Source organism: Eumetopias jubatus, unplaced genomic scaffold, assembly GCF_037043125.1.
Source record: "Eumetopias jubatus isolate StellerSeaLion01/CBP00866 unplaced genomic scaffold, mEumJub1_p1.0 scaffold_11, whole genome shotgun sequence".
NCBI classification, from domain to species: domain Eukaryota; kingdom Metazoa; phylum Chordata; class Mammalia; order Carnivora; family Otariidae; genus Eumetopias; species Eumetopias jubatus.
In genome coordinates, this window is record NW_028274817.1 from 15,370,225 (window position 1) to 15,622,500 (window position 252,276).

Below are 252,276 nucleotides of genomic sequence, written 5' to 3' on the forward strand. Positions count from 1 at the left end.
TCATTCATTCTGAGAATAGAATAAGAAAAGCTTAATTATATTAGGCAGAATTGGGTTATCTAAATCCCAGACATGAGGACGATTTGGAGTCTCCTTTCCTAATGTAAGACAGGTTAACAATAGCTACCATTTTTCATGCACTTAATTATATGCCAGGCACTGTCCTAAGCACTTTAAATATGTGATTGCATTTAATGCTTACAGTAACTCTGAGGTAGGCACCATCACAATGCCCATTTTTCAAAGGAGGAAACTGAAGCCCAGAGGGGTTACTCAAATTATAACTGCTAAGTGGCAAAGCCAAGATTCCCTTGCCCTCTTATTTAAGTGAAAAGACAGATGAGGGGCCTCTGGATATTTCTCTGGATACTATTTCTATACTCATAAGCACTTTGATAAGTATTAAATTATTTTACGAATAAATGCAGGTTTAAATGACCTGTCATTCACAGCTATTTTGTAAAGTAGGCAAGTCACTTCTATTTTACAGTTGTTAAAATTCCAGGGAGATTAATGGCACATAATTAGGTAGCAGTAGAATCTGAGCTGATACCAAGATCTCCTGAAGGCCACTGTTGAAGTTCCCAGGGTACCTGGAAGGTTTACAAAAGATGGCAGTTAAAGCTGAGTAAAGTCAGGGTGAATGTAGAAGGCAGTGGTTAAATACTGAACAGGGGTCAAAGCCAAACTGAATAGCAGAAAAATGGTGGGTACACCAGAAAGTAAGTAGATCTTCCCTCCATTCTACTGCTCATTTTACTTTTCAAAGAGTTTGTTAATATTCGTGGCAAGTAATAAGATTTAAAGGATATATTTTGAATGAATAGACAATCTTATCATGCCTAAGCATCACAGATACTAATTTTTAAAAATCTAAGTACAAGAACACTAAGAAAATAGATAATAAAATGACAAGGAAATAGCAGTTGAGAGACTTTCAAGAAAAGGGGTAGTAATATGAAACGACTACGTGCTTGAGATGGCAGGAAGTTTTCAGCCATTATCAAAGAGGAGCAATTCTCTAACTAAAGTGTAGCTGAATGCCAGGAACCCATAGTACATATGCAAGATAGAATGTCAAAAGGAACAAGTACTGGAAAAACAATTCTGTATACTGTAGTGGCAAACAGAACATTTAAAGAAATTATTTTTACTTTTTCCCCTTTCTCTTCATGCATTATTATACCAACCTAGCTGTGTGTCGTGATCATCTCCTGCTGTTCCATAGCAATATGCCATGATCTTAGATTGTTGGTTTGCTTAGATCTAGACCTTGCCACTTACGCTACTCCTGTCTTTGCTTTGTCCCGGTCTGCTACCATTTGCACCAGGCCTCTTACTTATAAAAGGCGTCCCACAAATATGTCACAATCAGTTGTTTAGTTTATCAGTCGTCATGGCAACTTTTAAGCAACTGGTTAACTTTTGGTTATCACAAGAGCAAGTCAAAGACAAGTTGAACTCAAGCTCACAAACCACAAAAACCCCAAACCTCCCAAAAGATTTACATGAAGGGTAAAAGAAACTAGGTAGGCAGGAATGATATGAATAGAATCTGGAAATAATGGCCAAAGTAGCATCCATCTTCTCACATGTCCTTGAGTTTCTCCTAATTGTTAAAGCTCCTGAAAGTTAGGGATTCTTTTTTTTTTTTAAGATTTTATTTATTTATTTGAGAGAGAGAGAGAGAGAGAGAGCACGCGCGGGAGAGCATGAGCAGGGAAGAGGGGCAGAGGGAGAGGGAGAAGCAGACTCCCCGATGAGCAGGGAGCCTGATGCGATGCCGGGCTCGATTCCAGGACCCTGGGATCAGGACCTGAGCCAAAGGCAGCGGCTTAACCAACTGAGCCACCCAGGCGCCCCTGAAAGTTAGGGATTCTACTAAATTTTTTCCTTAAGATTTTTATTTATTTATTTATTTGACAGAGAGCGACACAGTGAGAGAATGAACACAAGCAGGGGGAGTGGGAGAGGGAGAAGCAGGCTTCTAGCCAGCAGGGAGCCCGATGCGGGGCTCGATCCCAGGACCCTGGGATCCTGACCTGAGCGGAAGGCAGACGCTTAACCACTGAGCCACCTCAGGCGCCCCAGGGATTCTACTAAATCGTTTGACTCCTCAGAGTTAGGGACTCTGCATGTGGTCAACAGATGATTATTTACTAGCTATTGTGAACGATAGAATGTACTATATTTTTTTGAGCAGATGAGGGGTTTGCTGAGACCTTGAGATAAAAAGAGCTACATAAATTGATCGAAACAGAACTTGCTTTTCTAATCCACTTGGCAGAAAAATATAGGCAATTTAAAGGAAACTATCCAAAAACTCTTAAAAACTCTGTATTACAAGCAGCAAATACTAACATTGAAGAATAAAATGATTGGGCTTGGCAAGTTTAATATGGGACAACTAAGTTGAAGAGGCAGGTAAAACTATTTTTGCTAAATTTTGAAACCAATTTCATAACTATTAAATTTCCTATATTTCTCTGTATATTTGATTAACACAATTCAGTACCATCTTTATCCCAGGGTCATTCAAGTAGTGAGGATTAAATGAGTTAATGTTGCTAAAGCTCTTAGAATGGGGCCTAGCACACGGTAACTGCTATGTAGGTGTTTGTTAAATGGAATAAATAATTCCAGGCCTCACACATGCTGAACGGCTATTGTTAGGGTCTCCGTAAATCCTAGAAAGAAAGAAAAAAAAATTTGGCTCTGCTACTTGTTTTTCAGGACTTTTCCTAATATCGTTGAAGCTAACAGTGCTTGTAAAATGGAGATGAGTGCTTGCCACTCGCTATATGAACTCTCATTAGATTCTCTTTATTTTTACACCATTGCTTTTGTTTTTTCATTTCTCTTTGGTCTAGTGCATCCAAATGGATTCTCTGGAAAAGAAATCAGCCCCTCCAAAGACCAACAAACTCAAGGGATTTTGAGAAGTGGGCGGAGATCACAGAGATCAGAGCAAACGAACTGGCATTGAAAAAAACCCTGGAAACCACAGGTTTCTATTTCCCATGAATATCGGCCCAAGCTCCTCTGAACGAGGATGCTCCAGTGTCTCCAAAACTATTGGTTCTTTTCAAAATCGGGCGCCAGGGTCCCCGGGCCAATGCCAGAGAGGAAGGCGCCGGGCCTCCTGGAAACGCTCCTCCCTTTTGGAGGAGGTTTGCTGGGCGGGGCTCCCACGCATGCTCCGTGCCCGCGGGCTCATTGGCGCGACCGCCGGGCGCGTGCGCAGGACCCGATGGGTGCCCGGACGCGGAAGACCTGGCCCCGCGGAGGTTCCCGCTTCTGAGGCGTGGGAGGCGGAAGAGGCGGCAGGTTGTAGATTTTGGTCTTGGCCCCAAGGGGTTCCCCCGGGCCATTAGAACCCAAGAGAGGAAGAGGAGGCACCGCGGCGGCGGCTGAGGGGCCGAACCCCCCACCTGTCCCCCAGGCGGGGAGGGGGGGTAGGGAGGGGAGAAGCACCCCTCGCAGGGCTGAGGAGCCTTCGGGACCGGGTCCCAGAGCATGGGGGGCTGGACCGGGTCCCCGAGCATGGGGAGCTGGAGCCGTCGAGGCCACCCGGCCGGGCCCTGCCCGACTGTCAGCTTTTCGGTGCTAGCGCTGCCCGGGCAGCCGCGGTGTCTGTAGCCCGGCCCCGCTTGAGGTCGTCGGCCGAAAGATAGCAACATGAGTTCCGCCGCTGCCTAGTTTCCTCCCCCTCCTCTTCTCCCTCCGTCCGCTTCCTTCTCTTCTCCTTCCTCTCTCCTCTTCCCCATACCTCGTCTTTTTCTTTCCCTCCCTCGTGTTCCTCTTTTCCCTCCACCCTGCCCTCCTCCTCCCCCTCGCTCCTCCTCCTCTCCCCCGTCTTCTTCCTTTCCCGACCCTGTCCTCCTTTTACCCTGTTTTCCTGCTTTTCCATCGCTCCGCTTTTCCTGCCTCTTGCTCTTTTTCCCTCCATTCCTCTTTCCTCCATCCTCTTCCTTTATTCTGTCACCATCCACCAGCACCTCACCTCCCTCTCCACTACCACCTCCCCTCCCTCCTCCCCTCACTCACTGTCATCCTCCCTTCCTCATCCTCATCCTCCTTCCCTCCTCCTCCTCTCCTGCTTTTCTCCGCCCCTTAGCCCCCGCCCCCAAGCCTCCGCCCCTTAGCCCCCGCCCCCAGCTGCCAGTCCCCAGCAGCTCAGTCCTGCAGTGAGAGTCTTGGGAGTCCATAGCTAAGCACCAGGAGCTGAGCACTTGTCCGCTGTGCCTGCCTGCGAGTCTCCGACATGGCTCAGGAGAAAATGGAGCTGGACTTTGAGCCTGATACATCTGATGGGGGCACCCTGAGGAGATCCAGCAGCGCTCCCCTGATCCATGGGCTCAGGTGAGGCGGGCTGGGGACGATGAAGTACGGGTCCGGGGTTCAGGGGCTCCTCGACCGCCTGCAAGCACTCTTCTTCCCCTAAAGTGAGAGTTGGCGCTCGTTTGGGTTTTTCTAAACTGAGGGGGTGGGGACTTGTTTGCTTGACACAGTGACTTGGGTCCCAAGGTGGAGTGAAAGTTTGACCCCAAACTCTGGGAACTGTGGGAAAAATGGGGCCCTCTTTACCTGGGGCTCTGTTGGCCCACTCTGAAAGGATCTACAAGAAGCTTCTGGCTCTTCTAACAGGTTGCTTGCCCTGCCTGATTTACACCACTGAATGTCAGACCGAAGCCCCTGGAACTAGACTTGCAACTTGACACCTGTCTCTTAAGAGCTGTTATTTCTAAGCTTAGTTTAGGAACCCTGGCATTAACAGAGCATTTACTTTAATAAATCACAATTTATCTAATAACTTGTAATCAAGTGGCATGTTCATGGCACATTAAGCGATTCGGATTTGTCGTAATGTTTTCAGATCCTAAAACAGCCAGAAATGCATTCCAGTGAATAAAAAAAGGAAGGGTGTCATGTAGCTTAGGTCAGTGAAAATACAGGTTTTAGAAAACAATGGAAAGAATCAACCCTTGAATTTTAGTGGTAGGGTCTTGTATTTTCATGTGAATAAGTCACCAGAGGGTCTATTTTAAGGTAGAATCTTATGATAGTGAAGGTTAGGTTGGCAGACCTCCTGAGCCTATTACATTTCACTCTTCTAAGTAGACGATTCATCTTAGTAGAGAGCTAATTTGCGAGACCCTGTAGAAATGGAATTAGTCCAAAAAAGGGGATGGGAGTAGAGTTAGCCAGAATCATTAATCAAGCACAGGGAAGGCAAAGAAATAGGTAATTCTTGTCTATCAAACTGATTATAACATCTGTATTTTGGGGGAAAATGGAATTAACTCATTTTCTTTTATTAAATTTTGAAACTGAGGGAATGATGGAGTGACTGCTTTCCTAATGCTGTCTTCAGCTCTACATTTATTTTTGATTCTGTAGGAATAAATCGGTCTTTTGGGGTTGTCTTTTTAAATCTGGTAAGCAAGCAATTGCTAGGGACTAGGGGCGATCCTGCTGACCTGCATTTAGACTGTTGTAGAAATAACACACTGTTTTTTGAATCAGGAATCAAGTGATTACTTGGAGGGTAGTATGATGTGACAGAAGAAGGGCTGAGGAGACTAGACCTAGCCCCAATATTTCTCCCTAACTGTGATCATGAATGAATCACTTAGCCTTTCTGAGTGTCTGTTTTCTCATTTGAAACTTAGGAGAGCCGAATTAGGTGATCTCGGTGGTCCCTTGAAGCCCAATTCAGTTCAGTCCTGAAAATCTTTCTTGACTTCTATCATGGGCATAGCGCTCTGCTAGGCACTGCAGGGAGGTTATACAAAGAGGATCAAAAGGCCTTGACCATGGAGTTTAATAAGACACACACACACTTTTCTGTAATAAAAGGTAAAGTCGGTGTCTCAAGCATCTCCTTTCCCATTGTGCTCTTTGGACTCAAAGGAGGGAATGATTGCATTCAGTTTGTGGATTGAAGAGAGGCCTCACTGAGCGTATTGCATCGAAATGGGGGCTCAAGGAGAGGGGGGATTTGGGCTGATGGTGGTGGGAGGGAGGACACTAGAGGCAGAAGAGACAACAGGAGCAAAACTCCAGGCATGTTTATTTAGTTGCACAGCAGGTTCACGGGCAGAACACGTATTTAGGGCAATAATGGGAGATGTGCTGTAGAGCAGGGCTTCCCCAGCCCTTCTCACCATCATGGCACACACAGTAAGCAGTAATATGTTTAGGTCCTCTGGGGTAAACAGATGAGGCTGCTCATGTCTGGTGGGAACCGGTTTGGGGGCGTGAGCTCTGACCAGAAGCAGCTGGAGGCAACCAGTCTGGAGCTCCGCCCCATACCTCTCCTAGCCGCCCCCCAACCACTGAGGAGATCAGTATCTGGGCAAACCTGTGATCCACAGCACACCACCACGGAAGCTCTGAAGAGGTCGGTGAAGAGTTTATCCATTGTACGAAATGAGGAGCCATGGAAGATTTCATTGTTGACTAGAGAGTTGACGGATATCTTAATGAGAAGACATTAACAATTTTATTTTTATTTTTTTAGTGACCTTTCACAGGTTTTTCAACCTTATACCTTTAGAACTCGGAGGAATAGTACAACGATTATGAGCCGTCATAGCCTGGTAAGTATAGAAGTAAGTATTTTTAGTGGCATGGATTGGGGAAAACACTTTCAAACGTAGTTACTCGTTCTTAAGATGATGTGCTGTGCACCATTGTTCGCAAAAGAAAAAAAAACTTTACCTCCCTTGCTCATGCTGTGGCCATTTTCAGCTTTTGGTGCCAAAAAAGAGATCTGGTTAAAGTTTTTTCCTGGCTGTGGGACTTTGTATTTTTAAAAACTATTCATTGTTTTTTTGTCACTACTTGCATCATGGTTATGAGGTAAGTCAGGATTAACTTCTAAATATAGCTGAGAAAAGTGGTCTTTGTTTGTCCTAGGAAGCAAAAATCATTTAGACTGTAGCAGAGTATTTATTTCTGACACATATCTGTTGGACAACGTTATTTATCCAAAGTAAGATCTCCTTTATAATGCTTGTATTTATATTCCCAGTAGAGTCGCTAATAGTGACTGTTTTGTACAGCCAGAACTGTCAGGGATCACCTTATTAGTTGGTCGCATTGGGAGAAATTATGGTGAGGTTTTTTATATAGTAGTACTTCACATGTGGGGCCCACTTATCCAGTAGCTGCAGCGCTCTGGAAGATATCTGAGATGTAAGCAAACAGACCTCTGAATGGCTGCGCTTGATTTCCATAGTCTGTGCACAAAGGTTCATCAGTTTATTTATAGGGAGCCTCTCTGACCTCTGAATCATCTAAAATTTATGCACAATTATAATAAGCTTCCAACTCGGTAGTGTGGAGAAGCAGCAAATCAGAAGAGGTACATTCGGGTTTAAGGTATACTAATAGCTGCTAGCAAGGGAGGAGAGGGAAAAACTGAAAAGCAGAAAGAGGCTTTTAAAAAATTAGTCCGTGGCTTAGTACAAGGGCTAAGAGCCCGTTAATAGACCCTGAGGGTCTCGCTGGCATAGAACTGTAAAATACTTGATGTTCTTAAAGATACCTGGGTCATTAACCTTTTCTTAAATTATAGTAGTACCTATGCTTATATGGTATTCTACATGTTACAGAGTCCTTTCAAACTTGTCATTCTCATAGCAACCCATGTGAAGTAGGCAGGACAAAAGATGTTTTTCCCAGTTAAAAGAGGCAGCAGCTAAGACTCAGCTGATAGAAGCGACTTGCTTAGAATCACATAATTGGTAAGCGGCAGGGCTGGGATTAGAATAGAGATATGCCAGTGACATTCGGTTTGGTAAAATCCGTTTAAGAAGGTGGGGAGCGGGGGGAATACAACACTTTCAAGAAAGATTTCCAGCCGAAGTGGCTAAAAATACTTAAAGGGGGAAATATTCGCTATCTGGAGTTTTGATTCACATCACCTTCCCTGAGGATACTGGAAAGTAGAATTTAATTTTGCTGTGTATATGAAAAACGTTTCCACTTGTTACACAGCTATGTTCCTGATATCAGTAGTAGAGCAAAGAAGGGAAAATGAATTTGCCTCTTTACACTTGACTTTTGCTCTTTTCTAAGATGCGAAGATTCTTGTCCACTCTGTCTAGGCTCATCTCTCCCTACCCCCTGACAAATACCTTTTTCTCCGGCTGTACTAAATACCTAGTTTGCTGGAGGAGCCATGTTGATTCACTGCTCTTTGTTGATCCTTATGTTGTCTTTCCCTCCATCCCTTTCTCCTCTTGATTCCTGGTTCGGGAAGCCTTCTGCAGCACCCTTTGGGTACTTCTGTCGCCACTGATTACACCTTATCTGTTATATCACAGTGTCCTCTATAAATCTTTTTTTTTTTTAAAAGATTTTATTTATTTGACAGAGCACGTGCGAGAGAGCACAGGAGGGGGAGCTGCAGAGAGAGGGAGAAGCAGGCTCCCCGCTGAGCAGGGGGCCCCATGTGGGGCTCGATCCCAGGACCCTGGGATCATGACCTGAGCCAAAGGCAGACGCTTAACCCACTAAGCAGCCAGGCGCCCCCTCTATATCTTAATACACTTCCCTGTGTCTGCTGCCAAAAGCAAGGTGAGGAATGAAATAGAAAGGAGGGGCCTGGCACAAGAAGACGTGCAGAGGTCGTTTCTTCATGATTTGACAACAGGTTAGGTGTAAATGCAGGGTATAGGAGGACTCCAGGGGACTGAACTTTTATTTCTTAGTGACCAGGGGAAAAGTGTTGCCTGTATTACAAGTAGGGAAATTTCAAGGAATTGGTCATTTGAAGGGCCAGGAGAGATATTCTTCCTGAGCATTTTGGATTCCAGATGCTGCTTGTTTCATGCTGTTCTCCAAAGCAATATTCTAGTTTGGAAAAAAAATAAATTTGCAAGCTTCCTACACCTTTCACTTTTGGCAGATGACCCTTCTCTGTTCACAGAGCATGCAGACGGCCATCTTGTATACGTGTCAGCTTTCTTCTGAAAATGTTTTTACCTCCACATGTGGCGCTTTGTCCTAATGATTCCTAGGTTTTCTGAGTCTCCTGTCACTTTGCTCGGTCTGTTGTCTCCCCTCTAGTCCCTTCCTCCCTGGCTTTTTTGCTCCCACTTTCTTCTGACCCACATACCTAATATCTGGAACACAGACTTGTCTTTTTTCATTGGTCTCTCTTTCCCTGTTTTCCTTCCACCCCTCTGAGCTTTCACAGAACTTAATCCACACCATACTGCCTCCAATTCCTTGTCTCCTTGTTTCTTGGCATCTACTCAGCCTGTTTGTGGTCTCACTACCTCTATCACCACGCTATTAAAAAACTGTTCTCAGGGGCGCCTGGGTGGCTCAGTCAGTGAAACCTCTGCCTTCGGCTCAGGGTCATGATCCCAGGGTCCTGGAATGGAGCCCCACGTCAGGCTTCCTGCTCAGTTAAGAGCCTGTTTCTCTGTCTCCCTCTGCCCACTCACTACTCATGCTCTCTGTCTCTCTCTCTCTCTCTCTCTCACTCACTCGCTTGCTCTTATCTCACATAAATAAAATCTTTAAAAACAAAACAAAACAAAAACCAAACTGTTCTTGGAGGGGTGCCTGTGGCTCAGTTGGTTAAGCGTCTGACTCTTGATTTCAGCTCAGGTCATGATGTTGGGGTCCTGGGATCGAGCCCCGCTCCGGCTCTGCGCTCAGTGCAGAGCTGGCTTCTCCCTCTCCCTCTGCTCCTCCTCCTGCTCGCGTGCTCTCTCTCTCTCTCAAATAAATAAATAAAATCTTTAAAAAAACCTGTTCTTGTAAAAGTCACCAGTGCCCCCTTGATGCCAGTGGCAGGGGCCTCTTTTCTTACCCCACTTGAACTCTTTGCTTCACTTAACACCACTAACCAGCACCCTCCTTGACGTGCTTGGCTTTTTTTTCTCAGCCTGTACATTAACACTTGTTTCCAGTACTAGACACAGCATTGTTCTTCCCTGTGCCCCTTTTGGGTCTTCTTTCCAGTTCTGCCTACATTGACAAGCTGTACATCATATACATGCAGCATCTAAATTTCTGACTTTCTCTGCCATCAGCTTTTTGCAATCTTTGGCTTTCCTGATGATTTCGCGGCCTCTAGGGTTTCTTTTGTTCTCTGATGGACACATCCGTGCTCTCTTCCATGGTATCCTGTTAGTCTTTCCTGCCTTATTTACTTGCCTAGTAGCTTAGTGTTTTTCTTTCTTTTTTTAAAAAAAGATTTACTTATTTACTTGAGAGAGCAAGCGAGAGAGAGCGTGTACCATTGGGGGTAGGGGGCCGAGGCAGAGGCGGAGAGAGAATCACAAGCCGACTCCCGGCTAAGCACGGAGCCTGACTTGGGGCTCGATCCCAGGATCCCAAGATCGTGACCTGAGCCGAAACCAAGAGTTGGCTGCTTAACTGACTGCGCCACCCAGGCGCCCCGCTTAGTGTTTTTCGAATGACCTTTTAATATTAAGAGTTTACCAGTAAACATATATTAGTTTTCCAGTAGAAAAAAAAAACTTTAAGAGGATTTTATTTGTAAAGCTTTTCTGTTTTCAGAGCCTAGGAGAGGAAAAAGTAAGAGGAAGGGGTGGGTACTGAAGAGATGTTCTTTGAGGTAAAAATCATATTTTAGTGTATAACTTTAAAAAATTTCATCCGGATTAGCTTTTGCCTAAAAAACTTGGAGCAGTTTATTACCATTTTATACTACTCACTGCATGAGGATTTTTAGACATTTTAATAGGATAGGGCCTCTTGTAACAAGATCGTTGTCTTACTTGGTTTTACAGCCCTACAGATTTATTTGCACTTAATTAGGGAATAAGTAGCAGTTGTTTACGTTATGGCTGTTAGAACCCTGTAAGAGTTGTTGAGATGAATTGTACCTTTCATCTTGTGATCCGATTGTGATTCTTTTGAGGGAACATTATTTGCCCCCCCAAATCATTTTAGCTTTGTGTTGTCAAAAAATGATGATCTAAGGGAAAGCAGCAGTTGTCTGAAAAACACACATTGCCTTCCACATTGATTTTTCTTAACTAGTAAGTAGGGTTTGCAGTGATAGTGGTAGTGGCCAAATTTTATAATTGATTTAGATCACATAAGCAAAATCTTCTTATTGCAGTTTTAAAGTGTTTTCGATCAACCCTAAGCATAGACAGAATATTACACTGGGCTTCTGAGCCTGTCTTCCTCCATTGGTGCATTGGTGTTAAAATGACTAAAATCAGTTTTTTTCTTTCCCTTCTTACCTAGTTCCTTATTTTAGATAAGTGGGGTAATGGATATTTCCAAGGCCTGGAATCTTTTTTTTTTTTTTTTTTTTTACGTAAATGTACACAGCCCTGCATTCATTTGGGAAAAGTGTTAAAGTCAGTGCCTGTCTAGCGACAGATGGTGCTTTGAGGTTGGACACCTGGTGTACTTTCCAAAGACTGAATGTCCTGCCTCTAGTGCGTTAATGTTCAGTGATCTAAAGAGCTACATCTCTGAGAAGAATATGAAATCTTATCTGGGAGGAGGTTGGACACTGGGACTGACAGCAGACTGCTGCTTTGTGATTCAGAAAATAGTAAATGTTTACTTTTCCTTTCTAGTTGCTGTCATCCTCGCCTAACCGTGTTCCTAGCAGCAGACTGCATCAGATCAAAAGGGTAAATTTTACTTCCTAGCTCAGAGCTACAATTGTCTGAATTGTCCACTTTGCTTTTATTTTCATTCTGGAGATTTATCCATTAAACATGAGTCAGGCTGCCACTCTGGGTAGCCACAGACAGCTGGAAATTCTCCCGAGTGTGCAGGTAAAACACAGACGTGGCAGGGGTGACAGTCTTAGAATGTTCTGCTTGCGCTGTGATGATGTCAAAGGCAGAAAAGTCTCTTAAAATTTTCTTCAAAGTAGAGAACCGTGTGGATGTGGATACTGTGTTTTCAGCACATGTTTGTCTTTGCAGGAGGAGGGCATGGATATGATGAACAGGGAAACTGCACATGAACGGTTAGTGCTTCATAAAACAGGGCCTACCTGGTTGTATGTCTTGTTCCTGAGCACTGATGGCCTTTCATTTCTGTTTGTTTTAGGGAAGTGCAGACAGCAATGCAGATAAGCCAATCATGGGATGAGAGCTTGAGCCTGGTAAAGTTAATCCCACGTTTACTTGTTTTTTTATTTTCTGGAAACCTTTATGTTGTCATTGGCTTCATTAATTTTTTCATATCCTTTTGTCCACCCCTGTTTCCAAATTTGTATTCGTTTTTATATCTGCTTTTCCACCAGAACATGAGATTGCAACTTTTTAGAGTATGTACACTTCTATTCTAAAAATGTAGGCATGCTTGAGTAGTAAAGAGCTGTGATGTGCTGGATTGTGAATTATGAGGAAATAACACTTTATGTTTACAGAGTGACAGCGATTTTGAGAAGCCGGAGAAACTATATTCTCCAAAAAGGATTGACTTCACTCCAGTTTCTCCGGCACCATCACCCACCAGAGGATTTGGAAAGGTAGGCTCATTGACAAGATGCTAACTCTCTTTCACACACTGAACTCTTTACTCTCTAAAACACACACACACACACACACACACAAACACACACACACACACAGCCTCATTTGTGAAGAATCTGATGACTAGAAGGAAAATTAATGAAAGTCAGTGATAGTAACTTGAAAAAACGGTCTATCAATATATGCATATATTCTCTCGTGTGTGTGTGTGTGTGCATATATATAGATATACACAGACAGCTAAGCAATTCTAAGGGTGTTTTTTCTATTATCTTGAGAACCTTTTGAAGGCTGGAGCACTAGAACTATGTTAATATTAAATATGTTTTTTCTAGCAATGTTTTTCACCATCCTTACAAATGTTTGTGAGCAGCAGCGGGCTGCCACCAAGTCCCGTTCCTGGTCCAAGACGCTTTACCAGGTAAGTGAACCTGCCTTTCAAAAATTTGTCTCTCCTGATGAGCATTTTTCCCAAGGTTTCCTTATGGAAATTTTCAAACAGACAACAAAATTGAACACAATGAGCATCCATATAATACCTATCACCTATGTTCTACCAGTGACATTTTCCCAGATACACACACACACACAATATATCCTTTGTAAGGATAAGGGAAAAAATGTAAGATTGTAGACCAGTCAAATCTAAATACCTTTTTAATAAGGTTTATCTTAGAAAAAAAAATAAAACTGTTGTAGATATCTTGTCTCGTAGAATGATTTTTTAAAATAGCTTAAAACGCCATGTTGTTTCAGTTTGCCATAGGCCAGCTAAGATCATGTTTTGGCATTTCAGTTCCTCAGCTTACAGCAGAGGCATTTTCCATTGTTTTCTAGATGACTGTCAGTTTTATTGATTTATTTGGTGGGCTATAACGTTTGTCTTGCATCTTAGAAGCACTTCACATCCTCCTGTTTGTTTATTCTTTGAAGCAGGAGGAGTCAGAGTCCAGTCAAGTGCATCAGGCCCAGTGTTCTTGGTCCTCTGAAAAGAAAAGGTAAGCATCACACTTCTGATACTAAACCTAGTTGAGCTTGAATGACAAATTAGAATTTGTCTGAAATTAGCTCAAGGCACGACTCCTTTTTTCTAAAGAAATGTGAAATATTCTTCCCAATATATGCTTTACGGATTCTAAGTTTTGTAAATTAGTTATCTGATACTGTCTATGTTTTTTGCACTTCATAACTGAATCTTATTCATATATTCATATTACCAATATATATTCCAAAAATTTTGCCTCTCAGTGATCTGAATAGAAAACAGATGCAAGTTAATACGTTGCAGAAGTATGTGCTTATGTCCTAGTAAATAGGTCTCTAAACATGCTGCATATTCAGATATAAGCCACCACCAAATTATGCCTCACAGAGAGAGACTGCCTCATATTCAAACCCATAGGATTTTTGATATGATGCGGGTGCTCTTAATTACCTTATTTTGAATCATAGGGCAGTAAACTAAAATGATCTCACTCGGTGCTAGTTTCAGATGCCTGTGAGGGCCCCTGATGGAGTCTATTTTAAAAAAGCACAGAAAATTAACATAGGTTGAGTCATTCATTATTCCTGGGGCTATACCCATATGATTGCAAGTGTTGGATGCCATAATTTTGAAAAAGCAGTTCAGCAAGTGGTTTCTTTGTGCAGATCACCTTTGGGGCCAGGAAAACAGTCCCTCTCCTAATACTAGGTAAACAGGTATTTGCAGCTTTGGTGGAAGCTTTCCACTGATAATAGCATCATGCACAGATTCAAAAAGTACGATATTTCAGATAACTTAAAGATGGTGTGCTCTGGAAAACAGGTTTTGATATGGTGACGATGTTTGTATTTAGTGAATAAATTTTATTTTATAACCTAGTAGTCTTTTACCTTAATGCTGCAAGGAATTATTTACAACCCTAAGAACCTTCTCAGGAGCTGTTAGGTGAAAATAACACTTGGAAATTAAAGCCATTATTATTATTGTTATTATTAATTTTTGATATATTGCAGGAAGTTGGTGGAATTAGTACGGTTGTTTAGTTTCAAAGCTATTCCAAAATATACCAGCAGATGGAGGAATTCTTTACTGAAAAGGGCTAAAGTCTTTTGCTAATGAGGGGTTGTTGAAAGCCAGGCAGTAGCTTTTTTAAAAGTTCCATATTAAAGCATGGCAAAAGCAAATAAAAATATAACCTTTCCTGAGTTAGTAATTTTCAAAATAGCTCCAGAAGAAAGATAATATGAATTAATTGATAATATGAGGAAAAAAATGAATGTTGCATTTGTTGTTGCTTGATCTTTTTCCATCAGAAGAATCTTGTACAGGTGTAAATTCAGTTACTAATTTCCCATTGGAGCATATAGTTAGGCCCAAGAATTAAATTTTATTTAATATTCCATTTTAAAAGCTCAGATAAGTAGCCTCAAAACTAAGGTATTTGTGTGTTTTAAATCATAGCTTATTTGGAAAGGGGCTTTTTCTGTCTTAGCAGAGGGTTTTTAGTCTTTGCACTCCTGGTGTCAAAATGTTATTATTCTGATTGATGCAAAGTTTTTCTGCTACCTTACAGATGTTCTGAGACAGTTTATAAGATTGAGGTAGCCAGTACAACACCAATTTCGTGAATGGATTAATAATTGCTTTCAGTTATAGATGGGCATTCAAAGTTACTTTTTATTTTTTTAATTTTTTTTTTTGGAACGATTTTATTTATTTGAGAGAGAGCATGAGGGGGGGAGGGTCAGAGGGAGAAGCAGACTCCCTGCTGAGCAGGGAGCCCGATGTGGGACTCGATCCCGGGACTCCAGGATCATGACCTGAGCCAAAGGCAGTCACTTAACCAAATGAGCCACCCAGGCGCCCCCAAATTTACTTTTTAAAATGTTCATTTTCACTAAGTAGTCTAAAGCAATCTTTGATTTATACACCATTTATTAGACTACATACTTTTTAACCCATTTGACTTCGACTCAGGAAATATTCCAATATTAAAGTAATATAAAATCAATAGTCTTCACTAATTCTCAGGATAAATCATTATTCACTGTCAACTTCAGCTGTTTGGGGATTCTTTATCTCTGCTGGGGTAAGCCTTGATTCATTTTGCCCGATGCAGTCCGTATTCTGCTTTTCTATTAAAGAACATGACTATATCTGTAGCGTGCTAAATAAGAAGGCTTTTTTTTTTTTTTTTTAGGGCTCCTTGCTTTTTGGTTGAGGTTATATGGAAGTATATTTCTTCCACCTTAAAGCACGTGGAAAAACAACTTTGAAGTAATGGCTTGATGAAGTATTCTGAGCTTTAGTTAAACAAAGATCATCCCATTTAACACCATGCCTGTATCTGTAAAATTGTTTTACGGTAGCATCATCTCTTTCTGTTTTAGGTGAAATGGAGACAGAAAGCCAGCCCAAGAGGCTCTTCCAAGGCACTACCAGTATGCTGTCTCCGGAGGCTGCGCAACTGTCTGATCTCAGTTCATGGTAAAAAATGAAATCAAATCCAAAGGATGTTAGGGTATGATCTATTAAAAAGAGCCACATCAAAAGTATATTGGGATCATTTGAAATAATATTCGGCTTTTTATTCATGCTTTATAGAGGGGAAAGCTCCATGGAGGTACAGAAAATGTGAAAAAAAAAAAGCAGATCATTTGAAAGTCATTGAGTACTTCTTTAGAAGTGTGTGTATGTTTTTGGCACCTTCACCTTCCTTCCTAACTCCTGTTAGGTCAGCGTCTCTCAGTAGGTGCTAATGGTGTGGGAGAGTGGCAACAGCTGGATGGTGTGAGAAAGAGTTTCTGGGTTGCTGTGGATAATGTGCATTGATTGTAGCTGCCCTGCCTGTGTTTGACTTATCTTTTTGACTTAGCAGAGAATACCAGCATCCTCTGAAGCATGGCATTTTCTGTAGCATTTTCTGTTGTTATAAAATCTTTTTGAAATTTTTGGGGTATTCCGTCACAATCCTACCCAGGTTTTGTTTTTTTTGTTTTTTTTTTTAGTATAAAAACAAGTGTTAGTATACACTTCCTGATTCCTGTGGTCTAGTCACATAATTTTTTTTAGCCTTACTCATCCAAGTTTAGGTATCTAACTTAAGGCCCTTCAGTGTTTTTGTGCAAAAGTTAACTTCTTTTCATATACCTGAAGTTGAGTACTTGGATGCTGACATACATATTGGAAGGAAGGGGAAGGGATAGTGGCAGTGGCCAAGTAATGTCTTGAAATCTTTCAGTACATATTTCTTTTGTTTTAAATATTTTTAAAATATTTTATTTATTTATTTGAGAGAGAGAGTGAGAGAGCATAAGCAGGGGGAGCAGCAGAGGGAGAGGGAGAAGCAGACTCCCTGTGGAGCAGGGAACCCGATGCGGGGCTCGATCCCAGGACCCTGGGATCTTGAGCCGAAGGCAGACGCTTAACCCACTGAGCCACCCTAGTGCCCCTCGGTACATATTTCGAATCAGTTCACTGAGCACCCATGTTCTAGACACAACTGTGTAGTGCCTTTTGGGACTTTTTGTTTCCTGAATTTTATAGCTGAGGATCTTTTTTAAGAGCCCAAAAGTACATTCACTTTAAAAATAAAAGGATGGTGTCCTCTAAATGGAAGAATTGTGCACGCCACTTACAGGGTATAAGGATTAAGTGATTCTGTCTTTCCAGATCCCATGTTAATTGTTTTGTGTAAGATAACTTGTACTTCTAGTTGACCAAGAAGTCACAGATTCTTCTAGTTTATTAGACTCGTTGATCAGTACTGTTCTAACCTTGGAACAGATGCCTTTTAGATTGTTCTAGCTATTTTCAGCCCCACAGTCTCTCTTCTCCCTCATCTATGTCTGTCCTTCGTAGCTCAGTGTGCTAATTTTGGTATAGAGTGCCTTTCCAGGTATGTACATGATTGCAAAGAGAAAACTTCTAAGGCTTGTCAAGAGGACTAGCGGCTGAAACTCTATACTTAGTGGAAACTGCCTATCACTTTTATGGTAAAGTGTGTTTTAATATAGGCACATGACATTATAAATAGCTTTGCTTACCCAGTTGCTAACCAAGTAACCAAGTTAGGGAAAAGATAGGGAAGCATTTTGCCAAGCTGAAACCGTACAGGGTGAAGTGATTTTTTAAAAAAAATACTGTCACAGACTGACTGTATAGGATGCCATGAAACAGGTTCAGACAAATAAAGAAGAAAGGAAAGAGAAGGGTCTGGGATTTACCAAGGGTCCTTACCCCTTGTCCAGATGTTTATTCCTCTGAACAGCAAAGCCGAAGTTGTCAGTGATGGTGGCTATGGTGAGGGTCCTATTTCTGTTGTTGCTACTCCCATTCTTTCTCCTCAGAGCTGTGACTAGCTATGAGAGCCCTCGGTACATCGACATTGGTGACCAAGGGCACTTTTGATCCATAAAGACAAAAAGCGTTGTCTCACGCTGGAAAGATTTGCTTCATTTACGGCCAGTCAGAGCAGTAACAGGCCAACGTGTGGCTCAAGTCATAGGTTAAAAAGAAATTTATTACTCCAAATTCACAAAACTAAGTGTGAAAGATATTTAAGTAATTAAACTTTAAAAGATGTTTTTGGTAAGTTTGTAGCATCTGAACTCCAGAGGATATTAAAGCTTAAAATTGCTCCGACTTTGGGGACACCTTGTATCTTAATATTGCTGACATTTATGTCTGCAACGAAGAGATTTTAAACAGGAGTTATGATCCGTAAAAATTGGATCCTGCTTTTGCAAAACCTTTTTTTCCTATCTCTGTAATGCAGTTTCATTGATCAGACATCCGTATTCTTAGAAAATGGGGACAGAGACAGAGACTAGCTGTGTTCTGGTTTCTGTTGCCAAGGATAGCCAATCTACTTGATAACCAAGGAAACCATTTTTATACATTTTAGGGAGCAGAAAAGGTACCAGATCATTAGTAGGTGGTATCTCATCATTTCAGTTGTCATAGTTTGTTTCCCTGCCCCACTCCACAAAGGGAAGATGGGTTTTAAAACTTAAACTTTATATATTAGGTAACAGTCTTTAAAATCTGACATCTTGGGATGCCTGGGTGGCTCAGTCAGTTAAGCGTCTGCCTTCGGCTCAAGTTGTGATCCCAGGGTCCTGGGATTGAGCCCCACGTCGGACTCCTTGCTCAGAGGGAAGCCTGCTTCTCTCTCTCCCTCTGTCTGCTGCTCCCCCTGCTTGTGTGCTCTCTGTCTCTCTCTCTCTCTGTCAAATAAATAAATAATATCTTAAAAAAAGAATATATATTAAAAAAAATAAAATAAAACCTGACATCTTTGAAGTGTAAATTAAGCGTGAAGTTTGAGTATAGACTTTTTGGGGTTTGTGTCCAATGTGGCACCTGCTGCCCAAAGGAATAGTAGGCCCGCTCTTGATATATTTTTTACTAGATGAAAACTCTGAAATCTTTGCCAACCAAATCCAGGGAATGTTGTCAACCACAAGGCAGGAATTATGTCATTCTGCATTTAGTTCTTCCGAACCTCAAGAATTTGATCATAGCTTGTAAGTACACCTTTCCATGGTGCTTTGATTCTTTTTGTGTGTTGGGGACTCTTGTTCTGCTCCTCGTTCTTATGGGAACAAGATGATCTGTTTTGAGGGCTACTAGCCATGTGGTGAAGATTAAGTGATAGTCTGTTTCTCATGCAGGAAAGGAAAAGTTCTCCCATGAAATTCTTGCCCAGTGCATCAGTGTTAGTGTGACTGCTAATTTAACCTTATTGTAGTTTTATTTTAACATTTTTCACTGGATTTCATTTCGTGATTTTTACATTTTTAATGGTTTATGTGTCATGGCAAGAAAATTTAATCAGGAATATGTGACATGTACAAAGAATAAGATTTAATCATGATTTATTTAATAATAGAACCTATACATATACCTTGAACATGTTTAAGTGAGCAGCTTAGACATCTGTGCTGGTACTTTTAAACTCCTATCTCCAAGGTGACTATGGAAATGATTATATTTAAGTGTGTGATCTTAAAAACTTAGAAGTTATACAGAAATGTAATGTTGGATCTTTCTAAGATAAGATAGTAGAGACCAGAAAACCTACCCTATGGACCACTTTAACCCACACCAAGGGGTAGGGGATGCCCCATAGTCTTAGCTTACACCAGAATCTGTGCAGGGGTTGATAGGGCTGTGTCTATTTTCTAGTGCATTTACCTGCCTGTTCTTAATTGGATAGAACCCAGTTTATTGACTGGACAAGGCACAAAGTGGCTCAACCAGATGGGTAATAGCATGAGTCACACTGGACATCCTGATTTTATTGTTTATCATTTGAATGTTTTAATAATTCTCTTATACCTTTCACCCTTATTTTTTTTAGACTGAGGGCACTACCTTAGTAGTCATAAGTGTTTTTGATGTGTGGTTCAGATTTTGCATCAATATGTATACTCAGTGGCCAGAGTGAATTAGAATGAGTTCATTTTTGATTCGTGTACTGTGTCCAGCTTGAACTGTCTAGGTCCTTTGCTTTCCTTGCATTGTCTGGCTTTCAGCCATTAGTCTGAAGCCCATTAACACCTCCATCAGAGCTTCAGCTAGGAAAGGAAAAAGATAAACTCAAATTGGACCATACTTTGTTGCTTTTAGAAGGCCTGATAGAAGGTTTAGTAATGAACACTGTGAAAGTCATTTTTATTCAGGGACCTCTTTGTGAATAAAAAAAAAAATCACGTTAAGTCTTGCTTTACACGGATTTACCTGTAGTCTCTGCTTCCATGACCAAGCGTAGTAGTATCAAATTTATTAGAACAGAAACTAGACTTTAGTGAAAATACCTGGTGAACGGTTTACCAAGTTCTGAATCTAAATTACATGGGCGGTTAAATATAAGTATGCCATTTCACTAATAACGAACACGATTTTTCATATGTTCATATTTAATAATAGAGAAGAAATTCCTGAAAAGGAATATATAAAACAAAATGTTCAGATTTGTATTCTTTTTGTCTCGGTAACTTCTTGGTAATTTCCCTGTTAGCTTATTTCTCTTAAGGTAATCAACCATGTTAGATGAGAGCTTTCTCATGAGCCATGTCCTTCACCTAAGCAAGCAGGTCTTGTTACAAATGGAATCTTTTAACCCAGGGCTCACCATAAGTCTGGTGGTTGTAATAAGAAAGTCTTTATTTATATTCAGATTATCTGCCGGGTGGCCAAATTTTAATCTAAGCCTGTTTCTTCCTGCCAAGTAGCACAGAGCGTGTCCTTCGGCTGCCTGGCCAATATGTGCTTTAGGAAAGTAAATTCATTTTAATATTAGTCTAGGCAAAATACTGCAAGAGGAAAAATCACATATGTTCCAAAGGCAAATATAAAGGTCTTTTGATTTTCCAATGCCTTAGATTATCTGTGTAACTTTCTTTCAGTAGTTTGAATAATTCATATTTTAGACCTGTTTTACCATTGGGTTGAAAAAATAGCAGCGCCAGCTAAATTTTCCGAACTTCTTACTTAAAAGTGCTGTTATTAATGATGCATTTCACAGCAGTGAGCATAGAGTGGGAGTTCCGTGGACTGTACTGTTTCCATTTTTATGTTTACTTTTCTGAAGTTTATTTGTATTCTGTCTCCACCTAAAAACAGTCCACAGGCAATAGAAAAATAGCAGAGAAGTGGGGGGAAAGCGTTACCTGTCGTTGAGGTGGGGGGTAGGGTATAGGGCCCAGAAACTTCCAAATGTACCATGGGTTGCTTAACACTGGAAATGTATTAACTTGGAGATCCAGAAAAGTGATCATATTAAAGACTCCTAATATTTAGTCTCAGAGCATATTAGACCAGAGTGGGCTTTTGTAAAAGAGCTAGTGACCAGATTTCAGCTAGAACCCATATTTCCTGATTCATTATTCCTTCTCCCAATTCTATGCTTGCTTCCCTTTTCAGAATTAAAGTGTCTGTGTAAATCCTACAACTGCCCAACTACCTCTCCAGCTTTGTCTCTCATTGTGTTCTCCCTCTCCATACTTAACAGCCACACTAGCCTGCTTTTGGCTCCTAAAACTACCCTTGCTTCCTCCCAAACCAGACCTAGTTAATGCCTACTCATCTTTCAGATGACAGCTCAAGTATCACTTTTGAGGAACGTGTTCCTCCCTGTTCTTCCAAATTAGATCAGGTTACGCATGTTATATGCTTGCAGAGCCCTTTGTATCTTGCTTTTATTGCTTTGATCACAAATTATATATGTATTAGTGTGATTACTTAAAAGCCTGTTTCCCCCACTGTACTTACTGTAAAGTTCCATGAGGGCAGGGACCATGTCTATCTTAGACACCATTGTATTTCTAAGATCTAGCATGATACTTCCTGCACTTGGCAGGTCCTTGGTAAATATTAGAATAAGTGAAGGAGTGAATTCAGGCCAGATATAGAGCATAGCACTTATAATGTTGGACTGATGGGACTCAGAGCCAGAAAGGCAGCCTGGTGCGAAATTGTGAAGGCTCTTAATTGTGAATACTGAAGTATGAAGCCAGGTTTATGAAGCAGGCCAGATGGGTGGTTGGCAGCCACAAGAGCCTGGGCTGGATGGGTAAGGCATCCCTGGGCTGGATTCTAGAGGCTCTGATGCCCAGACTGGGAGTTTTATTGGAAGGATGGGAGCAGAAGCTAGCTGTCAGAATCAGAAGAGGCAAATGGAGGGTGAAGGTATTGGGTCTGTGGCAATAGAACATTCCTTTTAGCAGCCTAACTGGATAGTAACTGAGGGAGGCTTGTAGAGTTATCAGGGACACCTTTGGGTTCTGAAAGGAAGAGAAAAGGAAACTGTCAAATTCATCAAATGAGAAGAATATGAAAGACAGTGCAGGGAGAAATTAAAAAAAAAAATGTGTTTGAATTGAAGGCATCTTGCGAAGGGGGAAGTGGTCAAATCTAGAGTAGTTGAACGACCATGATCTGGAGTAGAGGAACCATGAAGCAGTGAACTTACTAGAGTACTTCAGATGGTGCAGGGTACCTCAGTGAGTAACCAGTCCTCTTACTCGAAGGCTGATGGGGAGGGAAGAAGTGAAATCTCAGGATAGCAATGTCTTGAGCTGAAGGTAAGGGAACTCCCTCACCAAAATCATGACATGTCAAGAGGAATGCTTACTCTATGTTGGACGTTCTGGTGGCTCCAAGAGAGCCCTAAAGTGATACAGAACCTTGAGCATCCTACTTTGGGCTTCTGTGACCTTGTTTGTGCCGGTATCTGAAAACAGTACATTATGTAGTTCATTGCTCTCGCTTATGCTTGGTATGATTTACAAATGCTCTTACCGATGTGTGAGTTCTTGAAACGGTGTCGTTGCATGTTATGTTTACCGTTACCCTGATAGATGCATCTGCTTATAATTCTTTTTGCTTTGTCCTCAGTTCAGATATTTTGGATGGCAGTAGTAGAAGCAGTGGCTTATCCTCAAACTCCCTGGCTAAAGGCAGCACAACCGCAGAGTCTCCAGTAGCATGCTCCAATTCATGCTCTCCGTTCATCTTGATGGATGATCTCTCACCCAAGTGACTTACCCATTTCTGATTCAGCGTCTTAACTGCTGTTCCTTGCATAAAACATTCAGTGAGGAACGCAGAGAACTTTGATCCATATGAGGATTAAAGTGTGACAGACTTAAAAAAAACCCACTTCGATGCCATTCTTTTTGGCATCTCTCTCTAAAAGTTCAAGTTTACAAGTGTAGTGACCTTACTTATGTCTCTTTGCGGATCTCATTTTGGATCTAGTGACTAAATCTCCAATACTCATTTTCTGTTGCTTAGAATACACACACACACACACACACACACATTTGTTTTCCTCAGTGCCTCAGAGAGCACCTATTGTAGAGTCTATACGTTTAAGGAAAGCACTGATGTGTGGTTCTTTTTCCCAGCAGTGACACAACAGCTAAAGTTGATCAGAAATTCTCTTGCTTGAGAGATTTGGTTTTTTTTTGTTTTGTTTTTGTTTTGTTCTCTGTTGACTACATAGTTTTAGATCTCTTTATTTCACAGTAATAGATGGATTGCTTTCGATTATATTAAATTTTTATTTTTCTGCATCAGCTTAAAGTACATCATTTTGTTTCCCTTTCCTGTTTGAGCTGCTTACTTGCCATTTCTCAGAGGGGAAGAAACACGTAGTCGCTTTCATTACTATCCATATCGCTTCTTTGCTGGTGGAGTGTATGACGTGAGGATTGATTTTAGTGCTGAGAATGTAAATGGACTTGACAGGATGCCTGGATGACTCACCACAGGTTCTTATGCCTTAGCCACCACAGTTGATATTTTTCTCCCCAAACCTGTTGCCCGAAGGAATATATAAAATATTGTTAATGTTTCTAGGTGGTGTTATCAAGGAGAAGAAATTCCTGCCTTGACCAGATGTGTGGAGCATCTACAAATGAATGAATAATGTTATTTACACCCAAAGCACTGTGTAGAAAAGCATACATGGAGCTTGACAGCTTGTTTCGGGTGGTATTATGAGGCCTGAGGTGCCTTGGGGTACAGTGTTGTGCTGTAAAGATGGATGTTATAAGGTAGGGTAGAAAAGGGGGCTTTATGTGTCTGATTGCCACATACTGTTTCGATTGCTGCTTTTTTTTTTTTCCCTGATTACTTTTCTGTTACTGGATTTGTTGGTTTTGTCGCGTGGTGAGTGCGTGCTGCTGCCGACTGTGTTTGGGTTGTCGTGTTGCCACCAGAGTCCGAGTCCAGTTCTTGTGGATGCTGCCTCCTAGTAAGGGCAATTTAATATCTACGAGGAAGCTTTTAGGAGCTGAAAAAAAGTTAATGTTACTGTGCATTCTGCTTTTAAGAAGCTGTTTGAGCTGTGAACAGTGTACATGATAGTAAGTCTGAGGTACCATAAGTTATTTAATTTTTAAAAGGGGAAAATCCTGCTAGAGCTATTTAAAAAACAAAACAAAACCCGAGTGTAATCTATCGTTGTGTTATTTATTATTTAAAAATGTGTAAAAATGTCTGTTGTGCTAGGTTTCTTTTAATGTTCAGACATCGTGGTTGGATCGTCTGTGTTTAATATGCAAATTTGCCTGCTAGGATCATAATATTCCACTTTTGAAATGAATGTAAGAAACGGAAACTCCTGCCTCTGTGTCCTTTGAAGGCCAAGATTCTTGAATTTTAACGGAAGATGATGCGCTTTGAGGGCACTCAGAGTAGTCCTCCCGTATGGCTTGAAGGGAGATCTAGCCTCTTTGACTTACAAGAGAGCATCACTTAGCTTGCAGTAAGTAGTTCTGTCCGGCATCAGATGTGGTGTTGATTTTAAACTGTAATAACCGCCACGGTGGCCATTATTAATGGCTTGATTTCTCGTATTGCTTTCGCCTGTGCAAAGTCCAGAAGTTTTCAGGCCTAACATCAGTGTACATACTATGAAGCGTGGTCCCTAGCGTGCCATCTTAAAGAAAAATTACTTCGATGGTATTCAGTGTGTCTATTCTGTTTCTGAAAGAACCACGTTCAGATGTTTCTGCCCATATAATGCCAAGAGATGGTTTTCTCTTTTACAGGATATTTATCCACCTTCACCCTACTGTCTTCTTTGCCTTAAAGGGATACTTTTGGCCATGATTTTTTGGCTCTAATTTAGGACTCATAAGAAACAACCTTCGGAATGTGATGTATTTAAATTTCTTTTTGAAATTTGGTGGGTGAGAATTGGGACAGGAAAATGAAGTTGTTACAGTAGTGTGAGAACCAGGAGATGAGATGAGTCACTTCATCGTTTAAACCGAGGTTCGTTTTTATTGTTCAAATTGACTAGGAAGTTAAGTTTATGCAGGGATTGTTTTGGAATAAATAAAAGAGGCGCTAACCTTCAGATGAGCTTTGTTGACAGTACCCCTTTATTTTTATATAAAGTCTAATATTTGAAAAGTGGTCATTATTATAAAATAAAATTATCTCTTCCTATTCTAATATATCATATTTCAGGCTTCTATTTGAAAGCAAGTACAAGAGATGATATAAGAAAATCCTATAGATGCTCTTTTTGCTTGACTAACTTATATAATCATACTCTGTTTCATGATAACTGCTTTTGGAATAAATAATAGGAAGTTTTGTGAAATGCTGACCTTGTGTATATCTTAGAATGCAAATTTAATAAAGTGTGTACACATGCATAAAATTCTGTAAAAGTTTTTCAAGTCTATCTCTTTTATCCTTATTAATAATTATTTTCTGCCTCCGTGTCCCAGTATCGCATGCTCTGTGTCTAATTGCAGTCAAGTTTGGAGTAAAATGATACCAGGAGCACAGAAGAATAGCTGCATTGAAGTTTGGGCTGTTTCCCAAAACAAAAAGAAACCTCTTTCCACATAATCTGTCAAACTTTCATGAGCATTTTGTAGAACTGGACAATTTAGACAGTTTTTGCCAAGGCCACACATATTTCTTATTTTCAATTTTTTTTTTTCATTTTTTCACATGTTCCAAAACAGTTTAGTCTTCTGAATAAGATGAGGGGTTGACAGGTAAAAAATAAAAGCCTTTTCTGCATGACTCAGGTTCTAAACACTCAATTTTCTTTTCAATGTCTTAAAAACATGAACTGGGGATATTTCACACAGAAAAGTGGCAAGAATAGCATGAGGAATTCCTGTGCATCCTTCACCCAGTTTCCCTGTTTGTTAACATTTCACCACATTTGCTTTATCATTCTCTCTATCCCCCCTCCCATATGTGTAAGTACTTAAGTATTCACATATTTCTTCTGAACCAGCGGAGAAGTTACTGAAACGATACGCCATTACCCTTACCTGCTTCAGTACATTTCCTAAAGCCTAATTAGGACATTCTACACAACCATATTACAACTATCAAAATCAGGAAATTACCTTTGATACAAAACTACCATCTAATCTAGAGACTCCATTCAAATGTTGCCTGTGGTCCCAATGATGCTCTTCTAGCAAAAAGGAAAAAAAAACAAACGTCTTCTGACCTAGGAATCAATCCAAGATCATGTGTTACACTTTGTTGTTATGGGTCTTTGATCTCCCACAATCTGGAAGTCCCCCAGCCTTTCCTTTTGTGATTTTCATATTTTTTGAAAAGTTCTGGCCAATTTTGAAAATGTCACTCAATTTAGGTTTGACTGATGTTTCCTAGTTATTAAATTCAGGTTATGCATTCTGGGCAGAAATACCACAGAATTGATGCTGCATTCTGTGTTATTACTGTGGGAGGCACATGATGTCACTGTCCTAATACTGGTGATGGTAACCTTGATCCTTCAGTTACGGTGGTATCTGCCAGATTCCTGTCCAGTTAATGTTTTCCCTTTGAAATTAATAAAATATTTTGTGCGGAGATACTTTGACAGTATATAAATATCCTGTTTCCTCAAACTTTCACTCACTAGTTTTAGTATCCATTGCTCTTTCGTGCCTGATAGTAGTAGGATGGCCACCTAATGATGACCCTCATTCTATCATTCTTTCTACATTAATTAGTTGGCATTCTGTAAAAAAAATTTCCCTTCACCATTTATTTGCATCAGTGTGGACTTGTGGACTCCTTATTTTAGTCAGTGGGTTTTAAGTCATTTTCATTGTTGGGGCACCTGGGTGGCACAGTTGGTTAAACGTCTGACTCTTGATTTTGGCTCAGGTCATCTCAGGGTCTTGAGACCGAGCCCCGTGTGGCGCTCTGCTCTCAGCGCGGCGTCTGCTTGAGATTCTCCCTCTCCTCCCCGCCCCCCCCAACTCGCACACGCACATTCTCTCTCTAAATAAAATGTTTAAAAAAATCATTTTCATTATTTTGATATTCACATCTCAGATTTGACAGGTAAGAGCTCCTCCAAGCTGGCTCCTGTGTCCTTTTGACAAATCTCACTTTTTTTTTTTTTTTTTTTTAGCAATGTTTCACTACCTGGCTTAAGATGTCCCAGATTCATACTTTCCTTGCCCCAGCCTTGGGATCGGACATTTCTCTAAGGAGCCCTGATTCCTTTTAATGGAAAGTGGTATTTCAAAGCCAAGGTGTAGGCACTAAGTATAATCATTGCTACCAGGGCATCATGGTTTAAAGGCTTTCTCAGCATAGAGAAAATCTATGTAAATGTGTGTATACACACACACACACACACACACACATATCTGTTCATCTATTAAAAATGAGTTTAAACTGGTACCTCCAAGTCCAGTTCAATACCACAGGGTTCCTTCCAGTGTCCACCCTATCCATATTTGTAACTCTGTTCTCTGATAGGGACAACCCTGGTTTCCTTTATCCTCAATATGACTGCTCATTTCCCCTGTGCGTAAACAATTTCTGACCCTGCACCCATGGCTGCCTCTGCAGAAGGGAAAGGGAAGAAGGGCTACATACTCAGGTTTTAAATCTCCCTGGCTCACACCCATCCCAGCTACCACTCCCAAGCTCCTCTTCCTCTGTGTCGAATAGAATGGTTCACAGCTCAGGGATTTCTTATATTCATCAATTTGACAAATACTGAGCCCTGTGCTGGGAACTAAATGCAGATTACGTTTGTGCCTTCAAGTAGACCAGCCTAGTGCAATAACTACTAGACCAAGCATTAGAAGGTGTGTGAAGCACTGAGTGTGCAGGGGAACACGGAGGGAGAGCACCTAACACAACCTGGGCTGTGCTTCCGGAATGCTTGCTCGAAGAGGTAACCCGGAAGCTGAATCTTGAAGAACAAAGCTGGGGTGCCAGTGGAAGTCGGGTGGAGGGAAATAGGACACAGTTGCTATCATCACACAGACGTAATTTGCTAATAGGCGAAAATGAGGCCGGAGAGAGAAGCGGGGGCCACCTGTGGTCTTTTGGGACTCGAGAGTCAGATTATGGAGATGGAAGCCATGAGTGTAGATGGAAGTCGCGAGATTAATGGAGCCGAGGGTTGAGGACGAAATCCTGACAAACACAAACGTCTGAGACAGGCTGAAGGGGTGGCAAGAGAGGTGGGAGAAAAACCTGGAGACGCAAGCCGACACTCTCAGTGGAGCTAAGGAAAGAGTCGTCTCCGTGGTCACTTAAGATGAGGACCGAAAACTCCCCATCGGGCCTGATAATCAGGTCCCCTAGAGACTTTCGTTAGAGTACTTTTGGTGAGGTGGAAAGGACAAAAGTCGGGTTTCTGTGGCTTGAATAAAGGATGGGGGGGCAGTGGCTGAGGAAATGGAGACAAGCAGCACAGTCTGTGCTTAAATCTTCTAACTTCTTCCTTCCCTTCTCTTCCAACCCTTGCTCGATTGCAACCCCAAATCGCTCCCTATTTTCTCCTCTGTAGCCTCGGCGGCTAGCACTGTATCCAAAACATAACAGTCACTCAATAAAATTTTGCTGAACAATAACCCCACACTCTAACCAATAGGGGGAGCTAAAAGAAAACTCACTCTCATCTGTAGAAGGAGCTGGAAGAAACCCCTGAGGAAGTGTTAACCACACACTCTGACCTCTAGGAGGAGCTTCAGGCTTCTGCCAGACATTGCTGAGGAAAACTTGCTTGAGGAGTCTGCGTCAAGGAGTACCACCTTTAGGTAATATTTATTAGTATATACCTAATATGTACCTTCTGTTTGTGGTATGTGGTACCCAATTCCCATTTATGATGGTAATGTGAAGTTTTCTGGTGGCATAGATTTAGTAAACAATATTTTTAAATACGTGTATTTAAGCAGTGAACGTAACAAAAAGCGAGTTGAAATGAGTGATACCTAGATATGGCCCAAATCTTCAAAGTAAAATCTGAATCAGAACGTAGATCCAGGGAAAGCATCGGGTCGCAGTGGTCAGTGTGGAGCTGATGGTTTGAAGAGGTTAAAAGCTGTTGAATCTGTGTGGAGTGCTCTTCTTGGGTGCCTCTTGGATCCTCTCTTTCTGGGATTCTGATTCTGCTCTTCTCCTGTGATGTGTGGTAAGAGAAGTCTGGTACCTTTTCTTTAGCTTCTGAGGAGAAGACACCCCTCTCTCACCTTGAAGGCCAAGGGGGAATTTGGTTGGGGCTCAGGGAAAAAGCCTAAAGAGGACTTGAGGTCTGGTTTGTTAGGTCCTGGTTTGCTTGGAACTGAGGCGTTTCCTGGGGACTTTCAGTGTTAAAACAAGGAAAGTCCCGGACAAACTAGGACTGTTCACTTACCCTAAAAGGTTTCTTGCCTTCCCTAGGTGTGGTTTTCCTTCAGTTTCTTTCCTTACCTCTCTTCTGACTAAAGGAGTGTTGAGGGCTCCAAAGCTAAGGTCAGAAGGTCAGCTTCAAAGAAAGAAGTTGCTAGTCTAGGTCACTGAAGCCTATCTACTTTGGGCAAAAGGAATTATTTATTTATTAAAGATTTTATTTATTTATTTGTCGGGGGGTGGAGAGAGAGAGAGCACAAGCAGGGGGAGCGGCAGGCAGAGGGAAAAGCAGGCTCCTTGCCAAGCAAGGAGCTCGATGCAGGACTCGATCCCAGGACCCTGGGATCATGACCTGAACCGAGGGCAGACGCTTAACTGCCTGAGCCACCCAGGCGTCCCAGGCAAAAGGAATTTTTAGTCTATAAAATTTTTATTCTATATTTTTCGTTATCTAGTGGCTACACTGAGGTCTGAGGTGAAAGCCTGGGCTGGTAAAGTGTTTCTTTGAATCTGTTCTTCAGGCATTTATTTCCCTCCAAGACCTATGGCTAGGGGTGGCAGGAAGGGGGATGCTGGCTGTTGCAGGTGGTGGGTCAAGAATTCTAGGATTTATAATCCTGATGGTGTATAGTTTGTCCTCAAGGACAAAACTAACGTCTCTTAGCCATACTTAAAATTACTTTTTTTTGTGTGTATTTTTCTTCATTATTTTTTATTCATTTTAAAATCATCAGTTATGAAGAAAAAGACTCACTATAAAAATTTCAGACCTTCTTGAATCAAATAAACTTCTCCCCCCACAGCCTTCTCATCTATAATGTAATAATTTAATTTGTATACCTAATTAGCCTTTTTATAATATGCAGACATTTATAATAGATACACATGCATATTTTAGAGATTTTTATTGAATTATAGCATATATACAAAAGAGTGTACTGCTTGATGAATTAGCACAAACTAGATGTTCTGTGGAATGTTCTGGAATATTTTGTGTGACCTGGGTGATGGTTACATGTGTTTATTCAGTGTGTGATAATTCATAGTGTCAATGGCTAGAAGTGGGCATTAGGGGGCGCTTCAGGAGTTCTGGAATTTTCTGTGACCGGGGTGATGGTTAAATGAGTTTGTTCAGTGTGTGATAATTCATCGAGTGTTAAATGGCTGGAGTTGGCATTAGGGGGCGCTTCAAAAGTTCTGGAATGTTCTGTGCTGACCTTGGTGATGGTTACATGGGTTTATTCAGTTTGTGATAATTCATAGGGGGTGAATAGCTGAAGTAGGCATTAGGGAGTACTTTAGGAGTTTTGGAATGTTCTGTGTTGACCTGGGTGATGGTTTATGGGTTCATTTTTGGCAGCCGTATATTATTCCCTTGTACAAACATTCCATAATTTATTTAACTAATTCTTACTTGATGGTCATTTAGGCTCTTTATAATTTATTAGTATACATAAGTAATAACATACATTTATTTTTGCTTCTGTAAGTATTTCTGCAGGAGAGATTTTTAAAAGTGATAAATCGTTGGGTCAAAGGACATGTGCATTTTACTCATTATTTTCCTTTTGAAAAGGTAATACAAATTCAGTGTAAAAAATTCAAGTAGTAAAAAGGGCATTTAGAAAAAAGTCAGTCTTCCTTTTACTCTTGACCCCCAGTTCCATAAGGTCCTTCCTCAGAAGCATTCTGTGTTACCAGCTTCTGGTGGTTTTTTTTTTTTTTTTTTCCCCAGAGACAGTCTGTGCACTGCATATGCATTTACATATTTTATAGGTACTGCTTAAAACCACACCTCCACCCTGCCTCCAGATTGTACCAATTTATAATCTCTCCTGTAGGGTATGAGAGTTCCCATTACCCACTAGAGATGATTTAAGGGTTCTAGGAAGATTTGAGTAAAAGTAACAGATTTTATTCACTTATTTATTCATTTATTGGAAATACATTCACATGTTTCAAAATTCCATAGGTACAAAAGAGCAGACAGTGAAATGTCTCCCTCCCATCTTCATCCCCCAGCCACCCTAGTTAATCTTCCCCCAAACAGTTGTATTTTCAGTTTCTTGTGTTTCCTTACAGAGAGTTTGCATATGCATCAGTATTTTCTTTTTTCTTTTTCCCAAAGTTTTACACAGACAGTATCATTGTTTGTATGAGCTATGACTATGTATTCTCCCCCTGCTCCCCACCACCCCCAAACCTTAGTGCCTTATAACAATAGTTGTTTGTTTTTTTTCTCATGAATTTATGGGCAAGCTGGAAGGTCCTACTGTTCAGGACCAGGCTCAGCTGTTCTCAGTTGTTCAGTTGGTCTAGAATGGTCTCACAGAGACACAGAGGTGTTTGCCTATATAATCACAGTTTTGTTAGCACACCCAAGAAATTTAACATCGATAAGATAATTTTATTTAATTCACAGTCCATATTCAAATTTCTCAAGTCCCAATAATCTCCTTTAGAGCCTTTCTTTTTTTAAGATTTTGTTTATTTATTTGAGAGAGAGAGAGAGCAAGAGAGTGAGAGAGAGAGCACAAGCAAGGGGAGCTGCAGAGGGAGAGGGAGAAGCCGACTCCCCTGCTGAGCAGGGAGCCCGACGACGTGGGGCTTGATCCCAGGACTCTGGGATCATGACCTGAGCCAAAGGCAGATGCTTAACTGACTGAGCCAGCCAGGCGCGGCCCCAGAGCTTTTCTTTTTTTAATCAAGGATCCAAAATTCAGGATCAGAGGTCATGCAAATTCATCTAGTTGTCATGTCTCTTTAGTTTTCTTTTTTTTTCTCAAGATTTTTAATTTTTTTTAAGTAATCTCTAGCCCAACGTAGGGCTCAAACTCACAACCCCGAGATCAAGAGTCACACGCTCTACTGCCTGAGCCAGCCAGGCGCCCCTTTAATTTTCTTTAATACAGAACAGTCCCCCACTTTTTTCATCTTTCATGAAATATTTATTTTGAAGAGCCCGGGCCAGTTATTTTGCATAATGTCTTGTAATTTGGAGTTTTCACATTGTTTCCTCATGATTAGATTCAGTGAAACGTTAAACATTTTTGGCAAGAATACCACGTAGGTGATTCCCATTGTTCCACATCGGGAGGTAGGTGACGTCAGTTGTCCCACTGGCGATGCCAAGTTTGATCACTTGGTGAAAGTAGTGTTCTCCAGATTCTTCCACTGGAAAGGTACTCTTTCCTCTTTGTAATTAATGGATTGACATGAAAAAGTAGGTGTGACTGTGTACATGTCCTATTCCCCAAACACTTTCACCAGATAGTTTTAGCATTCACTAGTGATGACTATCTGAAATCAGTTGTTTTTAAAGATTTATTTATTTATTTTTAAAGATTTTATTTATTTATTTGAGAGAGAGAGAAAGAGCACGCAGGATCAGGGAAGGAGGGGCAGAAGGAGAGAGAGAAGCAAGCGTCCTGCTGAGCAGGGAGCCTGATGTAGGACTTGATCCCTGGGATCATGACTGGAGTTGAAGGCAGACGCTTAATCGACTGAGCCACCCAGGTGCCCCGATTTATTTATTTATTTTAGAGAGAGAGCACGAGCAGGGGGAGGGGCAGAGAGGGAGAGAAGCAGACTCCTTACTGAGCCTGGAGCTGGATGTGGGACTTGATGTCACGACCCTGAAATCATGACCTGAGCTGAAATCAAGAGTCGGATGCTTAACCGACTGAGCCACCCAGGCACTCCCTGAATCACTTTTTAATGGTGGCTGCAAAATATTTTCCTAGTTTTGTCATTTATTAACTAGCATTCTGTTAAAGCTGCCCCCCTTCTTTTTGCATATCACTTCAAATTATTTTGTTAAATTATTATTCAATGTGCTATAACCTGTTACCATTATTGTACTAGTGCATGAACAGACATATCAATGGAATAAAGCAAAAAGTCCAGAAGTAGACCCAGGTATATATGAAAATTTAATATATAATAAATATTTAAATATATATTACATAGTAATATATGATAAATATAACATGTTTTTATATTAAATATAAATAAATATGTAATTGTTATATTTTTAATATATAATACCCAAATCACTGGGGCAAAGATCGACTTTTTAATAAATACTATTGGGATAGCTGGATAACCACAAAAAAATAATTTGGTTGCACACCTTATTACTGTACACCAGAGTAAACTCCAGATGGATCTAAATGTAAAAAAAAAAAGCCATATGAGTACTAGAAGAAAACCTGGGTATGGGGAAAGCTTTTGTATATATGACTCCAAATCCAGATGTAATAAAAAAGATGGAAAATGACAACTGCATAAAAATGAAAGTAAAAACCTTTTGCATGGCAAAAAACAAAAAAGCAAAGTCAAAAGCAAGATGACAAAACGTGGAGAAAAATACTTCTACTATATCCTACATAAAAGGTTAATATCCCCAATACATAAAAAGCTCTTGAATTTCACAAGGGGATACAAGGCTAAAAATACCAAAAGGAAAATGGGTAGAAACACGAATACACAGATCACAGAATAAACAAATGACCCTTAGACATATGAAAAGATATTCCACTTCACACACAGTAAAGGGAGATGCAAATGTGATTTTGAGAATATGCAGTCGACTTGACCGTGTGGCGTCCTTGGGGAGAAGGCTGAATAGTTGAATGAATGAACTACGTGGGTCCTGCCACTTCATAGTCAGATGGATGACTGGGTGAATCAAGTGGAGGCAACATCCATGGTTTCTTTCGTTCCCTCTCCCCATTCTGTTTCAGTTACTACCTGGTTTTTATTGCAAAATCTCTCTCCTAATTTTTCTCCCAGACTTTCTTTTTCTTTTTTTTTAAGATTTTGTTTATTTATTCATGAGAGACACAGAGAGAGGGAGAGAGAGGGAGAAACAGGCTCCCTGCTGAGCAAGGAGTCCGACACGGGACTCGATCCCAGGATCCTGGGATCATGACCTGAGCTGGAAGCAGATGCTTAACTGAGCCACTCAGGCACCCCTCTCCCAGACTTTCATCTCTTGTCCGTTTGTTACCTAAAGTAAAACGTTAAGCAAGGCCCATAAGCATAAAATCAAAAATGAGAGAAGTTGCAAGTTGTAAAGGGAATTAGGGGCCAGCGAGGAAAAGTGCTAGAAAAAGTCCTGCTTTCTTATCTTTCTAGAATTATTTTCTCATGCACCCAAACAAGAAAACTGAGTAGTTGATTGCTAAGATCATTCCTACATTTGTTTGATCTCATTGCTAAAATCGCTTCCTACGTTTTTGCTGTAAAGCTACAGTATTTGAGCTTTCCTTTTGTGAGTGCACTTGGGAACTCTAATAACCATAGCTCCGGTTCTTCAAGAAAATGCATCCCAGGCACCCAAAAATAAATACATCAATAAACATTTGATATGTAGCACAACTGTCATTGGGGGTCTGCGTGTTTATGAGCGCCTGTTGATGGAGTTTGCTAATGAGCCTTCAGCACTTGTACTTTCTTCTCTACGGCTAGAAATCCTCCATGTGTTTTTCTATTACACTTAATTTTTTTAACGTGTAGAATAAGGCTTTCTTCGAATGTTGATTTTTACCTCAGACCTTGAATGAGTCACTTGAATTTTTCAAGCCCAGAAAAACAGGCTTTGCTCCAGACAGTCATTGTACAAGGAGCCTCTTGGTAGTCGATCCTATTTTCTCTAATATTCTAATATTGTAATTATAGATTGATCCAATAAATGTGACTTGGAAATTTTGCTCAGTTGAAAGGTCCCGTAGAAAAATCACATGTATTAGACGAGAGCAGTTTGATTCTGCTACCAATCTGTTTGTGTGTATTTGGGAGTTTTGAGAGCCTATATAAATAAGCACGCTGTTTAGCAGCAGTTGAATACAATAAAACAACGCTCTGCAAGGTTGTTTTGCTTTAGGGCTTTGATGAACGTGAATACAAATTGGGACAAGTAAGGGTTTGAGGTTAAAACTGAGGTAGTGATAACTTATTATAAAAGTACTGTATGGACGTTGGAGAATAAATGAAAAGCAATGGAAAATAGAACATTTTAAAGTGAAAATAAAAAGTCACCCTAAATACACCAGGGAGAAATAGCTCTATGTTTGTGGGTTTTCTCTACATAATTGAGTTCAGGCTCTATATACAATATTTTTGTCTCTGAAAAGGCTTAAACGTTGTGAGTATTTTTTAAATAAATAGCCATCCAGGGTATTTAAGTTTTATGGGTTCACACACTACTGTGATGAATGGTTTGAGAATCTGTGTCTAGAAATCAATTCATAGAAGTCCTGTTTCAGTTACCTGCAGATGTCAGTGTGGATCTGAGTGTAGATCAACAGTTTGTTCCAGGATGTGGGGGACAGTTGAAGTCCAGTTGTGAACCAGCTGCTTATTACACAAACACCAGTTTAGTTTGGATGAGAAATATGAGCCACAAGCAAGGGCCTTAAGTTGCTGAAATTTCTTTTTGCGAAATTTTCATAAGCATGGATGCATGCTGTAGTTACAGAGTTCACAGAAGATTATACCCTCTTTTCCCACCCCTGATTGTTTGACCAGGCTTTCTTAAATTTGTTAGAGTGCTGTAGCCATGGAGTTGATGGAGTTGGGCTTATGAAATTTGACTTCAACCCACATGGCAAGTCTGAGGGATCTATTATGAGCTGTGTTGGTTTACTTTCTGCGTTACCGTATATTTAAACACAAAGTCTAAAACCAGTAATTCCAACTCTCAGCATCCTCTTGGCCATTCCTTCCTTCTCCCTTTTCTACACGATTCCACTCTCATCCAACTTCACAACATAAGAAGTCCGAGTGTTTATTAGGCGAGGAAATTGTCAGAGACTTGCAATGGCTCATCGTGGCAAAGCCCTGTTCTTTCTTGGGCCATGACACAAATCTACCATCTGTTTCATAAGCTAGCAAGCTTCCTCTCAGCTATAATTTGCTATATATACTGGTACATAAATTGTTGGTAGCTTATGTTTACCTAGCAACAGAATCTGTTTGGCAGAAGGCTGTGGGAAAGGAGGCTTTCCTTTTTCTTTCTTTCTTTTTTTTTTTTAAAGCAGTTTCTTCATCTATAAATTTTCTTCAAGTGCAAGAAAAGCAGATATGCTGGCCCAAACAATCTGCCTTTTATATCATTTTAACCCAAATTGCCTAGTAAATGCTCACTTTAGAGATTATTTTTTCCACTTTGATTACCTTGTATATAACTGAATGCCCTCTTTTAAATTTCTTTTTCTTTTCTAAGCAGACTTCATACAAATCACTGTGAAAAACTGTCTTTGACCTCGTAGCTGTCAAAGATCACTGAGTTTTGGAACTACCCACATCTGTCCAGTATAAATTTCTCCGGTTTCCCAGTGCCCTTAGCATCACTTGTGGATTTTGGATGTTGAATTTACATTTCAGGAACATTGGTCAGGAGACAGAGCAAGGCAGATACTGTATGGTATCACTTATGTGTGGAATCTAAAAAAAAAAAAAAATGTCGAACTCATGGAAACAGAGTAGAATGGCGGTTGCCAGGGGCTGGAGGGTGGGGGAAATGGGAAGATGTTGGTGAAAGTGTACAAACTTCCAGTCATAAGATGAATAAATTCTGAGGATCTAGTATACAGCATGGTGACTATAGTTAATAATACTGTGTTGGGTACTTGAACTTTGCCAAGAGAGTAGATCTTAAGCATTTTTACCAAAAAAAAAAAAAAAAAAGTAACTACGTGAGGTAATGGATGTGTTTATTAACTTGATTGTGGTTAATCATTTCACCATGTATACATGTAGCAAATCATCACATTGTACACTTTAAATACATTGCAATTTTGTCAGCTATAGTTGACCCTTGAACAACATGGGGCTTAGGAACACTGACCCCCACTCCTGTGCAGTCAAAACTCCATGTATAACATTTGATGGGGGCGCCTGGGTGGCTCAGTCAGTTAAGTGCACGATTCTTGGTTTCAGTTCAGGTCGTGATCTCAGGGTCGTGGGATCCAGCCCTGGGTTGGGCTCTGCGCTCAGTGGAAAGTCTGCTTCTCTCCTTCTCCCTTCTGCCCCTCCCCCTACTTCACACGCATGCACAGGCACTCTCTCAAATAAATAAATCTTTTTAAAAAATCCATGTATAACTTTTTTTTTAAGATTTTATTCATTTATTTGAGAGAGAGAGAATGAGAGATAGAGAGCACGAGAGGAAAGAGGGTCAGAGGGAGAAGCAGACTCCCCGCCGAGCAGGGAGCCTGATGCGGGACTCGATCCCGGGACTCCAGGATCATGACCTGAGCCGAAGGCAGTCGCTTAACCAACTGAGCCACCCAGGCACCCTCCATGTATAACTTTTGATTCCCCCAAAACTCAACGACTAATAGCCTACTGTTGACCAGAAGCCTTACTGATAACATAAAGTCGATTAACACATATTTTGTATGCTGTATGTTTTATATGCTCTATTCTTACAATGAGGTAAGCTAGTGAAAAGAAAATGTTATTAAGAAAAATAAGGAAGGGGTGCCTGGGTGGCTCAGTGGGTTAAGCATCTGCCTTCGGCTCAGGTCATGATCCCAGGGTTCTGCTCAGCAGAGAGCCTGCTTCTGTCCTCTCCAGCTCCCCCTGCTTGTGCTCTCTCTCTGTCAAAATAAATAAATAAAATCTTTTTAAAAGAGTAAAATAAAATCTATAAAAAGAAAGAAAATCATAAGGAAGAGAAAATACATTTACAGTACTGTACGATAAAAAATCCACATATAAGTAGAAGCACATAGTTCAAATCCAGTAGTTCAAGGGTCAGCTGTATATACCTCAATAAGACTGGGGCGAGGGCTGGGGAGCAACATTGGTCAGGACGTAGTTGTCTTTAAGTGTAACCAGCTCCAGCACCATGCCCTGTGTTGTCTGCATTACTTTAATTTTCCTTTAGCTGAATGAGCTGTATATTTCTACCTGCTCACTTTCTTACCTTTCTAATCAGCAGAGCAATGTGTCTGCTGAAAAGAAAAAAAAAAAGCCAAAGGGAGAAAACAAGTTCTGACTTCCCTTCACATTAGTTATAGACGTCATATGCTGTTAAAGGTTAGAGTGTACTTTATGTGTTCGTTTTGAGAAGGGAAGGAGGTGTTGTCCTGTCAGCTTCCTTCACACAACACCAGGGTGGAATTTGCTGCAGGCTTGCTGAGTGCTATTGCCTTTGAGCAAGTGCTTGGTTTTCCATTTTGATCTACAACTATTGTGTAGTTCGCTATGAAGTGGCAGTGTGGAGGTTACTAACCCGCCCCTCTCTCCAAAAAAGGAAGAAGAAATTGAAAAGAAAAAGAACTTCTAGGCCATCTTGAGACTTTGAAACTAGCCATAAGAAAGACTATGGCAGAATTACCATATAAGCAAAGTTCCTTTGACCAGAGCCTTCACACGTCTTTCATTTTGTAGTCTTTGTTTCTGCCCTCTTCAGTCCCTGACTCTTCACATGCCCACAGTGTCACGAGGGATGTGGCAATGAACTGGGATGGGGAGCTAGATGGATTGCCCTGCATTCATTGATAACTGGGGGCATTCACTGATATTACAAACACACATTCTTGGTGCTCTCCCAGTAATGCCAGGCATGTCGGTGTGAAATTAGCATCTTGAGCCATGAGATTGAATCCTGTTTTCATAGAGCAGATAGTTAAAGGTGAGCAAGGAAAGATGAGCTCGTCAGAGGAGGGCTGGCAGAAAGAATGGAGGATGGGACTTTCGGGACAGGAAGGAGGCAAGCAAGGATCCTGGAGGAGGGGATGATCAAGGAGGGAAGCCCATGGTCTCATCTTGCCAACACCTCAGCAGTGGTGCTGTGCCAGGGACCCGAGGTGGGAGGAACAGGTGAGACAGAAGACATTTGAAGAGGGTGACGACTGACCGAAACGTGGTGGAGACATTTAGAGACTGCTAGCTATGAGGGTAGGACAGTCATTGTAACGTAGTTGTCGCTGTTGTGATGAGATTGAAGAACCCATGGGATAGGCAAGGAATCGGAGGACCCTATCGATCATTGCTATGAAAGCTAGAACTTTCTGCAGTGATGGAAATGTTCTATATCTTTGCTGTCCCATACAGTGGCCACTAGCCACATGTAGCTACTGAGCACTTGAAATGTGGCTGAGGCAAGAGCAAAACCGACTTTTACATTTTATTTAATTTTAATTCATTTACATTTATTTATTTATTTTTAAAGATTTTATTTATTTATTTGACAGAGAGAGGGAGAGAGACAGCGAGAGAGGGAACACAAGCAGGGGGAGTGGGAGAGGGAGAAGCAGGCTTCCCACGGAGCAGGGAGCCCGATGCGGGGCTTGATCCCAGGACCCTGGGATCATGACCTGAGCCAAAGGCGGACGCTTAATGAGTGAGCCACCCAGGCGCCCCTAATTCATTTACATTTAAATAGCCAGTGGCTAGTAGCTACCGGATAGGACAGTGCAAGTCTACAGGGACAGGAGAAATGTGAAAGAGGAAGGTGGGAAGGGATGAACTCTAAAGCAGAGAGGGAGGGATAACTTTGAGAGTCTTGAGGAAAAAAAGTCGTCCCCTGATATGGGAGACCTCTCACACTTCCAGTGGCTAAAAGAGTTCAGACTCCTAGCTTCAGTTTTTTTCAGCAACCTTTGTCAAGCTCATCTACTAAGAATGGGGAGTTGGGAGGTAGAGGCCTTGGGGGCTTGAGGAGAAAGACTGGAATGTTCACAGGATAAGGTGTTGTAAGGAGTAACTGGGCCACGGTGGGAGCCAGGCTGCAGTTGACAGCGTGAATTTGTGGTGGGCCACGTCTAAGGGGCTTGATAGGGGCCAAATTTGCACTGGGCTAAATGTGTGCAATTCCATATAAGGTTCTTTTTGGACTAAGACGTCAACTACAAGGATCTGGAAAAGATTATTATGCAGTTTAAGCTTAGAAAGTTATGTTTAAGTGTATCTTAGGAGTTCTGTTACTCTACTTTAAACGTTTCCTGGTAAATTTCATTGTTGGGTTTTTTTTTTTTTTTTTTTTTTTCCTGGTGAATTTAAGCCTTGATAGTATAAAATGTGTTTGAAAGAATCTCACCGGACAGGTTGGGCCCCTTCTACCTGGGTGGTGTTTGGTTAGGGTAATCTGCCAGATTCCATTGCTTGTTCTCCTCTTGAAAGACTTTTGGGGCAGCTAACCTATCTCTGGTATAGGAGTGGCAGTGGCAGGAGGCTCCCTTATAGCTATAAAAATTACAGCACTGTACAAACTCATAGCTACTTAACTAACACCCTTTCCAGGTTCCTTGGGGGGCAGGAGCAGGAGATGCTTATTGCAATATAGATTCTATTTGTGGGAAAGGAGAATTAAAGGAACGGGCAGAGAGGAATGGAAACTGATCGGCTAGGGTTTTTCTGTATGTCAGCAACATCAAAAGAATTATGAACTAAAGAGATTTTTTTTAAGTCTAGGTATAGACAGGTATACAGAGTAGTTTAAAATCTTGTGTTTTTTTTAAGATTTTTTTAAAATTTTTAAGTAATCTCTCTACCCAATGTGGGGCTTGAATTTACAACCGTGAGATCGAGTTGCATGCTCCACCGACTGATCCAGCCCCAAATCTTGTTTTTTTTTTTTTTAATAGAAATATCTCACCAAACCCCAAATTTTAACTTCAGAAAAAAGTACATATTTTGGCTAAGTAGTCAATCCTATGGATATTTCTTTGTAATTGATTCTGGTCTTTGATTCTTATCTTTATTGTGGCCTAACAGTCTTGGAAGAAACTAGTTTATGTCAAAAGCCCATGACAAATAACCCTGATTAGAACTCTTCCTTTCACATTAAGATATAATATGAGCACAACATTTCTCGTTTAATATGTTCCAATGGCCAGAAAGGGGCAACACGACTACTCCATTCTCTAGAATTCCAGCCAGGGCTTTCAAGGGAAATAAAGATGTTGGATCCTCAGCTTGCCAATATCAGACCTAGGTAATTGTCAGTTGTTTCATCCATCGGGAAAGGCGATCTGCTCTAAGATAACAAGACATTCCCCCTACTTAAGCCCTGATAGCAGAGTATTTTAACCTGTCTAAGTAACCCCAATAGCTACAACCAAATGAAATTTCCAAAGATAATGGTATAACCATGGAAAGTAGAATCTGGCATACTTCTAAGGTATAATAGGAATAACTCAGAGATTGTAGAATGTCAATCCGTTCATTCTAGGCATTTGTTAAATATCCTCCAGGAACCCCTAACATTGGTGGTGAGTTGGGGAGAGGATGGAGATTCAAAGGCAATAGGAGCTGTGAATCTAGTCCCCAAGGATTCTGTACTCTAGTTGGGGTAACAGATCTGGAGCTTCTAAAGCAATGAGAGAACAATTCGGTACTAAGTTACATAGTAAGGACCAGAAGATTGACTAGAATCTATCCCCTTAAAGATGAAAGAGATATGTGATAGCTTGGAAAGAACCGGGACTCCCATGTCAAAGGCCAGTTTTGTCACGAATTGACTGTATCATCTTGGCCTGAAACTCTCTATGTCCTCCTCAGTTGGTTTTTCTGTAAGATAGAGATGGTGCAAGGTGCTAAGCTGGCTTCCACAGAGCACTTCTTCCGAAAATTCAGTGAGAGGGATTTTGTAGGTGACAGTCTTGCCTGGGGTGGGAGGCCATACTGGGTAATTCCATAAAGTCCTGGATAAGTCCTAAAGTCCCACTCTTAAGTGGGGCAAATTCTACGATTCTGTGGTAGTAAACGTGAAAGTGCTTCGGAAAGTGTAGAGTTATAAAATGTGACACTTGTGTCCTCATCCTTATAAATGCTCCTGGTGGGTTCCCAGGGACTGATGTTCTCCTGATCTCTGCTAACTGGCTTCTTCTCCCCCCCCCCCAGCACATTTCCTGACCATAGGCTCTCAGAATGTCTCTTAAAAATTAATAAGCTAAGTGATCAGCAGATAATTTCCCAAGGAGGTCCCCACTATTTCCCCACTCCCACGGACATTTATTTTCTCTTCCCCTGCAACCTTCACTACAGGCCACTGAACAAAATAATGTCTTCTTTTAAAATCATTAAGCTGAGTGACCAGGCAGCTCGAAATATAGTGGGGTGTTTCCCAGGGAGGTCAGGTCACCAGTCTTCTCAGCTTCTTCCACATTTATTTAATCTTCCCTTCCCCATCAGAATGCAAGCTGCCATGTAAACCAGTGGGCAGACACTTTTTTGGCCTCCTGGAGAGACCAACGTTAACCACAGGAAGCCAGCAACTGCACAGGGCACTCTGGGTGCAGGGTGGCAATGGGTTAATGAGGTTTCATTTAACTCTAGATGGTCAGCAGTGTTCCACCCCACCTCTCCCAGAATATGTCATTGTCCCGATTGAAAAGGCCTAAGGGCAATGCTTAGAAATGAGTTTAAGCGGTTATACATCAACTAAGGATAAAGTCCTCTGTGCCTCTGCTGCACTTACAGCTTGCTCTATACCATTCCTTTTGACTCAGCCTATACTACCTTGGATTGTTTATCATTTTTCCAGAGCACATGCCATGTATCCCATACTAAAACCTGGGTAGTAGCCCCTTGAACGTTGAGCACAATATTCTGTATAGTGTTCACTTGATTTGAAAACAAATTCCAAGTAATGTAGAAAATATGATCTTTCGAGGTATTTACAGTCCAAAAGAAATTATACTGATACTAATCCAAGAAACTTGGAAGTCTGTTCGCTTCCACCCTTTCACCTCAAATCATGCAGATTGGTTTAACAGCCCACCACGTCTCTCTAATATTAATGTATGGTTACCTCTGGCAGTCGGTGCTGGGATCTAGGAGTGGAGTTTGGGCATTAGTTCGCTTTGCCAATGACTGTGATATATCATCTATAATATATGATACGTGATATAGCCAGCAGAGCCAAACAAGTCACTCCGAGAGTGAGTTATTGGCTTTCTGGACAGAAAAGGTGTTGGGTCGAGTCCAAAAACAGCACTGAATTTTCCTACTCTGTGAGCAGCGAGAAAAATGAAGGCCAAGGTGACCACAATCCTATCTCGCCTCTCCATCTGCCTTTACCAAGATGTTTTTAAAGTCCTTGATGGTAACTCCAGAGAAGCAGTAAAAATGGCCCCAAACCGGAGAGAGGTAAAGGGTGCCTTGCCGTCTCTTGGGACAATTAGGCAGCCAGCCAGCCTGGCCAGCTGAGGGAGAACAAGGCAACCTGCCCGGGGAGACCAGGCAGAGGTCAGGCAAGCAACCGAAACCGTTCTGCAAGAGGGGTGGGAGTTTTGACAAATTAAAACTAGGTCAAGGAGGAAGCCAATGATGGGAATGGAAGTTTGTGGCACAGGCCTGTGGCTGTACACCTTCCAAACCTGAGGGGCGGGGGGATCCACGCTGAGCTCTGCGAGTAGTCCGGCCTCGTCTGTGTCAGCGTAGGGAGGCCTCAACCTTGGCTTGAACGAATCGTAGTTTCTCAGGCTGATTCTTTTTTTTTTTTTTTAGAAGATTTTATTTATTTATTTGTCAGAGAGAGAGAGAGAGAGAGAGAGAGTACAAGCAGGGGGAGTGGCGGGCAGAGGGAGAGGCAGGCTCCCCGCTGAGCAAGGAGCCCGGTACGGGACTCGATCCCAGAACCCTGGGATCATGACCCAAGCTGAAGGCAGACGCTTAACCGACTAAGCCACCCAGGCGTCCCTGGGCTGGTTCATTTAAATTCAACATAAACAGTAGAGCGGTGAGGAGGGAAACCGATTTTAGGGCCTCCTACCTCTCTCTGAACCTACAGCTAATGTTTTTTAACCCAGCACCTTCAAACAAAGGGAAAGCCATGTTAGCTTCCTTCTGGGAAAGGAAGGAACCAGGCTCACTGTGGCTTGGGTCGTGCTTGCTACTGAGGCATTAATCAGGGTCCTGACAAACCTGGAAAGGGCTGGTTTCCTCTTCATGTATAGAATCATAAAGGGGGCACAACATTCAAACAAAAGGCCAAGGAAACCTCTCCCAAAGATCCTATCAACTGTCATTATGGACCAAGCAGTCTGGCCAGAAGGGAAAGCCCATTTTAGAAAAGGACCCTGTTTTTCCAGGCAGTGACATTCCTGTTACTCCGGATATGACTATAGTTCCAAAGAGGTCACTGGGGTAGACCTTAACTTCAACTAGAGCTTTCAGGGAGGGGCCAGTTATTCGTGGTAGGGGTTATTTTTCATTATCTCTAGCATTAGGGAGCACGGATATCCTACGCTTAAGATGGTGGCCATCGCATGTTGATATCCTACCGTGGATTCTCACATTGTTTAACTCAAGTGTAGTTTGGGGGATTTGCTTCCAGCTTCACTGGGTGGAGCCTCATTAGGCTAAGCCAATCTTGGTAAGGCCGTGCCCCTGGATGCCTCAGGTCTACCTGGCTACGAGGATTTGTTTGGGAATGGGCACGTGACCAGCTTCATCTCAACGAGAGAGGAGGGAACGTTTGCCGTGGGCTTCTGAGGACCGTTTCCTCGGTGTTAAGGGGTCACTCTGCCTCTAATCTGCTGTCATGTTTGGGTGTGAGGTCTGAAAATGCCGCGTGGTCTCACTCGAACTTGAGGACAGAGGCAATCAGGGAGGAGAGTGGGGGGAAAAGGAGTTGCGGCTACAGCAATCACAGTGTTCACTCTGGACTTCCAGCCTTGGGAGCCAAAACCTTTCTCATTCTGGGGCGTAGATGTGACAAAAGAGGCTGGCTGGTCGCTGAGACAGGAACTCCCAGATCATCCACGGAGACTCTGGGGGACTGATACACACCAACTAGACTCCGAGGAGACTAATTCAGAAGACCAGTTTGTTCGTTGACAGTGGAAGGTTGGCTTTCCTGGTGCCTGGAATACTTGTGTCCCCTAACTTCCTTGTCCAGTATTAAGGTACCGGGGAAACCAAGTTGGTAGGAATAATAGCCACAATGGCTAATAATAGTAATAATAAAACAGCCTGATTTGCCTAAAGTGACATAGTTGGTAAATGGCAGAACACAGGATTTAGACTCTAACCTACAAAGCCCAAACTCTTTTTTTTAAAAAATATTTTATTTATTTATTTGACAGAGAGAGAGCGAGAGAGCAAGCACAAGTAGGCAGAGCAGCAGGCAGAGGGAGAGGGAGAAGCAGACTCCCCACCAAGCAGGGAGCCCAGTGCAGGACTCGATCCCAGAACCCTGGGACTACAACCCTAGCCGAAGGCAGCCGCCCAACCGTCTGAGCCACCCAGGTGCCCCTGTGAAGCCCAAACTCTTAACTATGAATTTATCTAGCCCTCAGTGGCCATCAGGAGGTGATTACAATAAAGGAAAACAATAGAAAACTTTTTAGAAAAAGATTTTATTTATTTGCCAGAGAGAGAGAGAGAGTGTGCGTGCACAAGCAGGGGGAGCGGCAGGCAGAGGGAGAAGCAGGACCCTGGGATCATGACCTGAGCCGAAGGCAGATGCTTAACCGACTGAGCCACCCAGGCGTCCCAATAGCAAACTTTAATTGAGCTCCTGCCGTATGGCAGGCCCTGTGCTAAGCACTCCACATGTGTTACCTAATTGACTCCTCATCAGAATTCAGTGGGGGGAGATATTATTATGATTATTCCTATCTGAGGAAACTGAGACTTGGAGAAGTGAGGTAAGTCTAGGTCTTCTTATGCGGTATCCACACTCAGTTACCAAAGACTTTTGTCACTTCCACATCAAGATAATTGATTTTGCATCAGTTCGCCTTTTAAATTGATGCCTTATGGTTAGAGAGTTTAGAAGCCATTCTCAGCCTCTTGTTGATTTGGAGCCAGTACCCTAGTCTTGAAAGCACGAACACTTGAGAGTTTTTTCACTAATGTCAGTTTCAGAATGTGCCATTGGCTGGACCTGTTCCTGCAGCCCGGAAGTCTACCTTATTTGTATCCTGTGGACCTTTCCTTACTATCTTTGGCATTCTTGTGGTGTTGAATTGCCTGTTCTCACCTGGACCATACATCTTTGCACTGAAGTATGTTTCTCTTGGTTCTTTATGCCTCTACTTTCTAACTTAATCATTTGGATTGTTCTACGTTTGGAAGTCTTCTCTCTCCCAACAAAATGGCAAACTTCTTGCAGGCATCACCTGTGTTGTCTGCTCCCTCCATGTCCCTCACAGCACCAAACAGAATGTTGAGCATTCAGTAAATGCTGATGGAATTGAATTAGGAACTATCGTCTCATGTTCAGCCTTTCCTCAGGGCTTTGGTTAGAACACTTGGTCGCAATACCATACAGACAAAACCGAATTAGGAAAAAAATCATGGAATATAGGTTATAGTCAAGGCTCAGAATTTCACATTACCTAATGTTTTTTTTTAAAGATTTTATTTATTTATTTGACAGAGAGAGACACAGCGAGAGAGGGAACACAAGCAAGGGGAACGGGAGAGGGAGAAGCAGGGAGAAGCAGGCTTCCCACCGAGCAGCGAGCCCGATGTGGGGCTCGATCCCAGTACCCTGGGATCATGCCCTGAGCCAAAGGCAGACGCTTAACGACTGAGCCACCCAGGTGCCCCTGTTTTGTTTTGTTTTGTTTTTTAAATTTTTTAAAGTAGGCTCCACGCCCAGTGTGGAGCCCAGTGTGGGGCTTGAACTCATGACTGTGAGATCAAGACCTGAGCTGAGATCAAAGGTTTGACACTTAGCTGACTAAGCCACCCAGGCGCCCCTAAAAACATTTTTTTTTAATTCCAGTATAGTTAACCTCCAGTGTTAGATTTATGTTTTGACTTCTTTTCAAATCAGTTACTTATTATCTGGTCTCATAAACATTGCCTTTCTTTTCACATCTTCTAGGTGGGCGTTTTCTTCTTTTTGCCCCCTAAGTTCTCATTTTCCCCTCTCAAATCCTGGAGTGAAGTTTTTCTTCTTGCTGAAGAAGTCACTGTTGTGCCCATCCCATAGTGGCCTAATATGGAACATGGGCCATTTCCTTCTGTCTTCACGTTTCTTTGTTCTCTCTTCCTTTTGTTTTTCTTTGCATTAACAGCTGCATGGAGATGACAGCAGCTCGAGGGTGACAACAGAAACAGAGGGCCTGGCCCTGGCCATCCTTGGAACTCACACTCTAAAAGACGAGACACACAGCTTCCACACAGAACAGAGCACACACGTTTGAGGATTCCATGCAGGAGGGAATTTAGAGAAGTCATCCATTTTTTAAAAAACATTTATTTATTTTGAGAGAGAGAGCGAGCAGGGGCAGAGGGAGAGGGAGAATCTTAAGCGGACTCCCCGCTGAGTGCAGAGCCCAACGAAGGGCTTGCTCTCACGATCCTGAGATCATGACCCGAGCTGAAATCAAGAGGCAGACACTCAACTGACTGAGCCACCCAGGTGCCCCAAGAAGTCATCCATTTTAGCCCGATTTGGCCCCTTAAGGAAGTCAGCACCCAAACCGTTGCCAAAACTTTGCTTATTCCTACTACTGTGGACTCCAAAACCCCTCTCAGAATTGGAGGAAGACCGCCGTTGTCTTTACTTCATACCGCATGCCCCGGACCATGGGGCCAGGGTCCCGTGTTCTAGGTGCCTGGGCAGGGCTCATAGGGGAGAGTCTGCTCCATCATGGAGGAAATAGTAGGCCTGGCTGCCCACCTTCAGTCACGAGGTCTCCTTGAACTGGAACTGAATAGCTGGATTTAGGCAGCCATGGCCCCCTTTAAGCAGACATGCCTGAGAGCTGACTTCCATGAGGGTGGAAAAAGGCCCTTCCCTGACACCCCATCCCCTGTCCTGTGCCTTTCTGCACCTGTGACTGTTTGAAACCCCCACCCTGCCGGCTTTGTTCCTCACTAAGCCCTGCTGAGGGGATTTGGGCCTGCTCTCTGCAGTCCCTTCCATCTGCACCTGGCTTTCATCTGGAGTCCACAGTCCTGGCAAGTACTGACTTCTTCAAAGCCAGTGTGAGGGGAGTGCACGTTCAAAATCCTCTGCCTGGGGTTGGAGAGGGTAGAAAATGGAAAACCTCATTTTAGAGACAGCCCATTCTTTTGGAAAAAAATCTGAACCCTCCACTGGTTTAACAGGTGTGCGCTGCCAAGTGTGTTTTTTGTTTGTTTTTTGAGAATGAGGAAACCATCTTTAAATGTCATTCTTAATAACACACGAACTCTCTGCCATGCCTCTCCCACCCACTGCAAAATTATCTCTTGAGGTGGGGTGACGGTTTGGCTGTTTCTCGTTGTTGATCGCAGAAGGTTTACAGCTGATCCACTCTGAGCAAAAATAAGGTCTTGGTCACTCTATCATTACCCAGAACCTCCAGACAATTGCTCTCCTGGAGATCTGTTATCTCTGAACTCTTGTGTTGCCAACTTCAAAGAGGAAAATATGGAAATGGATGTTTGCTCCTTGCTTCTGACCTCCTGTCTTCCAACATTCCCCTCACCGTGCTGCGTGGAAGGAAAGACCAGGGGTATACATTTGTTAGGGGCATACTTTTTGATTTGGTGGAAAGCCTTCCTTGCTCTGAAGCCAGGCTGAAACATAAACAATGGAACCTCAGAAAGCCAGCCTCTCTTTACTCAAAATGGTGGGCAACTGGAAACTAGGTTATCGAATCGTGGATTGATTGATTGATTGATTTTTAAAGATTTTATTTATTTGAGAGAGAGAATGAGAGAGAGAGAGAGCACATGAGAGGGGGGAGGGTCAGAGGGAGAAGCAGACTCCCTGCTGAGCAGGGAGCCTGATGCGGGACTCGATCCCGGGACTCCAGGATCAAGACCTGAGCCGAAGGCAGTCACTTAACCAACTGAGCCACCCAGGCGCCCCGAATCATGGATTTTTTTAAATGAATGTTTTGTTGAAGTATACTATACATGTAAGAAAGTGCACAGATGGTTTGTGTACGGCTTGATGAATTTTTACAAAATGAACTTACCTACGTAATCAGCGCCCAAATCAAGAAAGAGAGCACCTTTCCTGTGTTAGTTTCCTAGGGCTGCCATAACAAATCACCACAAACACAACAGCTTACAACAACAGAAATGTTTCTCTCACAGTTTGAGAAGCCAGAGGTCTGAAAGCAAGATGGCAGCAGGGCCGTGCTCCTTCTGGGGGCTCTAGGGGAGCGTTCTTCCTCTCCTCTTCCGCCTCTGGCGATTCCAGACCTTCCTTGGCTCGGGGACACATTGCTATGAATCTCTGCCTCTGTCTTCACAGGACCTTCTCCTTATCACTCTGTGTGTCTCCTCTTCCACCTCTTATAAGGATACTTGTCACTGAGGGCTCACCCAGATAATCCAGGATGATCTCATCTCGAGATCCTTGGTTTAATGACATCTGCAAAGACCCCTTTTTCTTCCCCCAAAGAAGTTCACACTCACAAGTTCTGGAATGTGGGTATATCTTTTGGGGGGCCACCATACAACCTACCACACCTCTCATCTCTCCCAGCTACTCCCTGTCAACGCTAACCAGCGTCCTGACCTCTCACAGCATAGATTAGCTTTGCCTGCATTTGAACTTCATGTAAATGGAATCATACAAGTGTGCTCTTTTGTGTCTGGCTTCTTTTGCTCAATGTCACCCTTGTGAGATTTATATACACATGTGCTTATAGCTGTAGACCATTCATTCTCATTGCTGTATGGCACTCCATTGAATGACTTTGTCACAGTCTATCCATTCTATGCTTGATGGACCTTTGAGTTACTATCAGTGTGGGCTATTAGGAATATTTCTCTGCCTGTGCCTTGGAGCACATGCGCATGCGTTTCTGTTGAGTCAGTGTACTAGGAGCAGAATTACTGAGTCCTGGGTTGTACGTGTATGTTCAGCTTTGGCAGATGATGTCAAGGAATTACAGAATGTTAAAGTCGGGATGAATTTTTGAGATCAAGACAGGATGCCTCACTTAAATAAAACTCAAATAATCCCAAATCCACCGAATTCAAAGTCCACTCTTTCCCCCCGGTTCCAGACCTTCTGAATTGGGCAGATAGTATTATTGCACGTTGTCATTCTGGCTTAGTACCTCATCCAGGTGCTGGGCCCAAATCACGCTACTCTGCCTTTGTCAGATCACACAAGTGAAAGAGAGCTCGGTGGCCCTGGCCATGGGGAGGCAAGAAGCAAACCATGCGGCCAAGAGTGTGAGCTGGAGTTAATTGGCTTCCTCCCTGCAGTTAGGCCTCCTGTTGGCTGCAGGAGTCAGCTGTTTCAAGATTAAATGTCTTAGGCAGTCTCTTTCATCCCCACTTGTGTGGGCAGAGGACTGATGTGTGCCTAGTAAAGAGCGTTACACATGCAGCTTTCATTTCAAGAAGTGTACGTTGCAGAAAAGAGTCCCATCTTTTGGACCCTGAGCTATGGGGAAAGCCAAGGGCAACACAAAGTAAAAAAAAAAAGCAATTTAACAAGGTAGCTCCCACCACCCCCCAGTCCCACCCTGCTGTGTTATTTTTTAAAAAGCATTTAGTGTAATTAAGCCATTGCCTCATAAAGTTGTTTCACCAGGAACTTCAGTTTCCCCAGGAAGAGATGAAAATAAACTGAATGTTTCATGTCACTGTTCCCACGATTCTTAAAAAATCATGTTTGTCTTTAACAGCATGATATGAAACATCTCCCATCGATAAAGTATTGTTTTACTTCGGGATAACAAGGCAACAGAATCTAGAATGACAATTTTAATGCACATTTTAAACATGAATCTTCTGTATAGATAGATTACCAGGCATGTTTGACTCCAACCGTACTTTCCCACATAATTATTTCGTTTAAATCTCCTAATTATTCCATTCTGTTGAATACCATCTGTCCTGCTAAGGGACAATTGTGTCTAAACAAATCAACAGGTTTTGCGTCATTGTCTAAATATGAGGGAGAAACAGCCCCCAAACTATACTCTGGCAGTTGGGTGGAAATTAACAGAGGTCTAAATCCCACATTGGGAATGCCTCATCTCTAGCTCCCCTGGAAGCTAACTTTCATAACTTGTGGAGCCCAAAGCAAAGCCAAATGAATTTTGGAAAGGTCAGTGGGAAAGGGATTGGGGTGGGACTTTCCCAGAGAATGTTTGAGCCTTTGCTGCATGAGCTATCTGGTCACCCTGGGCGGTTTGTACTTCTCAGGGAGGGTGGAGGAGAGGACAAAAGCCATACTCTCTTGGTACCTAGGTTCTGGGGACGGGGTGGGGGTGGGTGGACACCTGGGATTTGCCCAGTTGGCTTGGGAGCGGCCATCTCTTCCTGGGAATCCCACGAGCAGTGTAGTTATGTCAGGAACCGTGGATGAGTGCATTTGTGGGAAGAAAATTGCCGAGGATTGCCTGCCTTGCATCTTGTTATCAGGAGAACCACTGATGGGTTCCAAATAATCACATACCGTGTGCTGGGAAAGCGCTTCTCCCTGAAGCCAGCTTCAGGCACCCCAGAGCTCCAGTGCTTCTGCTAAGGGCCTGCAAATGTTGCCGTTAGCACTCTACTTTCCAACAATAATTGACCTTTCCCTTTTCTTACTTTCTTTTTTTCTCACCCTCTCTGTCTTGCTCTCACTACTTGCCTCCCGCAACTTCATATGTTTTTTTTTATATGTTTATTTCTTCCCTCAAAGATGTGGCCAAGAAGCCCCGATGGCTCTCATGGTTAGAAAGGAAGTCAAGTCCACTGGTCTGAGGCTAGCCAGCAGTTCTGAGAAACCAGTAAGTCCCCGGAGATTCTTTTCCTCCTTCTATGATTGTATCAGTCTCCCTCTCCCCTACTTGTTTATGTTATCGTATTGTCTTTTTATACATGCTCACTTCCAAATCAGTTCATTCAAAGACTGTAGCTGAAGGCATTCAGCTAAGGAACTGATGTGATGTGAAGCCCAATCAAAAGGGACCAGATGAATGAGTGGAGTAGACTGTCCCCCCTGTCCTCCCCCCATCCTGCCTCATTTCCCAGAGACCCAACTGGTTTCTTTGGAGGCCTTGGTGCGATTAGAGATTCCATATCCCCTCCCCACCCCAGCCCCACGCAATGTCAGGGGGAAGGGTACAGGAGCTCGCCATTACAGTGTTGAGAATTGGCAGTGTTCCCAATCAGGTGGCGGGGCCCATTAGTGCACACACATTTCCCGGACTCTCCCCGGGCCCCGCCCAGAACCCCAGCAAGTTGATCACAAGGAAAATGTGTGTGTGTGAATGTCAGGAGTGAACAGGCAGGTGGTTTGCTTCAGAATTAGCCAGCAGCATCTCTTTTTCTAACCGCCATCCAGTATCGGACATGGCAGCCACACCGGTTAACACCCCAGCTTGGCTTTGGATTATGAATGGAGGGATGGGAGATCCCCATGCAAGTAAGCAGCTGTCCCTTTGGTTAATTATTGGGATCCACAAACCCATCCCCATTGCCAGGGCTCCAGTGTCGAGATGATGAAATAGGTGATTAAGGGACTTGGAGGCCAGTCCACACTGCAGCTTTGTCTGGAGTGTTCCAACGACAAGTGTTATTAGTCCACTAATCATAACATTGCCTGCAGTGGAATTTCCTTGGGAAGGAATGGGGCAGAGCCTCCATGCCAGAGGGCCGCGCTGCATGAAAATACTAACACATCACAATTGGCTGTTCTGTGGGAAGGCGATTCCAACATCCGATTCAGGAAATAGGTCACCAGGCTTCTAGATGCACTGTTATTTTGATTTACTTCCTTAGAGTCTCGCAGTTTTTCTACACTTCTCTCTGGGTAGGAACCAAACTCCGAGTTACTGGCTTCTGGACTGCCATGCGGGGCGGGATACAAGCAGGTTCTGAAAACAGAGCCATGGGTCTTCTGTGGCCAGGCCTGCGGGGCCACCTGCTTCTAGGGCTCTGACCGGATGCCCTCCAGGTTGATCATCCTCACCTTGACCCCTTTCCGTGGGTCTCCCGGAGGTCTGAGGCCGTGGCTTTTAGGAGCCTGCAGCTGTGCCTGCCAGACAACACATGTTTAGAGAGAGGGTGAAGAGGTACAGATGAGCTGGAGGGCGCCAGAGCCTTCTCAGTAATGAGCATAGCAAAGCTTCCATTTCCGAGGATCTTGGGAGGACGAGATGTACTCATTTGGAGTGTCGCACTGCCAGGGCTGTTAGTACCAGCTGTCGGATTCTGGGACCACCCTCTTGGCGGGGTTAGGGGCCCAGTCGACTCTTTCTTTTATTCTATACCTCTGGTCACTTGGACCTTAAGAAGCAGGAGTCATGGGGGCTCTGGGGCTCTGTCACCAAGCAGCTGCCTCCTCTTTCCTGGATCAGTCTCGAGTTCCCCCTGGTTTCTCCTAAACCCAAGCAGTTGTCCGCTGCCTTGGAGTGTCAGCAAAGGGTATTTGTGGGTCCACTGGTATTTGTAGATTTCACATCAGGCAGAAGCTTATATTTCTTTCTTTCTTTTTTTTTTTTAAGGTAGACAGATGGTCTGGCGCTGGGGGTTCTGAATTTACCCCCTGCTCCCTTTTTGTCTTTAACCATTCAACTGCTGGGTATTTCTGGATTCGCAACATCTTTCTTGGTACCCAGAGATGTACTGTATTTTATTGGGGCATACGTTCTGGGCTCTGGCTCACCTGCACAGAGAAGCCATCCCAACGCAGTCTTTGGTGAAGTGGTGCTTTGGGTGTTGAGATACCATGGGAGGGTTTAAAGAGGTCTCTTGGAGACTACCAGAGGGCTTGCTCCTGGGGGGGGGGGGTGGTGGCCTCCCTCCTCCCCCTCCCTTCCCCCGCACCCCCTGCAACTTTCCCCCCCGACCTCGATTAGTCATGACCAACCTAGACAAATAGTAAAAGGGAATCTTTGTGATAAACTCCCCTAGTATTCTTCTATTTCTTTGGGGCCCTGGACTTGGCAAAGAGTTTCCCTGCCTTTTAAAATTATAAGTAGCCCATTAAACACACTCTCTACCCTTTGGTTTTGTTTGCTTGTTTGTTTTAGAAATCCTCAGAGCAGGGGTTGCCACTCTGAAGTGACTGGAGTTGAATTTACTGTCACCCCAGAACGAGCACATGGTTACTGCACGTAATGCAGAGACAAGGAGAAGACAGGACTCCGGAATCGTGAGAACCAGCGTGGTGCAGTGACACTGCAAAGAGTAGTGCCGAGTGGTTACTTTAATTCCCAGCTGGGCTGCTTCCTAGCTGTGGGGCCAGGCAAGTTCCTGAGCCCCTTGCTTCCTACACTCCAGAGGAAAACAAGAGTTCTTAGCACAAAAGGGTTGGGAAGGATAAATGAGAAAACATAGGTGACGTGCTTTGTTAGGTCAGTGCCGAAAATTCTCGAAGTGGCGGCTCAATATTGACTTTTGTCATTATGAAAATCACCTCCCTGGCTCTGTAATCCTGCTTCCTGTTGAAGAGTAACTGAAGGAGCCACAGGAGCCACCCCCCCCCCCCATCTGAGTCTGGCTATTTTCGAGGCTTCCTTTGGAATGGGCCGGCCCCAGCAGTCCAGGGGGTGGGAGGCAGGGAGGGAGGCAGGCATTATGCTCTGGGTTGCAGCTGTGGCAGGCAGTACAGTATCCCCCACATGCCAGATGAATCAAGCTGAGGGCCAGATCTGGGCTGTGGGCCAGAGGCTCCCCACCCTGATTTATAGTGTGGACAGAGATGTGGGTGTTTTGTGAATATATTTTGATGATGATAAAAAAGGGGGGGGGAGAAAAAAAAAACCACCCTCCCTAAAAAATGTGCTGAGGGAGGGAGGTTCAGGCCTATCTGCAAGATTAGAGCAGCCTGACTGTGAGCAGGAGTCACTCGTAGGAAGGAGGCCCTGTGGAAGACTGGCCTGTGAGAGGCAATGCCCCTTGAAACACAGTGAATTGTGAATGAGGCCCCTGTATGCCAGCCATTGGGGGTTAGACCGGGCCTGCTGGCCCTCCGCAGGTGTGGAGTGGGGGACTAAGCCTGCATTTTAACTCCCCACATGCACGCCCCACAGGCCGGGACAGAGACCACCGACTTGCTGGGCTCTGGGGAGACCCCCGGCTCCCATGCTTCCATGGTGCTAACACTTCTCCAGAAATTGGCGAGGCTTTGCTTTGGGGGGTCAGGCCTACATCATTGCCAATGGGCTGGGGACAACAGGCGAAGTGTGGGAGGGCTGCCTTGGATGGAGTTTGGAAAAAAAAAAAAAACCCACATCCAGGATTTATTCTCAACCTTCAACCCAACACATTTGAGAGGGCTCCCAACTCTGAGGCCGAGAGAGCAGAGTGGAAGCAGGGAGGCCGAGTAGGGGCTGGGAGTGCGGGTTCCTTCCGGAATGTTTCCCCTCCCAGACAAGGCAGAGCCAGGCACAGCCCTCCTTGCTTCACTCAGGAAATGTCAGGCGCAGCTGTCTCAGCTTGCTGTATTTCATCTGAGAAAGAACCTCAACCAGGTTCCCTAGGACCCGTACAGATCTTTGAAGACAAGCGGTGTATTTCCCAGAGGTGAGGCGGCTAAGCAGACATCATGCTGGAGCACACAGCACGTAGCCTCACATGGATCTGCAAACATTTTTTCCTGAGGGAAGGGCAGGGAACACTCTCATGCCAATAACCTGTAGTATCTGACAAGTATAATCTGTTGGTTTTTTTTTTTTTTTTTCACTTCTTCACCTCTCAGCACTCCCAGCCTGGGGCCCTCCATTCAAGCCAGGCCTCATCTGGGTCCCTAGTACCCCTGCCACCCTGCCATGCTCATTTGTGCCTTTACGCTTTCACTCTGTCTAGAATCTTCTCGTCCTTTGGTGATCTACAACCTCCTTATCCAGTTTTCTGAGGAAACAGCCCCAGGTACCCCTGGCCTCCCCCGCCATTGTTGCCGGGCCCAGTTCTTTAGGGGCACGTACTACCTGTGTGTACATCTTCATGAACTCCAAATTAGCCCATCAGTACAGAGGACAAAGAAGTTGGAAAGGAGAGGGTGAGCCTCTCTCTGTTTGGCTGCCTCTTCAGATCCAGCTCCAGTGGGTTTTGGGGAGCTTTTCCTTGGGGTTTGGTTTTTTTTTGCACACACTCCCCTCTTTTATGTGTTCACTCCACCAAAACACAAACCCACCACACCTGCAAGGCCAACCTGGGGTTACTTTCAGAGCCTACAGTGATTTCCCCCATCAGATGAAGCTTCTCTGGCCCTGAGCGCCACAATTTCTCTGCTTTACCTCTAGGATGAAAAGTCAGGCTCCATGAGAGGGGCTCCAGTCTGTATCAGGTGGTGCTGGCTCCTTCGCCAGGATGGTGGGAAGCCCCCTGAAAATGAAATAAAATGGCTTCTCAGGCTCTTCTTTTAAATTTCCCATTTCCTTCCTCAAAGCTCAACAAAGGACTTGTGTGTGAAGTGTGAGTGTGTGTGAGTGTGTGTTTGACCATGATGGGAGAAGGCACACAGGATCCTTGTTGTGCATTCCCTTTCCTTGGGAGGAAACTGAAGTGGGTGTCCCGCCGGCTTGCTGGGGATGTCTTTTACTAATAGTTTTATTGGCTGTAACCACAAAGTTGCATCTCTGGCTTCTGACTACGTCCTACTCCTGATTTGATGCCCGCCAAAAAAGCATGTCCCATAGATGTTTGGGAGACTGCTATTCCTAGCAGATAAGGGAGCGGGAGGCCATTCCCTTCTCGGGGTTCTGGTGTTTCATTGTAACGAAGGTCAGGGTTTCGTCTCCCCCACAGTACTGCTTTTTGATGATCCGGCTACGGCCAACTTCTGTCCCTGCTTTGGATGGTCCTGTCTCAGCATTTGGGAGCGTCTGCCGGGGACTGGGCTTCATAAAGATCGAGTTTGCTTTGAGATCCTGTTAAAAATGGAGGAAGCATTGTGGGTACATGCTCATCGCAACCCTGGGAACAAACTCTTGGCTAGGAGTATAGTGGAGCCCATTTACAGACCAAATGTGCTAATTATAAATGGTTCTTATCTTGTCATTAAACAGATCTGGCAGGCCTGGGACTTGGCAGCTCTTGGTTAGCTATTAGTTCCACATGCTACTGTACCGGCTGGGCAGTCATAAAACTGTATCTTTTTGAAAAATGGTCCATAATGTAGACCAGCCTCCTCGGCACCCATTAGCCCAAATTGGTATGACTTGATGGTCCAATCTTGGGCTGCTCAGATGCTGGATTTCATTTCTTCCTGGAGCTTTAAGCAGACTGGAGGGAGGGTCACCAGGGCTATGTGCAGTGAGGTCGGAGCAGAGGCTCTGGCCCCCAGCCCCCCACCTCCCTTGGCACCACTTGCCTTCCCACTGTGAGACAGGCCCTCTATGTCACATACTCATCCTGTGTCTCACGCTGTCAAGTCCTGCTAAGGATTGAACTGCGAGCTGGGGTTTAGTTGATAAGAGCCTGGGGCATAGCAGGTATGCATGCCTGTTAACAAGACTCTAGGAGGCAAAAAGCCTCTGTGGGTGGAGGCCACAGTGCTAGGATGAGAGCTGATAGGGTAGATATTTTTGGATTAAGTTTCCTCAGAAGACCACGCAGACCTTTCTGGCATCAGGAGGGAGTGATTGGGAAAACAGGGTGCGGGGGTGGGGGGACAAGTCCCAATACCCCAGAAGTCCCAACAAAGAGACCACACTGAGTCTCCAGGCAGATGGTGGCAATGTCTCTGCTCCTCCCTGGCAGTGTGGTAGAGAGCATTTATGAAGTACCAGGTGGCATGTGTGTCCTTGCAAGTTTAGGGGCCGGCCCCTAGGCTAGCTTATAAGGTAGATGAGAAGGCTGAAGGCTTTACCCAGCATTTCTAAAGCTTAATTTGGCTTTCATTTGATTTAAATGTCTCAAAAATAGAGAAAGGGACTGATCATCTGCTTAAAAAAACACAAGTTTGGGAATCAAATCCAACCATTGCTCATTTATTCACTTTTAAAAGCACGTATTGAGCACTCAGTATGTGCCAGGCACAGGGCTTAATATATGGCAGGCAAGTATGATTGTATCCCCATTTTACAGTCCAGGAAACTGAGGCTCAGATACATTAATCCAGGTCCCACAGCTCTGAAGTGTGATCCCAGAATTAAAACATGGTGTAGCAAAGAGCACGGGTTCTGAGGTCAGGCTGCAGGTAACATTCTTTGTCTTATAGATGGATGTATGAAATTAAGGGATGTTTATTTTTGTAAGTGTTCTCTGGAGGGGACCCCCACCCACCTAGGACAACAGCTGTAGCTCAGCGGGGAGGTTTAATGTAAGGCTAGGCCATCAGCACACAGAAGGCAAGTGAGGGCCGGGAGAGAAAGCACCAGCCAGAATGACTTGTTCAAGGTCATACAGCCATCAAGGGCAGAGCCAAGCCCGGGCAAGAGCACTTCCCCCCACTACTCCCTGCAGCTGGCTGGAAAAGCAGAGCTCTCACCTTCAACCTCCACAGCAGGAGGTCCTTCCCCCAAACTGTTCCTCAGCCCCCTTCCTCTTGCTTTCAGACAGGAGTTGTTTCCCAGGTAGCGGTAACCATATGACCATCAGAGGAATTTGTGCGGAGTAGTATCTCAGAGCTAACAGGGCATTTCGGGACAGACAGACAACCCTGGGTTTTCATCACCATTTCCCCTGAAGAGCCTTGCTCCAAAGGCTCCCGCATGAAGCTTTCCTTCTCAGAAACTCAATGCTGTCTGGGAGGATGTTTGCAGAGCAGTGACTGTCCTCTGACCAGGGCTGGTCCTCTCCAAAACAGTAACATTTGTTTTTTGTTGGTCTCGACCTTGTTCCTTTCTCTCCCATGGAGCCTCAGGCCCTCCTGCTCTCGTGTTTTTCCCTCCCCTGACATGATGGCATCTTATGTTAGCTGTCTGCATGTGCACAATAAAAGCATCTCTCCAGGAAGACTATCACAGCAGCTTATGTGCCCTTTCCTAGGTCTTTGTTTCAGGGGACAGGAACTTAAGCCAAAGGAATATATCTCTATCAGTGGAATTTCAGGCATCGGTCAGCAAGTGGGAGGGTTAATAAAGGGAAGAAAAGAGAAGGCACCTTTCTGGCACTTCTGAAATCATACTACTGGCTCTGGATGTCAACTCATTTGGAAACTAGTATCTATAGCTGGAAAATCCTCAGAACTCATGTGGTCAAGTGGAGAGGGCATAGGCTCTGGAGTCAGACCGTCTGAGGTCACATTCTGGCTCTGGCACTCACGAGCTGTGGGACCGTGCTTAAATTATTTCAACGCTTGGTGCCACAGTTTTCTCATTCTGTAAAACAAGGTAGTCCTAGGACCTAATTCACAGGGTTCTTACATGAATGCAACTAGATAACTTGAATGCATATGAACACTCAGCATGGTGTCCGGCACAATGGGAAGCACTTAGGGAACGATACTTAGTCTTGCCATTCCATCGCGAAAGCTGCCTTGTCCTTAGGTCCCTGAACTACGTAGATCACTCTGGGTGAACTCAGTTCAACTGGGATTATGGAGTATCTGCTGAGTGCCTAGCCCTCTGATGGGGGCACTGTGAGTAATACAATAGAAATCTATGAAAGAGGAGCTATTTTCAAGGACCTTCTCTGATGGGATGTTTTGAGTTTCTCCCAAAGAGCCCCGTCTGGCAGCTAGGTGGAGAGGCCCAGGGTCTTACACAGCCTAGCAAGGGCTTTAAACTCATGGGCTCTGCTAGCAGGCAGGCAAGTGTTCGATTCTTACCTCCGCCTCTGGACTGTGGTGTGACCTTGGCAAGGGTCACTACCTCCCCATGCCTCTGTTTGGGCATGCCTTGGCTCTTTATCTGTAAAATGAGCATCATCATTACCTTCTTTTACATGATGTACCCGTCAACATAGATCCATACCTATTGCTTTGTGCAGTTATCTTTTCAATCAGATGTAAAAAAGGTGTTACAAAAATGCATTAATATCTTTAAAATTTACCTATAAATATTAATATTATGTGCACTGGTGCTCTTTATTTCTTTGTGTGGATTTGAGTTACTATCTAGCATCCTTTCATTTCAGCCTGAAGGACTCCCTTTGCCATTTTCCCCGGTTTTTTTTTTTTTAAGATTTTATTTATTTATTTAGAGAGCAGATGGCGGGGTGGGGCAGAGGGAGAAAGAGAATCTCAAGCAGGTGCCACGCTGAGTGCGGAGCCCATTGCTAGGCTCGATCCCACGACCCTGAGATCATGACCTGAGCTGAAACCAAGAGTCGGATGCTTAACCGACTGAGCCACCCAGGTGCCCTCCCCTCTTTTTTTAATTGAGGTATAATTGACATATAATATTGTATTAGTTAGAGGTGTATGACATGATGATTCGATATTTGCATATATTGCAAAATGATCACCACAGTAAGTCTAGTAACATCTGTTACCATACATACTTATAAAAAAAGTTCTTTCTTGTGACGAAGAATTTTGAGATCCGCTCTCTTGGCAACTTTCAAATATGCAATACAGTATTATGGACTATAGTCACCATGCTGTACATTCCACCCCCGTGACTTACTTATTTTATAACTGGAGGTTTGTATCTTTTGACCCCTTCACCCACTTTGCCCACCCCTAGCATCCCCACCTCTGGCAACCACTAGTCTGTTCTCTGTATCTATGAGCTTGGGTTAGTGTTTTTGGTTCTACATATAAGTGAGATCATATATTTGTCTTTCTCTGACTTAGTTCACTTGGCATAATGCCCTCAAGGTCCATTCATGTTGTTGCAGATGGCAAGATTTCATTTTTTATTTTTTATTTTTTTGTGGCTGAATAATGTTCTCCTTCATTTTTAAGGATCATTTTGCTGGGTATAGAATTCTCAGTTGATAGCTTTTGCCTTTCAACACGTTGACTATATCATCCCACTGCCTTCATGCCTCCCTAGTTTCTGATAAGAAATCAACTGCTAATCTTATTGAGGATCCTTTGTATGTGATGAGTGACTTGTCTCTTGCTGTTTTCAAGATTATCTCCTTGCCTTTGGCTTTTGACAGTTTGCTTATGATGTAACTAGGTGCAGACCTTTTTGAGTTTATCCTGCTTGGAGTTAGTTGAACTTTTTGGATGTGTAGATTAATATTTTTCATCAGATTTGGAGAGGTTTTTGCTATTATTTCTTCAAATATTCTTCCAGCTTCTTTCTTTCTCTCCTCTCCTTCTGAGACTTCCCTTATGTTTATGTTGTACATTGAGGGTGTCCCACAGGTCTCTCAGGCTCTGGTCAGTTTTCTTTATTCCTTTTTCTTTTGTGTTTCTCACATTGGATATCAACATCTTCAAATTTGCTGATTTTTTTCTTCTGCCTGTTCAAATCTGTGGTAAATTTTTCTCTAGTAAAATTTTCACATCAGTTATTGTACTTTTCAACTCCTGAATTTCTATTTGGTTCTTTTAAAAAATAATTTCTACCTCTTTATTGATATTCTCTCTATTGAGACCTCATTCTCACACATTCCTTTAGTTCTTTAGACATGGTATCCTTTAGCTCTTTGGACATATTTAAAATAGCTGACTTGAATCTTTGTCTAAAAAACCCAACATTTTGGCTTCCTCAGGGACAGTTTCTAGTGGTTGTTTTGTTTTTTCCTGGGTCTGGTCTACTTTGCAGGTCTCATAATTTTTTCTTAAAAAACTGGTCATTCTGAATATTATAACGTAACTCTGGAAATCAGAATCTTTCTCCTTCCCAGTGTTTGTCGTTGCTGCTGCTTGTTGTAGTTGTTGTTTGTTTGTTAAGTGACTCTATTTGAACTTCCACAAGAGCTGGTTGGCCCTATCTCATAGTTACACTTTACAAAGTATAACTCCCCCTACTGTTTGCTTTGGCTGACCCACAACTCTTTTGATGAAACTTGAGGCCAGTCATTGGGAGGAGCAAATTATAAATATTAAACTTGTCTTATGCTTCTTAGATGTCTGCTGATCTTATGCTTCTTAGATCTCCTCATTTCAAGGAACTCGTAAATCACAGGGCCAACCAGCATTCATTATCTGCCTTCATGTCAGAAAGAGAAAAAAAAATCATGAGAAATGATCCCATTCCATTCTCCTAAGAGGGTGAAAACAACTTCCCTAAAGAGAATCAGCCACAATCTGGAAAGAGAATTGAAATCCATGTCACCCAGGATATATGCCCCCAGCCCTCTCCTTCCATTCCTGATCTTCCCTACTTTTTAAAAAAATTTTATTTATTTATTTGACAGAGAGAGATAGCGAGAGCAGGAACACAAGCAGGGGGAGTGGGAGAGGGGGAAGCAGGCTTCCTGTGGAGCAGGGAGCCCGATGTGGGGCTCGATCCCAGGACCCTGGGATCATGACCTGAGCCGAAGGCAGACACTTAATGACTGAGCCACCCAGGCACCTCACTGATCTTCCCTACTTTTGAGGGAAGGGGCACACACCCCTGCAAACTGGGGTTGGCTAAGTTCTACAGTGTTGCCAGAGACACGTTCTCACCCCACAGCAAAAGGGGGCAGTTTTCATGGCAATCTGGAGGCAATCAGAGACTGGGGCAGAGGGACTGGAAATGTAGCCTGAGGAGCATGGGCAGAGTATGTCCAGCACTGGACACGGAGTTGGGGAGGAAGGGAAAGGGTGAAAGGGAGACAGGCAATGGGAAAAAGAATGGTTGATCAGTTCTGTGTGCCTGGGACAGGCTTACAGCAAGAGGCAGTTTGCTTTTTCTGATTCTATATTTTCACCAGTTTGTATTTTTTATTTATTGATTTTTTTTAAACTTTTTTTAAGATTTTATTTTTAAGAAATCTCTACACCTGATGTGGGGCTTGAACTTACAACCCGGAAATCAAGAGTTGCATGTTGTACCAACTGGGTCAGCCAGGCGCCCCTCACCAAACAGTTTTTAATATTGTTATTTGGGTTCTGGTGACACTCCCCAACTATCAACCTTGTACATTCGTTTAACAAGCATTTACCATGTATCAGGTACTGGGGATACCAATATAAATAAAATAGGTCCCTTGGGGTCATAGGGGAAACCACTGTATAGAAAATTACAGGATAGTGAGAGCAGGAAGGAAGGCCAGAGAACTGGGGACCCCAGAGAGGACCCTCCCTCCAGCGTGGAGAGAGGGTAGGAAGTAGGATTCTGTTAGGTTTCTGGAAGGAGGTAATGTTTCAGCTGAATCTCTAACCTTAAAGCACAAGAAGTTAGTTAAGTGTTGATGGGAGGAGTATGTGAGAGTGCAGGCATCCTAGACGGAAGGAATAGCAAATGCAAACAGAAGCCAGAGAGAGCTTCTGGTACATTCTGAAATGGAAAATAGCTTTGGAGGATGGATATGGGGTGAATGGAGGGTACCAGAAGGAGATGAGATTAGAAAGCTAACTAAGGCCAGATCATGAAATGCCCTGTGTGTTTTAAGGAGGCATTTGTGTTTTATCTTAAGGTTATGGAGGAGTCAATGAAGGATTTTGCAAGAGGATGACCTGGGTAGTGTAATAAGGTGGTTGACTATAGAATCATATACTATTGATGTTCAAAACTGTGGCCCTTCTACCAACAGCAGCAGTCTCACCTGGGAACTCATTAGAAATAGAAATTCTTGGGCCCCATCCCAGACCTGCTTGATCAGACACTCTGAAGGTGGGACCCAGTCATCTGTGTTTGAACAAGCTCTCCCAGGGATTCTAATGTTTGCGCAAGTTGGAGAACCACTGCCTAAGACAGATCACCAAGGTTGGAATCCTAGCTCTCCCACTGTATTACCACGGGCAAGTGCAAAATTTTTCTGAGCCCATTTCCTCAGCTGTAAAATGGGGATTATGAAGCTATTGTGAGGATTAAGTACATTGATGTGTGAAAAGTGCCTAGAGTAATACGTGGTCCATCGAATGTGAGCCATTTTCATGAATGTTATGGTCACCCAAATTCTTTCTAGATGGCTGAATGTTTTTATCTGACCTGTGGGCCTTAGTTTAGTGTCATGGCTCTTCTCCTCCCTTTCCTTTCCTCCCCTCATATGTAGGAAAATAACTATTACATGTCTGTTGCAAGCAAAGGGTTGCTTAAGGGGAATTCACCTGGAGCTAACACTAGCACCCTAATGAGAATCCAGGTTTGCTGACTATAGAAGAGATGGAGTTCAGGGTGCAGCCTTGGACAAACCCCCTTCCTGGGTCTTGTCCTCAGTATGCTCGTCTGTGGAGTGAGGGGGTTGGAACAGATGACTTTGGAGGGCTTGGACATGCAGTAATTCTACTTACCTTTAGATGTCAGATTCATCAAATGTTCATTAAGTGTTATTCTAGTAACTTTTCACAAGCCTGTGAGATAGGTGGTATTATTATCCCCCAATTGAAAATGAGAACATGAAAGCTGAGAGAAGATAAGCTTGCCCCAGATTGCATAGCACCCCATGGCAGGGCTGAGATTTGAGCCAAGTCTGGCTGATTCTAGGGTGTATGTCTCTTCTGCTTGTCACATTGCCCCCCCCCCACCACCACCATGGCACACTGTAGCTTCCTTCAGAGAGATAAATGGGCTTGCCCAAGGTCACACAATGAAGCAAGGGGCAGAGAAAGGACCAAAACCCAGGTTTTCTGACTCCAGGGCCTGTGTTTGGTCTACAAATCACAGTGGCCTCTAACAATGAAGGCTAACAGCATGCTAAGTGCTGGACAGATTAATGGCCCGCCTCTTGCCTACAGGCTCCAACAATCTAAAGTCAATAGACAACACACCAGCAGCGTAACGAACGACCATGTGGCACAGAGGTCAGCAATCCTCTGCAGGAGCCAATTTGAAATGCCTAGAGGGGTCCAAGAGGGTTTGAGGTGGACTTCCTGACTGAGGATGCTTTCAGGAGCTATTTGAAGGTGTTGGGACAAGTGACATGCTGCCTCTTTCCAAGCAAATAATGGGTAAAGTTGGAGATTTCTCCATTCACCCCACTCCATCTCCAGAGTGGAGTGTGTACATTGAGGGGGCAGGAAGAAAATGTTAGAACGTCTATTCCCATTGCCTCTTTATTTTATCACTTTTAAATGTCTATTTTCTGTATATGCTTTATGATGTAAAACAGACACACTAAAATTCAGGAGTGCCTGATTAGAATTTACAAATTTCTCATGCATAATTTATAAATTTCTGGTTTTGTATATATTATATAATGTCCACAATTATTTTGTTAGCATGCAGTACATTAATATAATTTGTAAATCGGCAATATATAGGTACGTAAGTACATATGCATAAATTAAATATATAAATAAGTATATTGAAATTATATCTATATGATATTTGGGGATATACTCAAACATTTTTCTTTTTTTCTCTTTTTTTATTCAATTAACTGACATATAATACATCATTAGACTCAAACGTTTTTCTAAATAGGGGTTCAGGGAGATAGGCAACCACACCTTACCATCATCCACTAGGAAGCAATATTCTGAGGCTTACTTATGTTTTGGTAGAGCAGAAACCCTATCTTCTTTGGCATTTATTAGCCACAAATGTCTGTTGGTCCATTTGCCTACCCGGCAGGCAGAGAGTATGGTAGAAACAGAGACCTTGGCTCTGTAGGGTTGACGAGCACAAGATCTAGTAATAGGGGGTCAGTAACATCGATTTCGGTGCATCCACACAAAGGAATTTTATTTTGTGATTAAAAAAAATTTAATTTAAATCATGAATGTTAACTAAGTAAAATTTATTTTTTATTTTATTTTTTTAAGATGTTATTTGAGAGAGAGAGAGAGTGAGCGCGAGAGAGAGAGAGAGTACACAGCCAGGGGTTGGGGGGGCAGAGGGAGATGGAAAAGCAGACTCCCCACTGAGCAAGGAGCCCGATGCGGGACTCGATCCCAGGACCCTGGGATCATGACCTGAGCCGAAGACAGACGTTTAACTAACTGAACGACCCAGGCACCCCAACATTTATGATTTAAAATGTAGGAGAAAAATGTCATGATGTGGGGAGATAGTCATATTGTAATTGTAAAAAAAAGTAGTTTGCAGTTATATTGGGATGATTGATATTTTTATTAAAATCCCCCCCAACCATGCATGTATGCATGGAAAAAGACTAGAAGGAAATAGCCCAAAATACTCATCATAGTGTGCAATTGCAGACATTTTTATTTTCTTCTTTGTAGCTATATTTGTTTTCCAAAATTTCTATAAGAAGTTTATTATATTTTTTTTATTTTGAGAGAGAGATTGAGAACACACGCAAATGGGGGTGGAGGGTCGGGGAGGGGCAGAGGAAGAGGGACAGAGTGAATCTTAAGCAGGCTCCATGCCCAGCACAGAGCCCGAGGCAGGGCTTGATCTCACAACCCTGAGATCATGACCTGAGCTGAAATCAAGGGTCGGACACTTAACCAACTGAGCCACCCAGGCGCCCCTCTATAAGAAGTTTATATTGCTTTTGTAATCAGGGAGAACACTCTTTTTAAAATAAATAAATAAATAAATAAATAAATAGAGCACCTGCACTGAAGAGAGCTGTGAGCATCCTCTTAGTGCACAATGCAGACCTACAGAAAGAAAAATGAGGCCTACTTGTTGCTGTTTCCTGTAAGAGGATGCTAAGGACCTTATCACATCAGTGTGAGGTGAGGGCACCGGGGGAGAAGTTTCTCTCGGGTCTTAGAATCAGGAAGAGCTGCAATGGTTTGCTTTTGTCTCATGGACACTGTGACTCATATGACTCAATAATCATCAACCGTTTTTGCCTCACAATCCCCTGTGATTTTCTTAAATGTTTTATTTTGAAGTAATTTTAGATTTATGTGAAAGTTGAAAAAAATAGTACAGAGAATTCCAGTATACCCTTTACCCAGTCTTCCCTGATGTTAACTGACTTAACCATGGTATAGTGATCAAAACCAGGAAATTAACATTGGTACAATAATACTGACTAAATGTATTAGTTCAGGCTGCTGTAACTAAGTACCACAGAGTGGGTGTCTTATAAACAACAGAAATTTATTTCTCACAGTACTGGAGGCTGGAAGTCTGAGAAATGGGTGCCACCATGGTTGGATGAGGGCCTTTTTCTGGGTTGCGGACTGCCATCACAGGGCAGAAAGAGGGAGAGAAAGCTTTCTGGGGTCCTCCCCCTTTTTTAAAGATTTTATTTATTTGACAGAGAGAGCACAAGCAGGGGGAGCAGCAGAGGGAGAGAGAGAAGCAGACTCCCCACTGAGCAGGGAGCCCGATGCGGGACTCTATCCCAGGACCCTGGGATCATGACCTGAGCCGAAGGCAGATGCCCAACCGACTGAGCCACCCAGGCGCCCCTGGGGTCCCCTTTATAATGGCACTCATTCCATCCATGAGGGCTCCACCCTCATGACCTAATTATCTCCCAAAGTCCCTACCTCCCAATGCCATCACATTAGGGGTTAGGTTTCAACATATGAATTTGGGGGGGGACACATTTAGTCTGTTACACTAAACAACAGAGTTTATTCACATTTCCTGAGTCCTTCAACTGATTTCTTTTTTTCTCTTCTAGGATCCAATCCAGGATCCCACATCACACTGAGTTGTCATGTCCCCTTAGTCCTTTCAATCTGTAACAGTCTTCCTCTCTCTTTCATGACCTTGATGCTTTTTTAAAGATACTGACCAGCTACTTTGTAGAATGCTCCTCAATGGAGGGTTGTCTGTTATTTTTTCATGATTAGATTGACGTTATCCATTTTTGACAAGAATACCACATAAATGATACTGTGCCATTCTCAGTGTTCTGACCTTTTGATAACTAAATGTCCCCTTGCACATTTTTATCACACAGTTTTACAGGCTTAAGTGTAAACAGTTGCAAAGATGTTATTTCCAATCTATTGTAAATATCAGCATTTAAAATAAAACTGTTTCTTCGTTCTTTTAAATGTATTAATGGAATCTAAACACCAAAGTGATTTTACCCACCATCATTTTACTTGAAAACATAGAAACGAGATCTTTTCAAGCATTTAACACTGTACTCCCTCAATCTGTATTTTCGAGTTCACTTGCCCCAGAGAATTTTATCTTAAGGTAGTACATGTTTATACACAAAAGTCTAATGCTCCCCCTCTCAGACTTTTGGTAACAAAAATATGCTTATAAATTGAAATTAACTTTTGCTTCCTGTGTCCACAAAACACTAATTATTTAAAAATATTACAGTTGCTGTACACAAATGATAAGAACAGAATAAATATGTTAAAAGTTTTTGAAAATAGGGGAGCCTGCGTGGCTCAGTCAGTTAAGCATCCTACTCCTAGATTCGGCTTAGGTCATGATCTCAGGGTCCTGGGATCAAACCCTGCTTGGGCTCTGCACTCAGTGCAGAGTCTACTTGGATATTCTCTCCCTCTGCCCCTTCCCCTGCTCACGCTCTCCCTCTCTCTCTCTCTCAAATAAATAAATCTTAAAAAATAAAAATAATTATTAGCTACAAAAAGTAAGTTTATATTTAACTGCATCTTTAATGAAATGGATGAGATTTTTTTAAGGTGTCCGTGGATAAATATTACTTATTGCTAGAAACACACTATTCTTCAGCATCAATTCCATTTCTAATTTTCTTTCTTTATATACATAAAGACTGAGAAATCTTATTCATAGAAATAGGAAAATGAGAGTTGACATAATTCCATGAGTTCCTTCTGAGTTACATACCAAAAATCAGAGTGATCGCCCCCAAAAAACTTTTTCCCATTTTTTTATTGCAATGTAATTCACATGCCATAAAATGTACTCTTTTAAAGTATAAAATTCAGTGGTTTTAGTATATTCAAAAAGTGGCACAATCATTACCACTATCCAGTTCCAGAATATTCTCATCATACCAGAAAGACATTTCTTACACATTAGCCATCACTTCCCATTCCTTCTCCCCTCCTTCTCCCCCCCAACCCTTGGCAACCACTAACCTTTCTGTCTGTATGGATTTTGCTCTTCTGGGCATTTCATGTAAATGGAATCATATAATATGTAGCCTTTTTTTGGTCTGGCTTCTTTCACTTTGCTTAATGTTTTTAAGGTTTATTCTTTTTATGGCTGAATAAGATTCCATGGTATAGATGTACTGCATTTTCTTTATCCATTTATCAGTTGATGGACATTTCAGTTTTTTCCACCTTTTGACTATCGTGAATGGTGTTCTTTTTTTTTTTTTAAGATTTTATTTATTTATTTGACAGAGAGAGACGCAGGGAGAGAGGGAACACAAGCAGGGGGAGTGGGAGAGGGAGAAGCAGGCTTCCCGCCGAGCAGGGAGCCTGATGTAGGGCTCGATCCCAGGACCCTGGGACCATGACCTGAGCCAAAGGCAGACGCTTAATGACTGAGCCACCCAGGCGCCCCGTGAATAGTGTTCTTATGAACATTTGTATACAAGTTTTTGGGTAGACATGTTTCATTTCTCTTGGGTGTCTATACCTAGGAGTGGAATTGTTAGGTCACATGATAACTATGTTTAACGTTTGAGGAAGGGCCGACTGTTTTCCAAAGTGGCAGCATCATTTTACATTTCTACCAGTAGTGTGCAAGCATTCTAAGTTCTCCACATCTTTGCTAACACTTGTTATTATCTGTCTTTTTTATTATAGCCATTCTAGTGGATGTGAAACAGTATCTCTTTAGAGTTTTTTTTTTAAGATTTTATTTATTTGTTTCAGAGAGAAAGAGAGCAAGCGAGCGTAAGCATGAGTGGGGAGAGGGGCAGAGGGAGAAGCAGATACCCTGCTGAGCAGGGAGCCAGAGGCGGGGCTCGATCCCAGGACTCTGGGATCGTGACCTGAGCCAAAGTCAGATGCTTAACTGACTGAGCCACCCAGGCACCCCTCTCTTTATAGTTCCGGTTTGCATTTTCTTGGTGGCTAATGATGCTGAACATCTTTACATGTCCTTATTGGCCTTGTCTTTTCAGATCTTTTGCCCACTTTTAATTGGGTCATTTGTCTTTTTGTTATTAAGTTTGTAAGAGCTTTTTATATATTTGAGATACAAGTAAGTCCCTTATTAGGTGTGTGACTTGCAAATATTTTCTCCCATTCTTCATGTTGTCTTTTCATGTTCTAGATGGTATAATTTGTGGTACAATGGCTTTACATTTTCACGCAGTCTGATTTATCTTTTCTTTTTTCTTTTGTCACTTGTGCTTTTGGTGTCCTATTTAAGAATCCATTACCCTAATCCGAGGTCACGAGGATTTATAGCTATGTTATCTTCTAAGAGTTTTAGTTCTTATAGTTTTAGCTCCTGGTCTCTTGCCATTTCCATATGAGTTTTAGGATCAGCATGTCAATTTCTGCATGAAAAGCCCACTGGGAGTTCGTTAGGGATTGCATTGCATCTGTTTGATTCAAAATGATTGATTAGGGGAGTATTGCAATCATAACAATAATTATGTCTTCTAATCCATCAATGAAGAATGTCTTTTCATTTATTTAGGTCTTCTTTTATTTTGCCCAATAATGTTTTATAGTTTTCAGTGTGCAGGTCTTGCACCTCTTTTGTTAAATTTATTCCTAATTATTTTATTACTTTATTGTAAATGGAATTATTTTCTTAATTTGATTTTCAGGGTGTCCATGGTTTGTGTATGGTAATACAATTGATCTTTTAAAATTTTATTTTAAATTCTAGTATAGTTAACATACAGTGTTATGTTAGCCTCAGGTGTACAATACAGTACTTCAACACTTCCATGTATCACCCAGTGCTCATCACAACAAGTGTATGCCTTAATCTCCATAGTCTATGTAATCCAGCCCCCTACACACCTCCCCCCTGGTAATCATCAGTTTGTTCACTATAGTTAAGAGTCTGTTTCTTGGTTTGTCTCTCTCTTTTTTTCCTTTGTGCTCTCTCTCTCTCCCTTTTTTTTTTTTTTTTTTTTTGTAAATCTTGTATCCTGCAATCTTGCTGAGCATGATTACTAGCTCGAATAGGTTATTTTGGTAGATTCTTTAGAATTTTCTACATATAAGACTATATCATCTATGAATAGGGATATGTTTACTTCTTTCTTTCCAATATGGATGCCTTTTATTTCTTTCTCTTGCCTAATTGGCCTGGTTAGAACCTCTGGTACAATGTTGAATAGAAGTGGTGAGAGTAGAAATCTCTGTATTATTCCTGATTTTAGGGAAAGAGCTTTCAGTCTTTAAAAAAAAAAGATTTTATTTTATTTTATTTTTAAGGTTTTATTTATTTATTTGAGAGAGAGAGTGAGCGAGCGAGCGAGAGAGAACACACACGAGCAGGGGCAGAGGCAGAGGGAGAAGCAGACACCCCACTGAGCAGGGAGCCCGATGCGGGACTCGATCCCAGGACTCCAGGATCATGACCTGAGCCGAAGGCAGACACTTAACCAACTGAGCCACCCAGGCACCCCTAAAAGATTTTATTTATTTATTTGAGAGAGAGAGAGTGGGCAATAGAGAGCACGAGGCGGGAGAGAGGGTGGAGGGAGAGAGACAAGCAGACTCGGGAGCCCAACATGTGGCTTGATTCCAGGATCATGACCTGAGCTGAAGGCAGATGCTTAACTGACTGAGCTGCCCAGGCGCCCCAAAGCTTTCAGTCTTTATACCATTACATTTTATGTTAGCTGTGAGTTTTTCATAGATGCCCTTTGGCAGACTGAGGAAGTTACTTTCTATTCCTAGTTTGTTGAGTGTTTTTATCATGAAAAGATACTGGATTTTATCAAATACTTGTCCTGCAACTATTGAGATGAACATGTGGTTTTTGTCCTTTGTTCTATTACTATAGCATATTATAGGGATTGATTTTCCTATGTTGAACCAACCTTGAATTCCTGGGAAAAAATCCCACTTGGTCATTGTATATAATCCTTTTTATATGTTGTTGATTTCAATTTTGGGGTATAGTTGATCCTTGAGCAACACGGGCTTGAAATGGATAGGTCCACTTATATGTAGATCTTTTTCAATAAACACAGTATAGTAGTGTAAATGTATTTTCTCTCTCTTTTTTTTTTTTAGGAAGAGAGAGGGTGGGGGAGGGGCAGAGGGAGAGGGAGAGAATGAATCCAAAGCAGTCTCCATGCCCAGTGCAGAGCCCGACGTGGGGCTCCATTCCACGACCCTGAGATCATGACCTGAGCCAAAACCAAGAGTCGGATGCTCAACTGACTGAGCCACCCAGGTACCCCTCTCTCATGATTTTCTTAATAACATTTTCTTTTCTCTAGCTTATGTTATTGTAAGAATATAGTATATAATATGTATAACATACAAAATATGTGTTAATTGACTGTTTATGTTATTGGTGAGGCTTTCAGTCAGCAGTAGTTAAGTTTTTGGGGAATGAAAAGTTACATGTGGATTTTTGACTGCATGGGGGGATTGGTGCCCCTAACCCCTGCATTCTTCAAGGGTCAACTATATTTTTGTTGAAGATTTTTTATTATTGTGGTAAAATACACATAACATAAAATTCACCATTTCAACCATTTCAGTGTGTCCAACTCAGTAGCATTTAGTACATTCACACTGTTGTGCAATCATCACTGCTATGTAATTCCAGAACATTTTCATCACCCCGGAAGGAAACCCCATACACATTAAACAGTCACTCCTTATTCTTCCCTCTTCCTAGCCCTTGGCAACCACTAATCTACTTTTTGTCTCCATGGATTCACCTATTGTGAATTTTTTTGAGGATTTTTACATCTATATTCGTAAAGAATATTTGTCCATAGTTTTGCCCAGGTGTGAGGCGAAAATGAAATTCTTTCTATTTAGAGAATGACTATTATAAATTCTTTATCAGTAAGCAACCCATAAAGAGGGGGCCTAGCCTTTCTGCCAAACACAATCATTCACAGGCCCCTTTGTACCCCATTCATTTGGCAAAGGAGGGAGGCGTGCAGAGAAAAGGAGGTGAGCAATCTTTCAGCTTTGTCTCCCTTCCGTCTGGTGAGAAAGGACTCTGAGAGAAGTGCTGCCCAGCATGGCTCCAGGCAAAATGTAAACATTTGTTTTCTTTGCCCTCAAATCTCCCTCTTCTGCTGCTGTGTCTAGCCCCTGGTGGCCTCAGGTAGCCAGGTCCTAGGATTAGATCTCTGAGGTCTCTGCCCGCCCCCACCCCCCAGCTGGGACCTTAGGCCCTGAGACTACTCTCATAATTGGTTCCCTATTGAGTGCCGCTTGCCCACAAGCCTTACTAACTAACCAGATGGCATCCACTTGCTTGAGTCACGTGTTCTTGTTTGCTAAGGCCTCCCTAAGTTACCCTGTCCAAATTCTCTGATCATGAGGAATGTCAAGCCCTAAAGCTGTTAAAAGAAAAAAAGGTGACTTGTGAGAGAGGCCAAGAAGGAGGTATTTCTGGAGAGCAGGGTGTTCTTTAGGTACTTTTCAAGTAATGTACAAAGGCAAGTTCGTTGTTTGGTGAAGCTCGTTCAGGGAATGGGGAGTGAAAGGTTATACTCCTACCCTCACAGTGCCCCTCGGAGCCCAAGTCCACCCTACCGCTTTGTTGAGAGCCAGAAGTCTTTGGAGAGACTTTGTGACGGGGAACATTTTTTTTTTTCCTCCATGGAGGCTTCCTGGCTCACACTTCTCCAGACCCCAAAGACACTCCCAGGCTTAAGATGATGTCATTGGAGCGTTTTCAGATAGAGAATTTAAGACTTTCTCTGACTTCATGTGCTTTGTGTTTACAGCTGAACTCAAACTTTACAAGACTTAGGTTCATTTACCTTTAGTCAAAAATTCTCTTTCTTGGCTCCATTTCTAAATACACATGGGCCTCTAAGTCTTCTTGGCCATCAGGTACCTGTTGATCAAAAGTGCCACATACTTAGGAGGGACTAATGTGGCTGACATGTCCTTTGAAGTTCAAATAGGGTTGGAAATGAGTTGCAGTATTGCTCACATGATGTCAACTCACATGTTTGAAATATAGTGTGTGATATTTGACAGACTCAAGCACATGGAAAGACAGTCATTCTTCTTATAGAACCAGAGACTCAAGAATAGGGGAGTGACTTCCCATCAGGGTCTGCTTCTTTGATGAAGAATGCTATTTCTGGGGCACCTGGGTGGCTCAGTCTGTTGAGCATCTGACTCCTGATTTCGGCCCAGGTCATGATCTCAGGGTCCTGGGATTGAACCCTGTATGGGGTTCCATGCTCAGTGGGGAGTCTGCTTGAGGGTTCTCTCCCTCTCCCTCTGCCCTCTCCTCCTGCTCATGCTCTCTCTCTCAAATAAATAAATAAATCTTTTTAAAAAGAATGCTACTTCCAACCCTAGGCAAGCAGTGGGATATTTGAATAGTTTTGGAATTTTAGTAGGCAGGCCTACTCTCCACCCTTGCCTTTACTGTGGGTGGCAGTCCCCACTGAAGCCCTAAGCTTTTTTCTTACACCTGCATGGCTGATAAAAGCAATTTGCCATATGTACACAATGTACTTCTCCCTAAAGAGTATTCCAAGATGGTTCAGGGTTGGCCATTTTCATGGCCAAACCAGAGAAGGCAAATCCCCTGTGAGTAAGCTCCCATTTCTCCTATCTTCACTCATAGCAAGCCTTAGAGCACTGCTTTCCATCGAGTTGGGTTGAGACCACAGAATTCTCAATTCAGCACCTGCAGCAACCTAGACCGGTTGCCTGGAGTTGATATACAAAATAATAATAACTAACATCTTACTGAGGACTTACGGGTCATGCACTGGCTCAGTGCATGCATTATTTTTTTTAATTCACACATTACTCTTTTTATGATATTATTTTATCGACAAGAAAACCAAGGCCAAGGGAAGTTATCTTTCTCAAGGTCAAACTGGCAGAACCTGGGCTACAGTTCTGTTCTGACTTCACAGACTGACCCCTCCACCATTACATTATGCCAATTCATTCATTCACCCAAGAAGTGTTTAATCAGCACCAATGAGATGTTGTCACTGTTCTAGGCACTGGGGGTACAGCAGTCAGAAGATCTCTACCCAGTAGAACAGGACACTGTATGGGCCTCCTGAAGGAAGAAGGCCTCTGTGGATCAATGATCCAACAGTGGGCGATATATCTGTTTACTAGCAGGATGAGGGCTCTCCAAAATGTGAGAGCTCCAAATTACGAGCATAGGGAGTGTATGAAAAACACAAGTCACAAGGCAAAGGAGCAGTGGTGGAGTTTGAGCTTAGCTCTGGTCCCATCAGGGCTCCGTGTGCTTAGTATAGGCGATGGCTCATGCTTGAGGTGGAGAACAGGCCTATTCATCTCTAACTCTATAAAGGTCAACCACCCAGGGCCCCTCTAACCATAGGCCAACCTTAAGCTTCTCAAACACCCCATGTCTGCTTCTCTCTTTTGCCATTAGCAACTGGATGTGTGAAGCTCACAGCTCCCTGCAAGGAACCCTGGGGCAGATCACAGGTGGGGCTGAGCTCACCCTTCCTATGGATACATTTCTCCCTTGTGAAGGGCAAGGAGATAGATCAAAGGACACCTGGGCCCATTTGCTTGATAGGGAGACCCGGGGGAGCTGGAAAGGAAGAGGGAGAGGGAGGAGGGGACTGGGGCAGCCTAGAGCCGTGCCATGATTTATTGGCTTGTTTTGCTCCTGCACTTCTGTTTACCCAGCTGGGCCTGCTGCTGCCCAGGGTACCGGCATGTGCAGAACCACTCTGGCCAGCCTTTGGGGTAGCATCAGAGGGAGCTGTGGACTTGGCCAGCTCCTAGCAAAATTGAGGCAATTGAGTTTGTGTTTTCTATTTGCAAGTTCCCGGCCTCACTAGGCTTTTTCTCACCTCCATGGGGCACCCCTCCACACCACCCCCCCCAAGTCTCAGCCACAAAGCCCCTCAGCCCTTCTTTTCCTTGGTAGAAAGTGGTGTCACTCAAGCTTCTAAGGCACACTTACACGAACAGGTAAGCATCTGCCAACAGCCTCAAGCCTAATTCTTCTAGCATTTTCAAATGCTGGGCACCTCTGTAATTAATCCATTCAAGAGCAGATTGCCTCCGGAGAGGAAGTGAAACAAATAGCTTATGGAAGAGTAGCAGATCCAAGAACACGAACCAAGTCCCAAGTCTGGTCCAGGCTTCTTTCGACTAATTGATGAACAAAGTTAAAACAAATCCCAGCATCTCAGTAATGCTCGCTGCCTGGCTTAAACAGCAATAGAGAAGTCTTGACAGCCCCCAGAGCAGAATGATTTCAGAACTCTTTGTGTGTGTGTGTGTGTGTGTGTGTACGTGTGCACGCATGTGCGTGCAAGAGGGTGGTGGCCAGGATTTCAGGATCGAAAGGGCCCTTCCAGGCACATGTGGTCAATGGTCTGTCAGTGCATAGAGTCAGCTCTACTTTTCTTACAAACCAACCCAATCTGAAACCAAACAGGAGGAACTGGTGGCAAAGGGCCTCTGGGCCTTGCGTAGGCACTGGGAATGGTGCTTCTGAGTAGAGGCTTTGCAGTCAGACAAGCCTGATTGGGGGTTTCAAATGCGAGCTCTGCTGCATATTAACTGGCCTTCGGCAAGTTGCTTAGCTTTTCTGCGTCTCGGTAGAAGACTCTGTTATACAGGAGAAACACCCACCTCGCTGCATTGTTGTGAAGATTAAGCACAAGAGAATATGCCAACCACTTAGTAACTGGTCTGCGTGCTAGTAATACCTGGGGGTTGTGGTGGTCTGAGACGAGGATTCTGGAGAGCAGAGGATAGGGCACTGGAGAGCTTCAGCACTTCGGGTGTTCATGCCTAATATTTCCACAATTCAAAGGCAAGTTTAGAAGGTGGAAGCAATGTAAGCAAAAGGTAGTATGTCCATACAGGGGGGTATTATTCAGCCTTAAAAAGGGAGGAAATTCTGACACCTGCTACACACGATAGATGACACCTGAAGATGTTAGGCTAAATGAAATCAGCCTGTCACACACACAAAAAATACCATACGATTCCATTTACGTGGGGTACCTAGAGTAGTCACATTCATAGCAACAGAATGGTGGTTGCCAGGGGCTTGAGGTGGGGCAAAAGGAGAGTTGTTTAATATGTACAGTTTCAGTCAGGGAAGACGAATTCTGGAGAAAGATGGCGCACAACGGTGTGAATGTGCTTAATGCCCCTGAACTGGACACTTAAAAATGGTTAACATCAATTTTATGGCCTTTCTGGTGGTGACGACCTCCCCATAAGAATGTGCCCCTCACGAAGGACCTTCTCCACCCATCCCTGGAAGAGGAGAAGAGGAAGCACAAGAAGAAGCACCTGGTGCAGACACTCAACTCCTGCTTCACGGACGTGAAATGCCCGGAATCCTACGGAGTCACTATCATCTCTAGCCACACACAAACCATAGTTGTTTGCCAGCTGCCCCTGCCCTTTGCAGCCCACAGGAGGAAAAGCAAGGCTTACAGAGGGAGGCTCCGTCAGACAGAAGCAGCACTAAAAGCACCCAAAATGAAGATGAATGGGAAACTATCCCAATAAACACATTTTGGATTTAAAAAAAAATGTCGGGGCGCCTGGATGGCTCAGTCAGTTAAGCATCCGACTCTTGATTTTAGCTCAGGTCACGATCTCGGAGTCTTGAGATCGAGCCCTGCATCGAGCCGCTCATCGGACTCCGCGCTCTGCAGAGTCTGCTTGTCTCTCTTCTTTCCCTTACTCTCAGCTCTCTCTTTTCCTTCCTCTCTCTCTCTCACCCTCCCTCTCAAATAAATAAATAAATAAAATCTTTTTTAAAAAACGTCAATTTTATGTTCTGTGTGTGTTGCTGCAATGAAAAAGAAAAAGGTGGAGAATTACTAGGATTTGGGGTATACATGTGAGGAATGAGAGAGAAAAACAAAAGCTCTGGCAAAGGGATGAACGCCCCAGGGAAAGCCCTGCTGGGATTCTACTATATTCTACTCTACTTTGAGAGGGCAGCCAATTTCCATAAAGGGACAGAGAGAGACAGAGAGACAGATAGACCGAGACAGAGAAAACAGAAGCAAGAAAGGAGGGGGGCCTGGGGCTGTGAGTGTCAAATAAAAGCTACAAAGGAATGGAGGTTTCTGAGCTCTGAAAATGCACCAAGCAAGGAAAGAAGGCTCCATCTTAAGACCGTGGTCACCCCTGGGGTGGGTGAGTCCCCAACCCATTTGGGCCTTGGTTGTGCCCAGATGGGGAGACCTCAGGAGGGAAGGAGGAGGTGGTTTGGGCTGGCCCGAGGTAAAAATGGCAGATTTATAAATACGATGGGCTCAGCTCCCCACCACTTCCCAGGCAGAGTGGCTGGGACCAGCCTCTCTTCTCTCCCCAGTCTCACTCCCTCTAGGCTCCACAGGGCCCCTGGAGGCTGCCTTCTCCTTTGGTTCAGCTGCCCGATTTCCCTGGAGAGGAGGTTGCAGAGGGGGGCTGCCAGTCCTCACATCCCCAGGTGCCTACTCTCCCCCCCACTCCCCCCCCCCACTGCCCCTGCACACGTGGCCCCTGGCCGTGTGGACACACCTGAGTCCAGGAACGACCCAAGCTGCAGGGAACCCAGCCCAGGCACGGAGGTAATTAGGCACGTCTTCTCTGCTCCTGAAGTAATGTTTGTCTTTCAAATTCTGCCAACCAAAATGGCTTGGGCTGTGATTTACCATCACAACGTTATGTCATACTTCCTTACTGCTTTTATGACCAAGAAAGACTCCAGGCACAGTAGCCATATTATGTCCTAGCAAACTCCTGCCTAAATTAAGTCACTATTTCTGGTCCCTGTCGCTGGTCAAAAATGACATCCAAGGGTAATTGCTGTTTTAGGGGCACATTTTAAGGCAAATGCAAAAAATAATGAATGTACCTATTTTTCGGACTGAAATTTGCATCCGTCTTTTTACCCTCTCCTGGCAAACATGTTTTATGTTTATTTAAACAGTCCTTAATAAAAATGTACAGCTGCAAAGCATCTTACTACTCAATGCTTTCTGGTTAAGAAAATTGCCCATAATCACAGTTGACTTTCCTATTCGTAACAGAATGTTATTTTTCATCGAAGTGTGGCTGCCGCCCAATGTGCAAACGTTACAAACGCAGTGGGAGGCTTATCTGAGGTTGCAAGCACTTCATTCATTCATTCCTTCAGTCAGTCAACAAACTTGTTTTGTGGACTTATTAGGTGGGGTTTTAGACCTTTTGGAGTAGAGGGAAGAGCATGTGCGGAGGCGTGAGAGGGCATGGCAGGTCACTGACATGACAACAGGAACCATTGTTAGCCACAGCTGAGGTGTCATGATTGGCTGTAAAGTGTTAATGTAAATAACTTGTTACTGATAGGAGTGACTGTACCAACATTGCTGACTGATTTACTGTAGTTATAAGTTGGAATGGATTCAAGGTTATCCTTCTAGTAACAGCGTCACTTGTGCCTGCTTGTGTTTCAGTATGTTTTAATGGGAGTTAGAGAAAAGGGCCCGATTAATAGCTGGCGTGCCAAGAATTGTGTAGTCCCCAAGTACACCCATGGGAGTATGTGACACACGTGAATATCATCTGTCAGTTGTATCGCAGTTGAGAATTGGAGATGTGTGCTATCTGGGAGAGGAGAGAGATGAACCTGGGGAGGCGAGATGGGTAGGTGCAGCTTTTCAGAGCTGTAATACACACATTTTCATTTGGATTGCCCCCAAATTTTGCATAGCAGATTGTCATTGATATCACAGAGCTACTGCTCATTTGTGAGGTTCCAGTATTTTCCTTGATACAGAGATGTGATCTTAATTAAAGTGGTGACTGTCAACCCATTCTTGCAAATTTAGCTTGTCTTGGAGAACCCATAATTATACCTCTTGCAATCAACTACTTCTAGCACCGGCTGCATTGCATGTTGAGCTCCTTAGAAATGAGAAAGTGATCCCAGAGGCAGTTTCCAGGTTAGGTTTAATGGAGTGATTGTATTGGGGACCTCAGATGTCTTGGAAAACAGATGGAAATTCTCGGTAATGAGTCAAACTAGAAAAAGGAGCTTACTAGTAATGAACTTGATATGCTCTCTCTCTTAGGCATATGGAGAGCCGTTGGGGTACAGAGAAAGATGCCTATGTTGCCTTACTTTTGTGGACTTGACCAGAAAATATTAGGAATGATACATCATGTGATGTGCAAATAGAATAACTGATTGGCTTGGTGTTCTGATTGGAAGGGTACTCAAAATGTTTCCTTTTCCCTGAAAACACTCCCCCACTGGTGCTTGATTTTCTATTATTAGAAATTGTGGTGGAATCCTTTGTTTTAAAATTATGCTTTAGGGGCGTCTAGGTGGCTCAGTCCATGAAGCATCTGCCTGCGGCTCAGGTCATGATCCCGGAGTCCTGGGATCGAGCCCTGTGTCGGGTTCCCCACTCAGCAAGGAGTCTGCTTCTCCCTCTCCCCTACCCCCTCGCGTGCTCTCTCTCTCAAATAAATACATAAAATCTTTTTAAAAATTATGCTTTATTTCTATGCTTTGGGAAAAGGAGGGTAGTTCTTTTAAAAATAAGAAGCACATTCAGGAATGAACTGGAAACCTGCTAGGATTGTTGTTAAGAAAGCCAGTTGTGTGTAGATGCGACCTCAGTAATTAATCAGTGAGCATCTAGCCGCCAAATATCTGATGGGAGGGAGGAGGCCCTCTCCTTCGAGAGGGGGAAAATGACTCCCTTCTGATTGAAAAAGCACCATCCCAGACCTTCTTGCTGCTGACATGCAGATGTACATCTGGCTGTAATCTCTCACTCCCTGCTAGCTTTTGCCAAGCTGTGTGGAACAGAAATCCAGTTTCTCCCCCATGTAAAGAGACAGAGAGAAATTGAATAGTTAGATAGTTAAAATTCTGAGCACTGGCTAGGAGAAGGAACATGCCCAAAGCAATAAAAAGACTCTCACTTAAAAGCCGTGGTTGCAGAAAGATTCGAGCCGTTTAAACAACTGGCAGAGTTGATTGGGGTGAAGGGAGTAGGAGTCTCTGAGTTCTGGACAACACTTGATACTCCACAGACAAACCAAGAAATATTTAAATTGTGTTCAGTCTACTCCAGGTTGACGAGCAGGATAGAATCCATGCTTGATAAAATTTGAGGGGGTTTGTTTGCACATAGGTGTCCATGTTTCTATAAACCTGGCTCTAAATTTTATTCCACGTGGAGTTGTTTCAAATGCAGTTGTATTTATAAAGAATGAAAGCATCATTGAATGGGAAAATGTTCTGTTCTCTCTGAGCTGCCCAACTTAATGGGAGCCTATCGTTCGCTCAGAGCCGTGGCAACTTACCCAAATTGCAAGACTAGCACAGGGGAGGAAGATAACTCCCTTTGAAGTTTTGTCTTCAAAACTCCATAACCCACAGTTCATAAGTGACAGCAAATCCCACAGTGCCTCAAGCTTTGGATTAAACACTGCAGCCTTCTTTAAAAATGAAAGTGTCCCTGGGAAGGTTAACATATAAAGTTACTAGTACCTTAAGATGATGGTTCCCTAAACTGAGTATTTATCAGAAGCATCTCATGCCACACCTTTCACTTAGAGCTTTCAAAATATAGGAATGTTCAGAGAAGAATATAGCAAGCATTGTGTTCTTGCCATGCAGAGTGGAAATACACTACCATATTTATTTTGTTTTCCATTTTTTAAAGATTTATTTATTTATTTGAGAGAGAGAGAGTCTTTAAGCAGACTCTGTGCTGAATGTGGAGCCTAATGCGGGGCTCGATCCCACTGGCCCTGAGATCATGCCCTGAGCGGAAACCAAGAGTCGGGCGCTTAACCGACTGAGCCACCCAGGCGCCCCTGTCTTCCAATTTTTTTTTTTAATAAAAAGAGTAAAATACTTAAGGAAAAGTTGAAGTTCCCTTTATCTCCCACTTCCTGTCAACCCATTCTCAGCATTATTTCCTGAGATCTGTCCATGTAGGTCATCTCACTGCTGAACAGCAACCTCCTAGTACAACCATGACACACTTAATTTACTCATTCCCCAGTTGATGGATATTTAGGTTGTTTCCAATTTTTTTACTAATAGTCCTACCAGTGGTCTACGTGTTCCCATGACACCATACCACTGGTAACTTTTGAGTTTTAATTTTTGCCAGTCTGACAAGTATTTCCTTGAATACTAGTGAGGTTGAGCATCTTTTCATACATTTGTAGATCATTCTAGTTCCTTCTGTTTGTTTCCTGTTGGTATTCTTTGCTCATTTTTCTTTTGGGTTGGTTGCCTTTTCAAAATGTATTTATTGTGTATCTTTTGGATACGGTTTCTTTTTCAATTTTGTGTGTGGCAAATGTCTTCTCCCACTGTATGGCTTGTTTTTAACTTTATAGTGTCATTTTTTTTCCATAGACATTTTAATATTTAAAGCAGTCACATTTATCAGTCTTTTCTATTAAAATTTGTGAGTATGTATGCATGTGTGATTAATAAATTCTTCCTTACTCCAAGATCATAAAGGTATTCTATATTTGCATCAAAATGTTATAAAATTTTGTTGATCTCGGGGTCATGAGTTCGAGCCCCACATTGAGTGTAGAGGTTACTTAAATAAATAAACTAAAAAAAATAACATTTAGATCTTTAATTCATTTTGAATTAATTCTTAGGTGGGATTTGAAGACATTATCTAATTTTATCTTTTCTCACATGGGTAATTTTAGTATTTATTGAATAGTCTATATCATATCTTTCATGATTTATATATTTTTTAAAGAGTTTATTTTTTTTTTTGAGAGAGAGAGCACACAATGAGCAGGGGTGGGGAGGGGCAGAGAGAGAGGGAGAAGCAAACTCCCCGCTGAGCAGGGAGCCCGATGCCAGGCTCGATCCCAGGACCCTGGGATCATGACCTGAGCTGAAAGCACATGCTTAACAGACTTAGCCACCCAGGCACCCCTCTTCCATGTTTTATAATCAATGTCTGTCGTATGCCTACTTCCCACAGATCTATAGGAGTTATTTTTAGGCTCTTTTTCTATTCCACTGATCTATTTATCCATCTGCCAATATCACACTGTTTTAATTGCTATAACGTGATAAGTCTTGATAATCTGCCCTCCATTGCTCTTCTTCAAAATTGTTTTGTCTATTCTTGGTGCCTTACTCTTCAGCATAAACTTTAGGATCAGCTTGTTAAGATCCATTAAAAATCCTGTTGCAATTTTGATTGAACCTGAATTAAATTTATAGATCAATTTGAAGAGAATTGACATCTTGATGTTGAGTCTTCTCATACATGATCACTGTATATCTCTGCTTTTTGAGATTACCTTTTTGGAAAGCTTTTATTTCAGTGTAATTATGGATTCACGGGAAGATGGAAATGTAGTACAGAGACATCCCCTGTACTGTTCACCCATTTTCTCATAGTGGTTACATTTTGGTTTTTTTTACACAACTTTATTGAGGAACAATTGATATACGGAGAGCTGGACATAGTTAATGTGTACAATTTGATGAGTTTGAAGATATGCATATACCTGTGGAACTACCACCACAATCAGGTGATAAGTATATCCATTACCTCTCAAAGTTTCATCCTGCCCCTTTTTGTGGTTGTTGTTTGTTGTTTTATGGCAAGAAACTTCACATGAGAGCTACCCCTTAACAAATTTTTAAGTGTAAAATGCTAAATTATTGACTATAGGCACAATGTTGTACTGCAGACTTCTAGAACTTATTTGTCTTGCCTAACTGAAACTTTATATCAGCAATTACGTCTTATATAACTAGAGTACAGTGTCAAAACCAGGGATTTGACACTGGCACAATGTTTGTGTATAGTTCTAAGCCTTTTTATCATGTGTACATTTGTATAGACACCATTGCAATCAAGATACAGAACTAGACTATCACCACAAAGATATCCCTCATGCTACCCCTTTATAGTTACACCCACCCTGTCTCTAACCCGCAGAAACCACTAATTTGTTCATCTCTACAACTTTGTCATTTTAAGAATGTTTTATAAATGGAATCATGCAGGGGTGCCTGGGTGGCTCAGTTGGTTAAACATTTGCTTTCAGCTCAGGTCATGATCCCAGGGTCCTTGTCCCTCTCCCTCTGCTGGTCTCCCTGCTTGTGCTCTCTCTCTCTGTCAAATAAATAAATAAAATCTTTTTTAAAAAAATAAAAAATAAATGGAATCATACAGTATGTGACCTTTTGAGAGTGTCTTTTTTTTAGTCATCATAATTCCCTAGATATTCATCCAAGTTGTTATGTGTATCAATAGTTTTCTCCTTTTTATGGCTGAACATGAGTCCATGGTATGGACGTAGCACAGTTTTTTGAACCATTCACCTGTTGAGTGACATTTTGGACATCTCCATTTTTGATGTTTTCTGTTTGTTCTATCTTTTGTTTTCTGTTTTTATTTTTTTAATCTTCCTGTGGGTTACTTGAGCGTTTTTTAGAATTTCATTTTATCTATAGGTTTCCAAGAGTATCTCATTGTATAGCGATACTATACAGTATCTCCTGGTAGAGAGATACTATACTATACGAAGATATTATACTAACTGATGTTATTATAGCATCAGCTAGTAGAGCAAAATGTGAAAACTTTGCCTTCCTTTATGTCCCTTTACCTCCTCCCCAGTTTATAATTGTCTTAATATTTCCTCTACAGGTGCACCTGGGTGGCTCAGTTGGTTAAGAGTCTGACTTCAGCTCAGGTCATGATCTCAGGGTCCTGGGATTGAGCTCCGAGTCAGGCTCTGTGCTCAGCGGGGAGTCTGCTTCTCCCTCTCCCTCTGCCCCTGCCCCTGCTCATGCTCTCTATTTATTTATAAATAAATAAAATCTTTTAAAAATATTTCCTCCACATATATTGATAAACATATTAGACAATGTTTATTTTTTTATTCAACCAGCAAACAATTTAGAAAACTCAAGAGAAGAAGGAAAGCCTAATGTATTTACCCTTATTTTTTGCTCTTTGCTCCTCTTTACTTCCTGATGTTCTAAGAGCCTTTTTTTTTTTTTTTTTTTTAGCCTTTCTTTATTTTTGGAGAACTTCCTTTAGCCATTCTTTAAGTGTTGGTGTACTAGTGACAAATTCTTTTAATTTTCCTTCATCTGAGAATGTCTTGATTTCCCTTTCATTTCTAAAGGATACTTTTGCTGGACAGAGAAGTCTGTGTTGGTGCTTCTTTTCTTTCATCACTTGAAAAACATTATGCCACTTTCTTGTGACCTCCACAGGTTCTGATGAGAAACCCACTGTCATTGGAATTGTTTTTCCTTGATAGGTAAAGGTATCATTTCTCTGCAACTCTTTCAGGATTTTTTCTTTGTTTTTAGTTTTCAGAAATTTGACTGTGTAGCTCAGCCTGGATTTCTTTGGGTTTATCCTCTTTGGGATCCACTACCCTTCTTGAATCTGTAGGTTTATGTCTTTTGCCAAATTGAGAAATTTTCAGCCAGTATTTCTTTGACTACTTTTTCAGCCCTGTTTTCTTTCTCTTCTCCTTCTGGGATTCTGATGCCATGAGTACTATATCTTTTGATACGATCCCATATGTTCCTAAGGCTCTGTTCATATTTTTTTGGTCTACTTTCGCTCTGTTGTTCATCCTGAGTAATTTCCATTTTTTTATCTTCAAGTTTACTACTACTTTTTTTTGTCTCGTCCATTCTGCTATTGAGCCCATCCATTGAGTTTCTGGTTTTTGGGGGTTTTTTTTAGCCCATCATTGAGTTTTTTATTTTGGTTATTTTTCTTTCTCAGTTCTGAAATTTCCATTTGGTTCTTCTTTATATCTTCTATTTCTTTGCTAAGGGTGTTTTACCCTTTGTTTTTATATTTGTAATTACTGGCTCAAACATTTTTATGATGGCTGCTTTAAAATCTTTGTTGGGTAATTCTAACACCTGTGTCATCTGTTTTGGCATCCACTGATTATTTTTCTCATTCATGTTGAAATCTTCCTGGTTCTTGACAATGATTTTGATATTTTGATATTTTGGGTATATATTGTTATCGGGCATATATTGTTGAAATCTTCGGTTTTTTCAGGCCTTCTCTGACAATGCTCCAGTGGAGGAAGAAGAGGTATAGCCTCATTACTGCCAGCTGGAGGTGGAAGTGTAGGCTCCCCACATAGTTACCACTTTCACCATGTGAGGAGGGACCTTGTTACAGTCCTGGCTGCCCATTCAGCCCCTCTCTGACAACACCCCAGGTGGGTGGTTGAGGTACCTCTTTACAGTCTAGGGAGGGTGAAGTCCAGGCTCTCCACTCTGCCTTTGCTGGCATAAGCCAGAGTGGGATCACATTTTTTCCCCCTCTGTGTATTTAGCTGGAGTAGAGAACAGTTATTGTTAAAAGTTTTCTGTCTAAAAAAAAAAGTTTTCTGCCCTACTGCATTGCTCCTTTCCTGGTACTTTGGCTAGAGAGAGGAGGCTTTTGTTGGGACTTTTTTGGTCTGTCCTTGTTGGTGTTTTGGGGTTGCCAGTTTCTTCAGCACCCAGTCTGGGATAGATGAGGCCAGAAGAAAACAGAAGGAACTTACTGACATGTCTCCTCAGTTCCCAAGGTCCTTGGGCAGTCTGAGTCTTCTCTCCACCTATCAGAGTCTTCTGATGTTTGTTTTCTACGTAACATGAAGTTTTTACCTATACTTAGTGGGACAAATAGGGAAAAGCGCTTCTACATCATCTTGTCCTGCAACTGGAAGTACAAGGTCATCTTTTATGACTTCCAAAATGTTTCATAAAGGTCTTACACAAAGTTTGTGTATATGTATTTCTAGATCCTTGCTAAGAATATATATTTTGATTGGTATCATTCCTTTTTTAAAAATTACATATCCTGATTGGTTGTTTCTGGTATATTGAAATGATACTGATTTTTCATATTACTATATCCAGCACCCTTGTTGAATACTCTCAGTTTTTTTTTTTTTAAAGATTTTATTTATTTATTTGAGAGAGAGAGAATGAGAGATAGAGAACACGAGAGGGAAGAGGGTCAGAGGGAGAAGCAGACTCCCTGCCGAGCAGGGAGCCCGATGTGGGACTCGATCCCGGGACTCCAGGATCATGACCTGAGCCGAAGGCAGTCGCTTAACCAACTGAGCCACCCAGGCGCCCGAATACTCTCAGTTTTAATGACTTGTAAATCCTATTGTATTTTATATGTCGGCAACTATATCATCTGCAAGTATGATCATTTTCTCTTTCTTTCCAATCCTTATATATCTTATTTCTTTTTCATATACTATTGTGTTTGCTGGGTCTTCGATCACAGTGTCAAATGCAAGCAGTAATGACAGGCATCCTCATCTTCTTTTTTCTGAGTTTTCAAGTAAATGCTTGTATTCTTTTATCATAAAGTATGATTCTCTTTTTTAAAGATTTATTTATTTTTGAGAGAGAGCGAGCGAGTGGGGGCAGGGCGGCAAAGGGAGAGGCGGAGAGAATCCCGAGTAGACTCCCTACTGAGTACAGAGCCCAACACAGGGCCGCATCTCATGACCCTGAGATCATGACCTGAACTGAAATCAAGAGTCAGATGCTCAACAGTCTGAGCCACCCAGGTGCCACATTAAGTATGATTATTGTAGATCTTTGGCTACTGTGTAAAGGAAGGACTGTAGAAGGGCAACAGGGGAAACTGAAAGACGAGTTAGGAGGTTAATGCAGTAGCCTGGGTGAGAGGCTGGAGTGACCTGGATTAATATGGTAGCAAATGAATGTAGCAAATATAGAGAGAAAGGGACATATTTGAACTATATTTTGGAGATAGACTTGAAAACATTTGAAAGGGGGCTGAGGGTAAAGAAAAGTGGAGAAATCAGATTGATGCCTTGTTTGGGGCCCAGATAACTGCATGGATGGCGATGCCATCTTCTGAAGTATAGAACACCGAGGTAGGAATATATTTTGGGGACAAAATTAAGGGTTTTCTTTGGGTTACATTAAATTTGAGATTCAATGATAGACATACAAGTGGATATTCTAAAAAGACCATTGGATAAGAGTCTAGAGCTCAAGAGGAGATATCAAAATTGTAGATATAAATAGCATATAGATACCGTTTAAAGCCATGGGATTGTATGAGATAATCTAGGGTGTAGTAAAGCTAGAAAAGAGGGCTAAGGACTTTAACATTTAGTGGTTAAGCAGAGAAAGGGAAGGTAGCAAAAGAGACAGAAGAAACAGCCAGCAAGATAGGAGTAAAACTAGGAATTTATCCTAGTAAGATGATTGAACAAACATGTAGAGATATACATGTACAAGTATACTCATCACACTATTTTTTATAATAACAGAAATTGGAAATAAATGTCTTTAGGGAGATGATTAAATAAATTGTGGTGTACATATACTCTAGAATATACTAGGCAGACATTAAAAGGATGACATAAATCAATACTTACTGACGTATAGGGAGGTATACAACACATTATTCCACGCGAGAGCATGTTACAAAATAGCATATGTAGTTATGTGCCCATTAATGTAAAATTGTATGTGTGAATGTGTTTGTATGTGTGTGTAAATAGGGCCATGTGCGTAGTTTTGTTTTTCTACTTTGTTTATTGATCATCCCGTGTGTCTAAAACAGTGTTTTAGCACGTAGCAGGCACTAATACATGTTTTTTTTGAAAGAATGAGTGAACAAATGAATATTGAAAAATGCTCCCCAAAATGTTCCAAGTGGTTATCTCTAGGTCTTGTGATTAAGGGTATTTTATTTTCCTTTCTTTTACATTTTGTTTGGATTCTTTTACAATGAGCATACATTCTTTTTATCAGGAAGAAAATTCTTTTAATTTTTGAAACTACCTCCACCCTTGTTAGTTACCTATGACCTCGAAGTACCCCTGTTTGGCTGAATTCAGAGCAAAGCAGTGGCTTTGCCATTGTAAAGCCATATTTGGGCAGGAAGATCAGAATGATAGCAGAGAGATATGTTGGCTCTTGGAGAGCTGGAGGCAGGAAAAGTGAACTAGGAGGTGAAGACTGACAGGAGCCACAGGGAAGGAAGACTTGAGCCTTTCAGGAAAGAAAAGAGCAAAGCTGGGTTTTGCAGAGCAGAGCAGCATAGCACACGAAGCTGGGAATCCCTTGCAAAACCTGGCCTGGGGGGAAAGGAGCCTGTGGAACCAGAGAGCACAGTGAGTTTTGCAATCTAAATTCTTGACTCACAATTGTGGATGGATATAGGAGTTGATAAAAAAGCCACACTGTGGTTCCAAGATTGTGCTGCTTGGTATAGAAATGCCTCATTCCCTTTGGTGGTGGCAGTGGAAAATGACGAAAGCCTTGTGTTTGAAGAAGTCCTTGGTTCTCTATTTCTTCTGAGGCTACAGGAGAAGCAAGTTGGATTATGTTCCTTGAATAACTGATTGGACCTGCTTTGGAATTCCACGTGTGTGTGTTTGCCCAACCATGCTCTGTCCTCCCCTCCATTCCCCCACGTTAGCCTCTTGCTCCCCATCACCAGAACACACCTAGATTTCTCCAACATGGAAGCTTAATCTCCTGCTAGCATTTCTCCTGTACTGTATTATGCTAAGTGAGTGCTCATTTCCTTCCTGGCCTTGAGTTACAAAATGCTCTCTTCTGTTGCCCAAGTCTTGGAAAGTGCAGGCTCCAGGAAAAGGGTGGTGGTAGAGATAGTGTTGCCAGATAAAATACAGCATGCCCAGTTAAGTCTGAATTTCAGATAACCAATGAATTTCCAGGATAAGTATATCCCAGATAGTACATGGGACAGACTTATGCCAAAAAATTACTCATCCTTTATCTGTAATTCATTTTTTTTTTTTTTGCAAAATCTGGCAACCCTAGGTAGAGAAAAAACTCATCTTGTGATACATGCATTTTCCCAGTGCTTTTCATCCAAAATTTACCAGATGTTTCTTAGATGGATTTTCAATTTACAAAAGGGGAAATAACTAACTTATTACATCAAAATTAGACTGCAAATTAATACTGGAGCTGAAATTTTAAGTTTTCAACTTCTCCAACACATGATTTAATTCAGTGATCTCTACATCAGTAATTTATTGGCTAGAAGGAAGCAGGAATAGAGTTATCAGAAAGGCGCATATTCCCGTGAAAAGCAAAATTTGAAAAGAATTTAGAGGCAATGACTCTTAAGATTTTTATTTCCTTTGGACTGTGGGTATGACTATGTTTAGTCTCTAAGGTAGTGTTTCTCAAAGTGTGGTCCCTGGACCACCTCCATCACAATCACCTGGGAAGCAGTCTGTAAAGACAGGCAGCAAGTAAAGCTAATTGATCCTGTCAAGGATTGAGCCTATGGTGTTTCCCTCACTGGCACCACAATCACTTCCTCCTTCATCTCCAGAGCTGTTATTTCATTCCACTAATAGCTTTTATCTGGAGGATGTCAATGACAGAGGGTTTGTGAGTTACTTTTAAGGTTTTATTTTTTTCCATTGGACATTACAAAAGCGAAATTGTGAAAAGGCAAAATTGAAGATGGATTTGACACCTCCCTGACACACCCTTGGATTAAGGAATCCAAAATAACTGTTAATTGTATGAGATGAGATGATCGTCCTGGCCTATATTAAATCACCAAATTTAATTTGATCTTGGAAGCTGAAGAAATCTCTATCACCTTCATCTTGCCTTGGTACCTAGCCATTCTATAAAATTGACTCCCTATGTCTCCTGGGCCTCCCTCCAAGAGAACTAATCATATCTTAATAATTGGTCTAGAATCACGGTGTAATTGCTCCAGGTCGGTATTGTACTCTGTCAGGTTGGAGAGCAGAAATTATTATCACGAATTAAAAAGAATGAGGTCAAGAGGTACAACTTGACTCTCAAAGCATCCCTAGGACATATGTATAACCAGACTGACTTTTTAAATTAAGGAATTACAATTATTCTCTGGTACAGCAAAGCAAAGCAAATGTGTTCCGTCAATCTGTCATTTCACATTTATAGCAAACAGTCTCACATTTGGTCAATTCCTTAATCACATGCTTATAAAAATAACAGAAATAGTTCAGTAACTCACCCCATGCTACTAAAATGCAAGTAACCCAAGATGGCTTGGCTGTGTTGTTCTCATCTCTTTTTTATCACCAGGGACTCGACTCTTCTTAGTTAGCCTTTATGTGCTGCCAGTTGATACTTGCCTAAATATTTCCTTCATACTCAGAACATTATAGTTCCTTTTTCAGGCTTCAAATATTTCCACCTAATTCTAGAAATACGTGAGGTACGCCTGAAACGCTGACAGCTGTAGCTCAGACCCAAAATAGTCAGGCCCACTCTAGAAGACACATTGAGCAAACAGAACCAGGAGTTTGAAGGTGACAGCTGAACAGGCATCAATAGGAAACTGCCAGGTGCTCAGTTGATCCAGCTAGGGATGGGAACAGACAGATTCTATTTCTAGAAATAGTACAGAGGATGCCAACAAGTCATGGGATATACGTGATAGTGCAGATCTTCACTTCCATTTTGTGGGTAGCTTGAGAGGATGTCTCAGTAACCTTAAACTTGCTGTGAAAATGAACATGTCTAATGAATAATCTTTGACATTGACTCATTCAACTCCTATTATTTTCAAGTGACTTTGTTAGGCACTTTGAAGGAATATAAAAAAGTTTAGGACACAGTCTCTACTCACATGGCGTTTTCACACCAGTTGGGGAATCAAGACAAATATGGGAAAGTCCTGTCTTATGAGGGGTTAGGTTCCTGGTGCAAAACATAATAATTTATAGACAAAATACCCCTCAAAAGTCCTTTGAAAGGGGCTACACTGAAGACAGAAATACCATTTTTTAGTAAGTCCAACACAGGTTTGTTTTTATTATTTCCTCCAACATTATACCAGATCACTCTTAAGTTGAGAACCAAGCCAGTTGGCTCTCATTTAGGGGCCATGTTGAATTTGTAAAGCACATACATTTAAGCATGAGACTCACTAGTGAGAGGCTCACAGGAACGAGCACCATGTGAAGGAACAGCAGATTCACATTTCCCAGTTTAAGTTAACTCCAGGGCAAAGCAAAATGGAATGATGGTTAGAATTACCCACCTGATTTCAATTGCGTTCTCCCTCTCTCTTTCTCCTTCTCTCCCTCTCTCCTTCTCCCCACCCTCTCCAAGCTTCTAAATATAGATGGATTCATATAAGAATGGTTTGCTTATATTGTACCTCTCTATGCCCATGTACCCAGGTAAGAGAGGGCATGAGAAGGTAAGCTTCACCACTTTCTGAACCCCACCAAGCATCCAGTCCCTCATCCATAAAATGAAGATAACAATTGCATCTTCTGACAGGATCATTCTGCCAATCAAATGCAATGCTCACAAAATGTTTCACCTAGTACCTAGTAACATAAAAGCCTTAATAGTGCTTAACGTGTGTGTGTGTGTGTGTGTGTGTGTGTGATTGCTTTTATTTTTTCAGCTCTATTGTATAATTGACAAGTAAAATCATAAGATATTTATTTATTTATTTTAGAAAGAGAGAGAGCAGGGGTCGGGGGAGGGATGGAGGGAGAGGGAGAGAATCTCAAGCAGACTCGACGCTGAGTGCGGAGCTCAATGCAGGTCTCCATCTCACGACCCTGAGATAATGACCTGAGCCGAAACCAAGAGTCAGACGCTTAACTGACTGAGCCACCCAGGGGCCCCAAATTGTAAGATATTTAAAGTATACATCACAGTGATTTGATATATATATACAGTATGAAAGGATTCCCATCATCTAGTTATTCAACACATCTATCACCTCAGATATTCATCTTTTTTGGTAGAACATTTAAGTTCTACTCTTGTAGCCAATTTCAATTATATGGTACATTGTTATCAACTATAGTCACTATGTTTTACATTACCTCCTCAGCCCTTATTCATCTTACGGCTGAAACTTGATATAACTTTTTACTAACCTCTCCCTATTTCTCCCACTGCCCCCAGCTCCTGATAACTACTTTTCTACTTTCTGTTTCTAAGAGTTTGACTTTCTTTTTTAAGATTCCACATATAAGTGATACCGTGCAGTATTTGTCTTTATTTGGCTTATTTCACCTAACGTAATGCCCTCAAGGTCCATCCATGTTGTCACAAATGGTAGGATTTTTCTCCTTTCTCATGGATGAATAATATCCTATTGTGTGTATCACATTACATTCTTTATATACATATATCATATATATATATATGATATATGTATATAAAGAAAATGTGATTATATATATTTTTCTTTATTCATTCATCCACCAGTGGATACTTAGGCTGTCTTCATATCTTGGCTATTGTGAATAATGCTGCAATGAACATGGGAGTACAGATATCTCTTTGATATCCTGTTTTTATTTCCTTTAACTATATGCCCAGAAGTGGGATTGCTGGGTCATATGGTAGTTCTGTTCTTTGCTTTATATCCTTGCCAACACTTGTTATCTCATCTTTTTGATAATAGCTATTCTAACAGGTGTGAGGTGATATCTGATTATGGTTTTGATTTGCATTTCCCTGATGGTTAGTGATGTTGAGCACCTTTTCATGTACCTATTGGGCCATTTGTATGTCTTCTTTGGGAAAATGTCTATTCAGTTGCTCTGCCTGTTTTTTAAGTCAGATTGGTTGGGCGCCTGGGTGGCTCAGTTGGTTAAGCGACTGCCTTCGGCTCAGGTCATGATCCTGGAGTCCCGGGATGGAGTCCCGCATCGGGCTCCCTGCTCAGCGGGGAGTCTGCTTCTCCCTCTGGCCCTCCCCTCTCTCATTCTCTCTCTCTCTCAAATAAATAAATAAAAATCTTTAAAAAAATAAATCAGATTGTTTTTTTTGCTATAGAGTTGTATGGGTTCTCTTTATATATTGGTTATTAACCCTTATCAGATATGATTTACAAAATTTTTCCCTCATTCAGTAGGTTGCATTTTCATGTTGTTGATGGTTTCCTTTGTTGTGCAGAAACTTTTTGGTTTGGTGTAGTCCCACTTACTCATTTTTGCTCTTGTTGCCTTTGCTTTTGGTGTCAAATCCAAAAATTCATTACCAAGACTGTTGTCAAGGAACTTTTTCTGTTTTCTTCTAGGAGTTTTACGGTTTCAGGTCTTATGTTCAGGTCTTTAATTTATTTTGAGTTGATTCTTGTGTATAGTGTAAGGGTCCAGTTTCATTATTTTGCATGTGGCTGCCCCGTTTTCCCAACACCATTTATTGAAGAGACTATCTTTTCCCCACTGTGTATTTTGGGCTCCTTTGTCATAAATTAATTGACCATATATGTATGAGTTTATTACTGGGTTCTCTTTTCTGTTCCATTGATCTATATGTCCTTTTTAATGCCAATACCATACTGGGTATGCATTTGTGTTAATAAAACCATAAAATTACCAAAAAAACCAAGATGCTGTCTATTCATTTTCTTCACTGCACAGGCTGGCATTGGGTTTGGTGACTCTGATGGCCAGCTGGGCTGCTCTTTTCACAATGGCTTTGGGATTCTTAGAGGAGACACTGTGAGATAAGTAAGATTTTTTGCACATCAGCAGCATTTCAAACTCCTTGATGTTGTGTACTAGGAATTCTGGAAGCCACTGGGCAGCATATACTTTGTTTCCTTGTTGCTCCAGTAACCAAATGTTGGGTGTCAAGCTCTGGCCCTTGAATCTTCTGTACACCCTATTGTCAGTGCCTCTGAGTTTCCACCAGTTTTGCTTTATTTTGACATATCGATCTGACTGGTGCCAGATGAATTTCTTGGTCCTCTTTTTAGTGATTTTGGGCTTCACCAGAGGTCTGAGGGCAGCCATGATGCTGTGTAGGAGATGGCTGCCATCTCAGCAGGCAGCACCAAGGAAGAGCCCATACTGTCTTAATAACTATAGTTATGTAACATAGTTTGGAATCAGGAAGTGTGATGCCTCCAACTTTTTTCTTTTTTTCTCAAGCTTGCTTTGGCTGTTCAGGGTCTTTTGTGGCTCCATACAAATTTTAAGATTGTTTTATTTTATTTTTGTGAAAAATGCCAGTAGAATTGTGATAGATATTGCACTGAATCTGTAGTATGGGTGTTTTAACAGTATTAATTTTTCTTATCTGTGAGCACAGAATATCTTTTTATTTATTAGTGTCTTCAGTTTCTTTCATCAGTGTCATAGTTTTCATTGTACAGATCTTTCACCTCCTTGGTTAAATTTATTCCTATGTATTTTATTCTTTTTGATGCAATTGCAAGCAGGATTCTTTTCTCAATTTCTCTTTCTGATAGTTCATTATTAGTATAGAGAAATGTAACAGATTTTTGAATATTGATTTTGTATCTTGCAACTTTACCGAATTTGTTTATTAGTTCTAACAGTTGCCTTGGGTAGAGTCTTTGGATTTTCCATGTATAATACCATGTCATCTGCAAATAGAGACAGTCTGACTTCCTCTTTTCCAATTTGGACGTCTTTTATTTCTTTTCCTTGCCTAATTGGTGTGGCTAGGACTTCCAGTACAATGATGAATGAAAGTGGTGAGAGTGAGCATCTTTGTCTTGTTCCTGATCTTAGAGGAAAAATTTTCAGCATTTTACATTGACTATGATGTTAGCTGTGGGCTTGTCATATGTGGCCTTTATTATGTTGAGGTACATTCCCTCTATACCTGGGGTTTTTTTTTTTTTTTTTTTAAAGATTTTATTTACTTGTTTGTCAGAAAGAGAGAGAGAGAGTGAGCACAAGTAGGGGTAACAGCAAGCAGAGGGAAAAGCAGGCTCCCTGCTGAGCAAAGAGCCTGTTGTGGGACTCAATCCCAGGACCCTGGGATCATGAACTGAACCGAAGGCAGATGCTTAACCAACTGAGCCACCCAGGCATCCCTATACCTGTTTTATTGAGACTTTTTTTTTTTAAATCATGAATGGATGTTAAATTTTGTCAAATGTTTTTTCTGCATCTATTGAGATTATCATATGCTTTTTATCCTTCATTTTGTTAATGTGGTGTATTGCATTGATTTATTTGTGGATGTTGAGCCATCCTTGTATCTCTGGAATAAACCCCACTTGATCATGGTGTATTATTATCCTTTTAATGTATTGTTGAATTCAGTTTGCTAATACTTTATTGAGGATTTTTACATTTATGTTCATCAGGAATATTGGCCTGTAATTCTTTTTCCCTCTAGTGTCTTTGTCTGGTTTGGTATCAGGATAATGCTGACCTCATAAAATGAGTCTAGAAGTGTTCCTTCCTCTTTTGTTTTTTGGAAGAGTTTGAGAAGGATTGGTATTAATTCTTTAAACTTTTGGTAGAATTCACCCCTGACACTATCTGGTCCTGGAGTTTTCTTTGTTAGGAGGGTTTTGATTATTGATTCCTTAACTAGTAATTGGTCTTTCAGATGTTCTCTTTCCTTGTGATTCAGTCTTTGCAGGTTGTATATTTCTAGGAATTTATTTATTTCTTCTAGGTTGTCTAGTTTGTCATCAAATAGTTACCCATTGTAGTCTTTTATGATCCTTTGCATTTCTGTGGTATCATTTCTAATGTTTCCTCTTTCATTTATAATTTTATTTATTTGAATCCTCTCTCCTTTTTCTTGGTAAGTCTAGCTAAAGGTTTGTCTGTTTTATTTACCTTTTTAAAAAACAGCTCTTAATTTCATAGATCTTTTCTATTGTCTTTTTAGTCTTTATTTCATTTATGTCTGCTCTGATTTTCGTTATTTCCTTCCTCCTGCTAACTTTGCACTTAGTTTGTTCTTCTTTTTCTAGTTCCTTGAGGTGTAAAGTTAGGTTGTTTATTTGAGCTTTTCTTTTTTCTTAATGTAGGAATAAATCACCATAAATTCCCTCTTAGAATTACTTTTGCTGCATCCCATAATATACTACTGTTAATTGTTATAGCAAGCGGTTTATATGTGGCATATGAGATGAGAGAGACATGCATTCTGTGTTGTGGAATTTCAGGGGAGGGAGACATAACTGGATGTGTACTGGCAGGGACAGGTCAATGGTAAAGTGATTTTTGAACTTGACAAGGAATGGGTGACATTGGAGAATTGGAAGGGAGGGAAGGAGTGAAGATGGAACACAGAGAAAGCCAAGGTGTGGACAAGGGGGGATGCTCAAGAGACCAGATATGAATGGAGGCAGATAAGGAATCCTGTGTAGCAGAACATTAGGAGTTACTGTTGGAGAGGGAAGAAGGGGACGTGGGGCCATATGACAGAAGGCCTTGAATGCCAGGCTGTGATTCTGGAGGAACTGTTTGAAATATTTTATGCAAGGGTGATGGGATGATAAAACTTACCTAAATATACTTTTCAAATGTAGTTCATCTGCCAAAGTCCAGCTTACAGCCACTTCCTATTGGAAGCCTTACTGGACCACTTCCCCTCTTGGATTTCGCTCTTCCTTTTCCAAATTCTGTTGACACTGATTGCTCTTCCCCTGCAGTAATTTTGACCTTGACCTTCTACTGTCTCATCTTGGGAGCTAGCTATGTTTTGTGTATGTGTGTCGTGTAGGGAAAGGCTATCTTTTCTCTGAAGATATAACCTTGCCTTTCACTTCCTCTTTCCCACACAGAGCTTAGCACAATGTGGGCTCTGAAGGAATCATTTTTTTTTAAGATTTTATTTATTTATTTGACAGAGAGAGAGACACAGCGAGAGAGGGAACACAAGCAGGGGGAGTGGGAGAGGGAGAAGCAGGCTTCCTGCTGAGCAGGGAGCCCGATGTGGGGCTCGATCCCAGGACCCTGGGATCATGACCGGAGCCGAAGGCAGACGCTTAACGACTGAGCCACCCAGGCGCCCCTGAAGGAATAATTTGAATTAACTCAGTGATTGATGATTGACATGCCTAACTGGAGTAGGAAAAACAAAGTGTCCCACAGGCAGGATGTGTACTGGCTCTGTGAGGAAAGTAGTAAAATTAAAGAAAGGTGGACAGGCCTCACTGTCCTAGGCTCATTCCCGAAGCCCCAGATTCAGGTTTTTTAAACATTTTTCTAAGTATCTTTGCCTAAGTTAGTTGGGACCTTCCAAGCCAAACAAAGGCTGGCTGGACTAACTGTTGTAATGGCTTCAGAGAATGGAGGGCTGGCCAGGAGGAGATGCCCCAAGTGCTGCCCAATGGGGGAGACCAGCTTCCTCACAGCCCAGAGAAGGAAGAAAAAGAACCTCTGTCTTTAATCACAGCTATTCAAGAAGCCAACTCTGCTGAGAGCAGCAGACTCTGGGAGAAAAAAAAATACAGTCTTTGCAAAGGAAACTTTTTTCCAACCTGAGGTCAAGCCCAGGAGTCAAACTGTAAAGGGACTGGGAGGGAGAGCCTGGGTATGAAATGAAACAAGAGAGCCTGTTACAGGCCTGATTCCAAGGAACCACATCTCCATGCCTGTCACAGTCCATCTTCCCAAACACCCATCAAATGAAAGAACCCATCTGTACAGATCTTCATTTGTTCAGTGTGGAAGCTCGATGCTTTTCTAATAGAAATCTGCATGTTATCCTGGTTTGCAAAAGCCTCTAAACACATCAGCAGAGGAAGTTATTTGAAATGGATTCTGGTTGGGACTTGTCTCCTTCCTCATGTTCACAGTGATATCATCATTGACAATTTAGAGACCTGATACCTGCTGCCCTTCCTGGACCCCCATGCTGCTTTCTGGATTCCCAGCTGAAACTGTTTCCAGGGCTCCAAAATGACCCTTTCCTGGGCCTCCACCAATCAGAGCCCCAACCCTCAGCCCACCCATCTTGTCCAGATGTTGAGGAGAAAGCATTCTGATTTAACTAATGCACACTAAGGTGTAAGTGAGGTCATATACAAACTAGCCCAGGTGTGTTTGCATTTCCAGAAGGGCCATCATAAGGAACAGAATTCTAAACAGTCAAATTTCCAGTGTTATTTTGGGGCGTTGTGTGATGAGACAAGTCTTATTGGGCCAACTCAAATATACCACATGGGTAACCGCCTCAGCCACGTCTGATGCCATTCCCTTCTCTTGGAATGTTCTGGCCTCTTCTGTCTCTCTCTCTGTGTGTGTGTGTGTGTGTGTGTGTGTGTGTGTGTGTGTGTCAGCCCTGTTTTTCCTTCAGGGCTCAGCTCAAATCTTACCCATGAAAGCCTGCCCAGAGTGCACCTGGCTTGAATTTCTGCCCCACTCGGAAGTCATTGCTCCTCACTTCTTCCATCTGGGTTAGTTTGGTTTCCTCGAGCAGATCCCGAGCTCTGTGAGAACAGGAATCATGGTTTAAACTTCTTGTCTATCTTCCACAGCCCTTGGCATGCTGCTGGGCTCCTAAGAAGTGGACCAGCAATTTTTATAATAACAGTCATTGCTTTTCCACATGTTAATCCAATCTGAGTCACAGTTACCCCCATAAGGTCGGGTGTCATTACTCCTGTTTTACAGAGGGACTTATTGTGGGGAGGACACTGCTGAAAAGGAATAAGTTAATTTAAAATCTTATCTCTTTTCTACTTCTGGGAAATTCTCAATTTATCAGTCGATACGATATTTTTTAGTTTGACCTCTGTGACCAGCACTGTGCTATTGGAAATGTGAAAGAGGCATAGGCCTGGCACCCTGCCTTCAAGTCAGTCATGGAGTAATGCCTCAAACCTGGTTGACCACCACGAATGCCTTGGGAGCTTTTTAACAGACAGACTCGAAGGCCATCCCCAGAGATTCTGATTTAATGGGTCTGGGAGAGGGCTCTTTTCTCAAAGCCACTTGAAGACTTCTGATAATCAGCCATGTTTGAAAGCTACTGCTGCAGTGAACCGTATGTTCTTAGTGCTTGACAAGCCCGTGGAGATGGTTGAGGCAGGTGTTCCCTGAAGAGTGGGGGACACACCACTAATGGGACCGAGGCACACACACTTTATTTTTGTCATAGATTTATTTATTTTTTTAAAGATCTTATTTATTTATTTGAGAGAGAGAGAATGAGAGATAGAGAGCATGAGAGGGAAGAGGGTCAGAGGGAGAAGCAGACTCCCTGCTGAGCAGGGAGCCCGATGTGGGACTCGATCCCGGGACTCCAGGATCATGACCTGAGCCGAAGGCAGTCGCTTAACCAACTGAGCCACCCAGGCGCCCCTGTCATAGATTTATTTTAATGTATATTAGAAAAAATATAGGGCGCCTGGGTGGCTCAGATGGTTAAGCGTCTGCCTTCGGCTCAGGTCATGATCCCAGGGTCCTGGGATCGAGCCCCGCATCGGGCTCCCTGCTCCTTGGGAGCCTGCTTCTCCCTCTGCTTCTCTCTCTCTCTCTCTCCCTCTGTCTCTCATGAGTGGATAAATAAAATCTTTAAAAAAAAAAAAGAAAAAAATATAGCCATTCCATAAAACCATGATTTCACAGATATGATCATTTCCTTTTATTCAAAATGTACTTAATTCTGACACATGCTACAGCATGGATGAACCCTTGAAGACATTATGCTAAATGAAATAAGCCAGACGCACAAAAAAAACAATTACTATATGATTCCACCTATATGAGATGCCTAGAGTAGTCTCAGAGAGACAGAAAGTAGAAAGTAGAAAGTAGTGGTTGCTAGGGGCTGGGGAAAGGGGAAATGGGGAATTACTGTTTAATGTGTATGGACTTTGAGTTTTGCAAGATCTGGGCGAGGGTTCTGGAGGTGAATGGTGATGATTGCACAGCAGTGTGAACATACTTAATGTCATTGAACTGTACACTTAAAGGTGATTAAGATGGTAAATTTTAGGTTATATATGTTTTACCACAATGAAAAATGTATTTCAATGAAAAAGCAAGATTTCCTCTTGAAAAAGAAAAAATTTTAATTACGTACAAGTAGGGACAGATTGTGGATACAGCAAACATGAACGTGTTGTGCAAATGACCAGTATTTGAGAAACATTATTGTAGTTTACCCATCTAATTTTACTTAGGAGGACACCAACACCCAAAGAAGGGGAGTGACTGCCCAATGTCCAGTGTCACATATTGAGTCAAAGGCAAGGCCAGGACTAGCACCCAGGTTTCCTGACTCTGTCAATATTTTTTCCATTGATGTCATCTGATTAGTTGCTAAAATATCACAGTGAAGACAACAGACACAGAAGGTGCTCTGTGTATGCTAGATCAGTCAGGAGGTGCTTGTTGAAGGAACTGGGCCTTATCATAGGCTCTCAAAGATAGAAGGATGTTTAAAGTAGAGGAGATGGAAGTGGGACACAGAAACAAACGTAGTCCTAGAAACAAGAATGGATGTGGTTTGTGGTTCATACTGACACGATGAAGCTGGAACCCTGGCTAGAGTTGTGGGTTTATGTTCTCAAATAATCGAAAGCTCTTGAATGATAGGTCAATTTAGACTCCATACAATAAGCAATAGGCAACCCCTGTAGAATTTTGAGCAGAGGTGTGACATGCCGAAGCCCGTTTGTAGGAAGACTCACCTGCTAGTGGCCAACAGGATGGGTAGAATGAAGTCAGACCAATGAGTGGACTCTTCTAGGAATCCTGCCATGGTGTGAGAAGAACCAGAGCTGAGATGGTGGCAGGGGGAACAAAGAGGCAGAGGAGAATCAAAGGCTGATTTAAAGGCAAGTCATAGAGCAGAACCAGAACTTAGTCATCTGCGAAAGGGCAGATGAAGGAAAGAGAGAAATCTAGGGTGACTCCAAGGTTTCTAGGCCTGGATGATGGGGTCATGGTAGTGCCCTCAATGGAAATGAACAAAGTAGGGGGAGGAGAGGCTTTGGAGCAAAGGGGAAACATTTGGTTTGGGACACAGGGAGTTGGAGGTGATGGTGGGACATCTGAGTAGAGATGGTCTCCAAGTAGCTTGACACATAAGATACGAGATTGGAGTGAGGTTAGAGGTTAGAGGTCATTAAACTCTTTTTTTAATTTTGGATACTTTACACAAGGATGATCTTCCAGTGACATATTCACTTTTATTTAGCATTAATTTAAAAGACATATTGTTTTCATAAAGAAAGTGTGGTGTAAGACTTTGAACGCAAGGGAGCAAGCGTTTAAATGCCTTCAAAGCCAGAAAACATCAAGGAGAGGGTGGGAATGGCCCAAGTGAGTAATTATATTTTCTCTTCTGGAAAGAAAAGAGAGAAAAACCATGGTGTAATTTCCAGTTGTCCTTTCTTGGAGCTCGAGCGCATAGAAGGATTTAGTGTCCTTGTCACCCAATGCAACCTTTCAAAGAACGGCTGGATGAGTATTTGGTAATGAACCTTTGGGAACACCTTGTATGGAATCCAGCTCCTCTGCAATTAACGCAATATGGCAGCTGCCTGAATGATTCATATCAGAGCATCACGCAACACCACATCGTTTGACAAAGTGGGAACAGGCGGATTGACAATACTCGCTGCGTTGTCTGTTACACACTTGCTCAGTGTATGAAAGGCTATACCCCCTTAAGCATGACTGACAAAGCTCTTGGATTTGCTTCCCCCCCTCAAATCTCATCTCTGATTTCTATGAGTCAAATGAATGGAAGATGTCCGAGTTGGGGAAAACAGCAGGTTTAGCAGATGTTCTCGTGCACTCTCACAGAGAGCAGGAGGGAAAATGGTTTGCTCTGGCCACATTTACAGAGAGGACTGTGGGAGCCTTTTCTTCTAAGCTTGTTTCCTAGGGTCTGGGCTGGTTATCAGCGAAACAAGTGAAGTTTCTCTTTAGTCCCGTCACCTCTCTTCGTGTCTTCTGTTTCTCTCCTCACAACGACTTTCAGGAGTCTACAGGCTTACGTCCAAGTGCCCAGAGCTACCACACAACCCCCTGGTGAGGCCTCTCTAAAACTAATAATAATTCCTGTGGATTGAGAATTGACAGTGTGCCAGGTGGACACTGTGCTAGGTGCTTTATATATGCATTATCTCATTTAGTCCTCAAACAGACTTGTGAGGTAAGTAATTATTATTACCCTCTGTGTACAGATCAGAAAAGTGAAACTTAATGAGGTTCAATCAATTCCACTAAAGGCACAAACCCAAGTTCAGTGCTCATTCCACTACATTGCTTTTGGTCAAAGAGTAGGAGGAAGGAAAGGGGCATAACCTAGTCAGCCAAAGCAGCCACATCAACCGTGGCAACCAGTAGACTCTCATCTAGTAGACTCTCATCTCACATCGTGTATTGAGCAATGAACTTCCCAGAAGACTTTAAGTCTACCCCCTAAGACAGACTCCATGGATGGTCTAAAAGAAAATAGAAAGACATTTTCTTACCCTTGACATGGATAAAGGCAGAGTTTTGATTCAACAAGAAGTTTATGGTCACTCTTCAGATGATTTCAGATGAGAAAACTGTAACACACATTTTCCTTGGGCTTTGCAAATGATTTTGAATTTGCACTTTGTTTCTATCTAGCTCCTCCCATGACTGATCTGTGACAGAACCTTAATGCCATTATCCCTCTCATAATCTCTTTCTGCTGATATGTCACTCTTTTTTTTTCTTGTTTTTTTAATTTAACATATAATGTATTATTTGTTTCAGGGGTACAGGTCTGTGATTCATCAGTCTTACACAACACCCAGCACTCACTCACCACAACACATACCCTCCCCAATGTCTATCACCTAGCCACTCCATCCATCCACCCCCCTCCCCTCCAGCAACCCTCAGTTTATTTTCTAAGATTAAGAGACTCTTATGGTTTGTCTTCCTCTCTGGTTTCATCTTGTTTCATTTCTTCCTCTCTTCCCCTGTGATCCTCTGCCTTGTTTCTTAAATTCCGCCTATCAGTGAGATCATATGATAATTGTCTTTCTCTGATTTACTTATTTCTCTTAGCACAATACCCTCTAGTTCCATCCACATCATTGCAAATGGCAAGATTTCATTTTTTGATGGCTGCATAATATTCCGTTGTATATCTATACCACATCTTCTTTATCCATTCATCTGTCGATGGACATTTGGGCTCTTTCCATAGTTTGGCTATTGTGGACATTGCTGCTATAAACATTGGGGTACAGGTACCCCTTCGGATCACTATATTTGTATCTTCAGGGTAAATACTCAGTAGTGCAATTGCTGGGTTATAGGGTAGTTCTCCTTTCAACTGTTTGAGGAACCTCCATCCTGTTTCCCAGAGTGGCTGCACCAGCTTGCATTCCCACCAACAGTGTAGGAGGGTTCCCCTTTCTCCACATCCTTGCCAACATCTGTCATTTCCTGACTTGTTAATTTTAGCCATTCTGACTGGTGTGAGGTGGTATCTCATTGTGGTTTTGATTTCTATTTCCCTGATGCCAAGTGATGTTGAGCACTTTTTCATGTGTCTGTTGGCCATTTGGATGTGATATGTCACTCTTAAGAGTGGCATAAAATCAGAGGGGCACTGGGAAAGCTTTATGATTTGCACTTATCACCCTGTTAGATCGTAAGTCCTCTGAAAGAGTAGGCTATCATTTCTTCTTGAATTACTGCCCCATTCCTTACTGGGATTAATTCATCTCATTGGTTTCCAAGATGAAGGCTAAACACCATGATTCTTGGTCATGCTGAAGAAGAAAAGGGGCAAGGGCCAAACTGCAATTGGGGCTCTGGAAGGGGACAACCAAGAGAAGCCTAGGCTCCTTTCCAAATTCTTGAAGGGTCAGCACTGGTCCTGAGCACATGGCTGTCAGTATGGTTGACCAATGAAGAGTTCAAACCAAGACCCTTTGTCTTCTGCCTATGATTTGCAGGAGGCTGAAGGAGGGTTTAAAAAAATTATAGCAATAATGAAAGTGCTGGCCTACCTTGGGGAAGGTGACCACTGCTGACCCACCTTGAGTAGGACTGGGTTTCAAGGCAATTTGTCCAGCAGCAGACAGGGCTCATACTGAATAGTTCACACTCTGTCGCCTAGTCCTCCCTGTGCCCAACAAGATGGCTGGCAGAGATGAAGGGAGATGTTTAGCCAGACAAAGGCATTTTTCTTTATTTATTTTTCAATAAAAAGTTAAACCAGCAATTTTGCCCACCTTGGTATACCCTGAGTTTGGCATTATACCCTGCAAGAGATACTCTTGACCACCGACTTTCCTATCTTCAAACCATAGAAAGACAGGGCCAGAAAGGAACTCCTAACTCATCCAGTTCTACCTTAGTTGCACAGATGCGGGACAGAGAGGCTCAGAGAAGGAGATGGATTTGCTCAAGGTCATGCAAGAGTTAGTTGTGGGCTAGAACCCAGATGTCCTGACTCCTGGCTGAGCATTCTTCCACTCCACCGCATTATAACCTCATCAACAGCAGACCTCCGATTAAGGACCTCTTGGCCTACATCCATTTCAGGTTCCAAAGTATTCTCCTAGCTGGCTTTTGGGACTCACTTGGTAATCCAAGGCCGTTTGGATAGTGCCTAAGTGTCATCCTGGATTGTTCTTCCCAGATCAGCTGCAATCCAGGCCAGGATGGAACACTGCCACAAAATCAGTCTTCCCTGGCCTCTGCACTATGAGTAAAGGAAAATGAATGTCTCCATCTTCTGTCTGGGGCTTTCAGATTGCTGAACAGATGTCTGTCTCAAAATGACTCCTCAGCTACCAGGCAGGAAAAAATATCAGCTACAAGCCCTGATAAGGGACACAAGTTTTTTGAGTGCGAAAGAGCTGCTGTCGTCTACCTCCCTCTCCCCAGAGGACCAAATGTACAACGTGGTGAATTTCCGTTGTCGAAGAGGATGTGCACAGACTCCCCTGACTTGAAATGGCTTAGTGAGCCCCATGTTTTGGAAAATTGGCTTTTAAGCCCAAGCTTGAGTCCCTCTCAGAGGACCTTACCTGTTCCTCTGCCAGGTACTACACTCCAGTTTTTCCCATTCACATGAAATAATCAATATTTTTCCAGTCCTGACCAAAAAAGGGAAAGATTCCACTTCATCCAGCTTGCTATGTTCCATATATTTCCATGCTTCGCCTCCCCTTATCCACCAGCCTGTGGCTCCGCACGGGCACTATTTTGGGAACTAACCTAAGAAGAAGGATGGTGGCATGGTGGTGAGGAATTTGAGAAGGGATTCCTGTGTCTAGTGCTAGGCCCGGTACAAATAACGCTCTGGGGTTACTACTCAAGGCTGCAGGTGTTTAGTTTCTGCTGGGGCTACTTTCAATAGCCCAAATATAGCGGGGGACACAAGTCAGAGCATGTTTCTCAGGAAGGGCACATGACACATGGCCACTCACTCAGCAGGGCCAAAGTTACTCCTCTGTAGAGAATGGCAGCTGCTCTGCGGAGGCCCTCCGGAGGGGCTAGGCAGCCTTCCAAGATACAAAAAGCCATTTAATCTCCACCACACCTTCCGCCATCAATAGAAAAGCTCTGGCAAAACTGTCTTTCTCCTACACAGTCCACGTCAGGAAGGGCCCTGCGTCCACTCTATGGGATTTGAGGAATATGCCTAGGACCAGCTGTAGGCAAAGCAATAGGTGACCACATCACATTCTGATGCAAGGGGTGTCTGACAAGGCCTTAATTATCTCTCCTTCCCAGCCGTTATGCTGTCAGAAATCTTAGACCAGACATGCCAGTTAGAGTCTGCCTCTGCACATTTCCTTCTAAGGGAAACTGCATGGTCCACAGTCCCTTGCTGAAGAAAATGGCCCTAGACTATTCTTTGAAAATGGAGTGGTGACTTCTTAGGTCATGGGTGGACATCTGACCCAAGGACAGTTAATCTATCCACTGGTGGATGACCTGTGTATGAAGTGGCCTGGCAAGAACAAATGTATTCAGTAGGGCAATAGCAGGTAAGCTAGGACATACAACTTGTCTCCCTAGAAATTAAGTGGGGGAAAATACTGCGGTTTTGGCAGCAAGAGTATAAGTGTAAGACACTAGATCAAAGCAGAGACCAATTACAGTGTCTTTTTTCATGGCAGAGCATTAGATGATAATCTGGCTATTGAGGAGATAATGAGATTTTAATCCTTACAACTCTTAGTTCCTGAATGATGCCAAATCCTGAGTTCCCATGAGAAGTTTTGGAGGGACATTCATTTGCCTTCATGTAGGTGGGGACCAGGCTGAAGTATGCAAAAAGGGATCATTCTTCTATTGAGGGTGATGGGGGAAAATTCTTAGCAGCAGGTGGGCTCCTTTTCCTTGGAACTCAGTTTACACTATTGATAGGCCTTAGTAAATGGACCCAATCTCTTACATGTTGTATAGAAGTCCCATCCTTAGTCCTTTTCTCCCACTCCACCCCTCTGCCCAATTCTAGTCCAAGTCCAATTCTAGTCCATCATTTGATGTGGCCAGCTTCTCATCAGGGTGGCAAAAGATCACTCTCTCTCTTTCTGACTGGGTATTTCAACCCAGGTCAGTCCAGAAAGGCAATGCACAAGGGGCCTCTGCCACCTTGCCTGTAAGGGGCATGCCAAATTAGCTTTCCCTTCAGATCTAGGCCAACATGATTGCAGATACCCAACTCAATTTTCAGGCCTTAAACATGGTACCCACACAGCCTGATGTGGGCACCAGGAGGGCACAAAGCCAGTGTTGACTGGTGGCAGCTCCAGAAGCAAGAGACCTTTCTTGGGAGAATAAGCATCCTTCCAAGCCTCTTGCCACAGTAGCTACCGTGGATGGTTTTCAGTACTTCACACGTCACATAGACACTCTATGTTTGGGCTCAGTGTTATGGACAGAACTCCGGAAGAACCCGATCCTTTGGCTTCACCAAAAGCCAGCCCTATCATCTGTTTTTAATCTGGACTGAATTAGTCTGTGATGGGAAGCAGAGAAAGATAAATGATACAAGGCCACTGTTTGCAAACCTCTGGCAATCCGTGGTGGAAAAGATTTGTGATACTCAGATCTTTGTGCCATCATGTGGTGAGAACAGACTAGAAATTCTTCTAGAAAAGGAACCTAGATTCTAGACTCCTCTGAGTGGGTCCATTTGAACCAGCTTGTGAAACTAACCTCCCCATTTTTGTTGTTTATGATGGCAGGGAGAGTGGGTAGGCCCGCAATGATGGGGAAAGGGTGCTGTGGCTGACATCTCTAGGATCTCTGCAGATGGTGTGAGAAATGACCACGGAAGTTCTGGGATGATTCCAGGGCCTGCTGAACTAAGCCAAATCGCATCTCACTGCTGAACCCACACCCCAAAAACCAATTTTGCAGCTTCAATCAGAGGAATAATGAAAACTTGAAGTTAATGTACCCCTTGACTTTTCTTAGTGTACTAGGACTTCATGGAAAATTCTAGAAATGGGGGAAAAGAAGAAAGTGTAGAAACTGAACAAGTAAATCACCCACAAGATAATACTGCACATTTTCCTGGGCTTTTCTCTACCACTTGTGAACTGAACAAGGATGAAAATGACATCTTGTCATCTCAGTTGAAGAGTTCATATGCCCTTTTACTTTATCTTCCCTTACTGTCGAGTTTGGCTTTACAGGGATGTATGTGACACTTCTTTTGGGCCATCTGAGTAGCTTGCATCCTGGAGTCAAGAGCGAATAGGGAGGCACTTGAGTCACCTGTGGCAAGGCCAGGCTTCAGTAACTGATCAAGACAAGAGGAACCATTTGGCCAAATGGTTCTTCCTTCCTCCTCGAGCACCTCAGAATCCATCTGAGCTTGCTTCCCTCCCTCATTGGCTCAGCAGCCTGGGCTTCGTGCCCCATCCAGCTGTTCTATGAAGAGCTTCATTAGTCAGTGGCCTTCCTCTCCAACGTCCCTGCTACCAGATAAGTGAAATCAGGTTTAATGATAGAAGCACAGAACATCTGAGTCATAAAGGACCTTAAAAATCACTTTGCTTGGAAGAATGCCAACAAATACAGAAGAAATCATAGAATTAGCAGATCACCATTTTGCAACCATCATCTTACTAAGGGATTCAGGCAATGGTCATCAATATGTGCTGAAATGCTAGGGTATGTTCATTTGGTTTCTTGTTTATATTGGTGTCTGCCTGATTTCTCCATTGTAAAATTATCTTTTCCCCTTTGAAATTACAAACCTAACATCCACAATCGAGCAAACTTGTATAATGTGCTTCCTGATACAATGCAATGATAAGGACACAACATCATTTATGTAATATTTTTGAAATAAAAATCTGAGGAAAAAAGCACCTTTTTGCACACATTGGGAAATTAATACCCCAAAAGGAGAAGAAACTGAGTCAAAAACTAGGGTTGGAGTCCTTTTTTCCATGACCTTTTGGTGAGCCACCTAGTTCTAGCCATGATGGTGTTGTTGCTGCTATTGTTATGTAAATTTTCTTCTCAACAAACGCTGTTATGAGTTCCTGCTGTGTCCTAGGTACTGTGCTTGGCACACTGGAGTCGTTGGTGAATAAAACATCTCTGCATTCATGGGCTTTCCATTCATTGTCATATTATTTCCTTTTTTTCCTTCTTCATTCCCATTCTCATTAGGTCATTTCATTGTATTTGCTTTCTTTAATTTTTATTTGTTTTCAACTTCACGAGGCCATTTCAGCTAGTCCTCTGTCCCCAGTGGGTTAAATGCAATGGGTTTATTAAGGAGGGCACCTGATGTAATGTGCACTGGGTGTTGTGTGCAACTGATGAATCATGAACTCTTCCTCTGAAACTAGTAATACACTATATGTTGATTAATTGAATTTAAATGTAAATAAATAAATGCAATGGGTTAAATGCTCGCCTTCTTTTAAATTTGTGGTCTTGTGCAGAGAGACTCCTAAATGGATATATCTCTAGAGCCTGGCACAGAGTAGGAGCTTTATAAATATTGAATTAATAAATGTGTGCATGTGTGTGCGTACATGTTGAGACTGTGTGTATATTACCACTCTATGTCTGTCTTTTAGCTCAGTCTATCCCCCTTGGAGCAGCATCTCCCTTCTCTCCTGTTATCCTTTAAGGCAGCCTCATTTCCTCACTGACAGTCTTCCCAAGAGGATCTCTTCCTCTTAACAACCAAAGCAGTTACCACTCATTTGATTCTCATCACACTGGTAGGTTCCTTCAAGGTAGAATAATTTCCAGTTTCCCAGGGAGCCTGTGGAAACAATGAGCAGCTAATACAGTTTCAGGCCCTGAGAAGAGGAAGTGACCCCTTGACATGCAGAATATTTTCTGGCCCGGTCACAGGAGACTGATTGCAATTCTTCCACCCAACCTGCTCGTATGACTCTGGACAAGTCTTAGGCCCTTGAAACTCAGTATGTTCACCTGTACAATGAAGGGGTTGACCTCTGGCCACTGGAATCCTTTGCACTTTTCTATCTGTTAGGCTCGATTCCTCCTGACTTCAAGAAGGGAAGAAGTAGCCATGACCAAAGGTCCAGTGACTTCTCAAATAGCCTCTGCATCACCACGTCTGTGCCCTGTTCTAATTAAAAGTGCAGTGCCAGACACTTGGCTATTGGCCTTAATTAAGGCAGCCAAATGAAAAGTCTAGAATTACAGCCAATGCCCCACATATAGAACAGATTTTCCAAGCCTTGAACTGCATCATTTTCTCAAGAGGCCACAAACAAGTGATGTAGGGGAAGGGGAAAGGCATTTTCCCTTTTTAGAATACTGGCTCATACAGAAGCCCTTCCAGAGACCAGGAAATGGCTAACCTCTGAGATGGGACTTGTTTCTCCTTTTCTCCCCCCCTGCTCGACAGCTCCAGAGCATATTGGAATGTGATGTGACAAGCCAGGTGACAGAGTGGCTAAGATGGTGCACTCTGGCATCAGGCAGACCTGGGTCTTCATTTCAGCGCAATCATTTGCTGGCTGTGTGACCTTAGCCAAGTTACTTAACCTCTGACCCCTAGTTTCCTTATCTATAAAAGGGAATGATAGTGGTGCTACCTCATAGGGTCATTGTGTGGATTAAATGATGTGATGCACCAAGAATAGTGCCTGGCACTTAGTAGGTGCTCTGTCAGGGTTAGGAAAAAAAATCTCCAAATCAAAATATTGGGATGCAAAAGTACCCATGTATGTGCTTCTCGGGATTCAGGGTGATAATTGTTTGAAATTGGGTCTGTCCTAGAAAATTCAGTCTCTGTGACTAGGAGGTATCATGCATTCTTCTCTTTGTCAGCTAGTGCTAAAAACTCTGCCCAGTGGCTTGTCCCAAGTGAGATTTACCTCTCGCTGGGGGGAAGAACAGACATGCAGACTCTAGGGCCTGGTGGAAGGCTCAGAGAGCAGCTAATGCAATCAGCCTGCTCCCCGCCCATCACCCATAGCTGCCCCAAGAACCCAGAACTTAGAAAAAGGAAGTACGTTGCACCAGGTCACACACAATAAACTAGTAGTGGAGAGTTGGTTGCCACCTCTTAATCTTTTCCCTGAATGTTTTCTAAATAAGTGTTTAGAAAGAAAATGTATGCATAATGATGTACTATATGTTGGCTAATTGAACATAATAAAAAAAAAGAAAATGTGTGCAGCACAAAATAAATGAAGGGAAAAAAAAAGAAGAAAAAACCCACAACACCAGGAGACGTAAGCCAGTCCCTATATATCAGGGTTTCTCATCTTCAGCACTGCGGACAGTTTGGGGTCAGATAATTTTTCATTGTGGGGCTGTCCTGTGCAGTGTAGGGTGTTTAGCAGTGTCGCTGGCCTCTACCCACTAGATGTCGGTAGCATTCCCCCCACCCCAGCTGTGGCAACCAAAACCGTCTCCAGACATTGCCAAATGTCCCCTGCTGCGGGAGGGTAGCAAAATCACCTTAGATTGAGAACCACTGCTGGAAAGAAACAGCACTGTAACTGTTTCCTCCTCAGCCTTCTTCTCAATCTTAACTCTTCTGTCTCCAGTGGGGATACCATCTAGCCCGGGGTTGGTGGTCCCCAAGTGCATGTCTCTAGCTTTGACCTCTCCTGTCTCATATATCCACTGCCTACTGAACATCTCTCTTATACATGCAGTGGGCATCTCAGACAACATGTCCAACACCAAACTCCTGATTCCCGATCTTACCCTCTTCCCATCTCATTCTTGCCCACATTCATTCATTCATTCATTCATTCCTACGTTATACGGCATTGCACACCTATTGTATGAGTTTCTTGTGGCTGCTGTAACAAATTACCACAAACTCCATAAGGCTTAGAACAACAGAAATGTATTCTCTTGCAGTTCTAGAGGCCAGAAGTCCTCAATCAAGGTGTCAGCAGGACAATACTCTCCCCAAAGTAACTCTCTGGGAGAGAATCCTTCTTTGCCTCTTCCGGCTTCTGGTTACTCCAGGCCTTCCTTGGCTTGTGGGCCGCGTCCCTCCAGCATCTGCCTCTGTCTTCACCCGGCCTCCTCTTCTCTGTGTCTCTCCTCTGTGTGTCTCTTGTAAGGACACTTGTCACTTGATTTCAGACCCACCCATATAATCCAGGATGATCTCGTCTCAAGATCTTTAACTTCATTACCTCTGCAGAGACCCTTTTCCCAAAGAAGATCACATCCACAAGTTCCTGGGGTTAGGGTATAGACATCTACTTTTTAGGGTGCCACTGTTATCATTCAACCTACCAGGCCCACGATGCACCAGGGGTGTCCCCAGAATAAAGTCCCTGATCTCATGGGAATTATACTAGATTGTAGGCAGTTGCATAATAAAGGCACGGGAAGGTCTGGGGCGGGGGTGCTAGAAGCAGAGAGAACAGCAAGCCAAAGGCCTTTAGAAAGGCCCCTTCTTGGCATGTTTGAGAAAGAGGCTAGGGGGACTGTTGCTTAGGGAGTGACCAGAAATGTGGCTGCAAATGTTTGGAGAGGCTAGCAGAAACCAGAGCACCCAGGAAATTGCGGGCCTTTCCATGGTGTGATGGGAAACCACTGGACTGAGGTCTAGAGATCAGGGGGGTGACCTCGCCTGATCGGCGTTTCGAGAAGGTCGGCCTGGCTGCCATGTGGAGAGTGAAGTGTGGCAGCGGGGTGCGCACATAGGGACCGGTGGGGACTCCAGCCAGTGGAAAGGGAGAGATGGCATTGCCAACCAGTTGCTCGGACCAAAAGCCTGGGAGGCGTTCTGGATTTCCCTCTCTCCCTCTTCCCCACGTCTGATCCATTGTCAGATCCCATTGGCTTCATGTTCAAAACATATCCAGGGGCTGACCACTTCTCAGCACCGGTGGCTCTACCATCCTTGTCCAAGCCATAGCCATCTCTTGCCTGGCCCACCACCATGGCATCCTAACTGGTCTCCCCGCATCGAACCTTGCCTCCCTAGTCTAGCTCCAACACAGGAGCCAAATCTATCTTTTAAAAGCATGCATCAGAACATTTCCCTTGACCCCGGCTTAAAACCCTCAATGGTTTTCCTGTGCACTCAAAATCCAAACACTCTGTCATGGTCCCATTATCTGGCTTCCCCCTATCCCTCCAACCTCATTTTCTACCATTCTTACCCTCACTTGCCACATTCCAACTACTCTGGTCTTTCTGTTTCTTGAACCTCTCAGCTTGTCCTTACCTCAGGGCCTTTGCACTAGCTCTTCCCCTAGAGAGTAATATAGGTGTTCTCAGCTGCTATCACCTCCTCTAAGAGGCCTCCCTGATTACTCTCATGAAAGTAGGACCCCAATGGTCACCCTATTTTCTTGTTTCCCTCAGAGCATTTATTACTCTCTGAAATTAAATTAGATATTTAATGCGTTATATATTTATATGGTTACTTGTTTACAATCTGTCTCTCTCTTCTAGAAGGTGAGTTTCTTGAGACAGGGTTCACATCTGACTTGTTCACTGTCGTATCCCCAGCACCTAGCACAGTGCCTGGCACAGGATGGTCCCTCTGTTAATATTTGTTCAGTAAATGCACATCGCACAGTACGCAGCTGGATGCTTAGGGGCCATCTAGCATCTGGGCTTCAGAATCACCCGGAAGGCCTTTTAAAGATCCATGTTGCCAAGGCCCCTTCTAGACCCACTCAATCAAATTTCTCAGGGCGGGGTCCAGAAATCTTCATTTTGAACAAGTTTACTTGTGTGACAAATGCTTAATATTGCCCTTACTATTACTGTTCTAAGTACTTTAGCAGTATTAACTCATTTGACCCTCGCAATAGTAATTTTAATATTTTAATATTCCCATTTTATTGATGGGGAAGCTGAGGCACCCAGAGAGGTTAGTAATGTGCCCAAGGTCACCCAGGTAGGAAGCGGTAGAGTCAGAATTCAAACCCCGGCCACCCGTACTTGGAACTGCTATTCTATGGTGCCCCTGCACAGTAGATTCTGTGAACAGTTCCATGCAGGACCCATGGATACATTTTCCCTGATGAGGACAAGCTGAGGCCCAGACCAGAGAATGGGCCTCTTTAAAGCCACGGTCAGGGATGAGCCAGGTTTTGTGTCTCCCCATCTAAAGAGCGTTCCATTCTGTCCAGTCATTCTGTGTTCTGTGAGGAGCGGGGCCCAGGAGCATGTTGCTCACATAAAAATCCAGTCACAAGATGTTATCTAGAAATGTTTTTGCTATCAGTGCTTGTTGTCAGGGAATGCCGGAACGCACCCTGGCACTGGGTTCTCTAACCATCTCTCTGGGAATACAAGCTTAAAGTCAGAGATCCCCTTCGGTCAGGATGTGGTCAGCAAAGCCAAAGGCGCCGAAGCCTGGAGCAGTGGGGTGTGGACTCGGTCTAGATGGTGTGCAGGGGCAGCCCCTATAATGTCTGTGATGGGGGGCAGTATGGGCCCTAGGCACCAGGCCCAGGCCGTCCCCACTCGCCCCACCCTCTACCCCGGGCCAGAGTCCCCGCTGAGGGAGCAGAGGATGGCCCGGCCAGATGACATGCATCAATTACTCTGCAGGGAGGCCCAGGGCCAAACAGGCTTTTCAATTTCCAGATGCTTTTCAATTAAAAGAAAGGCCACTCTGTAACCTGCCTTTGAATGGACAAAGTTTCCATAGTAGAATAACTCCACGAGTTCACCCTTTTTCCATTACTTTTCATTGAGCAACTGAAACGTTTGTAACCAATAAATTATGGCCCAAGTCCCATGGCAGCAAGGAGCATGGAAGGGTTAAGTGACTTATGGAAGGTCACTCTGCTAAAGAAAGGCTCCTTTGTTTCTGCCACCCCTTTTGCTCCTGCGACCCAGTCTACCTTTGGGGGAGACAGAGAGGCTAGGCTGCCTCACTCCCAACAACAGAGGGTTGAGCAATGATATGGTGACCTTGTCCATCTGGGAATTCAGGCTCTCCATCCCTGCCCCGAAAGGAATCTTCTGAGCTCAGATTTTCTGTATTGGGAGACCATGCTGTTAGTTCTGACTGTGCCTTATCCTCTGGGGACCAAAGTGGCAGGGGGCAGGGGCGGGGTGGGGGCAGAAAAGGCTACTTTTCTTTCTCTCCACGCCACAGTGAGAGGTAATATTTGGAGGGGCCTATGGGGAGACAAGAAAGCCTCACTAATTTTTGTCTTGGACTTACCTTTTCTCAAATTCCAGCATTGTCAGGGAGGAAGGGGCCAAGCGGTACTGGTATCGGTGGGCTCTGTCGAGATAGGACAGCTTACTAGTTCCTCTTGATGATAAATGGGCTCAGCCATGAGCAGAGATCAGAGACAATGGCTGGGTATGGGCCCAGAACAAAGCCTGCTGGTCGTAGATGGCAGAGTGGGTGTGATTTCAAGTGAGTCAGCTTCCCCGCCTCAGACGGATGGATGACACGCTCCACATACCATGGGGTTGGACAGTGGAGATTTGGGTGCTTACATGATGTGTCCAAAGACCTTGGCTAAGAACTGAAGAGACCAAAGAGTAGGTATTTCCTTAGTCCTTGTTCCTCTTACTAAACGTCCCCAAACTCCCATTCTGTGGGTCTTTTTTTAATGGAAGTAGGGCTCTTCCCACATTCTCTTCCCCCACTCCACCCCCGTCCTGCTGAAAGAGTGCGTCTAATCTGTATGATCTAATCTGTATCACTAGCTATAGAGGCAGGAAGAGGAAGGAATGAGAAATTGGTGAGGGGAAAAAACCCAGTTTCGAGTTTTCCTTGGATGCACCAAAATAGTTTCTTCCACCACGTGCAAGGGCCAAAGCCCTTAGTGTGGTCCACCTTGGGCCACATGGACCTAAAATTAACAGAGCCAGTAGGGAAAGAGGAGAACCCAGTCACCCTCTGTTTGAGAGGCTGGTGATGTTTGTTTTTTTACAAGTCTCAGTTACTCATTTCAGGGCACCACAGAAATTTGGGGGTTATGGTGCATGCGAGTGAGGTTAGGGGAAGAATATTCTAGGAACCATGTTTATTTTGTCTTGGGTCATTTCTCACTTTGGCCTTCTTTTGTTGAGTGTGTAAGCTTTCCTTGTTTGGATCTACTGAAGACACAGAAACTCTCCCACCTCTGCCCTACCCGTTTCTCTCCTGCATGGCCTCTGGGATGGAGGCTCGCTTGGCTTTGCAAAGATTGAGGGTGTCTCCCCGAGTCCTTTTTAAGCTTCCCAAGAGACTTCAAGGCGTGAGGCTGTGAAAATGAGTTTTAGGATTTAGTGCTTAGAATGTTTTTCCACATGTCATCCTGAAGCTAGAATTTCCAGGGAAGATCCATGATATCCAGATCCCTTTGGACAGCCTCAGTGTCTTCCCATATCCATTAACTTGTGAAATATCGCAAAAGGGCCATATCCTAAATGACTCCCAAGTGGGCTGTTGGGCCAAGATTTTGTGTCCAAGGCAAGCTTCTTGCGTTTCACCCCATAGGGGATTGTTGTAATCATATCCAACAGATGCGTAGCTTCAAAAAAGCCAAGGATGGTAGCCTTTAGAAATATCCATCTGTTGAACATTTTCCCTTTCATCTCCAGAATAGATAGAAACTGTGTGAACAATGCAGCCCGGCTCTGCACTAGATTACAGTCACATTTTTTCTCATTAACGGAAGAGTAAAGACAAGTAAGGAACACTTGGGGATTGGCCAGCAGTACCTAGGTCACATTGTTAGGAGCTCTTTGGGCCTTCAATCTGAGATTAAGTTATATCAGAACAAGGCAAGCCAAATTCCTCCCTCTACAGATGGAGATCAAAAGGCTGCGTCAGCCTCGCCGACCACAAATCTCTCTGGTGTTTGACGCTCACTGTCGATAAACACCCTCTCTGCTAGCAAGGTGGCAATCTGGAACAACCTCCTTCGCCAGAGGGCTTGGGGACCACGGTGGGCCCTGCTTCCTCTGCCATTTCTCATTTGGGATCATTTGGCCAACTAAATCTCTCTGTCGAATTTAATTTTTAGGACCATGATGACATGGCTTTCACGTGATAAGAGTTTCTAGGTGGAAAGGAAATGACCACAGAATGATGGGACATTTCCTTTCTCACATCCTGTCAGAAATCCACTCAGCTATTTCTTTTTCTCCTTCCTTCCTTCCTTCCTTCCTTCCTTCCTTCCTTCCTTCCTTCCTTCCTTCCTTTCTTCCTCCCTTCCTTCCCTCCTCCCTTCCCTTCCTCTTTCCTTCTTTCCTTCCCTCCCTCCCCACTCTTTCTCTGTCTCTCTCTCTAAACAAACAAATAAATAAACCTGCAGAGGTTCACCCCATATAATTTCAGCAAGTTCACAAACCCTGGATGTCTCTCTCTTTCTCTCTCTCTCAGCTTTGCTTCCGTTGGCACTAACTGGATTCCCCCCAAAGGACCATTTCAGCTTAAACGGCTACAGAGGAGGAAAAATCCATCTTGTCATAACTTACATAAGGAGTTTGAGCCTCCCACAGCCCCTAGTAAGCCTTGAGTTTGCCTCTAGCAGCATGGCTGAATGAGCCTCTGAAATCACAGGAGGCGTGCTTGTTCCCAGGCGGGGCAGTCAATGGAGAAGACTCGGCAGCTCCAGTCTCTGAGACCCGGAGCCTGACCCCTCTCCTCACCTGCCAACCGGTCACCTGCTACAGGCCCCCCCTCCGGGGGGGGGGCACTAGCTGCTGTTCACTAGTATGTTGTCAATTGGGATTTTTTCAAAGAAGCCCCCTTTGGGGATAACCCTCGTGACTTCTGAAAGAGTCACTTGCTCTGTTTCATCAGAATCATGACTTTCTTAAGGCTAGTATTTATCAAAGATATTTTCTTCCGAGTGGGGAGGTAGCTCCAAGCAGCTGGTGAGATTAGCAATACCATCATTGTTGGCCATTGAGCAAGGGAACAGAGTGTTGCCTGGTTTTAGTGCAGCTTCTGCAAGACACTCTCGAGACCCCATTTTTAAAAAAGATTTTATTTATTTATTTGAGAGAGAGAGAGAGGGAGAGGGAGAAGCAGACTCCCTGCTGAGCAGGGAGCCCGATGTAGGGCTCGATCCCAGGTCTCTGAGACCATGACCTGAGCCGAAGGCAGACACTTAACTGCCCGAGCCACACAGGTGCCTCTTGAGACCCCATTTAACAGCAAAATGGAAGGGAAGGGAGAGCAAGAGAGAGGGAGCGAGTAAGTACACGAGAGAACTCATGCTTCATATGTCTCTGAGCCCACAGCTAGCTAGGGTATTAGGACCACACAGAGGCACCAGGTCAGCCTCTGCTTTTCCCAAAAGGGAGATTATTATAAGCCCTCAGGACTTGTGGGGAGGTGTGCTTCAAGGTCATCTAGTGACCCTTAACCCCCCTCTACAGTCCCCACGCCACTGGCTCTCTGGCCTCTCTGTGCACTCCTCCAGTGGTGGGGACCTGACCTCCAGGGCTGGGTCGGCATTCTTGAGTGGCTCGGACTGAAAAAGATTTTCCTTTCATTTGTTCAGTCTCTCACTTCTGTTTACTGAGCACGTGCTTTGGGACAGGCACCATACTGTGTCCTGGGAATACAGCAGTGGATAAAACAAGTATGATCCCCACTCATAATCTAGTGAGGAGATAGGTAATAAAAGAACACAGCTCTCCCCACCCAGCTCAACCCTCTGTCCCCTTACCCACCAGTCCGCGGTGGCCAAAATGCCACGCAATGACCCAGGAAGATTTTGCTTGTATGGGGCCAGAGCCGAACTCCTTTATTCTGAAGAGTAGGCTTTTATGAATGCAACCACTTTTCTTTTTGGTTTCCTGGCCCCATCACATGCTGACTTACATTGGGCCAACTCACCAGAAACCCCTAAGCACCCCCCTTTTTTTCACATATTATACCATTAAGCCAGTTTTTGCCTATCTCATATTTGTGCAATTGATTTATTTTGGACCAAGTTCCAGGGCTTTACATTGATTTCTGTTCACATTTCTTTTCCTAAAATACCCTGTCATTCCAGTCTATTGAGCTAGTTTGTGATTCAGCAGGATAGGAAGTCCTGTGTAAAATTTACTCAGGGGCCTGTATATTAAACTAATAACACTGGATTATCACAGGGAGAAATTGGGCCTTTGCCAAAAGTCAGAGGCCTGACAAAAACCAATGTGTCACAGGAGTTTCACCCCGTGGGGTTACTTTTTTTTTTTTTTGAAACAAGGAAGCATAGCATGGATCACAGTCTTCTCAGAAAAGTCCCCAACTGTTCACCATGTGGTTGATACTGGATGGGGTCTGTGAACTGAAAATCGGGCAGTGCCTTTGTTAGGTGACAGGGCCGGGGGGGGGGGGGGCGGCGAGGCAATGGGACACGATTGGAAAAGGTGCCCATGGCCACTAGCTCTTGGTAAGAGCTAGGGCATCTCCTTGTCTTGTGTACATGGTGGGGCTGGCGACTACACTCTGGCTTGGTGTTCTACGGGACAAAAGGAAAGAGTGGCCGATGACCTTCTGTCCCGTGGAGGTCAGACAGAGCGGGTTCCTGGGGTGGTGTGCTCAGGGAGCTAGGTGTGTGCTCAGAGACCGGGATTCAGGGGCTAGTGAACTCAGCCAGCTAGGCAGGCCGGCAAGCCTCACTTAGGCAAACACCCCTAACCTCCTCCACCCCTCCCACCCAGCTCCACATTCTTGAGGTTTTCGTTCACCAGACCTGAGTGAAAGACTGGCTGCTTGACTGCTAATTATTCCTGGAAGTGGCATGCTATGAAGTCTGCAAACATTTTCTGCAAACATTGGCCCATAAGAGGCGAGCTGTTGAGTTCTGGAAGCCAGGAGGATGGAGGTGGGAGGGAGCATTCCTCAAGCATGAGGCAGTAGGGTCCCTTTGCCTGCTGGGTCTGTGCTGTAAGGTCAGTGGGAAACAGATGCGTCAAGGACAGTCCCCAGGTAGAATGGGACCCCCTCCTCGGGGACATGGGCTTTTCAGACTTGCTTTTCAGATGAACATGTGAGGCCGGTTGGGGGCTCTCGTGTAGCTGGACTGTTGATGGCTTTCTGTTTTCAAAAAAAAGTCTCATCTGCCACCCAGCCAAACTTTGCTTGCACACATGTTTTCCAGAGACAGAGACAAAAATGTGTTTCGGGGGGTGGGGGGGGGGAGACTGGAGTGACAGTTACATTAGCCGTATGCAGGGCCATCCTCATCACCTCGGCATTTCCTGAAGATTGTTGCAGCCTCCTGTGAACCCCAGCCAAGGTTCTTTCGAGATCCAGGGCAAGCCCCATGACCAAAAGCAGGCTGGCCTGGCTCAGAGGGAGGAAAGGGAGACTTCAAGAAGAGTAGTCAGGTTGCGAAGGCCCTCTGCCATCAGAGTCTACTCCACCAGCCTCTTCAGCCTCCTCTACCACTGCTCTGTACCTCTAACTCTAGCATTACCAGACTGGACCCCTAGCACCCCGCTGGTGCCAAGCGGTTTCCAGCCTCTCTGCCACAGTTCACGCTCTCCCCTCTGTGCACAATGTTCTCTCCCCACTGCTTCTCCATCCTAACTCCTACTCACCCTTCCAGACTCACTTCGGTGTCACGTCCTTTGGGAAGCCTTCCCTGATTCCCTCTGTCTGGGTTTGGCCTATCTCCTCTGCGTTCCCACAAAATGCTAACCCTTATCATCTGAACACAGGAATAATTACCTTGGACTCAGGATGCCTAAGTCACTGTTCTAAATCCTTCACACGTATTAACACTTAATCCTCACAGCCCAACGGGGCTATCGATATCTTGACTTTATTGATGAGGGAACTAGGAAACCAAGAGGCTAAGGAACTTTTCCAGTGTCCCACAGGTAGGGAGTGCAGAGGTGAGGATTTGAACCCAAGCAGTCTTTCTCTGGAAACTGAGCTCTTTGAGGGCAAGTGAGTAAAATCATCCCTGAATTCTCGGAGTAGACACTCCAGAGATGTTGGATGAACTTAACCGAACCACATGTGACCACTAAGCCCATGGGGAAGAACCTGAAAAAGTGGAAAGGGGTCAGAAGAAGAGGCGGCCCCTCGTAACACACATCTCCCTGCTGACCCTGTGGACGGATGTCCAAGCCTAGTGGACCTCTCTGTAGGTGAGCTCCCTCCTCCCAGCCCATAGCACGGAAGCTAGAACAAGGCCGTGGGTCCCACCTTGGGAGGCAGTCTCTGGGAGGCCATTTCCCAAGGCCAGGCCCATTTCTACTGGGCCTGCCTTCCTCATTGACACCAGGGTAACCATGACTGCTCATTTGGTTTTGGTTAAGGACAACAATGTACTTGCTCACTGGGGGAGTGGGTGGGGTGGGAGAGGGCTTTGTTTGGAAGATTCATGCTTAGCCCATCCTGCCGCAATCCCACGGAGAGATTTAGAGCAGCCAGGAGGAAATCTTTCTGAGTTCTAGAACTTTCTGTCTTCAGCCTGGAAGCCTTCCTGTGAAGACTTCACCTATGTGCAATTTCTATAGACAAGTGTGAGCCGGGCATTATGACTGGATTTAGACCTACCACTAGTCCTTCCCAAGACCCTCAGAGGACCTTTTGAGGAAATAAATAGATCATCCCTATAAAAAATTTTTTTTAAAAACAGAGCGTGATTCTCGGGACCCAGAGCGTTGGACCACGAGTCTGAGCATTCAACTCTGGGGAGAGTGACTATGGGTATGGGTGTTGGCGTAGGACTGCCTAGACTGGCATCTTGGGCCCGTCACTTGATACTATCTGGCCTTAGGTTCTGCATCTGTAAAATGGGTATAATAGCAATAACTACTTGCCTCATAGTGTTAGTTCGAGCATTAAATCACTTAACTGAAAACAGCTCCTGGCATAGAATGTATGTTCAAAGATGGCAAACTGTTATCAGTCTTGGTTCTTATGCCAATTAGCTCATGGCCTTGGACAAGCCTTGGATTTTTTTCGGTTTCCTTATCTGTAAAAGAAGGGGTTGGACCTTCTCCCCACGGCCCCTTCCAGCTCTCACTTTCTATAACAACATAGCTTGGCCACCTTAGTTTATATTTGCCATTTCTTTAGTTGAGGTACAACTGACCGTCAGTTAGGCGTTCAAACCTCATGGTACAGCTCTGTGAATTGTCATATATGTGTGGCCCCATGTACGCATCTATACCCACTACTCAGATCCAGATCTAGAAGGATTCCAGCAAATAGCAGGCTTCCTCATGGCCCCTTCCAGTCAACACCTGCTCCCGAAGGTAACTACCCTGCTGATCTTCATCACAAGAGATTGGTTCTGCCTCCTTTGTATTTTCTGTACAGGACACCATAGAATCACGTAGTATTCTTCACGTTTGGCTTCCTTTTGCTCAGCATTCTATCTCTGAGCTGCATCTGGCTTATTATGTGTACCAGTAGGCTTTGTCAAAATTGCTGAGTAGTGTTCCATCCTATGGCTGTGTTACATTTTATCCTTTATCCAGTTGATGGACATCCGAGTTGTTTCTAGTTTGAAGCTATTATGAATGGGAATACTGTGTCCCTTCCAGCACATGCCTTCACGCCTTTCGTGAATATTCTCATGCATTACTGTTTGGTGTAGATGCAGGGATTAAATTGCTGGGTCATAGGGCATGCATCTGTTTAACGGTGGTAGGTACTGCCAAACTGTTACAAAAGTGGTTTTACTAATTTCCACTCCCATTAGCAATGTATGAGAGCTCCATTTACTCTAAATCTTTGCCAACGCTAAATACTGTCAGTCATTTTACTTTCCCCATTTTGGTGTGTGTGTTTTTGACTATAGCTCTATCTAAGTTGTTCTAAGCAAGGTAGGTACCACATGAGTATCATTGCAGCTTCTTCAACTAGCCAGATGCGACTCTTCAAGAAGGAGACCATCCCTAGCATAGCCTCCGAAGTAGGCACTACATTCAGGGTAAAAAATATCCGAGGGACATATGTCCAAATTGGCCTTCTGACAGGGGCTGCTTCGGAATAAAGGCTGCACTGTGCTCACATCATTGAGAAAAATGTTACTTGGGAGCAAAAGACAAAAGCAGCTCCAACCTTAATTCCTAACTTCTGACTGTGCAGGCCCAGGAATTTAGAATTGAATAAAACTGACCACCCATCCAGGACAGCTAGAAGAATCCAAGACTGTGAGTACCAGGTGATTAGGCCTCCACAGGATTTTTTTTTTTATAGCACCTTCAGAGAGATATAATTCACCTACCATACTATATTCACAGAGTTGTGCCACCATCACCAGCGTTCTAGAACATTCACCAGCGTTCTAGAACTTTGTCGTCACTCCAAAAAGAAACCCTGTAGCCATTAGCAGGCAATCTGGTTCTTTCCCCTTCCAGCTCCTCCCAACCCCCAGTCTACTTCCTGTCCCTGTGGATTTGCATGTTCTGGACATCTATAAATGGAGCCATACAGTATGTGGTCCTAGAGCTATACTCTCACTTAGCGTAGTGTTTTCAAGGTTCATTGTGTTGTAACGCATGTCAGTGCTTTATTTCTTTTGCGGCTGAACAATATTCCATTGTGTGGGTATATTTGTTTGTTGAGGTGGACATTTGGGTGGTTTTCATTCTTGGGCTCTTGTGACGAACGCTGCTGTGAACATCCACGTTCAAATTTTCGTGTGGATATATGTTTTTAAATCTCTTGAGTATATTTCTCAGGGGTGAAACTGCTGGCTCATAGGGTAACTAACTCTATGTTTCACTTTTTTGGGAACTGCCAAAGTGTTTTTTCCTTTTTTAAAGATTTATTTATTTATTTTGAGAGAGAGAGAGAGTGAGAGAGTGCAGGGTGGAGGGGTGGAGGGAGGGGGGAGAGAAAGAGTCGCAAGCAGACCCGACGCGGGGCTCCATCTCATGACCCTGAGATCACAACCTGAGCTGAAACCAAGAGTCGGCCGCTTAACCAACTGTGCCACCCAGGCGCTCCTGCCAAACGGTTTTTTCAAAGTGGCTGCACAATGTTATAATCCCACCAGCAATGTGTGGCGGTTCTGATTTCTCCACATCCTCACTGACACTTGTTCGTTCCCTTCTTCTCTTTTATTCTAGCCATCCTAGTGGGTGTGGAGTGGTACCTCACTGTGGTTTGATTTTGCCTTTCCCCAGTGACTAGTGAAGCTGAGCATCGTTTCATGTGCTTATTGGCCATTCAGATCCTTTGATCCTTTTTTAGTCATTTGTGTTTTTATGATGGCATTGTAAGTGTTCTGAATATTTCCTAGATACAAGTCTCTTATCAGATACATAATTTGCAAAAAGTTTTCTCCCTTTCTGTGGGTGGTCTCTTCACTTTCTTGACTGTGTGCTTTGAAGCGCAAAAGCTCTTAATTTTGATGTGGTCCCATTTATCTATTTTTTTCTTTGGTTTCTTGTGCTTTTGGTGTCATGTCTAAGAAACCATTGCCTAATCCAAGGTCAGAAAGATTTACACCCATGTTTATTTCTAAGAATTTTATGGTTTTAGCTCTTCTGTGTAGACCCTTGATCTGTTTTGATTTAATTTTTATATATGGTACAAGGTAAAGGTCCGGCTTCATTCTTTTGCGTGTGGATATCCACTTGTCCCAGCACCATTTATTTAGAGGACTATTCTTTCCCCATTGGATTGTTTGGCATCCTTGTTGAAAGTAAATCGACCATAAATGTGAGGGTTTGTTTCTGGTCCACGGCATTTTTAACTGACAGAAATGAATGGTCAGATATGGAAGGCCCACAATAGTCCCAATGTCTCAGGCCAGCACACCCAGAGGCCTCCTATCCCTCCACTCTGCTGAGAAAGGGCACAGCCTAGGGAAACAGTAGTCGCCGAAGTTAGGTCTAATGACTCTAACCTGGAAGCAAATCATGTTGGAAAGTTACACGTGTTTCCAGAACCAAACTTCCTTTCTCTGGAAAGTCACACTTCAATATTCATCTTTCTAAGCATGCTGCCCTGAGTTTCAGAGAAGTCTTTCCCTCGGTCCGAGGCCCCTTTCCCCTTAGCTGGGCACTTCATCCAACGTTAACCCTCTTATGACTCTCACTCAGAGTCTGAGCCGTAGCTGGAGCCCAAACTTTCAGAAAGAAGAAGAGCTTGCCTTCATTTTTTTTTTTTTTCTCAAAGGAAAATGCTCTGGCCTGCGACTTATTTGCCTCACATACAGCCTCACACTCTGGGCAGCACCCCAGCGAGTGGCAATGGATTTGTTTTGGACATGTCTGTCCCATTTTTGCTGTCAGGACTCCAATTGACGGTAAGCACCTGACAGTTGAAGCAAACTGTCAAGGACAGAAGGGCGGGGCGGGGGGGGGGGGTGACCGGACTTGCCCCTAGCTTTGGCCTTCCCTAGCACCTGATGACCATGACTCATGCTGTGAAGAGATTCTTCACCTCTTGACTAGACGACTTTCATGACCTGGGGAAGGCAGTGTGCCCGAGTGGCTCCAGGTGACTTGGGTTTGAATCCCTGATTCTGCATTTGCTTGCTGTGGCGGACATGGAGATGTACTGCGCAGAATCCCTGTTGAGAAAGAACCCGCTACCCAGCTGTGAGTACTGTGGTTAGTTGACAGCCTCCAGCTGTTAGCTTCTTCAAGGTCTGCGTCAGCTTTGGCGCCAAGGCCATCCCGTTCTGGGGGTGGCCCCCAGCCAATGACTGATCGAGGAAGTGATCCAAGGCCCATTTCCGCCACACAGAAGGATTCCTCTAGAAGGCAGTCTTTGCTCTGGAGCTCTCCTTTGGGCTGGTAGACTTTGACAGGTCTGCACCACGATCTGACAGACCCCTTGCCCCATCCTGCTCCCTCCTCTTTTCTTTCACTGGTATTCTTTCCCCCTAAACCATGTGCACTTCTAACTGTTACAACATCTGCTCTCCAGAGAACCCGACCTGTTTCTCTCGGGGTCAGTTTCCTCCCCTGTGCAAGAGGAATAATGACATGGTCTCACCCAGGGCTGTTAGGACGATTAGAACTAAGTAAAAGACCTAGCACAAAGTAGGCATTCAATAAAAGCATGCTGTTACTGTTAAAGAATCTATCATCCCCACTGCTACATCCTAACTTTTGAAAGAAATAGAGACGGTATCCATAGTAGCCCAAACCTGGAAATAACCTCAATGATCATCAACAGGGGAAGAAATAAAGAAATTATGGTGTTTCTATACAATAGAATTCCAATTAGCAAGAAAAGGGAAGGAACTATTGTTCCAGGCAACAACCTGAGTAAATCTTTTTTTTTTTTTTAAGATTTTATTTATTTGACAGAGAGAGACACAGCGAGAGGGGGAACACAGGCAGGGGGAGTCAGAGAGGGGGAAGCAGGCCTCCCGCCGAGCAGGGAGCCCGATGCGGGGCTCGATCCCAGGACCCTGGGATCATGACCTGAGCCGAAGGCAGACGCTTAGCGACTGAGCCACCCAGGCGCCCCCTGAGTAAATCTTAACCACGTAAGATTGAGCTAAAGAGACTAGACACAAAAAATACATACTATATGATTCCATTTCTCTGAAGTTCAAGAATAGATGAAACTTCTCGGTGATGGTAGAGATCAATGACTCGGTGGTTACCCTTGGGGGATATTGACTGGGAGCATGAAGGAGCCTTCTGGGGAACTAGAAATGTTTTCTGTCTTGACCTAGATTCTGGTTACATGGGTATACACACACACACACACACACACACACACACACACACACAATCATGAAGCTATATATTTCAGGTTAGGGGAATTTATGTACTTAATTAGATATGCCATGCATCCATTTCTTTAAAAAGGGAAAAATAGGCATTTTTATTAGTAGTGTATACATGTTAAGTTTTTGTAACTTAGAAAATGCAGAGAAGTAGAAAGAAAAATATCACCTATGCCCCCCCCCCCCCAAAGATAACCACTGGCGACATTCTGGATATTGCACTGCGCTCCCCAGGGCTCCCATCACTCCAGCTCTCTACGGTGCCACTTTAGTTCATGGAGAAAGTTCTGTCACTTCCACTCTCTAGGGAGTAGTGCTGGAGGATCATTTCTAGGCTCACTTTCTAGCCCCTGTTTCACTCCTTCCCCAGACAGAACCCAAAGCTAACTAGTGCCAACCTTTCAATGTCCTAACCTGCACATCCTCCCCACACTGCAGCCGGAATCCCCTGGGCCTCTGGATCCTTTCTAGAACAGCACATACCCAGGGCTGGGATTCAACTGGGTCTTTTGCCTTAACAGGAGTTGAAACACTAACTCGGGCCCCAAAGGGCTTTCTGATGGGAATGGAGCTGACTTTCCCCAAGGCTGAAATGATCCAGGTTGAGAGCAGCCAAGCCTTTCACCTATTTTTGCGTGAATTGTAGGAGAAGGCATTTTCCAGCTTGCTTAGATGACCACAAACTGTCGAGGTGACCCTGCAGGGAACATCTCAAGGAAGATTTTAATCAAAACCAGGCAGCTGGAACACAAGGGCTTTCTTCTTAGACAACCGGTTCTCAAAGTGCGGTCCCTAGACCAGTAGTATCAGCATCACCATCACCAGGGAACTGGCGATAAATGCAAATTTGGGGCCCCCACCATAGACCTGATGATGCAGAGACTCCGGGGGTGGAATCTGGTCATCTGTGTTTCAACAGCCCTCCAGGTGATTCTGGGGCAGTCTCGAGTTGAATAGCCTTTGTTCTAGAGGTTTCTAAATTCCACTGCCAGAGAAAGCAAGAATTTACTCACGTGTGCTCTTTCATGCCCAAACTGGTGCACTGTGTCTTTAGCATGACTTAGGGGGGCACGTGCCAGGTCCATATAACTTCAAAGTTTCTTGTTCTTTATATCCTGAACTCAAGGAAATGCATTCCTTTTTTTCTCTGTTAGCTGAACAAAGATGAAATATAGCCCAATGTTCCCCCAACAAAAAGATTTATTAATTTGTACTAATGACTGTTTAGAGAAAACCATAAAAACCAATGTCCTTGTTGAGAGCTCCTTCTCGAGGGCAAAATGTGGATGTTATCTGTAAAATCAACAAATTTGTCACCAAAGTGAAATGTTATCTTTTCCCAAGGATTTTCCCAGGCAGCTCAAGGCCTCAAGGACTAGACAGCCTCCTCCCTCTCCATGATCAGATGAAGAGGGTTAGAGTTTGCAGCCATAACCCAAATGCTTTTAAGACATCTCAGATGTAAGTTTGTTTTCAGGTTAGTAGCTTTGCTCAGACCCAACTGAAGAAAGGGAACTCTGAACCTGTTGAAAGCCTCAAAGAATCCCCGCAGACCTTTGCCTCCCTAAGGTATGACCAGCGCAATGATCTCTTGGCTTGGACAACAGAGAGAGGCACAAGCAACAAAAGCAAAAATAGACAAGTAAAATTGCATCAAACCAAAAATCTTCTGCAAGGCAAAGAAAACTATCAATGGAGTGAAAAGGCAATCTATGAAATGGGAGACTATATTTGCTAACCATTTATCTGATAGGGTTTAATATCCAGAATATATAAGAAACTCCTATAACTCAGTAGCAACCCCGCCCCCCCCCCCCCGCAAATAATCCAATTTAGAAATGGGCAAAGGACCTGAATAGACATTTCCCCAAAGAAGACATACAAATGGCCAAATGGTCTGTGGAAAGATGCTTAGCACTACTAAACATCAGGGAAATGCACATCAAAACCACAATGAAATATCACTTCACACACCTGTTAGAATGGCTATCATCAAAAATGAAAGGATAGCAAGCATGGGAAGAAATTGGAACCCTTGTCAGTTGTTGGAATGTAAAATGGTTTGGCCACTATGGAAAACAGTATGGAAGTTCTTCACGAAATTAAAAATGGAACTACTGTATGATCCAGCAATCACACTTCTGGATATTTGTCCAAAAGAATTGAAATCAGGATCTCGAAGAGATGCCTGCACTCCCATGTTCATTGCAGCATTATTCACGATAGCCAAAATAGGAAACAACCTAAATGTCCATTGTTGGATGAATGGATAAAGAAAATGTGGTATATACATATAATGGGATATCATTCAGCCATAAAAAGAAGGAAATCCTATCATTTTGAACCTTGAGGGCATTATGCTAAGTGAAATAAGCCAGACACTGAACGACAAATACTGTGTGATTCGACTTATACGAGATACCGAAAATGGTCAAACTCAAAGAAGCAGCGAATAGAATGATGATTGCCAGGGGCTGGGATGGAGAAGGAAATGGGGAGTTGCTAATCAACAGTCGTGAATTTCAGATATAGAAGTTGAATAAGTTCTAGAGATCTGCTGTACAACATTGTACCTATGGTTAACAACACTGTATTGTACACCTAAAATTTTGTTAAGATGACAGATCTCATGTTAAATGCTCTTACTTCACTAAAAAAAATGAACTAAATATGTTAACCATAAAATAAACTAGAGATCTGAAAACAACCCCAAAAGTATGACCAGTGGTATACTGTTAAATGCTTAATAACCTGCTCTCTGAAAATAAAATACATCTATATATCTTTTTTTACTATGTTCAGTGAGCCAACATGTAGTACATCATTAGTTTGTGGGGTTTTTTTAAAGATTTTATTTATTTATTTGACAGAGAGAGACACAGCGAGAGAGGGAACACAAGCAGGGGGAGTAGGAAGGGGAGAAGCAGGCTTCCCCGCGGAGCAGGGAGCCCGATGTGAGGCTCGATCCCAGGACCCTGGGATCACAACCTGAGCCGAAGGCAGACGCTTGACAACTGAGCCACCCAGGCGCCCAGTACATCATTAGTTTTTGATGTAGTGTTCAATGATTCATTAGTTGCACATAACACCCAGTGCTCATCACCTGTGCCCTCCTTTATATATCTTGATTATAAATGTGTAGAACACAATTTACAAATACTAATAAAATATGTAATATTCATTGTTACAAATTTCACCAAATAACTCATAGAATGCTTTAGCTGATTTTCCCCTAACTCTTGCATCTATAGTCAACCTAAGGTGGCAATTTACAAACAAGTATGTTTCTGACATGAGTATTGGTAGATTTATTGATTTACATTAATGAGTCAAGATACATTGTATGCTGAAATTGCATTGGCTCACACCAGTGACTTGAGTGACTTCGTCACTAAATCTGGTAATAGTTTCTAAATACTGGAAGAATCTTTCCTCAGTTTTTTGTGTTATTTAAAATGTAACAGCCACAGGGGCACCTGTGACTCCGTCGGTTAAGCATCTGCCTTCGGCTCAGGTCGTGATCTCGGGGTCCTGGGATCGAGCCCCACATCGGGCTCCCTGCTCAGCGGAGAGTCTGCTTCTCCCTCTCCCTCTGCTCCTCCCCGCTGCTCATGTTCTCGCTCATTCTCTCTTTCTCAAATAAATAAAAACAAACAAGTAAAATGTAACAGCTACAGAGAGAATGCAATTTTAAGTTTAATTCTGCACTATTAACATTTCTCCATCAGTTTCTTAAGTCTAGACCAAGGGTCATCAAAATTTTTCAGTAATGAGCCAGATGGTAAATATTTTAGGTTTTGTGGCCTCATAGGGTCTCTGTTCCCTATTCTTTTTCATTTTTTTTTACAACCCTTTAAAAATGTAAAAACCATTCTTAGCTTGTGAGCCATAGAAAAACATGCTGTGGGCGGAAGTTCGCAGACCCCTGGTCAAGACAATCAACAAAATAATAGATTAAGCACTGATTTGTAGCATTTTCTAATTTCCATGATGTAAATACTCTTACCATGGCTGATTTCAAACTACTAACTTGACGTCACTGAAGGTGGAGTTGCAAAGAGATGAACAGTTGCAAAACATTATATATTATTTCCCATTTGATCTGTAGGCAAAGGACATAAATAACCTCAAGAGCATGGATAATAGTAAAGCGTAGTAAAATAATTAGGAAATGAGGAGTTTTGAGGATTTATTAGCTTTCTTTTTCAGTCTAGTTTATTTAATTGTAAGTTGATATAATTTAATTTTTAATAAGGGCTGTATTTAACAGCCAAAGTTTCTGAAAATGTAACAATTGGCTCTCACAAGCTGATACAAGCAGCTACTGTGACCACCCCAAATTTCAACCTGTTTGTTTCGGTTCTGTTGGATAAAAAGAGAATCTTCACTCAATTTGGTCTATTATTCCCTGTAACAAAAGGATTTACTACAGGGTGTCTTTGAAGTAGGCAGTTTCCTTGGCTGTCCTAAAATAGGAAATGATTTTAGATGTTATTTTTACATATTTTCAAAAAGAGGTCTGTCTCTATTCTCAACAGCTTCCTGACCACCTTTTGCTTCCAAGTAATAAGAACTATTTAAAGGAGAAAGGAACCACTATGGTGTGGTTTTCAGAAAAGCACATGCTTTGCTCTTTCAGAGGTCATTATCCAATAGTTCTGCTCACAGACTGGGGAAGAGTTAAAATAGCTTTCCCGAGGTCCCTCCCAAGGCTGTGATTTTCCTCTTATCTGCTCAAGTAAAGCCACTCATTGTGCTCATTCATTTATTCAGCTACGTGAGCGTCGACCGTGTGGCAGCCACGGCGCTGAGCTCTGGAGTCACAGCAGAGTGCAACAGACGCATGGGCCTTGCTGAATCAATAATGACACAGATCAGTATTTACTTAGACTTTTCAAAAGTGCATTAAAGGAGATCATATAGCATAGGTTGCCTGACCTCTTTGGGGAGGTTCAGGATGTGACATTTAACCCTGATACCTGAAGAAGGAGTAGAAAGGCAGGCAAAAGAGGAGGGAGAACAAAGTACAAGAGCCTCCCCCGCCCCCCTCCCCGGTGATGAGGACAGCCTATACTATACATGCTTATATAAAGCACAGTAGATAACAGAACATAAACAGATATACAGTATGTCTTTGGTATCAAAGAGGGAGCCATTAGGAAAAAGTGTCTAAAAATGCTCCCAGAAGAAGGGGAGGCAATAATGGAAAAACAATTGAGAAAAATTGGTCTTTATAAAGAGCTTGGCATTTCTGAGCTGTTATGGTAGTGGGGCTTAGAGCTAAGGATGCTGGCCTCTTCCCATGGCGACCAATGACCTACCTGTAGGCTCCTGAGCCTGACACGGCAACAGGAAGTTAGAGGACTCCTGGTTTTCAACAACTCTGGCAATTTTCCCCTATTATCTTTCCAATACTACCTCTTCTCCATTCGCTCTATTCTCTCCTACTGGAAACTTGTTAGAACTTCTCATTTTGTCCTCCAAGTGGTTTCGTGTCTCTTTCATATTTTCCACATCTTTATTCCTCTGCTTTGCGTTTCCGACGCTTTTCTCAGATCTATCCTCTTGTTCGCTAATCCGCTGATCAGCTGTATCTGGTTTGCTGATTACCTCATCTGTTGCGTTCTTTTTTTCCATTTCAATGCCCATAGTTTGGTTCTTTTTCAAGTCCACCCATATTTTTTCAACTGTTCTATTCTTGCCTTATAATTCCTATTCCTTTTTTAAAAACCTTGGGGCACCTGGGTGGTGCAGTCAGTTAAGCATCTGGTTTCAGCTCAGGTCATGATTTCGGGGTCTTGGGATTGAGCTCCGTGTCGGGCTCCCCACTCAGCAGGGAATCTGCTTGTCCCTGTGCCCCTCCCCCTGCTCGTGCTCGCTCACTCTCTCTCAAATAAATAAATACAGTCTTTTAAAAAAATCTTTTTGAACATTCTAAGCATACTCATTTTGAAGCCCCTTTCAGATTTCTCTGTTAGCTTAGCTTTTAAGATGTGAATTCTCCTGTTTGTTGTTCTAGTCCCATGGTGGTTTATTTCCTCATAGGCTTAGCAAGTTTGGGTTATAAATTCATCTTCAGAGTCCTAATTACCAACACAGATGCGTGCTGTAGTACCTGGGTTTGAATTTTTGGCTCCATCACTTAGTAGCTGTGTGACCTTAGGCAAGTTACTTAATCTCTCTGTTCCTTAGTTTCAGTATCTATAAGATACGGCTGCTCTCAGAATGAGCTAATATTAGCAAAGCACTTAGTACAGTGTCCAGCACATAATTAAGCAAGTACTGTTATTTGGCAAGAATTCTTTTATCTGGGTGGCCTGCCTGCCTACGTACCCTGAGTTATATGACTCTCTTCCTGCTCCCTACTCAAAGCAACCAGTACACTTCTAAACTTTTTTTTTTCCTACTTCTATCCCTATTTATGGGTTAGCCCTTCCAGCTGCTGGCTTTCTGTAGGAGTTCAGATCCCACTCCCATCCCCACCCCGCCATTAACACCCTGCGCCCAGGATGCGCATCCACCTTTGAGTCCTCTGTCGCCTGTGTAAATGCCAATTCCTGCTCACTGCTGTGGCTTTGAGCTGCCTCTTCATTTCTGGCACCAGAATTTGTTTGTTTGGTTTTGTTTTTGATCTCTACTACATATTGAAATTTTTTTTCTCCATCCTTCAAAATTGTTTACTTATTCACGAATCCATTCAGCAGAAATATGAATTGTAGGATCTGGCACCTTACTAGATCCTACAGGAGAATGAAAAACTCCAATTTCTTCCGCCAGGTAGCAGACACCCAAATAGATGAAGCTATGCAAGTCGGTGACTATGCTGAGCCTGGTTTTTTAAAATCTTTTTTTTAAGTTGTTATTTTAATGCCAGTTAGTTAACACACAGTGTTATGTGAGTTTCAGCTGTACAATATAGTGATTCATCACTTCCCTACATCCCGCGGTGCTCATCACCACAGGGGCCCTCCTTACTCCCCATCCCCCGTTTCATCCATCTCCCCACCCCCCTCCCCTATGTATTGAATTTTTTTTTTTTAAACAACACGATTGGATTGGAGGAGGAGCTTTCTGCCGCCAACAGCTCAGACAACCAAGATGACCAGAAATCCCTGAAGATCCTTACTGAAGAAGCTGACCTCTCACTTGGACATGAGATCCTTGAGAGAACCCGGGACGAGAAGAGATGTGTTTTGTTTGCTTTTGTATCCCGTGTCCAGCACAGGTCTTGCTACATTTGACATACGTTTGCTGAATTAAGGAATGAAAGACTACATTGGCCACAGCAAGTGCTGCAAGCAGCTAGCTCACTGCTTGGTTTCTCTAAGAATTACCACCACCACCACAGTGCAGTCCCTCCACCCTCCTTGTCCCTGTGAATGAGCTCTGTCAAAGCGATATGGTTTCTAACAAATGAAAGTAGGTATAAGTCATTTAATCGGTGACTGTCTCAAGGGCAAGCACCAGATGTGGGTTTCTTTTACTCTCAAAGCAAAATACTAAACTAGAAACACTGCAGAGACAACAGAGTATTTCTGATTTTCAGACTGGTTTCTTTTTTTTTAAAGCACCAGGGTAAAATGTTAAGCAGGTAGCTGATGCAATCTGGCAAAGTGAGCGTATAGCTCTATTTATATAAAGACACACACATATATCAGGCCATCAGCAGTATTTGTATAAACAGTAACTCTCCTATGAAGGTAAAGGCCACCCCCCTTCAGTTCCAGTGACTGAGATACATTTTTCCAATCCTGGGGGCAAATACAGAGTAGCAAGTTCCTTCTTCCCCTTGGAAATTTGGCAGGCACAGCAAGTCTGCCTCTGTTGCCACATTCCCTTGGGGTTTTATGACTCTGTGCATATGGCCTGTGTGAAGGCTTCGCTTAGGTCACCTTATGCCTTTGGCGGCCAGCATGGTGTATGACGATGCAGGAAGACCCTGGTGTTTCCCAGATGGGTCCAGATCTGGCCATGTAATTACTGCCCTCCAGCTGGGAAATGTGACGCCAGGGTGATGAAGTGGTCTGTTCTTTATTTAAATCCAAAGATTGAACAAATACACACACACACACACACACACACACACACACACACACAGAGACACGCACACCCCACTCCCCAACTGCAGGGCGGTGTTCTTTAGGATTTTATGTAGGATTTTCCTGAACACATATTTCCTAAGCTAATCTCCTATCCTGTCCCCTGTTTACTTGCCATCTTATCGTTCTCTCTTCCTTTGCTCTCCTCCTTACTTAGTTCCTTATCATTGCTTTCAACCCGCTGGGAGTTCCCATTAACCCAGATGGTCTGTTTGAGGCCCTTTGAGACAGAGATGGGGACCCTAAATCCTTTCCCAGTGTGAGCCGCTTCCCTTCATGCTCTCCCATGGCCACAGAGAAGCCTATCTCGGGGCCTTGATTGTGAGGGAAGACAGATTCATGGAAGTTGATCCACCCCTGGTAATATAGCATTACCACCAGGGTGGACGTTCTCATTAGAAAGGAGAGTCCTGGAATAAATTTGGTCCTAATCACAGTAGCTCTGATAACTTGTCCTTCCTTCCATCAACCTACTTACTGTTCACTGTTACTTTTGAGATAGGCAGAGAAAGAATATGGGCTCTGCATTTAGACAGATTTGGGCTCAACTCCCAGCTTCCCCAGTTTATAGTTGGGTGATCCTAGGCAAGGCACTTACCCTCTCTGAGCCTCTTCTTCTCAATCTCTAAAGTTGGAATCTCATAGAATATATATTCAAAGCACCGAACACATGCTAGGCACTCTATACATGGGGGCGGTGACTATGATATACTTGGATCATGGTCACAGTCCTTGGTCCTGCTTGTCTCACCCAAGACAGAGATTCTCAGTTCTATTTACTCAAGAGTTCAAAGGAGGACTTTAAACACCCGCAAAGCATCTTCTCACAGAGCAACACTGAGCCCTGGGAGAAACAACAGACAGATCTCTGCCTGCCCTCAAGGGGCCCCAGCCATCTAAACTAGCAGATAAGAGGAAAATGTAAACACTGGGGTTTAGGTTTCGACATATGCAGGGCAGGGGAGCACAAACATTTCGTCCATAGCAACTGGCATCTGCTACATTATTCCCTATAGACCACGAATGCTATGGGAATGCAGAGCAGGAGGGCTGCTGTAGATAGGAAGTCTTCCTGGAAGAAGCAGGGCCTGAGCCAAGACTCCAAGATCGAGATTTGAGCAGACTTTTAGAAGAAGTGGGGGCCCTGCAGATGTGTGCTGGACCAACTCGGGAGGCATTTCCATTTTACAAATAAGCCAATGGAAGGTCAGATCACCCTAGTGACTTCTCCAAGGCCACTCGGCAAGACATGGGCCACGCTGGGATTTAAGGAGAGATGCGTCTCTGATGCTGAAGGCTGTGTTCAAAGCTGGCTGCGACGGAAGAGACAGGCTTTTGCTGGAGAGTAGGAAATAGGGAGGTATTGAAGGTTTTTTAGGGAGGAGAGACGCGATGAAGGCAGTGTTTCGTCTCTACTCACAGCATAGCAGATGTTTAGGGGAGGATTCTAGCACTAGAGGGGTCAGTGAGGAAGTGGTTGCAGTAACTTAGGGGTGAGGCACTGGAGGCCTGACCTGGGAGGCAGGGGCACAGTGAGAATGGAGAAGGCATGGAAAACGTGACTCAGGTCAGAGGGCAAAGTGACAGACTTGCAGGAAAGAGGCTTAAAGAATCTGGTCAGAGGACCAGAACGCTGGGCAGCGCCACTGCAAGAGACTGAGATGAATTACTTTGAAGATTGCTGTTTCTATAAGCCAGGGCCTGATTTCTTTTACAACTATTGCTATTAAATCTTTTTATCGAAAAAAATAACGCAGGGGCGCCTGGGTGGCTCAGTCGGTGAAGCGTCTGCTTTCTGTTCAGGTCATGATCCCAGGGTCCTGGAATTGAGCCCCGCGTGGGGCTCCCTGCTCAGCAGGGAACCTGCTTCTTCCTCTCCTCCCTGGCTCGCGCTGTCCCTATCTCTGTCTCTCTCTCAAATAAATAAAATCTTAAAAAAAAAAAAAAGGAAAAAGAAAAAAAGAATGCATACCCAGAGGATCCGGAATATGGGATATACTACAACACAACTGACCCGAACTCTTCAAAAAGTCAATGTCACACGCGCACAAAATCAAGAGCACGCACTGATGTTGATTAGACAACACCAAGGTGACATGAGTAAAGTGCAATGTGCAAACTTTGAATTTGGATTCTTCTTCTGGATTATAAAATAAAAAAAAATCTTTAAAACACATTTTGAAGCTGTTGGGACAATTTGAATATGGATTGGAAATTAGATGATATTGGGTTATTTCTTTTCTTAGGTGTAATAATGGTTTGTGATGAGGAGGGAGAATTTCCTTATTCCTAGGTCAGTCGTTCTGAAGAATTTAGGGTAGTGTATCATGATACCCGTAACTTACATTCAAGTGGTTCAGCAGAGAAATACACACACACACACACACACACACACACACACACACACACACAGAACTATATAACACATATGTCAAAATGTTAATTGTGGAACCTTGATAGGTATATGTGTTCATTGCACCACTTTGGTCGATCTCTTTGTATTTTTGAAAATGTTGAAAATAAAAATTTGGGCAAAAAAATACATCATGAACATAGTGAAAAGCTAAAAGAGCACAAAAGCTAAAAGTGAACCTTTCTACCCCAGGCACTCAGTACTACCTTTCCAGAAGCAACCACTGTTCACAGCCCCTGCAATTTTCTCTGCATTCAGCAACCTATATATGTATTTATAGATCCCTTTTTTTTTAAATAGATTGGTTCATGCTAGAAATCTTTTTGTTAGCTACAGTAGAGAGTCTCTAATCTATGCAACTGGGGGAGTAGTTGGTCAGTTAATTAAAAATCCGTTAAAGCAGCAATGCATGGACATACTAAGGGAGAGACATACCAGCACATCCAGAGGCAGTGTCTTTCGCAGAGGGTGTGGACCGCATCCTCTAATCCTGAGAGGTGGCTCCCCGGAGGCCAGGTAAACGAGCTTCCACTGTCCTGTCAGCAGCTTGGTTTTTAAAGAAAATTTTTTTGCCACTTGACGAGCCTTCTTGGAAATTGTTCCATATGACCAAGTGTAGATCTGCCTCATCCTCTTGGCAGCTTTTTAGATGAGTTGCTTTTTAGGACGAGTATGGTTTTAATCAGACTGTGCTTGGGGTGATGGGGAGAGAGCACCTGGGAGGGTATAGCTTGGGCTTCCTGGAGTTGCTCGAGCCTGAATACCACTGGGGCATTTTTCGAACGTGCTCCCAAGCTTGCGCAGCGCTGCCCTAAGCAGTTGGAGAAGTGTGGCTGGGGTTCCAGGGGCAGGACTGCTCTGAGGGATGGCAGTTCTGCCAGAGGTGCTAGTGAAGGCAATAGAGAGAAGGCAAGATGCCAAAGAAATGCTGAGGTCCAAGGACAGAGCCCACAAACTCCCCTGGGAGCTTCAGCCCCCTGCCTCTCCTCCACCAAAGGGGATCGCCTCCCGTTGCCATGATGGGGGGGGGTGTCACATTTCCAAAGCATGTGCAACTTCAACTCTGAAAACGCTCCTTTCCTGCCAGCACCTGGGCATGCTCAAATCCCCCACTTGAAGGAAGGCTCCTCCCTGCCAATGGGAAGGATTTGATTGGAAAAATGTGATTCTAGAAATCAGATCTGGGACTGGACTGAAATTGCCTGAAAAAATGAAAGAAGCATTGGCACAATTAACAAAAAGGGACTGGATTCCTTTATTTGTTTATTTTTTTTGCAGCTAAATCCTGCACAGCTTGCAAACCTTGGGAGGCAGCCATCCTATTATCATTCCTGATATGGACTTGAATTTCTAAGAAATGCCTTTTTTTTTTTTTTTTTTTTTGAGAACTGTGGAGTTGAACCTCTATTAGAAGCAGTTCTAGGAGTCCCAGCCACAATGTCTCAGGATCAGTGGTGAGACAAGAGCCAGAGCTGTGGCGTCTTGAGTGCCTGCGGGCCCATAAAGCTGTGTACCGACCCCAAGTGGGTCCCTTCAGGAGTCCTGGAAAATGCAGCCCTGCATCTAAACCACTCTCTGAATTGGGACTTGCCAGATCTCTATGTCATTTGAGGGACCCCAAATACCAGGGGCCCCACTGGCTTGTCACACTGCCTGAAATAGTCACATTGTGAAGTAGTGGAGTCCCCGTCTTTTCTAAAGCAGAGTGTCTCAGAGGTAGAGACCTTCCCCAATCTTTAAAGAAAATCAGCTTTTTACTTGAGGCAAAAAAAAAAAAAAAAAAACGGAGAAGGGAGAGTAATGCTCAGTCCAGGTTTTGGTGTGAGCTCGGAGGGCGGACAGGGGTGGGCCGAGGAGGGCCCAGGGCCCGCCAACATGGCCCCTGAGTTACTGGTAGAACCTCTGGGAAGGAGGGAGGTGACTCATGGGGCCCCGGGGAGAGGCAAAGTCAGCCGGGGCCCAGGCCAGGACTCTCATCTGTGGCCCCAGAGGCACACACTGGCTCTAATCATTGTGACGTTGGGAGGCCACCCCCACAGTCTCCAATTCCCTAACTCTGTTTTTACCGTGACCACTCAGGGTGCGGGCACTCTGCATTTTCTGTGAGCCCGCTTAACCCACAGATACTTTTGCATGTCTCATTATTCGGTGGCACAGACAGACGGACCACAACAGCAGGGGACGGCCATAGACGTCACAGCCAAGGATCTTGCAATACATTTATTCCAGCTCTGCTAGGTCTCTTAAGAAATCTACAATTTTGATTTTTTTTTTTTTACTTAATTGTCCCTCCAACACTCTTTATTTAAAAAAAAAAGATTTTATTTTTTATTTTATGTTTTTCAAAAAGATTTTATTTATTTATTTGTCAGAGAGAGAGAGAGAGAGCACAAGCAGGGGGAGCGGCAGGCAGAGGGAGAGGGAGAAACAGGCTCCCTGCTGAGCAGGGAGCCCAATGCGGGACTCGATCCCAGGACCCTGGGATCCTGACCTGAGCCGAAGGCAGATGCTTAACCAACTGAGCCACCCAGGCACCCCCTCCAACACTCTTTAAAGCACATACTATGTGCCAAGTGCTGGAGTAAGCATATGGGATATATTGTTGATCTAATCCTTACCGCAACCCTGTTGTGTAGGCACTGAGAGGGTAAGTAATTTGGCCAGGACTGTTTGCCTATTTAGAGCTTCTAGAAGTCATCTGGCCTGCTGGAATCTTTGAGATTACTTTTCCTAACTCAAATTCACTTCCAAATTGTCTCTTCCCATTGATTCAGCTTCTGTAGTGAGAGATTCATCTGCAAAATGAGGTTGCCTGAGATAGCTCTGGTAGGGAGTCAGCCTCCCCACTCACCTGGGGACCGTCCCCCTGTAGAACCAAACAACAGAAATAACCAGCCTCACTAGGATTGGCCACAAACCTCAAACTCCTTTAGAAGGACCCCAAAATGTCTCTGAAAAACAATAGTCAGATCACTGACCTTACTGCCGGAGAATGAAGGAGCATCATCGTGGCAAGTGTCCATCCACTTTGAGCCACTTGACCTGCCACCTTGGATCTTTTCTGACAAAAGCCTTCAGTTAACCCAGCAATTCCAGCCTAGACTCCTGTCGGAGTCTGCCTGAACTAGCTAGATGGTTGCATCTGGGTCACTATAACCCAAAAGGCCTTAATTAAAGTCAGGAAATATGCTCAATCTCCTCCTCTGCAATGCTTTAAGTCTAGATACGGCAAATTCGCCTGTGAAGACGTAGAAGCATAAAGGGGCCCTGGACACAGCACAGTCATTTGGGACACCTTCCCCCACCCCTGCCGACAGTATAAATTGAGAAATGAGAAAAGGGAAGTATTTGGCTCTAGATGAGTTTCCTTTTGTAAAGACCGTAGACAAAGGGGCTTGTCTACTAAAGACACTTTGTTTGGGTACGGGGAGAGCAATTTCCAGCCCACAGGGCCTCAGGCAGGAGTTTGCATGGTGGGTGTTTGGGTGGGTGGGGAGGGGCAGGTCGGTGATGACTGGCAGGCTGAGGGCGTGAGGAGGACACAGGAAGGAAAAGGGGGCAGAAGGAGAGGGGGACAAGAGACTGGAAAGTGAAGGGAGCAAGCACAAAAGAGAGAAGAGGAACGGCAGGAATGTTCCTAGTAGGGGCAGTGAGGGGAGGGCTTGTGCCACTGGCAATCCGCTCACCTTTTTTTAAAGACTTTTTTATACTGGGGTGCCTGGGTGGCTCAGTCGGTGAGGCGTCTGCCTTCAGCTCAAGTCATGATCTCAGGGTCCTGGGATTGAGCCCCACATGGGGCTCTGTGCTCAGCGGGGAGTCTGTTTCTTATTTATTTGAGAGAGAGAGAGAGAGAGAGAGAGAGCACGAGCGGGGGGAGGGGTAGAGGGAGAGGGAGAAGCAGACTCCCCACTGAGCAGGGAGCCCAACACCAGCTCCATCTCCGGACCCTGAGATCATGACCTGGGTTGAAGGCAGACTGAGCCACCCAGGCGCCCCTCTGCTCGCCCTCTTGATGAAGTCATTTCCTGTTTATTCCATACCGTTGGGGCATTGGAGGTCTTACACCAGTGATTTATCCAGTAATGGACACGTATCCCCTTCAGGTATCAACACTTTTGTAACTCAACTTTGGAGAGATAGCCTTTCAAAATTTGTTCACACTCCATGGCTTTCTGACACAAGAATGTCCTGAATTACCTTTTCTGGAACTCGTGGTGAAATAGGCAAGGAGTTTGCTTATGAACATTGTTTTCATTCTTTCAGCAGAAAGTGATTAAGGGCCTTCTGTATGCCAAGCACTGGGCCAGGTGCCGTGGATACTGGTGGACACCAGGGACCTGGAGCCTTCCCATGGACCTTGTCGTGCCTGTAATTTAGCCCAGGTTGAGAGAGTCAGAGGGTCACCGCTACCACTTCCTAAACTGTGGGCTGTGATGCAGTGAGACCTTTGAGGGTCTTAGGAAGGAGTTGGGTTGTTTGTTCAGGACTGTGATGCCCAGGACCTCCCAATGCCGGCCGTCGATTCATGTTGTTGTCACCATGTTCCTTCTCATCAGCCATGTACTTGAACACCTATTTGCCCGGGCCGGGGCCTGGCAGTGGCTTGTCTCTTCCACACAGTAAAGTGTATGTGTTTGGGGATGGTGGTCACTCAGCAGCATCTCTTCTTCCCCCTGCCCCAAGTTCTGAGCTGCAACTATAGTTGAGGTCGCTGGAAGTATTGCTTCCAGGGAAGCGAGGACTGACAGCATAGTCAGGGGGTGGGGGCTGGTCAGTGTTTAAACATTGGCTGTCTCGGTTGGTGGGGGAGAAGGGTGCTGATTGATGGTGTTTGCTGATTTCCATGGTGTAAATATTCCCACCGTGGCCAGTTTCAAGCTCCCAACGCGATGTCACAGAACCAGGGGCAGAGAGGACATGCACCTCAGCGCCCCATTGGAGAGTATTTCCACCACACAGACATAGGAGTGAAGAGTAGCAAAAGTAATTAGCAAGGCATGAGTATTGAGCATTCATTAGCTTTTACAGAGCTTAATTGCAAGGTTGCATACTTTAATTTTTTAATAATTCCTGCAGGTAACAAACCAACTCCTGAAATTCCTGGTGAACAGTCAGTTCTCACTATCAGCTGAGCGGAGTGCTAGCTCACCTTTCTCTTAGGCTCAGCAGAGAAAGGGAAGCTAATTAGATGGAGCCCCAGAGTCCTCACCCCAGCTTTAACCATGGCAGCCCCGCTTGTATTCATTTTATGCATACAGGGATTCTGTGTTTGAACAAAGGGTTCCAGTATGTTTTTAATGTGGGGTTTTTGGAAAGACACTGGTGTAGACAGTTGCTGAGGCTCCTTCCAGCTAGGATGGCCCAAGTTAGCCAAGCCTGGGTACCCTCCTGTTCCCTTTCTCATTCCCTTGTCCCCTCTTGTCACTCGGGTTTCTTATTCCTGCCATCCCCATGAATGCTTTTGTCCCATCCCAAGGACCTCCATCTACACTGAAGAGAGAGCTGTTACCACCTGATCTGGTTTAAAGTGAGATCCCTCCCAGGCATATTTTACTCTTTAACACATGACTCTGGGAGACTCTAAAGTTCTTCCAAATACAAAGGGATGGACTTCTAAAGGGCAGAATTCCAAGAAGGGGAAGGTAACTTAAAATCAACCTGTTTTATGCTTTGCATTCTCCTTCAAAAGTCTCCGGATCTCGGTGGATGGCTGGGTTACCTCCAAAGAGCTGCCCGATAGTGCACCTCTATTTTTCTTTAGACAACACGCGATTCTTTGAGTAAAACCCAAAAGCTTTTCTTAGCATGTGTTTGGTTGCTCCACCACTGAATACGAGCTTTTCAGCCATGGAAATGCATAGAAGAGGCCGCAGGAGTTATGGATATGACACAATCCTTTTCTGAAGACAAATTCACCCTCCTTAGCCTGCCAGAGAAATTATTTTTCCAGGAAAACTAAACAGTAAGCACATACTTGGATGTTCCTTTCAGACAAGAGAGGAGACCTTTCTATCCCATTAAGGTCAGGCAATTGCCCAAATGATTTGCTTCACTGCCTATCATAACGGGGAGTGTGGGACAGAACCAGCAGGGGCCTACACTCATCTCCGTCCATCCAGCAGTCACAGTGGAGCAAAGTTCATAGTCACAGGCACCCTCTGAAGCCTGCAGTCAGAGAGGCTGAGGCTGGGGCCACTCGGGAACCTCCCCCCTGCACACACACAAGCCTACAGTGTTCCCACAGCTCAGTGCAACAGCTCATCGGGGTCAGCGTTCTAGAACCAAAAGTGAAGTGACGGGCTAAGGTGCATAGAGGCTGGTGGCCTAGGAGTCCATGGGATGAGGCACAAAGGTGAGCTTCCTGGCCAACTGCCAGATCTGCTGGGTGCACGCTCTTCAGATGCAGATAGGCTAACCAGTAGCCCAGGAGCTGGGGGGCAGTGTGCCCAGACCTAGGGGTCCACCCCGTAGCTTTGCTTCTCAGGTTCCGTCCCCGCTCCTGACACCAGCAGCAACCTCCCTTTGTTCCCTTTTCACTGAGAGTGACGGCTCCCTATCTGAAGGCTCCAATTGTAAGGAGGTATGAATGCATGCCCAACACATAAAACAGACTCAAAGCCAAGCTCTGTCCAGTCTAGGCCAACTTAGGTGATAAATCTTGCTCAATTCCCTGGTCTGAATACCTTTGGCTACCTCTGCAAGCCCAGTCTATTCTTGATCCAAGGCCCCTTGGCCAAGGTCCCTGCACAGTTGGCCCTTTCTCCTCTTCTCTGTCCAAGCTGAGCTCACTCTCCCCTCGCTCCCCCCAAAGTCCTTCACTTTCAGGATCGGAATTTTTGGAACCCAAACTTTCTCTCTTAGAAAAATCTCTTCTTTTACCTCTAACTTTAGTCCAACCTAGGCTCCTAAATTCTCTTGAGTCTTCCAACACTTGAATTCTGGAGGACTCTGGTCTCTCTGGGGAAACAGGGGCTATCCACATTTATCTAATAACATCCAATGGCTAGTATCATTTATAGATCATGTCCAGCAGACAGCAATCTCAGAGTGTGCTTTCCCTGTGTCACTTGCTCTTGACCTTGGAGAGAGGTTTGAGATCTAAGTGTAAGCCACCAGCAAAATATTGCCTTGTCAATGCACCAAAGAGAGGGAAAGTTAGCTTATCTTTCAGAAGTCCCCAGAGTATTGTGGACTAGCTGAGTAAGTGTAATTAGAAAAAGGAAAAGGAAGTCAAGGATAAATTCACATGGAGCTGAAGAAGTCTCATGATAAAGTGAATTTTTCCCAAGGTTGCCAGAAAGCAAGTCGTGCAACCTTTGGGAAATGGTGAGTTCAAGAATTTCCAAAGAGCCCCCCCATCCTTCACCTGGCCAAGTCCTTGATATCACCCAAGAGCTCTGATTGTCCCACTTCAGGCTAGAGAAGCAAGCTGCTTTTCATTGCTACTTTCCAAAGTGTGTTCATATCCATTATCTCACTTGATTGTTACCATGACCCTGTGAGGTAGGTAAGATAACTATTAGTTTTCCCCAGGCTCATTTCTGGAAGATTCCCAGGAGTCAGATTTTACACAATGGTAAGTTGACAGTGTTGGCTCCCTTTTCACATGCTAACAAAACCTAGCCTGGTCTAATCCTTATGTAAAGGGAAGATTCATCATGCAACATTGACCTAAGCTAGGCAGAGAGAAGCCTGATCATCAGGGAGTGACAGGATTGGGGGGCGGGGGTGATCTTGAAAAACTGAGTAATTCTACTCCTCCCTTCCCTTCCTGGAGCTAAAGTCCAGGCTTTTGAATGGGAAGGGCTTGTGTTATCTTCAAGTTACACAAACCTTCTTTCTTGAAGACTGGAGGCTAAGACCAAATTTCTATATATTTAGCTGTATTTGATCAACCCTTAGCAATTAATCAAGTGCCCACTGTGGGCCCAGCTCTGTGGGAGTGCAGGGAAGTATGAGATGTGGGCCCCGATCTCCAGGAGCTTACAGTTTTGCTGGGAGCTAAACTTGTACACACTAGACAGCAATGCCTAGTAGTCAAAGTGATGAAATGAAGAGAAAGTCAGAGGGGATTGATGCAGCCAGGGGAGGCATCCCAGAGAGGCAGCACAGAGAAGCGCTTAGGAGCATGAGCTCTGGGTCGGGCAGTAAACATGGCTTCAAATTTCAGATCCACCATTACTAGCATTGTGAACCTTGAGCAAATCCCTATACCCAACCCATAAAATGGGGCGAAAATTAAGAAATACTTATCGTATCAGGTTACTGAGAAGATCAAATGAGCACAGTGCCTGGCACATAACGCCAAATGCTGTTCAGTGTTCAACAAATGGCATTATTAAGGCCCTATTTAAGCTGACCGTTGAAGAATGGGAGAAGATTTGGAGACACTGAGGGAGAGAGACAGGACAATCCAAGGCACTGAATTAAACGAAGGCAAGGAGGTGTGAAAGGATGCTGAGGCTACTGGCCTTATTAAAGCAGAGGGGACATATTAAGGTAGCAGGAAAAGATAAACTTTGTTAGGTTGGATGCAGCTAGATGATGAAAGGCCTTACCACCAAGCAGAGGAGTTTAGACTGGATATGCTAGGAAGTGAGAAGCCACTGGAGACTTGCAAGCGAGAGAATAACCTGAGGATGGTGGTCTTAGAGTAACATTGACCCGTGGTGTGCTCAGTGACTTGGAGAGGGACTGAGGGATAGCCATTGTTTCAGGTATGAGTTGATACAGGCCTGGACTAGAATGACCATAGACAACATTTGAAAAATGTTTTGAGCGGGAAAATTAACTAGATGGACTAGGTAATTAGGTATGAGAAATGAAAGGGAAGGAAGAGTCCAAAAGGATTCCGAAGTTTTGAGTCTAGATGACTTGGAAAGTAAAATAGGAGTCAGGAGAAGTAGGTGTGGAGGAAGATACTGGGGTCAGTGTTCAGTGTGAGATAATGGAGATACCCACGTAGAAATGTCTAGAAGAAAATAGTGATACCCAAAGGTCCCAAGAGGGCATAATTTTTTTTTAACTTTTCAACCCCCTTCACCCATTTCTCCCACTTCCTTTTCTTGTACTTCCTCTCTGAACAGAGGCAGACTTCATTCCTGGTTAGATTGTTCTCTGCATGTATTGACAGCTGTATTCCTTTTTGGTTCTATTAATTATTTTTCTTATTCTATTACATTAGCTTGGACCTCCAGTAAAACATCAAATAGTAGAAGAACAGTAGTCCTGGATATTCCTATCTTGTTCCTAACTTTGGGAGAAAACATCTGTTTCACAATTTATTAACAAACACATATGTAGTGCTTCTATGTGCCAAGCACTATTGTGAATACTTTATTATTTAAGTATTTTTTATATTTATTTTTCCTCCTACATTTTTTTATTTAAATTATTTAATCCTCCTACAGTGTTTTAAGATAGATATTATTGTTGTTGTTGTTGTTGTTATTATATCCATTTTACAGATGAGGAAACTGAAGCACAGAGAAGCTATGTAACTTGCCCCAGGTCACACAGGTGGCAAGTGGCAGAACAGAGACTCAAACCTCCACTATCTAGCTTCAGAGACTGTATTTGTAACCACTCTGCTATGCCTGCTACCTTTGGAAGTATGGAGTTTTTTCTTTTTTTTTTTTTTTAAGATTTTATTTATTTATTTGACAGAGAGAGAGAGAGAGAGAGAGAGCACAAGCAAGGGGAGTGGCAGGCAGAGGGAGAGAGAGAAGCAGGCTTCCCTGCTGGGCAAGGAGCCCGATGTGGGGCTCGATCCCAGGACGCTGAGATCATGACCTGAGCCAATGACAGACACTTAACCCACTGAGCCACCCAGGTGCCCCTGGAGTTTTCTATAGATTTATGGAAGATACTCTTGATCACATTAAATTTTTCTTTTATTCCGAGTTTCCTTAGAGCTTTCTAAGAGCAAATGGGTGCCAAGTTGTCAAATACTTTTGCTATATTCGTTGAAATGATCATATGATTTTTTTTGCCTTTAATATGCAAATGTAATGCATTACATTGATATAGTTTCTAATGGGGAAGCAGCCTTGCATTGCTGGGATTCAACCCCTACTTGGTTATGTTATGTCCTTCTTTTACAAAACTGCACACTTTGATTTCCTAGTAATTTATTTAGGGCTGTCGCATACTGTTATTTTTCTGTCCTCAAGCAATTTGGTATTGGTATGATGATAGTTTTGGAAAATAAGTTAGGAGCTTTTCATCTTTTTTAATGCTCTGAAGCAGTTTGTTTGATAAGGGGATTATCTGTCTCTTAAAGGTTTTGTACAATTTACCTTTAAAACCTTTGTGTGTGTGTGTGTATGTTAAGAGGGCTGAGGTGTATGCATGTTTGATTCTATTTCGATTTCTTCTCTAGTTTATTGGTGTAGTCAGATTTTCACCTTGTTCTCAAGCCAGTTTTGGTAATTTATATCCCCCTAAAAGACTGTCCATTGCCTCTGGATTCCAAATTTATTGGTATAAATATTAATACAAAATACCAATGATTTATAACTTCATATCTATACCACAACTTCTAATTACAGACGTAGTCAAAGGTATTCCGAACAGGGAATTGAGCAAGATTTATCACTAATTACTTAGAATATTTCATCTTTCCTATACTTTTTAATGTATTCTAAATGTAGTTCTCTCTCAATTCTCTCTTTCCCTCTCCCTCTAGCTTTTCTTACTCCTGAGTGGTTTATTTATTTATTTTTCTTTTAAGCAAACTTGCTAACTATGCCCATTTTCATGGTGTTTCCAAAGAGCCAGCTTTTGCTTGTATGGATCAACTTTCCATTTTTTTGGTGATTGTGTATTTTATAAATTTTTGCTTTAATCTCTATTAGCAAGCGTTATTCCTGCAAAGCCCATCTGTCTGGACTATCCTTTCCTCCTTCCCTTTCACTTGGCTAACTCCTACTCATTCTTCAGTTTATGCATCATGTCTTTTAGGAAGCCTTCCCTGACCTTCCAGCATGATTTAAATGCTCCTCCTCTGTCCTCCCCCGGCAGCTTCCAGCGCTCATCGTTCTATGTTATCATTAGCCGTCTGCTTGTCTCTCTTCCCTATTAGACTGTAAATTCCTTGAGGGCAAGGACCGTGTCTAGTTCATAATTGTACCTCCGAGGGCCGAACAGAGTACTTGGCATCCCCAGTGGGAATTCAAATGGAAATTTTACTGGAGGTAACAACCCAGGAGCTGGCAGGCAGATCTAACAAAGGGGCTCCCACTAGTCTGTTGCCTGAGGTTTGGGGTCTTAAAAAAAAAAAAGAAAAGAAAAACAATGATCTTTGGAAGAATTTCTTTCCTTGATTTTTTAAAAGAATCAGACCCCTTCAAATGTGTAATTCCAATGGTCATCCCTTGGGGGAGGAGTCCTTCCCCACTCCCCTTTCAGCCCTACACTCCAGCAAGGATCTAGAAGGTTTGACTCCAGAAGGAGCCCAGGCCGACAGTTAGCCATAAAGGAGCTGACACTAACTGCAGTTAAAAGATCTATCTATAGATTGCCCCAGGACGTTTCCATTTAAAAGCAGCTTTCCTACACAGGGGTGCTTTCCTTTTCTACAGTGGGGGTGGGGGAACCTCATCCCATACTTCTGCCGCTCTGGCTTCCAATCTAATCTGAGACACCTTCCCTCTCTATTCATCTTCCCCCTCAATCCCCCCTACTTTTACTCACCATTGACCCCGGGAGTTTTTTATTACTTGTGTCCAGGAGGTGTTTCAAGAATATGAACTGAAGTCGTAGTTTGTGAAATTGGCAACATCTATGCGTCGCGGCCCTAGGTTTTCTTCTGGAAACTTCTGTGGTTAGCAATCAGGTCCAAGGAAAGCAAAACACAGGCCGAACTGAAAGAGAAGTATACCAAAATCATGGAACACCAGGAGCATTAGGGCCGGCTCCTGCCCACTTCCCAGCACCTACCTCCACCCTATCGGCCATGGTCTGATAGAAGACTCTTTCTATTTTTTTTTTAAGGATTTATTTATTTATTTATTTGAGAGAGAGAGAATGAGAGATAGCACGAGAGGGAAGAGGGTCAGAGGGAGAAGCAGACTCCCCGCCGAGCAGGGAGCCCGATGCGGGACTCGATCCCAGGACTCCAGGATCATAACCTGAGCCGAAGGCAGTCGCTTAACCAACTGAGCCACCCAGGTGCCCAGAAGACTCTTTCTAGAGACAAAAATCAAACTGGTGACAGAGAACATTTCTGTTCACCGTGCATTTACTCCCTGGGAAAGATGGTCTCACTTCCTCATACAGTCTAGGTTCCTCTTTGAAGAAGGGATCATGAGACTAAAACTATAAAAACACTTTCAAAAGAGAACTCATCCTGAAATTGAAGGGAGGTCAGAGGAAGCAGGACCCCAAGAAGGCCCATGCTGTGCCACCTGCCCAAGACAGAACTAAGGGAAGGGAGATGGCCCACCCAGAACCGTGAGGGCCCCAGGGCGGCTGGGACGGGGCAACAGCCTAAAGGGTGGCCTACTTCAGACCTTTCTGAGGCTGCTTTGCAGATGGCAGATGTGTTCCAGGCACTGTGCTAGGCTCTGGGGCTATAACAAAGACCGGGACACGGTTCTTGCCCTCAAGGAGCTTAGAGTGTGGGGTCTGTGTGGGACATGATGTCCATGATGTCCACATTTGGAACTCTCCTCCTCTTTTGATATCTGGCACCTTGACTTGAACGTGCACCATCTCCTCAGCATTTGCAATGTCCTCAAAGACAGGAACTGCATCTCATTCATCTTTGGACCCCCAGTAACTGGCACCCTACTTAAAATATGGTAAGCACTCAATGACATGAAGGAAAGAAGGAAAGAAGAGGAGAGGGAAGGATGGTAGGAAAGAGAATTAGATGTGACCACTGCTGCCAATACCCCAGAATCCTGAGGCAGCCCCCAGAGTCATGGGACAAAAACCCAGGGATACCTAGGTCGGTGTCACGGAAGCTGGTGGCTTCCGTGTTGTGTTGTGTTTACTAATCCTTGAAGGCATTAAAATAATAGGGTAGGAAAACAGTTGGTGGCTCTTCAAAAAGTTAAACACAGAATTACCATGTGATTCCACAATTCTGCTCCGAGGTATGCACCCCAAAAGAACTGAAAACAAGGATTCCAACTAGTACATGTACACATACGTTCATAGCAGCCCTACTCACGATAGCTAAAAGGTGGAAACAGCCTAAAGTCCATCCATGGATGAATGAACTTAAAAAGTGTGATATATCCACACAATGGGATGTTATTCAGCCATAAAAAGGAACACAGGACTGATACACATGCTACGGCTTGGATGAACCTTGAAAACATGATGCTTGGTGAAAGAAGCCAGGCACAAAGGCCACATATTCTATGATTCCATTTATTGGATACATTCAGAATAGGTAAATCTATAGAGACAGGACATAGATTGGTGGTTGCCAGGAGCTGGACAAAAGGAGGAAATTGGGAGAATCTGCTAAATGGGTAAGGGGTTTTACTCTGGAGTGAGGGAAATGTTTTGGAACTAGATAGCCGTGGTGGTTGTACAACCTGTGAATGTACTAAATGCCACTGACTTGTTCAATGTAAACATGGTTGGTTTTATGTGAATTTCACTTCCATAAATTGTTTTTTCAGTAACAATATTAGAGTAGCCCTAGGAAGAGCCAGGCTAGAGAAGCCCCAGTTCTGATTCGGGGCCGACTGGGTTGTTGTGGGAAGTGGTAGGCTAGGTGGGTACAGAGTGGGAGCTATAATCTTCTCCATTCCCTACTCCACCACGTTCCAATGCTTGTGCCTTTCCTACTCAGTGAGGTCAACTGTTTATTCCTATCTCCATTTCTGTCCATTCCATATCCAATCCTTGGATATCCAAAGATTGTCCAGAGTTATTTTTAAGAATATTCCACTTCTCTAAGGACTGTTCATCATGACAAAGCAGTTATTTGTTAGGAGCTCTTCCAAGAAATCCCAGGTATCAAAGATGTTAGGAATACAGAAAGCCGGCATGAAATCTTCTTAAAGGTCACTTTAAGAAGACGGCCTTTTGAAGACAGTCTTCAGAAAATGTTGATGTAGCCAAGGTGATGGATGAGCACAAATTGTTGGGTACCTGGGGGATGCTAGGAGATGCTTGTTAAATGACTGATTCCTTGATTGAACAAAGACATTTACACGAAGGATCCCACTTCAGTGGTGGCCCTATCTTGTTTATGGTCTTCGGGCCACGTTTTATGTAAGAGCTTTCATTCATCCATTCCTTCTTTCATTCAACAAATATTTATTGAGCATCTCCTATGTTCTAGGAAGTACAGTGCTAGGTATTTATCATCATAGACACGGATAAAAGAAATTCACATACATGAATTAGTCCCAGGGATGAAAGGCACAACATAGGGAATATAGTCAATGATATTGTAACAGGGCTGTATGGGGACAGATGGTGGCTACGCTTGTGAAGAGCACAGCATAAGGTATGGACTTATCCAATCACTATGTCATACACCTGAAACTAATGTAACATTGTGTGTCAACTAGGCTTCAATTTTTTAAAAAAAGAAATTCACATCCAGTTGCAAAAAATATTTTTATTTATTTTTTTATTTCTTTAAAAGATTTTATTTATTTATTTGCTAGAGAGAGAGAGAGAGCATAGGCGAGAGAGAGTGAGCGAGAGTACAAGCAGGGGGAGCTGCAGGCAGAGGGAGAAGCAGGCTCCCTGCTAAGCAAGGAGCCCGATGCGGGCCTCGATCCCAGGACCCTGGGATCATGACCTGAGCTGAAGGCGGCCGCTTAACCGACTGAGCCACCCAGGCGCCCCGCAAAAAAATATTTTTAGACATGAATTCAACCTTTTACCATCTCCAAGGCTTGAGCTTGACTAAACCGATGGGCAAAACAGGGCAAGTTCTGGTGATGATGTTTCCATAAACTAGAATATGTGGTCCGATAAGTATGGTTCAGGGGCAACAGAGCAGAATACTTGAAAAGAAGGCCATCTAAGGAAATGGCCCTGGCACCAGGGAGGTGGAGCAGCTTGGGAGAAAACCTGAGCGATACCTTCTTCCCATCTGCCCTGTCCTCTGTCCTCTCACCCCAAGCACGGGCCACCAGGAGACAAGACGATGGATTAGAGCAGCGTTCCCCTAGACTGCTGGGTCTCCACACACTCTGCGTGCAGCAGATGCTTTCTCCCACCCCCAGCACAGCCCATAAGGGGCTCGGTGTGAGCGCTGGGTTGCCTGAAATTGGGGGGAGGCAATCTGGTCAGAACTAAGGAGGGTCTGCTTCTTGCCGTCTATGCTACAGTTAATCCATTGCCATCTGTCTTTATTTTGCTGACTCACTGCTTTCATTTGGGTTGGCAGTTCTTTTGCTGTTGGCTGCAGTCTTTAACTGTTTACAGAGGGCTGAGATGGATGGAGAATTAGGGGCTTTGCATTCATTCCCTGGATGAAATCCTACCCAGGTACTGTGGGCCTCTTGTTGAGGGGCTGGGGCCAAGGCCCCTGGATTTTGATGGATGGTGGAGATTAAGTGTAGGGTAACACATCATTTAGTCTGATTGCAAGGCCAGATTTCTCCCAAGTGCTGCCAAATGAGCTGGGAGGTCATGTGAATTGTCTGCCCAAGCACAAGGGAGTATGGTGCCTTTTAATTAGAACAAGGATGAAGGATATTCGGGACCTTGGTCTGTCAAGGAACTTGGAGTGCCCAAATCCTGTACTTCATTCAAGGTTCTCTTTAGACCTCACCTCATCCATGGAAGCCTTCCCTGAATAAACTTCCATCCAACCCTTCCTGCAAAGTATACTTTCCTACGCTTTGAATCTCATCAGCATTTGGTTTCTATTGTGTATGACCCTGGCTCTGTCATTTGGGAGCCAACCTTCGGCAAATTTGAGAGATCCTTTCTTTATTCCAGTGAGACATAAATTCATTAAGATGTGAAAGTCTGTAGCCTTAAAGCTCTAAGTGGGATGCATTACATCTTTGCAGCTTAAAGTTGAGGAGACCATACAGTTTATCAAACTGGGACACCTTTGAGAGTGAAGGGCAGTGCTATTAATAATAATAATGCTGGAATATCAGCGTTAAACTGGGACCATCCTGGGCCAACCAGTACATACATTCATCCTACCTAAAGCACCTAGGTTCCTTTTTGACTTCTTTTGTTCCTACCCTGATTCCCAGGCAGGACTGGCGGACACAAGACTGAGTAGGTGGATATACCCAAAACCTCTCTACCTCAGAAATGATCTAGTGCTGACAGAAAGTACCTTAAAAGGGCTAAAACTGACATGGGTTCCACTACAAACCCACAACATCTTATTATAAGCCATTCTGCTGGATCGCATGGAAGTGTTTCCACTGAATTCTTGCAGATTTCAAAGGCCAGTGGTGGCTTCCCTCAAGTCACCTTCTCCTAGGATCTAACCACCATATAACAAAATGGAGGGGACTTGTTTATAAAAATTATCCCCTTGAAAAGTTAACATTTCATGGTCCAAACTATCCCAGGGAGATGGCATCTCCAAGCCATCAACCCTGGAAAATATTCCCTACCAATGGGACACAATTAAAATGTAACCTCCAGAAATTGGAGCCCTCATATACTGCTGCGGGGACTGTAAAATGGTACAGCCACTTTGCAAAACAGTCTGAAATTTCTCAGTTAAACACAGTTACCATATGACTCAGCAACTCTACTCCTAAGTGTATACCGAAAAGAATCGAAAACAAATGTCCACACAAAATCTTGTACATGAATGTTCAATAGCTTTATTCATAATAGGTAAAACAGAAACCCCTCAATGTCCATTAACGGATGAATGGATAAACAAAATGTGGTATATCTATGCAATGAAATGTTATTCAGCCATAAAAGAAATGAAGGACTGATCTATGCTACAACATGGATGAACCTTTAAAACTTTATGCTGAGTGCAGGGCGTCTGGGTGGCTCAGTCGGTTAAGCGTCTGCCTTCGGCTCAGGTCATGATCCTGCGGTCCTGGGATTGAACCCCGCATCTGGCTCCCTGCTCAGAGGGGAGTCTGCTTATCCCTCTTCCTCTGCCTCTCCCCCTGCTCATGCTCTCTCTCTCTCTCTCTCTCTCAAATAAATAAATAAAATCTTTAAAAAAAAGCCCCCCAAAACACACCCCATTATGCTGCGTGAAAGAAGCCAGTCACAAAAGACATCATATGATTCCATTTCTACAAAATGTCTACAAGAGGCAATTCCATAGAAACAGAAATATTAGTGGCTGCGTAGCACTGTGCAGCGTGAGGAGTTTGGGGGCAGGGGCATGACAGCTAAAGGGTACAGGGTTTCTTTTGGGGGTGATGGGAATGTTCTCAAATTGATAGTGATGATGGAGGCACAATTCTGAGAATATACTAAAACCCACTGAATTATACATTTTAAATGGGTGAATTGTAGGGTATATGAATCGTATCTCAACAAAGCTATTAAAAAAGTAGCCTCCAGGCTTAAGCAAGACTCAAAACCTGCTATCTAGGCTAGACTTGCCTTCCTTTAATGACATGGGCACTCTCTTCCAGGCCATTCTTCTCAGGCTTCAGGATAACCAAGCACCAACTTGGGCAAAGGCCTCCTAAGGGCAGATCAGAGGGGAGAAGCCTTGTCGGTATTGACAAGGCTTTGGCATTTGCTTGATTAACCTTTAGAGAAACACCCAACACAAAGTGACAGGGTCCAATAATATTTATTTGACAGGAAAGGGAGGGCCTGAGAGCATATGCACTCTCATACTCCCTGTAGAGATGCTCAGAAAGAAAAAGGGACGTGCCCAAGTCACACATTGAGTCAGTGGCAGGGCAGAGACCAACCCCCAGTGCTCCTCTCCCCCTAGTGCTCTTTCTCCTGCCCTGACTCCTCCACCGCGTCCCCTCTCCCTCCCCTACCCAAAGCAGCCCCCTTGGCCCTTCCTGCTGAAATCCGGGAGGAGGCAAGTCTGAGCATCCAAGCTCAAAATCAGGGTGAATTTACAATTTTGGAAATATGGTACAACTATGGAAATATGGTTGACTAAATAGCAGGCCAGGAAATCAGCATTATAGGTCTCCCAACATCAGGATGCGGACAGAGTACAGGATTTGACCCCTGGTACAACTAAATTTGTGGAATAATCACATGCTTCTCTTTATACTGTATTTGGCAATATTAGAAGAGAAAAATAATATTCATCTTAGGAAAACCTTGGTAACTGCAAATTTGCTGGCAACCTTATTTCCTCTCACTTTCTTGGAAGAAACCAAACGAAAAAGCAGCTGTACAAATTAGCCCTGACCAACAGGCTCAGGACCAAAACAAAACAAAACAAAACAAAACAAAGCCAAAAACAAATCAGGCTAAATATTTAAATCAGAATGGAAAATATATCCAACTATACGCCTACTGGAGCTCTTGAAACTGCTAATCTCTGCTTGATTATTGACAGCATCCTCTTTCCAAGAGGTCAGGACAAATCTGGGGACAGTGTGACCGAAACTTACCAGCAGTTTTCCAAGCCCCTTCATCTGCACCCACAGATTTTTCTGATAGCCCTAATAGAAGCAAAACTATTTTTCCTGCTTGTGAGAGGCAGATTAGTCCCACAGTGAAAAGAAACTCTACTTCGTAGGTCATCAGTCAACAGATGCCAGGTGCCAGGCACTGCGTTGGTGCTGGAGGAAGACATAAGAGGAGAGCAGGAGGACACGATGCCTGGCCAACAGCTCCAAAATAAGACAGGTCATGGCCAAGGGCAAGGGCAAAGGGCAATAGTAGCAAAGCCGAGGAGGTAGGAGAGTTTATATACGTTGAATAACAGTCAGGGGACCAGTCTTTCTGGAATAGAGTTTTCTTTGAAGGGGGTTAGGGGATATTTGGTTGAAAAAGAAGGTTGGAGACAGATGGTGGTGGCAACGTAGGGTTGGAGATGAGTGGCCAGATGAAAATGACATCAGGGGAGTCTTCTCTTAACTCTCTCCTCAACTCTCATAGTTGAGGTTCCGGGCTCTCCTCTGGCCTCCCATAGTCCCCGGGCCCTGGCCTAGCACTTTTCATACTTTCCTGTTATTCCCTGCCTCCTTGTCCCTCTTCCCCTTGAACTGTTTTTCTTGTGGAAAGAGCTTGTGTCTCGTTGACATGTGTATCCCTGGTGCCTAACAAAGGGCTTACCCCATGGTCAGCACTCAGGAAATATTTGTTAATGGGATGAGGCGGGATGGGATGGGATATAAGGTTACATCTCTGGAAGAGTGAGCAGGGAGAGGAGACCAGTTAGAAAGATGGTGCCCTAGTGCAGACATGAGGAAATATGGCCCTGACTCCAAGCAGTAGCAATGGTGACAGAGAAGGGAAGATGTCAGATGCATTTTGAGGGCCGAATGGACAGGACTTGGGAACCGTATTGAACAGCAACCTGAGGAAATGAAACAAAATGGCTGCCGAACTGGAGTAGGTTGCCCGCGAAGTAGTGTGGTAGGGCCTGAACACCCCAGTAGGATTAACCAGCCCCTGCTTCCACTTGGTGAGCAATTGGTCACAGACCAGCTGTCTACGGGGACCCTGGCCCTTCTGTTCTCTTCACATGTGCGGGGTCCTCAGGGAGCTCGCGCTGACCAGTAGGACGAGGCGCCAGAGTGATGAACCAGCGTTTGGCCGCCTTAATCCTGTGGTCTCAGCTCAGCTCCCGCCACCTGGAGGTGTCACACAAAGCAGTGCCAAACGAAGATGTGAGAGCCTCCCTCCCCTAGCCGTGCCTGTTTCGTTCCACCTCGGTCCCTCTGCCGCTCAGGAAGGGGAGGGGCGAGAGCCGACCACGGAACTTTTCAAAATCCCGTTTTCCAAAAGCTCAGTCAGATCCGTTCTCTGTCTCCCGCACAGACTGCATGAGTCTGGGTAATGTAAACACTGTGAGGCCACAGCCGTGTGCCGGCTGCGATGCTGAAGCCCATTTCGGGGGGCATGAAAAAAACCTGTGTGTAACGGTCACAGACGAGAAGTGTTAGCTAATGAATGGTTCCTGCTGAGCCCAGAGCCCAGCTGAGTTATTTCAGTCTTGGGCCTTAGCGGAGATTTTTATTGGGTAACAAATCTCAAATGCTTCAGTCACCCTCTAGACCCCAGATGGGAGCCGGTCCCTCAATACCCTCCAAAACTAATTCACTCCAGGGACATTCCTGGTTGCAGCTCAAGAATCTTAGCTTTTGGAGTGTTGGGTGATTGCTCAAGGAGGGTATGGTGGGGGCTTAATAATCCCATGAGCCCTTCTTAGGCTCCCTGAGGCAGTGCGGACAGGGGTGTTTTCCAAGAGCGGGGCTGTCAGTGGCTTCCACCAGGGCCAGTCAGCTCTGAGTGGCCTGACGGAAGAACCGTTGGCTTTGAGTTGGACACCACTGTTTCTCCTGGGCCTCAGCCTAGTCCTCTGGTGCCTGCTGGTGCCCTTCCTACTGTTTTTACTCCTCCAGCATGGGCTCAGGTCAGGGGCAAGGCCACAGGGCCAACGTAACACCAGCTCGAAGGAGATGAGGGCTAGGGCCCAGCCATTTTGTGGGATGTTGGCCCAGAGTGTGAGCACCTCATAGCCGTACCCTGTAGCCTGTCTGGGGTAGAAGCAGGGACCTGATTATCAGCCCCAAACAAGCACACTATCTCAGAGCTGTCTGTGAAATAGAGCCACACAAAAGAGAAGAAAGTGCTAAACCCAAGCCAATGAATGTTGGGGCTTAATGTGGTAAAATACAAATAACACAAAACTTACCATTGTAACCATTTTAAAGTGCACAGTTTGGTGGCATTTTGTGTATTCACAGTGTTGTACAGTCATCACTTCTGTCTAGTTCCGGAACATTTCCATCACCCCCAAAGGAGACCCCACACCCATTAAGCAGTCATTCACCATCTCCCTCACCCCCTAGCTTCTGGCACCCACCAATCTGCTTTGTGCCTCTATGGATTTAACTATTCTGGATATTTTATTTAAGTGAACTCACACGGGGCGCCTGGGTGGCTCAGTCTGTTGAGCATCCGACTCTTGACTTTGGCTTGGGTCATGAGCTCAGGGTCGTGGGATCGAGCCCTGCGTCTGGCTCCATGCTCAGCGGGGAGTCTGCTTGGGATTCTCTCTCTCCCTCTGCCCTTCCCACCCCCCATCTCTCAAATAAATAAAACAATCTCAAGTGGACTCATACAATATGTGGCCTTTTGTGTCAAGCCAGCATTGTTTTGAGTACCTACAGCGTGCTAGTCACACTGAGCTCACCCAAGACACATGCTGGGTGATTTTTTTGCACCATCCTGCTGAAGCCACACAACATCTCTCGGAAGTAGGTAAGAGTGATGTCCCCATTTTAAAGGCAAATAGTCTGAGGCTCCGAGAAATTGAGTTACTTGGCCAAGGATGAACTAGTAGTTAAGATCCCAACTTAAGTCCTTCTGTTATTTATCATGTATTTAGCCCGACTCAGAGCCCATCTGCTTACTTAGAGCCAACATATTGCCTTCGTGGTATGTGCTGCCTGCCCTGTCTTGCCTGCCCTTAAATCCCCACTGTGACAGACCCCATCGGCAGGGGAATAATCTCATGAGGCCCTTGTTAAAATACCCACGTGCTGCCAGGGATGGGAGCCCGGCATGAGTGCCCATGGTGTTCACATGCTCTTGGGCACACCCAGAGTTCTCCTTCGTTCCCAGAGCACTGAACAGAACCCCACCCCTTTCTCTCCCACTCCTGAGAGCATATGGGAATGTTAGTGAGAGTTATTTATAGAGAAATCCTGGAATCTGCTTGCGTTTATTTGTTTAAGTAAATCATACCCAAGCTTTGGTATTTGATTATCAAAAACAAATAGCAACTGATTGTCAGACACCAGAGTGTCCTGACATCAAAGATGAGAGCCTCTGGTCCAGAGACATCCTCCTTCATGACCCACCCGGAGGCCCCAGAGAGCGCTAACTCAGCTCAGCGGGTTCCCGTTTGCAGGTGAATTCCCGGAGCAGTCACATCCCCCCTGGGAACTCGCTCATTTCAAACAAAGGTCTGGAACGGCCTTCCTGAGGCAGCCTCAAAGTCTGTGCACCTGATGCCTGGACTTTTGAATGGTGATTCTGGCCGCGTTTGACAGGGACACTCATGTCCCAACCACATGGGCAAGCAACACCCAGGGCCTGACCCGAGGTCTGCAGCAAAAGTCCGAGAAACTGAAAAAGAAAATGGGAGCTGTTCCACTGTTTTATCGACTCCAGGATGTAAGTTTAAAAGATCCACACAACTGGGAGTGGCACCCCGGAAAGTTCAATGGAACTGAAAGAGACAAATATTGATACTCAACAGTCAGCTTCTACAATAATAATGGCACTGCCTAAATTCAAATAAGCGGAACAGATGTTCCTCATGTGTTATGAGTTGAAAATCGTTCCTTCATGTGGGATCAGTTAAAATCAAGCTTGAGACTTAGTGTATGTTTAATATAAAAACTCTCAATAAAGAGACGTTGGAGGCAAACCCAAAAGCAAGGGCATGCTCCAATCATCTGTGCAAATAATCAACTAGTCAGCATTTGCCTGGAAGACATCCAGGATGGAAATGTGTGATGATGGCCATCACCGGGAATGGAGGTGGTAATGAGAGAAATGTTCTTCACCATCAAATCTGACCAGAGCTCAGCATGTATGGTTTTTCTCAGCGGTAAGTGGGGCTTGGAGCTCGGCGCTAAGGTGAGCCCTGGAGAAAAAAAAAAAAAAGGAAATAACAATTCTTCTGACATTTCACATACATCAGAAAAATGTTCAAGAGCTGGGCTCTTAGAAATAGATGAAACTGTCCCACGGAATAGCTAATTTCAACTTGAACCAGCCCCACCAAGACACTGGGGTAGGGGTGATGAGAGAACGTTGCCACTGTCTCTCTGCCTTCAGGATCCACAGAAGAACTGAACATCAGAGCTGGAAGACACAACACTCTCATTTCACTGATGAGACAGATGCAGGAATCTCTTCAACGCACCCTTGGGGTCACACAGCGAATCCGGCCGCAGGCAAAACTGAGATGGGGGCCTTGCCTTTTGTGACTCCACTCTGGGAGCCCACTCAGTGAAATAGGCAGAAATCAAAACAGAACGTAAAAATATCATTTCCCTTTCACAATAATGGCATAAAATGAGGATCTTACAAGAATAAAAAAAACAAAATAAAAAACAAAAACCAGAACTGGCATGCCCTTTCATTCCACAGCACGGGCTAACAGCCCTTTTTGTTTTAAAGAATTAGTGGAGTAAAATCATCACCTGATCCCAAAGAAAAAAAACACAGAACAGGCAGCCACAAAGAAACTCTTAATGAAGCCAGGAAAGGACTGAAGGCATTGGGATGCTACCCTACAAGGCCAGGCAGGAAAGATTAGAGCAAAATAGTGGGGGAAGATGAAGACACAGAAGGGGTGTCGTATGATTAAAGTCTGTAGAGAAACTCCTGGAGGCCACGGATCCAAGGGACTTAGACATGCCCTCTAGATTTGTGGGTATGAGAGAGGGGAAACCTTTGCAGCGCGTAGCGGGGAAAATAGACAGAAGGCGGCCTCGCTGTATGCAGTGGGTATTAGATGTCCAGGAAGCATGAAGGAAACATGTGGACCTTCTTCTTTCAAGCGATGTTATGAAGTTACAAAGCACTTCTCAAAGAATTTCAAATAAACCAATTTCTGGTTTAATAATAAAAATAACAATAGTAATAATAAGTCCCATTTATTTGGCCCTTACCATGTGCCTGCCACCATGCCGAACTCTTTTCATGGTTTCCTCATTTCATTCTCACAACCACCCTATGACCATTTTTCAGATGGAGAAACTGAGGCTCAGAGGGGTTAAGTCAAACAGCTGGTCAGGGGTGGAACCCACCCTCCAGTCAGATCTCCCAGAACGTGGAAACACGCCTTCCGTCATTGTGATGGCCCAGATGCTTGAGACTCTGCCTCTGGCAGTAAGGAGATCTGGAAAAAGTGATGTTTTTGAACGTTCATTCCACTTGACGGGAAAGACGAACTGGAAAGAGAGACCTTGGGACCAGGGGACCAGTTAGGGGTCTGAACCAGTGAGAGGAAATGAAAGGGCAAGATTTTGTGAAATTGCTGGAAGGAAGAACTGACAGGCTCTGAAGACATACGGGATCCGACTGTGTCAAACTTTGCTTTTTTCATTTAGGACATCAGGGAGATCGTTCCATGACAGGACATACAGACCCATCTTACCAGTTTTTGTGACTGCTTAGGGTTCCATTCTGCCGGAGCACCGCAATTATAAATGCTATTTCGGGGAACACTCTGGAGGTCCATCCATCTTTGCAGGATCTAGTCGAAGCAGTGGGACTTCCAGGCTGAAAGAAACATATTTTAAATTTTGATCGACTTTTTGGGGAAGATTTTCAGAGTTGAGATGATTCATATTTTAAAATAGGGATGGGGGAAAACCTTCCTTGGTGGTGTTAGGGAATGATAGAGCAGAAAGACATGGGTTGGTTGCCACTGAAAAGTGTAATCAGAAAGCCCGGGGCCTTCCATACCTTTCTAGACCCAACAAACATCAATGTTGTTGAAGCTAATGACAGGAGGAAAGGGAGCAGAAGGCATGGGAACCCGATGGAAACTCTTTTCGAATGTTGGCGATCTGGTAACTCATTCTTTCCTTACTTAAAGGAAGGGGGACTGAGCAGCTGGGTGACTGTGGCTGTCCTTGACAACTGAATGGAAGGCCATCTTCAGACATAACAGCAACGTGACTTCATTTGTCGTTTTGAGAAGGCTGGCTACTGTTTTTATTTTTTTTTTATAATGTAAGAGACTTTTTTTAAAAAAAGACTTTGTTCATTTATTTGACACAGAGAGAGAGACAGCAAGAGAGGGAACACAAGCAGGGGGAGTGGGAGAGGGAGAAGCAGGCTCCCCGCCGAGCAGGGAGCCTGACGTGGGGCTCGATCCCAGGACCCTGGGATCATGACCTGAGCTGAAGGCAGACGCTTAATGACTGAGACACCCAGGCGCCCCTGGCTACTGTTTTTAGACAGGGAATCTAAATAACTTCTTAAAAATAGCTCCCAAAGGGAAGAGAAGGTAAACTCGAGTATTATTATTAAATATAATAGTCTGCTCCCCCACCAATGACATTTCGATCTGCTGCTGGTAGAGCAGTTCGGAGTGGCAAAGTCTCAGCCCTCACTGCCACCGGCCAAAAAGCTGCCTGGGCCTGGTGCCCAGATCCTGGGCATCGTGAAGCAAGTAAGAAGTAGGAAGTGGACAGGGGAAGGATGTGGCTGAGGGCTAGCTCTCTCTCCCAGATAGACAAGTGGCAACAAACGCAGGAAGTTTTTAGGGAGAGACCTATGTGTGGAGATAATAAAGCCTACTTTTTGAATTTTCACAGACTGGACGAGTAACCAGAATGCCACCAGTTTGTTCATTCGCTCAACAGGTATTTGTTGAGCATCTCCTATGTGCCAGGCACTATGAGAGGCGTCTGGAGTACAGTGTTGAACAAAAGTGGCCCCTGACTCCATGGAGCTTTACTGTATCACAGGAGAGATGAGTCATAGGCAGACACACAGATAAATACAAATGGTAATGAGGGCTTAAAGCAGAAAAAAAAAAAAATAGGTTATGTGAGAGAGAAAAATCAGGTAGGGCCTGGGCTAAGGAGTCAGGATGGCCTCACCAAGGTAGCCGGACATTTAAAGGAGTCCAGCATGAAGAGAGGGGGCCAGTTGCTTAAAAAGCCCGGAGGAGAGCCTTTAAGGCTGAGGGAAAGGTGTGTGAAAGAACTTTGGGGACTCAGACTCTTAGGGCTCCTGGTCGGGCAGGAGGCTCCCTGGGAGGTGCTCCGCTTTTGCTTCCCAGTGGGCAAACCAGAGTACTCTAGGCCTTATGGTTGCCCAGAGGCCCAGAGACCCAGGTGGGTTCCAGAGACCAACCTGGACAAGTTGCCTCATGAGGGTCCATGGTAACAGCCTGCGTGTTAAGTTCAGCTAGTTCAATAAGGTGAGCTTTCCAAGTATTCCCAGACCCCAGCACCTCAGAGAATCATGTCCCAGTGATTTCCATTTCTGCTCATGGCTTTCCACCAGCAGGGCATGCCTGCCTGCTGAAGACCTGGGCCTCACCTCGGTTAGGGTTAACGACGGAGGCGGCTCTGGCCTTCAGGAAAAGAACAAGCAGCAACGGAGAGTGAGAGCAGTAACCAGAGCCAAGGAAACAGCCCCTGCCAACAACTTCCGTTCCTTCTCTTTCCGGCAGCATGGCTGCCCAAGGAGCCCCTGGTGACTGTTTATGGTGATCTGTTTGTTTTGCAATTGACAAAGAAGGAGGGAGCCCTTTCTGACATTTTTGCCCAGAGGCCCCAGATTTTTCAGTATGAAACTGCCAAATACGCAACTTTGGGTGGATATTTGGCTGAATCACTTTGAAGGGCCTGTCAGTGCCTAAAATGGAAATTGTTAGAAAGCAGAGGCGGTTGGTTGCCAACAACCATGAAATGGTAATGACCAAATCATTTATTTTTGCAACGAAATGTCATCCCCTAACACTACAAAGGCAGGGTTTTTTTTTTTTTCTTCTCGTTTGCAAGTCCTGACTACCTAAGAAAAAAAACCTTCCAGAGTGGTTCTGTGGGCCACGCACGTGTGCACGCATGCCCTGTCGCTCTCCCACCCTCCGCCTTCCCGCCCAGCCAAGCCTCCTCCATGTTCCTGGAGACCAGCTGCAAGCTGGGATGAATTAAGAGGTTGGCTGATTGTGAAAGGTAATCAGGCTTTAGCCACCCTATAAAATGAGGGGGAGTTCATTCGGTTATTTATAAGATGGTGTGTGGCCGACTTTACCACATGGCAAAGCCAAGTAGGGGGCAGTAATAGACTCTACCCAACAACATAATGCGGGTCTTTTTAACAGCCTGTTCGAGTCTAGCTAGAGGAGACATGACACTTCATAAGGTTTCTATCTGCTCAGTAGCAGGCAAACCAGGCAAGAGCTCTAATTCTGTACCTTTTATTTTTAAACTCTGGTACTTTCTTCTGAGTTGAGGAGGAAGAGGCTGGAAAATACATTGTGGGCTCACACTGGGGAAGGAAAGAGGATCTGCTGTTTCTTTGAAAACAGCCATTAAGACACTGTTCCCTAGGGCCAATCCCTGGCAGCTTTAACCACAGACAAAGCTCCAGGTCCTTCTTCACATTTTTCCATATTGACTCTTGTGTTAGGATCCATGAAAACTTATACTACCATAAGATTTATTTTAAAAGAAGACTTTACACGCCTTTTGGCTTGAAAATATTTCAATAACGTCCGCACATTCAAAACTGAGAAGTAAGGTGGTTCCACTTGGCTTTCACTAGAGTCAGCTTTGAGAGGGTATTTGGATCACAGTCATTAGTCCACAAGTTTTTGACCAGCTTCTCTTTCAACAGAAGTGGTTTTCCCCAAAGTCCTTTGTGATTGTTGGTGTGGGATCCAATTTGTCAGTAGATCTGGTGTGAAGTTATGGGGACATTACCATTTAGCTGTGGCCCTTGGTCATCTGAATGTGGCGGTCCCTTGGTATCTCACTGCATTAGAAGCCCACGCTTATGGAATCCCTGTTATGCGAAGGGTTATGGCTCTGGTGTGTGGGTGAATCCCTCCTTCCAGTTCCCTCGTAGGGTGGGCTCAAGGGAATTATAAAGTAGGTGAACTCTGTCATTTCTGTCCCTTTCCCAAACTTTTAAGAGCCAACTACTCCTCAGTCTGCAGGCATCTGATCCCACTCTCTCAACTTCAGTCTCTCATCTGTAACAGGAAGGACTTTGACGATGCTGTAAGTTCTCCCCAAACTCTGACATTTGACAAGTTTAATGGATTTGCCAGCTCAGAGGAATGGGGTCATTTTCCAACACTTTCTTTAGTTTGGGGAAACCCATCTTATAGAATGATCTTTCCCTAGGTTGCCCTCATAAGAGGAAAACATGACTCATTTCTGGTGTCGTAGAGTCAACACTTGGCAGCTCTGCAGGAGGAAGCCTTTTTTCCCTGTAGAAGGGGGCACAGAGCGCCATGGAAACCAGACCAGGCACCTACACCTGACCAGGGATGCAGGCACCTGAGGCAGGTGGGGCGGGCAGTCCCTACAGGGGCCAGAATCATCCATACCATGTCAGTCCTCCCATAAAGCTGGCCTCTCTCAGAAGCATGATGGTTCAGAGCTGAGCCCTGGGTCAGAAGAACAGCTCCCCAGCTTACTAGTGGTTTAACCTCGAGCAAGTTAATAAACCTCTGATGTACCTCAGTTTCCTAATCTGTAAAACATGAAAAAGAATTGAACTGTTGTGAGGATTAAATGAAATCAAATGAGCATGTAAATTGCTTAGAACAATGTCCAGCATACAGAATAAATGTTCAGTAAATGGTAACCATCTTCAGCATTGGGCGCACATGTCCAGATGTGGATCCCGGAGTGGAGAGGGTCACATTATACGAGGCTCTTCTCTCTCATGTGCCCGAGACTCTCTGTGCTCTAGGGCAACTTCTGTGAGGTGTCTGATCTGGAATAAGTAACTTCCTCCTTTCTGCAGAGCTAACTGTCCAATGGATAGTCTATCCCAACCTTAGTCTCCCCCAGGGTCACAAGTCAGTGATAACAACCAGATCTGAGGAGAGGGAAGTGTGGTCACTGAAACCTAAGCAATGGCCTCCCTTGCCTGCAGAGGATTTACCAGAACTCAGACCTGAAGGCTCTTGGAGTTGACAAAGGATCTTCTAGAAAAGAATGTTCCCTGGGGGTTCTCCATGTCTGCAGAGGGCCAAACAAGAGAAATCAGACTGTGGTTAGACCCAGGGAAGACACTTGGATGTGGACATTTATCCCCAGATGGATAAAATGCCAGGCTCCCAAAACAGGTCATGTAGTGTCTTCTCTGGGTAATTTCGGAAAAGAATGGCTGGTCATCTGTCCTAGGTTGTCTCATAGACCGTCAGAGCAGGGAGAAACCTTACAGGTCTCTTATCCAAGCCTTGATTTTAAGCCTGAGAATGCTAATAGCCAGAGAGAGGGGACAGTCGCCCTATAGTCACATATAGCTAATTATTGGCAGGACCAGAACTTTAAGTCATAAGCCAACAGATCATGCCACTGCACCGTACTGGTCTCTTTAGGTACTCAGACTGTTGTCCCTGCTACTTCTGGAATGCTCTGTAGTACCAACATACTAAAAAGTAACTGAGGCTCACCCAGGAGGACTTGTGAAGGTCCTGAGCAGCGCCTAACTTGCAGCTCCTCCAATGTATCCAACCCGATTTCGGAGCTAAGGCTGTCAGAGCATTTCAGCCAAGCCTCCTCACTCAACTAACTGGTCTTCTAAGCTTACCATTTGAAAGCAGCTGTGGTTAAAGCAGAGCTTGCTGACTCAGCCCATGGAGTAAGGATGACTAAACACAAGAATTTCCTGTTGGGGGGGGGGGATGGAAAATATCTTTCAAATGCATTTGTTTCAGGGAACCATTCTGATCAGTCAGGACCTGGCCCACCGTGGGCCCATGAGGAAAAGCAGCAGGCTGTCCCCGCTCAGCACCAACGCAGCATTTGCAGATGTTTCCTTTCTTTTTGCTAAACAACACTGTGGCTGTCTCGGCACCATTTTGGTCTGGCCTGCATTCACACAGAGCTTAATCTGCCAACTGGTACAGCCCAAAGCCAAGGGGAGCGGATGTCTCCCCTGACCGGAGGGGCCTTTCACATTCCCCTGCTCGGAGGCCTTCCCCCCAGGGGTGAATGGGGCTGATCTGCTTTATCTCAAGACAGCTTCAATTCTGAGCCCACCTTGAACTCGAAAGAGAGGTTCATTTATGCTGACTGATCAGAAAACAGTGTGGGCTGGCTTGCATCTCCAGGGTGCACTCTGGGGAGTTTGCAATCTGGAGTAAAGTCATCATTTTCAGGTCTAAATACCACACAGACATTGGACAACTTTAGGAAACGAACATTGACCTTCAGTTGGATTGCTCACCAGCTTAAGGCATTAATTCAGTGAAGCTAAAATTTGGATAAATATTTCAAGGCTCTTGGCTGGGAAGGAGTCTGCCTTGCTCAATTAGAAAGTTGGAGACACCTGGTGCATTTGGGGGGCGACACATTTTTACAACTTGCAAATTAGAAAGGGGGGCAGGGAAAGAGGGAACCGTGAAGTTGTCGGCCATCTTCTCCAACAGTTCTGACATAGAGGGGTTGAGTCCGAGGGGCTGCTTCATCCTCTCTCTCCTCTCTCCATCCCCAGCCGCGCATTCACAAGGAGGAAACAGAAGCGACTGCCTTGGAGGTCTCAAGGAGGGTCAAGCATATATTTTTCATAAGTGAGTAACAATTTCTTATTCCAATGGGGGAATGTTCTGGGACAGGGCAACGTGGAGTAATAATGGAAAGTCATCTGGTCTTGGGGGAGGGGGAAAGGAGGAGCGAGAGAGAGAGAGAGTGCCCCAGTTCCTTGCCACCTGGCAGTGTGGGCTTGGAAGCCTTATTTTCCTTTTTCCAAGTCTGTTTCAGATCCTGTGTGCACTTAACGTACATAAAGTGCCTGGGAATAATATGGCCTCGATAAATGTTTTCTAAATTTCTGAATTGCTAATGGTTATGAATTCTTCTGTTTGTCGAACACTTTACAGTGAATACAGTATTTCTGTACACACTCTCTTATTCGAATCTGGCAAGACGCATGTGACGTAAGCAGGGTAAGGATTGTTACCTGTCTGAGAGAGGGAAGTGAGGCCCAGGGAGGTAAGAGGCTATATACACGCAGGAACGAGGGCTCCAGGTCCACCGTTCCTTCAAACATACTACGCAACATCTCATTTTCAAGTGCAAAGGTTTTTAAAAGGACAAAGTGCTGTAGGATCCATGTATCAGATCTATGCCTTGCAACTAAGCACCGTTTGTATGAGGGTTCAAACACTCGCGGGGGCCTTAGACGAAGCGGTCTTGGGCTGTGACTAACAATAGTATTGAAGATTACAGTAAGACCTTGTCTACTCAAAACCCAAGAGGCCAGGGGGAAGTGGCCTTGGAATGACTTGGGTTGGGATTATCTACTATTTTGTAAAAGAACAATAGGACCTCTGGTTGGTGGGGAACAAACACTTGCTATTTGGAATAACACGGGCCAGAGTTAAGGAGGTTGATTGTAGACTCAGGTGAGGGAGCCAATATATACTTATTCCACCCCCATTGGGTACCTGGCCTCTCGTGGAGCCATCAGCTACTTAACAAGAGTGGACTTGCAGTCTGAATGTTCTTTGGGTTTCCATAGGTCTTAGAACCCTTGACTCATGGTGCTGAGTAGGGCCGTTATAGGTCATATAGTCCAATCGCCATGTAGCAAGGCCACTGCTGTCTGCTGAGTGACTACCCCCCCTCTGGTGACCAAAACAAACAAACAAACAAACAAACAAACAAAACAAAACTTCCTACCAGCTCTATGTGTCATTTCTAGCTCCATGCCCTGGCAGTCCTGATGATGGTCATCTGCACCATCGTCATCTCTGACTGCATGGCGCTCCAGGGGAGCACAGCGATGCTTGTTGCAAATGCATCTCATGGAGGTGACTAGGCATGCTCCTGAAAGTTACATGAAAACAAAATTTCCATAAAGCAAACCCTGGCTTGTGTGTCCTAGGTTGTTGCCTACTTTATCACTTTTTTTAAAACATAGAATTAGGTTGGCTTAAAGCAGGGACTTTTTAACCTAGGGTCTGTAGCTCTTGGATGAAATACAGGAAGCTCCATGAATTTTTCTGAAACTACACAAAATTGTGTGTTTGCATTTATATACAGTTTTCTAAGAAGAGAGCCTATAGCTTTCCTCAGATTCTCAAAGGGGTCTACCCCCGAAAATGTTAAGAACTTTTGGCCTAGAGGAAGGTGGAACTGTGATCGTGTTCGTGAACATCACAATTTGCAGCCCTCACCGCAGGTTCGTAGGGCAGTAGCTTTGTCTTTGTTCTCGTCCCTCCCACTGCCTCAGGAGGATGGGTACCCACAGGGCATGCTGCCAAGCTCCGGTCATCCCTCTGCCCGATTTGCAAGGTGATGGCCACACCAAGAGGATTTGAGTGGGGATTGTTTGCCATACAGCTTGACCTTTAGAGGCAGATAGCTCTGTGATTTGGGGCAAGTCACTTCATCTCCCTGATCCAGTTTCCTCATCTAATATATAGGGGGAAATAACAGGGATGTTGTGAGGATTCTAAGCGAGGCGATGGCTATAATGTGCTTGATGCATACTAAATGCTCAGTAAATGAAAACATCAACAGTGTCTGTACCAGGTGGGCAAGTCCTTAAGAAGACCTGAAGCTCTTTTCTGGCTACATGACAAGCTCTTTCTGGGGGCCACCTTGCTGCCCAGGGCCATGCTCAGTGGCCCATTGGTGGGCATGGGAACAAAACTGATTGGACCTTTGCTATTTTGTCAAAACACAGGCTTTGGCCTGTTCAACACTTGTCCTCTGCTGAAAGCTGTGGAGGGGCCCTGAAACCGTGTTTGGTTATTGAAAAATTCTAGGTGGAGGTTCAGGCTGTGTCTATAGGAGACCAGAACGACTGGTGTGGTCAAATGAACATAGCACAGAGCTAGGCCCACGGGAAAGGCGTCTATAGTCAGGTCGGGGAGTGGAGAATTCCAATAGTCCAACAAGTCACTGCACCCGATGGTCTGGTACAGTTAGGGGCTGTGAGGCTACAGAGAAGGGGAGACATAAGTCAGTGACTGGACACTCGAACGACTTCTGAAAGTCAGGCCTTGGGTTTTGGGAGACAGAGGGAAGAAGGAAAGCGTGGTGAGCAGAACAGCGAGAGCAGAGAGGCTGGAAGGAGCACATGCTGGGGGCTGGAGGTGCTTCCACGGTGGCTAACCAGGGGGCTGCTTTGGAAAGTAGCAGAAATTTTGGTTGAACGGGTTACCGAAGGCCTCAAGTGCCCAAACCAAAAGGGAAAGGGTGTGGACTTGATGTGGTAGGCAGTGAGGAGCCACTAAGAGGGGCAAGAAAAGGGGATGGAGTCAGAGAGTCCGGCTGGGAACCGCAAATAAAAATCCAGACTGAAATGGGCAGAACGGTTGGGGCTAGCATGAGGCCATGGGAACGATGAGCGAGAGCTTGCTGGTCTCCGGAGCCTTCGCCTCCAGTAACACCAAGAGTTTTCTCTCTGCAAGGAGCAAATTGATTTTGCATCTTTATTTTTGTGTCTTTTTAGTTTAATTCCAGTATAGTGAACATACAGTGTAATATGAGTTTCAGGCGTACAATATAGTGATTCAGCACTTCCATACATCACCTGGTGCTCATCACGACAAGTGTGCTCCTTAATCCCCTCCCCGCCCCCCCCCACACCCACCTCCCCTCTGGTAACCATCAGTTCTCTATAGTTAAGAGTCTGTTTCTTGCTTTGTCTTTCTGTTTTTTTCCCTTTGCTCGTTTGTTTTGTTTCTTAAATTCCACATATGAGCACAATCCTATGGTATTTGTCTTTCTCTGACTGATTTATTTCACTTAGCATAATACTCTCTAGCTCCATCCGTGTTGTTACAAATGGCAAGATTTCATTCTTTTTGATGGCTGAGTAATATTCCGTTGTACGTATAGATATCACCTCTTCTTTATCCATTCATCAGCCAAGGGACACTTAGGCTGCTTCCATAGTTTGGCCATTGTAAATAATGCTGCTAGAAACATAGGGTGCATGGATCCCTTTGAATGAGTGTTTTTGTATTCTTTGGGTAAACACCCACTAGCACAAGCAATTCCTCTTTCATACAGGAGCACGTGACCTGCTTCAAGCCAACCAGGCAGAATCACTTGCAAAGGAGAAGAACCAAGAGGTGACCCTCCATGTTACCAAATGGGTCTTTACCAAAGGATGCACAGAAGGTTCTTTGACTTAGAAGCTCCCCTAAGTTTAGAATGCTTTCAGATTAGAACAGTAGGCTTTTTTTTGAATTTAAGAAGAACAGTCAAAAATTATATGGGAAAGATTTTTTTAAATAGCTAAAAAGGGGGTGGGGAGACCAGTCACGTGTTTCCAGTTGTCCTTTCTTGTGATACATGGGAATTATATAAAACTTACAATTTCTGAAAATAATACTAAGCTGTAGTAATTTTAAAAATAATTTATAGGGGCAGCAGGGTGGCTCAGTCGGTTAAGCATCTGCCTTTGGCTCAGGTCATGATCCTGGGGTTCCTGAGATCAGGCCCCGTGGACTCCCTGCTTATCGGGGAGTCTAGCTGGTCGCTCTCCTTCTGCTCCTCCCCCTGCTCGTGCTCTCTCTCTCTCTCTCTCTGTCTCAAATAAAATCTTTTTAAAAATAAAAATAATTTGGGGCACCTGGGTGGCTCAGTCATTAAGCGGCTGCCTTCGGCTCAGGTCATGATCACGGGGTCCTGGGATCGAGCCCCGCATCGGGCTCCCTGCTCTGCGGGAAGCCTGCTTCTCCCTCCCCTGCTCCTCCTGCTTGTGTTTCCTCTCTCGCTGTGTCTCTCTCTGTCAAATAAATAAATACAGTCTTTAAAAAAATTGTTAAAAAAAAGAAATAAAAATAATTTATATATGAGGATTAGCCAGTACTAATAATAACAGTCAGCATGTATCAAGGACTTGCATATTACTAAACAATTTAAAGACATTACCCTGTTTAATCTTCACAACAATCTCTTGAGATATATTTTGCTATTTCTCCCCATTTCACAGATGAGGAAAATGATGCTTTCAGAGTAGTTAACTAATGTGCACAATATCCCTAAAAAAAAACAAGAAAGAAAGAAACTCCCCTAAGTTATGTGCAGGTTAGTGCCCTGCCTCCCAGGGAGGATTTGGGGGTGCAGCGTGACAAAACGCCTCCACAGTCTCCCTCCTCAGCCTCTGCCCGGGGCTCTACTTGATGCAACAGGTCTTGAGAGGATTTTCAGGTGGAAAAACACCTCTCTCGGCCTTCACAGTTTGGTCATGGACCTGGTCCAGCGGTGAACTGATATTGTTGACATTTCAGCATAAAATGTACAGAGAGAGAGGTCTGCAAAGGAGGGGCGGGGGGAGCTCAGGATTCAGTTCCCTGGGTTGTCCTGAGAATTTCTTTCCTAGACTTGAACATTTTCCTTTGGGTGAGAAAACCCAGTGCTGTGAAGTAATTCTTCACTCCCAGTCAGCACTCCCCGTGCGGGGCCGTGAGTATGGAAATGCCTCTGAGCAATCACTTTAGCTGGGACTCTCTGAAGCACCATTTATTTCTACCTGTTATGTGTCTGAGTGGCCCAAGCCTGGTTCAATCGCCTTATACCCCGGGATGGGTCTCCCTCCTCAATGGGAAGGGGCCATGCACTTGATTGAGATTGCCGACAGAGGCTGGATTCAGCACCCGCTCAGCTGAGTGAAGGTTGCATATGTTCGCACTTGCTAGAAGACGATCTTGTTTTCACATTTAAGGGAATATAAAAATGACTTTGTTGTGTCTAAATTGCCTTTGCTGGATGAATAGAGCCCTGTGGCTTCAGGGCTTAGAAAGAATTGTGTAGCGATCACATATTTCCTTATATACGTTTCCATATGGCTCTATTTGCTAATATACGTACGTCTCAGGACTGCTCCCTGATTCTCACTGAGACTGGGTGTTTCCTGTATGTGACTTCTTTCTGTCCATCTAGGTGGTAAGTCCATAGCTTGTATCTGAGCCTCTGTACTCTGAGGAGTCCTGTGCGGTTGTGTTTGGGGTTCCCAGGCTAAAACTAAGATCCTGTTATTATTGAACCTCTCTTGGACAAAAGCTAGGGGTGGGGAAATCTGTTTAGTGGCTGTAAGCAGTCTGTAGCATATAAGAGATGAAACTTTTGTTATCCGTTTAGGACAAACTACAGTTAACTCTTGAACATGTTCACACCCCTGCACAGTCAAAAATCCGCGTGTACCTTTTGATTCCCCCCAAACTTAACTACTAGTGGCCTGCTGTTGACCTTACTGATGACAAAAACAGTCTATTAACAGACATTTTGTATGTTATAGGTATTACATACTGTATTCTTATAATAAGGTATGCTCTGAGAAAAGAAAATGTTATTAAGAAAATCATGAGGAAAATACATTTACAATACTGTACTGTATTTATATATTAAAAAAAAATCTGCACATAGGTGGACCCGTGCAGTTCAAACCCATGTTGTTCAAGGCTCCACTATATTCCTGTTTTAAGGAAGACAGCAGCTCCTGCACGTTGAGAGCTTCCTGTGTGCTTGGAACCGTGCTAAACCCTTTATGTACCTAATCCCACGTAAGCTTCACAAATCCCTAAAAGCCATGTGCCAGTGTTAGCCCCCAGACAATGGAAGAGGAAAGTGATGGGAAGAGAGGTTAAGAGACTTGACCAAGTCAAGGCAGCTAGCAAGTGGAGAGCTGGGATCTGAACCCGTACTATTTATGACCATGGAAACCTTTCCCCCGGAAACTGCTCAAGATTCATCTCCCTGCACATTTCAAGCAAGGACTCTCACAAAATTAAAGTGTGGTTCAAGAAGCGAAAGTGGGGGCACCTGGGTGGCTCAGTCGGTTAAGCGTCTGCCTTCAGCTCAGGTCATGATCCCAGGGGGTCCTGGGATGGAGCCCCTCGTCAGGCTCTGCGCTCAGCGGGGAATCTGCTTCTCCCTCCCTTTTTCCCTCTGCTCCTCCCCCCTTCATGCTCTCTCTCGCTCTCTCTCAAATAAATAGTCTTTAAGAAGTGAAAGTGGCCTTGTGAGGAGGATGATCTATAAAGTTGTGTACGTGGGAGGCAGGGGATCGGGTCTGCAGACTAGTTTGCTGTGGGAGCAATTGTATCTCAACTGGGGAGAGAACCAGGAAGCTGAGGGGATGGCATAGAGTCCGGCAGGCAGTCCCTTCAGCTGGGCTTGAGCCCCGACGGGAGAGGGCCGAGGCCAGAGCCTTGCTTGTAGGCCTGGGAATCTGTGTAGTACCAGTGAGACGGCTGCTAAACTCGGCTTAGTTGGGCAGAGGGGACACTCCGCTCTTTGCACTAAACCTACACTGCTCTTGTGATTGGTGTTTTTGTTCCTATTTTCTGCTTCTTGCTGACATCTAAATTTTGATTTCTGTGTGTTCGCTGTGTATCTAACTACCATACTGAAATCTTGTTAATTCTGATGTAAAATTATAATCCACTCACATCTCTTGGGTTGTGTAGCTATGCAAGCGTATCATTAATGTGTATCTACACACACACACACACACACACACACACACACACATACACACACACACACACACACACACCTTCTCCATTTTACAGATTAAAGAAACTGAGGTTCATAGAGGTTTAGTAACTCCCTCTAGGTCACAGAGCTAATAAGTGACAGTGCACAGATTAAACAATAGACCTGCCTTCAGATCCTGAGCCTGAAGTTACTATACAATAATATCTCTCTTATACCTAGAACTTTTTTGTAAAGATGGGATGATGCTGTACACGTTCTTTGTAATCTCCTTCTTTCACTTAATAATACATCATAACAACTTACCTATATGCCTAAATATTCAATAACATTTTAATGGAGGCATAAATACCTTTATGATAAGGATAATAATGAACATTTATTGAGGGCTTACAATGTGTCAGGCACCTTAACATGGACTATTTCATATCGTTGTGTTTATATGACACTGGGATGACTGGTTGCTACAATCACATCGGTTCAGAAGCTCCAGCCTGCTACTCTCCTTCCTGGTGGCACCCACCCTAACCTGTCACCGGCAACCAGCTTTGGGGCTGTGGGGTCTGCATGGACCGCTATGTTGTGTAATGCAAAATGCCCATGTCTTATTGGGTAAAAAGCAAGCAGCAAGCATCGGGGCTGGGCAGAGGGCAGGGCAAGGGTGGAGAGAGTGACCCTTGATGTTGGCAGAACTCCCTGGGCGGGGGGCTGGGGGGTGGGCTAACGTTACTAGAATAAATAAGGGAGTGAGAGAAACTGCTCCCCTCTAGATTCTTGGGAGCTTGGAGATGATACTACAACCCAAGGAAAACCGTGTCAGAGAAGAGATTTTAGGGGCTGCAGGAGCCAAAGATGAGCAGGCACCATTGGTGGGTCAGAGGGAGAAGATATAGTGAAGACATCAACATCTGTATCTTGCGCACAAATATGATCCTTTCCATTGATGCCCTGTGACTACTTAATGCATCCTGGCTGCTAGGGACTAAATTATGTCCCCTTCCCAAATTCCCCTGTTGAAGCCCAAACCCCCCAGTGTGATGGTCCTTGGAGGTGGGGCCTTCGGGAGGTCTTTAGGTTGAGATGAGGTCATGCAGGTGGGGCCCTCATGATGAGATTAGTGCCCTCATAAGAAGAGACACCACAGAGCTCACTCTCCCTCTCTCCCCACTGGCCTTATACTTCACCTGATTCCCTACCTTCTGGAAATGTTAGAGAAAAATGGCTCATGCTTCTCAGATGGCTCTCAGAAGAGTGTTAGAAAAATATATTTTATTCATTCTTTTAAAGAACGCCACGAATAATTATTGAGCACCTCTTACATGCTAGGAACACCTCTCGACAGTGACCAAGGCAGTTGCTCCCCATTCTTCCTTCCCCCCAGCCCGATGTATAACTAATCTACTTTCTGTCTCTGTGGATTTGCATATTCTGGATAGTTCACGTAGCTGGGATCATATCACATATGTCCTTTTGTGTCTGGCTTCTTTCACTTAGCACCGTGTTTTCAAGCTTCATCCCCGTTGTAGCATGGGTCACTACTTCATTCCTTTTATGGATGAATAATATTCCATGGTATGGATAGACCATGTTTCACTTATCCATTCATCAGTTGATGACATTTGGGTCGTTTCCACCTTTTGGCTATTGTGAATGGTGCTGCTGTGAACATCGATGGACAAGTTTTCGTCTGGACATAGGTTTCCATTCCCTGGGATATATATCTAGGAGTAGAGTTGTGGGTCATATGGCAGTGCTGTGCTTAACTTATTGAGGAATCAGAGACTGGCACCACTTTTATTCCTGAAGAGAAAAACCCAACAACCAAAATAATCATTGGAGGCTATATTTTTAGGCATTATGGGTAGTCTGACCAGATTCGTGACAAAATGGATCCTTCTCTTAAGGAGGAGAATCCCAGTGAGTCATTCAAGACACACCCATCTCTACAGTCAGAAGAACCACACCAACACCATTTTCTGTTGGCCCACTGAAGGATGAGCATGAAGGCTGATCTGAGTCATCTGTATTATCCCAGCGCCTGGCACAGTCAACATTTGTTGGTGGAGGGAAGACAGGAATGCCACCCAGCCCCCTGGGAGAGGTGATCTGGGGCACAGTCTCTTTTTGCCGGGCCTCTGCAGGGTAAATAAGGCACACCTACTCTCACACCGGCCTCCTTCCCATTAGCCACCACTTTGGGTGGCCCCACCGCTGTCAGTCACTCCATGAGCAAGCCACGTTTAGAGCATTTTTCACATCAACAAAGTGGCCAATCTCAGAAACGGATGTTTGTCAGACCCAGGTATTCTGATTCTTGTTTGGAACAATACGATCATCATTTCCTTGGGCAATCTCCTAGCGTCCGGTCGTTTGCCTTTCTCCACGGTCAACTGGGGATCCTGGTACTGGTTTCCAGTCCCCTCACGGTGTGGTGGGGAGACTCAAAGCAGACGTGGAAGCTGGCTGTCTGAACATCCCTGGGCTCGTGGAGTTCTCCCCAAGTGGGCAGCGATGGGGCATGATCCCCTTTGGAGCCTGTCATTGCTGTTGACATTGAGAATGCTGGTGTGGAAACAAATGCTGTCTTTGTCACAAGCTCGGCTACAGGGGCCTCTCCTTCCCGAAGCTGGCAGCTGAGGCTAAGCACTTGAAATCCCTGGGCCAGCTGTTGTGAAGTAAATGCCAGGCAGTAGGTAAGGCAGGATTCAGAGCTGGGCAGACAGCCAGGCTGGAGTGGGAGCACAGATGGGGGGGCACAAAAGTTGGCAAACAAGTGTTTTCCAAGGGGGGTTTAAAAATACAATTTTACTTCGTAAGGAGACAAAGCGCCAATGGGGGGGGTGCCTAAAAATTCCTGTTTTAACTCACTATCAGCTGAAGAAGATTCTAGTACCAGAAAGGCACTGTGAGCAGTGTTTCCCCGAGGAGGCTTCCCAGGGAGCACAGAAAGATAGCCACACCCTTTGAAGTTTGCTGGGAGCTTACAAAGGGCAGTGTTGTTTCCACTGAGGAAGAATGATAGCCCCGCATAATGGTGTCCTTATTCTCTAAACCTCAGACCTTATGTGATGAGGGGCAAGTGAGCCTGCAGGCCCAGGCAAAGGGGGAGAGGGGAGTGCTCGGCAAATCACACATGCTCTTAGCTTCCTTGCTAGTCAACATGGAAGGTCTTCCTAGGGAGATGGTGCCGTCAAAGTCAGGGGTCTGTTTCAACCCTCTTCCCATGGGGAAGGCTAAACCATCCCAAGATACCTTGTTCGTTTGATGGTGCCTGATAAAAATTTCCAAGTGGACATACCTTCCATCGTCCTTGATGGACTTCAGTGAAACGTGGCCTGAGCTTAAAGCTCATGGAGATAAAAGACTGATGAGAAAAAAATGGTCAAACCATTGTTTTAAATCCGACTGAGAATGGTGGTATTTCTGAGTGCTGGGATTCCTACCAACAAAAGGGCGAGTCAGTAGGCTGGCAGTTGCTGTCAAAGGCAGCTTGTCTGCCAGTTATTAGGAAATGGAGCCCCCAAATTGGGCTTGAGCGTAGCCATGACCAACTTTGGGATGTCTATGGTATTGCACCATGCATGCTTATGTTGGGACCACTTCCAAAATTCTGACTCATTTCCCAGGCCAGTGAAACCATGTCAAGCATATGAGTTTCATTCCTGGTGTCATCCCAGGGAGCAGCTGCATGGTGCCGTGGCAAGAGCCATGCGGAGCCCGAAGCCCCAGCCCTAGCTCCGTCGTCAATTAACTGTCATTTCCAAGGGAGTCTTTGAACCAATCTGTGTCTTAGTTAGAACGAGACTGTTTAATGAGACAATTTCATCCCTTCTGGCTTTAAACATAAAAATGTCTGTCTCTCAGGGTTGGATTTGACAAAGACTCGTCGTGGATATGCAAAGCATCTAATCTGATACATTTTTTTTTTTTTATGTCTGTAAGGGGTCTCAAAGATCATCAAGTCCAACAACCCCGTTGTCGTACATATGTAGAAACTGAGAGCCAGACAGAAGGGAGTTGCTCAATTAGTGCAGAATCAGGGTTTAGAGATCAGGTTTCTCGATTCCCAGTCCAGTGCATTTTCCACTACATTTATTTTTAAATCAGAGCAATGCATGAGCATGGTTCAAAAATACCTAATAATACAGGAGAGCTTGGAACAAAAAACAACAGTGCTCGGCCCCACCCCTACTCCCACTCCTCAGAGGCAACCGTTTTCACAGATTCTGTTTTCAATTCAGCTGGTGGTTACTCTGGTATCACTAAATAATATGCCTCTACTCCTATTTCTTGATTTATCCATTTGGGACCTTATCTATTGACTCCCTGCTATTAAAAAAAATGAACTCCCTTAACACGACTCCAACCTCCCCTCTTTCTTCCACCTCCCCATGTACGATAGTGTTATCTTCATGAGATTTTTTTCATTCACTGTTTTTAAAGATTTTATTTATTTGAGAGAGAGAGAGCGAGCAAGCATGAGCATGGGGTGGAGGGGCAGAGGAAGAGGGAGAAGCAGACTCCCCTCTGAGTGGGGAGTACGATGGGCTCCATCCCAGGAGCCTGGGATCATGACCTGAGTTGAAGACAGATGCTTAACTGACTGAGCCACCCAGACGCACACATTCACTTTTTAAAAGAGCCACACAGGGGCGCCTGGGTGGCTCAGTCGGTTAAGCATCTGACTCCTGGTTTCGGCTCAGGTCATGATCTCAGGGTCGTGAGATTGAGCCCCTCGTTGGGCTCTGCACTCAGCAGGGAGTCTGCTTGAGATTCTCTCTCCCTCTCCTTCTGCCCCCTCCTGTCTAATAAATAAATAAATCTTAAAAAAAAATAAGATAGCATACAGAAAAATTCACTATTTTTGGTGTACAGTTCTATGGGTTAAGACAAATATAGAAAGTCAGGTAACTACCACCACAATCAAGATATAGTACAGTTCATTACCTCCCCAAATTTTCTCATGCTGCCTTTTATAATCAACCCATCCCTCTACCCCCAACCCCAGATAACTACTGCTCTGTTTTATGTTGCTCTAATTTTGCTTTTTCCAGAATGTTACAGAAATGGAACAATAGAATATGTAATCTTTTGAGACTGCATCTTTCACTCAGGATAATTATTTTGAGATTCATGTATCAGTAGTTTATTCTTTGGTATTACTGAGTAGTATTCCATTGCATGGATGTGCCACAGTTTATGCATTCACCCGGTTGAAGGACAGGTAGGTTGTTTCCAGTTTGGTGGGATTACTTTTAGTGATTCCAGTGGTTCCCTTTTAAATTGCAATCATATTCTTAAACCTCTATTTCTTGAGCCATCATCCACTATCTCTTAAGTAGATCTTCCTCAGCATAGTAAATGCTTTTGATTGGATTTTAAACATGATACTTTCCTTCATTTAGTCTCAGCTTTAAATCAATTTCATTTGAGAGTGTAACTTTCCATGGGGGTGGGAGGGGTTGTTTAAACACTCTCCAGCAGCCCTATTCAGGGCTACCGCTATTCTAAATGATCCCCGTAGCATAGAGGGCCTCCTCTAGGACCAGACGTGCCTGTTGCTGGGAAGATATACACGTACTTTCTTTTCTGACCGTTGCTAACTCGGGCAGTAATTTTTGGGAAAAAGACCTTTCTTCATGTGGATTTCAGCTTTTGTCTGTCATGCTTTTTCTGTCCCAGCTGCCTTCACTAGCGAGCACAAAGCCACATTTCAAAGGAGACTGACAAATTATCCCCAGCTGCCAGAAGGAGGTTAGCTTTCTGTGTGTTCTGTGTCCCCCTTCTCTGATAACCAACAGGTTAACTTTCTAAAAGGACCTGGCAAAAGCAGAAATTGTCTTTTTTACCCGAATGGGGGTTGTTGTTGTTTTTTTTCTCTTTTAAAAGATGTGGATTTGTAATATTCCTCTCCATTCATACCCAAATGTACGCCAGGAAATACAGCATAAATGATCACAACTGAACCTTTATTATTTGCAAGATTCATATTGATGCATTTTTAAAGTGTTTACCAGAGCTAAATTATTTTTTTAACTTGGCTAGTGCGGTGTCTTTCCTCCAACAGTAGCCATTTAAAGACTGAATGATATCAGCCTTGGCCATAGGGATGTGTATGTTGTTATATTTCACTTGTGTTTTTAATCATCTTTGTATGTACATTATCTACCTAGCACTTACACTGCATGACAGGAGTGAGTCTAATGGCTGCACAGTACCCAACACATAGTAGGTGCTCAGCAAATGCCGTTCGAATTAAAATGGTCCCACATAGGGTCAGGTATACATGAGGGTGAAGTATTCTGGATGAATGCAATGAAGCAGGCATTCTCAAACACTACTGGGAATGCAAATTGGTACAACTCTCCCACTGGGCACTTTGACATGTGCCAAAGCCTTAACAGTGTTCTTCTTCTTTCACCCAGTAATTCTCTTTCTAAGGACTTATCCTAAAAAAAAGTAGAGATGCCCGAAAAAATATAAATATGGGGAAATTCAGAAACATGTTTTAGAATAGAGAAAAAGTGGAAACAACTTAAAAGTTGTCCTTCCTATGAAATCCTATGCAGTAACATTTATACTATGGAATGCTGTGTAGTTATTCAAAATCATGTTTAGAGGATTACATAATGACATGAGGAAATGCTCACAAGCTAAGTTAAGTGGGAGAAGGGGTATACAGGACGATCCCGTGTGTGTGTGTGTGTGTGTGTGTGTGTGTGTGTAAAAAAGACTGGAAAGAAAGAAAGAAAGAAATAGAAATATTAATACTTGGGGTGCCATGTCAGTTAAACAACCGACTCTTCATTTCGGCTCAGGTCATGATCTCAGGGTCCTGGGATCGAGCACCATGTTGGGGTCCACACTGGGTGTGAAGCCTGCTTAAGATTCTCTCTCTCTCTCCCTCCCCAGCTCCGTTCATGCTCTCTCTCAAAAAAAAAAAAAAAGAAATATTAATACTGGTTACCTCTAGGTTGTAGGATTATGAGTGACTTTCATTTTCTAATTTCTGTAATTTCCAAATTCCTTATAATGTGCTTATATTACTTTACAATCTGAAAAATATCTTTTTCATTTGAAGGAAATAAATACTATTTCTGATAGATGGAGGATGGATTCATAAAATCCTAGTAATAAGATACGGAACCGTTTCTCAAACCAAAGTCAACTCTTCAGATGCCATGTGAAAAGTCACAGCACTGTTTAGTTTTCAGAAAGACAAGACGAAGCCTAGAAGTCTCATGTTTAAGCCTTATGAGCCCCAGTTTGATAGCGAAAGGCAAATGTTGTTCATCCTTTTCTCTAGGCCTAGTTAGGTTTCATCCTCTTCTCATCCCCACCCATTTTTAAACTGTACAGATCTGTGGAACAAATGTTGAGCAAACTGGAAATAAATAAAATCCAATGGCCTTAAGATACCGCAAAGCCCTCCCTTCCTGTGTACTAATGGCTACCCGCCCGTTGTACTCCCCAGAGTGGAGGGCTGGAGTCAGCCAAAATGGAGGCCTTGCTGATTCAAGCGTGAACACTGCAAATGCTCAAAAGAGAGAAAAACTTCTAAAAAAAAAAAAAACAAAAACAAAAAAAGAGAGAGAGAAAAACTTCTGTCTGTAAAGATTGAGACACAACATGTACATTTTCTCTCCCCTACATTCTTACCTTCACATAATATAAACTGGTGAGCTCTGCTGGGGAAAATAAACTACTAAGTAAAACATCATACAAGGCGTTACAGTAAAGACTGTTCAAAGAAATCTCAGAATCCTAGAACCTTAGAGCTGGAAGGAAAACATTCCAACAAGTATATGGCTCCTTCCAAATACCAGATACTATGCCAGGTGCTGATCAATGTTATCTCATAAAAACCATCTAGCGGGGCGCCTGGGTGGTGTCGTCAGTTAAGCATCTGACTCTTGGTTTTTGGCTCAGGTCACGATCTGGGGGTCCTGAGATAGAGCCCTGTGTCAGGCTCGTGCTCCGTATGGAGTCTGCTTGGGTTTCTCTTTCCCTCTGCTCCTTACCCCCCCACACTTGCTCTCTCTCTCTCAAATAAATAAATCTTAAAAAAAAAAAAACCATCTAGCGATGCATCCCATTTTACAGATGAGGAAATCAAAGCCCAGGGAGGCGTTGTGAATTGCCTTAAATCACAGTTTGTTGGCTTCAAAGTTGGGGCTAGGTCCTACATCTTCTGGAGACTCAGGTGAAAAGGTGGGTTTTCTCAGCTCTGGATAGTCCAAATATTTACTGTGCCGTTGTGCTTGGATGTTTTGTTACAGCTCAAGCTAATTAGGTCCAGAATCAAACTCAGAGCCTTCCCCTTGTTTCCCAGTCACTGAGCATCTGAAGTCGCGTTGGCTTCTTACTCTCTTTTGCCCCCACCCTATAAACAAGTCCTGTCAGTTTTTCCTTCAAAAAATACCTCCAGATCCTACTCAGCCTATAAGACAACCCAACCTTTACCTCCTTAAGAAATGTCTTCTTGACTACTCCAGCCCATGCTGCTTCCCCTCATCCGGGAGCAATTAGCATTTGGCCAGCAGCATTCCTTCATGCGACAAACATGTACTGAGTGTCTACTATATGCCAGGTCCTAAGATGAAAAATTCATTTTTTTATCTCCCCGACTAGACATTAACAACCCTGAGAGTCTAGGGGATGAATTTTTCCATAGCCTTTTAAACGTCCATCGCAGCTCTGGGCACATATTTGAAGACTTGTTTGTTCAAGAGCAGAACAGATTTAAGGAATCTGTCACCAGCTCGGCAGCTGGAAAACTCTGGGGATGCCCTAATCTATGGTTCTTCCTCAACATCTCACAAGCTACATGAGTATGAACCACTCACTCAATGAAGACAGCATATTAAAATGTAACTTTTAAACACCATATCTTAACAAATAAGTGATGAGGTTTAACTAATATGAGATGTGGGATCCTAAAAGTCAACTGGGGACTTCTGCATCCAAGAAGACAGAATAGATCTGCTCTTCCCCATTCCTCTCATTAAGTACAACTAAAAACCCTGGACATTATATATAAAACAAACGTAAGAAGACTGATAAAGATAGAGAGAAGAAGGCAGCCTGGTTAAGGACCTCGGTAACCAAAGAATGACATGGTAGTGAGTTTCCTGAATTTTCTCTTTGCCTCACATATCTCAGACTGGCTGCTAGAGAAGCCAGCAATTCAGAAAACAGCAATGGGAGCAGACAAATATAAAGGCCTGCTCTCCCTAGCCAAAGGACCAGGAAATGGGCAACCTAGCAAGATAGAAAACTATCAGGAAAAACTGTGACCCCCCCCACCTCACCCCTGCCAGCGAAGGCCAAGTGGGGAGCCTGACCTTCTACTCCAATCTGTCAGTAACCAGGCAGTATCCCCTCCTTTCCTCTCCCAGAGCAGCATCAGAAAAAAAAAAAAACAAAAAAACCCCAGCTAAAACAGAAGGTTTGAATAAGATCCACAGTTTCATTACATGATACCCAAAATGAACAGTATTCAATTGGAAATCAGTCCTCATACCAAGAACCAGGAAGGTCTCAAACTGAACGAAAAAACACAATCGATGGGTGCCAAAACCAAGATGACGGGGATGTTGGGATTATCTAACAAAGATTTTGAAGCAGCTGTCATAAAAACACTTCAATCAGCAACTACAAACATGTTTGAAACAAATAAAAAGAATAGAAAGTCTCAGCAAAGAAATATGAAGTCTCAGCAAACAAATAAGAACATATAGAGAACAAAATGGAAATTTTAGAACTGAAAAATTCAGTGGATAGGCATAAAAGAGCAGAGGAGACAAATGAAAGAATCAGAGAATTTGAAGATATAACAACAGAAATTACACAGAGAGAAAATAGACTGGAAAACAAATGAACAGTGCTTCAGGAACCTGTGGGGCCTTAACAAAAGATATAGCACTTATATCATTGGAGTCTTAAGAGAGGAGAAAGAGAATGGGTCTGAAAAGCATTTGAAGAAACAATGGCTGAAAATTTCCAAACTGGGGAAAAGATATAAACCTACATATTCAAAAAGTTGAGAGGACCCCAAACAGGATGAATCCAATGCACACTCAGACATATCATAGTCAGATTTCTGAAAACTAAAGACAAAGAAAAACAATCTTGAAAGCAGACAGGGGAGAAAAGATATTACTTACAGGAAAACAATGTTTCAAATAAGGAATTGGCACATTTTTTCAAGTGCTAAACCTGCCAAACCAGAAGCCTATATCACGCGAAAATATCCTTCAGGAATGAAAGGAAAATGAAGACATTCTCAGATGAAGAAAATCTAAGAGAACCTGTCACCCTCGTACCTACCCTAAAGAAATATCTAAAGGTTGTTCTTTAAGCAGAAAAGAAATGATAAAAGAAAAGAAAAGAAAAGAAAAGAAAAGAAAAGAAATCTTGGAACATTGGGAAGAAAGAACACAATAAAAACATGAATAAATTAAATAGACTTCCCTTCTCCTCTTGAGTCTTCAAAATTATGTTTGGTGGTTGAAGCAAAAATTATAACACCATCTGATATAGTTTTAAATGTACGTAGAGGAAATATTTAAGACAATTATATTATAAACTGGAGAGGGCAAAGGGACATAAATGGAGGTAAGACTTCCACACTTTCCTGAACTGATAAAATACCACCACCATTAGACTGTGACAAGTTATGTATCTACAATGTAATACCTGGAGGAGCCACTAAAATCTATACAAAGATATACACTCAAAGCCATGACATAAATCCAAATGATATTCCAAAAAATATTCAATAACCCACAGGAATGCAGGAAAAAGAAAACAGACAAATGAAAAACAGAAACAAAAAATAAAATGGCAAACATTGACCCTAATATATCAACATTAACATTAAATGTAAATTGTCTAAATGCACCAATTAGAAGACAGAGATTGGCAAAGTGGATGTGTATGTGCCACACAACTGAGCTGTTTTTGAAGCAAAATATGTGAAGCAAAAACTGATAGAACTGAAAGGAGAAATAGATAAATCCACAGTTGTACTTAGAGATTTCAACACTCCTCTTTCCACAATTGATAGAACAACTAGACAGAAAATCAACAAAGATATAAAAGAACTAAGCAACACCATCAACCAACAGGATCTAATTAACAGTTATAGAACACAGTACCCAAAACCAGCAAAATACACATTCTTTTCAAGTACCCATGGAACTTGATAGACCACATCCTGAGCTATAAAGCAAATTTTAACATATTTAGAATTAAAACCACATACAGTGTGTTCTCTGACCATTATGGATTCAAATTAGGAATCAATCACAGAAAGATAACAGGAAAATATCCAAACACTTGGAAACTAAACTTCTAAATAATCCATAGGTCAAAGAGGACATCTCAAGAGAAATAAAAAAAATACATTGAACTAAATTGAAAATAAAAATACAACATTTCAAAATGTGTGGGACACAGCAAAAGCCATGCTGAGAGGGAAATTTATAGCACCAAATACATACGTTAGGAAAGAGGAAAGGTCTTAAATCACAATCTAAGCTCCCACCTCTAGAACCTAGGAAAAGAAGAGCAAAATAAACACAAAGGAAACAGAAGGGAGGAAATCATCAAGAGCAGAAATCAATGACATTGAAAAGAGGAAAACAATAAAAAAATCAATGAAACAAAAAGCCATTCCTTTGTAAGAAATCAATAAAATCGGCAGATTTCTAGCAAGACTGACAAAGATAAAAGAGAGAAGAAACATATGACCAATATCAGGCCAAAACAGGAGATATTACTACAGACCCTGGAGACATCAAAAGGATAATAAGGGAATACTATGAACAATTCTACACACATAAGTTTAACAACTTTGATGAAATGGACCCATTCCCTGAAAAACAGAAGCTACCACAACTCACCAAAAATAGATATAGTTAGTAGCCCTATTAAAAGAAATTAGTAGGGCTATTAAAAGAAATTAAATCCATAATTTTCGAACTCCCCGAAAAGAAATCTCTAGGCCCAGATGGCTTCACCAAAGAATTCTACCAAACATTTGAAGGAAAAGTAATGCCAATTATACATAATCTCTTCCAGAAAATAGAAGTACTGGGAACATTTCCCAATTCATTTCATGAAGCTAGTATTACTCTGATACCAAAACCAAAGATAGTACAAGAAAACTGCAGACCAATATCCCTCATAAATATAGATGCAAAAAATCCCTAACAAAATGTGAACAAATAGAATGTATTCAGCAATATAAAGGAATTATACGCCATGACCAAGTGGGGTTTATTCCAGGTATGCAAGTCTGGTTCAGTATTCAAAAATAAATCAGTGTAAACCACCATATTAACAGGCTGAAGAAAAAAAAAAGGACATGTTCACATCAATTGATGCAGAAAAGGCATTTGACAAAATTGAACATCCATTTGTGATACAAATCTCTCAGCAAATGAGGAATAGGTGGGAAGTTCCTCAACTTGATAAAGGGTATCTACAAAAATACCCACAGCTAACATTATGTTTAATGATGAAAAACTGAATGCTTTCACCCTAAGATCAGGAAGAAGGCAAGCATGTCCACTTTCACCACTCTTACTCAACATAATTCTGGAAGTTCTAGCCAGTACAATAAGGTCAGAAACAAAAATAGAAGGCATACAGATTAGAAAGGAAGAAATGAAACTTTTCCTATTTGGTGATGACATGATGATCTACATAGATAATTCCAAGGAATCTATTTTTAAAACTTCCAGAACTAGTAAGTGAGTTCAGCAAGGCCACAGGATAAAAGATAAACATACAAAAATCTATTATAGGAGTGCCTGAGTGGCTCAGCCAGTTAAGCGTCTGCCTTCAGCTCAGGTCGTGATCCCCAGGATCAGCGGAGAGTCTGCTTCTCCCTCTACCCTTACCCCCTGCTCATGATCGCTCTCTCTCTCACTCTCTCAAATAGATAAAACCTTTTTTGAAAAATCTATTGTATTTTTATACACAAACAATGAAAACATGGACACCAGGATCAAAAATACAATGCCATTTATAATTGCCAAAAAAGACTTGGATGTATATCTAACAAAATATGCATAAGACTTATATGCTGAAAACCACAAAATGCTAATGAAAGAAATAAAAGAAGATCTAAAAAAAAATGGAGAGACATACCATGTTCATGGATTTTGAAGACTCAGCATAGTAAAAATATCAATCTCCCCAAATTGATATACAGGTTTAACATAATTCCTACTCAAAATCCCAACAAGAATTTTGTAGGATTTTATCTAAAATTTATACAGAAAGTCAAAGGAACTAGAATAGCTAAATTTAAAAAAAAGAATAAAGTGGGAGGAATCAGTTGGCCCATACCTACAGTCTGTGTGGTATTGGCAGAGGAATAAACACATAGACCAATAGAACAGAATAGAATCCAGAAATAGACCTACATAAATATGCCCAAATGATTTTTTTTTTAAGTACAAATGCAGTTCAATGAAGGAAAGATAACCTTTTCAACAAAAGGTACTGGAGAAATTGGACATCTATAGGCTAAAAGAAAAAAAAATAACCTTGTATTAGTAAGGGTTCTCTAGAGATACAGAACCGAGAGACAGAGAGAGAGAATGTGTGTATAGAGAAGGAAAGAGAGAGAGATTTATTTTAAGAAACTGGCTCGTGTGATTGTGGAAGCTGGCAAGTCCAAATCTTCAGGATAGGCCAGGAGGCTGGAGACTCTGGGAAGAGCTGACACTGAAGCTCAAATCCAAAGGCAGTCTGCTGGAGAATTCCCTCTTCCTTGGGAGAGGTAGTCTTTTTCTTAAGGTCTTGATCTAAATGGATGAGGCCCACCTATATTAAGGAGGGGAATCTGCCTTATTAAAAGTCTACTGAATTAAATGTTAATCTTTTCTTTTAAAAATATACCTTCACAGCAACATCCAGGTTTTTCACCAAATATCTGGATACCATAGCCTAGCCAAGTGGACACATAATTAACTACCACAAACCTCATCCTAAGTCTTATACCTTATACAAAAATTAACTCAAACTAAGTCAATGTAAAACTATAAAACTTTAAAAAATAAACATAGGAGGAAATCTTTAGGACCTAGGGCTAGGCAAAAGGTGTTAGACTTCATACCAAAAGCAAAATATATAAGAGGAAAAATCAATAAATTGGACTTGATCAAAATTAAAAACTCTTATTCTGTGAAAACCCTGTTTAGGGAATGAAAAAACAAGCTACAAAGTGGGCAAAAATATTTGCAAGCCACACATCTGACCAATGACTCATATCTCAAATATATGAAGACCTTTAAAAAACTCAACAGTAAAAACAAAACAAAACAAAACAAATCCAATCAGAAAATGGGCAAGGGACATGAAAAGACATTTCAGCAGAGGAAATGTAGATGGTAAATAGATGAAAGCACAGTCACCATCATTAACCATTAGGGAAATGCAAATTTAGGCCACAATGAGGTGTTACTACACACCCATTAGAACAGCTATGACCGAAAGTAGTGACAATACCAGATGCTGGCGAGAATGTAAGGAAACCAGATTTCTCAGACACTGCTGGTGGGAATGCGAAATGCTTCAGCCACTCTGGAAAAGAGTTTGGCAGTTTATTCTTATAAAACTAAACATGCAATTACCATAGGACCCAGCAATCACACTCCTGGGCATTCATCCCAGAGAAATGAAAACTTACGTCCACACAAAATCTTGTACATGAACGTTTATAGCAGCTTTATTTGTAATAGTCAAAGACTGGAAACAACCAAAATGTCCTTCAATAGGTGAATAGTTAAACAAACCGTGGTATGATGAAAAGGAATGGGCACCAAGTTGGGTGGATCTCAAGGGTGTTATCCCGAGTGGCAAAATGGCTTGCACGAAGGCCCCCACCCCTCACTCCCCACCCCGCTAATCATTCTAGATTCAGTTCCCTAGGATTTAAAAGACAAATTGGCCAAAAGAAGCACCCCAGGTGATTTCAGTTTTGCGGCAGTGGATGAGGAATGGCCATCTCTAAGGCAATGTTTCTTATATATTTGTCGTTATCGTCCCACATCTACAAGACACACACACACACACACACACACACACACACACACACACACACACACACACCCCAAGATGTCAGGATTTTTATGCTATGGGATCCTGCTTCTATTGACTCATTTTCAAAGATGAAAGATAGATTGGGACACCTGGCTGGCTCAGTCGGAAGAGAGTGTGACTGTTGATCTTGGGGTCGTGAGTTCGAGCCCCACGTTGGGTGTAGAGATTACTAAAAACAAACAAGCAAATAAATAAATAATCAAACCTAAAAAAAAAAAAGATGAAAGATAGAGCCCCACCTGAGTTGCGCTCAGATGAGGGGAGCAAATGGTGGCTGGTAGCAGCATAGGGAAAGGAGTAGCTGGCAAGAAGGGAACATAAAACCAACAGAGTTGTAGGGACGGGATGTGCCGACCTGGGCTCCAGCTCTGTAGCTTTGGTCTTAACCAGTCCACTGGCACGTGCTCTCTCTCTTCCCCATCTGCAGCCCCAGTTCTGAGTCTTCGAACTGATGTGGAAATGTCTTTTTTTCAGGGAGGCCTGGCCAGACCCCAGACTAGGTTAGCTCCCTGTGTTATATACTCTCACAACACTTGAAGCTAGCCTTGGTATCATTTTATCACAGTTGTAATGACATGTATTGAGATTAACCATTCAATGTTGAATAATGATGGGTGGGTTTTTCTATTGAAGATGTCTCTGATTTGGGACTGTAAACTCTTATTAGCGTAAGGACCCTGTCTTAGTTCACTTTTGTATATTCCAGCACCTAAAATGGTGCTGGTCTGAAAAAGGTGCTCAGTACATATTTGTTGGATGAATAAAGGGGGGGTAGCAAGACCCTAACTGAATGAAGCATAGTTACTTACAAGCATGTTAAGGAATATAGACTTTGATGTGTATTTATTTTCTCTCTTACAAAATAGGAAAAACATTACTTACCCCACTCATCACATCAGAGGAGACTGAACAGATATGGAGATGCTTTGGAGTAAAAAGCACTGTTCAACCACCTGGGCTAATGCTAATGAAGCCATGGCTTCCTAGCCTTTGAGCTTTGGAGGCCCATTGTACATCCTCTGAGGCAGGGAATCCAAGCCCCGAATGTGCTTTGTAGGACAGCGTGGGCATCACCGCTCATGTGGCCATCACTGGGGGCTTTCTTTCTACCCACCAGGGATCCCTCCGAATCCTCCAGTAGAGCCCAGGGGTCAGTGGGAACATCTGCTAAGTCAGAGTGCCCGCCCACGCTAAATAAGGATGGGTAGGTATCAAAAATTACGGTTTCTATGACCTATATGTATTTCCTCCAAGGGAAAAACGAGCTGCAAGAGCACAAAAGATTTGAGAGGCAACTCTCCTTTAGACTTTGACCTTAGGGCCCAAATGCTGTCCGTCACGCTTCTGCGGATTTTCCATTACCTGTCACTCACATGGGAGCCCTCCCCACCAGCCAGTAAGGAAGGCTGGGGCCCCGGGCGGGGGGTGCCGATGTTACACGTCAGTACATTTCAGGGACAAGTCCAACCTGTTTAGCCTTTAACACAGAAGCTTGCCTTTTCTTCTCAATATCCCATGATTCAGCCCCAGGCCACCTAGGTTCCCCCCATGCCCTAGTCCCTCAGGAGAAACCAGCTCCCTGCTGGCTGAGCTCCACAGTCAGTCCCCAAGTCACAGCGAGTGCTGTCCTCCCCACAGCCACCTGACACCAGAGCTGTTGCTCAACGCTCCCTTGTTCCCACGCCTGGCCTGCCCTGCTTGAAGCCGCTTTTCTCCCTGTCCCCCCCTTCCCCCGCACTAAGTCAACTTCTTCCCAAGCTGCTCTTCTGCTTTCTGCTGTTCTTGATTGAATTCATCCCAAGTTTCTCCTCACTTCCTCCAGCCTGAGCTTTCTCTGTCCTTGAGGATATTCCTCGGGCCCCCTCTTCCCTCGCGGACCAGATGAGAGGGGTTTGCGGCAAAATAGCTGTAGTGCTGGGAGGGGCTCGTTGAATTCCACTCAAGACCAATCTCTGCGAGGGGGTTGGACCCCACTTTCCTGTGTGCCTACTTTTGGTGCATGAACCTCATTCAAAATGCCCTGGGGAAAAAAAAATACAAGCACCAGGATCCTTATACCTTGGGCTTTTCTAGGCTCAATGACATTTTTTTAGACAAGGAAAAAAACTGTATCAGTTCTTAAAAACAAGAAGTATGTTGGCAGGCGCTTTGCCTGGTGGGCCTCTAGATAACCTGATGGGCCCCGAAGCCTTGACAGAGGCCTTCAGAAGTAGCACATGAGTGAAGTGAGAGACAGAGATCATTGGGAAGCATCTGGCCGGCACTGCCCCTCGCCCTTGGCCTCTTTCCACCCTGTGCCCGGGCCCCCTCTTCATGAAATTGTCCGGGAGAACGGAGGGGTTTATCGGATCGGGACCCACATAGGCGAGGCTTCAGGAGGCTTTAGCCTCCTTCATGGCTTCTGTGGGGAGAGAGGCAGCTGTGGAGTCATCTCGCCAGGTCTCGGCCCTGCTCACTTGCCAGGATGTGCCCCACTGGCGCAAGTCCCATAAACTAACCCAGGCCTCGGTCTCTTCCTCTCTAACACGGGTGCTTGGCACGCTCTAAGTGCTCCATAAACGTTAGCGTGGAGGAGTGGGGAGCGGGGGGCCGGGGGGGACAGAGGAGGAGGAGAAGGAGAAAGTGACAAGATGACCTTGGAGTCTGCCAGAACAGTAGGGCCCGGCCGCGGGAGTCTGTCTCCTTCCCCTGCCCCGCTCCCTTTTGCGGCTCAGCTCGAGACGCCCTTCCTTTAACAGCTGAGACTTTGTTCCCAAACCCACAGGTGTGCTGTCCTGTGCACCTGGGTGGAATGTTGCTCTCGCCTTCCTGCAATTACCAAATCGCTTTAAGGGGAATGTCGTGCATGTTTTCGAATGAAGCCTGCGCTTGTGTTTGCTCACGGTGAATTTTAAAATTTAGAAGATGATGAGCTTGTTTACTAAATAAATATGTGTGTTTGGATCTGTTTGTCATGTCCTCGCTCCCAGAAGCCTTTGCCCCCTCCCGTTGCTGTGGACTCTCGAAGCAGGGGCGGGGGACAGGGGAGTATGAAAATTCCAGAAGCAGGGGGCCGCAGGGCCTGAAAATGCCAGTTGTTGGTCTTCTTGGACCCAAAAATTATTTACAGAGCACAGGATTTACAGTCAGGAAGGATTTTTTTTTTTTTTTTTACAGGAATGGGCAAATCCTAGATACTCTCTGTATACAAACCTCCTTTCCAACAGTTATGAAAGGACATTTTAACTTTAAATGAGAGCCCTGTTGGCGGTACATTCTCACTAAGTTTCATTAAAACATTGCATTGAGGGGAAGGTCACATGGGAATTGCCACTTTTGGGTCCTGAAATCTCCCCAGTAATGCTGTGACTCCGCAAGGAGGCCAAGGTCCTTCTTTGCGCCCCTGGCTCACTCCCCCACCCCTTGGGCATCTAACGTCAAAGCGTAAGCCAGTAACATATACCGAGGGCTAGAATTCAACCCCGGGTCAGGTCAGCTTGAACAGCTCTGTACAGAAGTCCAACTTTCAATTCTACCCTCCATGGACGCTGTCCCCTCCTGCAGCTGCTCCCCACCAACTGCCATTAGGCCCCAGTTTACCCCCACCTCAGGGTCCCCTGCACACACTCCCTGGGGCTCATCCACTGACCCAAGAGCTGGAACTGCCTGCATGGGGAGTCAGCCCTGGTTTTCTCCAGTATTTTCTATTTTCACAATAAAAGGGCAACTTATAGAGACCGCTCGCTCTCAGCGCGTGGGGAATGAGATAAAACAAAAGCTTGCTGAGTCAGACCCCCAGAACCAGATCGAGCCAGAGATGGTGAGTGTGAAACCAATCAAGAAGCTACGTGTGTTCGAAAGGGCTGGTTTAAGGGGTCGTTTTAAAATACTTTCTTTACTTTAATCACACCGTGTAGGGTAGAATTCTCACACTCTTTTTCCAATTCCTTGTTGATTTTTTTTTTTTTTTTGAAGATGTTTTGCCTGCTTTTATGTGCCATTGGTAGAATTTGTGGGTAACTGGAGGTTGGGTGGGAAAACCAGGCTGGGGACCCACAGAGAACAAGAGGTAAAGAAATTGAGGATTCAGGATCCAAATCACTGCTGCTTCTGTGTCGAGAGGTTGTGACACAGGCAATTAAGTGTATATTAATTTCCCAGCAATGTGGTTGGAAAATCAGCACATCAAATAAAATATTTAACACCCAGGAAAAGCCAAATGCATATTCTGCGTGTGTGTCCTTAAGTGGTATTTTTAGGGAAGGAAACCTTATTTGAAACAAATGTCAGAACAGAAATTGAGCCCATGAAAGGCACTGAGAAACCACAGCACATAAGGTTTTAAACGTTGCCCACAAAAAGCATCATCCTCAGCTTCAGTCCCTTCCACGGTCAGCACGCGGGTCCAATGCTTGTGTCAATCTACCTGTGCGTACAGTTGTCCTCATTTGCACCTGATTCACGGCCAGACCTGGGAGTCAGGCTGCTTCCACGTGTGAAGGAAGAATGGAAGTGGACCAGTGGGTCTGTCCCCTGGCACGTGGTCTCAGGACAAGGAAGGAACCTCCTCATGGTGGAAGGGATGGTATCTGGAGATCCCTTGAGGAGCTCGCTGAGACCCGCCTTAGAATGAAGCTATTTTCTACCCCGAAGCAGAGAGCCTCGGGGGCTCTAGACCCAAAGTGGGGAGCCCCGATCCACCCTCGAGCTTCTGTGTGGGGATCTTGAAGGGGGCTGAAGGCTATTGCACGCAGCGTGTGCAAAAGGAAGGAAGGATATGGGGGTGGCCACGGCCCGTGGCCAGGGGAGGCCCCCGAGATAAAGATGTTGTGCTGGCCGAGTGGGGGAGAGTTTGCCATGACTCTGATTTCTTCCTGTCCGTTCCCGGATGCCTGCCTGCCACCTTGCTTTTTCATTCATTTGTACATACATTCCTCAAGTATTTACCGAACACCTATTTCAGGCAAATGCCTGGGCTCGCCAGGGCCGGAGTATACAGAAGGCGTTTGTTTTCTTCTCTCCCTCTCAATGGTTCTTCTCTCCTTCTCTCCCCCCATAATTCAGTGGTAACAGGGGTGGACGGAGGAATATCCAAAATTTGTCCCTGTAGGAGACATCTGTGCCAGGAATTTCCGGCAACCCCCAAGGAGAGTGGCAGATTGATGGCACTCTAGTTGGGACTAACAAGGGGGTGGAGGGGAGGAAACATGCAGCCAGGCTGTCTGCCCCAGCCTATTCTATAGTTGCCATTTACTGGGCACTTGCTCTCTGCCAGGCCCTGTACGTGCAGCTCCTCAGACCTCACTCAATCCTCCAGTCCTGTGAGGTGGTTATTACAGAGGAGGCCAGGAGGGGCAAATGACTTGCCCAAGGTCACACAGCTAGGACGGGACAGAGCCCCAGTTCAAGCTCAGATCTGTATATCTCCAACTCCCGGGCCTTTGTGTTTTTTAGACGTCAGCACAAAACAATAGATTAGGAGCTGCGACAGGGTTTTCAGTGCAGTTTACTTGAGTTTCTACATTCACCAATAATAATTTTAATAGTAGCTCCCATTTATTGAGGGCTCGGGTGTCAGGAACCCTATAAAACAGTTTTACCCTCATGGTCTTCTGTAATCATCACACAAAACTATGAAGTACTAAGGCTGCTATTTTTACTCTCCTCATTTTACAAATGAGGAGGACAATGCTCAGAAAGTAACATGCCCTTGGAGCTCCTGGATGGCGCAGTCGGTTAGGCGTCCAATTCTTGATTTCAGCTCAGGCCATGATCTCAGGGTTGTCAGATCGAGCCCCATGTGGGGCTCTGTGCTGGACGTGGAGCCTGCTTGAGATTCTCTCTCTCCCCCTCTCCCTCTGCCCCTCCCCCCTCCACTCGTGTGCACGCGCTCTCTCTTAAAAGAAAGAAAGAAAGAAAGAAAGAAAGAAAGAAAGAAAGAAAGAAAGAAAGATGCCCAAGTTTTCACAGCTAGTAAAACCAGAGCACAGTTTCATTCGGGTCTCTGTGACACATCAAAGCCCCTTAGCTACTGGACTGTCCTGCTGTAAACCCTCCAGGACTTTATTACTTTCAAATAATGACTTCTTACTCACCCCTTTTCTGTCCACATAACAGTCTCACCCCTTTGTGCCCTATAAGGTGAATTAAGTCATTGTCTCCTCCATAACCTCCTCACCAAGACCACTTATTAGCCCAAATATCCAATTAGCCAAACCTGGAAGTCCCAAGGATGTGTCCATACAGGGGTAATAAGAACCAGAACATTACGAGTGTCAGATTTCCAGTCACCCTTAGAGGTTCGTGGAATCTTAAGATGAAGGCAAAATAAAGCCAAAAATTCTTATATTTATAAGTAACAAGTGCTACCTAAAACTTGATTTAAAAAAAAAATACCCCCCGCCCATGTCTACAATTTCCCACAAGCAGAATCTCAAAAAGGGAGGCAAAAGAGAAGCCCTCCTCTCTGAAAATCAGTTTATTTTACAAATAATGATAAGGTGGCCCTTTTGAAAGTATTGCTTATTTAGAGACTCAGAATCTACACATACCTCACCTTACTGAATGACCATATCCTCTGACAGAGAGAATCCTTCATACTTCTTTAATCCTTCATACTCTTTCACCCCTCGTTCTGTGGCACAACAGAAGGGCCAAGGCAGCTGCCATTTTGTGCCAAGAGTTTCTCTTTCCATTTTCCAAGGAAGCAAAGAACAAGGGGCGTCTCCCTTATCTCCCCGTTCCCTGTCTGGGGGTCATGCCCTCGAGGACTTATTCTATTTCAGCTTCTACCTCTAGGCAGCCAGAAAAATGACTCTGAAACACCCACAGAATGAGCACCTGCTTCGGTTATTGTCCCAATGCGAACATGCTAATCCCTGGGCTTAGGAGGGGTTTGCCTTCCGCGCAAAATGGTCAGGCCCTTCTAATGGGTCAGCACTGCTGATCTTAATACCCCAGTCTTGATTTGGAACAGGTGGGTGCCACAGTTGTTCAACTCTTATTATGAGCCAGAGCATGGCTCAAACAATATAAGATTCTTCATACAGAGTCTGAGAGAACGCAAGATGGTATTATTGGAGGGAAATAAATTCAATTCCTTTCGGTAACGTCTCCAGCTAATGGCTTCGACCAGGAATAAAGAGCACCCAGCCCTACCGCTTTCTTTATGCTCACTAAGTAGGCTTTTTTTTTTTTTTAAGTGAACACCAAAATGTTTGTGAAAAGCCAACCCAGCCCTAGTTGTGTAGAACACGGTTCTGATGTAAAATTACCCGCTGAATCTACATTTGGCTGTCTGTTTCCCCGCCCCACACTCTCATCCGAGCCCTGTCTGGAGCTTCCCAAACATCCAGGCTTAGTAAATAAAGCCCAGCCTTCTTTGTAAAGACATGATGAAATCAAAAAAGACACAATCTCTGTCCTTGGGGTGGAATTGGGAATATGCGATCCCCCGCGTCCGTAACAAATGTGAGAGTTGGGGAATGTGTGGTACCCTTTTTCCATTCAGAAAGATTTATTGGGTGAGCCTGCAGGCCATTCTTCATAGCTTGGGGTTGCCATATCTGGTTGCTTTGTACAGAAGCCATACACGTTTCCCTTGTCAAACTAGATTGGGAAGGCCTGAATATACAGTGTGTCCTAAGGTTCATTATGTTCTGGGTACGCATACAGCTCCTGGAAGAAATGTGTTACATGGAAATCAGAAATGACTGCTTGTTCTCAAGGAGTCTAAAATATAAGGAGTGATAAAATATAAACGGTGATCTAGACTGATCTTCTCCCAGTGCCTTGGAATTTCTGTCCCTCACTTATGGCCTTTCTTCCCCCCTCCGTTTCCTCTGCTTGAAAAGCAATTAATTTCCCCACCTCCCCATCACCCTAGACTCTGATCCCCATAAACAATCTATGCTTTTGTGTGCCCTCTTTTTTAAATACTTTCCCAGTGTTTACTGTCTCAGTGGTGGAATATACTAGAAAGAAAACTACGGAGGCTCCATGAGCATGGCAGATGCTTCCAGTCCTGTCTTTGCCATTTACAAGCTCTGTGACTTTAGTGAGTTTCCTAACTTCAATCAGTGTTCATTTCCTTCCTTCCTTCTTCAAAGGAATTTTAGTCTCTACGGTCAGGCAGCTGCCTCTGATGAATGGCCCCGGCTAATGGGTGGCCTTGGGTTCTGTCTTTGTTCCTTAACTCAGGAATGAAAAGAAAACTTGACCAAGCACAAACTCCCTGCTCAGCTGGGGTCTCACGGGGTCTGCCCTCTCCCGTCTGTGAATACTCCCTCCTTCCTCTTGTCTTTTGCACATCTTGGCCGGTTCTAGAAAGCTTGGTCCTTGCCCCTCACTGCCATTTGCCATCTTAGGGCTTCCCTCGCCTTTTCCCCAGCTGTGGGAAGTTGCACCCAGAGGCCCTCTGTGCTGTGGTTTGCTTAGCGACCTCAGCTGAGTGGGAGTTGGTTGTGGCTCCGTGTCCTGAATCACTGGGCCACCATCAGACACTGGAGCAGAACTCTGCCATGGATCTTGGCACAGGAGTCCCCAGGTCAGACCACTGCAGGACTTTCCCTTTCTTTCCACATTTATTAACTCAGAACAACTCACAACATTCTATACAGTATAAAAGGGGGGGAGAAGCCAGGCAGGCAGGTGGGAGGGCCCGAGGCCCAGATGCATATCTCCAATCTTGATCTTGGCCAAGGCTTTCTGCCCTTCTGGGTTCCCATTTCCACAGTTTTAACATGCAATGCCTGTCTTTGGGGAACCTTACAGGAGAGCTGTAAGGATCTAGGGAGATAACAGGAGAGAGCACACTCTATTGTGGCGGGGTGGCGGGGGGTCTCTGTGCAAAGAAAAGACACCCAAATAAAAGGAAATGTTTGAGACCTGTTGCCATAGGTGACCCATCTACGTTCAAACAAACTTTTAAAAATCTTTGGGTTCTGCCATTGCTTAAAACATCGCTAAGAAGCATAAGCATAGAAAAGAAGTCACTGCGACCCCTCCTTTCTGGGTTAAACAGAAACTATTTATACTTTGGAGCGCTCATCCTACAGCTGTGCTCGGGCCTCCACAGACATAGTTCCAAGGAGCAGAGCCCCAGCCTTTTCAATCCAGTGCCAGAAGTTTGGAAAGAGCACCCCTGGTGAGGGGCTTTCAGAGATCATGGACAACTTTTAAAGAACAGGAAAGTCTTCCTGACATTACGCTAACCCCACCACCATCCCCATTCCACTTCTTCTGTCGACGAGGAGCACCAGCACCAGCGTCCCGTGGGCTGGCTCCTCTCATCCTCACTTCCTGTCTCCGTTCCTTATAGTCTCACCAGCTTTGTGATTCTGAATGGAATTTAAGGTTGTAGCAAGACATGGAGTCAGAACATTCATAGTTAGTTGCAAGCCCTTATCTCAGGAAGGATGCATGTGTGTGTCTGTTCAGTTGGCTGGGAAAATATATTTATTGGTTTGTAAGGGACGCTGTACAAAGTACCACAAACTAGGTGGCTTAAAACAACAGAAATCTTGGGGCACCAGGGTGGTGCAGTCGGTTAAGCATCTGCCTTCGGCTCAGGTCATGCTCTCCGGGTCCTGGGATCGAGCCCCATGTCGGGCTCCCTGCTCAGCGGGGAGCCTGCTTGTCCCTCTGCCCCTTCCCCCTTATACTCTCTCTCTCTAAAATAAATAAATAAAATATTTAAAAATAAATAAATAAAATGACAGAAATTTACACTCTCATAGTCCTGGAAGCTGGAAGTCCAAGATCAAGTGTCAGAAGGGCCGTGTTCTCTCTGACAGCTCTAGGAGAGGATCCTTCTTTGCCTCTTCTAGTTTCTGGTGTTTGCTGACAATTCTTGGCATACTTGAGCTTGCAAATGCTTCATTCACTCCTGTCCCATGGCTGTCGTCCGCCATATATCTTCACATTATCTTCCCTCTGTGTCCAAACGTCCCCTTCTTATAAGAACATCGGTCATAATGCATTAGGGACCACCCCAATGACCTCATTTTAACTTGATTCTTTCTGTAAAGACCCTATTTCCAAATAAGGTCACATTCTGAGGTACTGGGAGTTAGGACTTCAAATATGAATTTGGGGAGACACAATTCAATCCATAAATATATATGTAATATATATTATAATTTATATTAAATAGATAGATATAGAAGGAAGGAAGACAGTGACCAGGAGTGTTATATATTATGTAGTGAATATATTTGCATGTATAATATCCATATACACATATATCTGCATATATTATATACATATATTTCAAGTCTCGGCCGTTGAGAAAAATTTCATAAGAGTTCTTTATTCTCTGTTAAGGGAATGATGGCTTGTCAGGGCAAAGGAGACCTCTTTTTGTTGTTAAAATATATTTTAATAGTATTATATATCACATATGTATATATTGTCAGAGATAATAATATAATAGATCAGCATTTTATATTTTAACATTATCTGTATTTACATATTTATTTTTACTTATTTATACGTTATCATATACAGATGATGAACACAAGTTCAACCCATTAGGTATATATATTTTTTGCAACGTGTTTGCCACTCGAACTCGTGACTCTGAGATCAAGACCTGAGCTGAGGTCAAGAGTGGAACGCTTACCCGACTGAGCCCCCCAGGCGCCCCTGCACCGTGTTGTTTTAACTGAAGTATAGCTGACTCACAATGTCACGTAGCATGTATATATTTGAACCAAATGCTAACTGCGTGCAGAAGGTACCAAGCCAGCTCTCTGGCCTGAGTCTTTTGGTATTGCGGGGAGGAGGAGCTTTCACACCCAGGATCCAACCTTTGTCGTATAAAAAATACAGGCAAGAGGAAAGGGAGAGTGATACTTACCGGTGAAATATGATAGCCTGTGTGAGGATGGGGTCAACTTCAAAGCATTTTGGGGAGCCCTCCAGCTAGGGGACGTTGAAACAAAACCTGGCGTTGGCCCGGATCGCTCTCTTGCCCTGGATCGGCAGAGCCGAGAGGCCAGCCCAGAGGGAGCCCAGGGGCAGCTTGCGGTCGGGGAGCCTTCACGCCTTCTGCGTCCGATTTCCCGGGAGCCGCTGTGCGGTCTCCGCGTCCGTGCTGGGAGCGGGCAGTGGGCACGCGGCTGTGCTCCCAGCAGGCACTGATATGCGGCCCGGGGTTTGAGCTTTCTCCTCCTGGCCAAGGCAGTCCGTCCACGGGGCGCCCCGTCGGCCCAGGGACCCCTGCAAGCCCCTGCCGGGCACCCCCTCACTCGGCAGTGCCCGTGGGCCCGAGGCTTCCGGCTCTGACCACACCGTGGCTCTCGGTTGCCTGGACTTGGTCTGGCTGGGGCTTGAGAATTTCTTCTTTCTCCCAGGGAAAGCCAGATCAGAGGACAGTTGCACCTTGTCTTCTCTAGAGGTGGACCGAGTTTACTTGCCCCAGACCAGCAGAGTGGGGATAGCCTGTGAATCTGTGGCTGACCGCAGGCGGGCTGACACTGGTTTGGATGCTCGACCGCAGGAAGGAGGACAGTGACCTGGGTGGGGGGGTCAGAGAAGAAGTCCTGGCTCTAGCTGGTACGGCTCGTCAAGAGCTCACCGAGAGGGCGGGGAGTACCATTGGCTGAGCAGATGTAAAGCCCTTGGCATCCGTGAGTGGGGACCTTGACCCTTGACCCTTGACAGGGGCCCTGCCCTCTCTACCAAGAAATACTCTGCTGCTCCTCTGGGCCTTCAGCCGAGAGTTTGGGGGAAGCAGTGGTGTAGGGGGTTAGCCAGTACCCAGATTCAGGTTCTCAGGGACCAGACGAGGAAGCACAGGGGCAGGTGGCTGGTGGTCATTCATTGATTCCTTCATTCTTTCATGCAATAAATATTTGCTGAGCACCAAGTAGCCACGTTCTGGGTGGGACATCCATCAGGAGGCTCTGGATTTGGGAAAGGAGCATATTGGTCAGGTCAGTTAAAAATCAGCCAAACAGCCTTATAAAGTCAACCGTGCTTTGATTTGGACTTAAGCCACCTTTCCACTAGGGCCGTATATGTGCACCTCGCTTTAAGAAAACCTGTACCCAAACATCCCAGCTTTGAAAGGGAGAGAGGAATGCGCCTGGCCATTTCTGGAAGCCATCTAGAGCCCTCATTTATTGACACAGGTGTATCAAAGAGGGCGGTGAAGCCCTTGAAGGAGCATCTGATTCGATCCCTGCCTTCAGCCGGGAACATCGGGAAATCATCTCAGGCGAACAGGCCTTTATCTGGTCCGAGCAGCCGCCCCAGAGACGGCTAATGGGTTAAAAATGCAGCCGCGTTGCCGTGGGGCTGGGCGTTCTGCACAGACACAAACTCACCTTGTCTTTTAAAATGAGAGGGGACTCGGGGGCTTTGTGGCAAAGGGTGTAGTTTTCTGGAAAAAAATCAAACTCAAATAAATGATTAAATTAAAACATACACTGAATTAGGAGCATGCCTTGGGGATTTTCCTTACATTTTAGGGAGATTATGAAATCCATCCCTCCGTTCAGCTTTAAAATCACACTAACTCAGCTTCTCTGCACGACAGGGAAGGAGTTCCCATGACCTGCTATGTGCGACTTCCACTAAAATATGGCTTTCTGTATTTATTTGGAAATACTTATGTTCCGTCAGGGTACGGTTTACCCTTGTTGCATAGCCTCGAGATGGTTTCACTTCACATCGGACCACGCACCTTTTAGTAACAAAAATTGTGACCCAACGAAAACTTCTCTTACAAGGAGCTTGGGCTCTTACTTATTTCGCAACCTTTATTTGTGCATGAGATGAACCATGACATTTAAACTATGCTTGATAGCTTAACAGATTATAAGAACAAAACCAGATGGCCCAAACAAAAATAATGCTTTGATTGCTTTCAAATTCAATGTCAAAAATTAAAAACAGCTTTCAAAAAGCCTTGGCTTTTTTTTTTCCAGAAATGACTTTGGATTTTATATATATACATATATAATGTTATAGATAATATATATAAAATATATTTGTTCTGTATTAAAATATATGTTTATATATGTATATATTCATATATGTATAAAATATATATTTTATATATTTTACTTATATAAATATTTTACATATATACATATTTTTATACATATATATACATGTATCCCCCGAAAATCCAGAAATATATAAACCAAAAATTTAACAGTGGTTACTTTAAAGATTAAGAAATATTTTCTTCTGTTTTCTTTTCTGCATCCGTCCACTTTTCTGCAGGTACTCTTAGAATCAGAAAACCTTTTTTTTAATGACTACCTTTTCATTTAATTTTAATGAAGACTTTTCTAGGGTTGAGGCAAGGTGTTTTCCTCTGTTGAGAAAGTGGACATTGTTAAGCATTAGCAGTTCATAATTCTTCTGCGCACGATGATGAATAACGTGTGGTTACTTTAACACTGTGCTTTGCGAGGCTGGCAAACTGAACCGGACCCAGATTCTCTCGAATTCATGAAAATTCCACCAAAAGCAGTTATTTAAATTTTTGAACTCACTTTAATGTGCCTTCGACATCATTAATATAATCACAATCCTCACTTTCTTTGAGAGCAGTGAACCAACGAATTCTTTAAAACTGGGCTTTATCAAAAGAACTTCCACTTTAAAAGCCTTCCGAACCTGGAGGAGGCTGGCAGGACACAGTCAGAAGGTGACGATTTGAATTTCTGAACTACAGAGTTCACAGAGTGTTAGGAGCCTTTTTTCTGTTTCTTGTTTTGTGAAAGAATCTTTGCTCCAGCTCAGATTCATTTTTCTTCGCATCAGCTGCAAGAGAGCGAACCCAACTTTGCTACAAATCAAAACCCTGACAGTTCTATTTCCCCGAGATAATTGCATACTGCTTTGGAGTTTCCTTTTCCCCTCTGTTTCCTTTTGTTTTGACAACAAGATACTGGGAAAACAATATACAATTGATAACTATGCTGTCATGAGTATACTGAATTTTAAAAATAAATAACTGTCGACCCCAAAAGCTTCCAGGAGCCTATGGAGTGAGTTCTTTTTCCAAACCGTTCCAAAACCAGATGTGGAAATGTTTAGCTAATTCCCCTCCCCAATCCCCATGCAAAGGGTTCATATGTGTCTCTAACGACATCAGAGGAGATGGGAAGGCAAAAAAAACAAAACACAACAAAACAAAAAACCCGTCTGCTCTCACCAGGCACAAACAACACAAAACTAATTTGGTCTGCAGCTTTTGTCTCTTTCAAAAAGGGTCTTTTCTTCCCGAGATTAGAAATGCTCTGTGTTTATGCCAATCTCCAGTCTCTTTCTTGTAAGACATGAAGAAATAGAGTTCATGTTCCCAAAGTGAAACATTTCATGATTTTTTTGAAATGTAAAAGATGAATGAATGAATGAATGAATGCAAAAGATTTATTAAGAATTGGGCTTATTAGGGAGTTCTTGAAAAAAAGAAAGGCAAGGAGGAAAAGTCTGTCAAAGGAACTAATGGAAAATATATATTCATAGACCACATGTAGAGAAACAGAAAGCTACTGTGCTCTGTCGCTGCAGGGAAAGCAAACATTTTGCATCCAGGTGCCATTAGTAGCTCTGGGTCTGTGGGTCTCTATAGCTCAGTTCTGGAAGGCTTGGACCCACAGCGGAGCCCTGCTCGGCTGTATGAGTGCACCAAACTCATTGCTTCTGGAATGTCGCGCGGGGCTAATTTGCAATCAAGTCAAAATGGGGCTATGGTAATGCAAACCCTGAGACTTGCTTTCTAAATGCCCAACCTCCCCCTCTTCCTCCTCCTCCTCAAGAAGCTGGACAGTGGTCCCAAGGTGAGCACTCCCTTCTCTGCATTTATTTCTTCCTTGTCCTCAGCTCCCCTTAGCTCTGAAGATTTCTGGAGACTTTAAATAGGATTCTGTCCACAGCTCCAGGGATGCTACAGATACCTTCCATTTGGCACCCCCCCAGCCCCCCCCCCACACACACAAAGCCTGCTCTTCTGGTGCCCCTTCCCATCGGTAGCCCCTCGGCCTTCTTCTTCCTCTTCCGCCACTGAGCAGAGCCCACCCTGTCCCTCGCCTGTCTGGTCCCATTCTGCCAGCACGCCTCAGCTAGAAGTTAGAAAAGCCAGCTGATGTGATGATTTTGCACTGTGTTGGGAATGGCTTGTCACCATCCACCACACACACACACACACACACACACACACACACACACACACACACACACACCCTCTACCCTGGCCTGGGAATGTTGGGCAGCGGGAAAGGGGGGGTGCTGCCCAGCGCTGATGACCTGTCCTCAGCAAAACAGAAGGACTCCCAAAGGGCAGCACCAAGCTGGGGTTAGCGAGCTCATTAGCAAGTGCATTCTGCTCTCCTCCTGGCCCCCCCCCACTCCTCCGTCTTGAACGTGGGTCCCCCTGACTTCATTTTTAAGTTTTCTCTGAGCTCGAAGGTGTGCTGCCACACACAGAGGCATCTTCAGGGACTGCTTCCCCTTGCGTGGCCATCTGCTCCTGCCTGTGAAAAACCGGAGAACAGAGAGATGGTCCTGAGTTTGGAGATTTGTGCTAAACGCACCCCCAAACTCAGTGACGTTACTAAACCTCTATCTTCAAGACTGATTCAGTGCAGAGGGTGAGGCGGTCTCAAATGATTGCTTGCCGGATGGCTGTCTTGTTTCTCAGAGACTCCGGGCTTTTTATAACCCTGTTTGGATTATTCATGGGGGGGGGGGGGAGAGCGAAGATGCTGGAGAAACGGAAGGCTGAATCCCCCCCCGCCCCCCCGCCCCGCACCGGAACCCGGCCTCAAACTTGGAGTCTCAGTTTAGGGTTGGGACAACCAAAATGGAAGAGAAGGATTGTTTCTTTGGCCTAGCCCAGGACCTCCTTCAAGGGGGAGGTTTTTGTTCAGGGCAAATAGGTCCTGGTTCTGAGATGACGGCAAGGGCAGGGAGAAGGGAGAGAGGGCAAGAAAGCCACTCCGAAAACACGCTCAGGGCAGGGTGGGCTCCGTGAGACCCGCACAGAGTGGATGGCGCGCTGGCGACGGAGCGATGACCTCAGCAAGCATCGGGCGCCATTCCAGAGCAAGCGGTTTGTTTACGTAACTGTTGAGTCATTCTCCAAGACCAACCGGCGTCAGAGTTGACTTGTGGTTTGTTGTTGTTGCTCTTTTATTTTGTGTGTTTTGTTTTTTCGGAGGGGCAAGAGGGTCCGTTTCTCTGTTTTGTTGCTGCTACTTCTGTTTCTGCTTGTGCAAGACAAAAAGGCGGTCCCAGGAGAGACACCGGAACAAACCAAGAGGGAAGGAAGGAGCCCGGGACACCCCTTAGACTTCTCTCTACACCCAGGGCCCCCGAGAGAGAATGAGGAGTCATTCAGGAGAGAGCTACGGAGCCGCGATCCGCACCCATCACAGCAAGTGCCTGACTTAGACACAAAGCCATTCGTGCAGGCCATTGCACTCTTCTAGGGGGCCCCTTACACCAGGGGGCCCCTTACACCATGGTTTCCATCAAAGAATGCAGCAAGTTCATCAACATCAGAGCAAGGGAAAGAGCCGCGTTTTTGCGACTCCCCCTTTTGCGGGAAGGGGGAAGATAGAAATGTCTGGGATGCCTTGCATATAGTAGGCGCTCAATAATAAGAATCCAAGAATGGATTCGTATAGGCACGGGTGACTTAACTCATCAGGGAACAAAAGTAAAACCCCACACTTACGCATATCCACTTCCTTCGAAAGTTTGGGCGCGTTTCTTTTTGGTTTATGTCATTTTTGCTTTTTAAAAATGGAAGTGGACTCGGACAATATTTGATGATATTCCTCTTCCTTCCTTCTTGTGCCGCTTGTCGCCTCCTTCTGATACTGGGTTTTCGACGTATGTCCTTGCTTAGCCTGGCTCATTTTTCTCCCCATTTTGCTCTCCCCGCCACTCTTTAGGAGGTGAAAGGCAGTAGGACTAGGAAGTGGCCACAGAGCTTCCCACTGAAAAAGAAGAGACATAAAAAACAAAAACAAAAACAAAAACAAAAACCTAGCGAAAACAAAAGAAAACTATAAAGCAAAGCATAGGACTCGGTGAGGTGCAAACCATGGCCACAGAGAGGATGTTAGGAGCTACCTCGCCAACTAGTGTGCGAGGTACAACCCCACGACTCGCTTTCTTCGATCTGGCGCTCTTGAATTGTTTTCGTGTATAATACGAATGGGAAAATGTAAAAATAAAAAGCAGTACTTTTTGTTTCTGCAGTTTCACCATTTTACAAGGTGCCCCGATTGACGTATCAGGGAATCTCTGGGTCTCTTATGATGTTACTGCAACAGTTTATGGAGTATCCATTTGCTTATTTTAAGTGAGTCTCTTGGGGAGATTTCAATATGTGGTTGTCAGGAATAAACCACATTTTCTTCTCTGGCTTTTATTTAATTATGTTTGTCGCTCACCAACACAAGACAATAGGGAGGGGTGCATTTATGGTATAAGAGAGGACCTGGGGGCCCTTAAGGAGAGTGGTGCCACCAGTTTGAATTAAACTGGATCTCCTGTCACCTTAGTTAATGTTTGCCATGAAAACAAGTTTCATTTTCTTTGTTGGGGCTGCACACAAAGGGATGCCTTTGCTGACCAGGGTCGACTCTCATTCGATATATGAAGGATATGCGTTTTATACTGAAACAGCACGGTAAAGCCACTGAGAGAAGACCCTGTGGTCATCTACCACCACGTGAGTTCCAGCAATGAAATTGAAATTCTGTTCTCTCTCACAAGAATGTTTTCCTTTTCTCTGTTTTCTGTTTTCAGTTTTATCGAGGTATAATTGACAAATAAAATTATAGGATATTGAGGGGCACCTGGGTGGCTCAGTGGGTTAAGCACCTGCCTTTGGTTCAGGTCATGATCTCAGGGTCCCAAGATCAAGTCCTGTATTGGGCGCCCCGCTCAGCGGAGAGCCTGCTTCTCCCTCTCCCTCTGCCCCTCCCCCCTGCTTGTGCTCTCTCTCTGACAAATAAATAAATAAAATCTTTTTAAAAAGTTATAGGATATTGAAAGTATACAACGTGATGGTTTGACATATGAATAGATCGTGAAAGAATTCGCCCAATCGAGTTAACATATCCATCGCCTCACCTTTGTTCAGAGGACATTTTAAGGCCTACTTTCTTAACCTTTTGGAAATACTTCTTTTCTTTTTTTTTTTTTTTAATGATTGTGTTTGAACTTTCAATAGGAAATAAGATGATGTGCCTTTTGTGTCTCTGTGTGTTCTAGAAATCCTCACCAGCCAGCTTCCAGTTTCCTGAGCGTCATTGCCTGATCGGCCACAGGGATGAAAGTGTTCGAGTTGATAGGAGGGATGGTCATCCTCACCTCTGTGTTTTCGGCCTGTGCGGCACAAAGTCCAGTGACTGTGCTGTGCTCCATAGACTGGTTCATGGTCACCGTGCACCCCTTCATGTTGAATAACGACGTATACGTGCACTTCCATGAGTTACACTTGGGCCTGGGCTGCCCTGCCAACCACGTTCAGCCACACGCCTACCAGTTCACCTACCGCGTTACAGAATGTGGCATCCGGGCCAAGGCTGTGTCTCTGGACATGGTCATGTACAGCACAGAGCTGCACTATGCTTCCAAGGGGACCTCTTCGAAGTACACGATCCCAGTGTCCTGCACTGCTCCCCAACAGTCCCCATGGCTTGCTCCGCCCTGCTCCATGAGAGTAGCTGGTGGGACAGGCACCGCCTCTCAGCTCGGCAGGGCAAGCTGTGACGTGTTCACCTTGTCGCAGTCCAGCCAAAGGCCTGACTGCGACTGTCCGCCTTGTGTCTTCGGCGAAGAGGAGTGTACCCAGGCCCCCCGGCACCAAGCGGAGGCTCAGGAGGGCCAGCTGGTGCGGCCGTCTGCCTCTGTGGATGTTTCTGAAGACTGGTCTCTTTGCTTGGATGATTTCATTGAGTCCATGTGATCCCCGGCTTTGGGGTCTCCTGTAGATGCTTTTTCTAACATGAGTATGTAATATTTTCTAATCTCAGACAAGTAAGTGGTTTTGGTAGCCCCTTTATGAGTGCCTTTGAGAGAGAGCAGCTCGTGGTATTTTCATGAATAAAGCTTTTCTATATTTTTATATCTTTTTTTAAAAATAAAATTTTGATGGCATAAAACTATCAGTCCAGCGTTTTTATTTAATAAACACACACACACACACACACACACACACACACACACACACACACACATAACTTTTGCTGGGGGCCAAACACTGTTCTAAGGGCTTTACAAACATGAGTGCCTGGTCTCTACTATCTAGGATGATTGAGCTCTCCTTGAAGGCCCCCAACTGAATCCCTCCCTCCATGTCCCCATTTCACTTACACTCTGTACCTCCCAACCTGGCACTGAGCCTCACGCCTTCTTCTTAGTCTGATCGACGACTGTACCACTTTTCATTTGTGGGACGTTTAGATTCCACTAGTGATTCAGAAACCACCAATGGTTCTAAGAATTACTCAGGTCACATCCCACCAACTAGATGGTAAGCTCCTGAGGCCAAGGGCTGGATCTTCTATTTAGTCCCAGACCGATAGCACTTTGGAAGGAGTTTTGTTCCCTGACTTTTGTGATCAGAAAATTTTCACCCAGGGTTGGCTAACCATTAGCTTTCTCAAACCCTTGGAAGGGTAAAAGTGGGTAAATGTATTCAACAAATATTCCCTGAGTGCTACTACATTTCAGGTACCATTCTAGGCACTGAGATATGACAGTGAATAGAAACTGAGCCTCAGCGTTGCCTGGGTGGCTCAGTCGTTAAGCGTCTGCCTTCGGCTCAGGTCAGGATCCCAGGGTCCTGGGATCGAGCCCCGCATCGGGCTCCCTGCTCGGCGGGAAGCTTGCTTCTCCCTCTCCCATTCCCCCTGCTTGTGTTCCCTCTCTCACTCTCTCTCTCTCTGTCAAATAAAATCTTTAAAAAAAAAAAAAAGAAACTGAGCCTCAGAGAAATTGAGGTCACACAGCTAATAAATAAGTAAACAACAATATGTTCAGATAACAATGAATGCCATGAAAAAACTTGAAACCAGGTAATACGAGAGAAATTGGAGAAGGGGTCAGAGTGGTCAGGGACTCTGAAGACTTGTCATTTGAACTGAGACTTGATGTGAAGAAGGAGCCAGTCCTGGGATGATCTGCGAGAACATTCCAAATAGTAAAAGCATCTCATGTAATCTTCACTACAACCTTGATCCACTGTACAAATAAGGAAACTGAGACACAGAATGATTAAGAAACTTGCCCAAGGCTGCACACCTATTAAGAAGCAACAGTGTTAGCACAATGTACATGATACTATACACAATGTGCATGATATTGTACACAATGGGCATGATATGATACTCATTCAGCGGATGAGTAGAAATTCAGTCACTGTCTCCCGTCTGTTCAGGCCACTCTAACAAAGTACCATAGACTGGGGGGCTTATAAACAACAAGCATTTATTTCTCATGGTTCTGGAGGCTAGAAATTCGAGATCAGGGTGCCGGTATGGTCAAATTCTGGTGACACACTCTTCCGGGTTGCAAGCTGCTGTCTTCTGGTTGTGTCCTCACATGGCAGAAAGACAGCAAGACAGTTCTCTGGGGTCCTTTTTATAAGGCAGTAATCCCACGCACAAGGGCCCCACTCTCATGACCTGATCACCTCCCAAGGGCCCACCTCTTAATGCCAGCACACTGAGGGTTAGGATTTCACCATATGAATTTGGGGGATACCCAAACATTCAGTCCATTGCATTCATGGTAGTTGAAGAAACAGCTCATTTAAAAATCTGCCCCTTTGGGGCGCCTGGGTGGCTCAGTCGGTTAAGTGCCCTACTCTTGATTTAGGCTCAGGTCATGACCTCAGGGTGGTGGGATCCAGCCCCAGGTCAGGCTCCGTGCTCAGCACAGACAGAGTCGGCTTGTCCCTCTCCCTCTGCTCCTCAATCTCTCTCTCTCTCTCACTCTCTCAAATAAATAAATAATCTTAAAAAAAAAAAAAGCTCCTGCCCCTCCCTGAGGAAAACCCAGAACGGAGACCTCGAAAACAGTCTATTCATTCAACAAACGTTTCTTGAGCTTGCCCTATGTCCCAGGCCTTATCTTAGACGCCGAGCTGCACTGGTGAACAAAACCAACAGTCTAGGGACACCTGGGTGGCTCAGTTGTTGGGCGTCTGCCTTCGGCTCAGGTCATGATCCCGGGGTCCTGGGATCGAGCCCTGCATCGGGCTCCCCGCTCCGCGGGAGGCCTGCTTCTCCCTCTCCCACTCCCCCTGCTTGTGTTCCCTCTCTCGCTGTGTCTCTCTCTGTCAAATAAATAAAATATTAAAAAAAAAAAAAAAACCAACAGTCTAATCAGGAGGAGGCAAGTAAAAAAGCCTAAGGAACTGAGGCTATTCCAGCCCAGAGAAAGCCTGTGTAGACCATACGAGCTATGGCCATCAGAAGGACCGCAAGTAGTTTAGTCCAATACGATGGCTGGGGGGGTGGGGGTGGGGGGAGGGCAGTCGATGGTAGCAAGCGATGAGGTTAGAGAAGTAGCAGTGGGGCGCCTGGGTGGCTCAGTTGTTAAGCGTCAGCCTTTGGCTCAGGTCATGCTCCCGGGGTCCCGGGATCGAGCCCCTCATCGGGCTCCTTGCTCAGTCTGCTTCTCCCCCTGCCTCTCTCTCTGTCTCTCATGAATAAATAAATGAAATCCTTAAAAAAAAGAAAAAGAAAAAGAAGTAGCAGTGGACAAGACCGTGCGCCAAGAGAACCAGCACTTCCCTCCCTCATCCTCTCATCAGAAGCTGACAGATTGTAAAACACCAAAACACATCGGAAGAACTGAGCAAGCATCCAATGCTAGACACATTAGACCCGGGGTTCCGTGTACAGGTTGTGTGCCTCACGAAGGCAAGGAGCACTTTTCACTGAGACACCCCTTGGGGTCATGTCATGTGCCAGCCTCAGAGGACACTCAATGCCTACGTGGTAATAATAGTTGTTACCACGTGCCAGACACCTTATAGGCATCATCTTACTTAATCCTCACAACAGCTCTGCAAGAGGGACATTATTTTCTCTTGTTTTATAGATGAGGAAATGGGCTCAGACAAATGGAGGTGGTGCAGTGAGTGAGCGACATCATTCAAATTCAAACCCGGCTTCGTCTGGCTCCAAAGTCCACTTCCCGCATTCTATTCAACACTCTCTCCCAGAGAAGAGACGCTTCTAGTTGCGTTGGAAGATCCGGGAAGATTTCCTGGTAGAAGTGGGCAATGACCTCCCTCTTGGAAAATGAGGAGGATTCGGCCAATCAGACAAGAGGAAGAAGAGCCTTCTTTGTGAGCCTAAGCACTGACACAAGGGGAGGAAGCAGACTGTGTTGGAGGGCGGACATTGCAGGGCTGTTACGCTAACCGCTCAAGGCGAGAAGAGATGAGTGGAGCAGGTGGGGGGAGGAGTTGACGTGTAGGAAGAGACAAAAATGAGAGCCATTTCAAGTGAAGAACAGCAAGACTTCAGTCCTTTTAGCCTACAGAACAGTTACATGTCTATATAAGCCCCACTCATGATTAAGAGATCAACCGAATAGTGCCGGCAAATTTGGAGTCTGGAAGACTCCAGAGTGGAGAGAGCCGGCTTCATGGAGGGCATAAGACTTGAGCTAAATCCTAACCTGTCTGACTGTGAAAAAGAAGGGTTGAATCAAAGAAGGTGTCACCATTTAGAGCCCTAAGAAGCTCAGAAGACACTGGTAAGCTCTGGATTTAAGTAAGGAAATTGGAGTGAGGGTAGAGGCCAGGGGTGAAGGTGAGTCCAGGTTGGACATGTTGAGTTTGGCAGATGATAATAACATCCCAGTGGATGGCCCAGGAATCAGCTCAAGGAATTGGAAGGGGTCATCACTGGGAGATACGGGCTCGGAGAGGTCACGTGCACACAGGCAGGTAGGACCACTGCAGCACAATTCCCTAACACTCACATTCAAGGCACAGTTAGGAAAAGAAGCAGATACGTCAAAGGGGACAGAACAGAAGTGATCAAGAGGTGGAAGGAGAAGTGTGACTCATGGAACTCCAGGGAGGAGAGATGGGTGGGCTCTGTCTTCCAGTGCAACAGAGGAGTCAAGGTGGGGGCAAACCTGGTCATCATGGAACTGGGAGCCTTTGAACTGGCCTTAAATCAGAGCATTTCATTAGGGGAAGTTGGGCTGGAAGGGCATCCGAGGCAAAGGAAACGGCAAGACCACACATGCAAAGCAACATCGTGGTCAAGAATCATCTTTTGCCTGGGTAAACGTCTCAGTATAATTAGGCATACCTCTCAAATTCCAGGCGTACCCTACATGTGTTCCCTTGGAGACGCCATTCCGTAGTTGGCGTGCTCCGGACCCATTTCGACTTCATGTTTGGTCTTCTCCCCTTGAACGCATGCTGCTGGAGCATGGGGGGGGGGGGCGGGTATCTCCTATTTGTCTGTTTCTTCGTTTGGCCTTTCTCTTACGTAGCACTTGATAGGGGCTCAATCCAGTTGACTGACTGGTACTGAAGATCATAAGCATAGGAGTCATTTCAAAGATGGGAAGATAAAACTGCTGTAACCGCCCCCCCCAAAAGTACATTTTGAATTGGGCGAATTTATTGACCTTTTGAAATGCCATCCCTAAAAGAGCATTTCCCTCCTTTATAGTGGTAACAGTCACTCCATTTTTAAGGTGACATGACGTCTAAAACAAAACCTGCCACATAGTGTTAATCATATCTGCAATAATAAGAAATGTTTTATTGGGGTCAAAAGAAATGAGCATTTTCATCTTTCTTTTGATCCCTGAGAAAGCCAGAAATGTCTGAAACCATTTGTTATGGTAATCACTTTTCAAATATTTAAAAATTAGAGCCATGGGGCACCAGGCTGGCTCAGTCAGAAGAGCATCTGACCCTTGATCTCGGGTCAGGAGTTCAAGCCCCGCGTTGGGTGTAGAGATGACTTAGAAATAAATTAGAGCCATAATCTGTACACTTAATCAAGGGTTAAAATGGCAAATATTATATTTATTTTAACACAGTTTTAAAAAAAATTTTTTTAGATCACCCCCCCAAAAAAATTAGAGCCATAATGAGATTTTTCATCCATAAAGGGAGACTCAAAGTAACATTAAAATTTTTATTCCTATAACTTGAAAACAACAAAACAGATTTTTTTAAGTGTGTAAATTATATGTAAATGTTAAGGGCAAACGTCTTTTATCCCTAATTTTAAAACAATAGCGCATTTTGGAGATGCATGTAAGTACCCCCATCCCTCCACATCTCTACCAATAATGGTAGCCCAGTCAGGCATTAAACTAAGCACATGGCTGTACACACAACACACGCGCGCGCGCGCGCGCGCTCACACGCGCTCACACGCCATGTTTAAAAGAAATGCATTATCAAGGGACAAGTGTTTATTATAAAGGGAAAGCTTTCACAGAAACCTACTTTAATTCTAATTTGTATCAATCCCTATGATTGATCTCTATGATACCCCATTTAAATTGTATCCAGAGGGGTGCCTGGCTGGCTCAGCTGGAAGAGCGTGTGACTCTTGATTTCGGGGTTGTGAGTTCGAACCCCACGTTGGGGTGTAGAGAGGACTTAAAAAATAAATAAATAAAACTTACAAAAAAATAAATTATAATGATAGTTGTTTCTTTCCAAAAAGAGAGAAAGAGAGGAGAAGGGGAAAGAGAGGGGTTGGGCTGGAGAGAGGGAGAGAGACTTTCAGTTTTGTGATTTTCTCCAACTTTCTCAGCAGAAAAGAAATTACTGGGTCAGATTTTGGCTTATAAACTTAATGTCGGTCATACATTTATAAGACCTTCTGTATTAGTTCTCTATTGCTGAACAACAGATCACCCCAAACCACGGCCATTTGTGACCTCACAGCATCTGTGGGTCAGGAATCTGGCCGGATGGAGCTGGGACTTCTGGCTCCCGGCCCCTCAGGACCCTCGCTCACGGTCAAGTCCTCAGCGCACCTGCACTCATGTCAGGGCTCAACTGTGGTTGGAGAACCCACTTCCAAGCTCAGCTCCCCTCTGTTGGCCTCTCCGAAGGCTGCCTGTCTGGATGTCCTCGCCATACGGAAGATGGGGGTGATGACTCATGATGATGGTGATGATCCCGATGACAGAGAGGACAGAGGGGACAGGGAGGGAAGGGAAGGGGAAGGAAGGAAATGAAAGGGAGGGAAGAGAAAGGAAGGGGAGGGAGGGGAAGAAGAAAGAAGGGAAGGGAAGGGGAGGGCAGGGAAGAGAGAGCCCAAACTAGATGCCCCAGGCTTGTCGTGATCCAGGCTCAGCGGGGACACCTCATCACTTCTGCCATAATCTATTTGCTAGAAGCACGTCTCCAGGTCCAGCCTGGAGGTGATGACACACAGGTGGGAATACCGGGAGGTGGGGGGGGGGTCACTGGGGGCCCTCACACTGGCAAACCACAAGTACAACATTCTTCAACTTATTTATGTAAATGCAACGAATGGCAGGACACAGACTGGGTGGAAAAACACACGGTATGTCGCTGCCGGACCCTTGCCTCAGTGAGTTCCCGTCTCCTTCTCCAGGGAAAGCAAGCCCTGTGAGCTGCAAGTTATAGGACTGACTGACCGACTGACTGGGGGAAAGCATTCCAGAGGCAGCTCCCATCTGTTGTTCTAAGAGGACGCTGATGAAGACAGTTAAAGCCAAAGGGAAAAAAAGCATAAAAGGTAAATCAAGTAACAGAAACGGTGATCCTGGGTAGAAACTGTAATGTTTCCAGTGTTACCCATGTTAGTAATAACAATCCTGTAATGTGGTACATAATTCAGAGGAGGCCAACAATCTTCTAATGTCATTCGGAATGGGGGTGGGGAGGTGGGGGAATATGAATCGTGTGTGTGTGTGTGTGTGTGTGTGTGTGTGTGTGTGTGTGTGTGATTATTATCCAGCTTCAAATTATTGTCCAGCTTCAAAATCAAGAGGCAGGGGCTTTGCTCATTGGTTTGCATATTAATAGTAACAGGATTCTTCCCATCACTTACTATTTCCATGTTTTTGCTTGCCTCTCATCCAGTCCACAGCCACCAGGCTTGGCCGTGGTCGGTGACGTTCCTGTTACTTACCTGAAGGGTGATGGGTGAAATCCAAGTACCTGGCAGGCTATTTAACCAGCACTAGCTGAGGGGCTCTCTGAGTAAGAGCAGGTGGGAGGAATGGGGGCGGGTATTCCTAGACAGGTTCCCAGAAGTGAAGGGACAGACCGGCCCTTTTCCCTGAGTGCCTTTGTCAGCACTCATTTGTAGATGTTCTCCGACCAAGAAGGGGGACTTGGTCTGAGAGAAGCAAAAGCCCAGGACCAGTTTTCAAACCAAAGGAACATACCAAACTCCCCACCAGCTGTCTAGAAACTAGTACCATTCGAAGGCACTTATATTCTACGGTTACGAGGAGGAATATTTAAATTGCCCAAACTATTTTCAATGTTATTTTAACTTTGTCACACACACCCTATTATATAAACACCATGCTAATGTAAATTATTCACCTCTTAAAGTTACTTCAAAATTTTTGACTTTTAGCCAAATACCTATTTCTTTCTATCAAGAATTCTTTTAAGTTGTAAGTCTACAACTTAAACACACACACATCTTTAAAAGAAAAGTTTATTTTCCAACTAATGCCTGTAGAATATTTGGTCTGTTTTCTAAGCAGCGTTTACGTGACAAAATACTAAAAGAAAGCCAGAGTGGGGAGAGAAGGACCAAGTCCTATAGAGGGAGTGAGACTGGTTTCTTGGTGGGAAGAGGAAGCCCAGCCCTCCTGGCTCCAAAGGGTGGGTCAACTTAGGGACAAACTGACCCAAAGTCAGCCTCAGTGACCTTCCCACACCAACTCCCTGGAATAATTTACAGTCTGCAATCCAAATAAAATAATCTTTGCAAAAATCTGCCTTTTCTTCATGACCCAAACTACCAATTCATTCTTGTTTTCATTTCATATTCCATCTGCTGCAATTCTGCCCCACTGGGGCGGAGAAATCACACCCTTCGGATGATATTCGGATGCACCTAAGCTCTACATATGTTGTGATACTTGGGTGACAGCAACTCTGGGAACATTTAAGTTGCCCACATTACTTTCCATGTTGTTTTAACTTCCTGAAAATATTTAATGACAATTTTTTTTTAAGGAGCCCATGAAAATTAACATGCTCCGGGTTGAAGCTCTGCCACCACCCCAAACCGGCTAGCCTCGGGCCTGAAGGTGTGTATGATCGTCCCTCTGTTCCCTCGGATCAGCACATGGTTAAGTGTCTGGATTCTTTCGATGAATTTGTTTTGCCTGATACTGACTGGTATTTTAAAACATATGTGTATGAGTAATTTAACAAGAAATTGATTAACTTTAAAGGGCAGCCAAGTCCTAGTTGGGGGTGTTTTGTTGTGTGCACGTGAAGCGTGGGAGAGAGGGAGGAAGTGGGGGGGGAGGAGGGGGGAAAAAAGAGGTCGAGAATAGCAGCTGAAAAAAAAAAAAAAAAAAAAGAAGCCGAGCTCAGGGGCGCTTGCATGGCGCAGTAGGTTTAACATCTGACTCTTGGTTTCGGCTCAGGGTCGTGATCTCAGGTCATGAGATTGAGCTCGGCGTCGGGCTCCCTGCTCAGCTTGGAGTCTGCTTAAGTTTCTCTCTCCCTTGGGGCGCCTGGGTGGCGCAGTCAGTTAAGGGTCTGAATCTTGGTTTCAGCGCAGGTCACGATCTCAGGTCGTGATCTCAGGTCAAGATCTCAGGGACGCAGGATCGAGCCCCGCATGGGGCCCTGCACTCAGCACGGTGTCTGCTCGTCCCTCTCCCTCTGCTTCTCCCCCCACCCCCCCGTGCGTGCGCTCTCTCTCTCTAAAATAAATCTTAAAAAAAAAAATTCTCTCTCCCTCTCCCTCTGCTCCTCAGAGCTCGCTTGCCCTCTCTCTCTCTCTATCTCAAATAAATAAAGGTTTTTTTAAAAAAAAAAACTTAGTCTATCTCCTGATGCAGAGTAGGCATAGAAATACAACAAGATGGTATTTTTCCATCCTTTCTCTCCCTTACTAAGAACACTCACTCCTGTGTAGCGTGGAAAATAGCACATTCCGATTATGCAGGTCATCGCAGGTTTGCCCTAGTTCAGAGTTTGTAGAGTTACCATGTAAGCCAAGTCAATCTGTTGCAAACACTGTTTTCATTACATCATGTCCCTACTCAAGGCCCTTTAAAGCCTTCACATCATCTTGCAACTAAAGCCAAAACTCCTCTGCCTACTTGCTGGCCCCCCGTAATCTCTTTGTTCTAGATTGGATGGACACTATTTGTCCAGCCCAATCTCCAACTAATTCCCCAGTAGATATCCTCTGTCCAGCTCTTCTCTGACTCCTGGCCTCCGAGCACACGGCGTCCCCCATTCCAGCCAAACTCCACCTTCCTTCAAGGACCAGCTTGAAACTTCGTTTGCAAAGCATAAAACAATGATGATAGTATTTCAGGAGAGGGTTTGCAGTACTGAGTAGCTAATTTTATTATTATGAGAGGAGATGTGTTTCGGATGTCAGTCCCAGGGGCACCAAAGACCACGTAAAGCTAGCGATTGAGGATGTTGGCCATAAGCTTTACCACCCACAGAACACCTTCTCGCTCCCCCCATGCCCTCCTTTCCCTTCTCGGGTTTGCATTTGTCTGACAAATATGTATCGGACACCAACTGACGGTGCAAAGTAATTGGGCCAAGTGCTGAAAATCTACCCACAGACAGACACGTCCCAGCCTCTAGGAGCTTGCTGTCTGCTGAGAAGAGACTCGGAATAACTAACTTTATTAATGTGCTGGGACAGCCCAGGGCAGAGGCAGTTAACTCCACTCTGAGGTCATGTGTGAAGGCTTCAGGGAGGAGGTGGCCTTTGAGCTGGACCTTGAGGGACGAGGAAATGGGAGGAACAAACATGCCAGACAGGGAAGCGCGAAGGTGTGGCCAGAGGGTGGGGCCAGAGGGCGGGGCAGATTGAAGCCAGGCTGAAGAGGGCCTTGAAGGCCATGTTCAAGGGTTATGCTTTCAGTTGTGTGATTTTTGTGCCAAGGAGTAGTGTGATCAGAATTGTGCTTTCAGGGCAGAACTTAGGGGGCCACCAGGAGGGGGCAAAACTCAGCCAGGAGATGAGTGGGCAGCCTGAGAAGGTGACCTTGGCGACCCAGTGGCACAGATGGATGGTTTGAACTAAAAGACAGGAATGGAGGAAAAGGATTTGGTTTTCGTTTCTTTTCTTTCTGCCTCTCTTTTGCCCTCACTCTCACTCTCCATCCACTCGGGTCTGCCTCTGGCCTAGACATTCCCCAGGGACTCTGAGCTAAGGAAGCTGCTGAGCCCTGGGTTTAGGGCAAATGGGAAAACTGAAAACTGGGTCCACGTCCCCAGCTCCCTTCCCTGCTGCTGGATGGGGCTCACTCTGCTCAGTAACTACTACAAAATCCCACCTGATTTTAGACCCAAGACTTATCTGAGGAGACAGGAAGTAAAAGAAATGACATTTCCACCAGTCCTAGAAATTCTGCCCATTAAGTCTTTTTTTTTTTTTTTTTTTAATGCAAATGGTTATGGGTTAGGTTCCAGGACAAGAAGGGGAGTGTTAACAGTTTTAATGTAAATGCTGCGGCAGCTATACATAATGACTTTTCCTCCTTCCCTACTTCAACAAAGTATTTCACGGTTTGGAAAACACATCTCAGTTTGAAACAAAGATAGCACCCCTTAGCACCCTTCAATTTCCTGTTCTCTCCTCCTCCCTCTACCCAGCAAGATATTATTTGCCCCCAGGAGCATTTTCCCTTTCTGTAGCTGAGATCCTCAAAGTGAAGTCATTCACACTTGGCACAGCTCTGTGCTTTTTTATGGGACCTCCTTGGTGCTGGTCACTTCGGGGCTTTAAATTTTTTTTTTTTTTTAATAAATGGGGCAACCAACAGCCCCAATGCACTTCACCCTCCCTGAACACCATTACGTGTGACATGTTGGCACTGATCTGCACGGGGTTCTTTTTTCTTCTCTCTTCTTCATAATTAGGGAAGGCTCAAAGAAAGTGCTGGAAGTGTAAGGTTAAAGACTGATGATCATAACGTTTATAGTGAAAGCAAGTGACAAAATGTAGCCTAGGACTCCACTTGAACTCCCGTTCTTGTACCCTGGAGATGGGTTTTCTGTCTCCTTGCCCCTCTCGTTGCACTTTGCTCTGTCAGTTCATACTCTGCAGGGAGGAGAGGGAGTCGTGCTCATTTCTAGGACAGGGACACGGTAGGGTCAGCCCAGAGCAGAGAAGGAGGCCGCCCTATGCCCCTTCACTGTGGCCTTCCTTTGCGCAAAGGTCCGATCACTTCTGTCATCTGAGACAGTCTTTGATTTAATGGGCAAAACTCCAGGAATAATTAAGACAATAATAGTACACACCCAACAAGAAAAACATGTCGTGTTTAAAGAAGAAACCCCTGCAGCACTGAAGGAGGTGATTCTGCGTCTTGGAGGATGGAAAAGAGACCTTGAAATCAAAGCAACAACCATCAAGGATTTGCTAAGCTCCTCTTTGGCAGAAAGGAAAAATGTACTAATTCATTCTACTTTTTCCTGGTGAGATCATGGGGGTGGGAGAAGCTAAGATTTGAAAATTTTCCCCAAGTTCTAAGTTTTGCAAAGAACTATTTTTTATAACTAATTTCATAAAGTGCCATAAAAATTACCAAAAGGCAGTATCTTTTTTGTTTAATCGGACAGTTGGGCGAGCATTTTTCTATTATTGCTGCTCACTACTAGCCTTTGCTTGAACCCTGAAAAAAAAAAAAAGCCTTCACAAATAACACAGTAGAAGCTTCATAACACGATTCCAGTTGTTTTCTTTCTGTTAAAACTGTAACTCTATCCTGATTTTATCTCTCTGAAGACTTCTGGATATTTACAACATAAGGAAAGTCTTGTTTCCCTAACTCAAGGCCTCCATGAAAAATATAATCATAAAAGACATTTCTATTTAAAATAAAAACGCTAAGATCTAGAAATGTTCTTTCCAACTTAAAAAAAAAGACTCTTCCACTCAACTCCCTTCTCTAGTACCTATTTCCAAACACTCATTGGCAATTGCTTTTCAGAAAACACTTTCCAGAAATTATTTCAAATACCTTGTTGTGCATAACCTTCTTGCTGAATATCTCCAGTCTAGAGCTAATTTATTTTTCTCAGCTGCACTTTCAGACCCTTCAAAGCTATTGCTAAATTCTCCTCCCTCCGCTGACTGTAATTATTTCTTAGCAAGGTAATTTCTGAATGCTGCATGCAAGAATCTGGGAAGGAAAAAAAATATGTGCTATTTTCCTAAAAACACTCGCTTGGAAATAGTATTTTCGAGATGACAAAAATCAGGGGCCGGCGTCCCTTTCGTTTTGGGGGCCCGGTTGCCCAGTGAGAGGTTGCCTCACTAGCGGTGGAGGAGGGCCTCCCCGACGCCCCGCTGGTGAGCCGGGGCAGGGTTCTAATCCCAGGACGAGTTTCTAAGCACTCCGGAGGGCAGTTTCTGTCCTGTGCGTTTTGTCAAGTTGCGAAGGGCCTACTAAAATGAGAAGCCATTTGCAGAATTAGGGTTTGCTTCAGAGGTCCTAAGAAAACCAAAGAAAATCCTTGAGACATCATATTTGAAAAGTATTTGAAGATTGTTCACTTAAGTAAATACTTAAGCCTGCCCTCCCTTTCTGCGGCCTGGAGCCATGTTACTCACCCTCAAAGAATTCATCAATATTCAACTGGCTCTCTAATTTGCTGATGTAGCAAAGAGAGTTTAATAAAGAAAGCTGTTGCATTTTTTCTTTAGAGGACGTGCCTCAGACTCGACTTTTGTCTTAACGGTGCTGGGTGCTGGAATCTTCTGCCCTTCTACTAATCTAGGTGGGGAAAGAAAGGCTTACATGCAGTTGGATCAACCCAGGCAAATTTACCCACGAAGCCGAGCCTTAAAAGCCCAGAAAAGTCTTCCACCCCAAGGACACTGGAGCTTTATAAATGATCTATCTGAGGATTTAGAAGCTTGTTCAGTCACGTCTGACAGCCCGGCAAACTTTCAGCCTGTCCACGAAAAGTCCTGAAGACTTTAATAGGGAAACTGTAGTTCAGTCAGGAGTACTTTAGCGCCCACCGAAGTCGTGCAAGTCCCTGCAGTTTTTTTTAAAACCTTTCCGGAAAATCCCATCTTCGTCGTAGAATCTTTCTGGTTAATTTTTAAAAAACGCTCCGCAGACCCTGTTAGACTCTACTCTCCCTCCCCCCGCCACCTCTAAATTTAAAAAAAAAAGAAGAAGCCGCAGACGCCAGCGAAAGGCCGCGCAGCACTTGCAACGCCTTGGGTCTGCGAAATCGCCGGGGCAAAGAAATTAAGGTTTTTACATCACATCTCCAGAAACATCACAGTAAAACGCCTGCGAGAGAGTTAAGTAGCTCAAGAAGCTCGAGCGCCGGGCACGGCGGAATCCGTGCTTCTATTTTCGTGCGCTGATTTCGTCCGTGCGCGTGTGTGCGTGCGTGCGCGTGTGTGCCACTAGTGCATTTTCTTTCCGCACCTGATCCCCCCCCCCCCGCCCGGCGGCCGCGCGCTCTCCTCCCCCACCCGGCGCGCGGGCGGGACGCAGGGCGCAGGGCGCCGGCCGCGACAGCCTCGGCCTCCCCGGGGGAGTGCGGGGGACTCGGGCGCGGGCGGTGGCGTCAGCGCGCGGCTCTGCTCCCCGCGGCCCACCGCTCTCCCCCGCTCGCCCGCGGCGCAGGCGGCCAGGCGCGGCGGAGCTCACCCAGCCGGGGTCGCTGAGAGCCGCCAGGGCGGCCCGGGCCCCAGCGATCGCGCCGGGCAGCTCCTCCGCCGCGCCGTGCGCCCGACTGCCCACCTGCCCCGAGGGCCCCGCGGCCGCTCCCGGCCTGCGCGTGGTGCCCGGGGCTGCGGGCGCCGCAGGCCGCGCTACCCACTGCCCTTCCCGTCCTGGGCCCAGCTCGCTTCGAGTCCTGCTTGCCGGCGGTTTGTCCCACCCGGGACGGGGAGAGAGAAAGCAGCCGGGCTCATTTCTTAGACAGCGTTTAGGCGCTAATTCATAAGGGGTGTCTCACAAAATTGTTATCATGACATTTTGCAAACATGCAGAAAAGTTGAAAGGACAAGACGAACGTCTGGTGACCCACCCCACCCCACCCCCGCCCCAGCTTGGATAGAACAACTGTTAGCCCATTGCAACACTTGCTTCCTCTGTGTGTGTGCGCGTGTGCTCGCTGCATCATTTGAAAATTGCAGACATTATGACGTTTCACCTCTGCACTTCAGCCGTGCATCTCCTAAGTGTAAGGACATCCTCCTACTTCAACTCCATTCTCACACCTAAGGAAATGAACTCTCCGTCCCTAACCGCCTCTAGCACACCCCACATGGGCTCTTCGCCGCCGGTTTCCCCACTACGGTCTTCAAATCAGTTTCCCTTCTTGGAATGGGGCTTGGGTGGACAACTGCTCCCTCCCTCCGCGCTCTGTCCCCCCCCCCCCAGGGCGGACGGCCAGACTGTTCGGGGCTAGTCTCGTGCCAGGGGCCTCCCTGGCGAGGGCAGGAGAATCCCGACGAGTCTGGACGCACGCGCACGGGGAGAGCGCTCGCTTCCGCGGTCCCAGACCCCCGTCTCCTCCCGAAGCCTTTTCAGGCACCCCCAGCGAGCACAGCGCCAGGGGCTTCGGTCCGCCACCTTGCTCCCTCCCGGCAGCTCAGAGGGCACCCCGACGGGACCGATGGGCGTGGGGCGGCACCGTCCTGTGGGTCGGCTGCGCTACCTTGTGCCCCTGGCTTTGCCATTGTCCATACTCTCTCTTTTCTCCCTGAAGCCCGCTACTCGGCTCTGCATCGGGCCACTCCGCCCGCCCCGCGCCCTCCATGGCCCTCGGCGGCTGTGGGCCCAGGCGGTGGCGTCGAGCGCCCGCACCAACCCCCCCTTCCCCGCCGCTCCCTCTCCCCCCTCCCCCCTTCCGCCCCCGGGCCCGGGAGCAGCGCGCGGAACGGGGCGGTGGGGGGAGGGAAGGGGGGGAGCTTGAGCACCGCGTGGCCACGCCCCCGGAGCCGGCTTTTTCTAGGGCCGCTGCCGGAGGCTCTCCGCTGGCTCCCGACTCGCCGCCCTGGCGCGCACAGCTCCGGCCTGCGCTCCGCTCCGCCTCTGCCACGCCGCTCTCCGAGCTTCGCCGCAGCCGGCGCGAGAGCGCGCCCTCCGCGCCGCCACCCCGGCTCCGGGCGCCCGGTCCCCGTGGCTCGGTGCCCGGCCCCCCGCGCCCCGCGATCTCGCCGTCTCCCGAGTCCCGGCCCTGCTCCCCGCTCGGTCCCGCTCTGTGGCTGTCTGTGTCCTGCCCCCCACCCCACCCCCCACCCCTTCCTCCCTCTCTCTTTTGCTTGCTTGCTCGTTCGCTAGCTCTCAGACCAGGCGAAGCAGCTTCGCAGGAAAATCCCAGAAACCTTTGCAAAAAGCTGACAATGAAATTTAAGAAGTTCTTCGATTTCGGCGCCATTTTCGAGTGGAGCGAGAGGTGACATGCGATTTTTTTTAAAAGGGACTTGTTGGCTGGCCTCTTCCCCGCCAGTAACGTTGGCTACGGCCGACTGAAAAAAATCTGGTGACAATGCTGAAAAAGTTCTGTGTTGCTTTGGGGTTGTAAAGCGCGTTGGGGGCCGGGGTGCGGGCGAAACAGACCTTGAAAGTGTTCAGCACACGAGTCCGGCCGGGAAAATTCTTAGGAAACGGGCTGGGGTGGTGGTGGGGAAGCTAACATGGACGGGCGGGGAGAGCAACGTGAGTAGAGGGGCAGTGACCGACTGTCAGCCTCGCCCGGCTCCGGAGCCACCGGTTTTGACCCACTGTAAATGGACTTTTCGTGGCTCTTATTTGCAAGCAGGAAAATAAGTGTTGGAAAGAAATATGATTAATTTTGCATTGTCCTTACCCAATTAAAACTTTAAAGGATGTTTAATTTTCCCTGGAGGAAACTTGACATTGGGAAAGTTTGGCACGAATGCGCCGAGGGAAGGGACACCGTGTGTTTGGGGTGTGGGGAAGAAGGCATCTGCAAAATTAAGACAAAACGTTGTAAAATATGAACAGAGGAAGAGGCGTTTTCTTTGGCTCTTAAATGGTTTGGCCAAACACAGTTCAGTTCGGCGGGGGGGTGGTGGGGGGGTGGAGCTATGGGCCACTCGCAAGTATCAATTCTTTGTCTATTGTATCAGCGACTGACCGTCTCCTGAAGTGACCAGACGCCTCTTTGTAATCTCTTTTCGTAAGTAAATTTCAGTCTAAGGGGAAACCCGTAAACTCGGGGAGCGAGGTGGCTTTTTAGGAATGTAAGTCGTTGTTGTACTGTCACTGGGAGAGAAGAAAGGGGTTAAGTGAAAGGTACAAAATGAATTCAATTCCAGTAAGCTGGCAGAGCGATCTGGGGGGGACCTTCGCCTTTGACACCACTGCTATTTCGAATAACTTTTGTTTTGCTCAGTAGTCAACTAAGGAAATGTTAAATTAGGGATGACTTTAACATCTGATGTGATGGTTCACATATTTGTGTGGAACATAAATACTTAATTGGGAGAGGGTTGTGGAGTTTTAAAGCATAACTGTACGTTTGCTAAACATGTTTTTTTTTTCTTTTTAAGGGCAACCAAGGACGTTTTTCGCCATTAATCCCAAAAGTCACTGTAAAAGTTGTTTGTAAATAGGATAGCCAAAACAAGATGGAATTTAGAGACACTTAATTGTATGTCCCAATTGAGGGACTGGAGTTATTATATTGATAACTGTGTTCACCGTGACATAAGTAGTGTATTTGGTAACACTGGATCTCCGTCTGGTGTGATGAGTTTTGTTCTTAGTCTGATTAAATACTCTGCGCGTTTCACTAACTAATAAATAGGACACAACATCCATTGTACTGGTTCTGAAAAACCGACGTGATTTTTAAATGAACCAGAACACTTAGCAGACTTGGATACTTTAAGTGTCCATTACAGTATTGAAATGTATTTTAATTTTCAAAACCATTAGAGTTTGTGCTGGTTTTGTTGTTCTAACTTTTAGGTCTGTGATTGGAGTTACAGAGTAGTTTCTTCTCTGCTTAATTGACTATTTCGCTTAAAGGAGGGGGAGTGGGTGCCATGTAACTTATTGCTGTGTGTGTCCATTTTAAAAAGGAAAAGGTGGTATCTAATGAGTTAATCATTAAAGAGTATGCACTGTGCCGGCCATTTCAGGACATGAAAGAGTTTCTGTGGAACTGCTTGAGACAGGAAGGAGTGAATTGACATCAAGTATTTAAACTTTTTTTGATTTATGGTTTGATAGGTGACATTGAAAGGTATAAATTATTTATAAATAAGTTTGAGTAACCAGTTTCATATGTAAACATCCAGGTATTTTATTTAGGGACAGTTATCTCTCATACTTTGGTAACTTTAAGAAGAGCTCAGAGCAGGGTGTGTGCTGCAAGAATGAGGCACTGGGGGTTAAACAGGACATCGGAGGCTTGCCTGGACCAATCTATATTTCCCAGCTCTCTTACATGTTAGAATCAGCTGAAGCTGCCAGAGACATTTTGGTTATCTCCTTTAAGTCAATAAATGAAAAGTTGTGTGTTCCCCCCCCCCCCACGGGGACATTACATGAGACTTACGATTTGTAACATGCAGCAGGAAGAAGTTTCCCCAAGACTTTAAAGCTCCCAGGAGTGATCCAGATATTGCCAAAGTGCCTCAGTTTATTTTATATTATTATTATTATTATTATTACCTTCAGAGGTAAGACTCTCGCCCACCCTCATTCCTGTCTCCCACCACTCTGCTTTTCACCCTACACTTTTCCAAGATTCAGTAGCTGGGGGGAAAAATATATTGAGAGTCACACCCTTCGCTCCACCTGCCAGTCTTGGAAGTCAAACGATGAAGCTCTAAAAAGCACATCGGTCTGGAATGACGCGTCTTAGTCCTGCGTTTGGCTTTATTCTTCGCCTCTCGGTGGGACTTGAGGGGGCTTCCTTCCAGTCATCTTGTATTTCTCCACCTGCAGGTACCCCAGAGCGATCCCTCCCTTCGTTGACTCCGAGGGGATGCAGCAGCAATTCATGTTTTGAAGTGCTTTAAACGGTTCAAAACGTGAGGCGCTGCTATACCCCCTCGCGGGGGAGTTGGAAGGTTGGGTTCTGCTGGACGTGTGTTCCTGCGGGGCGCCCGCTCCCAAAGGCCAGTTCGGGAGCAGGTAGGTGGGCGGGGGCTTTGGTCTCTCCTGCTCTTGCCTCTGCGCCCTTCCCCGGCCCATGAGGCACCGCCGTTGTCCGGGGAGGGCGCCACCGCCGGTCGAGGATCTGGGGTGGTCGGGGGCCGCGCGCAGCTGATGCGCACCGAGCAGGGACGCGGTGGGCCGCACTCAGCCGTGCCCTAGCAGCGGGAACAGTACTGCAGTGGGCGATCGGTGCTCTGGAGTATTGTTTCTGCTGCCCGGGCAAGGCTGGGACTCTCGCACCGGCCCGCCCGCCAGGTAAGTCCTAGAGCGGCGTCTCTGCACGTGTCCGCCCCGGGAGCAGCGAGCCGCGAAGCCCGGGACTTAGCGCGTTAGCCCTCCATCACACGTCTGCCGGTCTTTGACTACGTAAATGGCTGTGAAAGATGCTTCTTGTTAGCACCCCTTTCCCTGCCCGGGGAAAATTTAGACGATTGCAAAAATCCCTTCCGAATCACTTAGAATACCACCCAGACGACAAAAAGCAAGAAGGACTTACCTTCCAGCCCCAACGACGGAAAGGGGGCCGGGAACTGGGAAAGGGGCTAGAGGGGGGCAGGAAGGGTGACCCGGTGCTCTGTGGCTCCTGGTAACTGGGCTCACACCCTGCGTGTGGAGAGGACTCTGGAGTCCAGGACAGATGCCCGTTTCTGGGCCCTTCCCCCCAGCTGTGTTGCGGGGAACTTCCTGCCGGCTCGGGCATGGTCTGGCGAGGCTCCGGGCCTAGCATGAAGGTGAATTCCGGCGTGCGGATGGGAAGGCCCTGACCTGCCCGATCTGAGGCCTGCAGGAGAGCAAAGGCCCAAGGGAGTGGCTCGGGAATGAGGCCCTGCGTTTTCTAGCTGCCTCTTGCCTTATTGCCCCAAATCTGGTCCCAGAATTCCACTCTGGAGGCGCTGCCCCAAGGCCACCTTTGTCGCCCCAGGGGCCTTACAGAAAAGAAATTACCCCACTGACAGGGTATTGGCCTGACACTTCCCCCAAGAAAATGGCAGCACCCGAGCTGTCCCCTCGAGGGCCCTTCCTGCCTCCAGAACTCTGGCACCACGGCTCACTCGTGCCGCACGTCCGCCTACCTCTAGAGCCACCGCACCCCTCACAGGGGGTCCCAGTCGGCTATAGGAGCTGGATGGCCGGCCTAGAGGGGAGGCGGCCGAGGCCTGACTTTTCCTGTGAAAGTCACTGTAGGGCCACACGGGTTTTGGACCTGGGGTCTGGGCAGGTAGGGGACAAAGGGAGCCGTGGACCCTGTCCCGCGCTTCGGGTCCTCTTAGAAGCAACACACACCACCAACAGCCCCTCTGGCCTGCACGGGCTGTCTCGAGCTGGCCTTGCGGGGGGCCGGCCCGGGGTCCCGGCAGATCTGCAGGTTGGCAGGGCGGCCCCGAGCTGAGGACTCTGGCAGGCCCCAGTGCCCACGCGGCCGCGCTCCCAGACTCCCTTGCGCCCGGGGCGGGCGCGGGGCGCTTTGGGGCCCTTCCGGCCCCGCCGCGGCCCCTCGGGCTCCCCGGGGCGCTCCCCGCCGCCCCGGCCCCACGGGCGCGCAGTCCCCGGCCCGAGCGGCGAACGGGTGCCCGCGCCCGCCTTTGCTCTGCGCTCGGGGGGCCGGGGGGGGGGGTGTCGGCGAGGCACCTCGCAGCTGCCCTCCTGCCTCTCGCCGGCCTCCCTCGTCCCTCTCTCCCCGCTCTGCACGGGCGCCCCTCGAGCCAGGAGGAGGCGCGGGCGCAGCCGGTGCCCAGCTCCCCCCCCCACACCCCCTCCCCTGGGGAGGACGGCGCCCGCGCCTTCCGGCTCCCTCCGGTGGGCGCCTGGGGGACCCAGGTGAGCCGGCGGCCGGAGGGGGGCCGCGCGGGGCGGGGGCCGGGAGCGGCGGGGTGAGCGGAGGGGGGGGCGTTGCCTTCCAGAAGCCAGGCGGCCCTTTGCCCCGCCCCGCCCCCCCCAGGGGCCTCGAGACCCAGGGAGCCCACGCAGCCCTCTGCGCGGTGCCCTTTTCTGACTTGCACCATTATTCACACGGTCCCAGTTGCAGTGTGCCGAGATTTGCCCCCAAGGACAAAAATGTGAATAAAGCAATATTTTAGTCAAACATTTCTGTGTTAATTAAGAAGATGGCAATTCGTTCCAGACTATAAATTCTCTTTAACAACTCTCCAAGGTATTCTTTAAAATTGTTTTTTCAGCATTGCTGAACGTGCATCATAATGTGTGGGAGACTTGTGTAAAGTGAATCAATTTATAGTCGGCTGAACAATCGATCCAATGTTACACCTTCAAGGAGGCACCTTTCCATTGTTTTCTCATTTTCTTCCCCCAACACATGTTACTTGTTAGTGAGGAAGCTGCATGCACACGGCATTGTATTAAGTTTATTAGGCAGACGTGGCTCTTAAACTAGGACAAGCTTGGTCTAGCTCTGAATTTAAAATGTGACGTTTCTTTAAGTTGTGGGATAAGACATACAGGTAGCTTTTAGAATCCAGAACTGAACATAATATAAAAAAATTTTTTTAATCACAAGAATATTTTTTTGAAGGCATCCAGCATCTCCCCCCTCCCCCCCCCCAACAAAGGCACACTACATCAACACTCTCCGCCTGGATCTGGACACAGAAGACTCCTGTTTCAAGAAAATACATCATCTCTCAAAGTCTGTAATTTATATGCATTTTTAACTCACTAGGTATGGAAAACCACCCGTGTCCCACAACATGGGGTAAAATATAATCAATCACTGAGTGTAATATTATACATCCTTTAAAAATGTTATTGGAAAATGCTTTATGATCTGTAAGGCAAAATACCCTCTCCCACCATTTCTTTCTCCCTGCCACTCCCCCAGACCCACGCATCTTTGTTCCAACTGGCACGTTGAACTTGCTTTTCCCGCCAAATGAGTCAGTTACGATGGGAACGTCAATTGATTTGAACAGATGTGTGTCAGTGTTACTCGGGAAACTAGATGCCAATAACCAGGGCCACAAAAGAAGGCAGTGGTTGCAAGTCCGTAAAAATTTATGCGGGCATGCAGACAAGGACTAAAGTGGAACCCCAAACAGGAAAACAGTTGGCTATACTCCAGTGCTGAGAGACTGACTGATTGTATGCTGCTTTTGATTCCCATTAATACGGGCAACTGTCCGATTAAAAAGACCCAAGAAGGACTCTGCAGTGCAAATTATTTTGCTGGTTTCACACACCATACCTATCAGATCCTCAAGGCAGATGGGGCGGCCAGATTTGGTCCCCCCAGCCCTGGGCCATAGAGCTCAGGGCAACACTTGGAGCCAAAGTGCTCCCACACAGGTGGGAGTTCACTTCTAGGCAGCTTTGCCAAGAGACTGCGCAAGATGAAAGTAAAAATAGGTTCAGAAAGCATTTTTTGGAAGATCAAGGAGTTTATTGATAGGACTGAAGGACTTGAATCGAGGGCTGTATATCCCAGTCAGCATAACTTTTTAGAGATCTATTTTCCCATGGGCCGGCAGCATAACTTATCCTCATAAGCCTAGAACTGTATATGTGCGTTTGTATTTCGAATGATTACATTGCTCTTAAAATACATATATATATATGTAATATATATGTATACCAATTATAGCAAATGTGTACCCCCCTGACCCTGCCCACCTCACTCACCCCGCCCCCTAGGCACTGCTCAAAGAACAAAGATCTGCTAGCCCTTCCTTCCTGTTTCACCTATCCACCACCTTTGCCTCAGTCTCCTCCTCCACAGTTGATCTCTTTGGCAAGTTCAAAAAGGTTTAGACCCCTGTGTGTGTGGGGCGGGGGGGGGGGGGGGGGATAGTAAGTTGAACCCTTAGGGAGAAGCCCTGAAAAGATCTCCATTTCCTGGGGCTCAGGTTTGGGAGCACTCCCCTGGCCCTGGGGAGCTCTATAATCTGAGCAGCCAGGGGGAGGGGGGTTTGGGAGTTGGGGGGGGAGGTGGCCCCGGCTCCACTGCCCCCAGTGCAGTTAATCCGGAAGCTGAGAGAGAGGGCGGCGGCGGCGGGGGCTGGCGCTGGGAGTCCTGATTGCTTTGAAGTGTGATTCTCTCCCGAAGCAGCTCCCTCCCCTGTCCCCCTTCCCCGCCCCCACCCGCTCTCCAGACCAGGCTGTTCTTCCAAGACCAGATCTTTTAAGGGCCTGGCCACAGACACCGCAACAATGAGAAACCCAGTAATCCCAGCATCTCGCTGCTGCAGCGTGTTTTTCCTGCCTTCCCAAATGTTTTCGTATTTTCATATTTTCTACTTGCAACAAGAGACAAACGGGATAAGGCAGTCAACAAAAAACAAACAAGAAAACGGGCTTCTGGAGGTGAAGGGTTTGTCTCAGGCTGGGCGGGGACCTCTCCCTGCAGACCTCTGCCGCGCTTCTTACACCACTACCTGTTCATCAGAGCCGACCACCCGGTAGGGACTAGAGCAAGAAATGAAGTTGGATTCGTTTGGTTAGAAAAATTCAAGGTGCAACTGATTCGTCTCCCGAGGAGCTTTCGCCTACTCCCTGGACACTTCCTGGGGGAGGCCCAAGATTGGCCCCAGAATGATGAAAGAGTGACTGTGCCTGCCCCAGCCGTGGACAAGTAGACGTGTGCAACCCCCACATGATTGCGGTTCATTTAAAATCTCCAGCCCATATTGAGCCTTTCGGTAGGATCAACCAAATTAATCTTAAGGAAACAAATGGAACGTCCAACCAGAGGGGTTAACTTAATTTAGCCACTCACTCAATGGAACCTCTTTCAGCCATTACAAGTAATAATTATAAAGACTACATAGAAACCTGGAAAACGCTTATGATGCCAAGTTTTACAAATCAGGGACACAAAATCACATGGACACCACAATTGAAAAGTAGGTCTAGGCAGGGCAGAAACCGGAAACATACCTGTTGCTTAAGGTGGTTGGATTTGAGCTGAAGTGTTTTTCTTTCTCTACTTTCCCGTGTGTGTTTGTTGTGCCCTGTTTTTGTGTTACCTTGTCAAACATAATTGTCTAAAAAGCCTCTAGGGGTCCCAGGCAACACAGAAATTTGGGGTCAAGGATGCGCAGACCTCAGACATCTCGGGGATCATCATGTCACGAGATACCGCTGTGCACTTGTGACAGATTGATAACTGAAAGGTCTGGGAGCCACTCCTCTTCGTAGAAATACAGCTGGTAAGTATTACAAGACCATTTCATGAAAAGATGGGTGCGGAGGTGGGGGGAGCAGGCCCTAAGCAAGGAAGAGAGTGGTTGCCACGGGGGGGGGGCGGGGAAACTGAGTTGTTTTTTAATAGTTTAATGGGAGGTGGGGGTCAAACTTTGTGTCTTTTTAGTTAAAGTTTCTTCTTAATGAATTGAAACTTAGATAGTCATGCCAGGACGTTAAAGCAAAGAATTTATGCTCGAACAACTGGAAATACATGAGCTATAAGCGTTGCAAACAGAAGGTCATCTTTAATATGTTGACTTCACAGAAGTGGTCAAGAAAAAAAAACTGCATGAACAAAGAGTCACAGAAACAGAGTATGTAAAAACGCTCATTTCAGCATTTTTAAGGCTGGAAACTAGGACCTTCCTGATGAGCAACGACACAGGATTGGGGTAAATAAAATATGGTGCATCTAATAAGTGACATAAGAATGTGCTCCTGCTGAAATATTTGGTGCAAAAAGAAACATGCCAAGGGTTTGCCCTTTGCGACTCCGCAGTCTAAGAATACAGGGAGCATTCTGTGTGCAGTTTTGTTTCAACGCGAAGACAAAAGGCCGGGAGGAAACACATCAAAGCTTTCATAGCGGTTACCTCGGAATTGCAGTGTAAGTGATCAAAGAAAGATGCCGAACTATTTTTGCGATGTGTTCCTAATATGTACTCTAAGTGTATTGGGAACATTTTGCATTCATAGTTCTGTATCAATCATATGGAAAGAAGGCTAGAAGGAAGTATGCCCAAAGTCCGTCAAAGAAAGATGCTGAACTGTTTTTGCGATGTGTTCCTAATATGCAGTATAAACATATTGGGAGCATTTTGCATGCATGGTTTTGTATCAATATACAGATAAAAGGCTGGAGGAAATACCCCCCAAATTTTTATAATGGTTATCTGTGGGTTGCGATACGATAAAGTAATAAAGGTAAGGTACAAAATTATTTTTGCAATATGTTCCTGAATATGTAATATAAGTGTATTGGGAACATTTTGCATCCATAGTTTTGTATCAATATTTAGAGAATAAGGCTAGGAAGAAATATATTAAAATTTAATAGTGCTTATTTCTGGGTTCTAGTATTATAGATGCTATCTGTTCTTCCCTTTATGCCTTTATGTATTTTCCAAGTAATACTTGTATAAACAACAAAATTCATTGCTTTTATAGCGATAATAAAACTTATTTTATTTTTTTAAAAGAGTTTGTATTTACTTAAAACAACAACAACAACAACAACAACAACAACAACAACAACAACCAGCACAGTCCCCTGACCCGGGGATGGGGAAGGACTTCCTCTTTGGGCAGTGAGGGGCCTAGAATACATTTGCAAACCTGTCTGGCCAAACCCTCCCCAGCTTCGGTTGGTTTTGCAGTGCATACTGCAAACGTGGCTTATCATTTGCTCTTGGCAAAGGGAAAAGAAAGCATAATTTAAAAATATGGCCATGACAGAGTCGTAATAGTAATATTGCTAAAGAGACTGCTATCTCCTGTCTAATCAAAGTAACACTTTAAGAAGTACAGAAAGTTGAAACAGGGTCCTTTTCCTCCAGGAGCAATTCGGGATGGCGCGACTTGGACGCTTGCCCGGGGCCTCAAGACTCAGTGGCCAGTTTGGGACATGCCCGAGTCAGGAAAACACCCCACAGAAAGCCCAATTCCACTTAGCCAACTTTTTGCAGGTGCCGATAAAGCCCCCCGCATTTGCATTTCCCCACCACTTCTGCTCCAGAACAACCTCGGCATTGGGGAGCACAGGTGACACCCGAATTTAGGCTCTCCCTGTTCTCTTAAGAGAGACACAACCATCTGGAAACCCACCAGGGCCATGGCTGGAGAACACACCTACCAAGGGCTCAAGCATTCCTAGGCTGCACTTGAGGATGTACGGCCTCACCCACACTTTTAGAAACTCTCTGGGGAACCTGTTTCCCCCAGAGACTTATTCGCACTCTGGAGCAAGACCATATTACTGGGCATTACTTTCAAAACACGTCTATCGTATTCCTTGAAGCAGAAGCCGCAGTTGTGAGGCAAAAATACACTTGGAGAACATTCTTCCCATTTCCTGGTGTCGCGCCCTCGTTCTGCTTGAGAACAAAGAGTCATACGACCAAAGGGGTCCTTTTGTTGTTTGCTCCTCTGTACATCTCTCGTAAGCATTTTTCTCTGCCGCATTCCATCAATCCGAGCACATTTTCTGGGGGAGGGCAGAAGTGGGGGGCGAGGGGACCCTAAGACATGAATCCTTTCCTGCATCTGCCACTGGGTACAGAACTGGGATCAGCTGGGGCTTTGACCTTCTTCTGAGCCAGGTCGGACCACACAGAGAATCTGCTTGGCTCAGCCAAATTATCCAGTGTCCTCCTTTCCCCTAGGCTCCATTCTAGTCCCTACTAGACAGAGTGTTAAGAGAGGGGGTGAGTATGGGAGGGCCCCCCTCCTAAATGGAAGGTCTCCTGCCCAGCTGAGAGAGAGAGAGAGAGAGAGAGAGAGAGAGAGATCCTTAATATAAGCACTAGACCTTAACTCTTTTCATTTACCAGTGAGAAAAGCTCTAGCCCCTGAATTTCTGAACCAATAAACGGTCTTAGGATTTGGCCAGCACAGAGAGCACTCGGAGCTGGGAGTATGCCAAGAAGGAGCTGGGAGCTGCCCTTTGCTAACAGGGTCAGGGCAATCCCTCATTTTACGGAAGAGGAAACCAAGTTGCTGAGAGAGGAAATACGGTGTAGAGAGGTCATGCAGAGAACCGGTGGCCACGTTAGGACTAGAAACTTGATCTTCAGGGCTCTGTCCACTCTAACACCCTGTCTGTAAAGGGCAGACAGAGCCACCCAGGAAGGCGCTCTGAAGGATGTGGGGCTCCGTGAGGACCTTTGAAGGTGGGCAGGGCCAGAAGAGGCAGAGAGGGCACTCCAGCAGGGGAGCATGGCCCCCCGCCCGGGGCGTGGGCAGGGATGGAGGTGGCGTGGCACCAGGGCACTCAGGAAATAGGTCTGGCGGAAATTGTGAAGGCCAAGTCTGGCTTCCCAGCGTGAGCTATTCAGACCATTGAGGGGATAAGCCAGTGTCCCCAGGGGTGCAAAAAGCCACAGAATACATATGGCACAACTTCCTAGAGCACACACTGGATCCAATCGTGAGTCATTTGAAGCATTGTTTTCCTGTGAAAAGCAGCACAGATCTCAAAAGATAAAACTGAGGCCTCAAAAGCATTTCAAGTTTGTCGCGGTGTTGCAGGCCCCTCGGGGCTGTCCCACAACTTCCACCCCAGTCCCATTCCAAGGGAGCATCTGTGTACTGGGCTCTAGACATTTTGGCTTTTTGTCTGTTTTTCCTGCGAACACCAGGATCCGGCACTTCTCCTGATAAGAGCAGTTCTGCCCTTTCCTTGGGTGAACTGCTTCTCCCCAGCCTCCTGCCCAGCACATGACCCAAGTCAGGCCGAGGAGGGCGTCTCATGCCCCTTTCTGTGCTGACTGTGCTAGAGAAAGCGCATGGGACCCTCGCCTGACCAATGAGAGCACTTCCCTGGGATTTTTCCCCCCCCTGAAATGGAGAGAGTCTCTTCTGCGGTTTCTAAGCCTGATTTACCATGTTCATCACTGGGAGGAAACCCACCTTCAGCAGAAGAGAATGAGAACGATATGCACACAGAAACACAGGAGGGAGAGAGAAACAGAGAGACAGAGAGAAATGACATTGCTTGAGTCCCTGGACCCAGGTCTGGAGCACCTATTCTCCCTTTTTTTTTTTTAAGCTGGTTTCATTTATTCATTCAGCATGTACTTACTGAGTGCCATCTTGGTGCCAGGCCCTATTCTAGGGTCTGGAAATAGAGCAGTAAACAAAAGAGACAAAGATCCTGCTCCCGTGGAGTTTAGTTATAGGTTGAGTTGTGCTTCTGTCATTTGCAACTGAAAATGCTGCCCGCCAGATCACGGAAGAATTTACAAGCTACGATAAGGATCAGAGAGAGAGAGAGAGAGAGAGAGAGAGAGAGAGAGAGTCTTTACTGTAAGCAAGGGAAAGTCTGACATTTCGGGAGCAGAGAAATCACATGATCTGTCACAGCCCTCCAGATCTGAGGCAGACCGGGTTGGAAGCAGTGACTTTACAAAGGCTGGAGTGGCCAGGGCTCTGATTTGCTCCATTTTTAAAATACCCGCATGAAGACGATGTCATACCTGAAGCAAGGCTCCCGGGATGAAACTCAACTTAGAGGGAAAAGAAAGTGCTCCCAGGAGGTGCTCCAGGCCCAGCTCTTCCGATGCTCCCACCGGCACCTTCATCGGGCGGGTCGTTCGCTTCGGCCTTTCCGGGCCCTTTGTCCACCGGCTGCCCCGACGTCCATCTGCATGTGCAGTGCGCGCGCCCACTGGCCCGACCAGGTCGGCTCAAGGGAAGGCCCATGGGAACTCCCATCCAGGCTGACCAATGAGAGCACTTCCCTGGGCTTTTTTTCCCCTCCTGAAATGGAGACAGTCTCTTCTGCAGTTTCTAAGCCTGCTTTACCATGTTCATCGCTGGGAGGAAACCCATCCTCTCCCGGTCCCGACCCACTGCACCTTTAAGAGCCATTGCAAGCGCTTCCTTCTCCAGAGGGTTTCCTTGACTGCCCCCCACCCCTGCCAGGCGGAACCTGCTTTGAACTCCAGCCACACCCATGTCCAGGCACCTGCTCATAGCAGCTGTGGATTTTTGTAGGAGTGTCTCCTGCAATTCAGTAGGAAGCCACCCGAGGGCAAGAACCTGGGCCCCCCTGCACCGCCTACCCCCTGGAGCCTAGCCCCATGCCCGACCCAGCAGACTGGGTGCTCAACTCAGGCTGCTGGAGGGACCTGTTGCAGAGACAGCTCAGAGATAAGGTATATCTGAAGTCCTTTTCCTGGGACAGTCCTGGTTTAGGCCGGTTTTATGGTCATAATTATTAGTAGCATCCTCTTTCACTCTCGAAAGTGCCTTATGATAAAGTAGACTGTCACCTGTTTATCGGGGGAGTCACAGAGGGGCTGTCGTCACAGCCAAGTTGGAGTGGCTCCCGATATAGGACAAAATATTTATAAAGTCCAAACAGCATCCTATTGCAATTCCGTGCTCCGTCACTTGGAACTGAGCATGCTCCTTGCGGAGCTCTGGAAGGTCCTGCCCGCCCGAGTCTTGCCTGCTCTGCTGGATCCGGTTCCCACGCACCCCCCGGCACACGAAGCCCGAAAGCCACAGTACAACCTGTCGCAGGATTCCGATGTTGCCTCCATTGCCGTCATGCCCCGGGCGTGGAAAACAGCACCGCTACGCCCCACAGAGACTGGAAAGGCCCACGGGCCCCATCCAGGTGCAGAAAGAATTCAAAGGCAGTCATGAGTGAACCCGAAGCCCAACAGATGGGCTACCCATGTTCCCAGAGTCATGGCTCCATCCTGCCACTGCCCTGGGACGCTCGGTGTGCCTGGGATGCTCACGGTCTGCAGAGCAGAGCGCCCGTCTCCAGCAAGTCCCTCCTTGGTGGGTGAACGGTGGCCGCAGATTCTCCGACACTCTTCCCACTGGGATGTGGGGTCTGGGTCCCCTCCCCTCTAGTCTGGGCTGGCCTCAGTGACCTGCTGTCCAGTGTGGCAGAGGTGGCCTCACCTGGCTTCCGCCTGGGTCTCTTGGAGCCCTGAGCTTCCACACGGAAGTCCAGCCACGTGGAGAGGTGCCACAGAGAGGCCCCCGAGACTCCACTAAGGAGGGAAAAGAGAGGCTCCGGGCAGCCCCTTACTATTCCAACCGCCCCAGCGGTCAGGTCATCCCTGCTGAGTCCTCGGATATCACGAGACATCCAGGCCGAATCGCAGATCCTGAGCAAGAGAAATGATTGTGGTTGTTTTAAGGGCCAGAGTTTGGGGGTGGTTTGTTATGCAGCGGTTGATAAGCAGGACTCTCCCTGTTGCCAGTGCTGATTTATCACTTCTCCTAGCGTCATCCGCTGTGCTAGGTAAGCTCTACAACACAAAGGGAGGCAGGAGAACAGAGCAGGTGGAGGGAACAGAGACTCTGCTACTGCTGCGCTCTGAGTTCAGAGCTAGCGGGAGGTGGGAGGGTGGTCAGACAGCGAAGGTGAGAACTTTCAGACATCTGTAGTACTGTGTTTACTTTTACTTTCTATTTATGGCAGGTGAAAATGGGTTTTGTTTACCATAGCGAAATGAAATGATACTTAAAAATAAATTTATGTCACACTCATGAAGATGGTTACTACGGAGGGGAAAAAAAAAAAAAAAAAAAAACCCAGAAAAGAACAAGCGTTGGCCAGGAGATGGAGAAATTGGAACCCTCGTGCGTTTCTTAAATGGTGCAGCTGTTGTGGAAAACAGCATGGCAGTTTCTCAAAAATTAAACCCAGAATGACCGTAGGATCCAGCAATCCCACTTCTGAGTATATACGCAGAAACATTGAAAGCAGAGATTCAAATGGTATTTGTACACCGGTGTTCATAGCAGCATTATTCACGATGCCCCAAAGGTAGAAACAACCCGTGTCCACTGACAGATGAATGCATGCAGAAAGTGTGGTCTATCCATATAACGAAGGATTACTCAGCCTTAAAAAGGAAGGGAATTCTGACACCTGCTACAACATGGATGAACCTTGAAGACATTATACACTCAGTGAACTAAGGCAGTCACAAAAAACCAAGTATTGTATGATTCCACGAGCTGGGACTCTCCACAGGCGCCCAGGGGTTCCTGCCTCCCCAAGGATACAGAGTGCAGGTGCGTAGGGCCCATGGCCCTGGGTGGCCCCTCCCAGGGACCGCCTGGCATATTACCCAGGCCTGGGGCGTGGGTGGCATCTGGGGGAGAAGATCCAGGCCTCCCGACTGCCCCGGCTCATTCTGACCCCCCACTCCCACCCTCACTGCCACCCCCCCAACCCCCCATGTCGACTCTGCCTGTGACCACCCGCGGGACATAAACCTCCGTGCCTCAGACCAGTGATGATGCGTACATGTGGAGGGGTGGCCCAGCAGGGCATGTCTTGGCCCAGGTGAGTTCAGGAAGGCATCAATATGTGGCGGGGGGGCGGTGAATTATAGAAGTTCTGTTCTTGGTAACACAACACAGCTGAGGATGGGAGTTACTGGCTAAACCAAAAGCAGAACAATTCATGGAAAGTCCATTTAGACTTTAGTAAGTCCAGCACCCTCACCCCTAGGCTCCTTTCCCCAGAGCTCCCAGTATGCTGGCAACCTGGCATACATCCACCAGTCTGGAGACTGGAGTTTTATGTAGTGGACTCCCGTAGCGCGTCTTGTCCCTTCCCGTGGGCCACGTCTGATTTCAGCCACATACACGCACCACCGTTTTGTACAAGATCAGACTGACCTCATGCTGGTAGTGTTCGACCTTCGGGGAACATGAGGTTTCTTTCTGCTTGTAGTTTCCAGGCCTTCTCTGATGCTGTGTGCTATGGTCTGAATATTTGTGCCCCACTCCATTCAGATGTTGAAACCTACCCCCTAAGGTGATGGTATCAGAGGTGGCGCCTTTGGGAGGTGATTAGGTCCTGAGGGTGGAGCCTTCATGAATGGGAGTAGTGCCCTTATGCAAGAGGCTCCAGAAAGATGTCCTGCCTCCTCGACCATGGGAAGACACATCGAAAAGATGGCTGCCTATGAACCAGGAAGCGAGTCCTCACCAGACACCAGACCCTGGACTTCCCAGCCTCTGGGACTGTGAGAAAGAAATGTCTGCTGTGAACAAGCCACTCCATGTGTGGGATTTTGTTACAGCAGTCCAGATGGACTAAGACATTGTAGGTGCCTACCTGGCTCACTTTTAAGAGCAGCATGAAGTGTGGTCAATTATCACCCCAGGATTAACTCTCCACCCATGGGGAGAGATAGGAGCGGGTGTTTAAATGCTCCAGGTTTGGGCACCTGGGTGGCTCAGTTGGTTAAGCGACTGCCTTCGGCTCAGGTCATGACCCTGGAGTCCCGGGATCGAGTCCCGCATCGGGCTCCCTGCTCAGCGGGGAGTCTGCTTCTCCCTCTGACCTTCCCCCCTCTCCTGCTCTCTCTCTCTCATTCTCTCTCTCAAATAAATAAATAAAATCTTTAAAAAAATAAATAAATAAATGCTCCAGGTTCCCGGCGCCTGGGTGGCTCAGATGGTTAAGCATCTGCCTTCGGCTCAGGTCATGATCCTGGGGTCCTGGGATCGAGCCCCGCATTGGGCTCCCTGCTCAGCGGAGAGCCTGCTTCTCCCTCTCCTTCTGCACCTCCCCCTGCTCATGTGCTCTCTCTCTCTCTCTCTCTGTCTCAAATAAAAAAAAAAAAAATCTTTAAATGTTCCAGCTTCCTGGGGCACCTGGGTGGCTCAGTTGTTGGGCATCTGCCTTCGGCTCAGGTCATGGTCCCAGGGTCCTGGGATCGAGCCCCGCATCGGGCTCCCTGCTCAGCGGGAAGCCCGCTTCTCCCTCTCCCACCCCCCTGCTTGTGTTCCCTCTCTCACTGTGTCCCTCTCTGTCAAATAAATAAAATCTTAAAAAAAAAAAAAAAAAAGCTCCAGCTTTCTGTTCTCTGTGGTCAATTCCGGGAGGCCTTTGAGGGCTTCTAAGGAGGCGCTGGGGCGGCGGGGGGGGGGGGGATATGAAACCATGTTTCCTACAGGGGTGACCTCAGGCACGCACGTTTCTATTGGCTTTCTCTCTTTCCCTGTGTCACTCTCTCAGCTCCTTCGCTCCAAACTCCTGAGACCAACTCCTAAATACACTGCCTGCTCTCAAATCCTGTTCTCAGCCTCCACCTTTCAGAAAACCCAAATTAAGATGCTCTCCATTTGGAGATGCCATAATGAAATGTCTGTGTCCTGGTCCAGGCATTCTAGAATGAAGCCAGTGGACAGGCCTGACCCATGCCACAGAGCTTCTGGTCAGCATGTTCATATCTCATCCCTAAATATGGATCAGGGTCCGGAGCTGGGACTAGAGTAAGGCGAGATGCCCAGGGCGCACAATTTAAGGAGGCGCTCACTCTCACGTGCTGACCCTGCATTTGCATGAGCCTGAGAAGGGAGTGCCTCCTAAATTTTACACCCTCGGCGTCCTGCTTGTCTCACCAGGACCTGGTTCTGGCCAAGACCCTAGTAAAAAAACCCCTGAGATTAAACCAGACAAGGGGCACCTGGTTGGCTCAGTCTGCCAAGCATCTGCCTTCAGCTCAGGTCATGATCCTGGAGTCCCAGGATCGAGCCCTGAGTCGAGTCGGGCTCCCTGCTTAGCAGGAGTCTGCTTCTCCCTCTGCCCCTCCTCCCTCTCCTGCTCTCTCTCACTCACTCTCTCTCTCTCTCTCTCAAATAAATAAATAAATAAATAAAATCTTTTAAAAAAAGATTAAAGCAGACAAATAAGAAAAAGAAACTCAAATAAAAAGGAAATCATGCACACAGCAGAAAACAACTTTTAAAAATCCACAATATCCTCGGAGACGTAATTCATCGAGAAGGAGCACTTAAAGAACAAGAAAGGGCTCTTGCAAATTAAAAGTTTAGGACAGATTTCAGAGAATAGAACAAAAAGAGTGGGGAAATAGGACTTAAAAGAAAAAGGACATTAGAGAATTGTTCCAGGAGACAAATATTAGACATTCGAGAAAGAGAGCAGGGGGTTAAAAAGGTGGAGAGGAGATTATTGAAAAAATAATACATGAAAATACCCAGAGCTGAAGGACATGAGTTTCCAGTTTGGAAGAATAGGGTGCGCCCAGCACAGTGAGTGAAAAGAGCCCAAATTAAGGCACCTCATCATGAAAATTTCAAACACAAGGATAAAGAGAAGCTTTAAGCGCTTCCAGGAGGAAAAAAAAAATAGATTCGATGAAAAGGATCAGAAATCAGAATGGCTTTGGATTCTTCAAGAGAAATGCCAGCAGCTAGAAGATAAGGAAGCAATGCTTTCAGTATGAAAATTAATATCCAACTAGAATTCCAAATCCAGCCAAACCAACAATTATGAGAATAGAAGTTTCAAACATTACAAGGCCTCAAAAAATTAATTCTTTTTTTTAAGATTTAATTTATTTACTCTAGAAAGAGAGACAGAGAGCCGGGGGGGAGGGGGAGGAGCAGAGGGAGAGGGACAAGCAGACTCCGAGCTGAGTGCGGAGCCCGATGCAGGGCTCGATCTCAGGACCCTGAGATCATGACCTGGGCCGAAACCAAGAGTCCAACACCTGACCGACTGGGCCACCCAGGTGCCCCCCTCAAAAAATTAAATTCTTATATACACTCTTTCTCAGGAAGCTACTGGAGGATGTATGCCACCCAAACAAAGAAGAGAGACTTCAGCTTCTGTAAATGGCAGACTAGGTAATGTGGACCAACACTCCCACTGGAGACATCAAAGAAGGTGGACAAAATAATTTTAGTGAAAAAGTAGTGAGCCAAGATCCGGGAAAGGACAAGAACCCAGTGAGATGAGAACAGCTCTTCGGGTCACTTTGGCTCAGAGAAATTTTTTCCAATCAGGAAGAAGCAGCTGAGAGATCAAGTGCTTCTGGTGGCCTCCCAGGGACAGGGAAAAAAAGTCAGAGTCCAGGGTCAGGCCAAAGTAAAGACCCCGTTAACCACTGCTTGCCTTGGACTGGTATCTTGAAAAGCTGTGCCCTAGCAGTAAGGATGAATGGGATACAAATCATATCTCACGTGCATTGCAGCCTGCCTTCCGCTCATCTGTGTAACCCAGAAAAATCTCACACCCCAAAATCAGGTTAAGTTTACTTCAGATAGCTAGGAGCCCCAGGCACCTAGGGAAAACAAATCAAAGTCTTCTTTGGAGGAACAACAGTATCTTAGGCTTAAAATTATTTCTTTAAACTAAAATCTAATGTCCAACACAAAGACACATAAAAATTTAAGACACTACAAGCAAGAACCAGTAGAAATCACAGCCAATAGAAATAAATGCAGAAGAGTTTCAAATACCAGAATTTGTGAGCGTGATCGTAAAACAATGATGCTTATTTTGTTCAAGAAGAAAATGCCAAGCTTTCCAAATGTGGGGGAAATTGGAAAACAATAAAATGAGACATAGATTAAAAATGAAAGAAACCAAAGCATGAGAGTAAACCAGTTAAGACAGAGATAGCGGATGCATCAAATAGGGGACACAACACAGAAGTACAGAGGGAATCCCTAAGGTGATAGGGGAGGAGCATGCCAGCATGCCAGCCGAGTGTGAAACCTTGAGAGCTCCAAGTTCAGATGGGGAGCTCCAAGTTCAGATGGGAGCAGGGGACGGGAGGCTTCCAGAAGGTTGTTTTCCAAGAGGAAAAGAAGTGGAACTGATAGGTTATCACCTGGGCTGAAAGCTGTTTTACAAAGTGATTGGACATTATGAGAACACTTAGCCAAGGATTTGAAGAACTGAGAGAGAGAGAGAGAGAGAGAGAGAGAGAGGCAGAGGGGCGGGGGGGGCAGGCTATGGAAAATACTTAAAAGATTTTATTTTATTTATTTGTAAGTCTAATTTCTCACATAATTTCTTCTTTGGCCCATGGGTTACTTAGAAGTGTGTTTATTTACTAATATTGGGGAATTTCCTTCTCTCTCTGGGGTTAATAAAGTATCTCTTTCTAGGTTAACTATACACATCTTTCACTTAAGAGAGTCTCTTGAGAGTCATACGTCACACCCGAAAACATCAAACTTCCAACTTTCCCCTTCTCGCTTTACATGTGACACGTCACAAATCTACTAAACCTTCCAACACAATAGTTAGTTCCATATACCTGCCCTCCTATTCTTGGTGCCACTTTGTCTTATCTTTTACTTCCACAACTGTTGTAAACCCCAGTGTACAGTTTTTGTTCTTTCCATTAGAGAGTTGTTTACCTTTTAAGTCAGCTACAATAAGAAAGCATAATTTTTATTACTCACTGACTTGCTATTTCCAGTCTTCATCCCTTCTTGTACATCCGGGTTTCCTTCCGGCGCCATTTCTCTTTGGTCTGAAGGACACCTTTTAATGGTTTCTTTTTTTTTTTTTAAGATTTTTATTTATTTATTTATTTGTGAGAGAGAGAGAGAGAGAGAGAGCACAAGCAGAGGGAGCGGAAGGCAGAGGGAGAGGGAGAAGCAGGCTCTCCACTGAGCAAGAAGCCCGACGTGGGGCTCGATCCCAGGACCCTGGGATCATGACCTGAGCGGAAGGCAGATGCTTAACGACTGAGCCACCCAGGTGTCCCCCTTTAATGGTTTCTGGTAATGAAGGTCTGCTGGTGACACATTTTCTCACCTTTGGTTTATCTGAAACTCTGTCTCTCACTCATCTGCGAAGGATCCTTTTGGATGGATATAGGTCCTTTTGGTCATGATCTCGGGGTGGTGAGATTGAGCCCTTTGTTGGGCTCCGCATTTAGCAGGGAGTTGGTTTGAGATTTTCTTGCTCCCTCTCCCTCTGCCCCTCCTCCCCACTCCCATCTCTCTCTCTCTCTCTCTCTCTCTCTCTCTCTCCCTAAAGTAAATAAATAAATCTTTTTTTTTTTTTTTTAAGAATTGTCATTTACTGACTACCTACCCCATGTTATTGGAAGTGGACCCTCAGTGGAAAGTGAGGTTCAGAGAGGTGGAGAGGAAGTGAGGGTGAGCATAGGAATCCAAATCTGTCAGTAGACACATGTTGGTCTTCTCATGCAGTAGCCTGGAAATGTGTATGACACACAAACCTAAGCAAAAAAAAAAAAAAAAAATGTCATGGTCAGATATAAAATGTGCTTATACTTAGGATAAAAAAAAACACTGCACTTCTGATTGCATTTGAATGATTCACTTCCTAATTTTCTGTATTTCTCACATTTTTAAAAATCAGCATTAAAAACTGTAAGAGCACAAATCGAGGCTTTCTTCTTGATATAATCAGAATGATTGAAAAAGAATGATTGAAAAGAGGGGGGAAAATGAGAGAGCATAAGCCTCCTTTTTAAAATTACTCCCTTTCTCTGTTTCAGCTGCGATAAAACTAGTTTCATTTTTTTCTGATTATATACATTTAGATATATACATAAAAGTTCAAGAACCAAACAAGCAACCTGATTAAAAAATGGGCAAAGGACTTGAATAGACAAGTCTCCAAAGAAGATATACCTTTAAATAACCAATAGGCACATGAAAAGATGCTCAGCATCACTAATCATTAACAGAAATGCAAATCAAAACCACAATGAGAGACCATTTTATACCCATCAGGATGGCCATTAACAAGAAAACAGGGGTGCCTTGGCTGGCTCAGTCGTAGAGCCTACAACTCTGATCTTAGGGTTGTGAGTTCGAGCCCCACGCTGGTGACAGAGCTTACTTAAAAAATTTTTAAATATTACAAAACAAACCAGACAACAACAAGTGTTGGTGAGGATGTGGAGAGAACGGAACACTTGTGCTTTGCTGGCGGGCATGTAAAATGGTGTAGTCACTGCAGAAACCAGCATGGCTGTTCTCCAAAAAAATTAAACATTGCATTATCATATGATCCCGCAATTCTGCTTCTGAATATATACCCAAGATAATTGAAAGCAGACTCAAATAGATATTCATATACCCATGTTCACAGCAGCCTGATTCACAGTAGCCAAAATGTGGAAGCCACCCAAGTACATTAATTTGCCAGGGCTGCCATAACAAGACTACAGACTGGGTAGCTTAAACAAGAGAAATTTATTTCCTTACAGTTCTGGAGACTGGAAGTCCAAGACCAAGGCGCCAGCACGGTTGATTTTTCCTGAGACTTCTCTCAGTGGCTCGCAGATAGCTACCTTCTTGCCACGTCCTCACATGGCCTTTTCACACATCCTTGGTGTTGCTTCCTTTTCTTATAAGGACACCAATCCTATTGGACTAGGCCCCCACCCTTATGACCTCACTTAACCTTAATTACCTCTCCAAAGTCTTATCTCAACTACAGTCACACTGGGGGTTTGGGCTTCAGTATGGATCTGGCGGGGGCGGGGGGGGGGGGCAATTCAGTCCATAGCACCAAATGTTCATCGATGGATGAATAGATAAAAGGAAATGTCATAGACACATGAAATTCTGACACACGTGACAACGCGGATGAATCTTGCAGACATTACGTGAGGTGAAATGTTGGTCACAAGGGGACAAATGTTGTATGATTCCACTTCCATTTAAGTTCCTAGAGTGGTCACATTCACAGAGACAGTACGAAGAGTGGTGGCTGCCAAGGGGCTGGGGACAGGGAGGAGGAATGGGGAAGGATTACTGGGAATGGGTACAAAGCGTCAATTTTGGAAGATGGCAAAAGCCACTGAATTGGAGACACCTGGGTGGCTCAGTCGGCTGAGTGTCTGCCTTCAGCTCGGGTCGTGATCCCAGGGTCCTGGGATCGAGTCCCGCATCGGGCTCCTTGTTCAGCGGGCAGCCTGCTTCTCCCTCTCCCTCTGCCTGCCGCTCCCCCCTGCTCGTGCTCTCTCTGACAAGTAAATAAATAAAATCCTTCTTTAAAAAAGCCACTGAATTGTATACTGAAAAATGTTTAAAATGGTAAATTTTATATTATATATGCTTGCACAATAGAAGCACTAGAACCCCCCTCCCCCCGAGATAATAATCATTAACATTTGGGGAACTCAACTTTTCATGCCTCTTTTTCTACACTTAATGTATACACATATCACATGCTGTTTTTTTCTTTTTCGTCCTTGTAGAAGGCCTACTAATTTTAGGATGGTTTTATTAGATTTCAAGTGTCTTAGAGAATCATATTTCAAATATAAAGCATACAGAATCATGTGTACCCACCTGTGTACCCACCACTCAGGCGTCACAAATTTTACCATTCCCCACGCTTGCTTGAGATCTTTTATAAAAGTCTTTTTGATGATGTGATATTTAGGACCTACAATATTATATATGAAATGTGCCCATAAAATAAAAATGCATACTTGAGAACCCACAACACACAGCCTCAGCGTTAGGCCCTTAAGGGTACCTTTGAATCTACCTGTGTTCCTCCCCCAAGAAACACTACCCTGACTTCTGGGTTTATTATTCCCTCGCTCAAATACCTTGTCACTTAGATATACAGCTCTATTCTGACCACCTTTTGCTGCCTAAGAAACTACCTCTAAACTTAATGACTTAAAGCATCAACCATTTAATTACATCTCATGACTTTATGGGTCAGGAATTCAGGCAGGGTTCAGCTGGGTGATTCTTTTATTTCACACAGCAGATGCGCTGGTCTGGAAGGTTCCGCGTGGGCTCCACTCAAGTCTGGAGACTTGGTGGGGCTGGGTAGAAGACTGAGTTCAGCTGGGACTGTTTATTGGGAGCTTCCAGAATGACCAACTCTGGGTAGTCGAATTTCTCATATGGTGGCTCAGGACTTCCAGAGTGTTCCAAGAGAGCCAAACAAGGCTGGAAAGCCTCTCCTAACAGCCTCACAAGTCCTAAAACGTCACTTCTACTGCAGTCAATTGTCAACTCTCAAAGGCCAGACTGGATTCCGGGGGAGGGGAGTTTGCTCCACCTCGTAATGGGAAGATTAGGAAAGAATTTTTGGCCATCTCTAATCTAGCACAGCCCCTGGATAATATATTTTTTAGTCCTCTTAATGCCAGATGGTGGCAGGGGCCCTGTACATGCTGAGCATTCCACAGCAAATGTCCCCTTCTCAATTAGGTTATCCTGGTAACTTGTTTTTCTTCCTTTTTTTTTTTTTTTTTTTAAGATTTGTAAGTAATCTCTACGCCGAACATGGGGCTCAAACTCACCACCCCGAGATCACATGCTCCACCAACTGAGCCAGCCTGGCGCCCCTCTTTCTTCCCCTCTTAAAAAACAACTTATCATGGGAAATTTCAAACATATATAAAAGGGTAGAATAGTATTCCTGAACTCCGCATATACCCATCACCCAGCTTCAGTGATCATCAGCTCATGACCTATTTCCCCTGACTCCTGTATTTTTTTGAAACAAATCCCAGACATCGAGCTGTTTTCATCTGTAAAAAATTTAGTCTGTATTTTCTAAAAGATAGGACTCTTTTTTTTTTAACGTAACCACAATATATTATTCCACATTTTAGAGACCACAATAATTCCTTGGTACCGATGTATATTCGAGCCGGGGTTCACATTTCCAATTGTCTCACATCATAAATGTGTATTTTCAAGTTTACTTGAGTTGGGATCTAAATGAGGGTCCGTACAGTGCTCCTGGTTGAGATTTCTGTCTCTCTTAATCTATAGGTTTCCTCCTTCATGTTTTTCCTTGCAAGTTATTTGTTGAAGAAACCAGGTTGTCTGCCCCATAAACAACTGATAGCATCTTAGACTCACTGAAAACCAGGAACATTTTTGGTTTATCAAAATTCACATTTTTTCCACATTCCCCATTTCTCACTCAACGAGCACAATCCTCCACTTTCTTGGCACTCGAGCGCACAGAGGTTGCTGGTTGCCTCCCTAGCACCGAATCCGGGCTACGTCCTCTTGACCAAGTTCTGAGTTTGTGCTATGTGTCCCAAGGGAAATGGACTCTAATCTTAGCTCCGGAAGTGGGCCTGATGGGCCAGAGGGCAACCCACCCCCCCATCGCCAGTGACTGGCTACGGAATGGACATCTGAGCCTGTTCTGGCTCGTGAGACACCGGGAGGGATTTTTCACCACTTCTACAAGCAAGTTGACACAGAAGGCCGTTCTCAGTGAAGCTTGCCCCCCGCCCCATGACTACCGGCGGCCCTCACCCGGCCACAGGACGAGCGGCCTTTAGGACGAAGCTGGTCCAGAGCAGGCACGTGGGAGCCTGGCATCGTCCTGGAGCAGGGGATCACCCCGAGCGGGCTGGAGCTACTCCCGGCCTTCCCAGTTCTGTAGTTAATGCCGTTTACTGCGTAAGCCGGTCTGAGCAGGGCGATCTGACGGGAAGCCTAGATCATCCTAACAGATACAGAAGCCCTTAAAATGACCCCAGTCTACTCTGCTGGCTTTCTCTCTTATCGCTCCCCTCGACATCCTCTCTGCCACAGCCAAAATAGACTCCTCACCATTTCCCACACTGCCCTGTGATTTGTTTTTAACCCATGCCTCTGCCCAAGCAGATCCTTTGGCTGAAACCTTTTCCCCAGCCTTCCTTCCTCTCTATCTACCTAGTCAAACCTTTCCTGTTCTCCAAAGTCGTATTTCATTCATTTATTTTTTAAGATTTTATTTATTTATTTATTTATTTATTTATTTATTTATTTGAGAGAGAGAGAGAGAGAGAGCACAAGCTGAGGGGAGAGGGGCAGAGGGAGAGGGTGAAGCAGGCTTCCCTCTGAGCAGGGAGCCCCGATGTGGGACTCCATCTCAGGACCCGAGGATCATGACCTGAGCCAAAGGCAGACACTTGACCCACTGAGCCACCCAGGCGCCCCTCCAAAGCCATATTTTAAATGCTGCTTCTCCCTGAAGCTTCTTTCAGAAGGTTCCCCTGCCTCCCCCTCCTCGTTCTGAGTTTCCTTTGAATTCCCATTACATTAGGTGTACCCTCTTCTTCGGCCCTGAACGGAGCCTTGCCCTGCGTTGGGAACACTGGTAGACTTGCCCCTCTCCCCTCCTAGATCTGAAGCCCCTCGAGGGCGCGGACCGTTGGCATTCAGCGCTATCCCTGAAATGCCCAGCACACAGCCCGAGACGCAGAAAGGCCCCATCATCACCTACCGAACGGAACAGCGACAATGCCAAGTGCGGATGCTCCTTGAACCGCTGTGCTCCCAGACAACTGTTTTCCATGAACCCTCGGTGACCTCTCAAAGAAATTGCTAGGTTGCCAAATTTACAAGTAAGACGCATCAACACATTTTGGAAAACGGGGAGGGTGGAATCGACCGAGGGCAACGTCTTCCCCCCAGGTCCCAAGCAAAGGCCAGGTGGCCCCTCGTGGCCCTTGTCTAGCCACGCCGGAGCAGAACAAGGCTTGCGACAGTGAACAGAACGTTTTCAGAAAGGTGAACTTCAGACCTGCCGAGCTTTCAGGGAGACCCAGGATGAGGAGGGACCAGAGAATTTTAAGAAAAAGGTGGTCCCAGTGTTGGTCCTGGTGTCAGATCCCGGCTGGGGTAGCGGTTATGCGCCAGGATGTCAGCTCGGACAACGTCCTTACATCTGTGGGGCTCAATCCCCTCATCTAAGAAAATGGTGGTGATCCTAGGACCTACCTCAAGGGGCTGCCATGAAGGGGAACGTGCCTAGCCGTAGTATGTGCTCGGCACACACACGGCTGCCACGAGAAGCCAGGAAGATGATGATGGTCGAGTGGGCGGGAGCAGGAGCGGAAAGCTGAGGCAATGGGAACAGGACGAGGGGACAAAGTATCTCCGAGCAGACCTTTCCGTATCGCTCTCGCTCTTATTACGATCCACCGTCAGACTCAATCACGACTAGGATGTGAGAGCCTAAATAAAATACACTAACAAATGAATCAAACTGCATGACAGGTGAATACTACAGCTGCGCTAAAAGGGAGGGAGAAGAAAATAATTCTGGAAAAAAGCATTTCGATCGGATACCGTAAGGCTTACGGCAAAAAAATGTGCCCACAGACACCGGGCTCTAGTTAGTCCAATCTGTCACAGGCACACGTAAGTCCTTCATCATACCGGGGTTGAACAAGCAAGTGAACGGAGCCAGAGTCTCCAAGTCGAAGCGAAGAGAAGTTCAGAAATCAGGCAAGGCGGCTAGAATGAATCCTGCGGTGTGGATGAGAGCAGCCTGCAGTGTGAACTCTTTGTTTTCCTACGTACACAGATGCAGAAATAGACACAGATGCGTGTGTACGTGTGCGAGGGCGCATGCTCCCTCCTCTAGCTCTGTTCCACCCGGAGGCCCCGGAAGCCAGGACGCCCCGACGGTGATGAGCGCCGCTAGCTGCCCCATCCAGGATGAACCCCTCAGGTCTTGCGGAGCTGGGGAAATGCGGAAGCCCTTGAGAAAGGGCAGGGCAACGAGGACACGGGGGCCGATGGGCAGATGCGGGATGAGCGCTCCGGACGACGCCCCGTGCGGGAGAACCGAACTGGTTCATGTTCACAGCTCTCGAATATTGTCACGACGAAGAAATGTCAGGAAAGGAAGCTCTACTGTAAAGCTATGGAGTTTGAAAGTCACTTCAGTCATGAATCATAATGAGGAGGCTCATTATGAAGTACACCCGTGTTGTGTTAAGAGAAAACTTGAAAGAATTTGGCAGTTTTTATCAGTAATGCTTGGAAGTTACAACTAATAATGAAAAACCATTAAAAAATCATTACTCTTTCAAGTGGTTTGAGGGATCTATAAAATTCACATTTAAAAATGGCAAAGAGCATACACACAATCCTTCATGCCAGAGAGTTATTTTGTCTGAAGCTGCCCACGGGGTCGTAAAATAAGCCAGCAGAAAAATTCGGAGATCACATTGGAGGAACTCCGCAATTGTCTTTGAAAACGGTCCCCAGTGCTGGAGGAAGTCAGTGTACATTCTTAAAGATCAGCTGTGACCTCGAAAAGCTGTTTAATACACAAGTCATTTGGAATTATTCCCTTCAACGAGCTTAGTATTTTTCTCTGTGCCCTCAGTGTATTAGTTTGTAACTAAGAACCAGGCACTAAAGGTTAAGTGGTAATGGACGAAGAGGGCAGGTT

The 252,276-nt window shown here is 44.7% G+C and overlaps 2 protein-coding genes and 1 pseudogene across 10 annotated transcripts; all 3 read left to right on the plus strand.

Moving 5' to 3' along the window:
* The first annotated feature begins 3,262 nt into the window (after positions 1 to 3,262).
* On the plus strand, positions 3,263 to 208,394 carry PABIR2 (PABIR family member 2). Of its 9 annotated transcripts, none has more exons than XM_088028640.1 (11): positions 3,263 to 4,362; positions 6,524 to 6,602; positions 11,586 to 11,642; positions 11,943 to 11,986; positions 12,070 to 12,124; positions 12,392 to 12,493; positions 12,833 to 12,918; positions 13,431 to 13,495; positions 15,873 to 15,969; positions 168,001 to 168,076; positions 208,308 to 208,394. In XM_088028640.1, the coding sequence occupies exons 1-10, from the start codon at positions 4,265 to 4,267 to the stop codon at positions 168,074 to 168,076; spliced, it is 759 nt and encodes a 252-aa protein (XP_087884766.1). In that variant the 5' UTR covers positions 3,263 to 4,264; the 3' UTR covers positions 208,308 to 208,394. The 9 variants fall into 9 exon arrangements, with proteins under 9 accessions (XP_087884766.1, XP_087884765.1, XP_087884764.1 ...); XM_088028639.1 differs by lacking the exon at positions 208,308 to 208,394 and adding an exon at positions 72,464 to 72,626 and having other exon boundaries at positions 168,001 to 168,019; XM_088028638.1 differs by lacking the exons at positions 168,001 to 168,076; positions 208,308 to 208,394 and adding exons at positions 72,464 to 72,626; positions 77,624 to 77,696.
* Positions 76,238 to 78,135, plus strand: LOC114201645 (small ribosomal subunit protein eS27-like pseudogene; annotated as a pseudogene).
* On the plus strand, positions 208,366 to 209,141 carry PLAC1 (placenta associated 1). The gene has a single exon (XM_028094424.2). It carries the CDS (start codon positions 208,366 to 208,368, stop codon positions 209,002 to 209,004), a length of 639 nt encoding a protein of 212 aa, XP_027950225.1. The 3' UTR covers positions 209,005 to 209,141.
* Positions 209,142 to 252,276: the final 43,135 nt, after the last annotated feature.

What these genes read in the sequence shown, in the direction of transcription:
- PLAC1 (XM_028094424.2), top strand. Translation starts at nt 208,366, where the DNA reads ATGAAAGTGTTCGAGTTGATAGGAGGGATGGTCATCCTCACCTCTGTG.
- PABIR2 (XM_028094418.2), top strand. Translation starts at nt 4,265, where the DNA reads ATGGCTCAGGAGAAAATGGAGCTGGACTTTGAGCCTGATACATCTGAT. An exon ending in TGGTCCTCTGAAAAGAAAAG is followed by an intron (nt 13,496 to 15,872) that starts GTAAGCATCACA and finishes TTTCTGTTTTAG; the next exon opens with GTGAAATGGAGACAGAAAGC. An exon ending in CTGTCTGATCTCAGTTCATG is followed by an intron (nt 15,970 to 22,884) that starts GTAAAAAATGAA and finishes CTTTGTCCTCAG; the next exon opens with TTCAGATATTTTGGATGGCA.